General features: G+C 49.1%; 6 protein-coding genes and 1 long non-coding RNA gene across 7 annotated transcripts; 6 read left to right on the top strand and 1 right to left on the bottom strand.

Annotated features, from left to right (window-relative positions):
* Window positions 1-1057: 1057 nt before the first annotated feature.
* LOC148123882 (uncharacterized) lies at window positions 1058-7554 on the top strand. Its single transcript, XM_087915275.1, has 4 exons — window positions 1058-1434; window positions 3108-3173; window positions 4576-4650; window positions 7189-7554. The coding sequence occupies exons 1-4, from the start codon at window positions 1270-1272 to the stop codon at window positions 7390-7392; spliced, it is 510 nt and encodes a 169-aa protein (XP_087771401.1). The 5' UTR covers window positions 1058-1269; the 3' UTR covers window positions 7393-7554.
* Window positions 7555-16327: 8773 nt separating this feature from the next.
* On the top strand, window positions 16328-22996 carry LOC148123881 (uncharacterized). Its single transcript, XR_015739898.1, has 5 exons — window positions 16328-16513; window positions 17136-17216; window positions 18822-18881; window positions 21617-21699; window positions 22119-22996. It is a non-coding gene; the product is annotated as an uncharacterized LOC148123881 (long non-coding RNA).
* Window positions 22997-26037: 3041 nt separating this feature from the next.
* LOC148123880 (uncharacterized) lies at window positions 26038-33130 on the top strand. Its single transcript, XM_087915276.1, has 4 exons — window positions 26038-26895; window positions 27604-27732; window positions 28762-28887; window positions 31980-33130. The coding sequence occupies exons 1-3, from the start codon at window positions 26740-26742 to the stop codon at window positions 28882-28884; spliced, it is 408 nt and encodes a 135-aa protein (XP_087771402.1). The 5' UTR covers window positions 26038-26739; the 3' UTR covers window positions 28885-28887; window positions 31980-33130.
* A 3663-nt stretch (window positions 33131-36793) lies between these two features.
* LOC113449941 (uncharacterized) lies at window positions 36794-46537 on the top strand. Its single transcript, XM_026721072.2, is given in 6 exon segments — window positions 36794-36948; window positions 39373-39493; window positions 42949-43062; window positions 44904-44940; window positions 44942-46044; window positions 46047-46537. Coding segments are annotated over 5 exon segments (1443 nt in total). The 5' UTR covers window positions 36794-36948; window positions 39373-39459; the 3' UTR covers window positions 46202-46537.
* Window positions 46538-55279: 8742 nt separating this feature from the next.
* SSPO (SCO-spondin) lies at window positions 55280-206370 on the bottom strand. The gene is given in 110 exon segments (XM_087917120.1): window positions 55280-55427; window positions 55558-55708; window positions 55807-55937; window positions 56834-56894; window positions 57102-57197; window positions 58523-58734; window positions 59712-59758; window positions 60375-60526; window positions 60892-61019; window positions 61752-61913; window positions 63028-63230; window positions 64411-64549; window positions 64668-64724; window positions 64727-64783; window positions 65626-65787; window positions 65873-66142; window positions 66392-66438; window positions 67309-67433; window positions 68430-68560; window positions 69054-69209; window positions 70580-70765; window positions 71976-72146; window positions 72493-72539; window positions 73045-73197; window positions 77721-77964; window positions 81777-81908; window positions 82136-82303; window positions 83634-83843; window positions 83953-84181; window positions 84543-84550; window positions 84878-85098; window positions 90112-90275; window positions 91556-91722; window positions 92852-92975; window positions 92977-93002; window positions 93719-94144; window positions 96627-96824; window positions 100272-100442; window positions 101221-101421; window positions 102203-102249; window positions 102349-102518; window positions 104348-104403; window positions 106454-106624; window positions 107938-107990; window positions 108089-108183; window positions 108788-108936; window positions 109521-109643; window positions 110431-110589; window positions 111806-111852; window positions 112675-112927; window positions 114100-114264; window positions 115640-115819; window positions 116461-116463; window positions 119080-119171; window positions 122101-122226; window positions 124313-124442; window positions 124537-124659; window positions 126512-126691; window positions 128778-128942; window positions 131039-131209; window positions 133076-133222; window positions 133699-133729; window positions 136721-136943; window positions 138289-138409; window positions 139205-139311; window positions 142186-142369; window positions 142786-142950; window positions 145437-145578; window positions 147062-147159; window positions 147559-147777; window positions 147886-148008; window positions 148994-149048; window positions 149132-149291; window positions 149689-149839; window positions 149970-150152; window positions 152943-153083; window positions 155039-155191; window positions 157311-157548; window positions 158296-158390; window positions 160316-160438; window positions 161952-162188; window positions 163477-163683; window positions 164892-165122; window positions 167848-168251; window positions 168996-169089; window positions 171851-172006; window positions 173315-173424; window positions 175885-176012; window positions 176139-176341; window positions 178161-178295; window positions 179478-179734; window positions 179822-179916; window positions 181287-181467; window positions 186700-186952; window positions 188429-188594; window positions 190475-190696; window positions 191800-191972; window positions 192763-192889; window positions 193913-194051; window positions 194390-194630; window positions 195870-196020; window positions 196828-196959; window positions 198418-198500; window positions 199803-199961; window positions 200378-200480; window positions 200774-201036; window positions 203401-203571; window positions 204805-204887; window positions 205444-205617; window positions 206264-206370. Coding segments are annotated over 110 exon segments (16458 nt in total). The 3' UTR covers window positions 55280-55404.
* An 8820-nt stretch (window positions 206371-215190) lies between these two features.
* On the top strand, window positions 215191-220217 carry ZNF467 (zinc finger protein 467). Its single transcript, XM_026725449.2, is given in 6 exon segments — window positions 215191-215475; window positions 215579-215662; window positions 217125-217238; window positions 217543-217785; window positions 217788-218119; window positions 218121-220217. Coding segments are annotated over 6 exon segments (2445 nt in total). The 5' UTR covers window positions 215191-215255; the 3' UTR covers window positions 219573-220217.
* Window positions 220218-221606: 1389 nt separating this feature from the next.
* Window positions 221607-225132, top strand: LRRC61 (leucine rich repeat containing 61). Its single transcript, XM_026721077.2, has 2 exons — window positions 221607-221762; window positions 223990-225132. Exon 2 carries the CDS (start codon window positions 224101-224103, stop codon window positions 224890-224892), a length of 792 nt encoding a protein of 263 aa, XP_026576862.1. The 5' UTR covers window positions 221607-221762; window positions 223990-224100; the 3' UTR covers window positions 224893-225132.
* The last annotated feature ends 2368 nt before the right edge of the window (window positions 225133-227500 follow it).

The raw sequence follows: 227500 nt of genomic DNA, 5'->3' as shown, positions 1-227500 counted from the left end.
AGTTGTCTTCACGCTCAGGAAGTTTCTCCTTAGTTCCAGGTTGCTTCTCTCCTGGATCAGTTTCCATCGGTTGCTTCTTCTCCGGCCTTCGGGGGCTTTGGAGAAGAGGTGGACCCCCCCACCCACATCCTTTGGGGCAGCCCCTCGAATACCGTTTGTGCGGATATACCGAATTGGGAGGAGGCTGTAATGAAATGGGGAGGACTTAGTCACAAGTCGCTTTTCTTCAGTGCTGTGGAAACCTTGAACGGGTGGTAGACCATTGATTGTAAGCAGAGGAAAACCTGGAAATTTCCCAACAGGGAGTACAATTAACCAGGGGAACTGCTCGCCACCAGAATTTGTGATTCTGTCATTCTTGAATGGTCACCTTGCCTGAGCAGGGGGTGGGACTAGAAGACCTCCAAGGTCCCTTCCCACTCCGTCATTCTGTAAACGGCTCCTGCTCAAGCCGGGGGTCAGACTAGATGACCTCCAAGGTCCCTTCCCACTCCGTCATTCTGTCATTCTGCAAGCATCTCCTGCTCAAACAGGGGGTCGGACTAGAGGACCTCCAAGGTTCCTTCCCGCTCCATCATTCTGTCATTCTGCAAGCATCTCCTGCTCAAACAGGGGGTCAGACTAGATGACCTCCAAGGTCCCTTCCCACTCTGTCATTCTGTCATTCTGCTAGCATCTCCTGCTCAAACAGGGGGTCGGACTAGAGGACCTCCAAGGTCCCTTCCCACTCCGTCATTCTGTAAACGGGTCCTGCTCAAGCCAGGGGTCAGACTAGATGACCTCCAAGGTCCCTTCCAACTCTGTCATACTGTAATGTTCTGCTGCCTGAGCAGGGAATTGGATTGGAAGATCTTCAAGCTTCCTTCCAACTCTGTTCTTGTTAGAAATTCTGTTTATACGACACATAGCACCCCAGACCAAACAAACAGAACCATCACCATGTGCCTTATTGCTTAACTGCTTGAAACTCTACTTGGTACAACAGAGCCGACCTTGTAAACACTGCCATCTACTGGCTGAATACTGCTGTAGTTGTTGCACAAAGATACATTCCCACAAAAAGTATTCCAAGAATTGTTCTATGTTGCTCCGTAAACCTTTGCGGAACCACAAATGATCGCCGGGAAACGTGACAACTTCTACACCATGTGAGGCCCGTTTACATTTGAGTCAGTTTGCTTTGACCAAGTGGGCAGCGGTCCCTTGGTTTGCTATCCGGTGACCAATCCCCGAAGGTCAACAGCTCTTCCCCCGGCCAGACTCCCATCGATGGGAGGAAGAGATTGGAGCCAAACCGGGGGAGGGACGACGTCACATGGCCTCTCTCGCTTCGGAGGACAAAGAGCAGAGAAACAAACACCGAGAATGAAGAACGTCTGGCTGGTCTTGGGTGTTCTCCTGGCTTTGGGGGCAGCCGCCCCCCAGGCGAAGAAGGTGAGCCCGGTCGGGGGTGGCGTCCAAAGGAGAGGGGGGGATGAAAACATACGAGCGATGAGTAGAGAGGGAAGAGTAGAAAACCTGAGCTCAGCTCCGAATCGGGTACGGATCCTCGGCACTTGTAAGTCGCGGGAAACTCGTCACCTACTGACGTTTCCTTCACGAAACCCAAGTTTTATAGTTTCAGCTTAGACGGCAAGCCGAGTTTGGGATTGCAGGCGTTTCATGACCCAGCTAGGTAACCTCATCAGTGCTAGAAGGGAAGGAGGGTTTGTGGAATGGAGGAGGAAGGGTCCTTGGGGCTCTCTGAGTGGCTGGTTTCCTTGCAGACGTCTCATGACCCAACTAGATAACAGTACTAGAAGGGAGGGGGGGGTTGCAGAGAGGAGGAGGAGGACGAGGAGGATGAGGAGGAAGGATGTGGGCTCCTTAGTGGTCTGTGAGCTTGGTTTTCTTTTTAACATGTTTCATGACCAAACTAGTAACTACATAGTAACTACATAGCCAAAAAGGCATTAAGAGCTGTTAACCTAATCTTACGTAGCTTTTTCTCTGGTAATATCACACTACTAACTACTAGGGCATACAAAACATTTGCTAGACCAATACTCGAATACAGCTCATCAGTCTGGAACCCACATTACGTATCTGATATTAACACAGTTGAGAAAGTCCAGAAATATTTCACAAGAAGAGTTCTCCACTCCTCTACTCATTGTAGACGACCTTATGCCATCAGACTTGAAATTCTAGACCGAGAAAACCTTGAATTACTCCGTCTTCGGTCCGATCTAAGTATAGTATATAAAATCATACACTGCAATGTCCTACCTGTCATTGAATAGTTCGGCTTCAATCATAACTATACAAGAGCAAACAATAGATACAAACTCAAGGTAAACCGCACCAAACTTGATTGTAGGAAATATGACTTCAGCAACAGAGTGGTCGACGTCTGGAATACTCTACCTGACTCTGTGGTTTCTTCCCCAAACCCCAAAAACTTTAACCTTAGACTGTCTACTGTTGACCTCACCCCTTTCCTAAGAGGTCTGTAGGGGGCCTGCATAAGCTCACCAACGTGCCTACCGTCCCTGTCCTATTGTTTCTTTTATTTTTCTTATATGTATCCATGTATTCATAACTATGTTTTTACTTATACCTATTACCTTGTAAGTGATTGACAAATAAACAAACAAACACCTTCAGTGCTAGAAGAGAGGAGGGTTTATGGAGAGAAGGAGGGGGAGAGGGAGAAGGAGGAAGAGGAGGGGGAGGGGGAGGAGGAGGGAAAGGAGGAAGGGGAGGAGGAGGAAAAAAGAAATAAGAGGAGGAGGAATCAGAGAAGGAGGGAGAGGAGGAAGAGAACTAGGGGGTCCTTGGGGCCTCTGGGCTGGGTTGTTTCCTTGCAGACGTTTCATGACCCACCTAGGGAACATCATCAGTACTAGAAGGGAAGGAGATTGTTTCCTTCCTGGACTGATCTGGAATGGGTTTATTCACTTCTACTAAGCTCAGCCTGAAGAGAGGATGGGAGTTGTAGTCAGACAGCTGGGTTGGGAAATGTCTTCTAATCCAACCCTCCCCCATTCCAGAGGACGGGTGTGCTTAAGCTGCCTTTGGCTACCGAGGCATTTTAGGCCAACTTTTCTCCTTCTCTCTACACACAGAGGCGAAAATGCAAGTCGTGTGTCAACAGCACCTATTACCCTGGAAGTTTCTCCATTCTGAGGTCGGTGAGTACTCGGGAGATCAAAGGAAAGGGCAGACGTTCCCTGAGTCTGAGTTGGGCAGCAAAGGTGACCGACTGACAGACAGACAGACAGACAGAGGGACAGAAATTGTATCTATCTATCTATCTATCTATCTATCTATCTATCTATCTATCTATCTATCTATCTATCTATCTATCTATCTATCTACCCTCTATCTATCTATCTTTCTATCTATTCTATACATCCATCTATCTATCTATCTATCTATCTATCTATCTATCTATCTATCTATCTATCTATCTATCTATCTATCTATCCTTCTATACATCTATCTATCTATCTATCTATCTATCAAGTTTTCGCGGGTACTTACATGTATGGTATTCAGCTTTGTTCGGGTATTTTCCCACGTCATTCTAAAAAGCCTGATGATGGCAGATGAGATTCGGCTGAAACGTTGCTACAACTTTAAAAGCGCAACTACAATGACGTGGGAAAATAGCTGAACAAAGCTGAATGCCATACATGTAAGTACCCGCGAAAACTTAAGAAAACAAATATATATATATTTTTTCTGAGGTTTTCGCGGGTATTTGTATGTGGGTCTTTGGTTATTTGGGTTTTCTCCTGCGTAAAATTGGAAGTATCTAGGCAACGTTTCGATGAAGTCTCATTCATCATCTTCAGGCTTGTGTCTTCGGCTCTGTGCTTCTTGGAGACACAAGCCTGAAGTTGATGAATGAGACTTCATTGAAACGTCGCCTAGATACTTCCAATTTTACGCAGGAGAAAACCCGAATAACCAAAGATCCACATATATATATACCTACACCTGGACCTACACACCTAGACCTACATATATATATATATGTATGTGTATGTATGTGTGTGTGTGTATATTTATATATATATGTAGGTCTAGGTGTGTTCCGGTCTTTTCCCCTGTAAGATTAAGAGTATCTTGGCGACATTTTGGCGAGGTCCCACTCGCCATCCTCAGGCTGGTGCTTTTGGCTTCGTGCCGGTACAAGCAGTGTGTGATCAGAGCTGCCGTCTCTCTCTATATATATTGGTGGGGGTGGGGCTGATGTGCTGGGCTGGTTGGTTGCGCTGCTGCCTCTTGATTGGTTGATGGAGTCGATGTTGACAGCCCATTATACCAAAGATACAAAGAGAGAGAGGGGATAGATAGAAAGACGGATAAAGGATGGATGATAGGTAGATATATATGAATATATTAGGTAGGTTGGGTAGGTAGGTAGATATTGAGGGATATAGAGATAGTAGATGGAGGGAGGGAGGGATAGAAGGTGAGATAGATAGGTGAGATAACAGAACCAAACAGAACGGAATAGGAAATAGAATAGAACCGATTTTCACGAGGCCTCCTCGCTCTCTCGTGTTCCTTTTGCTTTGGGTGCAGCGTGGAAGTCCGGAGGCAGCCATTTTCAACCAAACGGATGTTTTCCCCCTGCCAACCCTGGAATCCAGCAAGTCGGTACGTTGATCGGTGCAGAAGCTGGCAGGGGTGGGGAGGACTGGAAGGGACCCCCGGGCTCTGCCTCGGCAGGAAGTTCGTGGCTGCTCCACCCCTGGAGGTGTGCAAGAAAAGACTGGGGCAGCCTTTTTGTCTGGAATGATACAAGGCCTCCCGCTTCAGCCGGGGGTTCGGATAGATGACCTCTGAGATCCCTTCCAACTCTGGGTATTCTGTAATTCTGCAAGGGTCTCCTGCTCGAGCAGGAGGTTGGGCTAGGTGACCACAAAATGGCCCTTTCAGCTCTGTGTATTCTGTAAGTCTCCTGCTTGAGCAAGGGGCTGGACTACGTGACCCCTGAGGTCTCTTCCAGCTCTGTCATTCTGTAAGGGTTTCCTGTTCAAGCAGGGGGTTGGACTAGATGACCTCCAATATCCCTTCCAACTCTGTCATTTTCTGATTCTGTTTACGTGGATCCACAAGGGGTGAAGCTTCCATCCCTCCATCGGAGCTGCCATCTTGACCCCTTGGATCTCCCGCTGGGAATTCTGGGAGTCGAAGTCCGACCGTCTCCACTTTCTTGGAGGTTCTAGAAAGGCCGATCTAGGAGCTGGTCTCGGACACCCAAAATATCCCCACAAATGAAAGGCATCTGTCTATGCTGGGGGTCTCCATCTTGGCTATTGGAGGACGGGGGGACTTCATCACCCAGAGTCCCACAGTCTCTTGGGAGACGCCCCCCCCTCGTCTGGAGCCCCAAACTCATAATGTTAAATCCCGGGAATTTGGACGGATGGTGAGAGAGAGAGAGAGAGAGAGAGAGAGATCTGCTCTGACGTCTCCCTCCTCTCTCCCTCCCTCTTCCTCCCTCTCTCTATCTCTCCTCCCTCTCTCCTTCTCCCTCCCTTCCTCTTTCCCTCTCTCCCTCCCTCTCCCTCCCTCTCTCTCCCACTCTCCCTCCCTCTCCCTCCCTCCCTCCCTCTCTCTATCTCTCCCTCCCTCTCTCCTTCTCCCTCCCTCCCTCCCTCCCTCTCCCCCTCCCTCAACCTCTCCCTCCCTCTCCCTCTCTCCCTCCCTCTCCCTTCCTCCCTCCCTCTCTTTCTCCCTCTCTCTATCTCTCCCTCCCTCTCCCCCTCCCTCAACCTCTCCCTCCCTCTCCCTTCCTCCCTCCCTCTCTCTCTCCTCCCTCTCCCTTCCTCCCTCCCTCTCTTTCTCCCTCTCTCCCTCCCTCCTTCCCCTCCCTCCCTCCCTCTCTCTCTCTGACACACACACACAGACACACACAGATCCCTCACACATCCCACCCCTCCAAGGCAGCCACATTCCTAACCTGCTTAGAAGAAGAAAGAAGCGGAAAAAACAGCTCGGAAGCCAGGCAAGGTCCCCCGCCTCCCCTCCTCCCCTGTCTCCCCTCACTACCTCTTCTTGTTCTTGGGTTCCCACAGGCCGCCATGTTGGCGGGGCAGCCTGTGTTCCCGCGCAGCCTGGATTAATTGCTTGGGGGCTCTGGGGTCACCAAAATTTTCTCAGAGGCCACCAGTGGGCCGTGGCCCACTAGTTGGCGACCGCTGGTCTGGAGGACCTATAATCAGTGGGTGGGATTCTCCCTGTTCGGGCCGGTTTGGACAAACCGCTAGTGCCAATGATCAGCTGGCTCCAAAATGGTTCCCTCCGACAATCGATCGTGTGGGCCGCTCACCCGCCGCTGCTCTATGCTCACCTATATCTGCTCAGCTGGTTCGCATGGCAGAGCGGATTGCCATGTCAACTCCTAAAATACGTCTACGGTCTTCTTAGAGTGGCCAACAGAAAGGGAGGGAGGAGCAGTGCGGCAGATTGGAAATCGAGAGTGCATTCCGTCAATGTTTTCAGAGATAGTAACTAGGTGACTGAAGTTTCTGCCGGACAAAATTCAAACTGGAGAGCCTGATTGATGACTCTGGGCTATGGAGGTGTCCCATTGGAGGATATGAATTGGGATACACCCAGGGGGTGGGGTGGGGGAAACCAGGGTCTAGTGGTCAGGATTCCGGCAGTTACCCCATTTCAATCATGAGTCTCAGCCAAAGAATTCAAAAGGATTTATGGGAGTCAACATGTCCGGCACTGCCTGGGTGCAGCCGACTCTGAGGCACGTCATTCCTTGTCACTCTTCACCCTGGTTTCCCCACCCCACCCCCTGGGTGTGTCATCAATCATATTCTCCAATGAGACACCTCCATAGCCAAGAGTCATCAATCATATTCTCCAATTAGAATTTTGAAACTTCAGTCGCCTAGTTACTATCTTTGAAAATATTTATGGAATGCACTTTCAGTTTCCAAGCTGCTGCACTGCTCCCACCTCCCCTTCTGTTGGCAGCTCTAAAAAGACCAGAGGGATATTTTATGAGTTGATATGCCACTCCTCAGCTGTGTTACTTCCCCGAAGTAACACTGAAGGTAAGTTATTTTGAAAGCTGAGCACGCCCTCACCTGGGCAATCAGTGAACCGGTTGTTACACCAGCAGCCTCCCACCGTCGCCTATAATCCACTCCCTTCTCCTGTTTCCTCCTGCAGGTTGAGCTAAGGTTGGACCGGAGGACCAAGAGGGAATCCCTGACCCCGCGCCGGGGGAGGAAGCGGACTGGGCCCAGGCCCCCCTGCCGGGGTTGCTATTCCTGGTTGACCATTGTGGCTCCACCTGGTCAGGTGACCTACAACAGGACGTCCAACGACACCAATTCCTCGGAGTCGGAGGAATGGTCCAGTGAAGGGGATTAGCCCCCCATCTCACCTCGTACGGGGGGGGGCTTGCTTTCCTGCCTTCCCCCACTTCCCCAATCTGGGGAAACTGGACCCCCGAGGAGCCTCCTGACCCATATAATGTGTGAAATTAACCCCCCCCCCAAAAAAAATGCAATAAAGGGAAAAGGTGAAAAACGAGCTTTCTCGTGATGTTAGAAGCACACCTGTGCGCTGTATGGATCAAGCCCACAATCTGGACCAGGCGGGTGGGGTCTCCATCTTCACACCTCCCTTGGATCTGATGTCAGAAGTGTTGCGTTCGGCATGAGGAAAAGTGGGGAAAAGGGGGGAAAAGGGAAAATAATGCTTAATGGGGGAAAGTGAAAGTTTGCTTCTCGGACACAAGGCCGTTTCCACCCTGGAGAGGATTGCAACCTCAAGACATCTTGCACTCAGAGCGCCCGCTTTCCAAAATATGTCTTCTTCGAGCGCGATTGGACAATGGGGTGTGGTGTGTGTCTCTCTCTGTGTGTGTGTGTGTGTGGGAGCAATGACAGGATGTAGCTAAGATGGGGAACATTCCACCCAGGGATTTGCCGCCCGCGAACTTCAGTTCCGAGTTGGCTTTGGAGTAATTCCCTTGATTTTCAGGAGACTATACCTTCATCGACAAACTAGCAGGGTACCCGTGCTTCGCTACGAAACTATGTGGTCGGGCTTAGTTTGGGGGGAGGAAAATAAGGGGCGGGGGGCGAAATTCTGCCTCTGCCTACCAGCATCCACCAGCATTCATATCTGGCTAGAGTCCTGTCAATGTGAGAGTTGAGGGCTGTTTGGAAATTGAAACCGTAATTGCTGTGTGAGCAAGGAGACAGCAAGGAGCCTGCTCTGGACTAAAGCTGTTTAGTGTTGTGAAACTGAAACTGAAACTCCTCTGCTTGTGTTTTGCCTTGGGAACAGATTTCTTTTCAGGTGGGGAGGGGGAGTAGAACTCCTTAGCATCAGAGCGTGTTAATTGCTGTAGAAGAAATACTAAGGAAATACGATTGATTCGGTGGTCATTTTGAAAAATCCTTTCTTAGTGAGCCCCTAGAAGCCAAGAGGAACATCCGGGCCAAATGTCAAGTTTCTAGGCTTTTACGGTTCTGGAGATTTTGTGATGATGCATGAGGGGTATTTTGCTTTTATATATATAGATGAAGTTAAAGATCGGTCTGGCTTAAAGGTTCGAGTTGGAGCAAGCCTGGCCCGTACAATGTTTACTTATCGTAAGAAAAACAGCCCATCATTCCATTTTATTTACATTTATTTATATTTCATACTTCTTCACCGTCCACCTAGCGACTTAATGACAGCGGGATTCACTGAACAACTATGGCAAAAGAGGACGTAAAATCAGGTGTGACTGAGTTAACAACCGCCTTGGTTAGCAACATAAAATTCCTGTTCCAATTGTGGCTGTAGACGAGTATGCAGAGTATGCTCGACTTATGCCCAGAATGGAGGCCAAGATTTCTGCTACTAAGTGAGACACTTGTCTTTGAGTTTTGCCTAATTTTACCACCTTCCTTGACCCCGTTGTTAAACGAATCGCTGCAGCTGTTATGCTTATAACACAGGTTTTAAGAGAAACTGGTTTCCTCATTGAGTTTGTTCATAGGAAGGTCCCAAAAGAGGATTGAGTGACCCAGGGACACTGCAACCGTCGTAAGTATGAGTCAGTTGCCAAGCATCTAAATTTTGATCCTGTGACTCTGGGACGCTGCAACTGTCATAAATACGAGTCGGTTGCCAAAAAGTCCCTTTTTCCAATGCTGTGTGTCACTTCGAATGGGCACTAAATGAATAATTGTAAGTCGAGGACTAGCTGTACAATATAGGGGCTCATTGGGGTAAGCTTTTGTTTTTTTGAAGCCATGGGAACTGGAGGCTTAAGACTCACATTTAATAAAATGAGAACAGATAAAGTTTGATGGACAACAAAGTGACCAGTGGTGGGCAATGCTGCCGGTTCGGACCAGTTGTAGCGAACCAGTTGCTTCAACTATCAGCTGGCCCCACCCTATCCTGTCCTATATGTCTGTGTTTTTCAGCTCAGCTGATTCGCACAGCACAGTGGATTCCCACGCCTCAGCTGTTTTACTTACTGGGTGTCAGGATTCTGGCAGTTACCCCCACTTAAATCAGGAGTCTCGAGCCAAACTTCCAAAATTTCCAAAGGATTTATGGGGAGTTAACATGTCTGGCACTGCCTGGGTGTAGCCAACTCTGAGACACATAATTCACTGTCACCCTTGACCCTGGTTTCCCCCACCCCCTGGGTCAATCACAGTTCATATTCTCCAATGAGACACATCCAGGGGTGGGATTATACCTGTTCACATCTATTCCTAGAACCGGTTGTTAACCTTCTAAGCAGTTCGGAGAACCGGTTATTAGAAGAAATTACTGGCCTAATCCTGTAAGGAAGGCAGGAAGGAAACATTCTGGTGTTGCTTACAGAAACTGCCTCTCTGTTAACCCTTATTACATTCTTGGCAGGACTAGACTTCCTATCTCAGGAATGTTTTTTTCCCCCTCCTTTGCTGGTACTTTGCTTGTGTGGAATGACCATTCAAAGGTACAATGGCACTGAAAAAAGTGACTTATGATCGTTTTTCACACTTACAACTGTTGCAGCAGCCCCACAGTCATGAGAGGCCAGGCGAGGAGATGCGTGCCTCGATGTGAGTGATAGTGAGTTGGCCATGCCCAGCCAATAACATTTAATGGATAGGTAATTAATATATAGCCACGTCCACCCAGTCACATGACCACGTCCACCCAGTCACACGACCACATCCACCCAGTCACATGACCACCAAGCCCATCAACTAAGCCATGCCCACAGAACTGGTTGTTAAAAAATTTGAATCCCACCCCGGACACATCCATAGCCCAGAGTCATCAATCATGCTCTCCAGTTTGAATTTTGCGCATTATTTGATGCTATGTTACCATGTACTGTTTACTTAGTTAATAGTTAGCTGATAGTTGTGAGATTATCAAAAAAATAAAACAGCAGACTGTGATAATCAGAATCCATAACAGGCTATCTATTTAATAGATATTGCAGTATCGACCCCCGATCTCCCAGGCTGCAGTTTGGGAGAAAGGAGACACCCCTTCCAGTAAATACAACCTTATATAGGATTATCATATTTAAAAGGTTACTTAACACTTCATGTTTTGCACCCATAGGAATTACAGACTCTCATAAGAAATCCATGGAAATCCCGCAACTTTCTCCACTTCACCACATCATCAGATTTCCTGTTTTCTACTTAAAGGATTACACAAGACTTCATTAATAACTCTTATAATGTCAAGATGACCCTTTATGCATCTCAGACCAAGCTAAGGACATAATATTTTGCAATTCTACATACCTTTAGCAAAACAAACACATTCATAACAAGTTATATAAATGTTTTGATCTCTAAAAGTTCGGCTTAAGAGCAAACATGGAGACTGTCTTGCTCTTTATATTCTTAGGTGTATAAGGTAAATTTCCATATATAATAGTAGTGGAATTTATAATTCCAGGCAGGGTGTGTGCTGGTTAGACAGTATATACTTAGTTGAGGAATGAGAGCTGCCCCCTTAAGGGACTGCTTCATGGGAAATGTAGTTAATACCTCATGGGAGATGTAGTTCATGTCATGTGATCACATCGGTAATCCTGATTGGTTACTGACTTGATCTCTGGTTGGGCTGGGGGAATTTTTTGGGCATTCTTACCTGGACCCCGAATCGAACGGGAGATTTTGTTAGGAATGTAAGATACCTAACAGGTATTTGGGTTGGAAATATATAAACCAGGATAAACATTTTAAAACTGTCTCTTTAAGAAAATGCAAAACTGTAATTGGGTGTGTTTTCTCAAATGGCCATAAGATGGAGCCAGAAACCTGGGTTGTCTCAGTGTCTCAGTGAGTCTCTGTTTCCTTCTGTTGGAGAGAGTTGTCGTTCCTCCTAAATGACTGTTACTGATCGTTGATGTAAGTCTGTTACTGAACTGTTTTTTGATACTGGACTTCGATATTTGGATTATCCCTGGACTGAAAACTGATTGCTTTACCTGTGAATGACTTGGACTGCTTATCTTGGACTGTGCTTGAACGTTTATTGGAAGTAAAAAACCTACATTTACTGTACAGTGTATCTGTGTGTTGTCTGTGCGTTATTCTTCCCTACTGTCGCTACGTCTCCCTGTATGCGCTCATTCTCCTAACAGGAATTACCTCAACCCTGGTTATGGGCCCAGGCTCAGATAACTGAGAGTTGGTGTGAATACACAGTACTGTATACAGACAGCTGTTTACTGATTAATTGTGGGTTACTATCCTAGTAAAGATGGCACAAGACACTTCAACAAGTCTATCATTGATGGAGCAAACTAGGTTTCCTGGTCTATGAAGTGCAGTCTACTTCTGCGTAGAGGTTGTTTATGGAATGTAGTTCAAGACCCACCGGATGTAAATGCTTGGGATCCAGAAAATGAGGACTATGCCAAGAAGCTTGCTGACTTTGAACAGAACAACAAACGAGCTCTTTGTATAATTGGACTAACACTGAGTGACAAGCAGCTAGTCCATATTCATGGAGAAGAGTCTGCTGCTAGGTGTTGGGAGAATTTGAAGAGGATTTATGTTCGTGACAGTGTAGGTGCACACATACATCTTACACGTAAACTGTTTAGAGCACGTCTTCTGAAAGGTGGAGATATGTTAGCTCATTTAAACTTCATTAAAAGAATTTTTCAAGAGCTACATGAACAGGAACTGATATTTTCAGAGGTGCATCAAGTTTACATCATTCTTTCCTCATTGGATGAAAGTTATTATGATTACCTATCTTCACTGGAAGTCCTGCCCAGAGATAAACTGACATTAACTGACATAACTGAAAGGTTGTTAGAAGAAGCAAGACAGCTGGATAGGGACCAATTGAAGAAGGAACAACCACAAGAAGAGAATTTGTCTTCAACTGCCTATACTGTTAGGAAATGTTTTTCTTGTGGGGCTAGGGGACATATAGCTAGATTCTGTAAGAAGGGAAAATTTGTAAGAACAGAATACTGGCAAACAGCAGAAGGCCAAAAAGAATGTTAGTTTAGCTATGTCTAGCAATTCAACTGTAAACCATGATTTGTGGGTTGTTCATAGTGGAGCATCACAATGCATTACTAAAGATAGAGAAAGGTTTGTAAAGATGTCCACATGTATCATTGGCAAATGGATGGAAGATGATGGCATCAGGTGACGGTACTGCATATTGTTCTTGTATAAACGAACATTTAACTATGTTATATATACCTAAACTGAAACTTAATTTATTATCAGTAAGGGCTTTAGTTAATCTTGGTTATGTAGTAACCTTTAGGGGAGATAATTGTATAATAGAGAAAGAGGGTAAAAGTGTTACTGCTACTTTAGAGAATGATTTATATGTGATACATGATGACCAGTTGAAGATGGCTAACTCGGTTTATAACAATGTTAAGCCACATGATGAATGTATACATTTACAGCATAGATGTCTAGGGCACATTAATTTCAAAATGCTCAAACAAACTGTTGAATTGTCAGAAGGAGTAAAATTGAAACCCTTTAGCAAGTATTTAAACTGTAATGCTTATAGCCAAGAGAAAAATACGGTTACTCCTGCAAACAGACTTAATGGGTTTAAGACCAAAGAACCTTTAGAGATTGTTTTTGCTGAAATAATTGGCCCTAAGAAACCTAGTTTGGGAGGTGCCTGCTATATTTTGAGTATACTCATGATACGGTTTCCGCTATCTTATAATTATTGTGTTTTCTCAAACGGCCATAAGATGGAGCCAGAAACCTGGGTTGTCTTAGTCTTAGTCTCAGAAGAAGTTTCAGTGAGTCTCTGTTTCCTTCTGTTGGAGAGTATTGCCGTTCTTCCTAATTGACTGATATTCATGGATTTGATGTAAGTCTGATACTGAACTGTTTTTTACATTGGACTTTGATATTTGGATTATCCCTGGATTAAAAAACTGACTGATTTACCTGTGAATGACTTTGAACTGCCTATTTTGAACTTTGCTTAAAACCTTTATTGGAAGTAAAAACCTACATTTACTGTACAGTGTATCTGTGTGCTGTGTGTGTATTATTCAAACACTCCTCTCAAATACGTCTCCCTGTATGCGCTCATTCTCCTAATGGGGAGTTACCTCAACAGATTTCCTTTGCTATAATGCTCTAGGATAACCCTCTTTTCACCCTATTGTGGCAAAGATTGGACATTAGATGAATCTCGACACAACTCTTGAGTTATACTTTGAGGATCCTAATAAAATCCAATAAACTAACTTTGCATGGAAGCCTTTGTAGGGTTTAACTGCTAGCCCAGGAACTTTGGGGACATGAAAGTGAAAGTGGCAGAAACCTCAGTCACCTAGTTACTATCTTTGAAAATATTTATGGAATGCAGTTTCGGTTTGCAAGCAGCTACACTGCTTCCCCTCCCTTTCTGTCAGCAACTCTAAAAAGAACCATAGAAATATTTTATGAGTTGACACTGGGGCTGCTCTAGAAAGTAAACTGTAGTGCTTGAAATGGATGAAGCGCGCTCTTATAAAGAACAGTTAGTAAAAAATATTTTTTGAATCCCACCACTGGAAGCAACCACACATCAAAGAGAGGGATAAACATGGTTGGCTCTAATCTTGGTCAGGAATGAGAACCGAAAAGGCCAAACCAACATTTGAAGAAGCCATGGCTTGCTTGAGAAGGTGGGGAAAAAAACCAGAAGGTTAGGATCGGGTGAAATTCAGGAGAACCTCAAAAGAAATGGACCTTCAAGAACAGGGGTCGCCAACCTTTTGGATCTCAGGGACCACCAAACTCATAATTTTAAATCCCAGGGACCACTAACTAGCTCTGTGGGTGTGGCCTAATTTGTGGGTGTGGCTTGCTGGTCATATGACTGGCTGGGCATGGCTGGTATGTAAATATTATAAATATTTATATAAATATTGAATTTTTTATAAAAAAGAGAGCAACTTTTACCCAAAATCAGGCAAAGCAGGCAGGCAGATTGAGTTGCTCACAGAATCATTCAGTGATCTATCTATCTGCCATCGGCTAGCTCAGCCTGTCACATAAAATTTGCTTGCTGTGAGTCTGCACTGAAAAATAAAACCTTCAGTCCTAAGGGAGGTTCGGCTGATCTAAAGACTAGCTAGAAAGCAAGAAATCCAACCGTTTCCTGCTTCCTAGCTAATCTAAATCTCCTGGCACAGCAGAACAGCTGATGGTCGGAAAAAGGAAAAATAGCAACTTAGCAGGTAAGTTTGCTGGGTAAGGAGTGAGTGGGCGGGAGGGTTCCCGCGGGCCATGTGGGCGATGCAGCCTTGTGTTTCTGCACAGCCCGGATTAATTGCTTTGGGGGTGCTCTGGGGGTGAGATTTCTCTGCGGCCCACCAACATTTTCTTGCGGACCACCAGTGGGCTGCAGCCTACAGGTTAGCGACTGCTAGACTAGATGACCTCCAAGGTCCCGCCAAGTCTCATTCTATGATTCTGTAAGGGCCTCCTCCTTGAGCAGGGGTCTGGACTAGATGACCTCCAAGGCCCCTTCCATCTCTGTCATTCTATGATTCTATCAGGGTCTCCTGCTTGAACAGGGGTCTGGACTAGATGACCTCCAAGATCTCTCCTAACTCTGTTGTTCTTTAATTCTGTAAGGGTTTCCTGTTTGAGCAGGGGGCTGGACTAGACAACCTCAGAGGTCCCTCCCAGCTCTATGTGTTTAGATACATTTCATCTCTTGCCTTGAATTTCTTTAATCCCTTCTCCTTCGTCTTCCCTTGGCTAGATGTTGCTGGTCCTGAAAGGGGATAATATGGTAGGAAGGAAGGAAGGAAGGAAGGAAGGAAGGAAGGAAGGAAGGAAGGAAGGAAGGAAGGAAGGAAGGAAGGAAGGAAGGAAGGAAAGTAGGTAGGAAGGTAGCTAGGTAAGTAGGTAGGTAAGAAGGAGGATAGGTAAGTAGCTAGGTAGGAAGGAAGGTAGGTATTGGAATGTGCTGAAATGAGTTGATTGACATTTGAAATTAGAGAACAAGATGATAAACAATTTTATAAAATTTGGGATCTATCCTATCAATGGTTAGACAATAAAATATAGTAATGAAATATGCAGACTTTTAGAAAATAATAAATATATAAAGATGTATTCTTTTCTTATTATATCTACAAAATGATTCTAGGATAGATCTGGGATGATAATATGAATTGTCATAAAACAAATTAAGTAAAATATGATCATTTTGGAAAACATGAATGAATAAAAGTATAGTCAAGTGATTGATTAATAATGGTATTAATGTATTTAATATATTGATTGAAAATACGAGATTATATACAATGTAATTATAATCGAAGACTATGAAATGGAAGCACAAAACAATGTGTAAACCAACCAGCACACTGTATGTACATGTATGGAAGATGATTTGATGTTTTTATGTTTTGTTTGTTTATGTTTTTTAAAAAAACCAATAAAATTTTATTAAAAAAAGAAAAACTACAGGAAAGAAAGAAAGTAAGTAGCTAGGTAAGTAGGTAGAAGGAAGGAAGGTAGATAAGTAGTTAGGTAGGAAGGAAGGTAAGTAGGAAAGGAAGGTAGGTTAGGTAAGTATGGGAGGGAGGAAGGAAGGAAGGGAAGAAGGAAGGAAGGAAGGAAGGAAGGAAGGAAGGAAGGAAGGAAGGAAGGAAGGAAGGAAGGATGGTAGGGGAATCAAGGCTTGGTGCAGCAGTGAAAAGTCCGCAAACAGATACTCAAAGCAAAGCTATCTCCTGGCCCGATAACTTCTGAAGAAGGCTTGGAGCCCATCATTGGCTAAATCATTAACCAGAGGCTGAAGGCCGTTGCTCGGCCTTATGCTAACAATCCAGATGTTTCAACAATACCCCATTACGGCAAAGCCAGAATCAAAGTCCAGAGACAGAGGTAGACAACTCGGTGAGTTCTCAACACAACAGCGCTTGCCTCAAATTCTGCGCACCCAGATGGCCATGAAGAACCCTTGGTTGATCTTGGTGATCCTCTTGGCTTTGGTGGTTGCAACTGTGGTCACCAATCCGGTGAGTTCACACTGTTGGTGGTTAGGGGAGTAATGGGGCCAGGAGGTCTTCCTTCAGGCTGATCAGCTTACAGAGGTGTTTCTTGTAGGGTCCTTGGGGCTCTCTGAGCTGGGTGGTTTCCTTGTAGACGTTTCATGACCCATCTAGGGAACGTCATCAATGCTAGATGGAAGTGGGGTTGGAGGAGAAGAAAGAGAAGGAGGAGGAGGAGGAGGAGGAAGAGGAGGGGAAAGAAGAGGAGGGCTACTATTGGTGGCTTTCTTAGAGATGTTTCATGCAACAACAGCAGTACTACAAGGGGGGGGAGGTGTGTGGAGAGGAGGAAAAAGGAGGAGGAGGAGGAGGAGAAGGAGAAAGGAGTATGGGGTCCTTGGGGCTCTGTGAGCTGGCTGGCAGACGTTTCATGATCCAACTAGGTAACAACCTCAGGGGTAACAGACGGGGAGGTTGTTTCCTTCCTGGACTGATCTGGAACGGGTTCACGTGGTTCTACTCAGCTCAGCTTGAAGAGAGGATGGGAGTTGTAGTCAGACAGCTGGGTTGGGAAAGGCTGCCTTCCCCTGAAAGGGCGCCTCAGTTTCTCCAGCCGGCTGCTGAGGAGACGGTTTTCCCCTCTTCCCAGGTAGGAGAACGAGTCCGGAGAGCGGCCCGGGATCGCTGCCGTAATCGTTTGGGATGTTACTCCCTCATCTTCCATAACCAGGTAGTAGATAGAAGAACGTGGCGCAGGTCTCCATTTCTGCAAACGGGAGGGGGCGGGGAGGGGGGCAAACGCGGGCGCACCTGCGCATCACTTGCGCCAGTGAAGCTGCCAGCGCTCGCCCGCCCCGACCCAGAGTCACTCCCCTCCCCGCTACCTGTGCCGGAAAGATTGGGAGCGCTGGCTTAACCCGTTTCCTCTCACCCTGGACCCTGGTCTCCCCCGCCCCCGACCGTTTGTGTGTGTGTGTGTGTGTGTGTGTGTGATAGGTAAACGTGCTTCCCGTCCCTGTCCTATTGTTTCTTTTATTTTTCATATATATACCCATTTCATGGATTCATAACTATGTTTATACTTATACCTATTATCTTGTAAGCGATTGGCAAATAAATAAAATAAAATAAAAATTCAAGTTTTGTAGCAAACTGGTCCTATGGGTGTAGCTGGGTGGGCGTGGCTAGGCAGGTATGGCCATGTGACTGGGTGGGCGTGGCTTCTTCTTCTTTTTGCAGCCCTCCCCTGTGCTGGATTTTGGGGTCTCTGGGAAGCCTCCTGGGCGGAGCTGTAAGGCAGTGAGGGGGACCCTGGCACAGCTGATCATCATCGGAGCAGCTGATCGTCAGGAGGGAAAAAAACAGAAATATCTTACAGAGTGACTGGGCAGGGGAGAAGGCAGTCAGCGATAACAGACAACAAATAATCAGAGTTGGAAGGGGCCTTGTAGGTCATCTAGTCCAACCCTCTGCCCAAGCAGGAGACCCTGCACCACTTCTGACAATTGGCAGTCCAGCCTCTTCTTGGAAGCCTCCAGCCTCCAGATGAAGCTCCCACAACTTCCGAGGGCAACTTCTGTTCCCTGGGTGGATTGTTCTCCCTGTCAGAAAGTTTCTCCTTATTTCCAGGTTGAATCTCTCCTTGTTCAGTTTCCATCCATTGTTCCTTGTCTGGCCTTCAAAGGTGCTTTAGAAAAGAGCTTGACCTCCTCTTCCTCTCTGTGGAAGGCCCTCAAATATTGGAAGACTTCTCTCCTGTCTGCCTTGGTCTTTCTCTTCCCTAGACTAGCCAGGCTCAGTTCCCTTCACCAGTTCATCGTATGTTTTAGTCTCCAGTCCCCTCATCCTCCTGGTTGCTCTTCTCTGCACTTTTTCTAGAGTCTCAACCTCTTTTTTATAGTGTGGTGACCAAAACTGGATGCAGGACTCTAGGTGTGGCCTTACTAAGGCTTTATAGAGTGGTATTAGTACCTCCCTTGATCTCGATTGTATCCCTCCGTTAAGGCAACTTAGAATTGCATTGGCCTTTTTGGGCTGCTGCTGCTGCACACGGCTGGCTCCTATTGAGCTGGCTGTCCACTAAGACTTGGGCATGGTTGCTATGTCATGTGTGCATGATAAGGACTGACCGAGTTGGAAGGGGAGGGGTGGACGGAGGGGGCGGGGCCACCCAGGGGCACGTTTTGCTGGTTCTCCGAACTGCACAGCATCATCGGAACTGGTCCAAACTGGTAGAATCCTGTCCCTGCTGAACCCCCACACCAAGAGTTAAGCAAACGCATTTTGCGCCTTTTGGGAGGAACCTGGCCGTTTGACGCCTGTTTATTTTTTCCAGCCTGAGGAGCCACTGATACCTGACCTCGCTGACTTACCGATTTTTGGAACTGCTGTACAGGTATGTGCCAAGGTTCTGGCTGACAAGCCCACTTGAGATGATCCAACCTGCGAACGCAAAATTGTATGGAATACCTCATTTTGGCACAGCCGAAGCCAAAACCCGCTCTAGCTAATTCCCGTGCAATCCACATACTTCCTAGCGTTTTTCCTCCCTCTGTGATTGCAGGTCACACATTGTCCAATTAAGAGTCAGGATATTGTTATGAGAAAATGCCTTTCGGGTTTGGCAAAGACCTGTGAGGTGTCCTTGGTTCTCACGGCTCGTCTTCTTGATGTCTGGAGCCTACGTGCCTGTGATGACTCTTTATTGATCGAAATTTCCCCCACTGTTCCCATGTTTCTGGCAAGCCCCAGAGCAAAATGATGGCGCGCACGCACGCACACACGCACACACACACACCCCACTCTCCACAGCCTCTGGCTGCAAGTAGTCCAGCCCAACTCTGTGAGCACAATGGCTGCAAACCAAGAAATCCGTGGGTCCCATTGGAGAATGTACATCCGGGGGTGGGGGTGGGGGTCCAGGGTGAGATGAATGGTGTGTCTCAGCATCGGCCGCACCCGGGTAATGCCAACGTGGTCACTCCCTATAAATGATTTTTTTAAAAAACTTTGGGAGATGCGGCTAGAGACTCATGATTCGAATGGGGGTGGATTTGTCGGAGCCCTGACGGGTTGCTTCTCTCCTGGGTGAGTTTCCATCCATTGCTTCTTGCTTTGCCTTGTGGTGTTTGGGGCAATTCCCTCCCCCTCTTCTTCGGGACAGCCCCCCCCCTCAAAGAACTGGAATGCTGCTGCCCTGCCTGCCGCTAGTCCTCCTTGTCTCCAACCTGGTGAAATAGCCGTTTTGGTTGGTAGACTTCCTCGGTAGGTGTTCTCTCCTGCAGCAGAATCCAGGTGAGGAAGAATTTGAGAAGGATCTGACATCCTTCAGGATATACCCAGGGGTTTCAAGGGGTGTTGGGCAGAGGTGGGCCACTGGGGGTCCGTGGGGGTTTGGGCCCTGAGCCCCCCCCAGCTCAGATTCTGTGCAGTTCAGCGAACTCCCAAATCCCACTCCTGCCTGGCCCCTCCCCTCCCAGGAGTCCCCACAGGGCCCGTTTTGGACGCCGGATGCGTGTGGAGGCTCGTGGAGGGAGAAAAACGGGCCTTCCGGAAGTTCGGGAAGGCCGGAAATGGGCCCGTTTACAGCTTCCAGGGAGCCTCCGGAGCCCGGAGAGGGCAAAAACGCCCCGCCCCCCACGGCCATGGTGCAATAGACCAACTAGGCCACACCTACTATGGGCACACACACCCCCCAGCAACCGGGCAGAGAACTGGTTGCTAACATTTTTGAGGCCCACCCCGAAGTTTGGGAACGGAGAGAGTCCGGCTTGGGTGGGGAGCCTCGGCGCGGAACACGTTGCCCAGGCTAACTCGGCATGGAGACCACTCTGCACCCAACCAAATCCTTGCCTCTGGCTGTGCCTTCGGCGGGTGGTGGTGGTACCAGACAGGGAAACACCAATGCTCAGATGCTGTCGGGTCTCTGCAATCCACCCCCATTTAAATCATGAGTCTCCAGCCACGTCTCACAGAGTTTAAAGAAGATTTATTAGGAGTGAACATGCTGGTGTTACCTGGGTGAAGCCGACCCTGAGACACATCATTCATCTCACCCTTGACCCTGGACTTCCCCCCACGCCCTGGATGTATATTCTCCAATGGGACACATCCATAGCCAAGAGTCATCAATCATGCTCTCCAGTGATAATCTTGTGCGCTAGAAGCTTTGGCCACCCAGGAATTATCTGAAGCATTTAAGGAATGTACCGTTCCTTCCACTCCCTTTTTGCTGGCAGCTCTAAAACACCAGAGAAATATTTTTGAGTTGACAGATATACGGGTTGAGGAGAAGGAGGTCTCCTTTGGTGTGCTGCACACACAAACACATATACGCACACACACAACATTCCAAGTGGGAGGACTTTGATCCACATCCGAGCTGGTGGGTAAGGTTTTCTCCTTCCCCTGTAAAGAAAAGACCCCAACTCAGAATGGGATGTGGGTGTTTGCGCGTGTTTGGCTGCTGGTAGTTTGGTGGGGTGCCAAGTCATCCCACACCAAGTTAGCCCCGTGATGGCCAACCTATGCCATGCAGTGGCAGGCAGACCCATCTCTCTGGGCACGCCAGCCATTGCCCATTGCTCTTGCGGGTTCTGGCACGCACACGCACACGCACACCCAACTAGCCGGTCTTCGCATGCAGGAGAGCGTTGGAAACAGGAAAAGCAGCCCCCCGGCACGCATGCATTTGCCAGTCAGCTGGTCTGTGCGCATGTGGGAGCACTGGAAACTGGAAGAGCAGCTCCCTGGCATGCATGCATGTGTAAGCCAGCTGATCTTCGTGCATGCATGCATGTTAGAAAACAGAAGACCAGATGGCCAGCGTGCATGCATGTGCCGGGAAGCTGACCTTCCAGTTTCCTGCGCTTGTGCGCATGCCGGCAACTTCCTTTGTGGTTTACGGCATGCGTGCCCCCATTTCGGCACTCGGTGCCGAAAAGGTTCACCACCACGGAGTTAGCCAGTGTCACTTGTTCCACACTGACTCGGCTGCACCGAGTTAGCAGGTCCAAGCTAGCTGCGTGCACTGGACCACGCCCACCCAGCCACGCCCACCTGGCTGTGCGAATCATCCCGTTCCGCTCCCGGCTAACTCCACACTCGACATTTTGATCTTCCCTTCTGCAGCTGGAGCTCTCGACCCCTGCGAACATGCCCAAGGACGACGAAGACCTCTGGGCCATTTGATGCGTGTCGATTCCAGCATGCAGGTACGTCAGAGAACCGGAGAGGGGTAGAAGGGGCTCAGTTTGAGCTCGTGGGGGATTCAAAGGTGTTCCTCTTTTTTTAAAAAAAATAGTAATTTTATTCAACGTTGGAATTAAAAAGATAAAAGCGAATGCAATTTAAAAAAAAAAACAGGAAAGGAATACAAAGAAAAAAAACAGAAGGTGCAAAGAAGAGCCAAGAACAAATAGGAGAAGAAAGACAGGCAGGCAGGCAGAGAAATAGAAAAAGAAACAATATTGATTTTCTGGTTTACTGATGTACTGATTTATTGATTTACTGATTTATTGATTTGCTGATTTATTGATTTGCTGATTTATTGATTTGCTATTTCATTTAATTGATTGTTTTATTGTTTTATTGATATGCTGATTTGTTGATTTACTGATTTATTGATTTACAGATATATTGATTTACGGATTTACTTATTGCATTGGCTGACCATCGTACCTCGGGACAAACCTGGGCAGCTTACAATAACAAAAGATAAAAACTGAAGACAGTAAGAAAAAATGAAAAGAAATACATATATAAAATTCTACCTCCCTATCATCCATCCATCCATCTATCTATCTCTTCAATAATTTATCATCAATCATTTAATATCAATCCATCTATATTTATCCATCCATCTATCCATCATCCATTCATCCATATCTATCTATCTATCTATCTATCTATCTATCTGTCTGTCTGTCTGTCTGTCTGTCTGTCTGTCTGTCTATCTACCTATCTCTATTTTCTCCCATCCATCCATCCATCCATCCATCATCTGTGTCTGTCTCTCTATCTGTCTGTCTATCTATCTATCTATCTATCTATCTATCTATCTATCACCTATCCCTTTATCCATCCATCCATCCATCCATCCATCCATCCATCCATCCATCCATCCATCTATCTCCCTCCCTCTATCATCTATCCATCCATCCATCCATCCATCCATCTATCTATCTCCCTCCCTCTATCATCTATCCATCCATCCATCATATCTCTTTCATCTCTCATCTCTCTCTCTTTATCTATCTTTCTCTGTTTTCTATCTATCTGTCTGTCTGTTTTATCTATCCATCCCTCCATTCATTCTCTCTGTCTCTGCCTCTTCAATAATTTATCATCGATCATTTAATATCTAGCCCTCCAGCCATATGGATGAGTCTCTTCCTCTGAATACAAGCATGAAGATGAAAAAGAATCCGCATTTCAAATCCAGATTATCCCTGTTACAATCAAACAATACTCAATAAACTGATTTTGCAAATAAAGAGTTTAAATTCTGAATTTTCGCCCTTTCGCTTGTGTGTTTTACGATACAAAGGGACAGGTGGAATTCCTGTCCTTCTTTCGGGAAGATCTTCCAGAAGCGCCTCTAGAAACGCTCGTCTGGTATCTCTCGCTTCTCTCCCCACAGTTCCTCCAAGGCAGGTTGAAGGTTCCTCCCCGTAGGAGATCAGAAACGGTCCACCTCAGGTCTGGAGGTAGAACCAGATAAAAAAAACCCAAGCCAGCTTTCCAGATATGAGGGGTCATGTCTGGAGGTCTGGAGACCTTCAAGGAAAAATTGGACAGGAAGATTGGATGGAATGGGGTGGGGTCTCCTGACCTCCAAGGCGGTGGTGGGATTCAGCCAGTTCGCACCGGTTGAGCTGAACCGGTTGTTAACTTGTGCGCAGTTCGGTGAACCAGCTGAATGACCAGGCCTGGCCCTCCCGCTCCCTCCTCCCCTCTCCTGAGGCTATTTTGGCATCCTGCCCCTCCTCTAACCGACCCTCCCACCCTCCCTCCCTGTGCAGGGGGATGATCGAGCATCCAGAGCTGGCTCTGCCCTAAGGAGGCCGGGGGAGTCACTGGGGCTCAGGCCTGGTCCCTGCGTGGCACCATGGTCCACGAGCTGCTGCTGGTGCTGCATGGCTACCTGCGCGGCCTCTTTGTCAGCGGCCTGCAGGCCAGAATCCTTCCTCCTCCTCTTCCTCTTCCTCCTGCTCCTCCTCTTCCTCTCCTCCTCCTCTTCCTCCTCCTCCTTTTCCTCCTCCTGCTCTTCTTCTTCCTGCTCCTGCTCCTCCTGCTCCTCCTCCTCCTCTTCCACCCCTGCTCCTCTTCTTCCTCCTGCTCCTCCTCTTCCTCCTGCTCCTCCTCTTCCTCCTCCTCCTCTTCCACCTCCCTTTCCTCCTTCTCCTCTCCCTCCTCCTCTCCCTCCTCCCTCCTCCTCCTCTTCCTCCTCCCTCGTCCATCTCATCTTGCTCCTCCTCCTCTTCCTCCTCCTCCTGCTCTTCCTCCTCCTCCAGCTCCTCCTCCTCCCCTCTCCCTCCCCTCCTCCTCTTCATCCTCCTTTTCCTCCTCCTGTTCCTCCTCCCTCCTCCACCTCCTCCTCTTCTTTCTCCTCCTCTTCCACCTCCTCTTCCTCTTATTCTTCCTCCTTTTCCTCCTCCTCCTCCCCCCTCTTCCTCTTCCTCCTCCTGTTCTTCCTCCTCTTCCTCCTCTTCCTCCTCTTCCTCCTCTGCTTCCTCTTCCTCCTCCTCTTCCACCTCCTCTTCCACCTTCTCTTCCTCTTCCTCTTCCTCCTCCTCCTCTTCCTCCTCCCTACTCCACTTCAACCTCCTCCTCTTCCTCTTCTTCTTCCTCCTTTTCCTCCTCTTTCTCTTCCTCCTCCTCTTCCTCTTCCTCCTGCTCCTCCTGCTCCTCTGGCTCCTCCTCTTCCTCCTCCTCCTCTTCCACCTCCTTTTCCTCCTCCTCCTCTTCCTCCTCCTTTTCTTCCTCCTGCTCCTCTTCTTCTCCTCTTCCTACTCCTCTCCCTCCTCCTCTTCTCCCTTTTCTCCTCTTCCTCCTCCCTCCTCCTCCTCTTCCACCTTCTCTTCCTCCTCCTCTTCCTCTTCCTCCTCCTCTTCCACCTCCTATTCCTTTTCTTCCTCCTCCTCTTTCTCCTCCTCCTCCTCCTCCTCCTCCTCCTCCTCCTCCTCCTCCTCCTCCTCCTCCTCCTCCTCCTCCTCCTCCTCCTCCTGATCCTCCTGCCTGGGTGTCTCATAAACCAGATTCTGCAATTGAGCACATTCACAGGCTGGGTGTCATCACTCATGTTCTCCAATTAAATACATTCATGGGCAAAAGCTCTTGTATTTTAGTTACAGTCTTTTAAAGAGAAGAGTCGGAATGTACTTTCAGTTTCCAAACTGCTGTACTGCTCTTCCAGATTTCCTTCGTCCCCCCTTTTGTATGGCAACTACTAAAAAGGCACAGGGATGTTTTATGAGTTGACGTGGAGGTTCTCCAAAGTGGGATCTCATCCAGGTATTATGCCGACTTAGGACCGCTGGTGTAGGACAGGTGCAGTGGTGGGATTCTGCTGGTTCGGACCAGTTTGAGCGAACTGGTTGCGCCAATGATCAATTGGCCCCGTCCTATCCTGTCCTTTATTTCCTGCTTTGTAGCGCATCTCAGTTGTGCGGCACAGCTGATTTACACCCGCACTCGCTGTTCTACTTACCGTTGCTGACTTGGAAGGTGAACAGCTGAGCTTCTAAGGAGGACCAGACGTGCTTCCTGAATTGGTTGTTAAACCGGCAGCATCCCACCAACGCCCGGGCATTGTGGCTGCTCTGCTCAGCCCATTGACTACGCTCTCTCTTTCAAAAAAGAACATCTCTCTGGTCTTTGGAGGTCCACCCCTAGAGCTCCTGCGATGGGTGGACAAGTGGAGGCCAGCAAGATGGAGAATTTCCTCCATTTATCCTGACCCCACTGAGCGGCGATTTCCAGGTAGCATCTCCTGGGTATCTTGATGTCCAGGGATGGCCCTTCGCCCGTTCTTCTCTAGACCATCAACATAGATTAACGTTGAATCATCAGGTAGGAAGGGACTTTGGAGATCTTCTAGTGGAGGCTTCATACCATCCTTGACAAATGCTTGTCCCGTCTCTTCTTAGAAAACTCCAGTAATGGAGCACCGGCAGCTTCTAGTGGCAAGCTGTTCCACTGGTTGGTTGTTCTCACTGTCAGGAAGTTTCTCCTTAATTCCAGGTTCTCCCCTTGATGAGTTTCCATCTTTGCTTCTTGTCCTGCCTTCAGGGGCTTTGGAGAACAGTTGGGCCCCCTCTTCTTGGTAGGCGACCCTCAAAGATTGGAAGGCGGCTACCATGTCACCGCAATCATCTTCTTCTTCTTCTTCTTCTTCTTCTTCTTCTTCTTCTTCTTCTTCTTCTTCTTCTTCTTCTTCTTCTTCTTCTTCTTCTTCTTCTTCTTCTTCTTCTTCTCCTCCTCCTCCTCCTCCTCCTCCTCCTCCTCCTCCTCCTCCTCCTCCTTCTTCTTCTTCTTCTTCTTCTCCTTCTCCTTCTCCTTCCTCCTCCCTTCTTCTTCTTCTTCTTCTTCTTCTTCTTCTTCTTCTTCTTCTTCTTCTTCTTCTTCTTCTTCTTCTTCTTCTTCTTCTTCTTCTTCTCCTCCTCCTCCTCCTCCTCCTCCTCCTCCTCCTCCTCCTCCTCCTCCTCCTCCTCCTCCTCCTTCTTCTTCTTCTTCTTCTTCTTCTTCTTCTCCTTCTCCTTCTCCTTCTCCTTCCTCCTCCCTTCTTCTTCTTCTTCTTCTTCTTCTTCTTCTTCTTCTTCTTCTTCTTCTTCTTCTTCTTCTTCTTCTTCTTCTTCTTCTTCTTCTTCTTCTTCTTCTTCTTCTTCTTCTTCTTCTTCTTCTTCTTCTTCTCCTTCTCCTTCTCCTTCTCCTTCTCCTTCTTCTCCTTCTTCTGGCAATGGCCAGTCACAGGTGCTCAACATCTGAGCCAGCTTCTCCTTTTCTCTTGCTGAAGTCCAGACTTCCTTGGTTCATCCCCTCCATCCCCTCCTGCTCCAGAGGCCACATTTTTTCCACCGAGTGTCCTCTCACTCTGGAGGTCAAATGGAAAATCTCCATGGTCCCCACCCTTGGATTCTTCTTCAATCCAAGTTAATCTTTCTTTGTAGGACATCGGTTAATCTTTAACCATCGTTCAAGGTGCCTGGACTCCTCCTCCTCCTCCTCCTCCTCCTCTCTGCTTCTCCCAGGAGATGTTCAGACTGGAGGGAAGATCTCCGGAGATCTTCTGGTGGTTCTCCAGAATGGATTCCCGGCTGTTGTGGGTCTTGGTTGCCACCATCGTCATCGTGGTTTTTGTTGACCCGTCGGACGGAGAAGAGGAAGCAGAGGAACCTGGCCAGACGCAGGTCGGTACAATCCGGGGGTGGGAATGGAGGCCTTAGTTGATCGGTGGACTTCTCGGCCATCGTGCAGGACAAAGAAGCGAGAGGTGGAAGCTCATCAACGGGATTAGCAACCCGGCACGAAGGAGGAATTTCCCAGCACGGAGGACAACTCAGCAGTGGCCACCAGAAGTTGTGGGTGCTTCAGTGCTGGAGGTTTTCGGGAAGAAAGTGGACGACCCATTTGTCTGAAATGGGTATAAGGCCTCCTGCTCGAGCAGGGGGTCAGACTAGATGACCTCCAAGGTCCCTCCCAACTCTACTATTCTGTAATTCTGCAAGGGTCTCCTGCTCGAGCGGGGGGGGGTCGGACTATTTGACCTCCGAGGTCCCTTCCAATTCCGATTCTGTCAGGGTCTCCTGCTCGAGCAGGTGGTCAGACTAGATGACCTCTGAGCCCCCCTCCCAACTCTATTATTCTGTAATTCTGTAGGGGGTCTACTGCTCGAGCAAGGGGTCAGACTAGATGACCTCCAAGGCCCCTTCCAGCTCTATCCTGATTGAAGTGTGTCCCCTGTGCCTGCAAGGCCACGTTGATCTGCCTCAAGCAGGCTGGATAGGAAGAGCCAGAGGGTCGAATTTAACCCCTGGGGGGTGGGTGGGGAAGAGGGGGAGGGGGAGGGGGCTGTTGTAAAGCAGCCGGTCTTCTCTACGACCTCTCCTTCCCCGCAGGATGGCCGTGGAGAGGGGGGCACGGCCACCGTCCGGATCATCCGAACTACCCAGTACCTGCGGAGGCGATGGAGACCTTACCGCTTGGGCAGCCTCTCCGCTCTGAGCCGAGGGCTGATGGGGACCGTGGTGAGTGGGGCAGGGCTTCGGGGGTACGTTCCACGGCGGGGTGCAGCCATTTCGGAACGGTTCTAGCAAACCAATCGCACCAACGATCAGCTGGCCCCACCCTATCCTGTCCTGTATTTCTGCGTTTTTCAGCTCAGCTGATTCACGCGGCACAGTAGATTCCTGCGTCTCAGCTGTTTTCCTTACCGGGGTTGCCTAGCTGTAGTGCTTGAAATGGGTGTATTTCGAACACTGTGCGTGCACAAAGCACACTCTCATAGAACCGGGAGTAAAAAAAAGTTTGAATCCCACTATTGGGTACGTTGCTCTTCCCACAGTCCTTGAGAGGGTGGTGATCCTGGGAACCAGCCTTTTGCCACGGCGGGGCAAGGCTTTGGGGTGCAAGGGGGCATCCGGGATGGATCGGCAGACTCGAAAGCTGGCTGCTCTTGGCCTAAAGGGGCCCCTGGGACTCCCCGATCTGGGTTTTTTTTTTCTTGCAGACGTCTTATGACCCAACTAGGGAACAGCATCAGTGCTAGAAAGGAGAGGGGTTTGCAGAAAGGAGGAGGAGGAGGAAAGTGGTGGGAGAGAAAGAGGAAGAAGAGGGGGAAGAGGAAGAGGAGGAGAAGGGAGAAGAAGGAGGAGGAGAAGAAGAGGAAGAGGAGGAGGAGGAGGGACAGGAGGGGAATGGCAAAGAAGAAAAGGGCTTTGGGTTTTTTTGATGCTCTCTCAGCTTAGTGGTTTCCCTGCAAACATCTAATTACCAAACTGGTTAACATCATCAGCGCTAGAAGGGAAGGTGAGGGAGGGAGGAGGAAGAGGAAGAGGGGGAGAGAAGAGGAGGATTGTGGGGTCCTTGGTGCTCTCTGAGCTGGGTGGTTTTTCTGCAGACGTCTCATCACCCCACTAGGGAACATCCTCAGTGCTAGAAGGGAGGAGGGTTTGCTCTTATCTCCACAGAGTTATGGGTCCTGGGTCCTCTCGGTGTGTTTTGGGAATGGGGGCTGCTCCGGCTCTCATACCCGCCACTTCTCCTGATCCTCCCAGGGTCCTCCGCAAGAGAAGGCGGAAGAAGAAGGCGCCCTCCCCCAGGCAAGAGAAGCCGGTGCCAAAGGACCCCCCTTCCCGGTGCATTCTGGGACGCTGACACCCCTCCCCAAGGTAGATTAAGAGGTGAGAGTTTTAGTTTTTGGAGTGTGGGAAGAGCTATCCTTTGGTTAGAACCAAGGTTCAAGAGGGGGACACAAGGGTGTGTGTGTGTTTGTGTGATATATACATGCGTGCACGCGCGCACACACACACACACACACGCACACGGAGCTCGCTTGTCCTCGACTTACGACCACAATCGAGCCCAGAATTTATATCACCAAGTGAGACACTTGTGAAGTGACTTTTTGTCTCCCCTTGGACAACCAACGTTATTAAGTGAATCACTCTTCCCATCCCGAACCACAGCTGAGTCCTTGGTTTACGACTGCAATTGAGCCCCCCCCCAAGTTCGTTTGCTAAGCAAGACGTTGGTTGAGTGAGTTTTGTTCCGCTTTCGCGACCTTTCTTGCCGCCGTTGGGAAGTGAATTGCAGAAGCTGAAAAGTTAGTCTCCCTGTCGTTAAGTGAATCCAGCTCATCAAATGGTCGTCAAAGGGGATCGTGTGGCCCCCGGAGATGCTGTGACCATCATAAATGGGAGTCAGTTGATCAATTTTGATCAGGTGACCAACAGTTGTAAGTGTGGAAAACGATCATAAGGGACTTTTTCAGTGCCGTTGCAACTTCCAGTGGTCACTAAATGAATCATTATAAGTCGAGGACTGCCTGTAAATCAATAATGCAGGGATTAATTTTAGCCGAGCTCTCATGTCGCATTAAACCATGGTTTACTTTTACTGCTGCAATGGTCGTAAGTGTGAAAACTGGTCCTAAGTCCCTTTTTTCACGGACCTTGTAACTTCGGATGATCACTAAGTGAAGCATCGTAAATCTACGACTACCTCTGCACAACCTCGGTCAGCGTTTCCTCTTAGGGTCAAGCCTTTTCAGCCAGAGAAATAAAATTAGCCCTAACAGATAGTCCTGGACTTATGACGGCAATTCAGAGCCGACATTCCGTTGTTAAGCAAGGCAGGTGTGGAATCAGCTATGCCCCATTTTATGCGCCTTTTCGCCCACGACGATTAAGCCATTCGCTACCGTCCTTAAGTGAATCAGTCGGTCGCTAAATGAATCTGGCCCAGTTCCAATTTTAAGAACTTTCTCTCCAATGGCAGTTAAGCCAATCATGGCTGTCCTTAAGTGAAACACTCAGTCACTAAGTGAATCCTGCTTTCTCCCTATTGATTTTGCTGGTGGAAACGTCGCAAATGATGTGAAATAAACGCCAGTTGGCAGGCCCCAAATTTGCATCACGTGACTGTGGTGGGGAAACGTTGTGATGGTCGTAACTGTGAGGACTGGCCATAGGTCATTTTTCTCCCCAGTGCTATTATATCTTTGAGCGATCACCAAACAAATCATTGTAAGTCAAAGACAGAGGTGATATTCAGCCGGTTTGGGCCGGTTCTGGCGTACTGGTTGCAGAAATTTTGAGGAGTGCAGAGCCGCGAACTCATTTTTCTCAACTAAAAAAGATATTCCTTCGGTCTTTTTAGTTGCGAGCAGAAAGGAAGCGGGGGGAGCAGTGCATTCCTAAAATGTTTCAGATAATCATTTTGGCAACCAAAGCTGTTGGTGCACAAGATTATTACTGGAGAGCATGATGGATGACTCTTGGCTATGGATGTGTCCCATTGGAGAATACAGAGAGAGCGACTGCTTTCTTAGAACAGTACCTCCTGTCAACTCATAAAATACTTCTATGGTCTTCTTAAGAGTTGCCAACAGAAAGGGAGGGGGGAGCAGTGCGGCAGCTTGGAAACCCAAAGCGCATTCCATACATAGTTGTTCAAAGATAGTAACTAGGTGACTGAAGTTTCTGCCGAGGCGAAATCCTAATTGGAGAAACAGGATTGATGACTCTGGGCTATGGAGGTGTCTCATTGGAGAATATGATTTATGACACACTCAGAGGGGTGGGGTGGGGGGGAAAACCAGGGTCAAGGGGGACAAGGAATGATGTGTCTCAGAGTCGGCTCCACCCAGGCAGTGCCGGACATGTTCACTCCCAATAAATCCTTTGGAAGTTTTGGAAGTTTGGCTTGAGACTCTGCATTGAAATGGGGGGAACTGCCGGAATCCTGACAGCAGATCACAGCCCCTTTTTTTTCAGTGCCGTCGTCCCTTCACATGGTCACTAAGTGAACTGCCATCAAGGACTACCTGTATAGCCAAGTGACCTTTAACCTTTAACCAACTCTTGAGGCCAAAAAGCAGCCGAGAACCAGGGAAAACAATTCTCCCGAAACAGAAAAACTGTTACTGGTCCTTATGAATGCATTATATAGTCCCCGACTTATGACAGTTCATTTAGTGACTGTTCAAAGCTACAATGGCACTGTAAAAAGTCACTTAGGACCCTTGTGCACACTTAACGACTGTTGTGGCGTCCTCAGGGTCACGTGATCAGAATTCAGAACCTTGACAACTGACTCGCATTTATTACGGTCGCAGCTTCCTGGGGTCACACAATCCTGTTTTTACGACCTTCCAGGGAGCAAAATTAACAGGGAAGAGTAGATTCCCTTAACGACCATGTTCCTAACTTTAATAGCTCTAGTGATTCATTTAACGACAGTGGGGAGGTTGTAAAATGAGACAAAACTGACTGAACAAGCATCTCGCTTAGTGACATAAATATGGGGTTCCATTGTAATCATAAGCCAAGGACTCCCGGTGGATCCTCATAGCTGCAAGTGTAGGGACAGAAATTTGTGGTCGTAAGTTGAGGACTGCCTGTGATCCTCACACAGGGAGTCCTCGACTTATAACGGTTCACTTAGTGACCATTCAAAGAACAAAGCAACTTATGACCATTTTTCACACTTACAACCCATGGCTGCCACAACCGTGTCCCTCAATTTTGTAATGGCAGTGATTCACTTCACGGCGAGAAAGGTCGTAAGACGAGGCAAAACTTACTTCACGACCCTCTCCCTGAGCAACATCCATCGTGGGCTCATAAGGCCGAAGGACTGCCTGCGGAGCATTGTCAGTGCACGTTTAGCGACTGAAATTGGTGGGGGGGGGGAATCCATTTTGGATTGTACCTCGAGGATTTGCCCGCATATCCTGACTGATATTTTGATTTCTTTCTTTTTTTCCCAACAGTCTCTGGAATCTTCCCTGTGGCGGCGTTAAGAAGAGAAGTAATTGGAAGTAATTGTGGGAGTGGGCTGCACTTGCCTGCTGGGTTTGGGAGGTCTCTGTCCATTTTCAGGGAGACGGCCGGCCTCTTCCACCCATGGCACGATGAGAGATTTCCTCCATGGCGGAAATATTTTATTAAATCAGTGTTTGTCCTCTTTAAGAGAGGGGACTTCAATTCCCAGAATCCTCCAGCCAGGATAATTTATTTAAAATGGTGGACTTCGACTCCCAGAATCCCCCAGCCAGCCATGCTTTAAGAGGGGAGGACTTCCACTCCCAGAACCCCCAGCCCCATCTTGGCAGGCTAGGGAATTCTGGGAGTTGCAGTCCACCCTTCTTAAAGTGACCAAGGTTGAGAATCAGGCCGTTCCATCCCTCCTCGTTGTATCCTCAGAGCATCAAGAATCAAGATGGCTGCTCTGCTCTGCTCACAGCCCAGAACCCCCTTTTTTTAAAGGTGTGTCGCCGCCATCTTGACTTTTTTGACCTTACACTGCTGGGAAACGCTTCTCTTTTCTCCTGGTTTGCCCCCCAAATTCTAATAATAATGATACCAATAACAAACAACAATGAAAAACAAAGCAACAACAATAATAATTGATTTGATAATAATAATTGACTAGTGATTTGTGATATGAAATAATAATTGATTAGTTATCTCATTTGCTGTGTACACTGTCATTTTTGTGAATAATAATAATAATAATAATAATAATAATAATAATAATTCTCTTCAATTTTGGGGGGACAAATGGTATCTGGAAGTCCCAGTGAAAGTGGTGAGGTCTGGATTTTCTGCCATTAAATAAAACAATATTTCTTTCTCTTTTCCCACCAAGTTTTTACTTTTTACAAACCTATCAATGCGTGAACAGTGTGGCAACTGAGTGTCATACATTTTAATACAAATAAAATAGTATTAATCATATTTGTTTCATTTCACAAGATTATACAATTCTGGTAACAGTACACATATTTTTATTAGATCTTTCATTATTTAGTTATTCAATATTTCAGTGTGTCATTTTTATACCAGTCACCCTATTCTGTCATACCTTTTCATACAAATAGAATATTATTAATATTCATTACATTTAGCAAGCTTATCTAATTCTAATAATTAGTAAAAACATTTATGTTAAATTAAAATCTTCCATTATTTGCTTATTCAATTTATAATCATTCCTTATCGGGTTATTCAATGTTTCAATATATTATTTTTATGTCAATCACCATATTCTGCAGGTTATATATTTTAATACAAATAAAGTATTTTAATCAAGTCTGATACATTTAGCAAACATTCACATATCCATATTGAATTATAATCGTTATTGATTCAATCAATCTATCTCTGTATATAAAAGCAAAATACCCCTCACACATCATCACAAAATCTCCAGAACCGTAAAGCCTACAAACTTGAAATTTGGCCCAGATGTTCCTCTTGGCTTTTAGGGGCTCACTAAGAAAGGATTCTTTGAAACGACCATCAGAGCATTTAGAGTATTTCCTATATTATTATTACTATGCTCTGATACTAAGGAGTTTGACTCCCCTTCCCCACCCGAAAAGAAATCTCTTCCAAATGCAAAACACAAGCAGAGGAGAGGAGTTTCACTTTCAGTTTCACAGCAGCCCCAAACAGCTTTAGTTCAGAGCAGTTGAGCTAAGCCACACCCAGGCTCCTTGCTGTCTCCTCCTTGCTCATACAGCAAATATGGTTTCAGTTTCCAAACAGCCCTCAACTCTCTCACACACTGACAGAATGCTAGACAGGTGAATACCGATGGAGGCTGGTAGGCAGAGGCAGAAATTTTCCCCCCTTACTTTCCTCCCCCAAAACTAAGCCTGACTACAGAGTTTCGTAGTGAAGCGCAGGTATCCAGCTAGTAGTTGAATATATTATTTTTATGCCAGTCACCATATTATTTAAGTATACTTAGTAATACCATCATTCAAATTCCAATTTCCCCTCTTATTATTACTTCTCCTTATTATATAAAAATGTGTATTTTATTAATTTCCCCCTCTCACTAGTTTCCATCCCTATTCTAACTTTGATTATGCCGCTACAGTATTTAACCATATTCCCTTTCTAACCATCATCTCTTAATCGCTCTAAAGCAGTGGTCAGGGAACAGGGGTAAATTACCCCAAATGGGGTAAAAGTGAAAATCTGGGGGTAATGAGGAGGTTGCGCTGGCCAATGGCGGAACTATCGGCATAGCAGCAGTTATTAAAACACCCTTGAGGCAAATTTATCCCCTCCACCCCACCCTTGTTTCCTGGGTCGGAAATGACTCCAGGCTAGATTCTGCAAGAGCCGCGCCACCCGTTTTTAGGGGAAGGCGAGCTTCTGGCATAGGGCAGAGCATTTTGGGAAAAGGGACGCTTTCCCCGCGCTGCGATGACCGCACGCTTTTCGCGCAGTTTGTGTCACCGTGGCTCCCAAATATCATCCTCCCTTCCCGCTTCCTCGCCCCAGGCCCTGCCTGCCTGCCAACTAGCCAGCCAGCCCGGCTCCCTCCCCTGAAGCCTCTCATCACTGCCAGGCACACAGGAAGCGAAGAGGCACCTGCAACTGCCGCCTTGGCCCCGAGAAAATTCCCAGAAGCCCTCGGGGAGCCTGGTGACATTTCATTCCCTGGAGCGAGCTATCCCGCCTTCTTCCCAGCCGCGGGGGGGCACCTCCTCCCGCCTCGACCTCCAAATTATGTGTCAGCAGCCTGAGGTGGCCGGGGAGGGGAGGCCGGGAGGGGTAACGTCTGCGTTTATAAATTTTTGGGGGTAAGAGGTAAAAGTTCCCTGACCCCTGCTCTAAAGCTTTAACTGTTCGTTTCTTAGCTTGCCTCCCCTATTCCTCTCTTGGATCTTTATTTCTGTCTGCTTAAATACCAACATATTTCCAAGTTGGATCCGCTTCCAATCTCTTTATTTGCCTAGAGTTCAAATTCTACTCAGGTCGGTAATGTTTAACTGACCCCTTCGCCTTGGTCCCTGGGGGATATTTTGCACGAAAAGGCCAAATACGGCTGGTCCTTGAGTTATGATGGTTCATTTAGCGACTGTTCGGAGTGACAACGGCCCTCAAAACAAAAAGGGCCGATCGTGTTTCACCCTTACGACCGTGATGGCATTCTGTTCGGTCACAGAATCAATATTCGTATGCTTGTCAACCGACTTGTATTTATGATAGCAGGGACGGTGATCCTCTTTGGCGACTGCTCTGATTGGCAAATGGGGAAACAAGATTTGCTTACTGACCATATTGCAGTGATTCACTTAGCAACCATGGCCCAAAAGGGGACAAAATTCACTTGATGGCTGTCTCGCTTAATGATGGAAATTTGGGGGAGTTGAATTGCGGCTGTAGGGCAAGAACTGCCTGCAAAATTTTCACAGATTCCTTCAACTGCTTTGGGGCGTGGATGCCATCTTAGTTTGTGCCAACTTAGCAAATTCACCTAATCCAGGATTGCCCAGCATAAGACTGACATTGCTGGCTTGTTTGATGAGGGAATCAGGATCGCTGAAAATCTCTTCACATCCCAAAATACAATGAGTCCTTGATAAGTCGAGAACTGCTTTACTTTCACTGCTGTAACGATCATAAGTATGAAAAATGAGAGAGACAGAGAGACAAAATAATTGAGAGAGAGAAAGAGAAAGAAGTAAAGAAAGATAGAGAAACATAGAAAGAGATAGATAGAAAGATAGAGATAGAAATAAAGAAATATAGAGAAAGGTGAAAGAAAAGAGAAAGGGAGAGAAAGAAAGAAAGAAAGAATGAAAGAAAGAAAGAAAGAAAGAAAGAAAGAAAGAAAGAAAGAAAGAGGTAGACAGACAGATAGATGGAAAGATAGAGAGAAGAGAGAAAGACATATACATATGTATATGTACATACGGAGAGGGAGGGAGGGAGGGAGGGAGAGAAAGAAAGAAAGACAGGCAGATAGATGGAAAGACAGAGAAATATACACACATACAGAGAGAGAGAGTGGAAGAAAGAAAGGTAGATACAAAGATGAAAGAAAGAAAGAAATAGAAAGATGAAAAGATAGACAGACAAGCAGATAGATGGAAAGAGAGAAATTCACACACACACACACACACACACACACACACACACACACACACACATGGAGAGAGAGAGAGAGAGAGAGAGAGATGTAAAGAAGAAAAAGAAATAGAAAGATGGAGAGAAAGTTAGAAAGAAAGATTGCCAGGCAGGCAGGCAGAAAAATAGTGTGTGTGTGTCTGTGTGTCTGTGTGTGTGTGTCTGTGTGTGTAGAGACAGAGACAGAGGTGATATAGATAGACACACGCGCACACACAGACAGACAGACTCAGAAAATGATAGACAGGCGATCTACGTCAGGCTCTTGCCCTATTTGAGGGGCTGCCCAAGACGAGCAGCGACTCAGCGCCCCTCCCCAACTCCACGACCCTCCGAGGCCCGCAAGCCAGGAAAGCCCCTCTGCCCGGCAAGCGGGGGAGGGGGGAGGACCTGGGGATTCCCAACCTCCCCCCTCCCCATTTTTCCTGCGTGGGTTCATTTGCAAGCGGGCCCGTTTCAGCACCTTGGAGAAGCCTCAGCCTTATGGTCTCTCCGCAAAGGCCCATGCTCCGCAGCCGGGGTGGGGTGGGGGCGGGAAAGAGACTCATCTCTCCCTCTCTCTTTTCTCTCTCTGTGTGTTCTGTGTGTGTGGTTGTGTGTGTGTGATTGTGTGTCCAGGAAGCGGCCCCGCCTCGCCCTTCCCTGCGACGCCGGCGGGCGCCCCGTCTAAAATCCCGCCCTCCTCAACCCCGCTCCTCCTTTCTTCCCGGCCTTCAAGCGGGCGGAGTCTACCGAGCACCCCCCTCCTTTGTTTCCGCCGAAAGGCGCCGCCACCCCCGCCATGGAGGCGCGAGACCCCGGCCCGGCCAGGTAAAAAAGGAGACCCCACTCCCAATTCCGACCTTCGTTGCTCCGATCCAAATGGGCTGTGACACCTCCCCCTCGGGCCTTGGTGGGGGTGGGGTGGGGGTACATCAAGGGGGTCACTTAATCCCCTCTCCGGACAGCCCTCGGGGGACGGCGATCTTCGGGGTCGCTCCGCTCTATTTTTTGGCTTCGCAAGAACGGCGGATCGTCGCTGAAAGTGGCATTTCTGCTGCTTCGCGAGGGTTAACCTTCCCCCTCCCGCTTTTGCGGGGGAGGGGCATATCAAGGGGTCACTAACCGCCCCCTCCGGATAGGCGCCGGGAGCGGGGGTCTTCGGGGTCCTCCGCCCTATTTTTGGCTTCGGTGAAAGTGGCACTTTCGCTGCTTCGGTGGTTTCTAACCCCTCCCCAGCCTTGGTGGGGGGACTGGGCAGTGGGGGGTGGGGGTATGTCATAGGGTGACCCCCCTCCGGAAAGCTTCGGGGGAGGGGGGTTCCGCCCCGGCGCCCTACTGGCGGCCTGCGGAAAAAAGCGAAAGCGCCCTACGCCATTTTCACTGCTTCGCGATGGTTGCCCCTCCCTCCAAGGCTTTTTTGGGGGTAGGGGGAGATGGGGTGAGGGTATATAAAGGGGACGCCCCCCTCCCCGAAACAACCCCGGGGGCTCTTCCTCCCCGCCCTATTGGCGGCCTCGCAAGAACGCGGCTCATCCGTGAAAGTCAATCTCTTCCGCGGTTGTTACACAGCCCCCCGGGTGTGTTGGGAAGGGGAGGGGGTTTGTTCCGTGGGACGGGTCGCCCTCCCCCCCAAAAAATCAAAATGGCCGAAATGGTCTCCCCGCCACACCCCAACACCTGGATGGGGGGGGAGGCGGGGTTCAGGCTTAAAAGAGAGCGGGGGAGGGGGTTTCTCCGCTTTGAAGTTGCGATCAAATGTTATTTATTTCCGTCTGAGTGCGACCGCGGACAAGTTTGGGAAGAGGCCGGATGGGGGCGGGGGGTGACGATCGCTGCTGCGAATGAGCTGTGATATTCTCCTTGGGGGAGGGGGGGATTACATAATCTTTTGGGTTAATGCCGCCCCCCGCCCGTCTTCCCAAAGACCCCATCCTCATAGAGCCCCAAAGCTACGTGTCTCTAGTCGAAAAGGATACCCAGATTATTCAGATGTAAAGAAGCCCCGCATGTCTCTTTTTTTTTTGTCTTTCTTTGTCTTTCTCTCTCTCTCTTTCTCTGTTTATCTTTCTTTCTGTCTCTTTCCCCCTCTCTATATAGATAATTTATCATCTCATATAATCCACCCATCTCTCTCTCTATCCATTATCTGTCTGTCTCTTTCTTTCTTTCCCTCTTTCTGTCTCTGTCTCTTTCTTTCCGTCTGTCTCTCATTGTATTCTGTCTTCCTCTACTGCATATTTATCATCCATTATTTATTTAGAAAATTTATAGTGCTACCTACTCCCACGTGCTGACTCAAGGAGACTTATAGAATATGTCTGTCTGTCTGCCCATCCATATTTATAAAGATATCTATATTTATAAATATATACCCATATTTCTCTCTCTCTCTCTCTCTGTGCCATCTATCATTCTCTAGCTATCTAGCTTTCACTATTTTTCCTCCCTCCTTTCTATCATCTAACTCTATCATCTATCTATCTATATCTATCTATGTCTATCTATCTCTCCCCCTCATCTATTTAGCTGTCTTTTCTTTCTTTCTCTCTCTCTCTCTCTGTGGCATTTTTCTGTCTGTCTGTCTGTCTGTCTGTCTATCTATCTATCTATCTATCTATCTATCTCCTATCTATTTAGCTATCTTTTCCTTTCTTTCACTCTCTGCCATCTATCTAGCTATTTTTCTATATTTAGCTAGCTATCTTTCACTTTCCTTCTTTCCTTCCTTCCTTCCTTCCTTCCTTCCTTCCTTCCTTCCTTCCTTCCTTCCTTCCTTCCTTCCTTCCTTCCTTCCTTCCTTCCTTCCTTCTCTATTATCTCTATCTATGTATATCATCTATCTATCTATCTATCTATCTATCTATCTATCTATCTATCTATCTATCTATCTCACTTGAGACTTTCAAGAAGAGATTGGACTCCTATCTGTCAGAAATGGTGTAGGGTCTCCTGCCTGGGAAGGGGGTTCAACTAAATGACCTACAAGGCACCTTCCAACTCTGATTATCCATTATATCTATCTATTTAGCTATCAATTTCTTTTTTTCTTTCTTTCTCTCTTTCTTTCTTGTCTGTCTGTCTATCTCTACCTACCTACCTACCTATTTATCTATCGTCTACCATCTCTCTCTCTCTTCCCTCCTGCAGTTACAGCTATGGAGCCAGGCCCCAGAGCCCAAAGTCCTTGGGTCTCCCTAGGGATCCTTTCTGGCCCCGACTTAAAATCCAGGGATTGTTCCTTTCCTCCCGCAGGTGACCTTTGAGGACGTGGCCATCTATTTCTCCCGGGAAGAATGGGACGAGTTAAGCGAATGGCAACGGGAGCTCTACCAAGCGGTGATGATGGAGAATTACGAGGCGGTTCTGTCCTTGGGTAAGAACGACTTCATTGCTCAGGTCCTGGAGGGAAGAGGGTAAGTGAGTTCCCGGAGTCCTCCTTGGCCCCAGCGTTGTGTCACCAACAGTGGATCCTTCGGGGGGGAAAGCTTCCAGCAGCAAGAAGTGTGCCAACTCCTAAAATATCTCTCTGGTCTCTTTAGAGCTGCCAACAGAAAGGGAGGGGGCAGCAGTGCGGCAGCTTGCAAACTGAAAGTGCATTCCATAAATATTTTCAAAGATAGTAACTAGGTGACTGAAGTTTCAAAATTCTAATTGGAGAATATGATTGATGATGCTTGGCTACAAATGTGTCTCGTTGGAGAATATGATACATGACACACCCAGGGGGTAGGAGTGGGGAAAACCAGGGTCAAGGGTGACAAAGGATTATGGTATCTCAGAGTCGGCTACACCCAGGCAGCACTGGACATATTAACTCCCAATAAATCCTTTTGAAGCTTGGAAGTATGATTCGAGACTCGTGGTTTAAATGGAGGTAACTGCTGGAATCCTGACCAACTGAAGGCCGCAGACCTTCTCCCAGTTGGTTGGAGTGTCTCCAAGGGTGGAGCTTCTGTTGCCCTAGACAAGGCCATGGTGACGATCTCCACGGCCTCCTCGGAAAGGTCGGGCTGCTACCCCAGTTTGGGCGAACCCTTAGCTAACCAGGAACTCGTTTTATGGCTGGTTCGATGAACCGACAGTTCTGAGGATTGGCTGGCCCTCCCCCCACACTCCTTTCCTCCCCCCCACCCAGGAATCCCCACACGGCCCATTTTGGATCCCTGATAAATGCAGAGTGCACATGGGGGCTCAGGGAGGGTGAAAAACGGGCCTCTGGGAAGTCCGAGAAGGCCAGAAATAGGCCCGTTTCCAACCTCTGGAGGGAGTCAGGAGCCCAGGGAGGCTGTTTTTGCCCTCCTGGAGGCCCAAGGAAAGCCCGCCCGGGGTGGTGCAGGAGGCGGACTAGGCTACGCCCACCCAGAAACTGGGGAGAGGACCAGTTGCTAAAACTTTTTAAGCCCACCCTTTTTCCTCGGTACCAGAGAGACGGAAGCTAGAAGTCTCCTAGCTGGAGCGCATCTCGTTGACAGACCCCCTCCGTCTTTGAGGAGAGAGCCACCGGGGTCCTAGTGAGATCGAGCCTGTTTTCCAAAGGCCACCCCGGAGGTGGACGATGCGATTGGTAGTCCCAACCGCTCTGAAATGAAGGGTTGGGTTAAGAGACTTTGAGAATGTGACCGGTTTGGCTCGGTTTGTATGAAGCGGTAGTTAAAAACAAAAAAGCTCCGCGGAGCAGCTGAGCGGAGAAAGAAGAGAAAAAGCGCAGGATCGGCCCTCGCAGCCGCCACCCCCCCCACGCTTTTCTCCCCTTTATCCTCTCAGCTGATTGGCGGGCAGAGCCTCAGCTGGAGTTTGGAAAGCTGCCCGCACACACGTGAAGTCCATGATCACCGAACCCCCACAGTCATCCTCCTCCTCTCCGCCAACTTCATTCCCTTCTAGCACTGACGACATTACTAAGTTTGGTCATGAAACAACTGCTAGGAAACCACCAAGCTCAGAGAGCCCCACGGACCCCCTCCATGTTAACTCCATTATTCTGCCCAGTAGGACAGGATGCAAGAGGTCCTCACCTTCTTCTGGGGGAGGTTCTAGAAGAGGGTCTTCTCCACGGCCTCCGTATGTCCATATCATCCAATATCTTTCTGGTCACCACAAAGCACAAATTCCTCTTCTCTGAACCGCTCCAAGTTCCTCTGGTTCTTTCTGGAAGAGCAAAATGCCAAGAACCTCTTCCAACCGAGAGATCCCTTCTCAAGATTTTGGAAAGTCAATGGCGGCAGTCCTCGATCTATGGCCATAATTGAGCCCAAATGTTACATTGCTCAGCGAGAAATTTCTTCAGTGAGCTTTGTCCCATTTTAGAGCTAATCCCTGCCAGTTGTTGAGTCACATGGTTGTTTAGCAAGTCTGGCGTCCCCCTTGACTTTGCTCGTCGGAAGGTTGGGGCTCACGTGACCCCATGACATGGCGACGGTCACAAATGTGAATTGGTTGTCAAGCATACGATTATAAATCACCAGACCCTGGGAGGTGTGCAACGGTCATAAGTGTGAAAAGAAGTCGTAAGTCACTTTTTTCAGTGCCGTTGTACCTTTGAATGATCAGTAAATGAACTGATGTAAGTCAAGATCTTATAAGAAAATTCAAAATTTATCGACAAGGGACTTCTGATTTCCAGTTCACCAAAGGGGAAACTTTACTGTTGGCCATGTTCCTTTCCCCAAAATCTCCCAGTTTGAGTGTCTTTGGAGATTCTCAGATATCAAGGTCATCGTTCTCCCAAAGATGCTTTCCCAAGAGGCAAACTGGATGTTCTTGAAGGTTTTGCTTCCGTGAAGAGGTTTCGCTTCTCATCCAAGAAGCTTCTTCAGTTCTGATGGAAGGACTGTTACAGTAACTGTTACTCAGAAGGGAGGAAGCTTCTCGGATGAGAAGCAAAACCTCTTCAAGGAAAAAAACACTGAAAAGGTTTTGCTTCTCATCCAGAGAAGCTTCCTCCCTTCTGAGTAACAGCCCAATCCTTCTGTCAGAACTGAAGAAGTTCTCAGATGAGAAGCGAAACCTCTTCAAGGAAAAAAAACCTGAAAAGGTTTTGCTTCTCATCCAGAGAAGTTTCCTCCCTTCTGAGTAATAGTTCAATCTTTCTGTCAGAACTGAAGGAAGCTTCTTGGATGAAAAGCGAAACCTCTTCAAGGACCCCCCCCCCCTCAAATGTCTGACTGGATGGCTGGGAATGGAAGGATTTCTATTCCTTGAAGAAAGCTACTCATCTGCATTCTTTTAGAGACCTTTTGAGGCCACTTGGGCGTTTGTCGATGTCTTCAGGGGTCACCTGAGTAGTGCAAGTGGGTGTGGAGCCTTGTTGGAAAATCTCATTGTACACATGTTGTACTCTGACAATAAAGTTAATTATAATAGAACTGCATTTTGCACTATTTGGGCTACTTTGCACTACTCAGGTGATCCCGAGGACACAGACAAACACAGGCGAACCCCCCAGAGCGGCCTCAATGGCTCTCTAAAAAGAATCCAAATGAACACCTGTCAGCAAGGAGTATCAATCCTTCCATTCCCCACCATCCAATAAGAGCTTGGGTTTTTTTTCCCCCTTGAAGAGTTTTCCCTTCTCATCCCAGAAGCTTCTTCACTTCTGACTGAAGAACTGAACTGTTAGTCAGAATGGAGGAAGCTTCTCAGATGAAAGCAAAACCTCTTCAACCAAAAAAAAAAAAAATGAAGAAAGGCCAGTGGCCTCTTGAAAAAAAAAGCACCTTTGGAACTCCCAGTTTGAGTCCAGAGGAGACTGGTCAACCCTGGGAGGGAGCTTCCCCTCCCTCTGGGCTCTGGGGTGAGACCCCTTTGCTTTTTCTTTGCTTCTGACAGGACCCCTGCCCGTCAAGCCGCGGATTATCAATCAAATTGAACAGAAGGAGCCCGTTGTCACTGGAGAATTGTGGAAGGCGTGCAGATGGACAGAGGCTCAAAGCCAATGGCAGGGTGAGAATTTCTTCCTTCCTTCCTCCCTCCCTTCCTTCCTTCCTTCCTTCCTTCCTTCCTTCCTTCCTTCCTTCCTTCCTTTCTTTCTTTCTTTCTTTCTTTTACCATTTTTCTTGAGAGCAAGGAAAACACAGGACAGTCATCCTTCGTAGCGTTCAGCTAGTCCTCAACTTACGGTGCTTAATTTAGTGACCATTCGAAGTTACAATGGCCACTGGGGGGAAAAACGTGATTTAGGGTTGACTGTTTCTCTCCCTTACAGCCATTGCAGCATTCAAAATTCAGATGTTTGGCAACTGACTCACCTTTGTGACGCTTTTGCCACGTCCTTTTGTGACATTCTGACCTGGGAAGCCAGATTCCTTTCACAGCCACATTCCTCACCGAACTGGCAGTGATTCGCTTAACGACGGGGGCAAGAAGGGCCGTAAAATGGAGGCAACACTCCCTTCATGAATGTCTCACTTTGCAACACAACTTAGCAACACAAATGAATAGCAACGGCCCTTAAACCTTACATACTGCTTCGCACTGCCTTACAGCCCTCTCTAAGAGATTTACAGGGTCAGCCTGTTCCCCCTCCCCCCATCTGGCTCCTCATTTTGGTGACCACGGAAGGATGGGAGGCCACATCTGCCTTGAGCCAGTGAGACTAGTTTCATCGAACTGCTGGCTGTCGGCAGTCGGCAGAACTAGCGTGCCATAACTGCCTTCTTAACCGCTGCGGCTCTTAAATTACGAATCGATTAATGATGCATTCATTGAAACGATTGGCTCAACTGTGATTGTAAGTCGAGAACTACCTGAATTGATTTTTTTTAAAAAATATGTCCAATCATAGTTGGGGCTAGGTCTTATAGAACGAAGTGTGACAATAATAAAAATGGGGAAAGTTTGGAGGTTTGGAGGCAGTCCAAAAAGTCAAGATGGCACCCGCGGGAGCCTGATGTACATCCAAAGGGGCTTTAGTGGCGCAGGGGCCTCTTGTGGTCCACCAGCTGCCAGCAGAGCTGGCAGCAGACTCGGACAGTGAGGAGATTGGGGAAGAGCTTGGGCTAGTCCTGGAGTCTGGAGAAGGCTGTGATGGAGGCTCTGCATCGTAAGCAGAGATGGGGCCAGCGCCATCCCAACATTTCCCAGCTGCCTACGGAGTCAGGGATAAGTGGGGAAAAAGAAGAGCCAGAGCCTTTTCCAGATGCGCGTATGTGCAGAGCTGTCAGGAGAGGAAAACAATTAAGGAACAGGGGCCAACTTGGAAAGAAAGGCACCCGTGGACATTGAATGGACTCTCCCCGGGGAATAAATAGAAGCAAAAGCAGGAATGGTTGTTGCAGAAGACAATAGTTCATATTTCTTTAGGAAGATTTGTTTATCAGGCTTCGTGCCTCACACAGACTCCTTGTCAGGAATGTAATTTACAGGGGTGGGATTCCTCCAGATCAGATAGTTTTTGCCCTCCCAGAGTCCTGAGGGAAGCCTCCGGACTCTGGGGAAAGTGAAAAAAACGGCCAAACCAAAAGTTATGGTAGGCCATGCCCACCATGGGCAGCGAACCAGTTGCTGGGATTTTTGAATCCCACCCCTGCTGCTAAGTCTGGGTCAGAACAGGGCCATCTTGATTTTTGATGGCCAGCGACACCTCGCGGATACTACCTGAAAAAGAAGTAAGCCAAAGGGTGGCTGTGCTATCGCTGCCGCCATTCCGGAGCTGAGATTTGGAGTCGGTTGCTAGGTAACCATTTTTAGGTGGGGAGGGGGCATTGAGAAGACATGGGGAGAAATCTAATGATGATTTTCTGTCTCTCCCCCCACCCTGTGATGAGGTGTTCTCTTTCCTGCAGCAGAAGTTGGCATCCGGATGGTGGACGACGGTGAGGGCAGAGGGGGAGACGGGGCCCTCTGCAATGCCCCCTGGGAAGAAAAAGAAAGGACGGCCCCGGACCACCAACCCAGTCCCCAAGCCTGAAAGCAAAGCTCCCCCTCGGGTGACGCTGAAGATGAACCCACCAAAGTGTCCCGAGTGTGGTAAAAGCTTCCTCAGTAACGTGGCCATGACCATTCACATCCGGACGCACACTGGGGAACGTCCGTTCAAATGCCACCTCTGCCCCAAGGCCTTCCCTTCCCGGGGGGACCTCAAGAGACACATCAAGACCCACCTGCGGAAGAAGCCACCCCCACCGGTGATGCCCCGCAGCGGCTCCTCAAAAAAGAGCTTGGCGGCTAAGATGCAGCTGCAGTGTCACCTACGCTGCCCTCCAGATCCAAAGAAGCCTCACAGCTGCACACAGTGCGGGAAGAGCTTCAACAAGAAGCAGAGCCTGCGCAAGCACCAGGGGACACACTCCACGGAGCGGCCCTTCGCCTGCCTGGAGTGTGGGCGCAGCTTCCGGCTCAAGCAGATCCTGGTGGCGCACATGGCCTCGCACATCAAAGAGCGGCCCTTCGCCTGTGAGCAGTGCGGGAAGTGCTTTGCCCAGGAGCGCAATGTGCGCAGCCACCAGCGGGTGCACACTGGGGAGAAGCCCTTCCTCTGCATGGCATGCGGGAAGCGATTCGGCTACAAGCAGCACCTGGTCAAGCACCTGCGCTTCCACACCGGCGAGCGGCCCTACAGCTGCCCCGAGTGTGGGAAGACCTTCCGAGACAAGACCACACTGAACATCCACTACCGCATGCACACCGGCGAGCGGCCGTACCGTTGCCCGTTCTGCAGCAAGACCTGCCGGCAAAAGCAACATCTCAACAGCCACCTGAAGGTCCACCGTGGGGAGAAGCTGCCCCCAGGGGACACCACCGGGCTCACGCTGCAGAGGGCCCGTGCCAAGGAGAAGCCATACGAGTGTCCGCAGTGTCAGAAGCGCTTCCGGGACAAGAAGATCATGCTGGTGCACAAGAAGACCCACAGGGAGGAACCATTGCCACGGAGTGCCCCACTGCAGAAAAAGTGGGGCCCAGTTGTGGCAGATAGAAAGGCCCCAGGGCAGGCCAAGGGGCAGGGAGGAAGAAGAAGGATGCGGGGCTCACCTCGGGAATGGCGTCCATCCCACCGAAGATGGTTCCCATTAGTTGCACCGACTCATGGAGGCGGTTCACGCAGAAGAAGTACCTGACACTGCACCAGAGGAGCCACAGGTGAGCTGCTTCCCGTAGGAATGTCATCTTCCATGAGGACCCTCGGATGATGGGACCTGCTGGAAAAAAAAGAAACTTTTGCACGGCAGCCATTGCGGAGAACCTGCCAGTTTGGGACGTGTTCTGCGCAGAACTGTGTAGACTCGGCACTGCAAGTAAAGTCTCTTTATTGCTGATGGTGGAACTGTTTCACCTGTGGCACTGCTTGGAAAAGAAGCACCCCTCCCCCACTCCTCCAGGAGTGAAATCCTCCAGCTTTTATTCCTGTCCTGCTAGATAAAGGGACAGCCGGCTGTTCTTCTCCCAGTCTTGAGAGCAGGCAGTAGGTTTCAGCCCTGTGTATCTGTGTGTGTGTCTGTCTCCTCTGAGCAACCAGGACCATCAAGATGAGCCTGGATTGGGTGACTGGGTCAAGCCTTCAGAAGGGCGTAACGCTCAGCTCAAAGCCCCCTCCCCGCGCCCCAAAAAACCTGAAGGGAACATTGTCTTACTTGATCTATGAAAACTTTAGTGGCCATCCCAGTGGTGTTTCTCCCTAAATACAGGTAACCCTCAGCATACAACAGTTGGTTTAGCGACCGTTCAAAGCAGGGGTGGTACGCTACCAGTTTGGCCCAGTTCGGCTGATCCGGTAGCTCCGACGATCAGCTGTTTGGCTCACACACCTGCCCAGGTTCTAGGCTGTGCTTTATACCTTGTTTTTCAAGCTCAGCTGATTGCTGCCCGTTCGGCTGCTTCATGCCCAGCGATTGCTGGGGTTAGCAAACGTGGAGCACGTGCTCCCCAAATTGGTCGGGAACATTTTTTTGAAAAACCACCACTGGTTCAAAGTTTTCTGATCCACAGAGTCAAGGGGGTGGCTGTCAGGATTCCAGCAGTTCCCCCCATTTAAATCCAGAGTCTCGAGCCAAACTTCCAAAACTTCCAAAGGATTTATGGGGAGTGAACATGTCCGGCACTGCCTGGGTGTAGCCGACTCTGAGGCGCATCATTCCTTGTCCCCCTTGACCCTGGTTTCCCCCCACCCCCCACCCCCGGGTGTATCATAATTTATATCCTCCAATGGGACACCTCCATAGCCCAGAGTCATCCATCATGCTCTCCAGTTAGGATTTTGTGCAGCAGAAACTTCAGTCACCTAGTTATTATCTCTGAAAACATTTATGGAATGCTGTTTTGGTTTGCAAACTGCCACACTGCTCCCCCTCCCTTTCTGTTGGCAACTCTAAAAAGACCATAGAGATAGTTGATGAGTTGCCAGTTGCCAGATCACCTCTTAACAACTGTGTTATTAACTAAACAACTGCTGCGATTCAAGTTAACGGTGGCAAGAAAGGTCGTCGCACCAACTTAACCAATGTCCTGCTTAACCACAGAAATTCAGGGCTCCATTTGTGGTCATACTTTGAGGACTACCTGTATGCCAAAGGGTCCTTTATTCCTGCAAATGCCCTCTGATGTAGCTTTGCCATTCCCCGCACCCGAGAAGGTTTTTGGGATCCTGAGATTTTTGCTTTGTGAGAAATTGCCGCAACTTTACCCCGATACAGGAACTTGTGTGTGGTTCACCAAAGAATCACATTTTGAATGTGTAATAAAACAGAATATGGAAGAGGAGGAAGAGCAGGAGGAGGATTGTGGGGTCCCTGGTGCTCTCTGACTTGGGTGGTTTTGTTGCAGATGTTTCATGACCCAACTAGGGAACGTCATCAGTGCTAGAAGGGAGTGGGAGGTTGAAACGGGAGCAGGAGGAGAGGGAGGGGGAGGAAGAAAGAAAGATAATCACCCTGAAACAAAAGGACGAGTCGAGCACCCAAATCTGTTGATGACTGCCTGGGAGAATTGCGTGGTGTGTTCCCAAGGATGGTTGATCCCCAGATCCATTTTCAAAGGGGTATCGGATGCCAAAAACCCGGGTGCAAGAAAAGGGCCCGTCTGCCCCTCCTTTGCAGGGAGCCATTCCAGCCACAACGAATGAAAGAAAGGGAGGTCATGTAGTCCAACTCCCTGCTTGAGCAGGAGATCTTTACAGAATGACAGAGTTGGAAGGGACCTCGGAGGTCATCTAGCCCAACCCTCTGCTCAAGCAGCCCACCCTATACCATTTCAGACAAATCATTGTCTAGTCTCCTCTCAAAAATATCCTGGGGGTTGTTTGGTGCTCTCTGAGCTTCGTGGTTTTTCTTGCCAATGTTACACTACCACACTAGGTAACATTATCAGCGTAAGAAAGGTGTTGGCGATCTATTTTATGCCACTGATGATGTTACCCAGTTGGGTCATGAGACATCAGCAAGAAAACAACCCGTTCCGGAGGGGTAGCAAAGTTTGGTTGAATGACCGTAGGACTCGCTTAACACACTGCATTGTTTAGCGACCAAAATTCTGCGCCCAATTGTAGGTGTACAATCAAGGGCTATCTTGATTGTTGAACGTTCTGGACTGTCTTCCAGGGCAGCCCCACCTAGAGCGCATTATAGTAGTCCAGCCATAATGGGGTATTAGTGTGTTTGAAGGGCCCTCCAATTTAGAAGAGGGGGCAGGGCAATGGATCCAAGAAGATCCTCTGCCCCAAATTGGTCATGCCCACCTCCCCATCCAAAGAAAAATGGAATATCCCCAAATCTGGGCAGGCCAGACACCCCCTTCCATTGGTCGGCAATGACTCTTCCTCATCCAAACCAGTGTTTCCATAGCAATTCTAAGACGGGTGGACTTCGATTTCCAGCATTCCCCAACCAGCATGAATTCTGGGAATGGAAGCCATGTTAAAAGCATGCCGGCTGAGGAATGCTGGGAGTTGAAGTCCACCTGCTTTAAAATGGCTGAGATGAAGGAAGACTTTTTTTGCAGGCACCGAGCGAGAAACAAAAGAATGGCGCTGAATTGAATTACACACTCGGAAATCAGCTGTTTTGTTGCCCGTTTGTGGTTGTTGGGAAGGGGAACCAAACTTTGGGTCGGAGACCCAGACCGCTTCATCGATGGGCCAAAAGGAGGGGCAACAAGACAAGGACAACTTTGCAGGACTGAGGCCCAAATGGGGCCCTTTTTTAAAAAAGCAGGCGCTGTTGCGGTCGCCAAATTCTCCCGCAGCTGAAAGAAAGGCTGAAAAATTATGGTATAACCCATAACGATGATACACCAATTATTCCAAATATATGAAATCATTTTCTCCCATTGTATTAAAAATTGCTATTCAAGAAGCAATTGGTGGGGAAAATTTTTCAGGGGGTGGAGTGGGCGGGTCAATTTTGCCTTTTGGGTTGCAGCGATCTGAATGAAATTTGGACAGCGACAGCGCCTTCGTTGCGACGTCAATGTGCCCTTTTTCTGGAATCATTTCCCCCATCCATGCCTGGCTCAGACGCATTTGGCCTTCCCCATTAGGATACAAGCAGTCCTCGACTTACAACAGTTCCATTAGTGACTGTCCAAAGTTATGACAACCCTGGAAAAAAAAACCTCTGTCTCTCACACTTACGACTGTTGCACTGTGCCCGTGATCGCGTGAGCAATATTCAGACACTGCTCGTATTTATGATGGTTGCAATGTCCCTGGGAGGGGGTGGGTGTCACACGATTCCTTTTTGCGACCATCTGGTGAACCGAATGAAGGGGAAAGCCAGATTCGCTTCAACAACTGCAGCAATTCACCTAACAGCTGTGGCCAGACAGGTCGTCCGATGGGGCAAAATCCACTTAACAACTGTACCTCGCTTAGTAACATAAATCCAGGGTCCCTTGTGGTTGAAGACTATCTGTGACCCTTCCTCGTTGTTCCAAGTTTAGCCACAGAAATGTTGGGCTCAATTGTCGTAAGTCGAGGACTACCTATTAAACCAAGTTTAATCATAGCCTCTGCCTGTTAGGGATCCACCACCCCGCCTACTCAAGATGGCTGAATTCTGCCACTGGTTGGCCAAAGGGACGTTGGCCACGCAGAGTCCTTGGCACCTGCCCTTCCCTCCAGGGTGGTTGGCTTCTCCAGGTGCGGCGCCTGGCAGGACGGTCAACGGGTGGGAAGGGGGGAGACTTGAAGCAGCTTCTAGTTGACCCCGCTCCAAAGCCACAGCCACAACCATCTCCCCCAACCCTTCCTCCTTCCCTCCTGACTTCTTTCTGTTTCCTTCTTTAATTCCTTCCACCTCTGCCCTGTTTCCTTCCTTCCTTCCTTTTCTCTTTCTTTTCTGTCTTCCCTCCCTCCCTCCCTCTTTCTATTTCCTTCTTTCCTTCCACCTCTGCCATTTCCTTCTTTCATTTTTATCTTTTTTCTTTCTCCCTCCATCCCATCCATTCTTTCTTTTCCTTCTTTCCTTCCTTCCACTGCCGTTTCCTTCCTTTCTCTTCTTTTCTTTCCGCCCTCCCTCCTATCCTTTCTTTTTCCTCCCTCCCTCTGTCCCTTCCACCTCTGACCTGTTTCTTCCTTCCTTACTTCTTTCTTTCCTTTTCTCTCTTTTTCTTCCTCCCTCCCTCCCCTCCTTCCAGCTCCTCTTTTTCCTCCCTCCCTCCTTCATTTCCTTCCATGAAACGGAAGTACTGCTGAGGATTCCTGGTCAAAGAAAGGGCAACAGATCGGAGTATTTGCAATCACCCCTCCCGCTTCTCCTTGTAGGAAGAGGAGCCACAGAGCCCCTCTCTTCCCTTCCTGAAACAATCAGAATAAAGCTGGAAGGGACCCTGGAGGTCTTCTAGTCCACCCTTGTGCTCAAGCAAGAGACCCTTACTGAACCATACAGTAGCAGAGTTGGGAGGGACTTTTGAGGTCTTCTAGTCCAACCCCCTGCCCATGCAGGAGACCCTTATGGAATGACAGAGTTGGAAGAGACCATCTCAGAGGTCTTCTCGTCCAACCCCCCGTTCAAGCAGGAAGCCCTCTTGCATTTCAAGCCCCCTTTCTGGCTTCCTTGCCTATGGCAGGCCTGGGGAAAGGGAAAGGTTCCCCTCGCACATCCGTACTAGTTGTTTCCAGCTCTAGGGGGCGCTGCACGTCTCCGTTACAAAGCCGAATAGCCAGTGTCGTCCGTGGTCATGTGGCCTGCAGGACTAAATGCTGCCGAAGGCGCAGGGAACGCTGTTACCTTCCCACCAAAGGGGTTCCTCTTTTTCTACTTGCATTTTTATGTGCTTCCGAACTGTTGGCAAGAAGCTGGGACAAGATAATGGGAGCTCCCTCCGTGATGCGGCGCTGGGGATTCAAACCGCCGAACTGCCAACCTTTCTGATCGACAAGCTCAGTGTCTCAGCCACTGAGTCTCCATGTCCCTAGGTCCTCTTTATTATTCTCATTATATAAAATTGTGTATTTTATTAATCGCCCTCTCTCTAGTGTCCATCCCTATTCTAACTTTGATTATGTCACTACTGTATTTAACCATATTCCCTTTCTAACTATCATCTCTTAATCGCTTTAAAACTTTAAGTGTGCATTTCTTAGCTTGCCTCCCATATTCCTCTCTTGGATCTTTATTTCTGCTTAAATACCAACGTATTTCTGAGCTGGATTCTTATCCACTGAACCACCGCGTCCCCTGGTCATCCCCTGGCACATCTGGCCATCTCTTCCCCCCCATAAAATCTCATGGTCCTGCGACTTCCAGTTTGAAGGGCTTCGGCGACAGACAAGAATCCACGATCGTGCGTGGTTTCTGCCTGGGCTCGCCGCTGGAGCGCCCCGAGCCGGCTGGCTTCGGGGCTAAGCCACCCTGTAGAGGTGGTGAAGAGGGGGGAGATTGCTAGCAAGGTCGAGGAGAGCTGCATCTCTCCTCCTCAGCTGGCCAAACTCCCTTTCCCAAGGGCTGTAGGAGCGGCGTTCAGAAATGGCCGCCTCAAAGAAGAGCTCAACCGGAAAAGAAAGTGCAGGAGGAAGATAAGAAGTGAAAGTTTTGGCTGACCGGGTTAAGCTGAAAAAACAATTAAGGTACCCTGGAATTTAAATTTTACAAAAGACAACATCGCTCCCAAAGAAGGTCGGAAGAAGCGAAAGAAAGTGAAAAGGGAAAGGGTTTTTTTCTTCTCTCTCCTTCCTTACATTGACAACTAAGAGATCGGAATAAGAAATCGGAAAAATCCACTTTGGCATTAATAGGCAAAATATAACTAAATGCCAAAGAGACAATAAAGATTTCTGGACATTAAAAACTTCTTCTATAAGCAGGAAGGGAGAGGAAAAGAATAAGGGTAGGATCTGGAGGGAGGAGACTGCCTGGACTTCAAAAGAATCTCAAGTAAAACTTCAACAAGACATCTAAAAGATACATTTTAACTGAAACTTTGCAACTAAATATAACCCCAGGAAGAGAAAGTGTAAAAAGAAACAGCTGTGTGTATTTGGACTGTCTGGTGACTTTTGGATTTTTGGTTATTATATTTGAATGACTAAAATTAATTGGGTGGTTGTTTAAATTTTTTTTACAATGGCATCACTTCTGGATGAATTGAAAATGGAACTTAAAAAATACAAAGAAGAGGCACAAGAAGGGAAGGGCTCTTTTGGCTTCATTTTTCAATTCTTAGAAATGGAGATTTGCAACTACGAGAAGCAACAAGAAAAGACTGCAAAACAAGAAGACTGGGACAAAGAAGAAGCCATCTTTAATGAACAAGTAATTCTATGTGGGGAAGAAAGGGGAAAGCGGGGAAAGAGAATGGAGAATTTAAGACCTAAAAACACAGCCAAAGAAGGGAAAAATAATTTGAAAAGTGGATATAATATTGGAAAGCAACAGAAAAGGGGAATACAGAAGAGGGAAATGGAGGTGGAGAGACAGGGGGGTAAAAAAGGGGAGAGAGAAGAAGAGAGGGAAGAAGGAAAGGAAGAGAAGTTATAAAGGTTTGGAGCAAGATGTAAAGAAACAGGACCTATGTAGAGATAATGAGTGAAAATCTAAGTGAAAAAGGGATTCTGTGAAGGTACATAAGATTGTATTGTTATGAATTCGCGGAAACTTCCAGTTTGCAGGGCTTCGGTGGCAGGCAGGAATCCGCGATCATGCGTGTTTTCTGCCTGGGCTCGCTGCTGGAGTGCCCGAGCCAGCTGGCTTTGGGGCTAAGCTACCCTGTAGAGGTGGTGAAGAGGGGGGAGATTGCCAGCAGGGTCGAGGAAAGCCGCATCTTTCCTCCTCAGCTGGCCAAACTCCCTTTCCCGAAGGCAGTAGGAGCGGCGGTCAGAAATGGCCGCCTCAAAGAAGCACTCAACTGGAAAAGAAAGTGCAGGAGGAAGATAAGAAGCGAAAGTTTTGGCTGACCAGGATAAAAAGCAATAACTAAGGTACCCTGGAATTTACATTTTATAAAAGATAACATCGCTCCCAAAGAAGAGTCGGAAGCAGCGAAAGAAAGTGAAAAGGGAAAGTTTTTTTTTCTTCACTCTCCTTCCTCACATTGACAACGAAGAGAGCTGAATGAGAAATCAGAAAAATCCGCTTTGGCGCCAATAGGCAATTAAACCGAAAATATAATTAAATGCCAAGGGGATAAAAAAGGTTTCTGGGCACTAAAAAATCTTTTTTTTGCTATAAGTGTGAAGGGAGAGGAAAAGAATAAGGGCAGGATTTGGAAGAAGGAGACTGCCTGGAATTTAAAAGAATCCAAAGTTAAATCCTAACAAGACTTCTAAAAGATACATTTCAACTGGAACTTTGCAACTAAATAGTAACCCCAGGAAGAGAAAGTGAAAAAAGAAGAAAGTGTAAAAAGAAACAGCTTGTGTGTATTTGGATTGCTTGGTGACTTTGGGACTTCTGGAAATTATATTTGAATGACTAAAAACAACTGGGTGGTTGTTTAAAAAATTCTACAATGGCATCACTTTTCAATAAACTGAAAATGGAACTTAAAAAATATAAAGAAGAGACACAAGAAGGGAAGGGCTCCTTTGGCCCCATTTTTCAATTCTTAGAAATGGCGATCTGCGTCTATAAGAAACAACAAGACTGTGCAACAAGAAGATTGGGACAAAGAAGAAGCCATCTTTAATGAACAAGTAACTCTATCTGGGGAAGAAAGGGGAAAGGGGGGAAAGAGAAAGCAACAGAAAAAGGGAATACAGAAGGGGGAAATGGAGGTGGAGAGACAGGGGTGTAAAAAGGGGAGAGAGAAGAAAAAAGGGAGGGAGGAAGGGGAGAGAAGTTACAAAGGTTTGGAGCAAGATGTAAAGAAACAGGACTTATTCAGAGATAATGGGTGAAAATTTAACTGAAAAAGGGATTCTGTAAAGGTACATAAGATTGTATTGTTATATTTGTAATAGAAATAATGTTAGAAAATTGGAAACAACATATGATTTAAAAGTGGGATAAAATAGTCAGTGTAATTTAGTGAAACTTTTGTGAACAAAAAAAATAAAATAAATGAGAGAATTGAATTAGGAAGGAATGGGAACATTTTAACTACTCAATGTTTTATAAAATATAAGTGAAGTGGGGGAGAAGTAGCTATGGAAAGTTTATAAGTGTTCCCATAGAAGTATGATACATTTGAAAAATAATGTGTAAAATGTTAAGATTTAAATGAATATTAATATTAATGATAGAATAGAATTGGAACGGATTGTTGTTTTAATTATATTATATATTTATAATTTTTTCTTTTTTAAAAATACAATGTGTAGTTTTAGAATGTACCAAACAGAATCCGAACAGAAGTTATGTATTATATTAAGTGTTATAATTTTAGGGGAAAGATATAAAGGCATCATAATCCAATCAGTGATTACAGGAGAAATTTTGTTTAAAGAGAAAAGACAGTAGTCAGTTGAAACAGGACAGACAAAGAATATAAGTACAATGATTTGAATTGGGATGAAATAAATAAAATAAAATTAAGAAAGTTAAAAGAGGAGAGAAGCTATATAGAAAATGTAGAATAGTAATAAGATATGGAATGGAATATAAACATGAGCATGTCTGTACGAAGAGATGTAACCCAGGATTATGCTGCTTTCAAAAAAGATGTTTTACTTGTATTTTTTTTCTTTTTGTGAAAACTCAAATAAAACTTACAAAAAGATAAACCAAAAAACCCCTCACGTTCCTCCCTTCCCAGCGGAAATCCCAGGAGATGCGAGAAAAGAACCAGAAACTGCTCAAAATGGTTTATTGACAGGTGAAGAAGAGGAAGACTGAGCAAGGCTGGAGAATTTGCGGTGGAGTCGGTGGGCACCCCCCGTGGGCCCCCCGGTTTGGATCCGCGGTGGAACGGGAGAGGTCAACGTTTGGAGAGGTCACCGCCTGAAATGAAAAGACAGGAAGCCGGGAGGTGGGGTCCCGGGAGGGCAGCATGGAAAGCGGGACTCCCCGAGCACCGTTTTCCATGGCAGAAGACTTCTGCAGGCCGTCCCACCCAGCGGAGAACCGCTACCTTGGCAGCTGCTGCATTCACAGCCGCGGATAACCGGCAAGACCACAGGCTCTGTCTCGCCGCCCAGGCACTGCAAATTCAGGATGCGCACCGGACTGACCGGGTCCAGTCGGTAGCTGCAACAGTCACAGACGGTCTCCAGGTAGGGTTCCTGCAGAGGACAAACCGGGCGAGGGGTTCCTCCAGGAACTGCGGGTCGTACGAATGTCGGACGGGCTGGAGGTGGGTGGGGAACCAGGGTTGTCTTACCTCCGGGATGACGTTGGTGTGGGAGGCACACTGGCCCTTGCAAAAGCCCACCTCCACGCCGGCCAAGAAGCAGAGCCCCTTGGTAATGTTGCGACGTTCCGTGAAATGTCGGCAGTGCGGGTGAGGTTCACCTGTCGGGGCAAAGAAAGGGTGACCAGCCTGGCAGAGCCCAGGGCGAATCCGGGCACCCAGGTGGGATGGCTTAGGAGGGAGGATGGGGTCAGAATAGGCCACCTCCCCCATTGGCAGGTGGGTGGGGTCCAGGAAGGAACCAGGATTGGACGCCCCAACTTTAGGGCTTCTGGCCTGCTGACGAAAGGGACTGGTTTGATCTTTCTGGGTGCCCCGACGGCATTTCCAGTGCAGAGCAAAAGGGCCTGTCTTTCTCCCTCACCCTCCCTCCCTCCCTCCTTCCTTCCTTCCTCCTCCTGCCTTTTTTCTTTCTTTTTCCCTTCCTTCCTTCTCTCCTTCCTTCCTTGCTTCTTTCCTCCTTTCCTCCTTTCTCTTTCCCCCTTTCCTTCTTTTTCCCCCTTTCCTTCTTTTTCCTTCCTTCCTTCTTTCTTACTTTCCTCCCTCTTTCTCCTTCCTTCCCCCTTTCCTTCTTTCTTCTTCCTTCCTCAGCTTCCTTCCTTTCTGCCTCTTTCTTTCTTTTACCTTCCCTCCTCCTTCCTTGCTTCCTGGCTTTCTTTCTTTCTTTCTCTCTTTCTTTCTTTCTTTCTTTCTTTCTTTCTTTCTTTCTTTCTTTCTTTCTTTCTTTCTTTCTTTCATCTCCTTTCATTTTCCCTTCCTTCTTTCACTTCTTCCCTCCTTTCTGCTTTTCTTTCTTTTTCCCTTCCTTCCTTCTCTTCTTCTCTCCTTCCTTCCTTGCTTCCTTCCTACTTTCCTCCCTCTTTCTCTTTCCTTCCCCCTTTCCTTCTTTTTCTTTCCTTTTCTTTCTGGGGACAGATCTGTTCCTTTGGCTCCTTTCCTGCCGCTGAGGCTGCCTGCTTCCTCTTAGCGGCCCCACCACTTCCCCTGACCCACATACCGACCAGCTCCTTCCGACAGACGGGGCAGCAAGAGCCCGGCTCCTGCATTTCGACTTCGCCCTGAGGGCAGAAGAGAAAGGGGTGATTTTTTTCACCCCACTTGTGGGTGGGATGTGGAAGGCAGGACTCGAACCCAGGGCTAATGTCGGACCTGCGGTTCCTGGGGGGGCAGACTGGAGGAGGTTGAGCTGAGGGAGACCGTTGACTCCCACCCCCACCCCCCGCGAAGGGATGGAACAGAATGACGGGCCCCTGGGGAGGAAGCACCTCGAGGCAGACAAGGGGCAGACAGCTCGTCTCGCACAGCGCCCGGCCGTTCACACAGCGGCAGACTTCGCAGCCCTTGTGCCATTCTGCTCCGGCCTGTGGAGGGAGGGAAAGAGAGAGAAAGAAAGGCGGGTGGTAGGTAGGTAGGGTCCCGCAGGAGGGGGCTGTTTCCCGGGGTGTGTGATGGGGAGGGTCCTAGACGGAGGTTAGATGAGAGAGACAGAAGGATAGGATAGAGGAAGAGAGAGAATGATGGATACATATGGATGATAGAGAGAGAGAGAAATAAGAGAGTTAACAGATAGATAGATGATATAGATAATAGACAGATAAAGATAGATAAAGAAAGATAGATAGATAGATAGATAGATAGATAGATAGATAGATAGATAGATAGATAGATAGATAGATAGAGATAGATAGATAGATAGATAGATAGATAGATAGATAGATAGATAGATAGATAAGAGCTTGCCTTTGGAAATCGTGGGAGCACCATCACTTGAGACCTTCAAGAAGTGATTGGACTGCCATTTGTCAGAAATGGTGTTTGATGTAGGGTCTGATGTAGGGGGGGTTGGACAAGACGACCTACAAGGTCTCTTCCAATTCTGTTAATCTCTTGTCTGAGATGATGGATAGCTCAATATATATATACAGTATATAGAAAGAACGATATATATATATAGAGAGAGAAAGAGATGATGGATGGATGGATGGATGGATAGGTATAAATAGATTGATGATAGATGGGGAGAGAGAAAGATGATGGTAGATGGTAGACATATGGATGGATGAATGGAGAGAGACAGATGGAGATAAATTGATAGATGTATAGATAGAGATAGAGATATGGATGGAGAGATAGATGGATAGATATAGATAATAGAGGGAGAGAGATGATAAACAGAGAAAGAAAAAAATGGAGATAGACATAGAGAGAGAAAAGAGAGATGATAGGTATAGATAGATAATAGATAGGTAGGAGATAGATAGATATAAATATAGAAAAAGATGATGGACAGGTGTAGATAGAGAGATGAGAGATGAGAGAGAGAGATGATGGATAGATAGAGATTATATAAATAGATATGGATGAATGAATGAAATGAATGAATGAACAAATATAAATAGAAATAGGGAGATGGAGAAGATATATGATTGACAGATGGATGGATGAATGGGGGGGGGGAGAGAGAGAGAGAGAGAAAGAGAGATGGAGATAGATGCATAGATAGACCAAAATAGAGATATGGAGGGATGGATGGATGGATGGATAGATAGATAGAGTGGTAGATAGAATACTAATAATAATACTAATAAAATAACAATAACAACAATAATAAAAACACAGCTAGATTAATTGTCCCTGGCCTGAGTAACTAAACCCCGCTCGCTCTCCCGCCTTCCCTTTTACTCACCGAGTACACCTGGTCTCCCTCCTCACATTCGCAGCGGGCGGCCACCACGCAGTGCCCGCTGCCATTGCGGTAGTGCCCCGGCAGACACGTGCATCCATCCCGTGCCATCCCCCAGGTGCAGTTCTGGGCAAGCTCGTCGTAGACCTGACGGCAGCTGCGCTCACAGGCGGTCGGCAGAACCGCAGGGTGCCGGCGTTCGCCCTCTGGACAGGCTGGCATGGGGAGGAAGGGACGGAGGAGTCACACCAAGCGGGTCAGAGCTAGGAAAGACCCCCTCTCTTTGAACTCCCCCTCTCTCCTCTGGGGTGGGATTCAGCCAGTTCGCACCAGTTCGGTAGAACTGGTTGCAAATTATTATTTTTTTTATTGTGGGGGAGTTCGGTGAACCGGCTGAATCCCACCCCTCTTCCCACCCGGCAAGCAGCCAGGTCAGCTAAGGATTCTCCAGCTGAGCAACAGACTTCGACTCCCAGAATTCCCCAGCTCAGCAATATTTCTCTACCGTCGGCCATTTTAAGACTTCAGGACTTCAACTCCCAGAATTCCCCAGCTGAGCAATATTTCTCTACCGGCAGCCATTTTAAGACTTCTGGACTTCAACTCCCAGAATTCCCCAGCTGAGCAATATTTCTCTACCGGCAGCCATTTTAAGACTTCTGGACTTCAACTCCCAGAATTCCCCAGCTGAGCAAATTTCTGAACCAGCGGCCATTTTAAGAATTTTTTTGTTGTGGAGTTCTGGCTGAATTGTGGGCCTCTCCTCTTCCCACTTGGCAAGTGGCCAGGTGAGGTCAGGGGGGCGATGGTGGGAGTGGTGTCAAGTTGGCCACGCCCACCCATCCAGTTGCCAGGGCAGAGTAAGCCACACTCCCCGCAATCCGGGAGAGCGCAAGGGCACTGGAGAAGGGAGAGGCCGAGTGAGGACAGAGGCACCCAGAGGGCATCCCGGCAGAGAAAGGTTAATCAAGCAAGCAAGCAGAAGAGAGAGCTGGAAGGAACCCCAGAGGTCTTCCAATCCAACCCCATCCTCGAGCAGGAGACCCTTGCAGAACCACGGAGGAGGAAGGGATTTTGGAGGTCATCTAGTCCAACCCCTTGCTCGAGCAGGAGAGCCTTACAGGATGACAGTGTAATGGAAGAGCCTTGAGGGGTCATCTAGTCCAACCCCACCCCCTTTGAATCCTCTTACCATCACAGTTCTCCTGGGTGCAGGTGAAGACTCCCCTCTGGCAGACGCTGTGGGGCCAAAGGAGGGAAGAGCCCATCAGGACAAGGTTCTAGTCCTCATGAAGGAGCCACTCTTTCTGATCGCAACCCCCCTCACGGGGACGGGGTGAGGAAAGGGGAGAATGTGGGCAGGCCTTGGCTTACAACAGTGGATGTAGTGGCCGTTCAAAGGCGACAACGGTGTGGGAGAATGACCTTGTTTCACCCTTACGACCATTTAGCGACTGTTCAGTCCCAACGCCAGGGAAAAAAGGGAGTTAGGACCATTTCTCCGAATTTACGATGGTTGCAGCTTCGCCACCGACTCGTGTTTACGACGGTTGGCGGCCTCCTGGGGTATACGTGGTTCCCCTTTTGGCGACGGGGAAGCTGGATGGACTTCCCAACCCTGAAATCTGCAGGGATTCCCTTAGCGATGGGGAAAGCCGTAAAACGGGGACAAGAATTCGCTGGGCTGTTTTTTTTCACACCCAGGTGGGGTTCGAGAGCCGAAGGACAGGCTGGTGGGCACCAGGTTGGGGAAGGCTGGGGGTGCCCAGGATCCCATGCGAATTCGGGGTTCCCTTTGAGGGTTAGGGTCTCCCTTGGCCTCTTTGGATTGGTCGCCCAACTGGGACTGGCTCACCAGGTGTTGCATTCGTGTCGAAAAGTACTACCGGGCCCATGCTCCTGGGTGCGCTTTTCCTCGGATAGGTTGGCAGCCCAGGGCGCGGCCGGCACCTGGCTGATCACGCAGCGGCACTCTTCCGGGTGGACGCATAGCCCGTCCTGCAGCACCTGTGGGACAGCAGGCCGGGGTTTCTCAGACTTCAATGCCCAGAATTCCCCAGCTGAGCAACGTTTCTCCACTGGTGGCCATTTTAAGAGGTCTGGACTTCAACTCCCAGAATTCTCCACCGGGGGCCATTTTAGGAGGTCTGGGCTTCAACTCCCCCAGCTTAGCAACGGACTTCAACTCCCAGAATCCCCCAGGTGAGAAAATATTTCTCCACCAGCAGCCATTTTAAGATGTCCGGACTTCAACTCCCAGAATTCTCCAACTGGCATTGCATTTAGAAGGGCTAGGTTGGGGAAAACATGGCGGTAGATGGAGGCGGGAGGGGCTGTTTGGATGGGGCTTGGCGGGGGAGGCTGACACTTACCTGGCCAGGTGGGCAAACGCAGCCAGGCTGGCATTCCTCTTGCAGGCACTGAATTTCCAGTCGCAGGTCAGAGCAGGTGTGCGGACAGGTGTTGGCACAATCACGGTAGATTTGGGTCCCAGGGCATTCTGGGAAAGAAAGGCAGAGAGTGGGCGCAGAGCCCCCACGCCCCAGTCTCAGTTGCTGATAGTTGGGAAGACCCTGTAATCCAAACCTCCTACCCTCAACCTCTAACCCCTAACCACAATCCCCATAAACAACCCCTAAGCTTAACTCCTAATCCCCTAACCATAATCTCCCCCTACCCTTACTCCCCTGCCCCTACCTTCACCGCAATCCTAAACTCCTCCAGCCAAAACCCCTAACCCTATTCCTAAATCCTACTCCTACCCCTACCTCCAATCCCCTAAACTCCTATGCTCCTAATCCCCTAATGCTAATCCCCACGACCCCTGCCAACCTTGAACCCTAACCTCCTAATCCCAATTCTACTCCCCCTAACCCCTATTCTTATTTCCCTAATCTTATCCTTCCTCTTATTCTTTAATCCCCTTAAACTTGATCCTCTAATTTAAGGGTGGATAATTAATATTCCCAAGACGGCCACATGAGGGCGCTGGTTGACCAAAGAAGAAAATGACTGCGCAGAGTCGGAGGGGATTCGACTTCTTCTCCTGCACTCTGCTCATTATTTATGTCTACTTTTAATTTCCAAGTCACCTCATGCCAAAGGGCCAGGCGTGGGGGTATAGAACACCCAGGTCTGCTCTAACCCCTAACCCTTACTGTCCTTTTCAAGAACCCGTTCCCGGTTCGGACATCCCACCAGCTACATTTCCTGAACAGGCACCGAGGCTTACCCAGTGTGCAATTCTGCAGGTGGCATATGCGGTGCTGCAGGAGCGGGGAGGGGCAGGGCTCCCCCAGAGGGGAGAGCAGCTGGCGGTGCCTCTCAGAGACCCCTCCTCCACAGCTGGCGCTGCAGGGGCTCCATGTGGTCCAATCACTGAACAGGCAGCCAGCTGTGGGGAGACGGGGGGGAGAATTGTTGTAAGTTGAGGGCTACCGATGGAAGAGGGAGGAAGGAAGGAAGGAAGGAAGGAGGGAAGGAATAAAGAAAGAAGAACCAAAGGGGAGGGAGGGAGGGAAGATAAGAAGGAAGGAAGGAAGGACTGAAAGAGAGAGGAAGGAGGAAGATGAGAAGGAAGGAAGGATGGAGTGGGAAAGAAGGATGAAAGGATCAAGAGGAAGGAAGGGGCGGGAGGGAGGGAGGAAGGAAGAAAGGAAGGAAGGAAGAATTGAGAGGAAGGAAGGAGGGGAAAGAAGGAAGAAAAGGAAGGACTGAGAGGAAGAAAGTAGGAGGAAAGCAGAAAAGAAGGACTGAGATGAAGGAAGGACCAAGAGGAAGGAAGGATGGGAGGAAGGAAAGATGGGAGGAAGGAGGGAAGGAAGGAATAAAGAAAGAAGGACCAAGGGGGGAAGGAAGATAAGGAAGGAAGGAAGGACTGAGAGGGAGAGAAGAAGGGAGGGAGGAAGAATGGAAGGAATCACCAAGAGGGGGAGGGAGGGAGGAAGATGAGAGCAAGGAAGGAAGGAAGGAAGGAAGAATTGAGAGGAAGGAAGGAAGGACCGAGAAGGAGGGAGGGAGGGAGGGAGAGGAAGATAAGAAGGAAGGAAGAACTGGGAGGAAGGAAGGAGGGGGAAAGAAGGAAGGAAGGAAGTCCTCATGTCCTTATGACCACCGTGGAGCCCAACATTTCCATTGCTAAGTGAGACATCTGTCCAGCGAGTTCGGCCCTGTTTTTCCCAACCTCCCTTGATGCCACCGCTAAGTGAATCTTAACTGAGCCACACAGTCGTTAAAGGGAATCTCCCTTCCCCCTCAACTCTGCCAGTCAGAAGGCCACCAAAGCGGGAGGGCTGCCCCCATCGTAAATCTGAGCCTGTCACAATTTTGATCCTATGGTTGTGGTCGTAAATGTGAAACATGGTCAGCGGTCCCTTTTTTGGCACCTTGGTCACTAAATAAAGGGTCATAAGTTGAGGACTACCTCCCCTCTTGGAAGTAGCAGCCAGAGGGGTGGCTGCACCTTAGGTCCCCTCCCATCTCGTGCAACCCCCCCACAAAAATCCCACCTGGACAGGGCTGGGAGTTGCAGCGCGCGGTGCCTTCCATGGACTCAGCTACGCAAGGCACTCCGTGGAGAGTCTCGTGGCAGGACCGATGCCTCAGGGTGGTGCCCCCTCCACACGTGGCCGAGCAAGGGCTCCACGCCGACCACTCGCCGTAAGACGGGCACTTCTCCTCCGGACAGGAGAAGGAGCCGTTCTGGCAGGTGCTGGAGCACAAAAAAAAAAAAAAAACCAGGCACCAAAGACGCGGCAAGCCATGAAGGGCGTCTTAATTTCCACAAGTGGAAAAGCTGGAGTGCTTTTCGTCGCACAATTAAGTGGGGATTGTGTTGTACAAAAAAAGTGAAGCATGATCTGAGTGGGTTAGACCCGAACTTGAACCCCCCACCACAACCTCCTTAACCGGGGTAGATTGTCCCCCCCTGTTTTCAGTACCCCGAATTTGCTGCTTGAGCAAAACAGAATAAGCCAATAATGGAACAACAGAATGACAGAACAGCAGAATAACCAAATAACAGAGCGAGAGAGGATCAAAACGAGAGAATATCAGCATAACGAAAGGACAGAATGACAGAACAATCTTGGAGCGGAGCAACAGAACAGAACTCCTCCTCCCAGATTGCACTCTGGAGGCTCAAGCAAAAACTCGAGAGCAGAACAACATAACAGCAGAATAATGACAGAATAAGAAAGCAAAACAGAATAACACAACAAAAGAAGAGCAGAACAACATAACAGCAGAATAACAGAATAAGAAAGAACAGACTAACAAAACAGAACGATAGAATGGCAGAACAGCAGAAGAGCAGAATAACAAAACAACGAAATAACGTAACAAGAGAAGAGCAGAACAACAGAAGAGCAGAATAATGACCGATTAAAAAATACCATAATAAGAAAATAGAATGACAGAATAACAGAACAGCAGAATAAGAAAATAACAGTGTAACAAAAGAAGAGAAGAACAGAACAGAACAGAAGAGAAGAGCAGAGCAACAAAACAACAGAAGAACAAAAAAACAGAATGACAGAAGAAATATAACAAAACAAAATGAAAGGCTAACAGAACAGCGGAATAACAAAACAAGAGAATAACAGAACAACAGACAGAGCTGAGCAACGGAACAGCAGAAGGACAGAACAACAAAGTAAGAGAATGACAAAATAAGAAACGCAACACAACGAAATGAAACAGTAGAATAACCAGAGAAGAGCATGACAGAACAACAGAACAACTGAAAGAGCCGAGTCCGAAGAGCAGAAGAGCACAGAACACAAATCACAGAAGGACCGCATAACAGAATTAAGGGAGTTGAAAGGGACCTTGGAGGTCACCTAGTCCAACCCCGCCTCCTCTGCCTCCCCCACCCCGCACCCTCCACTCACCAATTGTGGCAATCCAGTTCTGCCAACTGGCCAGGGAGGACTTCCACGCTGCTGTTCGCCGTGGTGAGACCGCAGCGGCAAGCCGGGATTGGCACGCAGGAGCCGTCCTGCAGAAGCTGCCCCTCGGGACACCGGCAACCTGTGGGGAGGTGGGGGGAGCAGGGGGTAGGGGAGGAGAGGGCCAAATGACCAATTTAAAAGCTAGTCCTCGGATTTACGATGGGGGGGCTCGAACAGTGGGGAGTGGAACGAGTTACCTTCCCTGCACTGCCCCTGCAGGCACTCGACGTGCTCCCAGGAATCCAGGCAGGTGCGGGGCAGCCGTTGGCACAATTTGCATCGTACACCTTGCCCCGGTCCTCACATGTCTCTCCTGCGGGGAGGGAGGGGGAGAAGGAAGCCAGTGGGGTGGGGTGCAGAGTCATTTCCTGGGGTCCCATTGAGGTTCAAGCTTCAAACCCCTGCCCCATAATCAAATTCTTGGCTTTCCCTCCCTCCCTCCCTCCTTCCTTCCTTCCTTCCTTCCTTCCTTCCTTCCTTCCTTCCTTCCTTCCTTCCTTCCTTCCTCTTTTCCCCCTTTTCCTTCCTTCTTCTTTCTCCTTTCTTTATTAACTTTCCTCCTTTGTCCTTCCTTCCCTCCTTTCTCTTTCCTCCTTCCTTCTTCTTTTCCTCCATTTTTCTCCCACTCTCCTTCCTTTTTTGACCTTTCCCTTCTTCCTTTTTGTCCTTCCCCCATTTTTCCTTTTCTTCCTTCCTTCCTTTCCTTTTTCCTTCCTTCCTCTTTCCCCTTTCTTTTCTGAACTTTCCTTCCTTCTTTTCTTTTATCCCTTATTCCCCTTTTCCCTTCCTTCCTTTCATTTTTGAATTTCCTTCCTTCCTTCTTTCTTTCCTCTCTGTTCTTCCTCTTCTTATCCTTCAAATTTCTTTCCTTCTTCTGTTCTCCCCTTCTTTCCTTCTATGTTCTTCCTTCCCTTTTCTTTCCTCCCTCCCTCCCTCCTTCTTTTACTCCCTTTTCCTTCCTTCCTCTTTCTGCTTTCTTTTTGACCTTCCTTTCTGCCCCTCTCTTTCTTCTCCTTCTCCTTCTCCCATCTCTCCTTCTTCTCCCTTTCCCCTCCCTCCCCCTCCCTTCTTCTCCCTCTCCCTCCCCCCCTCTCCTTTCTCTGGCAGCTCCGATCCTGGTGGGAAATCAGCCCCGAGGGACCCCAGCCTCATTACCTGGACAAGGGCCCATGTTGCAAGTCTCCGACTGGTATCGTAGCCCCTTGCAGCGCAGCTCGGCCTCTGGGTGCTGGGGCCCTCGTTGGCGCAGGCGGAAACCTCCACCGCAGGGAGCCCGGCAGGGGCTCCAGGACCCCCACTGGCTCCACAGGCAGAAATCTGGAAGAGACCCATAAGGCTGAGCCCTCCGCCACACGGGCGGGGCCATCCCGATCCTCCCCACAGAGCCTGAATCTCGGCTCACCTTGACAGGCGCCAGTTTCCTCAACGCAGAGCTGCTGCTGCTCCAACTCAGCGGTGCAAACGCTGCCGGGACCCCTCCAGGTTCGGCCGGTCTGCGGGTCGAGGCAGAACCGGTAGCGGCTCTGAAGGGAGACCTGGACTGGCGGGGAAGGCCAGGAGGGGGCCTCGGTCTGGGCCAAGAGGGCAGGGAGGGCCCAGGGCCCCAGGGTAGCCAGCGGCCTACAGTCGGAGCAGGCTGTCCAGGGCGACCAGCCACTCAGCGGAAGCAGCCCTGAGAGGGAGGAGAGGGAGGGAGGGAAGGAGGGAGGGGTTCAATTCCTTTTAATGCGGGTTCTGTGGGTGTGGCTAGGGGCGTGGCTTTTTTTTCTTTTTCTTTTTGCAGCACCCCCTCCCCATTTTTGGGCCTTCTGGGGCTCAGGAAGGCAGAAAACTGAGCCTGGGGGGGGTGGGGGGTCCTCCCTGGCCAGGAGCAGTCTATCTGAAGCAGTCTTTTCTTCCTGGCCGACTGGCAGGTGCTTACCTTGGCAATCCTGGCTGCTGCATTGCAGCTCTCCCACCTGGCACACACTGTGGAGGGGAAAACGAGGGGCGGGTGAGCAGGGGGTTGGACTAGATGACCTCCAAGGTCCCTTCCGACTTTGTGATTCCCTAATTTTGTAAGGGTCTCCCTTTTTGAGCCGGGGGTTGGTCTAGAAGACCTCCAAGGTCCCTTCCCACTCTCTCATTCTACGGTTCTTTAAGAATGGGTCACCTGCTTGAACAGGGGGCTGGACCAGATGACCTCCCAGGACCCTTCCGATTCTGTGAATCTGACTCGGAGGAGGAAGCTGAGCAGCAGACAGGGAGGGGGGAGTGTGTCTCTGTTGACTGAGGCAGAAACTGGGGGGAAGGAGCCAAGTCCGACCGGGCAGAGCAGGGGAGAGACAGAACAAGGGAGACGGGGTTCAGAGGGAAGACCCCAGGCCCCCCCTCCCCCATCTTCATCCTAGGGCACACGGGGAGGAGCAGAGAAGGGAGCAGCGTGGGTGGTGTGACTTACCGGGGGAGGGGGGAGGAAAGGGCCCTGATTCCCTTCACTAGCCACAGCCGGGAAGACAGTGTATGTCGAAACACAGGGAAGCTGCACACAGCAAGTTGTTGGCTGCAAATTGTGCACTGATCTGGTCTTGCCACGGCATCTCTGGCTTCGCGGCATCTTTCCCAGCCGCGTGAGTCTTTACCATGCTCCTCAAGCCTGCAATGCCTAGCTAATTACCCCTGTTTGGTTCATTTCCCGCCCAGACTATAAGTTCCAGTTTGTGTTGACCTTGTTTTGGACTGAATTTTCTGAGATTTCTTTATCCTCACAATCCCCCTCCCCCGTTCCCACTTTGAGGTAACATTCTCCAAAGCAAAAGCCCACCACTCCGCCCTCCCGACGGAAAACCCGAGACTTACCATTTCTTGCAGCCAATCGGAATGGTGTCTCCTGCCGCCATGAAGATGGGGGCCCCTCCTGGGTGGGGGTGGAGGCAAGCGCACTGCGCAGGTGGCACACATGACCCCCTCTGCTCCAGCAGACCCTTTAGGGGGGACACACACATATACAGAGGGGTTTTCCAGAGTTGGCTCCTCCTTCTGGGACCCCTGACATTCCTCCCTTGCTTCCTCCTTCTTTCCTTCCTTCCTCTTTGTCCCCCCCTTCCTCCCTTCCTCTCTGTTCTTCCTTCTGTTCTTTCCCTTTCCTTTCCTTCCTTTCTTTCCTTCCCTTCCATCCATCCACCCATCCATCCATCCATCCATCCACCCTTCCTTCTTCTCTTCTTCCTCCCTTTCCTTTCCTGTCTTTCCTTTCCTTCCATCCTTCCATGTTTCCCTCCTTTTCCTTCCTCGCTTCCTTCCTTCCTCTCTGTTCTTCCTTAGTTCTTACTTCTTTTCTGTTCTTCCTTCCTTCTTCTGTTCTTCCATCTTTTCCTATCCTCCCTCCCTCCCTCCCTCTCTGTTCTTCCTTCTTTCCTTTCCTTCCTTCCCATCCATCCATCCTTCTTCTCTCTTCTACCTTCCTTCACTTCCCTTTCTTTCCTTCCCTTCCACCCTTCCTTGTTTCCCTCCTTTTCCTTCCTTCCTCTCTATTCTTCCATTATTCTTTCTTCCTCTCTTTCTCTTCCTTCCTCCCTCCTCCTCTCCTTCCTTCCTTCCTTCCTCCTGGGCAAAGCAATAAGACAATGAGGGAGATTCCAGCACAGCTATATTATCGGAACAGCTGATCGTTGGGCGGGGAGAAAAGAAATATCGTAAGGAGTGACTGGGCGGGAGAAAACGCAGACAGCAATATCGGGCGTGTGTGATAAGGACTGATTGGGTGGGGAGGGGAGGGATGGGCAGAGAGGGGGAGGGCCAGCCAGGGGGAAGACTGGCCAGTTCTCCTAACGGCACAAAATCGTAACAACCGGTTCTATCGATCCGGTCCAAAATGGTAAAATCCCACCCCTGCAGAAACCCTCTGTCGGCCGCCATCAGCCAGCCCTCCCAGCCAGTTATAGCTTGTAGTTCCATGGGTCCATCCCTTCGGCGCTCACCTGTGGGCAGTAACAACCAGGTAAGCAGCGTGGAATGTCCTTGCACAGCTCTGGGTGCCTCAGGGTGGAGCAGTGGCTGTCGCAGGGGGAGCCACATGCCCGGAACTCAAAGGGGGGCTCACAGCTGGACTCTGGCAAAAAAAGGCACAGGAAGAAGTCAGCTCAGGCCTTCGATTCTCTCTGGAACCAGGCGGCGCCTGATGGGGAGAAAAGTTCTAGTGGGTAAGGTACTGGGCTAGAAACCAGGCAACTGTGAATTCTAGTTCCGCCTTGGGTACCAAGGGCAATTGGGTGACTTTGGGCCAATCGCCAGGAGACTGGAAGTTCTAATCCCACCTTAGGCATGAAAGGCGACTGGGTGACTTTGAGCCACTTTCTCCCTTTCAGTCCAACCCACCTGACAGATCGTTGGGGAAATACTAGCAAAGACCATTAGATAAACTTGCTACCTTGAACCAAGTATAAATTGTGATCAAGGTGGGATCAAAATGAAATAAATATTTAATAAACAAGGGGGCGGTTGACAATGATGAGAAGTTATGAGGAGACCAGAAAGTTGCCGGTTGGACAACAAAACTGCCCGCCCATTGTGGGCCGAGGAGGTTGTTGTTGGCATGGCCTCACCTGAACACTGGGAATAATTGCACATCCGGAATTGCCCGTCCAGTCCTAGGCATGGCTCCCGGTCAGTTTCCCAACCTTGTTGGTTCCTGTAGCGTTGTTGAACCAGGAAGCTGCATGAGCAGTGAGTCCAGGGGGTCCAAGGACTCCAGGGACAATCTGGAGGGGGAGACAGGATGGGGACAATTGGCACCCGGCAGGGTGGAAGAAGCCGCTGCCGCACAGGGCAGAGCAGCAGGATGCGGAGAGAACAGCCTTGGGATCAGGAGGCACAAAGGAACCACGTAGCTTTGACAAAAGAGATCCGGACCGCCACTTGTCCGCAATGGTACGGGGCTTCCTGCTTGAGTGGGGGGAGGGGGTCAACCTTTTCTGGAGCAGGGCAGGGGAGAGACAGAATGTCTCCATGCAAACGGCCGACGCGTGTGCTCCCACGGGTGGCTCCTTTTGCATGAGCGGCAAGCACGCACGCCTGCCACTCGCACAAATGGAGCTTCCCGCGCGAGCAAGTGTGCCCACCACTCGCGCAGCTTGCTCAGCCCTTGTGCTGCCCAGTTTCGAATGCGCCACGGGCCAGTAATGGGCTATGGCCCGGGGTTTGGGGGAAAAACCCCCCGGACTAGAAGACCTCAAAGATCCCTTTCAATTCTGTTCTTCTGACGTGGGTTTTCGTTTGAGAAAGTGAACCGGAATGAGTTGCCTCTGAGCATTCTCAGAGTGCGCCCATTTCTTCTGCGGCCGGTCCCTCTCGAATTCTGGAAGTTCTCGCATGGCTGAGATTTCTGCTGGTGAATTTCCCTCCCTGGCTTGAACAGTGTAGAACAGGGGTGTGTCCAACCTTGTGTCAACTCGTAAAGCATTCCTATGCCTGTTTTCGAGTTGCCATAAGCAAGAGGGGGAGAACCTGAAGGAGCAGTATGGCCATTAAAACCAGAAGTACATTCCACTCTTATCTTACAAGGATTTTAGCCTAGACTACCAGGTCTTCTGCCTGCGAAAATTCTAATTGGAGTATGTGATGGGTGACACCCAGCCCATGAACATGCGTTGTTGGAGAATCTGATTTATGACACACCCGGGGAGGGAAACAGGGTCATAGGTGAGAATAAATTACGAGTCTCAGGGCTCAATGCCAACAGGTTGCTCCTAATAAATCTTTTGAAGCTGGGCTTGAGGCTCATGATTGAATTAGGGTTATCGCCGGAAGCCCAATACCTTGGCAGGGTTAAGACTTGTGGACTTCCACTCTCAGAAATCCCGCACTCCCCATCATCCACAACCAGTAGAAATGGTGACAGGACAGCCGGCTGGGCTGAGAGACCCGTGGCATCACGACGGGGTGGTGGTGTGAACTGGAAACTCCAGGGGAGATGGAGAGCCAGCGGGCCTTTTGTGGAGATGGTCAGGCACCACAGCACACGATTAGAATTATGACCCCTTCATGCCAGAAAAGGAGTCTTAGAGGAGGACACCCCTTGTAGGTAATTGCACCCGTCCCAAATCCTTCCCTACCTTTGCTCCTTCCCTACCTTTGCACGCCTGCACATAACAAGGAGCCGTCTCCAGGGGAGGGCCGCGCTGGCTGCAAGGACCTCCTTCAGCGCCCGCCAAAGCCGTCGGGCAAACACAGCTCCTGGTACGTGAGGTCAGTCCCGTGCCACAGGACTGAGAGCACGGGCTCCATGCTGACCAGGGACACAGGGACTCGTCTTCCGCTGGAAATGAAGAAAGGTACCAAAAGAGCAGAGTGGGAGAACTCACTGTGTGGCCAACTCACTGTGGAACAACTTGCCATAGCCAATGCACCAGGGCCACGGGTGGGCCGTTGGGGGTTTGCAGGGGTTCAGGAGAACCCCCAGCTAAGATTCTGTGCAGTTCAGAGAACCCCCAAATCTCCACTCCTGGCTGGCTCCTCCTCCTCTTCCTCCTCCTCCTCCCCCTCCTCTGCCTCTTCCTCTTCCTCAAAAGTATAAAAGTAACTGAATGACATGATGAATAAAGTGTTGAATTGTCCTGTGACTGGCTATGGTGGGTTGGCCGTGGCGAGTTGTCCTGGATTAGTCGGCAACCCATGGCTCTGGAGCCGCATGTGGCTCTTTCATCCCTCTGCTGTGGCTCCGTCACCAGTCAGTGAAAGAAAAAAGGACGCCAGGCTAGGAGGTTAGGACCTTTGTGGCTCTTTGAGTGTTTAAGGTTGCCGACCCGTCCTAAACTGGTGGTGAACCTATGGCACATGTGCCACAGGTGGCACGCAGAGCCATTTGGGTGGGCATGCGAGCCCCAGACAAACTTACCTGCATTGGGCATGCACGCACTTCCCAGCTGATTTTCGGCCCATTTGAGGTCTTTTTGGCTTCCCAGAGGCTCGAGGGAAGCCTCTGCAGCCTGGGAGGCCGAAAAACAGGCCTGTTTCCGCTTCTGGTATTTCCGGAAATATAGGAAGTGACAAAACGGGCCCATCTTTCGGCCTCCCAAGGCTGCACAGGCTTCCCTCAAGCCTCTGGGAGGCCGAAGTAGGGCTCATACAGGCCGAAAATCAGCTGGGAAGCATGCGCATGCGCAGGGCAGGTAAGGAAGTGGCGGGAGAGATTGCACGTGCATGCACAGGGGGCATGGGGGGACCGTGTGCATTGCCTTCTGGGTGCTGGTGCATGAGTGCTCGCGTGTGAACGCACAATTTTCAGCATAGGAGCCCCAAAAGGTTAGCCACCACTGTCCTAGACCAACAAAGGAGATGCTGGCCATTGTGCACCATTGGTCATCAACTCCCCCTGCACATTGCCATTCACACCCCCCCTGATACAGAGACTGAAATGGAGTGATTCTTAAAGTGGTATACTTGTTAAGCGATGCTATCATAAATACTCCTGAGGAGGTGCGACTGCCCATCCAAGATGCCTCGAAGGGCCCTTGTGGTGCCCTTACCTGGACAGGCTTGGGTGGAGCAATTCTGGCTCTGGGTGTCGGGCCCCGCGCAGGGCAAGCCGTGGTTGCGTGGTGGTGGGTTGATGCAGGCGCGAGTTCGGATCTGGAGACTGCTGCCACAGGTTGCTGGACAGTCGGACCAGGGGGACCACGGGGTCCATCCACCGTGCACTGCAGGAAGGAAGGAAGGAAAGAAGGAAGGAAGGAAGGAAGGAAGGAAGGAAGGAAGGAAGGAAGGAAGGAAGGAAGGAAGGAAGGGGAAGGGAAGAAGGAGGAAGGAAAGAAGGAAGGAAGGAAGGAAGGAAGGAAGGAAGGAAGGAAGGAAGGAAGGAAGGAAAGAAGGAAGGAAGGAAGGAAGGAAAGAAGGAAGGAAGGAAGGAAGGGAAGGGAAGGGAAAGGAAAGGAAAGGAAAGGAAAGGAAAGGAAAGGAAAGGAAAGGAAAGGAAAGGAAAGATATATCAATAGGGAGGAGACAAGAGGAGACTTACCTGTTCCACTACTCGGAAAGTAAACTCACCTACACAGGTGATGTTCAGGCAGTAAATGCCTTCTGGGGTGCAAATGCTGGAGGAGGCGGAGAGAAAGGTACCCGTGAATTCGTTGTGAAGCATTTCCCTGTAGCTGCAGCCGCGTCCAGAGACACCCCCCCATTGCATCCCTGCATGGAATGCCCTCCCATCTAGGTCGGGGGTCCCCAGCTCCTAGTCCACGTCGGTCCATGACGTGCCAGAAACTGGTCCGTGCAAACGAGCAAAGTCCCATCTGTGGGATGCAGGCAGGACACAAAACCATGATGCCCCAGATCCATGGAGAAACCACAGAATTGGTCCCCGCTCAGTGGGAAAACCATGGACCTGGTTCCAGTTAGGACACAAAACCACACACTCCAATTCATGGAAAAACTACACACCTCGATCCATGGGAGAAAACACAGAACTGGTCACCAATCCATGGAAAAACCACGGAACGGGCCCCCGATGGGTAGAGAAACCACGGAACCCGTCTCTGACCTAGGAAATGTCTACTCAGCTTCCCACGGAGAACAAAGGACGGAGGGAGGGGCACTCACCACTGCTGGCATTCCCCCAGGAGCCAGGTGCTGCCCAGGCTGGTCTCGCGGCCCTCATGCAGGCACAGAGGGGGGCAGGTGTCCAGGGCACAGGGATGGGTCTGCACCTGCTCCTTCAGGCAATCGAGGGCCCAGGAGCCGGAGGTAGGAGTCCTGTGCGGGGCGGAAGGTTGCAAACCGTCTTTGAAGCTCTCCTTGAAAATCCCACATCACAGCCGCTGGCTCAGCCCGGTTCTCCCACTGTGGGATCACCCCGGGGGGCACGGCACAGAGGTAACACGAGCAGCTGGAAGTTCGAACCTGCCCTTTGTTGCTCCAAATTTCCCCAAACGCCGGGGAAATTATTTTAAAATAAAAAAATCCAATATTTACATTACATGGTGGTGTGGTGAGTTAATTTTGTGAGTTTGCTTGCTAGCAATTTTTATGGGACAAGACTCAGGTAGCAGATAGGTAGATCTTGGAGTGAATCTGGGATTCTGCGAGCAACTCCATCCGCCTGCCTGCTTTGCCTGGTTTTGGGTCAAAGTTGCCCTTTTTTTTAATTAAAAAAAATTCAATATCTACATAGCCACGCCCAGCCAGTCACGTGACCACCAAGCCATACCCACAAATTAGGCCACAGCCACAGAGCCAGTTGTTAAGGAATTTGAATCCCACCCCTTGTTCCAGCTCATCTTCCCCCGCAGATTCAGGCTCCGACGCGGCCCTGACACGCTGCCTCTGCAGTCCCACCGACGGGAGCGCCCGCTATAGTTCCCCACCCACCCACCCTCTATCTAGGGTCTTTGGGATTCGTCCTTTTCTTCCTCCCCAAAGAGGCTCCAGCACTCGGCTTCAGCTCTTCATGACAATTCTCAGTGTCCTGCCCCTGGTGGAGACGGACCCTTGAGGGAGAGGAGGAACAGCCGACAGGGAGTGGGAGTGTGGCTATCCGGAGGGGGTGGAGGAGGAGGCTGGGGAAGGGCAGAGGCCGGCTGGGCAGTCAGAGGAGGACCCAGGCCCATCCCCTCTCCATCCTAGGTCACGCAGGGAGGAGAGTATAAGGGAGAGACGTGATCTCCTCGGGAGAAGAGGGCCTTGATCCTCTTCATGGGCTGCAGCTGTGACAACTGAATAAGAGGATGGACATGTGAACGCTGGAAACAAATCATGGCAATATCTCTAGTTTATGGTTCCTCTCTTGAGTTTGGCGTCCTTCCCAGTGTGTGTTCTGTTATCTGTGGACGTCCTCCAGCCCTTATCCTGTCTGGTTTGTGGTGGAAGGAAAAAACCTTCTTCTTGTAACTGTTTGTGTGGGAGGTTTTTTTATCTTCAGTCAAGGATATTCGGAGCTTGGAAGCAAAGTGAAGGAATAAAAGGGGCTTCATCATTTTTTTGTGACTGTGTTTATTTTGTGTGTGTCTCCTCCAGGTCATCACACTCAGATTTGGGTAGTCCTTGACTTACGACTGGTCCCTTAGGGACAACTTGAACTTACGACGGAACTCCCCCAAAAGGTACTTACAACCTGGCTCCAATAGGTGGCTCTCTTCCCCAGCGTCATGTGACTGTGTTTTGAGAGCTCAGAACCGACCCGCATTTAAGGCTGTTTGCGGCATCCCGGGATTCACATGATCGCAATTTACATCATTTTTGCCAAAAGACACCATTTATTTCCATTCTTTGGCAATAAAAGTGCCTCATAGTGAACAATGGAGACACTTAAGGACATGGTGTTCACTTAATGACCACTGTGAAAGAAGTTTCTAACATCTGGTTGGTCAAGTTTACCATTTACAATTTTCATGAGTTGTCATCATAATTGGGCATGGCTGTAAATATTGGAAAGCATTCCAGTTGCTAGAATTCTGGCAACTTCACCCCACTTGTCTCAATAAATCCTGTTAAAAAGTATTGTTAAATAAAGATTACTGATACTCTTCTTTAATAAGGTTTACTATTGTAAATAAATTTTGTTAAAGATTACTAATACTCTTCTTTAACAAGATTTTTTATTGTTAAGTAAATCTTGTTAAATAAATCTTGTTAAAGATTACCAATTCTTTAACAAGATTTATTATTGCTAAGGAAATCTTGTTAAGTAAATCTTGTTAAAGAATACCGCTAGTTTTCTTTAACAAGTTTTATTGTTACATAAATCTTGTTAAATTAATCTTGCTAAAAAGTACCAATGGTCTTCTTTAACAAGATTTATTATTAATCTTGTTAAACAGTACTGATAATCTTCTTTAACGAGATTTATTATTGTTAAATAAATCTTGTTAAATAAATCTCGTTAAAGTACCAATAATTTTCTTTAACAAGATTTATTAAATAAATATCATTAAATAAATCTTGTTAAAGAGCACCAATAGCCTTTTTTAACAAGATTCATTATGAAATAAATATTATTAAATAAATATTGTTAAAGATTACTAATAGTCTTCTTTGGCCAGATTTTTTTGTTAAATAAATTTTGTTAAATAAATCTTGCTAAGGAGTACCCAAAGTCTTAAATAAATCTTACTAACGAGCACCGATAGCCTTCTTTAACAAAATTAAATAAATAATAAATTAGATACAACCTGTTAAATAAAACTTGCTAAAGAGTACTGATAGTTTTCTTTAACAAAATTTATTGTTCAATAAAGTTTGTTAATAAATCATGTTAAAGAGTACCAATGTTCTTCTTTAACAAGATTTATCGAGACAAGAAGAGTGAAGCTGCCAGGATTCCAGCACCTGAACCTCTTTCCAATTTACAAGTCGTCTATGACCATGTACTTGGGGCGGAGACTTCCTGGTTCTCTTCCTAACTGCTGTCCTAGCATCTCGCGAGGACCGAGAACTTCTTAGTTGGAGAAAGGAGGACTAGAGGAGGTGGGTCTTATCATCTCGAACCTCTTTCCATGTGGGAATCAACTCTCACAGAGGTAGCCCTTAACAACTTAACAACATAACAACTTAACTTAGACTTAACAACTGTGCCTACTTCTTTAAAAAGCTATCCACTGCCATAGCCGAACCTCTAAGCATAATCTTTGAAAAATCTTTCAGAACCAGCTCCTTGCCAAAACTATGGTTACAAGCCATGGTCATCCCCATCTGCAAAAAGGGAGACCCCAGCCTAGTTGAAAATTACAGACCGATCTCCTTATGCTGCGTCACCTGTAAAGTCATGGAATCAATTATTAACCAATCCATCACCCTCCACTTAGAAACAAACAACCTTCTCTCTAATAAACAAGTTGGTTTCAGAAAAATACTATCCTGTAATCTGCAACTCTTACACTGCAAAAACATATGGACTACACAACTCGACCAGGGCAAAGCAATAGATGCAATCTACATAGACTTGTGTAAAGACTTTGATTCAGTCGTACATGACAAACTACTCCTAAAACTAAAATCTTACGGTATCTCTGGACACCTGCATAACTGGGTAGAAGCATTCCTGTCAAACAGACAACAAATGGTCAAAATTGGGAGCGTCCTATCAAATTCTGTACCTGTCAACAGTGGTGTCCCCCAAGGCAGTGTCCTAGGACCAACTCTCTTCATACTCTACATAAATGACCTCTGTGATCATATTAAGAGCAACTGCGTTATTTTCGCTGATGATGTAAAGCTGTTCAATACCACAGACAATACTGCTACCCTTCAAAAAGACCTTGACTATGTATCAGAATGGTCAAACAAATGGCAACTTCAAATCTCAACCAATAAATGCTCTGTCTTACATACTGGCAAAAAACAATCAGAAAATAAAATGCAGGTTGAATAGTCAAGACCTTGTTGATGATCCAAGCTCTGTCAGGGATCTTGGAGTACTCATCTCAAATGATCTGTACTAGAGCCCGCTGTAACTCCATAGCCAAAAAGGCATTAAAGGTTGTTAATCTAATCCTACGTAGCTTCTTCTCTGGTAATATCACACTACTAACTAGAGCATTCAAGTATGCTAGAGCTATACTTGAATACAGCTCATCAGTCTGGAACTCATATCATGTGTCTGATATTAACACAGTTGAGAAAGTCCAGAAATATTTCACAAGAAGAGTTCTCCACTCCTCTACTCGTTGCAGAAGACCTTATGCCACCAGACTTGAAATTCTAGATCTAGAAAAACTAGAACTACGCTACCTTCGGTCCAATCTAAGTATATAAAATCATACATTGCAATGAGTTACCTGTCAATGAATACTTCAGCTTCAACCATAACAACACAAGAGCAAACGATAGATACAAACTCAACGTAAACCGCACCAAACTTGATTGCAGGAAATACGACTTCAGCCACAGAGTGGTCAATGTCTGGAATCTTCTACCTGACTCTGTGGTTTCTTCCCCAAACCCCAAAAACTTTAACCTTAGACTGTCTACTGTTAACCTCACCCCTTTCCTAAGAGGTCTGTAGGGGGCATGCATAAGCGCACCAACACGCCTCCCATCCCTGTCCTATTGCTTCTTTTATTTTTCTCATATGTACCCATTTCATGGATTCATAACTATGTTTTTACTTATACCTATTATCCTGTAAGCAATTGACAAATAAAAATAAAATAAAAAAATAAAAAAGCCTCTGTCTTCTTGCTTTTCAGGGTGTGGCCCTCAATGAGAAAGATATCTGGTCCCAAATTACAGTCCTCTCCCAGACACAAACATTGCCCGCAGCACCCTGGCAGCAGCCTTACCTGAAGCGGGTGCGAAGGCCGTTCCCACAGGTGACGCTACATTGGGACCAACTGGACCAGAGGCTCCAGGCGCACTCAGTGGGAGAACAGATGTAGTTGGTGCAGAGGAGCCTCCCTCCAGCGGCACAGGTGCAGTTATTACACCCATCGTCGTACTGGCTGCCTGGTGCCCAGCTGTGTCCCTGGGCATCGGTGCACTCGCAGTGGGTGAGGGGTACGCAGGTGCCATCCTGCTCCAGCGTACCTAACGGAAAGAGCCAGATGAGTGAGAAAAGCGACTCTAGACCTAGGCCTGAATTGGCCTCAATTGCGCGGTTAGCTGGCTAGGTAACATTCTCAGTGTGTCAACTCATAAAACATTCCTATGCTTGTTTCTGAGTTGCCATAAGCAGGAGGCGGGGGACCTGAAGGACCAGAGGAGAACAATCAACCGATGGAACAGACGTTGCCCTCAGAAGTTGTGGGAGCGCCATCCCTGGAGGCTTTCAAGAAGAGATTGGACTGCCATTTGTCAGGAATGGTGTAGGGTCTCCCGCTTGGGCGAGGGGTTGGACTAGATGACCTATAAGGTCCCTTCCAACTCTGATTACCTGTGATCTGTTAGATGGCAATTAGAACCAGAAGCACATTCCACGCTTATCTTAAAAAGATTGTAGCCAAGGAACCGGACCTTCTGCTGGGAAAATCCTTTGTTGGAGAATGTGACTGATGACACCCACCCATGAATGAGCTTCATTGGAGAATCTGATTCATGACACACCCAGAGGGGAGGGGGGAAACAGGGTCACAGATGACTGTAAATTATGTATGTCAGATTTGGCTTCATATAGGTTTGTGATGGTGAACCTATGGCACCCGTGCCACAGGTAACACGCAGAGCCATTTGTGCCAGCATGCAAGCTGCAGGCAAACTTACCTCACTGCACATGCACACATCTCACAGCTGATTTTCAGTGGGTTTGAGGCCTTTTTCAGCCTCCCAGAGGATTGAGGAAGGCTTCTGCAGGCTTTGCAGGCTGAAAACTAGCCCCGTTTCATCACTTCCTGTTTTCCAAAAATACCGGAAATGACGAAGCGGGCCTAGTTTTCGGCGTGCAGAAGCCTGCAGAAGCCTTCCTCAAGCTGCTGGGAGGCCGGAAAAGGCCTCAAACCCACTGAAAATCAGCTGTGAGGCGCAGTGTGGGTAAGGGGGTGGTGGGTTGGGATTGGGTGGGTGCGTGGGAATTGTGCGTGCATGTGTACAGGGTGTATTGCCTTCTGGGTGCTGGCACGCAAGCACGAGCATGCAAGTGCGCATACAATGTTTGGCACAGGAGCCCCAAAAGTTAGCCACCACTAATATAGGTCATGCCGACATGTTGCTCCTAATAAATTTTGTTAGTTCTTTTGGAGCTTGGCTCAAGGCTCATGATGTAATTAGGGCAACCGCCGGAATCCTGACAGCAAGCCAGCTCTGACATATGCAAAGAAATGTGGGGTTCGCTGCCCATCTATAGTTTGCCCTGCCAGTTTGAGGGAGGATTGGAGTTTCTCCTCAGTAGTTGTTCAATTAGAGTATTGTTTTCTGCTTGGTAGTTTGTCTGGTGTGAATCCCTGCTTATCTCTGTGCTGGGATGTTCTCTGAATTTTCTGTTTCTTCAGTTTTCAGTGAATCGTTCAATCCAATGGCGTGTAAATCTGGTTTATCTCTATGTATCTGTTGATGACTGATTTGTCTGAGTGCCAGGATAAGCAGGGATTCACACCAGACAAACAATTCACCAGAAAACAGTACTCTAACCAAGAAACTACCAAGGAGAAAATCTCTCCCCCGCTAGCAGTCAAACGCCTGTCAAATGACCACAACTGAGTCCCAAATTGATGTCATTGAGTAAAACACTTGTCAAGTGAGTTGGCCCAGCATTACGACATTTCTTGCCACCATTGGGAAGTGAATAATTGTGTTTGTCAAGTGAGCTGCCCCGTTGTTAAGTGAATTGGGCTTCCACATTTGACTTCGTTTGTGAGAAGGTCGCAAAAGGGGACTGCATGACACACACACCCGGGGCACTGCAACCGTCGTAAATATGAGCCAGTTGCCAAGTGTCTGGATTTTGATGATGTGACCCTCCCCAGCCCCTGCAAGGGTTGTCCGATCAACGGTGGTCGGTCACTTTTTTTGTTGCTGCTGTGCCATTGAACGGTCCCTTACTGTGTACTCTTTATGGGCGTGACTGCATTCCCACTCACACTAGTAATACTCTTGCTAAATTTGCGGATGATACAACCGTGGTGGGACTCCTCTCCGGGGGACAGGATGAGTCTGCCTGCCGAGATGAAGTGGACCATCAGTTGCTTTCGTGGTGTGGAGACAATATCTTGGTCCTCAACAGCAATAAGACCAAGTGTCCCGCCCTTGTTGGAGTCTGATTATGAGGGGCGGATTGAGCAGCTGACCAGGGGGAGGGAGTGGGGCTCCGGTGGCTGTGGAAGGGCCCAGTCCGGCTGGGCCTTCAGAGGAAGACCCAGGGCCACCCACTCTTAATCCTAGGGCACGCAGGGAGGAACGGAGAAGCAACGTGGCTTACGGGAGAGGTAAAGGCCCTGATCTCTTTCATTAGTTGCAGCTGGGAGAACAGGATATCAGTGGGGCATTTGCACACAGCTCCTTGCTGGAAGCAAAGCCTGCATTATCTTTGTTTGTCCGGAGTCCTCCCAACCGTGTGAGTTTCGTTATCTTTCGAAGTCTGCAATTCCTTCTCCTGCCCTGTCTCGTTAATTGCTGCAGCAAGTGGTTTGTGTTGGTTTTTATTTATAATCTATATGTACTTTGGGTTCAGATTGAATTTCTTCCCTTTACAAATTGTTCTTGGGAGAGTTTTTCCTCCAGCCGATGATAGCTGGGCACTGGGGGCCAAGTTGGAGGAATTAAAGGGACTTTACCTACTTTTGGGACTTGGTTGCTTTTGTGCCTTGGCCCTTGGGGTCATCACACCAAGGAGCTGATAGTGGACTATATAGAAGGAACAGACCAGACCTCCAGCCCTTGCTTGTCAAGGGAGACCGAGTGGAGCAAGTGGCCAGTTTTAAGTTTCTGGGTGTTACCCTAAAAGAGGACCTGACCTGGGTGTTCACATTGTAGCCCTGGTCAAAAGGGCCCAGCAGAGATTATACTACCTGAGACTGCTCAGAAAACAACTGAATGGAAAACTGCTGGTGACCTTCTCCCGCTGCACCAGAGAGAGTATCTGAACTTAGTGCACCTCTGTATGGTTTTCCAATTGCACCATGGCAGATCGGAAAGCAACTCCAGGGGGTGAATGTCATTGCCCAGGGGATCCTGGGTTGCCCTCTCCCCTCTTTGGAAGAGCTTTATAGCTCCCGCTGCCTTAAGGAAGGTCAAACCATCCTCAAAGATCCATCTCATCCTGGGAACTCCCCTTTTTTTTTGAACTATTACCATCTGGCAGACGGTACAGGATAATAATAAAACAAACTAGAAATAGAATTGAATATAGAGAATAGAATAAGATATAGAAATAAAATAAAAATAGAATAGAGTAAGAATAGAAATAAAATAGAATGCAGAATAGAATATATAGAATAGAATAAGAAATAGAATAGAATATATAGAATTAGAAATAGAATAAAAATAAAATAGAATGAGAATAGAAATGGAATAGAATGCAGAATAGAATATATAGAATAGAATAAGAAATAGAATAGAATAAGAAATAGAATAGAATAGAAATAGAATAGAATATATAGAATACAATAGAATAAGAAATAGAAATAGAATAGAATGCAGAATAGAATAGAATAAGAAATAGAATGCAGAATAGAATAGAATATATAGAATAGAATAAGAAATAATAGAATAAAAATAAAATAGACTAGAATAAGAATAGAATAGAATGCAGAATAGAATATATAGAATAGAATAATAGAATAGAAATAGAATAGAAGAATGGAAATAGAAATAAAACAGAATATAAAGAATACAATAAAATTAGAAATAGAATAAAAATAAACTAAACTAAGAAGTAAACTAAAACTCAGTGAAGGAGGCTTCCTTACCGTCGGGGCATCGACAGCCTGGCTCGCAGGCTTCCTTCTCCTGGCAGAGAATGCCTTCCTGGAGGTCCCAGCAGTGCCGGGGGCACCGGTTGGCACACCCCACCCAGTGCATCATGGGAGGGCAGGTCTCCTCTGTGGACCACAAAAGTGTCCATTACAAACACAGCCACAGGAAGGACCAGATTGCGTCCCCATCTGGAAGGAGGGGAGGGGTCCCCTTGGGCTGGGGTAGACTAAGAACTCCTGCCAAGAACAGGGGACTGTACTAGAGGATCTTTGGGGGGGCCCTTCCAGCCCGATGATTCTACGTTCTACATCCAGCGGTGAGAAACCGCAACGCCTTCCTTCCTGCCACCTACCGCAGGGCTGGGGGTTGCAAATGCGCACGTGGTACTTCTCGCCAGGACAGGGGCGCCCTCCGTTTTTTGGGGGTGGGCTGGTGCAGGTCCTCGTGCGGGCCGAGCGCCCAGCCCCACAGGTCCGGTCACACCACGACCAGGGGCTCCACTTCGACCAGGCCCCGTCCACTGCAGCAGGGAGACAAGGCAGCGAAGAACTCACCCTCCCCGCCCTGACCTCGGTTAGTGTCCCCCTCTTCCCCACCTCCCATCACCTACGACGGTGTCCAGGGATGGCTTCCCCCAGTGGTGGCATTCTACCGCTTCAGCCTGGTTCTGCCAAGCCGGGAGCGGCGATGAGCAGCGGAGACCAACGCTGGTTCTCTCCGCTGCTCTGCTGTTGGGCCCGCCCACCCACCTGGGCTCCTATACTGGGACCTCGGTCCCCTGCTTTTGAGGCACAGCCGCTTTGCGCGGACCAGCCAGAGTGCCGCACAGCAGCTGCGTCAGCGACCGGGAGAGTGCAGGCTTGCAGGAGGTGAATTGCAACGCCTCTGTGCCTGCACAAAGTGCGTGTTTCGCGCGCACACACAAACTGTCTGCATGCATGCAAAGCACGCCCACTGAGCCACACCATCAAACCGATGGTAAAAATATTTGAATCCCACCACTGGCTTCCCCCACAGACAAAATTCACCTACAGAACTCATTGCCACAGGAATGATTGGATGTGGATAAAAGCACAAAAGGCGGGGGGGATTGTTGCTTTTCTGCAGTAGTTTGCCGGTGAATTCACGTGTGCACAAATGGGACGAACAGTGACCATCACCCGTTTTTTTTAACTTCCCCAGGTTGTGGCAAACATGGAATTCGCGCACCCACAGATAACAGCAACACCGACCGCCAGCTGTTTCTTGCATTGCTGGGTGCGCCAAATATGTGATTCGCATGCCCGCAGATAACCACAACACCATGGTGGGATTCAAATTTTTTTACTACCGGTTCTGTGGGCGTGGCTTGGTGGGCGTGGCAGGGGAAGGATACTGTAAAATCTCCAGTCAGAAATGGGATTGGCCGGTTCTCCTAAATACTCAAAATTTCCGCAACCGGTTCTCCAGAAGTGGTCAGAACCTGCTGAGCAACCGCTTCTGAGCAACACCGACTGTTAGCTGTTTCTTGAATACCAGGCAGGCCAAATGCAGGATTCGCGCGTCTGTCAGCTGTTTGTTCCATTGCTGGGCAGGATGAACACACAATTTGTGCACCCACAGATAACAGCAACATTGACCACCAGCTGTTTCTTAGCTCAGCTGAGGCGTGGCAGAGATCAGCTGAGCTAAGGACCAGCAGAATATAGGAGAGGTGAGAGGTAAGAGCGGGGCCAGTCAGAATTTTCCCTACCAGATTTCCGGAACGGTCAAAATGTTCCCGACCCGGACAGAAGAAGTGGCCCAAACTGTCTGAATACCAACCGTGTCGCCACCCCCATCTTGGAGAAAAACGAGGCCCCCAAAGTTACCTTTACAGGCCGGCAGGTTGCAGAAACGCCTCTCCAAATTGGCAGTCAGGATGTCTTGGCACCAGTGCCCGCCTTGGCCGGGAGGGTGGTAAGTGCGCAGGCGCTGCTGCTGCCCGACCCCACAGCTGCGGGAACACTCGCTCCAAGGGGACCAGGGGTTCCAGGTGCAATTCAGGCCAAGGCAGTCTTTGCCCTCGCACACGGGGGTCTCTGGGGGAGCACCAGAGAGAGAGAGAGAGAAATTAGGTGTGGGCTCCCTGTGGAATAGCTCAAGGGCCCGGCTCTGTGTGCGAGTGACGCCGTGAACGCTCCTGCCCACCTGTGCATTGTGGCAAGTTGCATTCGCGTTCCTGCACGGTGTCTCCGGCGCAGCCACTGCCTCCCAGGCAAAACCGCCAACGAGTCTTGATGGCGGGGAGGTTGGGGTCACTGCAGGTCTTGGAGCAGGGGGTCCAGGGGGACCAGGGGGTCAGCGCACTGTCCTCAAGCCCTGCCGCGTGGGGAGAGAAACACCAGCCACGTCAACAGCGTCACCAGGGCTGAGTTCCCTTCCATCCCACCACGCTCTGGGAAAGTACCAACCAAGGGGATTGTTTTCTTGGTCCTCCTCCTCCTCCTCCTCTTCCTCCTTTTCCTCCCCCCTCTTCCTGCTCCTCCTCCTCCTTCCTCCCTCCTCTTCTTCCTCCTCCTCCTCCTGCTAGCCATGTTACTCACCAGGGCTGAGTTCCCTTCCCTCCTATCACCCTTAGGAAAAAGACCGAGCAAGGGCTCACCTGGAGTCGCTGGGACTGGTCCTATTGTGGTGTGGGTCACTTCTGCAACACAAAATGCAAGTTAGGGGAGATTAGCAGGTCTTCTCCTCCTCCTCCTCCTCCTCCTGCTGTCTTACCCTCCCATTTTTTCTGCAACTGGCACGGCTTTCCTGAAGGCCTCTGGAGCTCTGGATCGACCCAGAGCTTGGTTCTCGGCTGCAGAGACCTTCAGAAAAACCTTGCCAGTCGCAGAAAAAGGACTTCCCGGAAGGAGGCCGGCGGGAGATGCACGCACAACTGAGGTCAGCGGATGATGTCCCCCCAAAATAAGACCTGGTGCCTTTTCTTGGTGGAAAAAAAATATCAGTGTTTTATTTTTGGAGAAACATGGTATCGAATATGCTCTGATAATCTAGCTTACTTATTATGGTCTGTAATGTACTGTACCGGCGGACAAAGTCCAAAGCCGCAGTGGCCATTTCTGGTCCTCACCTTTGCAATCCAGGGTTTGACAGTATTTGATGTCCATCCGAGGGCCGATACAGTCCTTCCCCCCATTGGCAGGTTTCGGACGGGCACAATCGCGTGTCCTGGTCATGTTGCCCAGTCCACCACAGGTCAAGGAGCAGGGAGACCAGGAGGTCCAATCTGTGAAGCCCCCGTCCACAGGGCAGAGGGCGAACATGCAATCCAGCTGGCCGTTGCGACAGGAGCTGGATGGAAGGGAGGAAAGAGGGGAACCAGATGTGGACAGAGAATTTAATTCTGGGAGTAGAGTAAATCCTTGATGTACAAACCCGCAGTTCAGCCCAAAATATCGGTTGCTAAGTGAGACGGTTATGATACCACCGAGAATCATAAATGTGGGGAAGACCTTTTTTTTTTCAGAGCCGATTTTGAATGGTCACTAAATGAACTGCTCTAAGTCGAGGACAACTGGTGTCACACAAGGGAATGTGGAGGGTCATCCTCGACTTACGACTATTGATTTAGTGACCATTCAAAGCTACAATGGCACTGAAGACTCGGGGCATTTTTCATGCTTAACACCCATTGCAGCCTGCCCAGGTGTCAAGCCCAAAATTGATCTATACGTGGGCATTTCATTTCGCCTTATTATATATTCCTTTTTCTTTCTTTCTTTCTTTCTTTCTTTCTTTCTTTCTTTCTTTCTTTCTTTCTTTCTTTCTTTCTTTCTTTCTTTCTTTCTCTCTCTCTCTCTCTCTCTCTCTCTCTCTCTGCTGGTTATGGGGGTGGAAGGCTTTCAGGCTTCCTAAGGTGGGAGGAGTGGAAATGGAGAGAGTTGTTTAGGCGAGACGGTTCTCCTTCCCGTGGGAATGAAAGCTGACCCTGCTGAGACCTGGAGGTTGAGGCTGACAACACCAAGGCAACGTTGATTTATTTCTATTGGGGAATGCGGCTTTTGAGGGGGCTGTTTCTAACTTCCGATATTATGTGGTGTAATTCCAGGTCGGGTCAGATTCTGGAAGGACAACAGATTTTTGCCTATTTGATGCGTTCCTAAATAAAAGAAATTGTTTTGGAAGATAGACTTTGCTCTTTTCTTTTTATTATTATTATTTTTAAAATAAATTTTATTGAATTTTCACCTTTATAAAACAAATTCTATATACATTTTTGCAGTTGTTTGTAGCATCAGTTATTCCATTTTCCTGTACATATACCTGTACCTATACCAGTGGTGGCTAACCCTTTTGGTCTCCCCTGCTGATAATTGCACGCACATTTGCCTGCTCGTGCTTGTATTATCACCCAGAAGGCAATGCGTGTGGACCTCCCATGACTCCTGCGCATGCGCACACAATCTGCACAACCCGCAGGACACGCTTCTGCACATGCATGCGCAACCCCCAGGCATGTCACGTGCTTCTGCACATACACAAATATCTCCTGCGCACTACCGCGCCCCCGCATATGCGCACCAGATATCTGACAATCTGTTGTTGTGTGGGCGGTGCACACACATGCACAGTAGACCTTTTCTGGGTGAATGTTCACATGCCGGCAGTAATGGGTCTGCGTACTACTTCCGGCACGCATGCCATAGGTTCATTACCACAGATCTATACATACATTCATACATACATACATATGTCACAACAATAGAACTCAGAAGGTCATCACACAGCCCATTACCCAGGTTGTTACAACACAGGAGGCTGATAGACACACAGCCAATACCTCAGCCACACATGTTCTTATGAAAAAGCCAGCCAATCTACAAACATCAACTCCATCAACCAATCAAGAAATGATGACACAGCTAATCTCCCCACCAGTATTTATAGAGAGACGGCAGCTCCGATCACGCTTTGCTCGCACAAGCACGAAGCCGAAAGCACCAGCCTGAAGATGGTGAGTGGGACTTCATCGAAACGTTGCCAAGATGCTCCCAATCTTACATGGGAAAAGACCCGAACACACCAAGACCTGCACACACACACACACACACACACACACACACACACACACACAAATATATATATAATTTACAATTACACTTTTGCCCTTTTCCTTTTACGTTATTTTTTTCTTTCTATTGTCTAACCAGACGTACCATTTTCCCCAGACCGTATAGGATTCTTTGTCTTCCCTCACCTGCGTTGTGAGCTTATTCATTTCAGAGCAATCCATTACTTTCTTTATAATCATATCCTTTGGGGGGGGGCTATTATCTAGTTTCCAATTTTGAGCATATAATATCCTAGCCGCTGTTAATATATATGTATTAAGCACTTTGGTATCTTTCGTATATTCCCCTTTAGTTGTCCCTAATAAAAATGTTTCAGGTTTGGATACTCTCTTGAAGCCTGTTATTTCCTGTAACCAGTTCTTTACCTTATTCCAAAAATTTCATCGCTTTTGGACAGGTCCACCACATGTGAAAGAAGGTAACTGGTTTCCTTTTTGCATTTCCAACACTCTGATTTCAAATTTGGATAGATTTTGGCCAATCTCACCAGCGCTAGATGCCAAATGATAAAACATTTTTATATGCGGCTGCTCTCGTTAATCTATAATTTCTCGACCATAATCTTTCCCAATCTTCTAGCGATATACTGTGTCCAATATTTTTCATTGTTGGTTTCTTTTTAAATGGCGCCAGGGTCACTTGGTCAATATTTCAGAGTTGATTAAAGAAGAGGCCATCTACAACGAACAATTGGAGTAACGAATACTAAAGCGAAGGGGAAAAGAATACGGGATTTCAAACTTGGAGATTTGAGGAGGCAATTAAAACGGGGAATGAATATTATAACTGCAGCTAGAATAAGTTTTGCTCAGAATTGGAAATTGGCTACAACAGAAAACATTATAATTAATAAAATGCATGAATGTGCCAAGATGGATAGATAAATTGCTAAAAGATAAACAAGACAGTGAATATTATAAAACATGGAATATCTGGTATGATTGGGTAAAGAAAAGGTGATATCTGATGAGCTGGTAACATTTGGAAAACAAGGGTAACGTGTAAACAATTATAAATAAATTAAATGTATGTATAGAGAGAGCTTAAAAGGACGAAGGAGTTATTATGACAATGTATAACATACTATCAGAAAGAAAGTACAAGCGTATGTATTGCTCAAACAATGCTGTAAAATGTATACGTATGTTTTTAATTTTATAAATATTGAATAAATATATTTAAAAAGGTGGGGGCTGTTTTGAAAGCCAAACAAAGTAAAAGGAAACAGCAGAAAAAGGAATTACAGAAGAAAGTTTTAAAGAGGGAGGGGGGGGAAAACTGGAGTAAGGAAAGGAAGGGGGAAATGAAGGAATAAAGAAGTAATAAGAAAAAGAACCAGGAAGTAAAGGGATATGGAAACTGAACAAAAATGGGAAAAAAAAGTTTATTTAAAAGACAGAGATAATGGTTAGATAAGGATTAAGAAAGGGGATTCTGCAAGATAATGTGATGTATTATAAATGTATTTGAAGTAATAAATTACTTAGAAAGTAGGAAAATATAGACTTTTAAAATGAAAAGATTGGAACTGATGTTTTTTTTGTTATTAGAATATTCGTTTTTTGTTAAATTATACATAGAGATAAATGGAAGAAATGTGAAAAAGAGAAACCATGATAAGTGCATTAACTATGTTTAATGAATTCACAAATTGTGAGGATTGTTGTAAAGAGATTAACATCAGTTTTGATGATTAATTGGATAGATTAATTTATTTGAAATTATTAATGATTTGATGTAACCGAGGGGGAAAGTGCCATGTGGAATCCGGCCTAAAACGCATATGTGTAAGGTAGTTGTTAGGAGATCATATTATTTATTTGTTTGTTTGTTTGTTTGTTTGTTTGTTTATTTATTTACTTGCTTACTTACTTATTTATTTACTTATTTAATTACTTATTTACTCGCTTACTTGTTTATTTAGTCAAGCGCTTATAAGATAACAGGTATAAGAATAAACATAGTTATGAATACATGAAATAATACGTGAAATGGGTACATATAAGAAAAATAAAAGAAGCAATAGGACAGGGATGGTAGGCACGTTGGTGAGCTTATGCAGGCCCCCTACAGACCTCTTAGGAAAGGGGTGAGGTCAATAGTAGACGGCCTGAGGTTAAAGTTTTGGGAGTTTGGGGAAGAAACCACAGAGTCAGGTAGAGTATTCCAGACATTGACCGCTCTGTTGCTGAAGTCGTATTTCCTGCAATCAAGTTGGGTGCTGTTAACCTTGAGTTTGTATCTATTGTGTGCTCTTGTGTTGTTATGGTTGAAACTGAAGTATTCATTTGCAGGTACGTGATTGCAATGTATGATTTTATATACCATACTTAGATCAGACCGGAGGTATTATTAATTTTTTAGCTGATAATTAAAAAGTCAATTATTATTGGGAATTAAAGAGTTAATTAAATGATGTATAAGGTATATTGGTAATTGTGTGGGAAATTGTTTGAATTGGGATGGAATTTTGGAAAGGATGAAATAAGAGAATGCAATGAAATTGCAAACCTGACAGATGAAGATAGGAGAATTAAAATAAAAAAGAAATAAGAAAGGAATAGAAAACATATGAGATAAATTTGAGAAAAATATTTGAGAAAACTTACAGAAAATATGTAATGTAATGATAGGATATGAAATCAAACGTGAAAGGTGAGTATGTAATAACCAAGGCCATGTTTGTGTGGAAATGTGAAAACTTGGAATCATGCTGTTCACTAAAAAAAAGGATGTTTTTGAAATGTGAAAAAACACAGAACTTTTTACAACACACACCCCCCGTCCCATTTCAGAGGCTTGAAACCTGGCTCGTACATACGACGGTGGCAGCATCGTCAGAATCTTGGGGCCCAAAATTTGGACGCGTTGCAAACTGTCATGTAACTTATGACGCTCGTGGAGAGCTCCACTGGCAACAAGCAACTTAATGACCATGTCCCTCCCGTAATAACCTGCAGGGATTCACTTAACAGCGGGCATAAAACGGGACAGATCTGTTCTCATTGAGCAATAGAAAAAAAAATTATTTTTTGGGGGGGGGGAATTGTTCTCGTATGTTGACGACATCCAAAACGTCATCGTCTTCTCTACCAAACTCCGGCACTCCCTCCAAAAGTAAGATCCCGGGGCCAGGAGATCGTCCGTCTCCCTCCAGGGGGACAGGAAGTGAGCCCCGATTTCTGGTGTGTGTGTGTGTGAGAGAGAGAGAGAGAGAGAGAGAGAGACTCACCAGTTGCTGCAGGCGGCGGAGATGATGCTGTTGGGGGCGACTTCTTCTTCTTGGGAGACAGGTTGGCCTTCGGCAGTGACGACAAGCTGAGGTGCGTCGGGCGTCTGGGGCGAATGTCTCCGAAAGCCCTGGAGAACCTCCTCGCTCAGGACACAGGGGCACTCCTGGGCCAGGAAGAGAGAACGGTGTGTGTGTGTGTGTGTGTGTGTGTGTAGGTCACGCCTTCTTGTCCACTACTATCACCTCCTCCTTCTCCTCCTCTCTGCAAACTCCACCCCTTTCTGGCACTGATAATGTTCCCTGGTTGGGTCACGAGACGTCTGCAAGAAACCACCCAGCTCAGAGAGCACCAAAAGCCCCACAGTTCCCTCCTTCCTTCCTTCCTTCCTTCCTTCCTTCCTTCCTTCCTTCCTTCCTTCCTTCCTTCCTTCCTTCCTTCCTTCCTCCTTCCTTCCTTCCTTCCTTCCTTCCTTCCCTTCCTTCCTTCCTTCCTTCCTTCATTGCAGCATTGATGACGTTCCCTAGTTGGGCCAGGAAAGGTCTGCAAGGAAACCACCCAGCTCAGAGGGCACCCAAGGTCCCTCACAGTTCGACCCTGAGCTACGAACGCTTCCTTCTAATTGTGGTGATCCTTTCGCAGGCCTCTCCACACAGGACTCAGGAGAGTCCCACAGCACCCTTCAATGAGACTGGCAGCTTTGGGGGTGCCCAGGACAGGGCAGCCTCTGCCTCACCAGGCCCTGCTCTTACTCTGCCCTACACACACACACACACACACACACACACACACACACACACCAGAAGATCCTGGGTGTTCCGACCTAGGCTTCCCAAGCTCATAAAGCCGACTCCTCATCCCAATAAAACCCCTTTTATTTAGGTTATAAAGTGAATTCCAAAGTCCCAGACAGTCTTTCATGAGATTTCACAACTACAGGCCTTTATCAGACTTTGGAGAGTTGCCAGGCCGATAGCTTCCAAATGCCACGCTTTTACTTGGCAAGAAGTCAGGAACAGGTCTTCACCCGAATGAACGGAACTAATTCTCCCCTGCAAACCCCTTTTGCTCCTCTTTATTCCCTCTGGGAGGGGCCATTCACCGTCCACCTGTGGCTTTACTCCCGAGTCGACCTTTGTTCCTTGACTGTTCTCTTCTCCTGGCAGCTCTGTGCATGCACACACTGGGAACAGGCTCCAGCTGTTCTTCTTCCCCACTCATCTCCGACTCCGGAGGCAGCTGATAATGGTCAACCCCATCTCTGCCTCCAATGCAGAGCCCTCCCCAGACTCCAGGACTGGCCCATGTTCCTCCCCAACCTCCTCACTGTCCCAGTCTGCCACCAGCTCCGCTAGCCACCAGTGGGCCACAACACTGGGTGGTCCTCACACAGAAACAGCAGCCTCTGAACTGCCCCAGAGCAATCCGCTAGGCAGGGGTGCCAACCTGGACACATGCTCCTTTGTGCTGGTAGGTGCCTGCCGGGCAGTGGCACCCTTCCTCGCAGCCATCCGAGAAGCAGTCCATCTGATGGGTGAGGTGGGCGCAGCTGTAGGGGCACCCTTCTTCGGCCAGGCACTCCCGGTAGAGGCGGCCCACAGGGCAGCCGACCTCTGCAAAAAGGGGAAGGGGAAGGTTAGCACCCAGAGCCCCATTGGCTGCTGTAGAGACCCCACAGTTGGGTGACGAAATCAAGTACTGATACCACCCTATAAAGCCTTAGTAAGGCCACACTTAGGATCCTGCATCCAGTTTTGGTCACCGTATTATAAGAAAGGATGTTGAGACTCTAGAAAAAGTGCAGAGAAGAGCAACCAGGATGATGAGGGGACTGGAGGCTAAAAGATATGAAGAACGGTTACAGGAACTGGGCCTGGCTAGTCCAGTGAAGAGAAGGACCAGGGGAGACATGATAGAGGTCTTCCAATATTTGAGGGCAGGGGGTTGGACTAGATGACCTACAAGGTCCCTTCCAACTCTGACTTTAATCTGACTTTAATGATCAAAAGGACCAGGGGAGACAGGAGAGAAGTCTTCCAATATTTGAGGGCCTTCCACAGAGAGGAGGAGGAGGTCAAGCTATTCTCCAAGGCACCCGAAGGCCAAACAAGGAACAATGGATGGAAACTGAACAAGGAGAGAGATTCGACCTGGAAATAATAATCAACCCGTGGAACAGAAGTTGCCTTCGGAAGTTGTGGGGGTCTCATCACTTGAGACCTTCAAGAACAGAGTGGACTGCCACCTGTCAGAAATGGTATATAGGGTCTCCTGTATGGGCGAGGGGTTGGACTAGATGACCTACAAGGTCCCTTCCAACTCTGATGATCTGTTAATCTGAAGAGGGGTCTCCTACATCGTTGAGGGGAGGAGGAAAGGGGAAGGGACCATGGGGGGGGCTCCAGAAGCCCCCCCGGAGGAAGGAAACGGGCCCATTTCTGGCCCTCTCGAACTTTCAGGAGGCCCGTTTTTCACCCTCCCGAGTCTCCGCGCAGGCCCTGCACTTGCCTGGGGCCCAAAACAGGCTGTGTGGGGATTCGATGGGTGGAATCGGCCAGCCGTTCGGCAAAGCAGATGTAAAATTAACACCCGGTTCACCTGAACCGGTGTGAACTGGTAGCAGCCCATCCCGCCCCTCGCCCCCCTCCCGGTGTGTGTGTGATGCGGACGGTGCGATGGAGGCCGGATCGGAGAGGGCAAAACTGGGAAGGACGTCGGTTGGGCGCCTCCCGGCAGACTCACCAAGACAGACGTGCGTGTGGCAGGTCTTGCTTTGCGACGACAGGCCCCGCAATCTGGACGTCGGCAACGCCGGGCTGCGCATCTGCTCTCCCCCGCCACAGGAGACGCTGCAGGGGGACCAGGGGGGCCCAGGGGTCCCAGGCCTCGTCCTCTGAAGGGGGGGTGGCAGGGAAAAGAAGACGACATTGGCGGGAAGTCTCCCTGCAGAATGCAGGCGGGCGCCGAACCCTCCTCCCTGGGGGCCCTGTGGATTTTTTTTGGGGGGGGGGAGAACGTCCTGGGGGTACACTTGCCCCCTCCCCCACCGGGCCGTGGGTTTTGAGGGGACAGTCTAACTGCCCACCTGGTGTGTGTGTGTGTGTGTGTGTGTGTCAGATAAGCCATAGGGCAGAGGTCTGCAGCCGTTTGGACCCGTTTCCCTTTCTCTCTCTCTATGTCTCTCTCTTTCTCACTCTTTCTTTCTCTTTCTCTTTCTGTCTCTCCCTCTCTCTCTGTCTTTTGTTGAAATAAACCAAAAGGATTTTGGGAACAGCGTGCGATTGTTACTGTCTCAGGAAGCCTTGGTCAGAACAGGTAGCCTCACACTGCAACGAACAAGAACATGCGTTTCACTTTGCAGCAACTTGGATTGTCGGCTGAACAGGCTCAAAAACAGTCAGGGAAGTGGGGGTTGAAGCCTGGGGGAACAGGCCCCCTCCCCAGTCAACAGGAGTGCTGAATTCCCACCAGCCGATCAAGGACTTAGAAGGTGAGGGTGGGGCAGCGCGAGCAAAACAACAGCCAACCTCTTCAAAGCCAGACACGCCCACACATCGTCAATCAGACAAATAAAAAGCCGCCCACTACGGGGTGCCAAATAAATCTCACCCACGGAACAGCGCACACTCTGCGCGAGCGAAGTTCCCCTGAGGAAGGGCTCCAGCACGTGTCCGAAAGCTCGGACGAAGACACCCTCCTGTTCCGGCGACCGATCCGGATTGGATCCGGCAAACTTGCCGAACAATTCGTAAATCGAGGACTCTCCAGAAAAGGTGAACTTTCCCTCATACGGTACCGGTCCAAACTCACCTGGACATTCTTCTGCATTCTGGCACGGTCTCTGCTGCTCTCCGCCACCGGCACATCCCCGGCCTCCATTTTGAGGGGGCGGATTGCTACATTCCCGGAAACGGTACTGGACACCCTCTCCGCAGCTCTGGCTGCAGGGGGACCATCGTCCCCAGCTGGACCACCCGCCGTCCAGGCGGCACCAGGAGTCTGCCTGGCACTGCAGGTGCCCATCGCACGCAGGTGCTGAGAAGGAGAGAGAGAGGTTCGGGCCAGGGATTTTTATCTCGGAAGAAGTGCAGAACCCAGCAAAGCTCGGCTGGACGGCCTCCCTGCCGTCGTCCACTCACCAGTTCTGGCAGGGGGCGTGGATGGTCTCCCCAGGCTGGGCAACCTCCCACTTGGGTAGTCCCAACCAGGAGGAAAGGTTTCGGTCTTCGGGGACACCTGCGTGCAAGAGACACATGCGTCGAGTCCAAAGAACCAAACAACGACGCGTGGCGTTCCTTCCGAGCAAGCGGCTTGATTCCTGCGAGCCCAAGGACTGAATCTTGCCAGACTAAAGCAGTTGCCTGCAATCGCTTTCGACGTCTATGGAGATTCTAACTGTAGATTACGCCCTGAGAGTTCACAAAGGAGAATCTCTGTAGCTTGTAGGGTACTTGGGTGCTCTCTGAGCTGGGTGGTTTCCTTCAACTAGGGAATATCGTCAGTGGTAGAAGGGATGGGGAGGAGGAGGAGGAGGAGGAGGAAGAGGGGGAGGAGGAAGAGGGGGAGGAGGAGGAAGAGGGGGAGGAGGAGGAGGAAGAGGAAAAGGAGGAGGAGGAGGAGGAGGAGGAGGAAGAGGGGAGGAGGAGGAGGAAGAGGAAAAGGAGGAAGAGGGGGAGGATTCTGGGAGCCCTGGTGTTCGGAGATTGGTGATTTCCTTGCAGACATTTCATGACCCAACTAGGGAACCTCATTAGTGGTAGAAGGCAGTGGAGTTTTCAGAGAGGAGGAGGAGGAGGACGAGGACTGAAGGGTCTTTGCTGCCATCTGAGCTGGGTGGTTTTCCTGCAAGTATTTCATGACTCAAGTAGGGAACATTAAACATTATCAGTGCTAGAAGGGAGGGGGGGTTGCAGAGAAAGAGAAGGAGGAGGGGGAGGAGGAAGAAGGGGAGGGGGAGGGGGAGGAATCTTAGCTTCGTCGTTTCCTTGCAGATGTTTCATGACCCAACTAGATAACATCACCAGAGCTAAAAGACACTGTATATAAACAGAGATCAAGGCACCCTCCCTTCCAGCACTGATGAAGTTCCCTAGTTGGGTCATGAAATGTCTGCAAGGAAACCACCCACTCAGAGAGCACAAAGGATCCCCCAGTCCTTCTCCTGCCCCTCTTCCTCCTCCTCCTTCTCCTGCTCCTCCTCTTCTCCCTCCACCTCCTCCCACCACAAACCTTACTCCCTTCTTGCACTGATGACATTCCCTAGCTGGGTCATGAGATGTCTGCAAGGAAACCACACAGCTCCGAGAACACCCAGGACCTCACAGTTCCTTCCTTCCTTCCTTCCTTCCTTCCTTCCTTCCTTCCTTCCTTCCTTCCTTCCTTCCTTCCTTCCTTCCTTCCTTCCTTCCCTTCCTTCCCTCCCTCCCTCATGCTGCAAGCTGCTAGAGGGGGCTCAACCTTGCTTTCTTCCTGCCCACCAGACATTCCCAGCTCTGCTGTCTCTTGACTACATTCTCCCAGATCAGCACTGGCCCCACTGCTTTGGGGATCCCCCCAGATCTTGCCCCAAAGTGCACCCCATTCGCCTCCAGGACACTGTCAACTGGAGATGCAGTCTTGGTTGTCTTCCCAAATGCTCATAAAAGAGGCTTGCAGAAGTGACCCCCCCTTTCTGCTCTGACCTCGGCTTCCCCCAAAAGCACTAAGCAGATTTTTTTGTCCCGGCAAAACCCCTTTTATTAAAGGAAGGCGAATTTCTTGCATTCGCCTTCCGCCAAGGGCCTGGCCAACAGCCTTTCAAGGGTGTGATTAGGAGCACAGCCCTGATCTAGCCTGGAGGGCGGCCAAGTAACTGTCTCCAAACGCAGTGCTGACAAGGAAGGATTCAGCACAAGAGTCTCTAAGATGCACAGACAGATCTTCCCACTGTGGCAACGAAGGAATTGTTTCCTGCAAAAGCCCCCTCCCCTTTCGCTCCTCTTTTAATCCCTATGTCTGCCTGTGGCCTTACTCCTGCGTCGACCCTGAGTTCGTAATTGTCCCCTTCTTCTGACAGCTCTGTGCATGCGTGCACCGGGAACAGGCTCCAGCTGTTCCTCTTCCCCACTGATCTCTGACTCTGAAGGCAGCTCATAACTGTGGGACAGCCCTGGCCCCATCTCTGCCTCTGATGCAGAGCCCTCGTCCGAGCCTTCCCCAGACTCCAGGACTGGCCCAGTTTCCTCACTGTCCGGCTCTGCTGCCAGTTCCGCTAGCCACCGGCCATAATTTCTTTATTCCTCCCTCTGGGGCAGCGGTCCCCAATCCCTGGTCCATGGACTGGCATTGGGCTGTGGCATGCCAGAAAACTGGCCACACAAACAAGTGAAGCCCCCATCTGCAGGATGCAGGCAGCACACAAAACCACGCGCCCTCCAGTCCATGGCAAAACCTCTCTCCACAAAACCGGTTCCTGGGGCTCAAAAGGTTGTGGGGGGGCTTCCACCCCCTGTTGTTCTCCAGGGTCACATGGACTCACCCAACCAGGGCATCTGGTATTTGCAGCGGCACTGCGAAGGTGCCACGCACATGCCATCCTGGAGCAACTGTCCATCCGGGCAGGCGCAAGCATGTTGGCAGCTGGGACTCTCCACGCAGGCGGCGTCAGGCTGCTGGTCCTCACAGGTCCGCGGGCATGGCTTGCCACAGGGGTAAGACACCTGGCCACCTCGGCAGTCTGAGGAGACACGGGACATTAACCTTAACAAATCTCCCCCTCTTGTGTCAGGATTCCAGCGATTGCCCTAATTAAATCATGAGCCTCAAGCCAAGCTTCAAAAGAATTCAACAGTTTTGTTAGGAGCAGCACGCCGGCATTCTCCTAAATGAAGCCAACTCTGGCCTACGTAATTGACAGTCACCTGTGGCCCAGTTTCCCCCTCTCCCCCCGGGTGTGTCATAAATCAGATTCTCCAATTAAATACGTTCACAGGCTGGGTGTCGTCAATCCCATTCTCCAACGTAGGATTTTCCTGGCATGTCACAGTCCCGTCCTCCAACTGTTACATGTGAAAATTTACCTTATACACCCAAGAATATAAAGAGCAAGACAGGCTCCATATTAGTTCTTAATCTGACCTGCTAGAGATCAGAACTTTTCTGTAACTTCTTATTAACTTGTTATTGCTAAAGTTCTGTAAGATTGCAAAATATTATGTCCTTGGCTTGATTTGAGATTCGTAAGGGGTCACCTAGACATTATAGCATTATTAATGATCTCTTGTGTAATCTTTTAAGTGAAAACAGGAAATCCGATGATAATGATTGGAGGAGTTGTGAGAAACACCCAGGACTTTCTCGGGAGAATCTCTGTAACTTCAACGTGTGAAAAACAGGAAGTTTTCTGTAATCTCTTCGATGTGATAATAATTCTATATAAGGCTGTATTTACTGGAAGGGAGTGTCTCCTTCCTCCTAAACTGTTGCTTGGAGTTGGGGGCCGATATTGAAATATCTTACATTAAAGCCTTCTGTGGATTCTGATTATCGCAGTCTGTTATTTTATTTTTATCATACTCTCTCACCAGCAGAGGATTTTCATGCCATGGCATCAATAAAGGAACTCAGAGGATTTTATTAGGAGCAACATGCCGGCATGAACCTGAATGAAGCCAACTCTGGCCTACGAAATTCACAGTCACCCGTGACCCTGTTTCCCCCCCCCTTCCCCCTGGGCGTGTCACGAATCAGATTCTCCAATTAAATACGTTCTCGGGCTGGGTATCATCTATCATGTTCTCCAATGAAGGATTTTCTTGGGCAGAAGATCCGTAGCCTAGCTACAATCTTGGAACGATAAGTGTGGAATGCGCTTCTGGTTTTAAAGGTGCCGTAATGCTCCTTCAGATCCCCCGCTTTGTTTATGGTAACTCAGAAAGAGGCATAGGAATGCTTTACGAGTTGACACCTTGCCTTCCTCTCGGTCTTCCTCACAAGTGAGGGGCTGAGGAGCCTTGTTCCGTCACAGTTCCCAATCTGTACTACGGACATGTTGTGGTTCGCCAGCAGCGGGTGTGCATGGCTGAGGTCTCGGAGAGCGAGGACTCGGATGAGGGACCTGCGTGTGATGCAGGGATGGGGCCAGGACCATCAGGGGGTGGGGTGCGGCCTTCGGAGATTGTGGGGGCTGGCAGCAATGAGCAAGAGTCCCCCGAGGAGCCTGTGCCCAGGGCGTGTGCATGCAGGGCTGCTCGAAGGAAAGAGCAGCTGCAGCAGCACAGGCGACTCGGGAGTAAGGGTCCAAGGTAATGGCCCCTCCCTGAGAAGATAAAAGCCCGCTGAGAAACTGGAGTTCTTTACAGAAGGCAAAGAAGTTTGATACTCGAGCCTGGTGGACGTTAGAATATCTGAGTTGGTGTTTGGAGACTCTTTGATTTATTGTTTAAGAACTTTATCTGCTGTTCTTGGCAGCCTTGCAAAAACTTGGCCAGGCTCTTCCTCATCAGAGCTCGTTAGTTGGAAGCAGCCTTTGATGTGTGAAGAAACGGGATTCGTACATGAAACACTGAAAGGTTGTGCTGTTAGCCTTTGTCTCGCGTTTGCTCTCTTGGACCCAGATTTGGGTCAGAACTGAAGACTTTACGCCACAGTTCCATGCAGGGAGGGAGCGGAGACGTTGTCGCGCATGCCGTCAACAAGCCCGTGTGGGGGCTTGCATGAGCTGTGTGCCTGCACACCCCAATGGTGTGCAAGCCCACGCCGTACCACTGCCACGCCAGCACTACCCCATGCTGTGCAAGTGGGAACATGCTCATCCATGCTCACCCACCACTCTGGGTCCAGGTCACGGTCCAGTAGTGGCTGCTGGGGTCCGAGGGTTGGGGATCCCCGGTTTAGGTTCTGTGCATTGTGGAAGTTTTTCCTCAAAGTTCCCCGCGCAAAGGATGAAAACTTGAAATGAGATCGAACCACCATTTGTTCTAGAACTCACGTGGTGTCCAACTCGCCGCGCCCCGTCGTCGTCCTGTAGAGTCTCGCAATGTTTTCCCCCTTCGCAGAGCTGGGGCAGACGTGGCCTGCTGCGACGCATCCAGCCTGCCGCCCGCCAGTTGGACACCCCTGTTCTAGAACGTCTAGGGTTTTGTGCTTAAGCTGGGAGTCAGACTAGAAGACCTCTAAGGTCCCTTCCAACTCTGGGAAGTAAGACTGCCACATTAGAAATTGCCAATCAAACTTACAACCATTGCAGCTTCTCCAGGGTCACACGATCCCAATCCAGATGTTTGGCCGATTCATATTTATGATGGTCACAGTGTGTCACACAATCCCCTTTGGCAACCAGCAAAGTCAATGATTCACTGAACTGCTGGGTTACCGACTTAGGGAGTGCACGGATTCACTTAACAACCGAGGCGAGAAAAAGCCTCAAATGGGGGGGGGGCAAACTCAACTTAACCAATGTTTCACCGAAAAACAGAAATTTGTGGTAGTAAGTCGAGTGGTGTGGTGGCCTAGAGGTGGTGCTGTCGCCTCACAATCAGGAGGTTGCAGGTTCAATCCTAAGGAGAGGCAGATATTTCTCTCTGGACACACTGAGAATGTATCTACTGAATAAAACTCCGCATTGGCGACAGGAAGGGCATCTGGCCAGTAAACACTCAGCTTAACCAATGTCTCACTGAACAACGGAAATTTGGGTACTCGATTGCAGTTGTAAGTTGAATGGTGTGGTGACCATAACTTTCTGACTGTGAGCCGAGGGTGCCACAATACCACACTATTTGACTTACGACTGCAATTGACTTGACTCTACGACTGCAATCCACTCAACTTACGACCGCAATCGAGGCAAATATTTCTCTCTGGACACACTGAGAATATATCTGCTGAACAAAACTCCGCATTGGCAACAGGAAAGTCATCTGGCCAGTAAACACTCTTGCTAGCTCCATTCAGCTGCCCAGACTCCGCCCTCCAAGGGATTATGGGCTCGCGAAAAGGAGACGACTGCAGTCGAGGACTATGTGTCTTGACCAAGTCAGCTGGCTGTTCATGCGCTGAATTGGGTGAAAATGCGCTACGTTTCTCTCCGCATTCCCTCAACACGGAATGGCATTGTGGGGGGGGGATGCCTGGAGCCCACTCCTGCCTCTCCCACCCTCCCCCCGCCGATGCTCCTTCTCACCGTCGCAGAGGGTGACTCCGTCGTGGCACTGCCGGCTTTGGAGAGCTTCTCTGGGACACGCCAAGCCGCCAAAGCGAGCTGGGGGGTTGTTGCACTCCCGAGTCCTCGTCGACACGCCATGGCAGGCGTCACAGGGAGACCAGGCGCTCCACGAGGACCAGCCGCCATCGACTGCAAGAGCGTGAAACACGGGAGGGAGGTTTGATAAAGCCACAGTGGCTGGTAGCCCCCCCCAATATATAAAGGTAGTCCCCATTTAGTGACTGTCACAAACAGTCACTTGGCGAGCAGTGAATGTGTTTACAACAGGCCTGTCAAGCAAAGGAAAGCCAAAATCAGATTGTAAATCCTCCTTTAGCGACGGCTTGGCTGAGCAACGGCTTGGCTTAATGACCAAGTCACCAACTGCAGTTGCAGTTTCCTCAATGAGGACTATGTACAAGTTTTCAGGCTTTCTGGAGCAGCCTCCAAATATCTGAAATTTGGGGTTCTGTACAAGAAATGTTCAGTTTGGTCTCATGGTTAAGGTGCCAGATTAGAAACCAGGAGGCTGTGAGTTGTCGTAGCTCCTTAGGCCTAAAAACAGGCTTTGAGTATGTCTGGGAATGGATAGATAGAGATAGAAATAGAGATAGATAAATAGATAGATAGATAGATAATAGATAAATAGATAGATAGATAGATAGATAGATAGATAGATAGATAGATAGATAGATAGATAGATAGATAGACGGATAGACTGATGGATAGATGGATAGATGGATAGATAGGGATTGAGAGATATAGATAGATATAAAGAAATATAGAGATAGACAGATATAGATAGAGATAGATGATAGATAAATAGATTGAGATAGGAGATTGATGGATAGATAGATGGATAGAAATAGAGATAGATAGACAGATAGCTATAATAGATATAATAGAGCCCCCGTTTTAAGGCTCTCACCTGGGCAGAAACTGGCCACAAGACACGCTCTTCTCTGCAGCTGGACCCCACCGTCTCCGTGATACTCCTGCGCCCCCTCGCACTCGCGGCCTCCATGCTGGGGCTTGGGGCAGCTGCAAGTCCGGTAGCGAGTCACCATCTCGCTGCCACATGTCCGGGAACAGGGGCTCCACTGCGCCCAGTCACACCAGCCCCCCGGCACTGGAGGGGCAACAAAACGGTTCTCCTTTTCCTCCCCTTTTTCCATCCTCTTCCTCCCTTCTCTTTCTCCTCCATCTTTTTCTCCTCCTCTTCCCCTTCCCCATTTTTCCCCTCTTTTCTCCTCTTTCCTCCTTCTCCTGCCTCTTCTTCTTTCTTCCTCCCCCTCCCCTTCTTCCTCCTCTCCTCCTCCTCTTCCTCCTTCTCTTCTCCCCTCCTCCTCTTTCCTCATCCCCCTCCCCACCTTCCTCCTCCTCCTCCTCCCTCCTCCTTCTTCCTCCTCTTCCTGCTCCTCCTCTTCCTCCTCCTTTCCCCCCTCCCTTACCTCCTCTTCCTCCTTCTCTTTCCTCTTCTCCTTCTCCCTCCTCCTCTTCCTCCTCCTTTTTCCTCCCCTCCCCTCCCTTTTCCCTCCTTCCTTTTCCCCCTTCCTTCCTCTTCCTCCTTCTCTTTCCTCTTCTCCTCTTTCCTCATCCCCTCCTCCTCCTCCCTCCTCCTTCTTCCTCCTCTTCCTCCTCCTCCTCTTCCTCCTCCTTTTTCCCCCTCCCCCTCCTCCTCTTTCCTCCTCCCCCTCCTTCCTTTTCCTCCTCCTCCTCCTCCTTCCTCCTCCTCCTCTCTGCAATCTTCACTCCCTTCCAGCCTTGATGATGTTATCCAGATAGGATGTGAAACTGCCCCGTCCCGCCCTGCCCCATCAACTGTTCCCCTCAGTGCAGGGACTCTGCCTCCCAGCTACGTTCTGCCCCATCCAGCCCTCATGCCCCCCGAGACAGTTTGGGGGATTCACCTGGGCAGGCCTGGTTGGTGCAAACCAGCTTTCCATCGGAGCAGGTACTGTGGGGAAGGAAAAGAGGAGCGGATGAGACGCCCTGTTGGAATCGGAAAGGAAAGTCACTCCATCCCAGCTGGGCCATCTCGTCCTGGCTGGCTTACCAATTGTTGCACCCATCGGCACGGGGCACGACTTCTCCCGGCGGGTGCCGCCGTCCGGTGCTCAGGTCTAGGCAGGTGCAGCCGGGTTTCTCCACGCAGGCCGAGCCGTTGCTGTGCAAGACTTTGCCCCCAGTGCAGTAGCAGCCTGGTTCACAGGCCCAGGCACAGTGCTGCGGGGGGGAGGGGGGGGAGAGACAGAGGGGAGGGGGAGGTGACGTGGGAGGGAGAGGAGGGTGTGGGGATGAGAATGACCCAGAGACCGAATGCCCCGCAGGCCGAGGCCTGTTATGTCTCCAAGGGGATGTGAGGAAGACGGTGGGGTCCTCTCTGAGCTGGGTGGTTTCCCTGTAGACGTTTCGTGACCCAACCAGGGAACACCATCAGTGCTAGAAGGGAGGAGAGGTTTGGAGAGAGGAACAGGAGGAGGGATAAAGAGGAGAGGAAGAGGAGGAGGAAGGAGGAGGAGGAGAAGGAAAGAGGGGAGGCAGGAGAAGGGAGGAGGAAGAAGGAAGGAAGAGGAGAGGGTAGAGAAGGAGGAAGAGGAGGAGAGGAGGAGGAAAAAGGAAGAAGGATGGGGAAGGAGGGGAAGGGGAAGGAAAGAGAAGGAGGAAAGAGGAGAAAAGAGAAGAAGAAGAAGAAGAAGAAGAAGAAGAAGAAGAAGAAGAAGAAGAAGAAGAAGAAGAAGAAGAAGAAGAAGAAGAAGAAGAAGAAGAAGAAGAAGAAGAAGAGAAGGAAGAATGAGGAGAAGAGAAGGAAGAATGAGAAGAATGAGGAGAAGAAGAAAAGGAGAAGAAAAAGAAGAGAAGGAAGAATGAAAAGAAGGAAGAGAAGAAAAGAAGGAAGAACAAGAAGAAGAAAAAGAAGAAGAAAAGGAAGAAGAAGAAGAAGAAGAAGAAGAAGAAGAAGAAGAAGAAGAAGAAGAAGAAGAAGAAGAAGAAGAAGAAGAAGAAAAGGCGGAGAGCATCCGTGCAGTGCCGCAACACTAACACGAGTGGGAGCTGCACTCATGGAGACGACAGCGCTGGGTACTGCCGTGACGCTACCATGTTTCCTTGAAAATAAGCCCTACCCCAAAATAACCTGTTTTTTAACAATGCACCAATCCAGGAGGATGAGGATGAGGAAGGAGAAAGAGGAGGGATGAGGAAGAGGAGAAGGAGCAGGAGGAGCAGAAGGAAGAGGAGGAGGAAAAGGAGGGGGAGGAGGAAGAGGGAGAAGGAGGAGGAAAAAGGAACCTCCCACTCTAGGCTTTCCCGCGGCCCGCACAGCGCCCAGGTTCCCTGCTTCCACCCCCCGCGTGGCCTCTGCCTCCCCCTGCTGCTTGGATCAGGAATCATCTGCATTGTGTGAGCTGCGGAGCCCCCCGAGTGCGCCGAGCAAAGGGCCGGTGGGGCTGCAGCTCCTGCCAGATTCAGCTGCTTCCGGTGCACCTCAGGGGGGGCTTCCAGCTGGGGGGATCACCCTGAAACTGTGTTTCCCCAAAAGTAAGCCCTAGAGCTTATTTCAGAACCCCACAAAATACAAGGCCGGGTCTTATTTTCAGGGAAAAAACAGTAGCAGGAGAGCGAGACGATTCGCGCCCACATGAAGCCGTGTTGCTGGCGCAAGTGGGGGATGTGGTACTGCCCATGTGAAGCCGCAATGCTAGCGCGAATGGGGGCGTGTGCACTGGCGGTGACACAAGCGCCCATACAATGCTTGCTGCACTCTTAGCGACGGCGTCAGGCTGCAGCGCTAGCATGAGTGGGGGGGGCAGGTGTGCACATGCGCCCCAGCCAGCCGCTCACAGGGCCCGGTGGCCTGGTAGCGAACTGCGCCCCACAGGTTGTGGACCTTCCAAACAGAAGCACCGAAGACGGCTGGCATTTGGGGTGCGGTGGCGTCTTACTACATTGTCAACCCCGCAACCCATCATGTATTCATTGCGCCCGAGACCCCCTTGGCCGGAGAAGAGGTGGGTGGGGGTCTTGGGAGGGAGGACTGAAAGAGATGAGCTCACCGTGATGTCATCACAAGAACGAGGACAGGGCGGTCCGCAGCGACTATAAGCCGAGTCTTCCAAAAGCGGAACAGTTCAAATCTGATGAAGAGGGGGTATAAAAAGGGGCAAAAAAACCAATGAGAAAGACAACCCCCCCCCGGGAATATTTTCACCCCGCCCTCCCCCTCCCCGGTCCAAGGGGGAGGGGCTTTCCTGTTGTATTGGAGAGACTTTGATTCGGATAAATCCTCAGCGATGGGGCAATGGGGACTACCAATTCTCAGCCCCCCGCCCTACAATCACCAGAAAGACCCTCCCCTTGTTCCTTTCCAGTTGTCCTCGACTTACGACCATTGGTTGGTGACCATTTTTTCACACTTACAAACGTGGCGGTGTTCCCATGGGACCCAGAATCCGAATTCGAATTCTTGGCAGCGGGTTTGTCTAGGGGTACCCTGGGGGGGTGTCAGTCCCGCAATCCCTGTTTTGCGGCCAAGTCAGCGGGGCAAGCATGATTTGCTTAATGACCATCAGGTCGGCTTCACAACTGGGGCAATTCACTTATGACGGTGGCGAGAAAGGTAATGAAATGGGGACCAAGCGTGCTAAACACCTGGTGACCATGTTCCAGCCCTCACAACCAGAGTGCTTCACTTAATGACCAAGGCAAGAAAGGGGACACAGCTCACTGAAGAACTAGGCAAGCCCAATTCACTTTGTGACTGGGGAAGCCAGATTCATTGAACAACCATTTGCGTGAGGTAACTCCAGGGATTTTTCTCTTTTCTTTTGCCCATTCATGTCCTTGAATCCCTGCACGGTCATTAAGTGAATCAAATTTGATGAAGCCCAGGGGAGAAGCTCTCTCAGCTTGGAGGACCCCACGAGGGTCATAAAGGGAGTCTATGGTGGTCATAACTGTGAGAAACGGCCCTACATCGCAGTTTTGTAGGGCCTTCGGCTGGACACTAAATGCAGCGTTTGTTGTAGAACCAAGGACGGGTTGCATCCCAAGTGATTTCCCACAACTCACCTGGACAAGGGGTTCAAGCCACAGGACTCCACCTGAGTGGGCGGTCCCTCACAGTAGTCTCCGCCCCCGCGGGGGGCGGGGCTGTCACAGGCTCTGCTCCGGCTCCGTAGGCCCCCACCGCAGCTGACGGTGCAGGACGTCCAGGGACTCCAAAACCCCCAATCCCCGGGCCCTGCACAGAAGAGGTGTCGGTTACAGAACTGCCCCCCACTGAGCAGTGGGTTGGACTAGATGACCTCTGAGGTCCCCTCCAACTCCTTCCTTCTGTAAGAGTCTCCTGCTTGAGCAAGGGGGTTGGACTAGATGACCTTTAAGGTCCCTTCCAATTCGGTGATTGTTGTTTTTGGCAACATTCAGCAAATCTCCGGTAAGTTGACCTTGGAGGTCATCTAGTCCAACCCCCACCTTGAGTAGGAGGCCCTATGCCGTTTCAGGCAAGGGACCAGGATGAGTGGGAGGCTAACGGTTCGCACCAGTTCGGGTGAACCGGCTGTTAATTTCACATCCGGTTCGCTGATCAGGGCTGAACTGAGCCGAACCAGGACACACCAGGCTGAACGGGGCCAAACCAGACGGAACCAGGCTGAACTGAGCTAAATCAGGCCAAACCAGCTGAACCGAGCTGTACTGGGCAGTACTGGGCTAAACCGAGCCAAACCAGGCCAAACTGGGCCAAGCCGGGCCAAACTGGGCCAAATGGGGCCAAACATGGATGAACAGGACCGAACCGTGACAAACCAGGCCGAATTGGGCCGATCCAGGCCGATCCAGGCTGAACTGGGCTGAACCAGGCCAAGCTGGGCCAAACAGGGCCGAACAGGGCCAAACTGGGCCAAACCAGACCAAATCAGACCAAAGGTTGAACAGGCTGAACTGGGCTGAACGGGGCCAAACTTGGTCAATCCAGGCCAAACTGGGTTGAACTGGGCCAAATCTGCCTGAACCAGGCTGAACCGGGCAGAACTGGGTGGATCTGGACTGAACCAGGCTGAAAGGGCCAAATTGGGCCAAACCGGGCCGATCCAGGCCGAACCAGGCTGAATACCACCACTGCCTAGGGAGGGGGGGAACAACAACCGGAGGTGACTTACGGGTACACGTCTGGAGCTGGCAGGCGCGGTCCTCGCGTTCCGGCCCCAGGCAGGGCAATCCAATGCCGGAAGGGGCCGGATCGGTGCAGAAGTGGTATCGGTTTTGCAGTCCCAGCCCACAGGAGGCTGAGCATTCGCTCCAGGGGGTCCATTCGGACCACAGACCGTTCACTGGTGAGGAAGAAGGAAAGGAGACCATCAGGAGATGCCCATCACGGAAATCGGAACTCGGGGCAAGGGGAAGGGTCTTTGCCCCCTCCTCCCCAGATTATCAACCCCCCTACCCTTGATAAAGTAGACTACCCAGCTCAGGCAGGTACCAAGGAACCCAAATGCAGAATAATAATGGAAGGTTGGAGTGGGAAGGGACCTTGGAGGTCATCTAGTCCAGCCCCCCGACTCAAGCAGGATAGCCTTACACGATGAGAGTTGGAAGGGGCCTTGTGCGGAGGGCATTTAGTCCAGCCCCCTGCTCAAACAAGAAACCCTTGAAACCCCGCTCAAGCAGGGGGCTGGACTAGGTGACCTCGAAGGTCCCTTCCAAGTCTGTCCTTCTATAATTCCTCAGGGGCTCCTTGTTTGAGTGGGGGGGGCGTAATTCTGTATGAGGTTCCTCGATAGGGAGGGTCAGACTAGAAGACCTCCGAGGTCCCTTCCAACTGAGTGATATTCTGTCGGGGGTCTCCTGCTCGACAAGGGGGCTGGACTAGATGGCCTCCAAGACCCCTTCCAGCTTTTCTTTGTCAGTCTGAGCCTCTTTGGATGAATGGACCAACACTTCCCGCTTTTTTGAAAACCATCAAGAATCTGCCGGAGAGAAATCTGATCCCAAGACAGCCAGTCCTCAACTAGTGTACAAAATGGAGCCCCAACATTTCCGTTGCTAAGTGAGACAGTGGCAAAGTGACTCTCCTCCCCGTTTTATGACCTATCTGACCCCCACTGTTAAGTGAATCCCTGCACTGATGAACTTAGCCAGACATGAATCCGGCTTAACTTTTCTGAATGCAGGGAGTCCTTGACTTATGCCCACAGCATTTCTGTCACTAAGCGAAACCACTGTAAAGTGAATTGTGCCCCGTTTGATAGCCTACCAATGGCATTAAAAGGAAGTATTCCCCAGAAACCTTTCTACTTCCCTGTCCTGAGTGAATGTAGGCCATTCTCAACTTACAACCACCATTGAACCCCAAATTGATGTCATTAAGTAAGACATTCGTCTTTGCTCCATTTTATGATGTTCCTCACTGCTGTTATTCAGCAAATCCCTGCTGTTGGAAAGCCAGTCGTTAAGCAAAGATCGCTGCTTAGGCGACGTAAATGTGATTCGGTCGCCCAACATTCTGCCATGACTGCGGGGATGTGGTGGTGGTCGTAAGCGTGAAACTATGACATTAGTCATTTTGTTTCTGGAATGGCGAACGCGCCTTAAACAAACCGTCATAGGACGAGGACAGCATCAGAAGCGGAAGAACCTCGCTTACCATCGCCACAGGCCGCGCGGCTGCAATTGGCCACCTGCCCACCGACGCAGGAGCTGCGAAAAGGGAGGGGACAAATAAAAGATCCGAATTACGTGGAAGCGACGACGTAAGGAAGGAGACGGTGGGACTGTACAGGAGACGGGAGACTGACCAGTTCTCGCAACCTTTGGCCACCATTTCGCCGGATGCATAGATCTGCCCCTCTACGGCACATGGGCACGCCTCTGCTGGCACACACAGGTTGTTCTGGGAGAAGAGGAGAAGGATTTGGCGACCACAAAGGGACATCTCACCATAGCTAACTTATCACAGCCAACCAACCACGTTTCCCTGAAAATAGGACCTACCCTGAAAGTAAGGCCTAGCTTGGCTTTTTTTACATGTGTGCCCAATATAAGCTCTACCCCCCCCCCCAAAATAAGGCCTAATTAACCCCCTGCCCACTCCAGGGGGCAGGGGTAAAAATGTAAGCTAGGGTGGGGATGGAGATGCCCTACTACTTAATTTTGGACAATTGCCGGCCAGCAAGGCTTTCCTGAAGGCCTCTGTAGCCGGTAACAGAACTCCAGATCGAGAGTTGGCCATAGTGAGTTGGCCATAGAGAGTTGGCAATGGGGAGTTGGCTGCAGCGAATTGCCCTCGACCATTCGAGGCACCAGCCTCCCCTTCTTCCAGGCACGGCTCCCTCTGCTCTTGTGGCACTAGTCCTCATGAATCTAGGTCAGACCCTCCAAAAGACCCTAACCCCCACCTAACTTTCGCAAGAGATTTACAGGTGGGCAGAGATACAGATCGGCAGTGCCGATTTCTTGGGGGAGACGGCTAGCGGAAACACTTTGGGGGTATGTACCAGCAAGAGGGTGCCGTTGGGGCAGTAGCAGCCCGGCCGGCATGCTGTCTGTCCAGCGTCATCGTCCATGCTGAGCTCTGCGCAGGAACCCGGCCCGTCAGCGCACTCTCGCCATACTTTCCCCGACGGGCAGGTGCCTGGAATCTCCCCTGGTTGGAAGGAACCACAGAAAGAGCTTAGTTGGAAAAGTTTTAGAATTGATTTCTCGATGAAGGAGGTTTGATTCAGGAGACACCACAGCCAGGGTCTGTGGTGGTTGGGTGGGGTTCTCCTGATTGAGCCAGGGGGTTGGACTAGATGACCTCCGAGATCCCTCCCAACTCTTTCATTCTGTAAGAGTCTCCTGCTTGAGGAGTGGGTTGGACTACATGACCTCCAAGGCCCCTTCTGAGACTCCCATTCTGAAAGATCTCCTACTTGTGCAAGGGGTTGGAGTAGATGACCTCCCAGGTCCCTTCCAACTTTCTAATCATGTAAGGGTCTCTTGCTTGAAGAGGGTGTTGGACTGGATGATCTCCAAGGTCCCTTCCGAGTCCCCCATTCTGTAAGTATCTCCCACTTGTACAAGGGGTTGGACTAGATGACCGCCATGTCCCTTCCAACTCTCTAATTCTCTGTAAGGGTCTCCCGCTTTTGAGGAGGGGGTTGGGCTAGATGACCTCCCAGGCCCCTTCCCGCTCCATTCTGACCGCTCCATCCATCCATCCATCCATTGAAGGCAAAGCGAGCCCACCTGTGCAGGGCTGGAGGTTGCAGGTGGAGAAGTCAAGCCGGCCCAAGACGCTCATGCTGGCTCTGGTCCGGTTGCGGTAGCCGCCCCCGCAGGGCACCGAGCACGCCGACCAGGGGCCCCATTCTCGCCAGACCCTGCATGGGGGCAGGGGAGAGGGGGTCACAAAAAGTGAGGAGGGGGGAATGAGGGGGGTTGGAAACCCACAACTTCTTGGAAGCCCCTCCCCATTTGTGCAAGGGGTTGGACTAGATGACCTCCCAGATCCCTTCCATCTCTTTCATTCTGTAAGGGTCTCCGCTTTTGAGGAGGGGGTTGGACTAGATGACCTCCCAGGACCCATCCTACTTTCTAATTGTGTAAGGGTCTCTTGCTTGAGGAGGGGGTTGGACTAGATGATCTCTAAGGTCCCTTCCAACCCTCTAAGGATCTCCCACTTGTGCAAGGGGTTGGACTAGATGACCTCCCAGGTTCCTCCCGACTCTCTAATTCTGGAAGGACTTGAATTTTTGCCCATCTTGTCTTTCTCGGTGGAAAAACTGGACTGGTGACTATTACGGTGATTGGCGGCTCGCGGAAAACGCACTCTAGACATGCTCAGAGACCGTGTGCCTAGAATCCATGCCTTTTTGGCCTTTGGGGGCTGCTGCTCGGTGGAAGAGCTGAGTTCCAGACTCCGATGCCAGAGAGGGACGTAAGACAACGGGGGGTCCAGCGGTAGAGGGGCTCATGCTCGGGCGGGGGTTGGACTAGATGACCTCTGAGGTCCCTTTACAGGAATCGATGATTCTGCAAGGGTCCCCTGCTCAAGCAAGGGGGTCGGGCTAGTAGATCTACAGAGTCCCTTCCAACTCTGTTAGTCTCCTATTCTCCTCCCTCCCTCCCTCCCTCCCTCTCTCTCTCTCTCTCTCACCTGGGCAGGGCTGCAGGCTGCAGAACTCAATCTCCACCTTGGAGCCCTGGCAGTTCTGTCCTTCGAACCCAACGTCGGCACGGTGCCGCCGCCGAGTCCCCACGTTGCAAGTCCGGCTGCAGGAGCTCCAAACGGACCAAGAGGTCCAGCTACAGTTGCCTGTTGGAGGAAGGGTGGGGGGAAGATAAGAATAAGCTTCAATTCCCAGAATCCACCAGCCAATATTCTTTAAGAGGAGAGGACTTCAACTCCCAGGATTCCTCACACTTTATGAGGGGAGGATTTCAACTCCCAGGATTCCTCACACTTTAAGAGGGGGGGATTTCAACTCCCAGGATTCCTCACACTTTAAGAGGGGAGGATTTCAACTCCCAGGATTCCTCACACTTTAAGAGGGGAGGATTTCAACTCCCAGGATTCCTCACACTTTAAGAGGGGGATTTCAACTCCCAGGATTCCTCACACTTTAAGAGGGGAGGATTTCAACTCCCAGGATTCCTCATACTTTAAGAGGGGAGGACTTCAACTCCCAGGATTCCTCACACTTTAAGAGGGGAGGACTTCAACTCCCAGGATTCCTCACACTTTAAGAGGGGGGGATTTCAACTCCCAGGATTCCTCACTCTTTATGAGGGAGGACTTCAACTCCCAGGATTCCTCACACTTTATGAGGGGAGGATTTCAACTCCCAGGATTCCTCACACTTTATGAGGGGGGATTTCAACTCCCAGTTCCTCACACTTTATGAGGGGAGGATTTCCAACTCCCAGGATTCCTCACACTTTATGAGGGGAGGACTTCAACTCCCAGGATTCCTCATACTTTATGGGGGAAGGACTTCAACTCCCAGGATTCCTCACACTTTATGAGGGGAGGATTTCAACTCCCAGGATTCCTCACACTTTATGAGGGGAGGATTTCAACTCCCAGGATTCCTCACACTTTATGAGGGGGGACTTCAACTCCCAGGATTCCTCACACTTTATGAGGGGGAGGATTTCAACTCCCAGGATTCCTCACACTTTATGAGGGAGGACTTCAACTCCCAGGATTCCTCACACTTTATGAGGGGGAGGATTTCAACTCCCAGGATTCCTCACACTTTATGAGGAGGATTTCAACTCCCAGGATTCCTCACACTTTATGAGGAGGAGGAGGATTCCTTCAACTCCCAGGATTCGTCATACTTTATGAGGAGGATTTCAACTCCCAGGATTCCTCACACTTTATGAGGGGAGGATTTCAACTCCCAGGATTTCTCACACTTTATGAGGGGAGGATTTCAACTCCCAGGATTCCTCACACTTTATGAGGGGAGGATTTCAACTCCCGGGATTCCTCATACTTTACCCCCCTCCCCTAATTTAAAAGTTACCTGGGCAAGGTTCTGTGCCGCACACCATCGCCCCCTCCTGGCAGGTGCTGGAACAGAAAAAACATTAACTTTCAGGAATCCGGAAAGTTCTCTGGATGCCAGGACCAACCTGAACACCCTGAGATGAGGGGGAATAGTGTCTGCCCTTCCCCAATTAAGCCAGATTGGCAGACCGGTGGTGAAATGCTAACGGTTCGGACTTGTTGCTACCCTTTCGGCGGAACCAGTAGTAAAACAAAAAGCTTTGCGGAGCAGCTGAGAGGAGAAAGAAGAGAAAAGCGCAGGACAGCCCCCCCCCCGCTTTTCTCTTCTTGATCCTCTCAGCCGATTGGCACGGCAGAACTTCCTCTGGTGTGGAGAAAGCTGCGCGAAATGCGCAATCACGTAAATCAGTTGTTAGAATTCCATCAGTTACCCCCCCACACATTTAAATCATGAGTCTCAAGCCAAACTTCCAAAACTTCCAAAGGATTTATGGGAGTGAACATGTCTGGCATTGCATGGGTGCAGCTGACTCTGAGACACATCATTCCTTGTCCCCCTTGACCCTGGTTTCCCCACAACCACCTGTATTCTCCAACGAGATACATCCATAGCCAAGAGTCATCAATGACATTCTCAAGTTAGGATTTTTAGTGGCAGAAATTTCAGTCACCAAGTAACAATGTTTGAACAACTATGTATGGAATGCACTTTTGGTTTCCAAGCTGCCGCACTGCTCCCCCCTCCCTTTGTGTTGGCAATTCTAAAAAGACCATAAAAATATTTGAGGAATTCACACTGGTAGGGAAACTGGTAGAATCCCCACACGGTGCCAGACCCTCTTGTAAATGGAAGGAAAAGGCGGGGCGGCTATGCCAATCTCCTACCAGTTGTTGCAAGAGTCTCGGCGGATGGTGGTGCCCGGCGGGTAACTCTCCCCTTGGTGGTAACACGGACACTGGCTGAGCGGCACGCAGGATCCGTTCTGGAGGTAGAGGCCCTCACGGCAATGGCAGCCATCTTGGCAGGAGGAGGCACACTCCACTTGGGTGTCCCGGTCCAGACAGAGCCGGGGGCAAGCACCCCCTTTCTGCCGGCACTCCTCAGCCGTCAGGTAGACCATGTTGAGCGGGCACTGAGCTGCAGGTGGAAGAACAAAGGAGAGGGTCACCTGGGCAGTCCGGGGAAGAGGGGGGAAGGTGGACAACCACCGCCCCCCTGCCCTGTTCTGCAGCCCGGCGGGCTCCCACTTGGGTGGAGGGGAGTTAGACTAGATGACCTCCAAGGTCTCTTCCAACTCTGTGATTCTGTAAAGGCCTCCTGCTTGAGCTGGGGGTTGGACTAGAATGACCTCCGAGGTCCCTTCCAAATCTGAGATTCTGTAAGGGTCTCCTGTTTGAGTAGGGGGTCACACTAGATGACCTCTGAGGTCCCTTCCGACTCTTGTGATTATTTAAGGCTCTCCTGCTCGAGCAGAAGGTCAGACTAGATGACCTCCAAGGTTGCTTCCAACCTTGTGATTCGGTAATTCTATAAGGATCTCCTGTTTGAGCTGGGGGTTGAATCCTTCCCAACCTTTTAAATTATATTTAATTTAAGTTAAAGATTAAGTTAATTTAAGTTAAATTACGTTACATTACATTAATTAAATTAAACAGAAGAGAAATAGATTAAATTAGTTTACATTAAACTAATTAATTAAATTGAAGAAAATTACATTACATTAAATAAATTAAATTAAAGAAAAGGAAAGTACTTTGCATTACATTACATTAATTAAATGAAATAAAACAAACGTATATTAAATTAGTTTACATTAATAAGTTAATTAATTAATTAAAATTTAATTACTTTACATTACATTAAATAAATTAAATTAAAGAAAATTAAATTATTTTACATTATTACATGAATTAAATTAAATTTAAAAAACAGAAGTAAATTAAATTAGCTTTACATTAATTAATTAAAGAAAAGAAAATTAAATTACTTTACATTACATTAAATAAATTAAATTAAAGAAAATTAAATTATTTTTACATTATATTACATGAATTAATTAATTTAAAAAAGAGAAGTAAATTAAATTAACTTACATTAATTAATTAATTAAAGTAAAGAAAAGTAAATTAAAAATTACATTACATTAATTAATTAAATTAATTTAAATTATATTAAGTTATATTACATGATATTAACTTACATTAAATACCACATAAAAATTCACAATGCAAATATAAAAAATTCAGTGCAAATATATAAAAAAATCAATGCAAATATAAACATTCAATGCCATTTTTAAAACTTGTTACCTCTGCAGGGCTGCGTGTTGCAATCTCGGGTCTGGATCAAGGGGCCCGAACAGCCTGGGCCCCCATAAGCTGGCTTGGAACAGGTACGGTCACGAGTTTGCACCCCGGAATCGCAAGGTGTTGAGCAGGTAGACCAGGCCAACCAAGGAGTCCAGATCCCCTCCACTGCAGAGAGATATTCTGCCATTCACCTTCCACCAAAGGCCTGGCCAACAGCCTTTCAAGGGTGTGATTAGGAGCACAGACCTTATCTAGCCTGGAGAGCTGCCAAGTAATATTTCCAAACGCAGTGCTGACAAGGAAGGACTCGGCACAGAGTCTCTGAGATGCACAGACAGATCTTCCCACTGTGGCAACGAACAAATTGTTTCCTGCAAAAGCCCCCTCCCCTTTTGCTCCTCCTTTATCCCTCTGGGAGGGGCATTCACCGTCCACCTGTCACCTTACTCCCACGTTGACCCTGAGTTTGTAATTGTTCCCTTCTTCTGACAGCTCTGTGCATGCGCACACTGGGAACAGGCTCCAGCTGTTCTTCTTCCCCACTGATCTCCAACTCCTAATAACTGCCAGGCGGCCATGGCCCCATCTCTGCCTCTGACGCACAGCCCTCGTCCGAGCCTTCCTCAGCCTCCAGAACCAGCCCAGGTTCCTCCCCAGCCTCCTCACTGTCCAACTCTGCTGCCAGCTCTGCTAGCCGCTGGTAGGCCACAACAGCTTCAATTAAGTTTTAAGCCTGGATTAAGTTTCGCTGAAATTTGAGCTTTTCTTAGGAGATGAAAATCAAAGCTAAGCCAGAATTAAGCTTCGATCAGAGCTGAGCTGAATTTATGAGATGAAAATCAAAGTTAATCTTCAATTAAGCTTGAATCAGCTTAATTTATCAGATGAAAATCAAAGCTAAACCAGAATTTAGCTTCAATCAGAGCTGAGCTTAATTTATGGGATGAAAATCAATCTTCTACTGAGTTTGAATCAAAACTGAGCTTAATTTATCAGATGAAAAACAAAGCTAAACTTGAATTGTTTCAGTCAGAGGTGGGCTTAATTTATTGGATGAAAATCAAAGTTAATCTTCAATTAAGCTTGAATCAGCTTAATTTATCAGATGGAAATCAAAGCTAAACCAGAATTTAGCTTCAATCAGAGCTGAGCTTAATTTATGGGATGAAAATCAAAGCTAAACTTGAATTAAGTTTCAGTCAGAGCTGGGCTTAATTTATTGGATGAAAATCCAAGTTAATCTTTAATTAAGCTTGAATCAAAACTGAGCTTAATTTAAGATGAAAATCAGAGCTAAACCAGGAATAGGGACTCTTCACAGGGACTGCTGTAAGAAGGTATTAGAGCTGTTTGAAATGTGGCGCGCGCGTTTGGACACAAACGCCTGATCCCCCGAACTGGTTGTTGTCTTGGTGGAGATCCCATCCCTGCCTCAGCCCGATGAAATCTAAATCCCGCCTGTTTGGGCACGAGTGAATTTGGGGCATGGCCACTGCCCATTTTTGGGTCACGCTGTACTGGCGTTGCTTTGGCGGCTCACCTGGGCAGAGAGGCGTCTCGCACTCCTCTTCCTGCACGGTCTCTCCGTCGCACCCCACGGCCTGCGAGGTTCCATTGCAGTGCCGGAAACGTTTCCGTGTGCCAACCAGATCCGGGGCATAGAAACAGGTTTTGGAACAGGGGGACCAGGGAGTCCAGTCGCTCCAGAGCAAGGCTATTTCTGTGAGGGGACAGGAGGGAAGCGGTGTTCTGACCCGGCCTTTGCCAACTAAAAAAATACGATCCTTTTAGTTGCCAGCAGAAAGGGAGCGTTCCTTGTTCCAAGAAACAAACATCAGACAGAGGTAACAGCAAAACCTTTTAATGATTCTTTACGAATTTCATTCCTTCCCGGTGAAAAGGCTGTTTCAAACTAATTGTCTCTGATCAGAACGAGCCTTGCCAATGTGGCGCAAGGCTGCCAAGAATGCTAGATAAAGTTACTCAGAAATATTTCAAACACAAAGAGTCTCCAAACACCAACCAAAATACTCCGAATGTCCACAAGGCTTGAGTGCAAAAACTTCTTTGCTTCCTGCAAAGAACTCCAGGTTCTCAGCTGGCTTGTATCTCTTGGAGAGGTCATCACCTTGTAGCCTTACTCCCGAGTCGCCCGTGCTGCTGTAGCTGCTCTTTCCTTCGAGCAGCCCTGCATGCACACACACTGGGCACAGGCTCCTCGGGGGACTCTTCCTCACTGCTGCCAGCCTCCACAATCTCCGAAGGCAGCATCCCACTCCCTGATGGTCCTGGCCCCATACCTGCATCACACGCAGGCCCCACATCCGAGTTTTCGCTCTCTGAGACCTCAGCCGTCTACACCTGCTGCTGGTGAACCACAACAGGGAGTGGGGGGAAAGCTGTTCATTCCTTAAATGCCTCAGATAATCGACTTGGCAGCTGAAGCTGTTGGCTCACAAGATTATTACTGGAGAGTATGATGGATGACTCTTGGCTATGGATGTGTCCCATTGGAGAATATACGTCCAGAGGGTGGGGGGAAGAGGAGGGTCAAGGGCAAAATGAAGGATGTTTTTCAGTGTCAGCTGCACCCAGCACCAAAGCCAACATGGCCACTCCATGGTTACAATGACAGGTTACAATGTGGAAGTAGACAGGGATAAAGATTTGAGAGAGGAAGAAGCTTCTGGGATGAGAAGTAAAACCTCTTCAAGGAAAAAAAACTGAAAAGGTTTTGCTTCTCATCCAGGGAAGCTTCCTCCCTTCTGAGTAACAGTTCAATCCTTACATCAGAATGGAAGAAGCTTCTTGGAATATGGGAGGTGAGCTACAAAGAGAATGCTTAACACCTTAAGCAAATAAGAGACGATAGTTAAAGAAAAACTTTCTTCTTCTTAAATTTATTTGTACCTTTTTCTTCTTCCTTCAATATAACAAAGATATAATTCAATCCAGAATACGGCTGGGAATAAGGGGGTGTGCGGGGGGAATAACAGAATGCATGAAATGGAATTTGAATGACAGTTAAAGTGGTGATTACTATAAAAATAATGTATTGAAATATTGATTAGTTAAATAAGGGAAGTTTGGAATTTAATATGCATAGGACTATTACTAGTAAATCTACAAGAACTTGTTAAATATATTAAATATGATTACTGATGTTTTATCTGTGGTAAAAGGAACGATGTATTTGATGAATGAAATGTTATATTAAAAAAAAATCTAATTAGGGAATATTCTTGGGAACTGTAATGGCACAACTAAAGTTTAAACTGGGGTGGAATTGGAGAGAAAGGAGAAATATTAGAAGTATATAAGTGTATTAAACAACCCCTTCCCTGGCTGGATGAGAAGCAAAACCTTTTCAGGTTTTTTTTCCCTTGAAGAGGTTTCGCTTCTCATCCGAGAAGTTTCTTCTGTTCTGATGAAAGGATTGAACTGTTACTCAGAAGGGAGGAAGCGTGAGGGTTGGTAGAGGGCCGTGGCCCATGGTTTGTGAACCTCTGGCTTAAGGTTTCCTGCTTGAGCAATGGGTTGAAAACTCCACGGTCTGTTCTGAGTCTATTATTCCATATCGATAGCGGGTATCCACCTGGTGCAGTGGAGTCCGGACAGTGTCCCGTTGGACTTGAACCAACCATGGCAATTGGTGATGTTGGAAAAATCAAACGGTTTTAATAGCTATGATTGTGGGAATATCCCACAAATGTTACTGTCTCAGAATTGGCTAGCTGTCAGGATTCCGGCAGTCGCCCCCAATGAAAGCATGAGCTTCGAACCAAGATTCAAAAACTCCATTTATTAGGAGCTAACATGTTGGCATGACCCGTGTGTAAGCTGATTCTGAGACACGTAATTCACTGTCACCTTTGACCCTGGTTTTCTCCGCACCCCCTTTGGGTGTGTCATAATTTATATTTTCCAATGAAACACATTCATAGCCAAGAGTCATTAATCATATTCTCCAATTAAGGTTTTTGCACGACAGGAACTCCAGTTGCTTCATTATAATCTTTGCAAGATATGAATGGAATGCACTTTCGGTTCCAAACTGCTGCATGGCTCTTTCAAACTCCTCCCCTTTCTGTTGGCAACTATAAAACGGGCATAGAAACGTTTTATGAGTTGACATTTACATCATGTTGTGAAGGAATTCCACCTCGAAAGGTGCCCTGCATTTCTGCAAGAACGACATCATCTCAAGGGCAGCATTGCCCAATGGCTAGATATCCAGATACTTGACCGTAAGCTTAGCCATCTAGTAACTGCTCAAGTATAGTTTAATTTTATCTGTACGTTGATTATTCATCCTTTGTACTGCGAGTTTTTAAAATAGTTCCTTGCTCCGGGGTTCTATATTTTCATACACATTTTATATGCTAAAAGTCTATTTTTAATCATCCAAGGTCAGAGTTGACCCAAAGGTGCATTTTTTCCAATAGGCAACACAACTTGTGTTTTTCCCCCTTGAAAAGATTTTTCTTCTCATCCATGCCGTTCCTCTCTTCTGAGTAACAGTTTGATCCTTCCATCAGAATGGAAGAAGCTTCTCGGAATGAGAAGTGACACCTCTTCAAGGAGAAAAAACCCTGAAAAGGTTTTGCTTCTCATCCAGAGAAGCTTCCTCCCTTTTGAGTAACAGTTCAATCCTTCCATCAGAATGGATAAAGCTTGTCAGATGAGAAGTGACACCTCTTCAAGGAAAAAAAAACCTGAACAGTTTTTGCTTCTCATCCAGAGAAGCTTCCTGCTTTCTGAGTAACAGTTCTATCCTTCCATCAGAACTAAAGAAGCTTCTCGGATGAGAATCAAAACCTCTTCAAGGAAAAAAAAACAAGAAAGTCAAGTTGCCTTTCAGGAAAAATTGAGACAATTTAGGTGTGGTTCTTGTGATTTTGTTTAATGCATAAATGCTATGCCATGGGAAATAAATAAATAAAGAGGGGTCTGCCTTGCAGAAAATGATGTTTCTCTTACCTGTGGTGCAGATTGTGTGACACTCGCGCACCTCTTGGGCATCCCCTTGGCATGGGGCACCGCCGTTGGCTGCCGGTGGGTTGGAGGGGGATCTGTAGAGAAAGAGGATGGTTTGGGGGAACTTTTAAAGTAGTGATTAGTTTTCCATCCATTTTTCATGGAGAGGCTACATACAGGTAATCCTTGGTTTATGACCGTAACGGAACTTGCCCATCATGGTCATAAGTCATAATATTCATAAAAGCAAGGATTCTACCAGTTCTGCCTGGTTCAGCCCAGTTCGTCACGGTTCGGTCAAAGCAGTAGTGATGAGGATCATCTGTGAGCAAACCAGTTCGTTCCGATGATCAGCTGTTGGGATCCCCTGCCCGCCCCGTCTCTATTCTGACCTTCATTTCTTGGTTTTCAAGCTCAGCTGCTTTGCGTGGCACAGCAGATTGCCACATGCCAGCTGTTGAACACACAGGGAGAGTGCAGGATTGCAGGAAAAGGTCGGTAGCAAACTATCTGTGTGCGCGCGATGCGAGTGCTCACCGAACCAATTGTTACACCAGTTGAATCCCACCCCTGCCGTTAAGTGACTGCCGGGGTCGTTCTCTGCTTAAGAGAATGCTGCAGTCGTTAAGCAAACCAATGGTGCGCTGTGGCCCGTTGTGCTGAAAAATGGCAACAAATGTCCTTTATTTGTTTTGTACAAAACTGCCGTAACACACATTCATGGGACCACAGGACACTTCAAAGGCAGAGTTAAGGTTCCGACCGACAAACTCAACCAAGTCAGCATTTTGAGATGATCAGATTTCTCAAAGGAGTGTTTTATTGAGTCACGGACTGAAGGAACCAGTGTGGAGGATGGATGGATGGATGGATAGAAGGATAGATATAGATAGATAGAATACCTTTATTGTCATTACATTCAAAATACAATTAAATTTGAGATAGTTAGATAGATAGATGATAGATAGATAGATAGATAGATAGATAGATAGATAGATAGATAGATAGATAGGCAGGCAGGCAGGCAGGCAGGCAGGCAGGCAGGCGCAGGCAGATGGAACAGATAGATAGATTAGAGAGAGAGGGATACAGCAGATAGACAAATAGAGAGAGAGATTGGAGAGATACAGATAGATGTAGAGATAGAGATAGATAGATAAAACAGATTATCTATCTATCTATCTATCTATCTAGAGGTAGAGAAATAGATATAGATAGATAGATAAAACAGATAGACAGACAGAGAAAGAGAGAGAGAGAGGTAGAGATAAAGATATAGAGATAAAGATATAGAGATAGATAGATAGATAGATAGATAGATAGATAGATAGATAGTTGGACAGATAAGATACTTTCCTAAACATTAATTGTTGATTCTGAAATGGACTTGGCATTGGATTAGCGGTGGTTTAAAACTTGAGAGGAAGAAAATAAAAGCTGACTGTTGGAAATAAACTTTAAAGAAACTATTTGGATTAAATTGCTAATTAGAAAGTTGCAAAATGGTGATATCTCTTCTGGCATAAAAAATGGAACTTAGAAAAACAAAAGACATACTACAAGAACCAGGTGAATTACTGAGTTTTGCTTTAAAATTTATTGAAAATGCGATTGCAGAATATGAACAACAAAGACAAAAGGCAGAAGAGGAGGCGAAGCGAATTATTGAAGGGCCATCTTTGGTGATCATCGAGAACAAAGAACTCTGGAAAGAAAGAGGGAAAGAGTTGGAAATAAATATAGGAGATTTAAGAAATTTAATAAAAAGGGGAATATCCGAAAAATTGAAAAAGGGGAAAAGAGTCAGCAGAAATTCGAAGGGCGGAAGGAAGCTGTAAATAGAGAGGGGGATAAAAATTGGAGTGAAAGAATAAAGGAGAAAAGACAAGGGGAAAGAGAGGACAAGGAACAGGATTTGGGGAAAAAGAAATATGGGAATTATTTTAAAAATGGGAAAAAATTGCTTAATGAGAAACAGAGATAATGGGTGATTAATATTTAGAAAGGGGATTCTGCAAAGTATTGAGGGGTAATATAAACAAATTCATAGTTATGAATTAGGGACATATAGATTGATAAGATGGAAAATAGAATTGTTATTTTTTGATACTGGAATTTAATGCTCTTCTGTGTGCGTAGAGATAATTGTAATAAATAATGTAAAAAGCTTATTAAATACATTGAAATATTTTTAGGATTGGAATGTTGTTGTTTTTTGTTCAAATATGAATGGAATAATTAATGGAATATGTGTATTAAATATATTGAAATAAATGAAATTATATAGGAGGAGAGCTGAAATGGAATTAACTTTAGGGCTTAGGATTGGTTTATGGTTTGAATGAGTAGATTAATATGTCCTTCTTTTCTGAAAAAATTAATGAAATTAAAAAGGGATAAAACCATGCAGAATCTGATTTATATATGCTATGTAGTTTTAAAGGGATTATTAAGTAATGTTTCTGGTAATGATGTTAAATGTTCAGTGGGATTTAAAAGGGGTGAAAATAAATGAGTACGTAACTCAGAGGTGGGGCACTTATATTGATATTTTAGGAGGGAAACCAATTTATAGATGAAGTGTTCTTTAACTAGAATTTAAGATGAAATATACAAATGCGACAGTTAAAAGTACTAAAGTATAAAGATTATGAAGTTAACATAACGTGAATTAAATAATAAGTATTTGGAATAATATGATAAAATAGAAAATGTATAAAAACATTGTTAAGATAAGAAACTGGATACAAAAATTGAATAAGTAACTATTGTCATATTTGTATGTATATGTGAAATCTGTAATCATGCTGTTCACTAAAAAGAGATGTTAAAATGTGGAAAACTGAATAAAACTTGTTTTTTAAAAAGAGATATTTTCCTAACAGGTCGTGCAACTGACACCCAATTCTTCGCCCGACTTCTACTGGATCTCGAACGATCCCCGCTCCCCCCCCGCCAAGGCTATCGTAGCCTCTAACGGCACGCGGGGGAAGCAACGCTGGTGCGGGATGCTTCCTTTCTTACCGGAACCTTTGCTGCATCCCAACCCCGCAACTCCGGCTGCAGGGCGTCCATGGAGACCAAGCCGACCAGCCGCACTTCACAGGACAAGCCACCGCGTCGCAGGTCACCGTGCCCTCCAGGCAAACGCTGCGGGAGGACGGAACCAAGGTTAAGCATGTCCCCTTCGCTTCCGATTCAGGGGTGCCGGGGGAACAATGACCGGGGGGGTGGTGCGTGAAGAATGTTTATCCCATGTGATCCCCTTTTGGCAATGGGGAAACCCGATTCGCTTAACAACAGGTTTGCTAATTTCACCACGGCAGGGATTCACTGAACTAAAGCGGTGAGGAAAGTTGTAAAACGGGATGGCCCTCACTTGACCCTCATGTCTCGCTTAGTGTCAGGATTCTGGCAGTCCCCCCATCCCCCGCCCGTTTAAATCAGGAGTCTCAAGCCAAAACTTCCAAAGGATTTATGGGGAGTGAACATGTCTGGCACTGCCTGGGTACAGCCAACTCTGAGATACATCGTTCCTTGTCCGCCTTGACCCTGTTTTCCCCTCGCCCCCTGGGTGTGTCATAAATCATATTCTCCAACGAGATACATCCATAGCCAAGAGTCATCAATCATGCTCTCCAGTTAGAATTTTGAACCTTTAGTTTGAAACTAGGTACAACCTCTGAAAAACTCTGTACGGAATGCGCTTTCAGTTTCCAAGCTGCCACACTGCTCCCCCCTCCCTTTCTGTTGGCAACTCTAAAAAGACCAGAGGGATATTTTAGCAACATTCAGACTGCCATCTGTCAGAAACGCTCTAGCCCTTCCTTACTCTCCTTAGTTGCTCTTCTCTCCGCTTTTTCCCAAAGTCTCAACCTCCATGTTTTATGTATGTAACGGCGAGCAAAACTGGATGCGGCGTTACAGGCGGGGCCCTACTGGGGTGTTATCCTTTCATCCTGGGAGGGATCCCCCCCAGCCCTCCCCATTTGGGAAACCTCAGCCCCCCCACACCATAAAATTGCCTCCGACCAGCCCTCCCTTCTTTTAGGCACACCGTTATTCTAGAACAGCAGTCACCAATGGTAGGCCGCAGCCCCCTGGTGATCTGCGAGAAAATTTTGGAGGGCCGCAGAAAAATGTCACCCCCAGAGCACACACCCCCAAAGCAATTAATCCAGGCTGCGCGGGAACACAAGGCTGCCCCGCCCACATGGCCCGCGGGAACCCTCCCTGCCCCACTCACTCCTTATCTGGCAAACTTGCCTGCTAAGTAGCTATTTTTCCCTTTTTTTTCTTCCCCCGACCATCAGCTGTTCTGCTGTGCCGGGAGATTTAGATTAGCTAAAAAGCAGAAAATGGTTGGGTTTCTTGCTTTCTAGCTAGTCTTCAGATTTTTGGCTCTGCTTTTAAGCACAGCCGAACCTCCCTTAGGACTGAAGGTTCTATTATTCAATGAAGACTCAGGTAGCCGATGGCAGAAAGATAGATCTCTGAGTGTGATTCTGGGCACAGCTCAATCTGCCTGCCTGCTTTGCCTGATTTTGGGTAAAAATTACTCTTTTTTTAAAGAAAAAAAATCAATATTTACATACATGGTGTGATGCAAGTTAATTTTGGGAGTTTGCTTGCTAGCAAATTTTATGAATTTGCTTGCAAGCAAATTTTATGTGACAGACTCAGGCAGCCGATGGCAGAAAGATAGATCTCTGAGTGATTCTGTGATTCTGTGAGCAACTCCGTCTGCCTGCCTGCTTTGCCTGCTTTTGGGTAAAAGTTTCTCTTTTTTTAAATAAAAAAATCAATATTGACATAAATATTTATAATATTTACATATAAGCCATGACCAGCCAGTCACATGACCACCAAGCCACACCCAGATTAGACCACACCCAAGAACCATTTGTTAAGGAATTTGAATCCCACCCCTGCCTCTGTGTGTGTGTGTGAGAGAGAGAGAGAGAGAGAGAGAGAGAGAGAGAGTGGATAGATCGGATCTCTCTCTCTCTCTCTCTCTCTCTCTCTCTTTTCTCTCTCTCTCTCTCTTTCTCTCTCTCTCTCTCTCCCTCCCTCCCACCAATGTCAGCAAGCCACCATCAGTCAAAATTCGTATTAGCGGTCCCCGGGATTTAAAATTATGAGTTGGTGGTCCCTCAGGTCCAAAAGGTTGGCGACCCCCGGTCTAGAACAGGGCAGGTTCGCAGAGAAAGGGACAAAGGGAATTGCTCACACTCACCACTGACTGCAATTGTCCCGCAGGAAGATCTCCCCTGGGCGACGGTGGTCATGGTCGAAGAAACAGTGGCACTGGCTGATGTTCACGCAGGCCCCCTCCTGGAGGAAAAGTCCGGGGGGGCAACGGCAGCCTGTAGGCAATGGAGGGATGTTATCTACCTGGGAAGAAGGGCTGCAAAGATGCCACCCCACCACCACCACGCCAAAGACCCCGGGCTCGCTCACCCTCCACGCAGCTGCTCTGGCAGGGCCTCTGGACACCCAACTGGCGGCAAGTCTGTGGGCAAGGATCCACCAGGCCGCGGGCACAATGCCCGGCCTGCACGAACACCATGTCTGGACCGCAGTCTGCGGAGGAGGGAAAAAAAAGAGAGGATTGAACTGTAGCTCAGAAGGGAGGAAGCTTCTCCGGATGAGAAGCAAAACCATTTCAGATTTTTTTCCCTTGAAGTGGTTTCGCTTCTCATACGAGAAGCTTCTTCCATTCTGACAGAAGGATCAAATTATTACTCAGAAGGGAGGAAACTTCTCTGGGTGAGAAGAAAAACTTTTTCAAGGGGATGAAAAAAAAATCAAGAAAAGGAGCAGAAGTAACAGAAGGACAGAGGCAGAAGGGACCTCAGAGGTCTTCTAGTCCAACCCCCTGCTCAAGAAGGAGACCCTTACAGAATTATGGAATGATAGAGAGGGAAGGGGCCTTGGAGGTCTTCTAGTCCAGCCCTCAGTTCAAACAGGAGGCAAAGCTTTGAGTGCGCCATCTTGCCTTCCCCCCCCCCCACCATACTGGATGGACTGGACGGACACCCCTGAGAGGACGGGAAGGGAAGGGGGTATTTGGGGTCAGACCCCCACCTCCCCACCTCCTGCCCTCATTTCCTCTTGTGCCTCTGGTTCTCTCTTGCTAGTGATCAGGAGGATCCCAACTGAATAAATAAGAATAAATAAGAAAGAGAGATTGAGAGACAGAGAGAGAGAGATAGAAGATAGATAGATAGATAGATAGATAGATAGATAGATAGATAGATAGATAGACAGACAGACAGATAGATATAGATGGAGATGTTGATATCATTGGAGAGAGATATGGAGAGATAGCTATAGATGGAGAGAAAGAAATGGAGATAGATAGATAGATAGATAGATAGATAGATAGATAGATAGATAGATAGATAGATAATCAATACTGATAGATATAGACATGGAGATAGAGATGGATGGATATAGAAAGATAGATGGATAGATCAATCAATTGATAGATATAGAAAGAGATAGAGAGATATAAAGATAGATGAGATAGATAAAGATAAATAGATATATAGACGATAGATAAAGAGAGAGAGAGAGAGAGAGAGAGATGGATAGAGATAGATGGATATATAGATGATAGATAAAGATAGATAAAGATATAGACAAAGATAGATAGATAGATAGATAAAGATAGATAGATAGAGGCATAGAGATGGATAAAGATAGATGCATAGATGATAGATAAAGATAGATAGATAGATGATAGATAGATGTAGATGTAAGCATAGAGATGGGTGGATGAATAAATGGATGGATATAGAAAGATAGATGGATAGATAGATGGATAGATAGATGGATAGATAGATAAGATAGATGTAGATATAGACAGACATAGAGATGGATGGATGGATGGATATAGAAAGATAGATGGAGAGAGAGAGAGAGAGAGATGATACACTAATAACATAACATAACATAACATAATAGAATACATTATATATATTATAAAATATTATATATACATATACACCTATAGAGATATACATATAGACACACACACACACACACACACATTATATAATTGATAAATAAATAGTAATAATTTGGAAGCAATCAGACCCTCTCCAAGCCAGCCAAGACAACTAAGCCTTCGGCAGGGAGGTTCAGGGTTCAAAAAGCAACCCCGAGGAATTGGTGGCCACTGTTCTCTGGGCATGTGCACAGTGCTTTTCCCCCCTCAAGAGCGTGGTCCTAGATCCCCACTTAAATTTATATCCCCGTGATACTGCCCCATCCTCAGGGGCGGGTTTCCATTTTTGTTATATGCGGAAATTTGTCAAAATTTCCACTACGATGCACAGAACTGGTCGAACCGGCTGAATGTCACCTCTGCCCATCCGTGCCCCTTCCACTCAACATCAGACAAAGCCCCCCTCCCGCCACCTTCGCTCACCCCGGGCGTCTCCGCAGGGCTGTTGGTTGCATGTCTCCATCTGGACGGCATCTCCGGGACATAGCTGTCCACTGTTCTTGGGCGGGGGGTCAGCGCAGGTCCGGGTGCGACTTCGGACACCGCCCCGGCATTCTGCATCGCAATCTGACCATTCGCCCCAGGCGGCCCAGGCTCCATTCACTGGTATAGAGGGGGAGGAAGCAGGAGGAAGTAGCGTCGTGAAGACCAAACGAAGAAGTCGACTCCTCGAGTGACAGCCGCGACGGTGCCCGAAATGTGGCTAAAGGAAACGTTGGCCAAGGACGTTTTGCCCAGGGCGGGTTTAGGCTGCTACCAGTTTGCACCGGTTTGGGCAAACCGGTTGCTAATTTTACCTCTAGTTCATCGAACCGGTAGTTGCAACAACTAGCTGGCCCACCTCAGCCCGCCCCTCCTAGGAGTCTCCATGCGGCCCGTTTTGGATCGCAGAGAAGTGCAGGGTTCCGGAAGGCTGGGGAGTGGGGAAATGAGCCTCCTGGATTTCACCCTCCAGAGCAGTGGTCGCCCACTGGTGGTCCATGAGAAAATGTTGGTGGCCCACAGAGAAATGTCACTCCCCCAAAGCAATTGATCCAGGCTGAGTGGGAACACAAGGCTGCGCCACCCACATGGCCTATGGGAACTGAAGGGTTACGTCGCTTGCATTGCAAGCAACAGGATGTAGTGAGGGGAGGGGGGAAAGGGCGGAGTGGAGGAACTTGCCCCACATGCCCCACACGCCTGGCCTGGCCACCGGGCTGCTTCTTTCCACTTTTTTCTTCTTCTGCTTTTGGCTGCACGCTAGGAAAGCAGCCAAAGTCTTTCTTTCTCTCCCCCAAACTCCACCAGAAATGTGCCTTTGGGACCCTGCATGGCCTCCTGCTCCGAGAGGCTGCACCAGCACCATAAGTCTCCTAAAGACTCATTTCTGGCTGGGATTGAGGGGAGAGAAAGAAAAGGCTTCCAGGGCTTCTGCTGCTTTTCTTGCACAAAGCCAAAAGTCTCTCCTCTCTCTCTCTCTCTCTCCTCTGAGAATGGAGCTGGAGATGGTCTCCTGCGATCCCAAATAAAGAACGATCGATCGGTAGGAAAAACGGGGTGAGGGATTTTCCTGCAGACTTTTTTTTGGGGGGAGGATTTTCCCAGGGTCTCTGCTCCACAGGATTCAAAATGATGGTTTGGTGGTCCCTGAGGTCTGAAAGATTGGCAACCGCTGCTCCAGAGGCTCCAGGAAAGCCTCTGGAGTCCGGGAAGGGTGAAAACGCACAGCCTCCCGCTGTGGGGCAGAAGGCTGACTAGGCCACACCCATCATGGCCCCTCCCACCTAGCAACCTGACAAAGAACCACTTGTTAAATTTTTTGGAAGCCTGTCCCTGGTTTGCCCCCCCACCATTGTACAACCTTTTCTGGCCTGGTTGTTAAACAAAACATGGTTTTGGTGGAATTCAGAACGTGGTCGCTCCTGCGCATTGGGACTTCAAACTTTGACTTTGCAAGTCATATGGTCACAAGAGGGGATCGTGGCATAGGAACCGATGGCCAAGGGTCTGAATTTGGATCCAGTTATCGTGGGGAAGCGAGGGTCGTAAGTGCAAAAACCGGTCCCTTTGTTCAGTGCTGTCGTCATAACTTTGAATAGTCATTAAATGAACTGCCATAAGACGAAAGGCTTCCTGCATAATGTTCTTCCTGCAGAACGTCTGCAATGACTTCAATTTGTATTTGCATTTATATACACCGTTTCCCTGAAAATAAGACCCAATTGGAAAATAAACCCTATCATGATTTGTCAGGATGCTCATAATATAAGCCCTACCCCCCAAAATTATCCCCAGTTAAGATTGTCAGCCAGACAGATGCATTCGGAACTGTATTTCCCCCAAAATAAGATCTAACCAGAAAACAAATCCTAGCCTGATTTTTTCAGGATACCGTAATGTAACCCCTATCCCGAAAATAAGCCCTCATTCAGATTGTCAGCCAGATGCATTTAGTACCATACTTTCCCTCAAAATAAGCCCTAACTGGAAAGTAAGCCCTAATGCATCTTTTGGAGCAAAAATTAATATAAGACCATGGTAAATGTATATATACAGTAGAAAATATTAGCCTTAATGTTTTTTTCCTCAGAACAGTTCAGGTGGAGGCCAGCTTTTTGCAAAGCCTGTGAATAGGGGTGAGGGGGTGGGAGAAGGATTTGGATTTACCATCCACCAAAGGAGCACGGGTGGAAGAGAAAAGACCGACCTGGACAGGCTCGGAGAAAGCAGGAGCGACTGTCAAATTCATCGCGCTCACAACGTCCTCCCGGGAGAGCATTGCGGAGAAGGTCGCGGCGCCGGAAGGTTACGCCCAGCCCGCAGGACCGGCTGCATTCGCTCCAGAGGCTCCAAGGAGACAGGATGCAGTCCACTGTGGAGGAGGAGGAGGAGGAGGAGGAAGAAGAAGGGGAGGAAGAAGAGGAGCAGGAGGAGGAGGAATGAATAATAGAAGGGGAGGAGGAAGAAAAGGAAGAAAAGGAAGGAGGAGAATGAGGAGGAAGAGGAAGAAGAGGAGAAGGGGAGGACAGCAAGGAGGAACAAGAATGAGAGGAAGAGGAGGAGAAAGAGAAGGAAGGGGATGGAGGACAAGGAAGAAGAGGAAAAGGAAGAGGAGACGAAGAGAAAGAGGAGGAGGAAGGAAGTGAAAGAGAAAAAGGTGGAACAGGAAGAAAAATAGTAAGTAAAGGGGGAGGAAGCAAAGGAGGAGAAGAACAAGGAAGGAGGAGGAGAATGAGGAGGAAGAAGAGGAGAAGGAAGAGGGGAAGGGAAAGAAGAGGAAGAGGAAAAGAGGAGAAGGGAGGAGGAAGAGGAAGAAGAAGAGGAATAATAATAAGAAAAAGGGGAGGAAGAGAAAGAGGAGGACGAAGAAGAATAATGGGAAAAGGAAAACAAAGAAGAAGAGGAAGAAGAAGAATGAGGAGGAGAACAAGGAAGAATAGGAAGAAGAAGAGCAGGAGAAGGAAGAGGTGGAAGAGCAGAAGGACAAGGAAATAGAGGAAGGGAAGAAGAGGAGGAGGAGGACGAAGAAGAAGAGGAAAGAGAGAAAAAGGGAGAAGAGGAGATGAGAAAGCGGAGGAGGAGAAGCAAGAGGAGGTGTGGGAGGAGGAGGAAGAATAAGGGAAGGAAGAGGAGCAGGGGGATAGAAAATAAAGCTATCGTGGTTGCAAAATCAGGACAAACGCCAGCCATACCCTGGAGCAGTGCCCAGTTCAATGCCAGCTCTGAACTTTGGTAGAGCCCAGATTTCCCCAGCAAACACCTTTGGGGTGCGGGCAATGGTGGGATTCAACTGGGTTGCACCCCTTCGGCTGAACCGGTGGTTAAATTGCTGGCTGGCCTCTCCCCTCCACTACGCACCCCTTCCAGGAGTCCCCACACACCCTGTTTTGGTTCCCAGATAAGTGCAGGGTGGCCAACTAGGCCCAAAATAGGGGGTGAGTTGGGGGTGAGGGTGCGGCACCTCCCTTTCCCAGGGCCTGTTTTGGCTCCCAGGAGGCTACAGGGAGGCCTACTAGGCCCAAAACAGAGTATGGCCCGTTTTGGCTCCAGTGAGGCCTACTAGGCCCCAAACAGAGTATGGCCCATTTTGGCTCCAGTGAGGCCTACTAGGCCCAAAACACAGTGGGGCCCATTTTGGCTCCCAGGAGGCTGGCTGCAGGGAGGCCTACTAGGCCCAAAACAGAGTATGGCCCGTTTTGGCTCCAGTGAGGCCTACTAGGCCCCAAACAGAGTATGGCCCATTTTGGCTCCAGTGAGGCCTACTAGGCCCAAAACACAGTGGGGGCCATTTTGGCTCCCAGGAGGCTGGCTGCAGGGAGGCCTACTAGGCCCAAAACAGAGTGTGGCCATTTTGGCTCCAATGAGGCCTACTAGGCCCAAAACAGAACAGGGCCTGTTTTGGCTCCCAGGAGGCTGCAGGGAGGCCTATGGGCCCAAAACAGAGCGTGGCCGTTTGGCTCCAATGAGGCCTACTAGGCCCAAAACAGAGCAGGGCCTGTTTTGGCTCCCAGAGGCTGCAGGGAGGCCTATTGGGCCCAAAACAGAGCGTGGCCCGTTTGGCTCCAATGAGGCCTACTAGGCCCAAAACAGAGCAGGGCCTGTTTTGGCTCCCAGGAGGCTGCAGGGAGGCCTATTAGGCCCAAAACAGAGTATGGCCCGTTTTGGCTCAGTGAGGCCTACTAGGCCCCAAACAGAGTATGGCCCATTTTGGCTCCAGTGAGGCCTACTAGGCCCAAAACACAGTGGGGCCCATTTTGGCTCCCAGGAGGCTGGCTGCAGGGAGGCCTACTAGGCCCAAAACAGAGCGGGGCCCATTTTGGCTCCCAGGGGCTTGCAGGAGGCCGAGTGCTGCCTATCATACACATCCTGTCCATGGCCACCATGGCCACGGCCATCCAGCCGGTCCTCAGGGCAAAGAACCGGTCATTAAAATGATTCGAATCCCGCCACCATCCCTCCCCGGCCTACCACAGTTGGCTTCGTCGGAGCCGTCCTGACAATCTTGGCGCAGGTCGCAGCGGCGTTCCAGGCTCAGGCACTCCCCGCTCTGGCAGGAGAACTGCTTGGAGGAGCAGGTGCTGGGGCCCCCCGTTGGGATCGGGGGGCCCACAGTGTGGGCCGTAGGGGCCATGGGACCGCCTGCAAAAAGCCAAGAGGGGGAAAGCAGTTTGGTGTCATCTTAGCGGCGTTGGGCCGGTTGACCGTGCTTTAACAACAGTTTCTAAGCTAAACCCCACTTCTCCTTCATTAGCTATCTTCTCCTTCTACTTCTTTCTGCTTTTCCACATCTTTAGTTCCTCTCATTATACTCTTCCTCCTCCATCACCACCGTCTCCTTCTCCACATCTATTTTCTTTCTCTTTCTCCTTCTCATTATCTTCCTCCTCCTCTATCTTCTCGAATCTTTTCTTTCTCCTTCGCCGCATCTATTCTTCTTCTCATTATCCTCCTTCTTATCTATATTCTTCGTTTCTCCTTCTTCTGCTTATCTATCTTCTCCTTCTCCTACTTGTCGATTAGCTCCTTCTCCCCATCCTTCTCATTATCCTTATTCTCTTCCTCCTCATCTATCTTCTCCTTCTCCTTCTCCTTCTCATTATCCTTATCTATATTCTCCTTCTCCTCCTCCTTCTCCTTCTGCTTATCTATCTTCTCCCTCCTTGTCTGTTAGCTTCTTCTCATTATCCTCCTTATTCTCTTCCTCCTCATCTATCTTTACCTTCTCCTTCTCCACATCTATTCTCCTTCTCATCCTCTTCCTCCTTCTCCTTACCTATCTTCTCCTTCTCATCTATTGTCTCCTTCTCATTATCCTCCTCCTCTCATCTATCGATTCTCCTCATTATACTGCTCCTTCTCCTTGTCTATTGTCTCCTCATTAGCCTCCTTTTTCTCATCCTCTTTATCTATCTTCTCCTTCTCCTTCCCCTTCTCCTTGTCTATTGTCTCCTTCTCATTATCCTCCTCCTTCTCCTTATCTATTTTCCTCTCCCCTTCCCTTCCTTCTCCTTCTCTTCCTTCTGCTCCTCCTCATCTATCTTCCTATTTCCCCTTCTCCTCCTTTTCCTCCTATTTCCTTCCTCTTAGCCTTTTCCTCCTCCTTCTTCTCAATCTTCTCCTTCTCCTTCCCCTTTTCCTCATTGTCTCCTTCTCATTACCCTCTTCCTCCTTTCTCCTTATCTATCTTCTCCTTTTCCTTCTCATCCTTCTCTATCTCCTCCTCCCCTTCTCAATCTTCCCCTTCCCCTTTTCCTTGATTGTCTCCTTCTCATTATCCTCCTCCTCTTCCTCCTTATCTATCTTCTCCTTTTCCTTCTCCTCCTTTTCTATCTTCTCCTTCTCTATCTCCTCCTCCTCTTCCTCCTCCTCCCAGAAGGAATGCCTGCAGGCCATACATAGAATCCATCCACCCAAATATCTTTGGCCAGACAACGACTGTGAGATGAAAGGCAATGTCCCACCTCACAGGGGTGTACCATAACTAAACATGGCAGTCTGTTAAGGTAATGAATATTTGATAGCTGATCAGCTGCTGTAAAGCTGCTGTAAATGCTGATGCAATGAGGATGAGTCAGCAGGGATATTGCCACTTTAAGGCTGAGGATGGGTCCATAGGGTTATTGCCATTTTAAGAAGTATATATAGGAGGCCATGAGAAGACATCTCTCTCCTCATGTTCTATCTTCATTGTAGTACTCTGTGCAGAGTAATGAAGATTGCTTGCTTGCCAGGTATTTGCCTAATAGGTGTATGTATGTATATAGTAGTCTTGTCTATAAACCACTCTTAAAAGACAAAGCCGCTGTGTCCTGTGTTTTGCTCTTGCGTTGTCTCACAATAGTAGTCATGCTGCATACAGTCTGACACGGTCAAAACTCTCAAAGCCTGGAGGAACTGGGAGATGTTCTCCACGTTTCTCCACACCTCGCCATCCTGAACGTGACGAGAGCTGAGCAGCAGCAAGACCACCCAAAAGTCTTTACTGGTGCTTGGCGCAAGACTCACCGCAGTGGGCCTCATCCGAGCCATCGGCACAATCCTGTTGCCCGTCGCAGACAGAAGCCGCCTCCACACAGCCAGAGGTCTCACAGGCAAATTGTCCTTGCATGCAAAGGACCCGGGCCATCCCAGCAGAGGGGATGAGAGTTGGCACTGCCAAAGAGAAGGGAACAACAAAGTCCTTAATAAAGGCTTCTATGGGTTCTGATTATCAGAGTCTGTTGTTTTATTTTTATCATATTCTCACATTAAAGGATCATCCACTAGGACTCCAACGTCTCTCTTGCAGTGACTGCTTTTGGAGCCAGGATTTGAGCCAGAATCCCCCAATGGGATCAGAGGTAGTATTCAGCCGGATCGGACTGGTTCTAGCATACCAATAGCGAACATTTTGACTGGTTCAGAGAACCAGTAAATACCATCTCTGGCTGGCGTTACCTCTCCTATAGTCTGTTGTTTATTAGCTCAGCTTATTCGCACGGCAGAATGCATTGCCGTGCCTCAGCTGAGCTTAAAAAACAGCACAGTTCGCTATCGTCGATAAAGAGTGCGGTCTCCAAGCCCCTTTCTTGTGTGTATGAAACACTTGTTTGGTGCGCACACACGCTAGGCATGCCTGCACGGCTCACCAGCATTGATACAGAGGGTGGTGTTGGAGTGCTATGCACGCACGCACGAAGCAAGCTCTCAGAACCTGTAGGAAAAACTTTTGTAACCCACCTTTGAACGGGATGTCCCTCCCGCCCCACCGTATTACAGCTCTGCCTGCCTCACCTGACCAAGCGGGCCTCCACCCAGGGGTTTCAGGTTGGTGTGAAAGAACGTGCCAAGTGGACACTCTGGACGCACTGCTTGATCCAGGAGTTGCCGGGGACCAAGAAGTGGTCTGGAACTGCCGAGAAGGGGTCAGTCCTGCAGCACTGATCCGGGAAACTGCTGCCATCGCTGGTTTGGTGTAAGGGGTCAACCGGGTGGGGGTGCCAAGAGTCTTCTCCGGAGGAGACGGGGCTGTGGTGGGTCTTGTGCGGATTATTCCGGTGGCTGGGCTGCTGCTGGCAGAAGTCAACCGGCCCATGGCGCGCTCCGTCTCTGGGTCATGTGAGAAAGATTGAAACAGGAGAATGAAGAGAATACCCCCCACACACACAAAAAAAGTAACCCTTAGCTAAGCTGTCCTGGCCCCCACTCCCACCCGGAGGACAGTTGGGGTGAAACCTGGTCATTAGGATGTCACGTTCCCCCCACAAGCTGGACACAGTCTGAGTCTAAATCTGAGGAGGAAGACGAACGGCTGACAGGGAGTGAGAATGTGGCTCCTGTTGGCTGCGGAGGAAACTGGGGAAGGGCAAAGTCTGGCTGGGCAGAGCAGGGGAGATGTAGAACAAGGGAGAGGGAGTTCAAAGGAAGACCCCCCCCCCTTCATCCTAGGGCACGCAGGGAGGAACGGAGAAGGGAGCAACATGAAGAAAGACAAATCAGAAACGACCAGGAAGTTATAAAATGAATTAACAACCTTCTGAGAAATTAAGTCCAAAATTTATAGGGCCTTTTCAGATAATTAAAGTAATAAACCCAGTAACCATGAAACTTGATCTCCCTTAGGCTATTGGGGAAGGAACATCCGGTGTTTCGTAGTAGTTTATTAAGGCTGTTTGTTGATTCTTCATTGAAGCCAGCAGAACGTGTAGCTCCAAAGCCTTTGTTCATTTGTAGGGCATGAACGTTATGAGGTTAAGAAAATTTTGGATTCTAGGATTTTCAGGGCGAAGTTACAATATTTAATTTATTGGAAAGGCTATCCAATTTCACAAGCGACTTGGGTAAATAGCTGGAAAGTTAATGCTGATTGATTGGTGGGGAAATTCCATGAAAAATACCCACACAATCCTAAGGCGAATCCTGTAGGTAGCAGAGGAGGTTAAAATGTGCATTGTATGATTGTGTCTAACCTAATTTCAATCTTCGTGTATTTTATGTCGTTGTAGGGGTTTCTTTTCAAAGGAGGGAGGGTAGCCTGTCAAGCCCAAAATTGACCTATGGGTAGCCATTTTAGTTAGGCTTAGTATATATTCTTTTTTCTTACTTTCTCTTTGGCAGTTATGGGGGAAGGGTTTCGGGCTTGCCACATTCCTAAGCAGGGAGGAGTGGAGATCGAGAGAGTTGTTTGGGCTAGGTGGTTCTTCTTCCTGTGGGAAAAGGAGCTGTCCATGCTTAGTCCCCCTTGAGGTGGAAATTTATGACATCAAGCAACACTGCATTACTTCTATTGGAGAATGTGACTTTGTGGGGGTTGTTTCTAACTTCTAATACTGTGTGGTAATTCCGGGTTGTGTCAGATCTGGAATTACCATGGACTTTGCCAATTTGATGCTTTCCTAAATAAAAAGAAATTGTCTTAGAAGATGGATTGTTCTTTTCTTTTTAAATGGATTTCACCACTTGGAAACTTGACATCGTGTGCCTTACGGGAGAGGAAAGGGCCCTGATTCCCTTCACACCTGGGAAGGGAGTTTAAAGGAGAGGCAGTTGCAGGCTGCGTTTTCCGGGAATGAACTTTAAGTTTATCTAATGTTGGCTGCTGTTATGTGAGTTCCTGGCATCCTCCCAACTTGTTTGACTTACTGCGATGTTGCTTCATTTCCAAAACTCCTTCGCTTTTGCCCTGCCGGATTTATTACCTTATCTTACCATGTATGGATTGATAGTTTAAAGTTTTCTGTTTTCAACCTTTGGACTGGAATATCTGCAGCCAGAGGCTGTTGCAGGTTCGTGGGAGAGTTTGTCTCCAGACCGGAGAATAACCGGAACATTGGGAGGCAAAGTTGGAACTAATCAAGGGATTCATACTTATTTTCTGGCTGGGTTGCCTTTTGAAATGCCCCTTTGGGTCATCGCACAGCTTTCCAGGGAGCGAAATCAGCAGAGCCCATTCAGCAACATTGGAGACCCATAGATCCTGAAGGACATCCCTGAGCTGTCCACCTCCAGGTGCCCAATATCCCCTCCAGGCAGCCACCCCACAGCTTCCTCTCCCCACCCTCAACTCACTCCAGGTGCAGCCAAACACCTCCAGGCGCAAGGAAATGCTTTGGTGGTACTCCACGGGCACGAAGCGCAGGAAACGGGTAAGGAGGGTCGGGCTGAGCTCCTGCCGTCTTGGGGTGCTGCTGTCAGAATTCCCCTCCAGAAGCTGCGGGATGGAGAGGACAAAAATGGGTGGTTTGAGACTATGGAATCCCCTTGTCTTCACGGTAAAGCAGAGAAGAGTGTCGGAGAGAAATTTGTGATGATGGAGAGAAAGGGATGGAAAAAACAGAAGAGAGTAACCCACAGAGAGGAGAGACCATTAAACGCTATCTCCGTTTTTTGTGAAGCTCACAATCGCTCCCCAGATTTGGCAACACCCACAAGAGGAGTGTAGTGGAGGAAGAAAAGGATCCGTCCTCTTTCTTCTGATCTCTCAGACTTGAAAAACCAAGAGAGACACATAGATCAAAGTATCTAAACTTCTCTGCCTCTTGTTCCTCTGGAATGCAGCCCCTCCCTCCTGGGAATCCAGGCTACAATCCACCACAGGATCAGAGATTCTCGGATAGAGGAACCAGGAGGACTTGGATCCTTCCCTGGATTGGAAGTGGGGAGATGCCATACCTGAGCCTTCAGAGATGTGACTGGGCTGTGTCCAGGAATGGTATAGTTCCAAAAATGGACCCCATCGTTGCTATAAAGCAGGCGATAACGTACGATGAATCCGCCTGAGCTGCCACCCCCCTGAGTGGCCACCGCTGTGATGAAGAAGGGCTGGAGAAGGTCCACCTGGAAGTAGGGGTTGGGGTCAGATTGAAGGGGGCTCCATCCTGGCTCTGTGCTCTGTCTGGAAAAAGAAGACACCAAAAGTCAGCTGCCGTCAAGACCACAAGCCGAACAGGAGGACCTTCTGAATGCCAGCCTTGAGCGAGTCTTCTGGAGACCTTCCCTGAATAGAAGAACGAGCTCCCATTGTATTTTTCTCTCCTGAAAAGCCAGGTTGGAAGAGCCCAAAAACTGGTCAAAGGATAAATGGATGGCGAGGGAATTCTGGGAGATGAAATTCCACCCATCCTCAAAGGGTCAAAGTTGAGAATCAACTGGAGATAAGAATGGATGAAGGGTTGGATGTGGATGAAGAGTTGGATGGATGAAAAGAGGGATGGTTGGATGGATGGATGGAGGGAGAGAGAGAGATAATAGGGAGATATAGATCAGTTCCTCTCAACATGTTAGCTGAGGAATTCTGGGAATTGAGATCAACCCGTCTTTAGGCTGCCAAGGCTGAGAAACACCTAGATGGAAAGAAGGATGGATGGATGGATAGGGGAGAGAAAAAGAGAGAGTGGTTCTCCACATGCATGCTGGGGAATTCTGGGAGTTGAAATCTGCCCATCTTCAAATGGCTAAGGTTAATAAATATCTAGGCAGATGGATGGACGGATGGATGGACGGAAGGAAGGAAGGAAGGAAGGAAGGAAGGAAGGAAGGAAGGAAGGAAGGAAGGAAGGAAGGAAGAGAAAGGAAACAGATTAGAACTCCATGCTGGCTGGGGAATTCTGGGAGTTGAAATCCACCCAACTTCAAGTGGTCAAGGTTGAGAAACATGAATGGATGGATGGAGAGATGGACGGACGGATGGATAGATGGATGGATGGAAGGATAGATGGAGAGTTGGATGGATGGATGGATGGATGGATGGATAGTTGTATGAATGGATTGTTGGATAGAAGGATGGAGAGTTGTGTGGATAGATGGTTGTGTGGATGAATGGAGAGTTGGATGGATGGATGGAGTTGGATGGATAGATAGAGAGATGGATGGGTGGATGGTTGGGGAGATATAGAGGAGGTGATAGAACAGAACTCAACATGCTGGCTGGGGAATTCTGGGAGTTGAAATCCACCTATTGTCAAGTGGTCAAGGTTGAGAAACAGATGGATGGATTGGTGGAGAGATGGATGGATGGATGGATGGATAGAGAGATTGATGGTTAGTTGGATGGATGGATGGAGAGTTGTTCGAATGGACAGATGGGTGGATGGACAGGAGGAGACAGATCATCTCAACATCCTGCCTGAGGAATTCTGGGAGTTGAAGTCCATCCTTCCAAGGGCCAAGATTGAGAATCTCTAGTTGGGGCACCACTTGAATTCTCCTGCTTGGAGTAGCTCCAGTCTTGCACCACTTACCCACTGGGCACCCGGTTCAGCCGTCCGGCATCCGGGGGACGTCCCTCCTGGTGGGAGGAGGCCGTCAACTGCTGGTAGGGGACACGTCCATCTTCCAGGCCGAGGGGCTCGTTGCAAGAACCTGAAGGGAAGGGTTGCAAGAGGGCACAACGTTAAGGGCATTCCTGAAACAGCCCAGGAGCAGAGGGTGGGGTGTCCTCAGCACAAAACTCCTCGGCGGAGTCGCAAAGGGCCTGAGTATCCTCCGAGGATACTCAGAGTTGGGGTTAGGGTGGTCCCAGAGGTTCAGCAAGGGTGAAGTTAAGGCTGAAAGGAGGAGTGGGGATTGGCTGGTAAAGGGTTGAAAGGGTGTGTGCGTGTGTGTGTGTGTGTGTGTGTGTGTGTGTGTGTGTGTGTTGTGAAAGTTCTGGATGTAGTTTCTTTCACTATCTTCCCTTACTTTCTTTCTTTTCCTTCCTTCCCAAATCCTTCCTTCCCTTGAATCTTTTCCAGCCTTTCCACCCTCTCTCTTATTCTAATCTCCTTCCTTCCCATCTCCTTCCTTCTTCCCTTCCATCCCTCCTATTCCCATTTCCTTCCTTCCTTCCCCATCTCATTCCTTTCATTCTTTCCCTCCCTCCCTCCTATTCCCATCTCCTCCCTCCCCTCCCCTCCCTCTTTTCCACTTTCCCCTTCCTTCCTTCCTTCCTTCCTTCCTTCCTTCCTTCCTTCCTTCCTTCCTTCCTTCCTTCCTTCCTTCCTTCCTCCTTCTCTCCCTCCCCCTTCCCTTCCGTTTTTCCTTCCCTTCCTTCCACCTTCCTTCCTCCTTCTCTCCCTCTCTCCTTCCCTTCTTTTTCATATTTCTTCTTTGTATCTCTCTTTCATCTAGATAAAATAGTTTCTTGCCAAAAACAGATCTCTCTCTATCTCCCCTTACCTGGCGGAGTGGGGCTGTGGTCCTCGGGCAAGGGACGTCCACCTGGGGACACCTGCAAGGGAGGGGAAAGAGGAGATGCAACTGGTGCTCTGGATACGCACTCACACCTGGGAAGACATGGGAGAAAGGTGGAGGGAGGGAGGCAGGACAGACAGAATGGAAGGATTGATCCTCCTTATAGACAGCTGGTCATTTGCATTCCTTTAGAGGGTTGTTGAGGCCCCTTGGAGGTTTGGCCTCGGGGTCCCCTGGGTGGTGTCAGTGGGGTGGAGCCTTCTTCGAATGGCAGTCCGCCCAATTTGCACTGCTCAGGTGACCCTGGGGGCTCAGACCAACACAGAGAAACCTCTTAGCGGCCTCAATGGCGCTCTGAAAAGAAGGCAAATGACCACCTGTCCACAAGGAGTAACCATCTTTCCCTTCCCCACCGCCCTTCTCAGAGGAGAAGCGAAATGTTTTCAAAGAAAAGGAGAAAGCCCAGTTGTTGAAAAAAAAAGCACAGGAAGAAGCCAGGCGGCCATGTTGGTTCTCAAGGGCCACCACCGAATCCCACCAATTCACACGTTTTAGCTTCCACCACCACCCCACTCCCAAACATCTCAGTGCAGCAGTGGGATTCAAATAATTTAACAACTGGTTCTCTGCCCTAATGACCGGCTGGGTAGCCATGGCTGGGTGGGCGTGTAACTGGGTGGGCCTGGCCAACTTGATGTCACTCATGTCAAGGGGGAGGCTCTCCTAGCCTGGCCTCCCAGCCTCCCCAGCTGCTTACCTGGCTGCTCACCTCACCTCCTGGCTGTTTGCTGGCTGGGAGAGGAGGGGCAGGATCAGGAGGGCCAGGCATGGTGAGGTACTGACTCCACCCAAAAAATAGCTACCAGTTCCGTTGAACCGGTGTAAACCGGCTGAATCCCACCATTGTCTTTATGGCTCTTTTTTTTTTTTTTTTTTGCACTTTTCCCCAAAGTTTCAATATCTCTTTTGGAAGAACTGAGGGGAGCCGAATGTCAACTCATAACTCATAATGTCAACTATGGTCTTTTCAGAGTGGCCAACAGAAAGGGAGAGGGGAGCAGCGCGGCAGCTTGCAAAACTGAAACTGCATCCTGTAAATGTTTTCAAAGATAGCAACTAGGTGACCGAAGTTTCTGCCGTGCAAAATTCTAACTGGAGAGCATGATTGATGACTCTGGGCTATGGAGGTGTCCCATTGGAGAATATGATTTATGACACATCCCGATGTGGAAAAACCAGAGTCAAGGGTGACAATGAATTATGTGTCTCAGAGTCAGCTCCACCCAGGCAGCACCCGCACCAGACATATTAACTCCCAATAAATCCTTTTGAAGTTTTGGGAGTTTTGGATTGAGACTCAGGATTTAAAGGCGGGGTAACTGCCAGAATCCTGACAACGTGATGACCAAAACTTGATTCAGGATTCCAGGTGTGGCCTTACTAAGGCTTTACAAAGCGACCCTTAAGACTTCACGTGATTTTGATTCTACGCCTCTGTTTCCGCGACCGAGGATTGCATTAGATTTGGGGGGGGGGGGGCTGCTGCAAAGGGATTTTGGAATTCTAGTTCAGGAATAGACTTCTCTGCCTAATCTCAACCCCTTGCTGCTTGTTCCCTCAAGTTCCTCCCTTTCATAGCCTGGTGACCCCAAAACTTGGCTTTGGTTGTCCTTCCTGTCCCATAGGCACCCTGGCAGCGGTGTGTGTGTGTGTGTGTGTGTGTGTGTGTGTGTTTCTCCTTACCACAGTGGATGGGGCCTCAGAGACCTGACCAGGCTTTTCTGAAGTCCACGGGCTGGAAGGAAGACCAGAAGAAGTTTGGTTAGTAGACCTTGTGAAGATCCACCAGAAGACGGACCCATAGATGTCAACTCATAAAACATTTCTATGCCTCTTTTAGAGTTGTCATGAATGGGGGAGGAGCAGTGCAGCAGTTTAGAAACCAAGAATACATTCCATACTTTATCTTGCAAAGATTGTAACTAAGTGTCATGCCCCTGGTGGAGACGGACTCTGAGGGAGAGGAGGAACAGCCAACAGGGAGTGGGAGTGTGGTTATCCGGAGGTTGTGGAGGAGGCTGGGGAAGGGCAGAGGCCGGCTGGGCAGTCAGAGGAGGACCCAGGCCCATCCCCTCTCCATCCTAGGGCACGCAGGGAGGAGAGGATAAGGGAGAGACAGTGGTCTACTCGGGAGGAGAGGGCCTTGATCCTCTTCATGGGCTGCAGCTGTGACAACTGAATAAGAGGACAGACATGCGTACAGGAGAGCGCTGGAAACAAAGCATGTAAATATCTCTAGTTTATGGTTCCTCTCTGAGTTTGGCGTCCTTCCCAGTGTGTGTTCTGTTATCTGTGGATGTCCTCCGGCCCTTATCTTGCCTGGTTTGTGTTTTTTTTTCTTCCTTCTTGTAACTGTTTGTGTGGGAGTTTTTTTGTCTTCCATCAAGAATCTTCGGAGCTTGGAAGCAAAGTGAAGGTATAAAAGGGGCTTCACCGGTTTTCTGTGTTTGCTTTGTATCCCACCCTGGGTCATCACACTAAGCGACTGAAATTTCTGCCATGAAAATCCTTAATTGGAGAAGGTGATTGATGACGCTCAGCTATGAATGGTGTTTCATGGAGAATATTAATTAAGATGCACCCAGAAAACCAGGGTCATAGGTGACAGTGAATTACGTGTCTCGGAATCGGCTTCACATAGGTCATGACGACATGTTCGCTCCTAATAAAGTTTTTGAAGTTTGGCTCGAGACTCATGATTTAATGCCGGAATCCCGACAGGCAGCCTAGAAGTGGCTGGCTGGGGTATCTCCCACCCTGTTTCCAGTGACACCCAATTTCCTCCCCATCGTACCTTTCCGATCCTGTATTGTTGGACCCACCCGCCAACATTCCCTTGATGCCAGCCCTCAACTCTAGACTTCTCCATGGCATCAAATGGCCTGTCAACTCCATTCTGTTCTTACCTGAGGCTGCCAGGTGGGGGCATGCTGCTCACTGCCAGGCAGCCGATCTCGTCAGTGCCGTCCGGGCAGTGAGCCACTCCGTCGCACCTCTGGCTGGCTTCGAGGCAGAGGCCGGCAAAGGTGCAGGGGAAATAGGGAGCTGGGCAGCCCTCTGGGGTGGGGGGCTCCAGGGAGGGGGCCACACCTGCAATGGAGGGAGCAGAACAGAACAGAAGAGTCCCATTCTGTTCCACTCTTGCTATTCCATTCCATTCTTTCCATTCCATCCCTTTCTTTCTATTCTATTCTATTCCATTCCTTTCTTTCCATTCCATTCGATTCTTTCTATTCCATTCCATTCCACTCTTTCTATTCTATTCCATTCCATTCCATTCCATTCTTTTCTTTCCATTCTGTTCCATTCTTTCTATTCCATTCCTTTCTTTCCATTCCATTCGATTCTTTCTATTCTATTCTATTCCATTCCATTCTTTCCTTTCCATTCTTTCCATTCCATTCGATTCTATTTCATTCCACTCTTTCCATTCTATCCCTTTCTTTCTATTCTATTCCATTCCATTCTTTCTCTTGTCATGCTGCATCTCCCCAGCGTCCGCTCACCGCAGCGCAGCTCGTCCGAGAAGTCCCCGCAGTCATCCACTCCATTGCAGATGGCTCCATGAACCCCAGTTGGCACACAACGTCCGTTCCGGCATTCGAACTCGCCGGCCCAGCAAGGCTTCCATCCTGGGGGGGACGTGGGCCCCTCTGGCTGCTCTGGGGACACTGAGATAAGACAAGAGAGAGCAATGGAGAGACTCAAGCCCACTGGGAAGGGCAAACCTCCGTCTGGTGCAGGCAGGCCTCGACTTATTATGTTTCACTTAGCAACTGTCGGATGTCAGAACAACAACAAGAAAAAAGCAACTTCAGACCCTGGAGATCCAAATTCAGAGGTTTGGTGACCGACTCAAATATACGACAATTGTAAAACCCTCTTTTCCAACCACTGGGAAGCCGGATTTGCTTCACAAGCTGGGGACTAACTGAACAACCACGGGTGTTAGGAATATAAGTCAACTAACAGTTATTTGGGTTGGAAATATATAAACCAGGATAGACATTTTAAAACTGTCTCTTTAAGAAAATGCAAAACTGTAATTGGGTGTGTTTTCTCAAATGGCCATAAGATGGAGCCAGAAACCTGGGTTGTCTCAGTGTCTCAGTGAGTCTCTGTTTCCTTCTGTTGGAGAGAGTTGCCGTTCCTCTTAAATGACTGTTACTGATCGTTGATGTAAGTCTGTTATTGAACTGTTTTTTGATACTGGACTTCGATATTTGGATTATCCCTGGACTGAACACTGATTGCTTTACCTGTGAATGACTTGGACTGCTTATCTTGGACTGTGCTTGAACGTTTATTGGAAGTAAAAAACCTACATTTACTGTACAGTGTATCTGTGTGTTGTCTGTGTGTTATTCTTCCCTACTGTCACTACGTCTCCCTGTATGCGCTCATTCTCCTAACAGGAATTACCTCAACCCTGGTTATGGGCCCAGGCTCAGATAACTGAGAGTTGGTGTGAATACACAGTACTGTATACAGACAGCTGTTTACTGATTAATTGTGGGTTACTATCCTAGTAAAGATGGCACAAGACACTTCAACAAGTCTATCATTGATAACCCGGTTGGATGGAGCAAACTAGGTTTCCTGGTCTATGAAGTGCAGTCTACTTCTGCATAGAGAAGGTTTATGGAATGTAGTTTGAGACCCACCGGATGCAAATGCTTGGGATCCAGAAAATGAGGACTATGCCAAGAAGATTGCTGACTTTAAACAGAACAACGAATTGGATAACACTGAGTGACCAGCAGCTAGTCCATATTCATGGAGAAGAGTCTGCTGCTAAGTGTTGGGAGAATTTGAAGAGGATTTATGTTCGTGACAATGTAGGTGCACACATACATCTTACACGTAAACTGTTTAGAGCACGTCTTCTGAAAGGTGGAGATACGTTAGCTCATTTAAACTTCATTAAAAGAACTTTTCAAGAGCTACATGAACAGGAACTGATATTTTCAGAGGTGCATCAAGTTTACATCATTCTTTCCTCATTGGATGAAAGTTATGATGATTACATATCTTCACTGGAAGTCCTGCCCAGAGATAAACTGACATTAACTGACATAACTGGAAGGTTGTTAGAAGAAGCAAGACAGCTGGATAGGGACCAATTGAAGAAGGAACAACCACAAGAAGAGAATTTGTCTTCAAGTGCCTATACTGTTAGGAAATGTTTTTCTTGTGGGGCTAGGGGACATATAGCTAGATTCTGTAAGAAGGGAAAACAACAGAATACTGGCAAACACCTGAAAGCCAAAAAGAATGTTAGTTTAGCTATGTCTAGCAATTCAACTGTAAACCATGATTTGTAGGTTGTTGATAGTGGAGCATCACAATGCATTACAAAAGATAGGGAAAGGTTTGTAAAGATGTCCATGAGTAAAAAACATGTATCATTGGCAAATGGATGGAAGATGAAAGCATCTGGTAAAAGTACTGCATATTTTTCTTGTATAAATGAATATTTAACTATGTTATATAATATATAATATTATGTACCTAAACTAAAATTTAATTTGCTATAAGTAAGGGCTTTAGTTAATCTTGGTTATGTAGTAACCTTTAGGGGAGATAATTGTATAATAGAGAAAGAGGGTAAAAGTGTTACTGCTACTTTAGAGAATGATTTATATGTGATACATGATGACCAGTTGAAGATGTCTAACTCGGTTTATAACAATGTTAAGCCACATGATGAATGTATACATTTACTGCATAGACGTCTAGGGCACATTAATTTCAAAATGCTCAAACAAACAAACTTGCCAAGGTGGTGCAGAGCTGCCAAGAACATTAGATAAAGCTACTAAGATGTACTTCCTACACAAAGAGTCTCCAAACACCAATCAAGTTATTCCGAACGTCCACAAGGGGCCATAACCTTGCAGCCTTACTCCCGAGTCGCCCGTGCTGCTGCAGCTGCTCTTTTCTTTGAGCAGCCCTGCATGTACGCGTGCTGGGCATGGGCTCCTCGGGCGGCTCTTCCTCCCTGCTGCCAGCCTCCACAAGCTCCCAATGGATTTTGTTCCCTTCCTGTGTTGTGTGAACCAGCTGTAAGGTCCCCTTCCAATACTGGTCTGTGGAGTCTACCATTTGTGTCCTGTCAGCACCCTTTCCTTCCTCCTTAGCCCACCCAGAAACCCACCTTTCCCACAACCCAACAACTCCAGGCGCAGGAAGATGCCATTGTGGAAGTCGTGGGGCAGGAGGCGCACGTGTCGGGCATGCACCATGCGCTGGAAGGTCCGGGCCACGGGGGTCGAGTCGTCGGAGTTGCCTTGGAAGAGCTGGGGAGGAAAAGACAAGAGACACAGAGTTTTTGGCGGAGTGTTTAAGGCACCCAGCTAGAAACTGGGAGACGGGGAGTTCTAGTCCTGCCTTATGCATGAACGCCAGCTGGGTGACTTTGCGCCAATCAGCAAGTAAAAGTGAGTTCTAGTTCCACCTTAGGCATAAAAACCAACTTTGGGCCAGTCACCAGGAGACGGGGAGTTCTAGTCCCACCTTAGCAGAGGGTTGGACTAGAAGTCCCGGGAGGTCTCTTCCGACCCTCTTATTCTGTGATTCTGTAAGGGCCTGCTATTCGATCAGTGGGTTGGACTAAATGACCTCCAAGGTCCCCTCCAACTCTGTTATTCTATGATTGTGTGTCTTCTGCTCGAGCAGGGGGCTGGACTAGAAGACCTCCGAGGTCCCTCCCAACTCTGTCATTCTACTTCGTCTCTTGTCCCCAGTTTGCCCTGAACTCTGCAGGTTTCCCTCGATCAAATTGTCCCATCTCGGGTCTGTCGGGAAGCCATCGCCGGGGGGCTTCCTGAGACGGAGGAGGTTCAATCCCAGCCCACTCCTCCACAGAGGTTTACAGGCCAGGGTGGGATTCAAAGATCCCAACAACTGGTTCTCTACCTGGTGGCTGGGTGGGCATGCCTACCTGAAAACTTCCAGGAGGGCCGTTTTTCGCCTTCCCCAGAGTCCGGAGGCTTCCCGCGGGCCTCTGGGAGGGAGAAAATGGCATCCCCTGGACTCCTGAGGTCCTCCAGAAGGCGGAAACAGGCCTCTTTGCAGACTTCCAGTACTTCCGGAGGGCGGTTTTTGCCTTCTCCAGAGTCCGGAGGCTTCCCGCGGGCCTCTGGGAGGGAGAAAACAGCCTCCCCCAGGCTCCTGAGGCCTTCCAGAAGCTGGAAACAGGCCTCTTTACAGACTTCTGGTACTTCCGGGAGAGTTGTTTTTGGCCTCCCCAGAGTCCGGAGGCTTCCCGCGGGCCTCTGGGAGGAGAAAATGGCATCCCTGGACTCCTGAGGTCCTCCAGAAGGCGGAAACAGGCCTCTTTACAGACTTCCAGTACTTCCGGGAGAGCTGTTTTTGGCCTCCCCAGAGTCCGGAGGTTTCCTGCGGGTCTCTGGGAGGGAGAAAATGGCCTCTCCCAGGTTCCAGACCTGTTTCCAGACTTCCGGTACTTCCGGGAGGGCTGTTTTTCTTCGTCTTGGAGCCTCCATGCGGACTCTGCGCTTACCTGTATCCAAAATGTGCCGTGTGGGTCATGGAGACTCCTGGGAGGGGTGGGGAGAGGTGGGTGGGGACAGCTGGTCAGTTCAACTACCGGTTCAGCAAACCAGATGTAAATTTAACATCTGGTTCGCCCAAGCTGGCCCGAACCAGCGGAATCCCACTCCTCCTTACAGGCCAAGCTTTGGGCCTTGGACTTGGCACCCCCTTCCAGGAGGAGCTCTCTCTCCTCACCTTCGGTTCAGGCCTGGCGCTCCTGGGGACCTCTTGGTAGTCGTGCCATCTCGCAGCATCCAGGCTGAACTGGAGGAAGAAGCTAGTCACGTAGGCGTCGGAGGTCCCTGCTCCTTGGATCACGACTCCTGGGGAAGATGGAGGGAAATCGATGAATGTCCGGGAAACTCCAGGTGCTTGGATGCCTGCAATGGCAGAAGCATCCGGCAAGCACCACGGGGAACCTCAAGATAGAGGATTTCTGCAACACACACACACACACACACGGAGGAAGGGAGGGACAGGGAGAGAGAGGGGGAGAGAAGAGAGGGGAGAGGGGGGAAGGGGACGAGAGGGAGAGAGAAGGAGAGAGGGGGAGAGAGAGGGAGAGGGAGAGGAAGAGAAAGAAGGAGACCTATCTCCTATTTTACTCCAGTTTCGACCCAAAACTCTTCGTGGAGCTTCAAGGAAAGTCTGCAACTGGCCATGAGGTAAAAAAAAGAATTGGCCACAGGAAGTCGTCCCATTCGTCTGGACCCGGCACTTACCTGTCAGGTTCCTGGGCTCCCTCAAATCCACTTGGAGGAAGGGAGGCCTAGAGAGCAGCTCCGGATAAACCTCTGCCGGAGGGGCCCAGCCCTGCAAGTCGGCCCCGGGCAACAGGAGTCCGAGCCGAGCGGCATGGGCCGGGTTCTCCGGCTGTTGGGCGGAAGCGGTGAAGCTGGCGTCGGGAAGGGAGGCGATGCCCAGGGGGCCATAGCAGAGATCTGTGCAGGCGGAAGACAGTCGAGGGGGCAGGAATACGGTCAGACCAGAACCATGTGTGGCAGAGGGTTTCCCACAAAAAGGGCAACACGGGACGTGGTCTTCCTTACCGCCGAACGGAGGCAGGGGGTACGTGCTGAGTGGAGGAGCGGTGGGGTAGAGTGGGGAGCTGGCTCGGGTGGTCCCCAGGGGTCCCAGAGGCAGAGTGCTGGGGACGGCGGTCCGGTTCTCCCCTGAAACACAGCACAGAGGCATTCGACAGGGTGGAATAGAATAGGATAGGATAGGATAGGATAGGATAGGATAGGATAGGATAGGATAGGATAGGATAGGAATTCAGAATAGAATAGAATAGGAATTCAGAATAGAATAGGAATTCAGAATAGAACAGAATAGGAATTCAGAATAGAATAAGAATTTAGAATAGAATAGGAATTCAGAATAGAATAGAATAGAATAGGAATTCAGAATAGAATAGGAATAGGAATAGAATAGAAGAATTCAGAATAGAATAGAATAGGAATAGAATAGAAGAATTCAGAACAGAATGGAATAGGAATTTAGAATAGAATGGAATAGGAAAAGAATAGAACAGAATAGGAATTTAGAATAGAATAGGAATTTAGAATAGAATAGGAATTAAGAATAAAATAGGAATTCAGAATAGAATAGAATAGAAATTTAGAATAGAATAGAATAGAAATTTAGAATAGAATAGAATAGGAATAGAATAGAACAGGATAGGATAGAAAATGAATAGCATAGCATAGCGTAGAATAGAATAGAATAGTTGGCAACTCTAAAAAGACCATAGAAATATTTTATGAGTTGGCACCACCAACTCCCCACCAACTCCAGACCCAGGTTCAGGTGGACTGATATTTGGGATGTTGTGTGAACACAGCTACTAGTAGTGAAGCAGTCTTTCAGAGGGGTGAGCTACTTCAACTCCCAGAATTCCCTAGCCGGCATCCTTTAAGAGGGGTTGGCTTTCAATTCCCAGAATGCCCCCACCCAGTTATGCTTTAAGAGGGATGGATTTCTATTCCCAGCACACCAAGGGGACTTCTGGGAGTTGAAGTCCAAACTTCATTAAAGCTAGCGAGATGGAGCAACGTTGTGTATTTCTACACAAATGTGACTCCCCACAGTGGTGACAATATACGCAACCTGTGCGATCGCTGCCCCACATCCTCCCTGCCCCCTTTAAGGACTTACCCCCTTCCGTGCAGTAACAGCAGGCGTCTGCTCGGCCCTTCACCAGCACCCGGCCCTGCCAGGCGGAAGGAGGAGGTTCAGCCGAAGGATTGGACCCCCCCAAGAGATCGAAGAAGAACCGAAGGGGGGCAGGCTTACCTCGGGGCAGCCCACCGCGCTGTAGGGACAGTACTGGGAGCACTGGACGGTGAGATTCGGCAAACACTGGCAGACTTGGCACTGGCCAGAACGCCAGCGGTCGCCGATGGCGTGAGTCCGGCCATGGTGCTCGCACTCTTCGCACGGCTCCGTCTGGCATCTGCAACGGACGTGGAGGAGACACCTTTTCACCCACACGAGGTAGCCAAGAGGGGCAGAGTGGAAGGGGATGTACCCAGAGGTCGGATTCAGCAGTTCCAGCTAGTTCAGGCGAACCGGATGTTAAATTTATATCTGGTTCGCTGAACCGGTAGTTGAACCAACCGGCTGGCCCCACCCACACTGCCGCTTCCTTCCCACGAGTCTCCACGCAGCCTGCTTTGGATGCAGGTAAGTGTACGGACCATGCGGAAAACAGCAAAAAATGGCTCTCCCGCCCAGGAATTCCAGAAGTCCGTGGTGTTTTTGAATGCTGGATACCAGGTTATTGCGCCCAACACTGATACTCCTTTGTTTGGTCTTCTGTGTGGGATTGTGGGGGGGTGTTGCAGGCTCACCTCCGGGCCTTGCGGTAAATGCCCCGGCACTGCCGCCCATTGCCGTGCTTGATGGGATTGTTGGGGCTCCGGAAGGACCACTGGATGCTCTGCACCCCACAGGGACCCAGACATTCACCCCATGGTGACCACGCCGACCAACCGCAGTTGACTGCAGAGCAAGAGTGAATAAATTTGGCATGGGGACCAAAGAGGGGGTCTTTCTGGGGAAGGAAAGACGCCGCCCCATCCACCTCAACCCAAAGGAGTAAAAGCGGGAGGGAGCCCAAGGCGAAACTGACCTGTGCACTCCGGGTTCTGCCGGCAACGTTTCATCTGTCCTTCCTGGCAAGTGCAGATCCGGCAGTTGACTTTGACCAACTGGCCAGGCCAGTAGCGGACACCGGCCACTTGGCATGGGCACTCTCGTGGACGCACACACTGCTGCTCACTGTTCAAGACCAGGCCTTCTGGGCACCAGCATCCTTGCAGAGGAGAGAATAAGAGGATAACCGTAATAGCAGAGTAACAGACTAGCAGAACGACAGGATAGTAGAATGACAGAATAGCACTGAATAACTGAGCCAAAAAAAATGGCAGAACAGAATAGCAGAATGACAGAATAATGAGATGGCAGAATTGGGAGTGGGATTCTGCCGGTTAGGACCAGTTTGGGTGAACTGGTAGTTCTGGCAATTAATTGATCCCACCCACCCAACCCTGCCCTAGCGTGTCTTATATTCCTGTGTTTTGCGGCTCAGCTGACTCACTGCTGTGCCTCTGCTGTTTTATTCAGTGGGGTTGCAGCAGAAGGCAACTTTTAGAGCTGAAAATGTGTACTGAACTGGTTGTTACACTGGCTGAATATCATCACCAGGCAGAATAGCAGAACAAGAAAATAATAGAATAGTGACAGAATAACAGAATGACAGAACAGCAGAATGACAGAATAGCAAAACGGAATAGCAGAATGTCAGCATGACAGAATAGGAGAATGTCAACAAAGCAGAACACAATAACACAATGACAAAATGACAGAATAGCAGAACAGCAGAATGACAGAATAATGGGATGGCAGAATAACAATAGCAGAGCAACAACAGCACCATGGAATTGCAGAACAACAGAACAGCAGAATGTCAGACTAATGGGATGGCAGAATAATAAAATAGTAGAACAATAGAACATAGCAGAATGTCCGAATAGCAGAACAGAATAACAAAATGACAGAATGGCAGAACAGAACAGCAGAATAACAGACTAATGGGATGGCAGAATATCAATAGCAGAGGAACAGAACCACAGAATTGCAGAATAACAAAATAGCAGAACAGAATAGCAGAATAGCAGAAAGTCAAGACAGCAAAATAGAATAACAGAATATCAGCAAAATGACAGAACAGCAGAACAGAACAGCAGAATGTCAGACTAATGGGATGGCAGAACAACAAAATAGCAGAACAATACAATAATAGAATTGCAGAACAACAGAATAGCAGAATGTCTAGCCCCATTTCATCACTTCTGGTATTGTTGGGAAAACAGGAAGTGATGAAACGGGGCTAGTTTTTGGCCTGCAGAAGCTTTCCTCAAGACTCTGGGAGGCTAAAAAAGGCCTCAACATGGCCTAAAATCAGCTGTGAGGTACGCGCTTGCACAGTGAGGTAAGTTTGCCAGCAGCTCACGTGGCAGCACAAATGGCTCTGCGTGCCACATGTGGCACGCGTGCCATAGGTTCACCATCTTGGGACTAACAGATTGAAAGAATCAGGGATGGGCTGCTACCGATTCGCACTGGTTCCGGCGAACGGGTACAAACAACTATGAGTTGGCCCCGCTCACCCACCCCTGCTCAATCCTCTCTCACATTTCCTTTGTTTACAGCTCAGCTGATTCACGCAGCAAAGTGGATTGCCGCACCTCGGCTGTTCTACTTACTGAGAGAAGGTGAGCCAGAGAGGTTCAAAAGGGGCATTTATTGAATGCTGCAACGCACAACGCATGCACTCACAAAGCCGGTTGTTCAACCGGTTGCAGCCCATCACTGGATAGAATTATGGAACAGCAGAATGAACAGAATAACAGAGAGTTGGAAGAGACCCTGGAGGTCATCTAGTCCAGGGGTCGCCAACCTTTTGGACCTCAGGGACCACCAAACTCATAATTTTAAATCCCGGGGACCACTAATGTGAATTTTGACTGAGGGTGGCTTGCTGACTGGTGGGAGGGAGAGAGAGAGAGAGAAAGAAAGAGAGAGAGAGAGATCCGATCTAACCTCCCCCTCTCTTTCTCTCACACACACAAACACACAGAGGCACAGGTGGGATTCAAATTTCTTAACAACTGGTTCTGTGGGTGTGGCCTAATTTGTGGGTGTAGCTTGGTGGTCATGCGACTGGCTGGTCATGGCTTGTATGTCAATATTATAAATATTTATGTCAATATTGAATTTTTTATCTAAAAAAGAGCAACTTTTACCCAAAATCAGGCAAAGCAGGCAGGCAGATTGAGTTGCTCACAGAATCACAGATTCATTCCGAGATCTATCTTTCTGCAATCTGCTACCTGAGTCTGTCACATCAAATTTGCTTGCAAGCAAACTCACAAAATTAACTCACAGCACACCATGCATGTAAATATTGGATTTTTTATATTTTTTTAAAAAGAGCAACTTTTACCCAAAATCAGGCAAAGCGGGCAGGCAGATTGAGTTGTTCACAGAATCAAAGATTCTCTCAAAGATATGTGTTTCTGCCATTGGCTGCCTGAGTCTGCACTGAATAATAGAACATTCAGTCCTAAGGGAGGTTCGGCTCTGCTTAGACTAGCTAGAAAGCAAGAAATCCAACCATTTCCTGCTTCCTAGCTAATCTAAATCTCCTGGCACAGCAGAACAGCTGATGGTCAGAAAAATAGCAACTTAGCAGGCAAGTTTGCGGGGTAAGGAGTGAGTGGGGTGGGGAGGGTTCCCGCGGGCCATGTGGGCGGTGCAGCCTTGTGTTTCTGCGCAGCCTGGATTAATTGCTTTGGGGGGGGTGCTCTGGGGGTGAGATTTCTCTGTGGACCACCAACATTTTCTTGCGGGCCACCAGTGGGCTGTGGCCCTCCAGTTGGCGACCAATGTTCTAGTCCAACTCCCTTGATCAAGCGGGACAAATGGGTGTAATCTATCCAGACTTTTAGCAGATTCTCCGGGCGCATGAGTCCAGCACGCCACTGACGGACACCAAAAACGTATACCGACCAAGTACCCAGACATTCAGCTACGCACTTACCTGGTCGGCAAGGCCTGTCCTTCCGGCATCTTGTACGGCTGGAGAGCTCAGTGCAGGAGGTGGGACACGGGGCGCACTTCTGGCTCACCAACTCCCCCGGGCAAGTGGAGGCATTGAGACAGTCCTCGCGTTGACACAACTCTGCCAAGGGAGGAAGCGGGCCAATATTTAAATCAAATCAGAATCAATTGATCAATCAGAAGACAGCTGGAAGGGACCTTGGAGGTCTTCTAGTCCAGCCCCCTTGCTCAAGCAGGAGACCCTCTATCATTTGAGACAAGGGGCTGTCCGGTCTCATCTTAAAACCATGGAGGGAGAGGGGAGGGAGAAAGGGAGGGGAGGGAGAAAGAAAGGGAGGAAAAAGAAGGAAGGAAAAGATGGAGGAAGGGAGGGGAAAGGATGGAATGAAGGAAAGAAGGAAGGAAGGAGGAAGGAAGAAAAGAAGGAACGAAGGAAGAGAGGGAGGGAGAAAGGAAGGAAAAGATGGAGGGAAGGAGGGGGAAAGGATGGAACGAAGGAAATAAGGAAAGAAGGGAGGGAGGGAAGGTGGAAGGGAAGGAGGGAGGAAAGAAGGAACAAAAGAATGGAAGGGAGGGAGAGGGACGTGGGAAAGTATGGAAGGAAGGAAGAGAGGGAGGGAGAGTAAGATGGAGGGACGTTCTGGCAGCAAGCTGTTCAGTCAGTTAGTTGTCCTAGTTGTGTTTTTTTTGTGTTAATCAGAATAACAGAGTTGGAAGGGACCTTGTAGAACATCTAGTCCAACCCCCTCCACCCAAGCAGGAGACTCTACACCTGTTTCTAACAGATGGCCATCCAGACTCTTCTCGAAGGCTTCCAGGCAGGGAGCTCCCACAACTTCCGAAGGCAAAAAGCAGACACAAATGGTCCTATTTTGTGTTCATTGTCACGGTTTGTGTCGGGCAGAGCCCAGCCTCAGCATGGAGGCGTGTCCTGTCATTCTGCAGGACATCCAGTACAGTTAGTCCTCAACTTACGACCCCCAATTGAGGCCCAACTTTCTGTTGCTTAAGTGTTATTGAATTGATGAGGATGAAAATTAGCATGCAGGGGCAGAGGGGGCTTTTCACCCGAGCCACGACAATCAGGACATTGAGGGTCTCATGGTTCAGCTTGGGCAGGGGGGGTTGGACTAGATGACCTACAAGGTCCCTTCCAACTCTGATGATCTGTTATCTGTTATATCTGTGATGGCTTGTTTTCATTCCCAGCCAGAATTAAGCTCATACAGTTTCCCGAGATAAGCACCCACCTTTCAGTTCTGTGAAGTGCTGCCAAAAACAGAAGTATCCAATGAACTAGAAAAGAAACCAACTGAAGGAGAGATGCTTCGGAACCGATTGAACTACTTTGCTTCCTGCAAAGGTTTCGTCATCTTGGCCTGACTTTTATCCCTTAGGGGAGGGGCAATCACCCCCCAGCCTTACTCCCAAGTCGCTCCTTTTGTCTCAGCTGCTTTCATCTTTTAGCAGCTCTGTGCATACGCACACTGGGAACAGGCTCCCCTGGGTCCTCTGCCTCGCTGCTGCCAGACTCCAAAGGCTACGGAGTCAGCACCCCACTCCCAGGTGGTCCTGGCCCCATCTCTGTATCGGACATAGGAGCCTCATCCGAGTCCTCTCCAGACTCCTGGACTGGTCCCCGTTCTTCCCTGCTGTCCGATTGACTGCTGCCCTCTGTGTCATCTGCCAGCAAACTCCAATATTTAAGTGAGACATTAGTTGAGGGAGTTTTGCCCCCATTTTATGACCTGTCTTGCCAGGTCATAAATCGATTCACAAATCACTGCAATTGGTTGTACAGAAGTGAATCTGGCTCCCCCCATTGACTTTACTTGTCATGCGGTCACATAAGGGGATCACACTGCCACCGTCATAAACAGGAGTTGCCAAACTCTGGATTTTGATCATGTGACCCCCAAGAGGTGGGAAAAACAGGCGTAAAGCCCTTTCTCCCCCCCGGCACCATCGCAACTTTGGATACTGAACGAAGTGTTGTTACATCGAAGACTGGCTGTTAGTGACTGCCTCGTCCCACTTTCCTGCCGCTTATTTGCCCATAATCCCTGACCAACTTACGGATCTCTATCGAACCAGCGGATCCATCCGGCCCTTCGGTACAGTGGCGGCCACCATTCTGGGATGGGAGGCATTCACGGTGACGGACTACCACTCCACGGCAGTCCTCGGTGCAGTTGGACCATGTAGCCCATTCACGCCACTGGCCGTCCACTTTTTGGGAGAGAGAAAGAGAGAGAGAGAATGAGGTGATACCTAGGTCCCTGAGAATGAAGTATCTCCTACGTCCATGATGGCGCGTGCCATAGGTGGCACGCAGAGTCATTTTCACCGGCACGCGAGCTGCAGGCAAAGTTACCTCACTGTGCATGTGCACACCTCACAGTTGATTTTTGGCTGGTTTGAGGCCTTTTTTGGCCTCCCAGAGGCTTGAGGAAGGCTTCTGCAGGCTTCTGCAGGCTTTGTGGGCAGAAAACTAGGCCCGTTTCATCACTTCCTGTTTTTCTGACAATACCGGAAGTGACAAAACGGGGCTAGTTTTCGGCTTGAAAAGCCTGCAGAAGCCTTACTTGAGCCTCTGGGAGGCTGAAAAAGGCCTCAAACTGGCCAAAAATTAGCTGTGAGGTGCAGTGCAGGTAAGGGGGTGGCGGGGTGAGGTGGGGTGGCGGGGATTGCATGCGCATACATAGAGGGCATGGGTGGGGCACGCATTGCCTTCTGGGTGCTTGCACATGAGTGCAAGCATGCAAGTGTGCACACAATTTTTGGCACAGGAGCCCAAAAAGGTTAGCCACCACTGTCCTACATCGAACGTGCCAGGAGCTACTATTCTTTTTTCTTTTTTAAAAAATACACTTTATTAGTCTTTTGTATATTTTAAAAATAAATAAATAAATAAATATCATGACGTTAACAGTTTTGCGACATCCATCTCATCCATTTCTATCCTTTGTGCATATTTACAAATATACACAATTCTGTGCGAATATATACATTTAATCTATAAGTTGCTTGTCTTTAATTCCTTCATTTTTTGTCTGTCTTAATTCGATCCAATTATACAATTTCCCCCTAAATTCTGTAGTATTCAGACTGCTCTTTCTCTTGTACATTAAAGTCAGTTTGTCTATTATCAGCAGAAGCCATTATTTTTTGAACAATCAGTTCATCCGAGGGTATGCAGTAGTGCTCCCAGCATGGAGTATAAGCTATTCTAGTGGCCGTTAAGATACGTAATACGATATATTTTATATTTTTTTTCATATTTCTTTTTGAATATCCCTAACAGAAATAGTTCTGGTTCCAATTCTAAATTGTTCCTTAAGAATTTCTTTCAGCCCTTGTTTGATTTTAAGCCCATATTTCTGAGCTTCTGGACAAGACCACTACATGTGACAGAAGGTACCTTCCTTCTTTCTACATTTCCAACATGCTGGATTCATGTTGGGATATATCTTTGTTAGTTTATAATTTAGGTTCCAAATGCTTTCCCACTCTGTCAAATTTATATTATGTCCTATGTTTGGAGCCAAGCTATCATAGACCCCTTAACAAGGCGCTACTCTTCATGAGCCCCAAATCAGTCTAGTTTACTTTACTTTACTTTATTGTCATTGCACCTTGAACAACGAAATTAAATACCATCCTCAGTGTACAATTTATGACTAGGAAAATAAAACACAAACACACCTCCTTCACATTCTATACACTGAATTGAAAATCCACAATACTGCATGAATATTGCACTATATAGTAGAATTCAACAGAGTTGCTGCCCTGGGATAGAAGTTGTTTTTCAGCCTCGTTGTCCTTGTTTTTATTATTATCCTGTGTACCGTCTGGCAGATGGTAATAATTTTAAAAAAAAATCTTTGGGAATGTTTTGAACTTTCTTAAAGCTCCTTCTCTTCCTGGATAGCTGGGCCTCAGTCCTACGTTGCTCTCCTCTCTACACTTCTCTGCGCATACGTGCATCTGGGACAGGGCCCAGCTGTTCCTCCCCCTCCCTCATCTCAGGCCCCCAAAACAGCTGTCTCTCCGCCTGAGCGTTAGCAGATGGCCCTGCTCTGCACCTGGCTTTGAGACCTCCTGTTCCTCAGAGCCTTCCGCTGGCTCCGCTGGTAACCCGGGCACCCCCTCCGTCTCCTCTGACTCCTCTGACTCGACTGCCATCTCTGCTGGCAGTCGACGGACCACAACAGCTACAGAGGGAACTGATCACTGAATGGCTGCGGACGAAACCAGGACAGGATCAGGCATCCGCACCAAATTGTGTTGAACGTATGAACGGAGTCCGCTAAAAGGAGGCAAGGGTCCCAAAGCCCGCTCTTACCGGGACAAGCCACTAGGAAGCACTGCTGGGCCTGGGTCTCCTCTCCGAGACAGTGACGGAGGACGTCGTCCGCCCGCCGTGTGCAGCTCCTCCGGCGGATCTGGAGTCCCGTGCCACACGAGCGGCTGCACATGCTCCAGGCTGCCCAGGGCGTCCAGAGGCCGCAGTCCCGCTCATCGGAGGGCAGCCAACCTGAAGCTTCCGTGCCGTCTGCGCAGTTGGCCAAACCGTTGCACACCTGCAAGGATGCGCAACCAGAAGAGGCATGAATGGGCTCTGAAAATGGGAGGCGCAGGAGCCCCTCTAGACTGCCCTCCCCTTTCTGCCACCAGGGGCAACCTCAAAGATGTTAGGAATAACAGAATAAGAGTTGGGAGGGACTCTGGAGGTCATCTAGTCCACTGATCTTCAACCTTTCCAGAATTGTGGACCAGCTGGGAGTTGAAGAGGAGATGGTTCCACACGAGAGACAGGTGTGCAGCTCCACTTGCGCGTGCAACAGACACACAAGTGATTGTACACACACAGCTCCATTTACGCAAGTGGTGGGCATGCACGCCCACCACTCACGCAAACAGAGCTGTGTACGTGCTGTTTACATGGTGTTGCTATTATAGATTCTGTAATCTATCTTCTTTGTCAATTAATGACCCCATAATTCCTTGTGGGGGGAGTCAGAGCAACTGAATGGAGCTGAGCATTTAATGGCCGGATGCCCTTCCCTGTCACCAATGCAGAGTTTTGTTCAACAGATATATTCTCATTGTGCCAAGAGAGAGAAGTAACTGCCTCTACTTTGGATTGAACTCACAGCTTCCTGATTGTGAGGCGAGAGGCTCCACCTCTAGGCCACTGCACTACTCTGATTCCATAATCTATCCAGAGGTTACATCAGAGTAAATGAAGGAATGAAACAGCAATGAAAAGAAGGAGAGCGGTGATCAGAGAAGACAAGAAAAGGAGAGGAACCGACTCCTCACTGCACCTGTTTAAAGGCAATACAGGCACCATCGCTGCAAGAATATTCCGGACACGGACCAACTGTCTGATTCCTTTTGCCTGGTGGAGCCACCGGGATTTCTATCGGGGGTAAGAACAAGCAGCCATCAGAGCCAATACCAGTACCGCCACACTCATCATCCACTCTCCTCCGTCACTCAAGAGGCATCCATTTCCTTGCGTGTTAAATACGATAACAGGTGGTTAACTGATTATTTTACATTTGGGATTACCTATTGGTGACTTTTATTAATACAGCGAATGGGTGCCGGGACAATTGGATTGACCAATATATACATTTCCACGTCTTCTTAAGTAACCTAGTATTTTTTATCAAATGTAAATGGGGAAAGTGTTATAATCTCGACCTGTGGCTTGAGGGGAGGAGGAAAAATTGATCCGATCTTTCTGAGATCTTTTCACGGCACACCATCACGTACGATCATGTCATTGTGTGAGACAATTGGGCAATCAAGATCATGCAACTGTGGGATGCGGCAAACGGGCACTATCATGCCCTAGTTAGAGTTGGACTCTGAGGGAGAGGAGGAACAACCGACAGGGAGTAGAGGTGTGGCTCCGGAGGTTGTGTCAGAGGCCGGCTGGGCAGTCAGAGCAAGAACCAGGCCCATCCCCTCTTCATCCTAAGACATGAAGGGAGGAACGGAGAAGGAAACAACTTGCTTACGAGAGAGGAAGCGGCCATGATCCCCCTCATTGGTTGCAGCTGGGGAGGCTAGTATATAAGAGAGACCATTACAACGCAGTGTTGCCAGAAGCAAAATGTGTTTTCTTTTGGGCTGAAGTTATCTTGGTTGGCGTGCTTCCAATAGACTGTGCCTTGTTATCTCCTTGAATTTGGTAATTACTTATCCTGGTCTGTTGTGGAAATTTTGTCGTTGTCATTTGTTTTTTTTATTTCACCTCTATCTGCTCATTAAGTTCAGACTATTTTTGAGTACGTTTTATCGCCAACTGAGAATTATTGAACAGTGGGGCCTAGTTGGAGGCATTAAAGGACATATATTTACGTTTTGAATTTTGTTATGTTTGTGTTACACTCCGGGTCATCACAGGCACGGTCGCCAGTGCTTGACATGTGGGGTCGGCTGTCAAAATGTCAAACCGATGTAAGTGCCCTCCAGGTAGCTCCATCTAACTACCAACCAGTTGTACGTTGAAGGCTACCTGTACGTGTGGAAGCCATTTTGATTATTTAAATCAAGTTAAATCTTCAGAAAGTGCAAATGGGGGTGATTTAAAGTGCCCTTCCAGGTAGATTCTGCTCTAACCAAGGCTTCCTGAGACATTAACAAACACACGTTAGTCCCCAAAACCTGTTATTTCAGCAGCTGTGAATTATAGTCATTCACAGCCCGTAATGAGTCTCAAACAGTTTGTAAATAGTCCCATGGAAGTCTGCCAAAGTCCTTCAGGATAAATTTGATAAGCACGGATCTTTATGTTTCTTGAAATGCTGCTGACGACTAAATTGCCAAGTTGTATAAGACCAAATGGAGCACAAATTCAACATGGAGCTTCAGGTTTCAAATTGACCAGTATGAACAAAGTTGCTTCCTGCAAAGGCTCCTGTCCCTTTGCTTCTCCTTTATGTCTTATGGGAGAGCCAGTCACATCCAAGCCTTACTCCCGAGTCACCCCTTTTGTCTTTAACTTCTTGCCTTCCGGCAGCTCTGCGCACTCGCGCACTGGGAACAGGCTCCTCCTATTCCTCTGCCTTGCTGCTGTCAGCTTCTGGAGGCTTCGGAGTCACACATAACTCCCAGACGGCCCTGACTCCATCTTTGTATCGGACGCAGAACCCTCGTCTGAGTCCTCCCCAGACCCCAGGACTGGCCCATGTTCCTCCCCACTATCCAGCTCTGCTGCCAGCTCTGCAGGCTGCTGTTGGACCACAACAGACTCAATCCCTCCCTGGCACCCCACCCATATTTTGCGCCCCTTTCCCGAGAATTGACTCGGCTGCACACTCCTTCTTTCCTTACCGCAGGCGAGCTCATCTTCTCCCTGGGAACAGTCGGGCGAGCCATCGCACACCCGGGATACGTTGATGCACATCCGGTCATTGCAGATGAAGAACCCGGGGCAAGGGGGGATCTGCGTGGAGCCTGCCTCCAAGACAAAGAAGACGTGTCACCTTTATCGTCATCATCACAGTTTTCCCACAGGTGCAGGGTCCGCTTTTCGGATCGATGGACACTATTTTGTACAATCAAACACAGAAGGTCTAGGACAACTCGACGCTGACAACTCGCTCCAGTCAACTCACCACTGGATAACTCACCTCGGCCAACTTGCCAAAGGGACAATTCAAGGGAAGGACAAGCAAATTGCAGCGGGCTTTGTCTTGCTTTAGATTTAAATCTTCTCAAGCTTGCAGTCCTCAAGTCTGGGCTGAGTTGCAATTCTGTTCTCCCTAGTTTGAGTGATCCTGCATTGAATTTTCCTGTGGCGAGTTGTCTGCAGACAGTCGGATGAGGAAAGACAGCTGGGAAGAGCTAGCCAGGTGTGTGTGTGTGTGTGTGTGAATTATACCATTCTGCAAATGCAGACATCTGGGTCCAAGTAGCTATTTTTCATGTCCACATTTATTGTGTCTTGACATTTTTGCTTGGGTCTTGCTTGGTTGGGCGAGAGTGAGAAAATGACCCTAGAGCAGGGGTGTCAAATTCAAGGCCCGTGGGCTGGATGCAGCGAGCGATGTGGTCACATCCAGCTCATGGGGCCATCCTGGAAAATTTAAGGAGATGTCCCACGTCACTTCGGCCTGGTCTACCCGATGCTGAGAGGAAACTGGCCAGCAGTTTGGGGAGTGGCATCAAGCTGGCCACGCCCACCCAGCTGGCCACCCCTACCCAGTCGGTCATGCCCAGTGACTGGCATGAAGCTGGCCATGCCTGTCCTGACCAAGGCTTCCTGAGATCGTAATTAAGCACACGCTTCGTCCAAACAAGTCTTGTTTTATTTCAATGGCTGGGAATTATGTTCATTCCCAGCCCGTAATGAGTCCCAAACAGTCCCTCGAGATAAGCACCCACCTTTCTCTCCTTCGAACTAAAGTGCCAAATTGTAAAAACCCCAACTGGAGTACAAAGTCCCCACAGAGCTTCAAGGTTGAACCCAAACAAAGGACTTTGCTTCCTGCAAATGTTTTCCTACCTTTGCACTTCTTTTATATCTTAGGGGAGGGGCAATCACCTCCAAACCTTATTCCTGAGTTGCCTGTTTTGTCTCAGCTGCTCTTGCCTTCTGGCAGCTCTGCACACATGCACACTGGGAACAGGCTCCCCTGGGTCCTCTGCCTTGCTGCTGAGAGACTCTGGGGGCTCCAGAGACAGCACCCCACTCCCAGGTGGTCCTGGCCCCATCTCTGTATCGGACGCAGGGCTCTTGTCTGAGTCCTCCCCAGACTCCCAGACTGGTCCCTGTTCTTCTGCTGCCATCAGCACAGGCTGCCGGTGAAACACAACAATGCCCACCCAGTTGGCCACGCCCCCCCTCCCCTCCTGAGGTCAACCACAGCTCTGATGCGGCCCTCAATTAAATTGAGTTTGACACCCCCGGTCTAGAGAAACGGAGGAACGAGAGTCAAGAGTGCACCAGGGAGAAGAGACCGCTCACCACAGGTGTCCACACTTTCGTCGGACTGGTCCTGGCAGTGTGGGACGCCATCGCAGAGCTGCTGGTAGTGGATGCACTCTGCCCCGTGGGCGCAAGGGAACTGGTCCAGTTCACATGTGCGGTTGCAGTGGAGCTCGTCACTGCCATCGAGGCAATCCGCTTCATTGTCGCACACCCAGCCCCGCGGCTGGCACTCCCCACTGTGGCAGTGGAACTCGTAGCGCCCGCAGGGTGGCCCTGCATGGATGGGAAGGGCAGAAGATCAGATCTGTGCTACAATCGTGTTTACCGATGCCAGAACTGCAGCAGTTCACCAAACAGCCAGGGAAAAGAAAGGTCATAAAACGGGAGAGAACTGTTCTGGCAGCCAGCAGAGCTGGTGGCAGATTTGGACAGTGAGGAGGTTTGGGGGGAACCGGGGCCAGTCCTGGAATCTGGGGAAGGCTCTGCGTCGAAGGCAGAGATGGGGCCAGGACCGTCCAACAGTTACCAGCTGCCTTGGGAGTCGGAAATCAGTGGCGAAGAAGAACAGTCGGAGCCTGTTCCCTGTATGCTCATGCACAGAGCTGCCAGGAGAAGGGAACAGTTAAGGAACAAGGGTCAACTCGAGAGTAAGGGCACAGGTGGACAGTGAATGGCCCCTCCCAGAGGGAATAAAGAGGAACAAAAGGGGTTTGCAGGAGACAATTAGTTCACTTTGTTCGGGTGAAGACCTGTTCCTGACTTCTTGCCTAGTAATTGCTGCTACAGTGTGGCGTTTGGAAGCTATCAGCCTGGCAACTCTCCAAGCCTGATAAAGGTCTGTAGTTGTGAAATCTCATGAAAGACTGTTGGGTGGGACTTTGCTGGAGGGGAATTCCCTTTAACCTAAAATAAAAGGGGTTTTATCAGGACAAGGAGTCGACTTCGTGCTCTTGGGTAAGCCTGCAGAAATTTGGGGCTCAATTGGGGTCTACCTGCATTGGGTAAGTTGATCTTAAAGGCTAGGTGAGCGGTGAGGAGAGGATCGTACACCATGCAAGATCTGATGATCCTCCCATCTCTTGTGTTCTGACCTAGGAGAGTTGCCAGGCCGATAGCTTCCAAATGCCACGCTGTAGCAGCAATTACTTGGCAAGAAGTCGGGAACAGATCTTCACCCGAATGACTTGAACTAATTCTCCCCTGCAAACCCCTTTTGCTCCTCTTTATTCCCTCTGGGAGGGGCCATTCACCGCCCACCTGTGGCTTTACTCCCGAGTCGACCCTTGTTACTTGACTGTTCCCTTCTGCTGGCAGCTCTGTGCATGCACACACTGGGAACAGGCTCCGGCTGTTCTTCTTCCCCACTGATCTCCGACTCCAAAGGCAGCTGATAACTGTCAGAGGGCCCTGACCCCATCTCTGAATCTGACGCAGAGCCCTCGTCCGAGCCCTCCCCAAACTCCAGGACCGGCCCATGTTCCTCCCCAACCTCCTCATGGTCTGAGTCTACCGCTGCCTCCAGTGGCCACTGGTGGGCCCACAACACCTTGAGGCTGCTTACCCAGGGTCCTGTTGGCGACAGGCTGATGGGTTCCAGGGAAAGCTGGCGAAACGGTGGGCACAAGAGGGGTGGTCTGTATCGCTGGACACCGAGAAGGGTCCTCATCAGTACCATCATCGCAGTCGTGTACACCGTCACACACCTGTGTATGGCTCACACAAGTGGCATTTGGACAAGCTAGCTGGCCTGGAGCGCACATCACCAGATCTATAACGAGAGCGGGAATGGGGTCGGGGACAGAGAATGAAACATTCTGGACTCTCCTTCGGGAGAACATCTGGCAGCCCTACATACTGTCCGAATACTTGAGTAAGAGAAGAGAGCCCCAACACTTGTCTTTGGAAAGGCTGTAGAACAAAGGACTAAGACGCTGAGCTTGTCGATTGGAAAGGTTGGCGAGTCTGGGCAGTTCAAATCCCCAGCACCGCGTCATGGAGTGAACTCCCGTTCCTTGTCCCAGCAGCTTCTGCCAACCTAGCAGTTTCAAAGCACATAAAAAAATGCAAGTAGAAAAATAGGGACCAGCTTTGGTGGGAAGGTAGCCGTGTTCCCTGGGCCTTCGGCAGCATTTAGTCCTGCTGGTCACAGGACCGTGGAGACGTCTTTGAACAGCGCTGGCTCTTCAGCTTTGGAACGGAGATGAGCACCACCCCTTAGAGCCAGAAACAACGAGCACGGGGAACCTTTACCTTAGAACCAAGGCTCTAGACATTTCTGGATGAGTTGTCTAGATCAGGAGTCCCCCAACCTGTTCTGACCCAGTTCCCCAAACACAACAAACCCTCTGCAGTGGAACTCCATGATTCCTTTATGAGGAGCGATGGCAGCCCTGGTGAAAAAGTTTCTCCCGCACCACAGCCTGACAAGTCTGGCAACATCTATTCATCTCCGCCCCCTGCCTTTTCTCCCCAGAGCTCAGGTGAGGCTTCGCTAGCAGTGGTGGCTCTTCCGTCCCGAGGACCGGCTCATAAATTTCCACTGCTCTCCTCTCCTCGGCAAAAAGTTTCTCTCTCAGTGCTGGCTAACAAGTCCATCCGTCTGGGAGATGAATGGTTGTCTGCAACATCTGTTCTCCATCTTCCTGCCTTTTCTCCCCATAGCTAGAGTGGGGCTTTGCTAGCAGCAGTGGCCCCTCCATCCCGAGGACCGGCTCATAGATTTCCACTGCTCTCCTCTCCTCTGCTTATGTGCATCTGGGTGTCGGGTACTGGACTCAGCTCTTCCTTCTCTTGCTCATCAGCCACCCAGCAGACTTTCATGCCTACTGAAGGACTAGAACTCCCAATCACTTTTCTTCCTTAAGGCCGGACTAGAACTCAGGTCTCCTGGTTTCAGGGCAGTACCTTAACCCGTACACCAAACTGGCTCCTTAATTAATAAATTAATCACACTTATTAACACAAGCATTTAGTCACCTGGGCAGAAAGTCTCGTCCATGCCAGAGGGGCAGTCCTGCCGGCCATTGCAAACCAGAGCTTTGGGAAGGCACAGACCACTCGGGCACTGGAATTCCCCAGCAAGGCAGGCGCAGTCGCGTTCATCACTAAAATCGCCGCAGTCATCGTGCCCGTCGCAGCGATGCAGGTACGGCAAGCAGCGCCCAGCCGCACAACGGAACTCACTCAGCTTACAGGCTGGTCCACAATCTGGAACGGGGGAGGAGAGAGGAGAATTTGTTTTGGGGGGAGGGGGGGCTAGCAAAAATCGAGCGGGTTCCTCATGTTTTTTTAATTTGTTTCTTTGATTACTTCGAATAAAATAACAAGGGGCTGTGAGTTTGCTCCTAAGCAGAGGCAGCTATTTCCCTCTCTCTGGGCACACCAAGAAGATATCTGCTGAACAAAACTCCGCATTGGCAACAGGAAAAGCATCCGGCCATGAAAACACTCTGCTAGCTCCATTCGGTTGCCCCGCTAAGGGATTATGGGGTCATTAAAAAAGAAGAGGATTATCACACCCCTGTTAGAGTCTAACTCCAAGGGAGAGGAGAAACAGCTGACAGGGAGTGCGACTCTGGAGGTTGTGGAGGAAACTGGGGAAGGGCACAGGCCGCTGGGCAGTCAGAGGAAGACCCAGGCCCATCCCCTCTAGGGCACGCAGGGAGGAGCGGATAAGGGAGAAACGTGAGTGGTGTGGTCTACAGGGGAGGGAGGGGCCCTGATCCCCTTCATGGGTTGCAGCTGGGAGGACGGGTTAAAAGGACAAACTGCGCATGGCAACGTTGCTGGAAGCAAAGCTTGCATTATTCTTGTCCGAGCTTCTCTGCGTTTTGGCTTCCTCCCAACTGTGGTTGCTGCGTTATCTAGAAGTCTGCAATTAATCATCCTTGCCTGCCGAAGTGATTCCTTCACTGTGGTTTGTGTTGCGTTTTTTATTTTGAATTAACTTGACTTTGGGTGCGGGCTGCATTTACTCCCCCCGTAAACCGTTTTCTTTAAGAGTTTGATTTCCAGCCAAGGATAATCGGACATTGGGGGCCAAGCTGGAGGCATTAAAGGGACTTTATTCTTTATTTTTTGTGTCACACCCCAGGTCACCACAACAATGACTGGAGGAATGGTGGTCTCTCCTCCCTCGTCCCCTTTTCTTCTGCCCAAGTCTTCCCTCAGGATCGCATCTACCCCATCAGTTGCCTTATCGCCATTGTCTCCAGCTCAAATCCAGAGAGATGACAAGATATGGAGAGTCCTCGACTCATGACCGCCTTTTGAGCCCCCAATTTCCGCTGCTGTGGTGGTTCGAGGAGTTTTGCCCCATTTTGGGAGCACAGCGCTGAAGCCAATCCCCTGCCTCTGTTAAGCAAGTCGGGCAGTCGTTAAATGAACCAGGCTTCCTCCTTTGGCTCCGCTCGTCAGAGGGTCTCATAACCCTTGAAGCATCGTAAAGGATGAGTCGGTCCAAATTTGGATACTCACCAGACCCCGGGGAGGCTGTGAGATGGTCGTAAGCGTGAAAAACAGTAATAAGCCATGCTGTTGTAACTTAGAACAGTCACGAAACACACTGTAAGGCGAGGATTACCTCTACAAGGCCAGGATCCAGGAAGGCCAACCAAAATGAGCCTGGATGTGTCGGAGCCTTTCCGGTAGGGCCCAGGGCCCCTCCGGGTAGACAGGAAACGCCACCATGGCTGTGGCGTCCTCTTTCCCTGCCTGCTTCCTTAACTGATCCCTTCTCCTGGCAGCTCTGCGCATGCGCACAATGGGAACAGGCTCCGGCTGTTCTTCTTCCCCACTGATCTCTGACTCCGAAGGCAGCTGATAACTGTTGGACGGCCTGGCAGCCCTTCCAGACTCCATCAGAATAGAGCTGGAAGGGAGCCTGGAGGTCTTCTAGTCCAGCCCCTGGCTTGAGCAGCAGACCCTCTACCTATTCAGACAAGGGGCTGTCCGGTCTCTTCTTAAAAACCTCCAGTGATGAAGCACCCACAACTTCTGGAGGCAAGCAGTTCCACTGGTTAATTGTTCTCACTGTTAGAAGAGAGGGAGGAAAGCAAAGATAGAGGGAGGGAGAAAGGGAGGATAGAAGGAAGGGAAGAAACGAGGGAGGGAGGAAAGGGGAGGGGGGAGGGGGGAGGAAAGGAGGAAGTAAAAGATGGAAGAAGAGAGGGAGGAAGGGAGGGTAGAAGGAAGGAACAAAAGGAGGGAGAGGAGGGAGGGAGAGGAGGGAGGGAGGAAAGGAGGGAGGGAAGGAGGAGAAAGGGAGCAAGTAAAAGATGGAGGAAGAGAGGGAGGGAGGGAAGACTGAAGGAAGGAAGGCAAAGATGGAGAGAGGGTGGGAGAAAGGGATGCTAGACGGAAGGAACAAAAGGAGGGAGAGGAGGGAGGGAGGAAAGGAGGGAGGGAGGAAAAGAGAAGGAAGGAAAGAAGGAAAGAAAGGAGGGAAGGGGAGGGGAGGGGAGGGAAGGAGGAAGGAAGGAAAACATGGCAGGAGAGAGGGAGAGAGAAAGGAAAGGGGGAGGGAGGGAGGGAGGGAGGGAGGACATTTCCTCTCTCTCTCTCCTTCCTTCCTCTCTTACGGAATCATAGGGCCGGAAGGGACCTCGGAGGCCTTTCCGTCCAACCCCCAGAGCAAATACCATGTGAGACAAATGGCCGTCCTGTCTCTTCTTGAAAGCCTCCAGCAAGGAAGCAACCCCGATGTCCGGTGGCAAGACCTTCCACCCGTGAATTGTCCTCCCTGTTAGAAATCCTTCCTTCCAGGTTGCTCCTCCCTTTGATTAGTTTCCATCCGTTGTTTTTTGCCCTTCCCTCTAGCGCTCCGGAGAATAATTTGACCCCCTTTTCTTTGGGGCAGCCCCCTCCCCAAATCCCGGAGGGTCTTCTTTTCTCTAGACTGGCCAAAACCCTCACAGTGCCTCCCGCTCCTCACCTGCTTCATCAGAGGGGTCGGCAAAACCGCAATCCAGCTCCCCATCGCAATAGTCCCGGTGGGGGATGCAGCGCCCGTTGTTGCACCGGAACTCCTGTGGCGAGCATCCGGGCGAGGGGCAGTCCTTTTCATCCGAGTGGTCAGCGCAGTCAGCGGCGCCATCGCAGCGGTACCCCCAGGGGATGCACTGCCCGCCGGCACACCGGTACTGGTCTGGAGGGCAGCTCAAAGGGCAGACTTCGTCCGATCCGTCCCGACAATCATCTTCGTTGTCGCACAGCCAGGCCATAGGGATGCAGCGCCCTCCCGTGCGGCAAGCAAACTCCGATTCGGCACAGTGAGAGGAGGGGGTGCCACAAGTCTCTGGAGGGGCGGTACATTGCCACAGGCCGGCCTCACATGAGCTGGATGGAGGGGACAGAACATTATTGAATCAAGGAGGATGTATAACTAGCATGCGGGGGCAGAGGGGGCTTTTCACCCGAGCCACGACGATCAGGACCTTGAGGGTCTCATGGTTCAGCTTGGGCAGGGGGGTTGGACTAGATGACCTACAAGGTCCCTTCCAACTCTGATGATCTGTTATCTGTTATATCTGTGATGGCTTGTTTTCATTCCCAGCCAGAATTAAGCTCAAACGGTTTCCCAAGATAAGCACCCACCTTTCAGTTCTGTGAAGTGCTGCCAAAAACAGAAGTATCAAATGAACTAGAAAAGAAACCAACTGAAGTACAGATGATTCGGAACTGATCGGACTGCTTTGCTTCCCACAAAGGTTTCATCATCTTGGCCTGACTTTTATCCCTTAGGGGAGGGGCAATCACCTCCCAGCCTTACTCCCAAGTCGCTCCTTTTGTCTCAGCTGCTTTCATCTTTTAGCAGCTCTGTGCATACACGCACTTTAGGAACAGGCTCCCCTGGGTCCTCTGCCTCACTGCTGCCAGACTCTGGAGGCAGCACCCCACTCCCAGGTGGTCCTGGCCCCATCTCTCCATTGGAGGCAGGACTCTCATCCGAGTCCTCCCCAGACTCCTGGACTGGCCCATGATCCTCCCCACTGTCCGATTCTGCTGCTGGCTGCCCAGGCTTCCGGCAAACCATGACACTTCATGACGGGTTACACTCCCCCAGCAACTCCCATAGCTTACCAGTTCCTGCACTCCTGTGTCATCAGCGCCCCCAGCGGGAATAAGATGCCCTCCCAGAAGCAGGGGCATTCGGACGGGTCAATGCAGCGTCCGCCTGGCAGGGAAGACAAAGAAGGAAGGTGGAGAAGGCCGAGGTCAGCAGAGGACGTGCGCCTGCGTCGGAGGGGCATTGTGTCTCTCCGTGGGGGATAGAATAGAATAGAATAGAATAGAATAGAATAGAATAGAATAGAATAGAATAGAATAGAAATAAGAATTAGGAATAGAAAATAGAGAATAGAATAGAACAGAACAGAACAGAATTCTTTATTGGCCAAGTGTGATTGGACACACAAGGAATTTTGTCTTTGGTGCAAATGCTCTCAGTGTCCATAAAAGGAAAGATACATTCGTCAAGAGTCAGGAATCATCAGGCACAACACTTAATGATAGTCATAGGGTACAATACGCAATCAAATCATACTAGGAAACAGTCAATATAAATTGTAAGGATCCAAGCAACCAAGTTACAGTCATACAGTCACAAGTGGGAGGAGTGATAAGGAGTGATGACAAGATTTAACAGTAATAGTAGTGCTAGACTTAGTAGTAGTCAGTAGTAGTAATAGACTTCCCTCCTGGTCAAGGACTGCCTTGCTTGTGTACCCAGGATGGTATACAAAAGCAACAAAGTCACAAAAAACAGGTGAAGTCCCTTTAATTCCTTCCACTTGGCTTCAAAGGTCCAATTATCATTGACTGGAGAAAAAAAAAACTCCCCCACAAACAGTTGCGAAAAGGAAAAAAATGCCATTCAGACTCAAAATACATATAAATTATAAACAGAAAAAACAACACAAACCACACTGAAGCAATTAGTGAGACCAGGCAGGATAAGCGCTTGAAGACATCCACAGATATCGAAATACATACACTGGGAAGGAAGCCAGAACTCAGATAAGAACTGCAAGACTAGAATTATTTCCACGCTTTGCTTCCAGCACTGGGCCATGTGCAGTTTGTCCTTTTAAACAGTCCTCCCAGATGCAGCCCATGAAGGGGATCAGGGCCCCTCCCTCCCCCGTAGACCACACCATTCACGTTTCTCTCTTATCTGCTCCTCCCCGCATGCCTTAGGGTGAAGAGGGGATGGGCCTGGACCTTTCTCTGTTGCTCTCATGCCCTTCCCCAGTTTCCTCCACAACCTCCGGAGCCACACTCCCACTCCCTGTTGGCTGTTCCTCCTCTCCCTTGAAGTCAGACTCCAACGGGGACATGGCAGCTTGTCTTCTGTGGATCTGACCAGAAGGTTTACAAGACTCAGCATCTTAGCTAAGGCTGAAGGTCTTGACTGCTGGTGAAGCATCCTACAACCTCCAGCTCTCTCTCCTTCCCTTCCCCTCTGTCTCCTACTCCCTCTCTCTGTCGGTCCTGTCCCAGCTTCAACCTCTACGCAAGGACGATCCTCAACTCCGTTTGGCCAAGAAAGGAATGGATTCCTAGAAGTCAAGTGGATGACAGCAGGGCAAAGCCAGAGCTGGGAATTCATGCCCCGAATTCTCCCTCCCCCAGCGAAACCGCCCCCTCCCCAAAGCACTTCCCATTACCATTCCGGTATTGGAACGGTTACCTGAAGTTTGTGGTGTGGTACGCAGCTATGTTCCGTTCTCAGAGGTCTGGCCTTGGAGCCGTGTCTCAGGAAGACACAGCGTCATTTTTCACGTCCCCCTGCCCATCCGGCTATCCCCCACCCCAGAGTTCATGGCAGACTGGCACCAAGCAGTGGCAGCTCTGATTGTGTGTGTGTGTGTGTGCGTGCATGTGTGTGTGTATTCAACCTATCCACCTAGCTTTTGTTTGGCCATGAGATCAGGGCTGAGATTCTGCCGTTCCGGACCAATTCGGGCGAACCCCTAGCTCCAATGTTCAGCTGGCTGATTCGCTCCGGCGATCATGTGTGCCCGCCCACCCCTGCGCTGCACTCACCTATATCTGCTCAGCTGATTCACGTATGTTCTGACCCAAACCCTTTTCCAATAAGACAAACAATAATCAAAGGGAACAGAAACCTTTTAATGACTTTTACGAATCCCCGGTTAAAAGGCTGCTGCGAAGTAATTAACTTTGATAAGCACAAGCCTCACCAGAACTGTGTGAGGCTGCCAAGAATCACAGATAAGAAATATTTCACAACACAAGATACCAACTTAAGATACAGGAATGTCCGCGAGGCTGAGTTTCAAAATGTCTTTGCTTCCTACAAAGAACATTTGCTTCACAGCTGCCTTTTATCTTCTTGAAGGAGGGGCCAATATCTTGCAGCCTTACTCACAAGTTGCCTGTGCTGTTGTAACTGCTCTTTCCTACGAGCAGCCCTGCACGCACACGCACTTAGCACAGGCTCCTCGGGAACCTCCTCATCGCTGCTGCCAGCCCCCACAATCTCCGAAGGCAGCAGTCCACTCCCTGATGGTCCTGGCCCCTCATCTGAGTCCTCGCTCTCCTCGGCCATCCGCACCTGCTGCCAGCTAACTACAACAACGTGGCAGAGCAGACTGCCGCGCCTCAGCTGGGTTACTTCCCCAAAGTAACATCAAAGGTAAGTAATTTTGAAAGCTGAGTGCAATTAACAAACCGGTTGTGACACGGGCAGCATTCCTAACGCTGCATAAGATCCCCTTGCTTTGATTTCTGGGAATGACACCGTCCGCAGCCAATTCTGGTCTTCTCCACCTTCCCTGCCACCGTCCCCAGGAAGGCCTTCCACACCCCCGCTCCCCCTCCTCTTCCCCGGTTGCCCCCTGGCTCTGTCCGTGGGTGCCAGACAACGCTGCCCTCCCCTTCACCCCACGACCGCTGCCCCTCTCTTATCTCACCATGCAATACTTTGCCTTCTGGACAGAAGCATCCCTCCACACAGGACGCCGTCTCCAGAGGGCAGTGCTCGGCAGGCTCCAAGCCGAAGTTCTGGCACGTCGGAGGACAGGCGGGGCCGCAGGGGTGATACTCCATCCCATGATCACACTGTAAAGCTGAGTGAGTGGAAGAGCGGGGTGAGTAAGCGGGCAAAGCCCCAGGAGAGATCGGAGAAAGGGCTTCTTCAGGGATTGGTCAGTCAGAGCGCTTCTCGGGGCTTCTGGCCCTCCCTAGTCCACCGGGGGCCATTCAGCAGGTTTGGACAGGTTCTGGCAGGCCGGTAGCGGGAAATTGTGGCCGGTTCAGAGCACTGGCAAATCCTACCGCTGCAGGGGCAAGATTCAAACGTTTTTTACTACCGGTTCTGTGGGTGTGGCTAGGTGGGCGTGGCCAGGTAACTGGGTGGGCGTGGGTTTTTTTGCAGCACTTCCCATTTTGGGGCCTTGTGGGCCTCAGGCAAGCCTCGTGGGGGGGTGTTTTTTCTCTCCTGGGGCCCAGGAAGGAAAAACATGGAGTGCGGGGCGGGGGGATGTGCCCCTCTCCCTCCATTTTTTGCCTTCCTAGGCCTCAGAGGAGCCTCCTGGGCAACTCAGTAAGACAGTGAGGGGAATCCCAGCACAACTGATCATCCTCTCCTTCCTTCCTTCCTTCCTTCCTTCCTTCCTTCCTCCCTCCCTCCCTCCCTCCCTCCCTCCCTCCTGGGCAAAGCAGTAAGAAACCGAGGAGGATCCCGGCACAGTTGATCATCCTCTCCTTCCTCCTCCCCTTCCTTCCTTCCTTCCTCCCTCCTCCTCTCCTTCCTCCCTCTTCCTTTCCTTCCTTCCTCCTCCTCTCCCTCCTTCCTTCCTCCTGGGCGAAGCAGTAAGACACCAAGCGGAATCCCGGCACAGCTGATCGTTGGAATAGCTGATTGTCGGGAGAAGAAAAAAAAAGAGCGACTGGGCAGGGAAGAATGCAGTCAGTGATGTCGGGCATATGTGCGATGTTGTGCATGTGTGATAAGCACTGACTGGGCAGGGAGGGGAGGGGCGACTGGGTTAGGGGTGTGGCGAGCCAGAAGATACTACCGGTTCGGCGACCCATGCCAAATCCTTTGCTACCAGGTTGCCCGAACCGGTGCAAACCAGCTGAGTATCATCACTACACCTCTGGCTGGCCCCACCCACCTGCTCCTGCCCTATCCTGTCCTATGTTCCCCTTCTTTTTAGCTCAGCTGATTTGTGTGGCAGAGCGGATTGCCGTGCCCCAGCTGCGCTCAAAAAACCGCTCACCTCCCCAGCGCTGACCCAGAGGGCGGCTTTTGATTGCTGCATGCACGTGCGCCAAGCAGACTCTCATGGAACTGGTAGGAAACCCTTTGGAATCCCACCACTGCCCCATCTTGGAGAGGGTCCCTTTCCTTCCCAGCCTCCTCCAAAGCTTACGGCAGAGTTCCTGGCTTCTCCAGCGGACGGAGACTCCTCGCTGGTTGCACTCCTCAGCGTAAGTTGCAACAGCCGTGCAGAGGCATTCGCAGTCCCCTCCAGAGTCACACCTGAGCAAAGAGGAGGCAGAGAAGGGGGTCAGATCAGCAGAGAGATCGGCAGAAAGTACACACACACACACACACACACACACACACACACACACACACTACCCTGCTGATCTGGGTAAATTGAAAAATAAAATTTATTGGGCAGAGCCTGGCAAAACACAGCAAAACACATAAAAATTCACCAGAACAGCCTAGAACTGTGATGGCAAACCTATGGCATGTGTGCCACAGGTGGCATGGAGAACCATTTGTGCCGGCACGCAAGCCCCAGGCAAACTTACCTCACTGCACAAGCGCTTGCCTCCCAGGTGGTTTTCAGTCCGTTTCAGGTCTTTTTGGGTCTCCCAGAGGCTCGAAGGAAGCTTCAGCAGCCTTTGGAGGCTGAAAAACAGGCCCGTTTCATCACTTCCTGTATTTCCAGAAATACCGGAAGTGACGAAACGGGACCATTTTTCGGCTTCCAAAGGCTGCAAAGGCTTCCCTCGAGCCTCTGGGAGACCCAAAAAGGTCTCAAATGGGTCAAAAATCAGCTGGGAGGCACGCAGTGCAGGTAAGGGGATGGTGGGGGGATCATGCACACATGCGCAGGGGGGCCACGCACATTACCTTCTGGGTGCTGGCACGTGAGTATGCATGCATGAGCGTGCACACAATTTTTTGGCACAGGAGCCCCCAAAGAGGAGCCACCACTGGCCTATAAAATGCGCATGGAAATATAAAACCCCATGGTGAATTATTTTAAAAACACAGCGTTCAAGCCATGCGTAAAATTAAACCACACATAATGTAGACTAGCCCTCTCGTGGTGCACCACCTGCCAATGTGACTTTGTCACGGCTAAATAGTCTATAGAGGTGCTATTCAGCCAGTTTGGACCGGTTCTCACGTACCGCTTGCAAAAATTTTGGAAGCACGCTCTCCAAACTGGGAGGAAAAAAAAAAAAGAGAAACCCACCATTGGGCCTCTACGACCCCTTTCCAACCAGCGGTCCTCTCAAAGTCCAAAATGGAGGACTTTGCTGTCTTCAAAAGAGGGTCCTTTGCCTTTGAAATGCAGACCGATGGCTGAACCTAATCCTGAGGGGAGTCATGCCCCTCTCGGAGTCTGAATCCGAGGAGGAAGACGAACAGCTGACACAGGGAGCGGGAATGTGACTCCGTTGGCTGTGGAGGAATCCGGGGAAGGGCAAACTCTGGCTGGGCAGAGCAGGGGAGAGGAGAACAAGGGAGAGGGAGTTCAGAGGAAGACCCAGGCCCACCCGCTCTTCATCCTAGGGCGTGCAGGGGGGAACAGAGAAGGGAGCAATGTGGGTTGTGTGGATTTCTCCGGTCAGGAGAAAAAAACTCTCCCGCAAACCTGCCACAGCCTTTGGCTGCAGATATTTCCAATCCAACGTTGTAACCCAGAAAACTTTCAGCTATAAATCCAACAAGGCAAAAGAAGGCAATAACTCTGGCAGGGTAAGAGAAGGCATTCCAGAAGTGAAGTGACACGGCAGTAAATCAAACCAGTTGGGAGGATACCAGGAACTCTGATAACAGCAGCCAACACTAGGTAAACTCAGCAATTGTTCCCGACAACTGCCCCTCCTTTAAACTCCCTCCCCAGGAGTGCCTTGTGAAGGGAATCAGGGCCCTTTCCTCCCCCATAAGCCATGCAACCCATGTTGCTCTCTTCTTCCATGCATGCCCTAGGATGAAGAGACGGTGGGCCTGGTCTTCATCTGAACTGCCTGTCTCTTGTTCTACCTCTCCCCTGCTCTGCCCAGCCTGACTTTGCCCTTCCCCAGTTTCCTCCGCAGCCAACGGAGCCCACCCCCCGTCAGCCATTCACCTTCCTCCTCAGATTCAGACTCCAACAGGACCGTGACCCCATCCAGGGTTAGTTGGCAGGGATGGCATGTCACCTCCTGTCTGTGCCAAGGTGAAGGACCAGGCTTAACAGCTTCAGCAAACAGGTAGAACTGTCTGCTTAAGTCGGGGGTGCCAGACTCAAGGTCCAGAGGCCTTCAGGGTACTTAGATATGGTGACCCCACAGGGTCACCCTGGAAACAGCAAAGGACTGGCTCAGGATGCTTCTGCCAGCAAAAGCAGAGCCCGGGAGCATCGTATGTGGCTCCCCTGAGCTCTGTTTTCACTGGGAGAGGGTTGCAGAAGGCTGTCACAGCTGAAAATGGAGCTCGGGAGCCCAGTTTTGGTGGAAGAGCACTTGGGCCACTGCAGATGCCCCCAACAGGAGTGACATCAAGCTGGTCACACCCATGTTGGCCATGCCCACCCCGGCGCCTCGAGTTCAAACACAATGTCGATGCGGCCCTCAATAAAGTTGAGTTTGACACCCCTTGTTTAGGTGGCGAACCCTTTTCTCCTTCCTACACAACAGGTTCTTCCTCGGAGGAAAGCTTTACCCAGGGTCCCCATCTTCCCGCCCCTGCCCTCTCCAGCAGACCCTCACTCACCCGCAGGCATCAAAAACACACCACTCGTAGAACTGTTGGCAGGGCAGCTCCTCACGGCAACGGGCGAAGAGATCCTGAAGGAGAATCCCGCAGCGCTTCCGAGCCCACGTTGCACGGTGAGAATTCACCTGGGGGCGAGAGATGTGGAGTTGTGGGAACACCCGTATCTCATTTTTCAATTTGCAACCACACACGCTCATCCAGTCCTACCAGGGAGTGAGTTTCCCCCCTGCCGACACAATCACAGGTCGTACCGTGCAGGGATGTTCAAAGTCCTCAGCGTTGACTTCAGGACACAGAAGGCTGATGCGCCAGGAGTTGCCAAAGAGGTCAGCCGTGGGTTCCACGATGCCTTGTTGGCTGGAGAAGTCATTCTCCGCATCACCGTCAAAGTTCCCGCAGAGCCCTGCCACCCGGCCTTGGAACTTGGCTTCCAGTTTGATATAGACCCGAGTGCCTGGAGAGGAAGTGGGAGGATGAGGGGTTGAGGCCCGGTGTCCTTTTCCAGTGAGCTGCTCGCTTGAGTTCAGGATACTGATTCGGGCTTAGGATCCTGAGACAAGCTACAGCAGTGTCATTTTTTTTCAAGAACTATCACATGTCAGCCATGAACAAAGCCCATCCAGACCTTCACAGTGTGAGAGGTGAGCTTTTCACTGTCAAGACTGACTTGAATGTTCACCTATATTCCGCTTTGCTCGCAACTTGACGAAGAATGGGGAAGGGTGTGGATTGGAATGCAAGGGTGGGGGGAATGGCTTCCAGGCCTTGTTGGCTCCCACCCCCTCAAGGATACCGAGAGCAGATTCCACAGCGTGATTGGCTGGTTCCCAAAAAAGTGAACAGAAGTGATTGGTGGATGTGATGGACTGTGGGAGGCCTGCAGGGAACGGGGAAATGAAATGTGCGTGCATTTGCGCAGGAAGCTCAAAGCTGGTTTCACTTCTTCTGCGCCAATGTGGATTTATTTAGTAAAGTTTTTGTTGTAATTGTTCTTCATTTAATGACCCCGTAATCCTTTTCAGGATGGAATTGGGCTGAGTGTTTACTGGCCGGATGTCCTTCCTATCGCCAATGAGCTATATTCAGCAAATATATTTCCATTGTGCCCAGAGAGAGAAATATCAGCCTCTATCCAGGACCGAATCCACAGCTTCCTGATTGTGAGGCGAGAGCTCCACCTCTTAGGCCACTGTACCACTTGGCTTCTTTTGTAAAGTTTATGCTCTTGGGAAAATAATGTCCCAGCAGTTTCTTTTTCTGGATTCGACAACTGGACAATCGACATTCACCGCACAACGGCGAGAAAAAGGTCTTCAGAGACCTCCGGGGGAATGTGACGGTTGTGTTTGCTGGAGGACACCAGCACGGACAACCTGGTTCACCTCGTCAACTGGTCCAGTGACTATCTTCAAGCCTATGATGCACAACAAGCTAATAGGTTAACCAGTCCTGGGAGTCTCATGTGTGCCGCAACCAGACTGGATGTTTTGTGCAAACCAGGTTGTACATTGAGGGAATGCAAGAGTGACAACCTTGAGATGTTCCTCGGGGATTGGAGAGACCTCCAGAAGAGGTGATCGAGGAGGCCCCAGAAGTTTAGCATAGGGGCCTCCTGCAGGGGTGGGATTCAAATTTCTTAACAACCGGTTCTGTGGGTGTGGCCTAATTTGGAGGTGTGGCTTGGTGATCATGTGACTGGCTGGGCATGGCTTGTATGTAAATATTGTAACTATTTATGTAAATATTGAATTTTTTACAAAAAAAAGAGCAACTTTTATCCAACATCAGGCAAAGCAGTCAGGCGGATTGAGTTGCTCACAGAATCACAGATTCGCTCAGAGATCCACCTTTCTGCAATCTGCTGCCTGAGTCTGCACTGAGAAATAGAAGCTTCAGTCCTAAGGAAGGTTCAGCTCTGCTTTTAGATTAGCTAGAAGGCAATAAACCCCTTGATTTCCTGCTTTCTAGCTAATCTAAATCTCCTGGCACAGCTGATAGTTGGTATAGCTGGTGGTCGGGAGGGGGGGAAGGAAAAATAGCAACTTACCAAAAATTAGGCAAAGGTACAAGTTGGATGGTGCTCATGCCAGGTAAGGAGTGAGTGGGCAGGCAGGGGAGGGGAGGGGCCAGCCAGGGGTGCTATTTTCCGGTTCTCTGAACTGCGCAGAATCATAACAACTGGTTTTATAGAACTGGTCCGACCAGGTAGAATCCCACTCCTGGGCTCCTATCTGGCTGGGAATGAGAAATGGGGCTGCCTGGCCGCACCTCACCTCCATCCCAGAGCACCGTCAAGCCCATCTGAGTGAGGAGCACCAGGAAGAGGCCGGCTCTCTCCACGGTCAACCCATTCCCGCTGTAGGTCTTGGGTGGCCGCACCGAGACGCCATTCACGGTCACGTCCTTTCCTGGTGCAAGCAGAGAGGAGGAGGATTCAAGAAGGGCACGAAGCTGCCGTGGGTATGACAGCCTCCTTACCTGCCTGCGACAGTTTACTGTTCTGAACAAGGTTTCTGAGACTGTAATTACGCACACACTTATTTTAAAAATAAAGTCTTGTTTTATTGTTTTATTTTCATTACCAGCCGGTAATCAATCTCAAACAGTCCCTTGAGATAAGCACCCACCCAGGGGTGGGATTCAAATTTTTTAACAACTGTTTCTGTGGGCGTGGCTAAGTTGGTGGGCGTGCCTTGGAGGTCATGTTATTGGCCGGGTGTGGCCAACTCAATATCACTCACATCGAGACATGCATCTCCTCGCCTGGCCTCTCATGACTGTGGGGATGCTGCAACAGTTGTAAGTGTGAAAAATGGTCATAAGTCATTTTTTTCAGTGCCATTGTAACTTTGAATGGTCCCTCCACACAAGCAAAGTACCAGCAAAGGAGGGGAAAAAACCTCCAGGGAAGTTCCAGAGACAGGGAAGTCTAGTCCTGCCAAGAATGTAATAAGGCTTAACGGAGAGGCAATTTCTGTAAGCAACACCAGAATGTTTCCTTCCTGCCTTCCTTACAGGATTAAGCCAGGAATTTCTTCTAACAACCGGTTCTCCGAACTGCTTAGAAGGTTAACAACTGGTTCTAGCGAATAGGTGCGAACTGGTAGAATCCGACCACTGCACCCACCTTTCTTCCCTGTGAGGGCTGCCAATAACAGAAGTGTCAAATGAACTAGAAAAGAAACCAACTGAAGCACAAAGAGCTTCAAGAATGAATCCGAACTGAATGAATGACTTTGCTTCCTGCAAAGGTATCATCATCTTTGCCTGTCCTTTATCCCTGAGGGGAGGAGCAATCACCTCCCAGCCTTACTCTCGAGTCACCCCTTTTGTCTCAGCTGCTCTTGCCTTCTGGAAGCTCTGCGCACACACATGCACACTGCGGGCTCCCCTGGGTCCTCTGCCTCACTGCTGCCAGATTCTGGAGGCTCCGGAGTCAGCACCCCACTCCCAGGTGGTCCTGGCCCCATCTCCGCATCGGACGCAGGACCCTGACCTGAGTCCTCTCCAGATTCCCGGACTGGTCCCCTTTCTTCCCAACTGTCCTATTCCCCTGCTGTCTGCACTGGCTGCCGGCGAACCACATTTACCTCGGAGCAGGTGAACCGTCATGCTGCCTAATAGCACTACCACGGACTTGGTGCAGGTGGTGCCACTGGTGCCGCAGGGGACATTCTCAGCTGTGATGGTGAAGGCGCCGCCATTCTCACGGACCAGGACATACTCACAGTCCCCCAGGAAGGTGTACACCCGCCCATCGAAGGTGAGGTAGTGTGGGTCTCCGGTGGCTACGCAGGTGGCTGCACAGCGGCGGCGGCTGCATTCCCAGCGTTGCTTTCTGCAGATGCTGGGGAGGGAGGAAGAGAGAGAGGATTGTGAGCCCCCCGGGACCCCTGCTCTGGGCAGAGGGTATCCTGAACAGATGTGTCCTCACCAAGTGTTGCAGTCCGTGGCGATGGTCTCGTTGGGCTGGTACAGGTGGCCATTGTGGTGACAGGGGCATTCCTCTGGTGACACGCAATGCTCATTCTGCAAGAGGAGAGAAGGGGCGTGATGGAGGGGGCCACACCCCTGTCACCCCAAAGAGACCTAGTGTCCTGCCCTCGTTGGAGTTTGATTCTGAGGGGGAGATTGAGCAGCTGACAGGGAGTGGGAGTGCGGCTCCAGTGGCTGTGGAAGAAATGGGGGAAGGGCACAGTCCGGCTGGGCATTCAGAGGAAGACCCAGGCCCACCCCCTCTTCATCCTAGGGCACCCAGGGAGGAACGGAGAAGGGAGCAACATGGCTTATGGGAGAGGAAAAGGCCCCGATTCCATTCATTAGTTACAGCTGGGAGGACAGGATGTAAGTGGGGCATTTGCACACAGCTCCTTGCTGGAAGCAAAGCGTGCATTATCTTTGTCGAGGTTTATCTGGGTTTTGGCATCCACTCAACTGTGATTGCTGCATTATCTGTTGGAAGTCTGCAATGTATCATCCTGGCCTGTCATGTTAATGACTTCAGTGTGGTTTGTATTGGTTTTTGTAAAATTTCTAGTTATCTTTACTTTGGGTTCGGACTGCATTTACCCCCTTTGTAGACTGTTTTTGGAAGAGTTTGATATCCAGCTGAGGATAACTGGACATTGGGGCCCAGGCTGGGGGCATTAAAGGGAATTTATTCTACTTTTGTGACTTTGTTATTTTTGTGTCACACCCCACGTCATCCTACCTTGCCCTGGTTAAGGGACAGGAAGAAGAGGTCCCTGCAGCAGGAAAGCAGGCCATGCTTGTCCGAGGTGAACGCAAAGATACAATGAGGGACAATTCAGATAACAGATAATCAGAGTTGGAAGGGGCCTTGTGACCTGGGAGTGGGGTGCTGTCTCTGGAGCCTCCAGAGTCTGTTGGCAGCGAGGCAGAGGACCCAGCGGAGCCTGTTCCCACTGCGTGCATGCACAGAGCTGCCAGAAGACAAGAGCAGCTGAGACAAAAGGGGCGACTCGGGTGTAAGGCTGGGAAGTGACTGCCCTTCCCTTAAGGGATAAAGGACAGGCAAAGGGACAGGAGTCTTTGCAGGAGGCAACGTTGTTCGCTCTGTTCAAATTAAACCTTGAAGCTCTGTGGGGACTTTGTACTCCGTTTGGGGCTTTTACAGTTCATATGGCACTTTAGTTGTTGGCAGTAATTCAAGGGAGAGAAAGGTGGGTGCTTATCTCGAGGGACTGTTTGGGACTCATTACAGGCTGGGAATGAACAGAATTCCCAGCTGTTGAAATAAAAAACAGTTGTTTTAACCAAGCGTGAGCTTAATTACGGTCTCTGGAAGCCTGGGTCAGAACAGAATCTCTCCCCTGCAGCAGGACAGGTGGACATTCCACATTCCCAAATGTTAGGGATGGCGTTTCTGGACTACTCACCAGGAAGACAGTGCCAGGGGGGCAGACGCAGCCATCAGAGGCGCCGTCACAGCTGAGGTTGCTCAGGAGGCTCTCGCAGGTGAGGAGGCAAGCTTTGAAGGCGTAGACCAACTCTCCAGGACAAAGGACGGCACTGGGGCAGGTCTCCTCTGTGCAACTCCAGGCCCCGTTCTCACAAACACTGAAAAACAGGAGGAAGGCAGACAGCTGACAGGGAGCCGGAGTGGGGGAGGACAAAGTCTGGGTGGGCAGAGCAGGGAATAGGAAGAACAAGGGAGAGGGAGTTCAGAGGAAGACCCAGGCCCACCGCATCTTCATCCTAGGGACATGCAGGGAAGAAGGGAGAAGGGAGAAACGTGGGTTTGCGTGGCTTACAAGGGAGGAAAGGGCCCTGATTCCCTTCATTAGCCACACCTGGGAATGAGAGTTTAAGAGACATGCAGGCTGCATGTGGCAGCTTCTTGGAGCCAACGTGAGTTTATCTTGTGTTGACTTTGCTTATCTGTATTAATGACATCTTCCAAACATTGTTGAATTATGGCTGTGCCTTCACATCTAGAATTCTTGCTGCTGCCCTGCTGGACTAATTACTCATCTTGCCTTGATTGGACTTATAGTTACAGTTTTTGTTGACCATGTTTTGGACTTGAATCTCTGCAGCCAAAGGCTGTTCCTGGGAGAGTTTTCCTCCAGCCAGAAGATAACCAGGACATTGGGGGGCAAAGTTGGAACAAATAAAGGGACTTTTATTGATTAACTGACTGTGTTTCCTTTGTGCCACGCCCCTTTGGGTCATCACACTGTGCTTTGTGCATACTTTGTGCGCAGGTGCAGCAATTAAAATACACCCTCTGTCAGCGCTAGTTTTTAGCTCAGCTGAGTTGCGGCAATCTGCTGTGCCGGGCAAATCAGCTGAACTAAAAAAGCAATGGACTATAAGAGAGGATAGGGTGGGGGCCGGAGGTGGCATTTGCCGGTTCTCCGAACAACTCAAAATGTTCACTACCGGTATGCCAGAACCGGTCCAAACCAGCCGAACACCACCTCTGCTTACGATGGCAAGGTAAGTTTAGTCACTGTTGGAAGTTACAATGGCACTGAAAATGACGTTGATGAAGAACGTTTCACTTGGAGAATTCGGCGCATGGATCTCAGCTCCAGCTTTGCCCTGTTGTCATCCACTTGACTTCTAGGAAACGCCACCTTTCTTGAGTCACGTTCGTTTCATGACTGTTTGGAAGTTGCAATGGCGCTGGGAAAAGGGACTCCGGACCACGGGCCTGAATTTCAATGACGTGGCCGTAAGGGTTGGGCGGGGGGGCGGGTTCTGCAGCATCCCCGATGACCACATAATCAAAATTCAGACGACCTGGCAACCAGTGTGTATTTACGACAGTTGCAGGGTCTCAAAGTCGCACAATTTCCCCCTGTTGAGCACGTCTGACAAGCAAAGTCACAGGTGGGATGCCAGAGTCGCTTTCACAATGGTGGGATGAATTTAAACCCTGCTGCAATTCACGTAACAATGAGGGAAAGAATGCTGGTTAAAAATGAGGCCCCCATTCACCTCACAAGCATCTCACTTAGCCACCGAAATGTTGGGGTCAATTGCGGTCGTACATGGTGGGGCTCCTCTCCGGGGGGGCAGGACGAGTCTGCCTGCCGAGATGATGTGAACCAATGGTTGCTTTCGTGGTGTGGAGACAGTAACTTGGTCCTCAACACCAATAAGACCAAGGAGCTTATAGTGGACTATATAGAAGGAACAGATCAGACATCCAGCCCTTGCTTATCAAGGGAGACCGAGTGGAGCAGGTGGCCAGTTTTAAGTTTCTGGGTGTTACCCTAAAAGAGGACCTGACCTGGTGGGGTGCCCCCATTGCAGCCCTGGTCAAAAGGGCCCAGCAGAGATTATACTACTTGAGACTGCTCAGGAAACAACAACGGAATGAGAAACTGCTGGTGACCTTCTACCGCTGCACCAGGGAGAGTATCTGAACTTCCTGCACACCTGTGTAGGGTTTGCCCATTGCACCATGGCAGATCGGACAGCCACTCCAGAGGGTGAATGTCATTGCCCAGAAGATCATGGGGTGCCCTCTCCCCTCTTTGGAAGAGCTTTATAGCTCCCGCTGCCTTAAGGAAGGTCAAACCATCCTCAAAGATTCACCTCATCCTGGGAACCCTTTTTTTGAACTATTACCATCTGGCAGACGGTAGAGGACAATAATAAAAACAAGGACAAATAGGGCTGAAAAACAGCGTCTTTCCCAGGGCAGGAGCTCTTTTGAATTCTGCTGTATGGTGCAATATTAATGCAATATCAGGGGTTTCCAATTCAATGTGTGGAGCGTGAAGGATGTTTGTGTTTATTTTCATGATCATAGTGTGCCCTCAGGATGATGTTTGATTTCATCGTACGAGGTGCAAGGACAATAACGTAAACTAAACTAAACATCAATGACTAGCTGTTCTTCGCAGGGCGTGAGACATTCGACTGAGGCGGAGCCTTTCCAATCTTTCAGTCCCAAGCTATGCCCGCTTGATGATAGTCTCTTGGGCCACTCACGTTCATCCCTTTGGTCCCCCAGAGGCCTTCAGCTTCCCGGCAACTGTCCACCAGGGTTGGTCTCCTGGTATCAGATTAACAGAGTTGATTAACAGATTAGCAGAGTTGGAAGGGACCTGGTAGATCATCTAGTCCAACCCCCCTCTCGCCCAAGCAGGAGATCCGACACCATTCCTGACAGATGACAATCCAATCTCTTCTTGAAAGCCTCCAAGGATGAAGCTCCCGCAACGTCTGTTCCATCGGTTGATTTGTTCTCACCATCAGAAAATTTCTTCTGAGTTCTAGGTTGTTCTAGATCCTTGATGGCGAATGTGTGGCACATGTGCTAGAGGTGGCATGCAGAGCCTTCTCTGTGGGCACACGTGCCATTGCCAGGTGCTCTGATGGTTTCTGATGCACCAGCTGCCCTTTGGGTTTCTGCTGCTCCGGTGCACGCAAAGGCCAGCTGGCTTTCAGTTTCCGGTGCTCCGGCGTACACACCTGCACTCACACATTCCAGTTTGTGACTCAGTGCCGAAAAGGTTTGCCATCGCTGTTCTAGGTCCTATCCTACTTGTAGGGTAGCCAGGACACTCCTATCCACAAGAGCGACACTGTTGTGGTTTGCCAGCAGCCGGTGCAGATGGCAGTAGAATTGGACAGTGGGGAAGAACAGGGACCATCTGGGAGTCTTGGGAGCACTCGGACGAGGGTCCTGCATCCAATGCAGAGATAAGGCCCGGACCACCTGGGAGAGGGGTGCTAACTCCAGGGCCTCTGGAGTCTGGCAGCAGCAAGGCAGAGGATCCAGGGGAGCCTGGTCCCAGCGCGCATGTGCCCAGAACTGCCAGAAGGCAAGAGCAGCTGAGACAAAGGGGTGACTCAGGAATAAGGCTGGAAGATGATTGCCCCTCCCATAAGGGATAAAAGTCAGGCCAAGATAACAAAACCTTTGCAGGAAGCAATGTTGTTCGATCGGTCCTGAGTCCCCCTTGAAGATCTCTGTACTTTGGTTGTTTTTTCTTATACTTTGGTTGGTTTCTTTTTTAGTTAATTGGATACTTCTGTTTTTGGCAGCATGCCACAGAACTGAAAGGTGGGTGCTTATCTTGTTGGACTGTTTGAGCTTAATTCCGACTGAGAATGAAAACAATTCCCAGCGTTGCAATAAAAGAGGTTTTGCTTTAAAAACAAGTTTGAGAATAATTACGGTTTAGGAAGCCTGGATCAGAACAGAGACAGCTGGAATCGCGTGGCAGAGACAGTCAATGAAATCAACCTATCCTGGGACGTAGAGACAGACAGGTCACAGGGTGATTTCATCAAACATCTCTTAGTCACTCTGTCGAATCACTGCGATGCAAACGGCATGGGGGGGGCGTGCCAGCTGTGGCAGCACAGAGGACACTAGAACACCAGCGCACAGATTGCGGCTGTAGCCCTGTGGGTGAAGGACGTTTCTCCGAGGGAGATTTGACCTATGGGCCAATGCCAGAGGTGGGTTTTCAATTTCTCTTCCTACCAGTTCTGTGAGCAATTCTATGTGCACATGCCTGAAACGCACTCCGACGCATATGCGCGTGGGGCTCAAAGACCGACCTTGGTTCAAACAGGGGTGAGTAAGTTGAGCTGGTGTTTTCAGCTCAGCTGAGACATGGCAATCCACTCTATTGTGCGAATCAGCTGAGCTAAAAACAAGGGAATATAGGAGAGACCAGGGCAGGTGGGCAGGCTTAGTCAAAGGTGGTATTTGCTGGTTCTCTGAACCAGTCAAAATTTTCGCTACCGGTTACACCAGAACTGGTACGACCTGGCTGAATACCACCTCTGAGCGGATGCCGTTTTGGTCCTGAAATATTTGGGGTGGCAAACGGAGGGGGGAGAAAAAAAATGAGGACAAGGAGGAAGAGGAGGAAGAATCTGGAAGAAGAGGAGGAGGAAGAGGAAGAAGAGGAAAAAGAGGAAGAGAAGGAGGAGGACAAGCGGGAGGAATAGAAAGCTAGAGGGGGGAGGAGGAGGAGGAAGAGGAGGAAGAAGAGCAAGGCAAAGAGGAGAACAAGGAGGAGGAGTAGAAACCTAGAGCGAGGAGGAGGAGGAGGAAGAAGAAGAAAAGGAGGAGGAGGAGAAACCTGGAGAAAGAGGAAGAAGAAGAGGAAAAGAGGAAAAGGAGGAAGAGAAGGAGGGTGAATAGGAATAGAAAGGAGGAAGAGGAGGAGGGGAAGAAAAAGAAGGAGAGGGAGAGGTAAAGTGGGAGGAAGAAGAAGAATAGAAGCCTGGAGGAAGAAGTGGCAGAAGAAGGGGAAAATGAGGAAGACAATGATGAGGAGGAAGAGGAGGAAAAAGAGGAAGAGAAGGAGGGGGAGAGGAGGACGAGAAAGGAGGAGGAGAAGAAGGAGAAGGAGAAGAAGGAGAAGGAGAAGAATAGGAACCTGGAGGAAGAAGAGGAAAAGAAGGAAGAGGAAGAGGAAGAGGAAGAGAAAGAAGAAGAAGAAGAAGAAGAAGAAGAAGAAGAAGAAGAAGAAGAAGAAGAAGAAGAAGAAGAAGAAGAAGAAGAAGAAGAAGAAGAAGAAGAAGAAGAAGAATCTTGCAGCTATTCAGGTAGTTTCTCTATTTCTATATGAGCGACTGACTTCCCCACTCCAAGACCTGAAGACAGAACAAACCGGTGTAAAGCAGGACTGCTGAGTCTCCTTCTGGCTCCATAGTTCTGAGAAGTCTACCTCTGCCTTCAGCCCCCGCCAGTTACCACAACTTAAGCAAGACTTAAGCCTCACTCCTCAGGGGATCTCCATGCAGACCGAAGCACTGGAACGGTGCACGTTACAAACCCAGGATGCTCCTCAAACCCCACTTGCAACCTACCAGCTGTTGCAACTCCTCTGGATCTTGCTGCCGGGCGGGTGAGCCTTCTCGTGGTGGAGGCAAGGACACATGGCCGGCTGGATGCACTGCCCTTCGTGGTCCAGCACCAGGCCATCTGGGCAATTGCACCCAGCCACGCAAACAGGCTGGAGGTCCTCGCAGGCACCATTTTTTTCCACGGGGAGGTCGGCGCAGGTTCTTCCACAGGGGGTGGTGCATTCTCGGTAGACCTGGCCCCCGGAGCACTGCACCGCTGTGGAGAGAGACAGAGAGAAAGGCCACGGGGTGTGGATTCCATCCTGAATATCCACTGCGGACATGCCGCCAAGATGTCGTTATGAGGGGACGAGATGGCTAGGGGGCAGGAGCAGATTACTAAAGAGAGACTGGTAGACTCGTGCTTGGAAAAGAGACCACCAGGAAATCCCAAGGCAATGAGCATCGCTGCTGTGGTCAAGAAGACAATTTAGATGTGTTCAAGAGGGTCTCCCCCACCTAAGCACAACCCAACCCAACCCAACCGACCCACCCCACCCCACCGCAACTGACCCAACCTAACTCAACCCAACTGACCCAACTCATTACAACCCAACCCAACCCAACCCAACCTCCCCAACCCAATCTAACTGACCCAACCCAACCTAACCCAACCTACCCAACCCAGACAACTCAACTGACCCAACCCACCCCACCCCACCCAACTCAACCCGACTCACAGACACATTTCTGGCAGAGTTTGGGGGAGAGAAAGAAAGACTTCTGCAGCTTCTGCTGCTTTCCTTGCATGAAGCCAAAAGTTTCTCTCTCTCTCTCTCTCCCTGAAAATGGAGCTGGAGACGGAATCCTGCAATCCCAAATAAAGAATGATTGATCTCCACGAAAACGGGGTGGGGGTATTTTCCTGCAGACTTTTTTTTGGGGTGGGGGGTTCCCAGGATTCTCTGCTCCGCAGGATTTAAAATGGTGACTTTGGTGGTCCCTGAGGTCTGAAAGGTTGGTGACCCCTGTTCTACAGCAGGGACCCACAACACGCAGGTCGTGGCCTATTCAGAATCGGAGCCACGCAACCGGCAGGCGCTTGTGCTTCCACGCGCAGCTTCATGGATGGGAGTGAGCAGGCAGGCTCGCCTGTCACTCGTGGAAATGGAGCAGTGCATGCTCACCCGCTGCTTGTGTGGAATCGTTCCCCTCTTCCCTCTGAAGCCAGAAAGAAGAAGGAAGGAAGAAGGAAGGAATGGAAAGAAAGAAGGGAGGGAGGGAGGGAGGGAGAGTGGAAGGGAGGAAAAGAAGGAAGGAGGGAGGAAGAAAGGGAAGGAGAAAAGAAGAAGGGAGGAAAAGAAAAGAGGGAGGGAGGGAGGAAAGAAAGGGAAGGAGAAAAGAAGAAGGAGGGAAAGAAAGGAGGGAGGGAGGGAGGAAGGGAGGAAAGGAGAGAGGGAGAGAAGAAAAGAAGGGAGGGAAGGAGAAAGGGAAGAAAGGGAAGGAGAAAGAAGAAGGGAGGAAAAGAAAGGAGGGAGGGAGGGAGAAAAGGAAGGGGAAAAGAAGAAGGAACAAGGATGGGAGGAAAAGGAAGGGAGGGAGGGAGAAAGGGAGGAAAGGGAAGGAGAAAAGAAGAAGGGAGGAAAGAAAGGAGGGAGGGAAGGAGGAAGGAAGGGAAAGAAAAGAAGGGAAGGAGAGAGGAAGGAAGGAAGGAAGGGAGCAGAAGGAGACCCCCTGCTCCAGGGACACTTACAGCAGAAGCTCTGGTTCCTCCAGGCCACGAGGGCTCCCTCCTGGGCACAGTGATGGGCATAGGTGGCCAGGGCACCACAAAGACAGTCGTCCCCGGCTGAACAGCTGCAGACGTCCTCCAGGCACAGCTGGTAGAAGGGCTCCCGCTCCACCAAGTTGTGACAGGGCTGGCGAGAGGGGTTGGGTGGGATACGACGGTTTTTAACTGGTTCTTTGGGCGTGGCACGGTGGTCATGTGACTGGGTGGGGGCGTGGCTAGGCAGTCAGGGGACCAGGTTGGCCCAAAAGAGAGGAAACGTTCTTGAACAATGCTCTCGGGAGCCAGGGAGGGCGGTTGGACTAGATGACCTCCGAGATCCCCTTCCAGATCCTGGATGGCTGGGCTGTTTTGAAGCATCCTCTGAAGTTGCTGTCTAGTGCCAGGGTTTTGGGTCCTTCCTTCCTCTCCTTTTTCTCTCTCCTCTCCCTCCCTCTATCCACCCGTCCATATCTCATTCGCTTTCCCTTCCTCCTTCTCCCTTCCCTCCCTCTTTCTATCTTTTCTCTTTCTTTCTTTCTTTCTTTCTTTCTTTCTTTCTTTCTTTCTTTCTTTCTCTCCTTCTCCTTTCTTTCTCTTTCTTTCTCCCTTTCCTCCCTTCCTTTCTTTCCTTCTCCCTCCCCTCCCTCTTTCTTTTCTTTCTTTTCTTTCTCTTTTTCTCTTTCTTTTCCTTTCTTTCTCCTATCCCTCTCCCTCCCTCTCTAGGTGTGGTCTTACTATGGATGGGTGGATGGATAGATAGATAGATAGATAGGTAGGTAGGTAGGTGGGTGGGTGGGTGGGCGGATGGACAGACTGAGAGACAGACAGATACACATTGATATAGATGGATGGATGGATGGATGGATGAACAGACGGATGGACAGACAGACAGACACCTAGAGTACTGCATCCAGTTTTGGTCACCACACTATAGAAAGGATGTTGAGACTCTAGAAAAAGTGCAGAGAAGAGCAACCAGGATGATTAGGGGACTGGAGGCTAAAACATACGAAGAACGATCACAGGAACTGGGCCTGGCTAGTCTAGGGAAGAGAAGGACCAGGGGAGACATGATAGCGGTCTTCCAATATTTGAGGGGCTGCCACAGAGAGGGGGAAGACGGTCAAGCTATTTTCTAAAGCACCTAAAAGCACCAGACAACGAACAATGGATGGAAACTGAACAAGGAGAGACTCAACCTTGAAATAAGGAGAAACTTTCTGACAGGGAGAACAATCAACCCATGGAAGAGAAGTTGCCCTTGGAAGTTGTGGGAGCTTCATCACTGGAGGCTTCCAAGAAGAGGCTGGACGGCCACCTGTCAGAAATGGTATACAGGGTCTCCTGCTTGGGTGGGGGGGTTGGACTAGATGACCTACAAGGTCCCTTCCGACTTTGATGGTCTGTTATCTGAATGTGTGGAGATGGATCTGCTTACGTTTGAAATGAAAGAGAAAGAAAACTTTGGATACTACTGTCGTGGCACAAATGGTTAGAGAATAGATACCAAAAAATAAGAAGAATGGATGAGTGTACTTAATCTAAGGGACCTTAAGAAAACGATATGGCAGATACATACAATATACTGAATAAATATATAAGACGGAGAGAATTATAGATACAGAGAATACTTATTGGTTGATGTATATAAAATATAAGGTGATTTATATATTTTTAATTTTTTTTCCAAATTTGTACTTTACTAATTTATTTGATTCTTTTTATTAGTTTTTTTAATTGCTTTTTATTTTTATTTTATTATTATTTTTGTTTTAAAAATGGTTTTACATATTTGTGTATGCCACCATAGGCGAATAGGCGGCAATATAAGTAAAATAAAATATTAAATTAAATGAATAAATATAAGATATTTATATTTTCACGGCCCCTACAGACCTCTTAGGAAAGTGGGGAGGTCAACAGTAGACAGTCTGAGGTTAAAGTTTTTGGGGTTGGGGGAAGAAACCTTTGCTCGTAGGCCCCTCCCAACAGCAGCCCCCCCGCCCTCCCGCAGTCTTCCTCGCTCACCTGGAAGGGCGCACCGTGAAGGGCCGCGCAAGCCGCCTCCGCGTACTGCCGCCGTTGGGTGTAGGTGCTGCAGGCGTCGAAGAGGAGACCGGCGGTGGGGGCGCAGGCGGCGGGCAGCTGGAACTTGCGGGCGAACGCAGCCACGCCGGGCTCCACGTCGCCCTCCGGGGTGGTGAACTCGTCCTGCTGGTTCCAGTTGTAAGTCCCACAAAGGCCACGGACCTGAAGGAAAGCGGGCGAGAGCCAGCCCAGGAGGGGCGCGACATTACGCCGGGCATCTGGAGCCCGCGACTGGGTCTCATCCAGAAGTTCAGTGCTTATGGATGGGGTGGGATTTACTGCACCTTTATGGCAAGAGAAAAGAGGGAAGGAAGGAAGGAAGGAAGGAAGGAAGGAAAAGAAAGAAATGAGGGAGGGAAAGACAAAAGAAGAAGGAAAGAATAAAGGAAGGAAGGAAAGGAAAGGAAAAAGAAGGGAGGAAAAAAAGAAGGAAGGAAAAGAAAGAAGAAGGGACAGAGGGGAGGAGGGGAGGAAAGAAGGAGGGGAGGAGGGAGGGAAGGAAGGAGAAAAGAAAAGGGAAAGAATAAAGGAAGAAAGGAAAGGAAAGAAGGGACGGAGGAAGGAAAAGAAAGGAAGGAAGGAAAGAATAAAGGAAGGAAGGGAACCAAAGGCGAAGGAAGGAAGGAAGGGAAGGAGTAAAGAAGAAAGGGAGAGGGAGGGAGGAAAAGAAAGAAGGAAGAAAAGAGAGAAACGGGAAGGGAATAAAGACGAGGGTAGGTCAGGAAAGGGAGGGCAGGGGAGGGGAGGGGAGGTAACGGGGAGGGGGAGGACTCCAGAAAGAGAAGGACGCTACTGTGCAGATCGAAGCGCCAGGAGGAAGGAGGTTCCTGCCCCACACCTTCCTGTGCCCAACTGCGAGTCTGGTTTTAAATGAATTCCTCCTGGCCCCTGGGGACCCCTCCCCAGAAGAAGCCCCCTGTCAGGGTTCCGACGGAAGCCCTCATCCAGTCGTGAGCCTCGAGCCAAACGTCAAAAGAAATCCAATGATTTATTAGGAGCAACACTTTCCCCAAGTGCATGTTGGCCATTTATCACCCGTTTCCCTCCTCTTCCTTCCAGGGTGTGTCATAAATCGCGTTCTCCAACCGGAGCATCTTGACGGCTGGGTGACGCCTTGGTGAGGCATGCGTGGAATGTACTTCTGGAATTTTTTTTAAAATTTAATTTCCTTGCTGCTCCTTCAGTGTCCCGTCCCCCCGCTCCCCATGGCAACTCGAAAGGAGGCCAGGGATGCTTTACAAGTTGACATCCTCCCGAGAACTCACCTTGTGAGCGAAGCTGGGCTGGAGAGTTATGTAGGCAGCCGGGAACTCCAGGCCCCACAGCAGGTGAGCCCCAAAGGCCTGGAGGAGGAGGAAGGCGGAGGAGGCGCGGCTGACGGTCAGGTCGGCGTTGCTGAATGGGAGGGCAACGTCCTGGCCGTTCACCGAGACGGACCCTGGATGGCGTGGGAGGAAGAGTCAGAGACGGAGCAAGGTGACTGGGTGCCCAGCAGGGAACGAGCCCCCTGGGGAGCAGTACTGGATGGAGGAGGGGGTTTGGTGATGGGGAGGAGGAGGAGAGGAGGACTCTGTGGTCCTTGGCACTCTGTGGGGTTGTTGGTTTTCTTCTAAATGTTTCTTGACCCAACTAGAAAACATCATCAGTGCTAGAAGGGAAAGGAGGAGGAGGAGGAGGAGGAGGAGGAGGAGGAGGACAACAATGACAACGACTCTGTTCTAGGTGCTTTGTGAGGTTGGTGGTTTTCTTTAGACATTTCTTAATCCTACTAGTGAACATCATCAGTGTGAGGAGGGAGGGGATTGTGGAAAGGAGGAGGGGAGTGGGGAGGGGGAGTGAGGGAGGGCTCTGTGAGCTTAGTGGTTTCCTTGCAGACATTTCATAACCCAGCTAGGCAATGTCATCAGTGCTACAAAGGTGGTTTGATCTCTGTTTACGTACAATTGCTCGGCCTGCCAGTATTGGCAGGAGTGTGATTCCCCCTCCTACCCTTGATTGGTATGGGTTTTTTTTCCTTGATTGTTTGTCTGGTGTTAATCTCTGCTTATCTGATTTTCTCTTGGGGCTCTCTGAGCTGGGCGGTTTCCTTGCAGACTTTTCATGACCCAACACGGGAACATCATCAGTGCTAGAAGGGAAGATCTTTTGTGGAGAGGGGGAGGAGCAGGCGGGACTTTGGGGTGTCTTTGTTACCTACCAAAGGTAGTTGCCCAGACCCTTAGTCTCACCTGAGAAGGACAGCCAGGCCGAGGTTTTATGCACAGTGACAGTCACAGCCCGAAGACAGCTGACAGCACCCTGGTTCCCGCATGGTTCGTTCTCTGCCTGGATCTGAATTTTCCCATCAGCAAAATCCTGCGGGAACACAGATCATCCTTGACTTAAAACCAGTGGTGAAGCGAGTCTCCAAAGGTTCACTTAATGACGGCAGTGGTCACTGAACGACCTCAGCACTCACTGTGTCAGGATTCCGGCAGTTACCCCCATTTCAATCCTAAGTCTCAAGCCAAACTTTCAAAACTTCCAAAGGATTTATGGGGAGTGAACATGTCTGGCACTGCCTGGGTACAGCCAACTCTGGAACTCATCATTCATTGTCACCCTTCACCCTGGTTTCCCCACCCCACCCCATGGGTGTGTCATAAATCATATTCTCCAATGAGACACATCCATAGCCAAGAGTCATCAATCATGTTCTCCAATTAGAATTTTTGCGCGACAGAAACTTTGGTCACCTAGTTACTATCTTTGAAAACATTTATGGAATGCATTTTGAGTTTCCAAGCTGCTGCACTGCTCCCCTCTCCCTTTCCGTTGGCAACTCTAAGAAGACCAGTGTAGACGTTTTTTATGAGTTCTAAGATAGCATTCACTCTCTCTGTACCCCCGTCAGTTTCAGGGTGATGGGTGGACAACAGACAGTTGCCTGGAAACTATCTATGAAAACATTTATGGAATGCGTTTTTGATTTCCAAGCTGCTGCACTGCTCCCCCCTCCCTTTCTGTTGGCAAAACTAAAAAGACCAGAGAAAGATTTGAGCTGACATGCTGAAGGACTTCAGCGTTCATTTAATGACCATCAAAAGAAAAAAAAATCATGTGAGGGCCTCGACTGACTGCCTTTGTGACCTACAGGCAGTCCTTGACTTATGACAATTCGCTTAGTGACCCTTAGAAACTGCCGAGGCACCGAAAACAGAACCGACACCCTTTTAAAAAAAACTTACAACCATTGTAGCATTCCTTGTCACATGGTCAACATTCAGACATTCCACAACTGACTCATACTTACGATGATTGCTGTCTCCTGGGATCACCTTCTGACAGGGAAAATCAAGGGTGTGGAACTGAGCCCCTTCCCCTCCTGTGTGTCCTCACCTGCACCAGGATGTAGTGGCAAACCCCACGGAAGGAGTAACGCTTTCCATCGAAAGTCAAATAATGGAGACGTCCATGGAGGACGCACTCGCCGGCACACCGATCCTGTGAGCAGACCCACTGACCCCCTCGGCATGTGCTGTGGGAGCAAGCAACAGGTTGCTGTCTGAGTGGGGAGAGGGTCTTCAGTGCTAGAAGGGAAGTGGGCAGGAGGAGGAGGGAGAGGAGGAGGGAGGACTGTGGGGTCCTTGGGGCTCTCTGAGCTGTGTGGTTTCCTTGCAGACATTTCATGACCCAACTAGGGAACGTTATCAGTGCTAGAAGGGAGGGAGGTGTGGGGAGGGGAGGAGGAAGGGGGAGGAAGAGGAAGGAAGGAAGGAAGGAGAGGACTGTGGGATCATTGGTGCTCTCTGAGCTGGAAGTTCTCCCCCCATTGTTTGGGCACCCAGTCTCGAAGTGACCAGGGGGGAGGCTTACCACTGGTTGCAGCGCTGTTGTAGTGTCTCTCCTGGGTGGAACTTCTGCCGTCGGTGGAAACAGGGACACCGGCTTGGCGGGATGCAAGACCCTTCCTCTAAGTAGAGTCCCGGGATGCATTCACAACCGCTCACGCACTCCGCTCGGCAGTGCTCGCCGTCTGCCATGCCCACCGCTGCACAGCTGGGCGGGCAGAAGGAGACGCAATCCGTGTAGCGCTGTCCGGGGCCGCACGGCTTCTCTGTGTGGAAGTGGGACCAGAACAGAGGGATTGAATTTGGGGGGAGAGCAGGAGGCCCTGACAGAATCAAGAGAATGATAAAGTTGTCGGGTGGGCCGGTTTAGGCCGGTTCAAGTGAACCAGATGTTAAATTTACATACTTAGTGGAACCGACCGGGTGGCCCCAGCCACTCCACCGCGGCCCTCCTAGAGTCCCCCCGCAGCCCATTTTGGATGCAGGTAAGAGTGCAGGGTCCACGCGGAGGCTCTGGGAGGGGGAAAATGTGGCCCTTCTGGATGTTCCAGAAGTCCACAAACTGGAAGTTTCCAGTTTCCAGAGGGTCTCCAGAGCCAAGAGAGGCTGTTTTTGCCCTCCCAGAGGCCTGAGGGAAGCCTCCGGACTCTGGGGAACGTGACAAATGGCCCTCCCGGAAGTTCTGGTAGGCCACGCCCACCATGGCCACACCAACCCAGCAACTGAGCAGAGAGTTTTGAATCCCACCCTTGGACCTTGGATGTCTTCTAATCTGACCCCGCTCTGCTCTAGCAGGAGACCCTGACAGAATTAGAGAGTTGGAAGGGACCTTGGGAGGTCTTCTAGTCCAACCCACTCTCAGGCAGGAGAACTCCCTCCCTCCCTGTCTCCCTTCCTTCCTATGAGGACAATTAACCCGTGGAACTGCTTGCTCCAACACTGGAGGTTTTTAAGAAGAGACTGCACAGCCACTTGTCTGAAATTGTAGAGGGTCTCCTGCTTGAGGAGGGGGCTGGACTAGAAGACCTCTAAGGTCCCTTCCAGCTTCTATTCCGATCAATTTCCCAAAGAGAGAGGGTCTCTCCCCCCCCAAAGACAGCCTGTGGGGCAGTAGCCACTCAGGTTCTTCGCAGGGCGGGTAGAGCTCAAGGTCTTTCGGGAGGTTTGAGCGTTTCACTCCTTACAATCGCACCATCACCTTGGAAGTGTTAAGTTTGGGGTGGGATTCTACTGGTTCGGACTGGTTTGGCCGAACCCCTTGATCAAAAGTCAACTGGTTCACTGCGACTACCATGTGTGCCCACCCGCCACCCACCTGTGCTTTACCTATCTAGATCACTTCAGCTGATTAGCGCAGCCCAGAGGATTGCCACTTCTCCGCTGTATTACTTGACTTTTGCACACGCGTGTCAGGCAATCCCCGAACCAGTATAAAACCTGGAGAATCCCACCCCTGTCCGGAGACCTCACTGCACCCCCTTCTGCCCTGACCTGCAGCCCCTTACCACAAAAACCGGCCCTTCTCCAGTTGATGAAGACCCCGTGTTGGGCACACTCCCGGGCGTAGCTGGCAAAGGTCTCGCAGGCGTCAACAGGCCCTGCCCGTTGGCTGCACAACAGATACTTGCAGGTATCGTAGAAATTTTGGGGGTCCACCTGACAGGGAGGAGGAAAGGGCAAAGCCTCAGGAGAGGTAGGCTGGCTGTACTGGTCATCCTCAACTTACAGCCATTCGTTTAGTGACCATTCGAAATTCCGATGGCAGTGTAAAAAAAAGAAGCGTTTTTCACAGGGCCGTTGCAGCATCCCCATGATCAAAATTCAGATGTTTAGCAAGTGACTCATGGTTGTGATGGTCACAGCGTCCCGGTGTGTGTGTGTTACACGATCCAGGGGCGGGATTCTACCAGTTCGGACTGGTTTGATAGAACCAGTTATTCTGATTCTGTGCAGTTTGGAGAACCAGCAAATCGAGCACCTGGCTGGCTCTTCTTCCTGGGCCCCAAGGAAGCCTTCTGGAGCAAAAACACCCCCCAGTAGGGTCCCCTGAGGCCCAGAAGGCCCCCAAAATGGGAGGGGGGTTGCTGCAAGAAAAGAAGCCACGCCCACCCAGTCAAGTGACCACCTAGTCACACCCACCTAGCCATGCCCATAGCTCCGGTTGTTTCAGAATTTGAATCCCACCCCCGACGCGATCCCCTTTGGGCCGCTTCTTGACTAGCAGAGTCAAGGGGAAAGCTAAATTCCTTTTAACAACCATGGGATGAACAGGAGGGATTCCTTTCACCAGGGTGGGAAGAAAAGCCGCAAAATCCAGGGAGATAACACGCTTCCCGAACGTTTCGCTTAGCGACAGCAATGTAGAGTCATAAGCGGAGGACTGCCTCTCCAGTCATGGCTGGGGGAAAACACCTGAAGTGTGTGTGTGTGTGTGTGTGTGTTTGTGCACAACTGACTCCTCACCTGCCTGTGACATTGGCTGAAAGGACTAGAGAACAACTTTTGGCAAGTCGCCCTGGCAACCTCCTGAACATCGTCGTCCGGCACCGTGTCACAGTGGTGTGGTTCCTCCGAGGCGTCTCGGCACAGACTCTGCTGCAGGCAAAGAAAGAATGTAATGGTTGAATGAATTAATTTTAATTGGAATAAAATAGAATAGGTGGTTTCCAGTTCCCGGTCCATGGACCAGTGCCGATCTGCAGCTTGCCAGCAACCGGTTCGTGGAAACCAGCAGCGCATGCACAAAAATGACATCGCAGAATCATTCTGCAATTAATCCCGTCACAAAAGTGGCCAGAAAACTCATTCAAATGGGGCCTGTAACCAATGTCTCGCTCAGGGGCGGGATTCAAATTTCTTAACAACTGGTTCTGTGGGCTTGGCCTAATTTGTAGGTGTAGCTTATTGGTCATGTGACTGGCTGGGCGTGGCTTGTATGTAAATATTATAAATATTTATGTAAATATTGAATTTTTTATTTTTAAAAAAGAGCAACTTTTACCCCAAATCAGGCAAAGCAGGCAGGCAGATGGAGTTGCTCACAGAATCACGGATTCACTCAGAGATCTACCTTTCTGCAATCTGCTGCCTAATATTTGCTTACAAGCAAACTCACAAAATTAACTCACAACACACTATGTATGTAAATATTGATTTTTTTTAATTTAAAAAAGGGGCAACTTTTACCGCAAAGCAGGCAAACTGTTAGGCATCCAGAAATTGTCCATGGTAATCAATCACTCTGACACAAGTATAATCTCCAATTGATTTATTAGGAACAGCTCTGGTACGTCTATTGAATTTCCAAACTGAAAGTCATTTTCAGCGCATTTCACAAAATGCACCTTCTCTCCTCCTACTTCTCACACTTCATTAATCACAAGAACCAATTAACTGCAGCTGGAATTGTTTAATGCGACATATGAAATGAACTTTCCAACTCCTCCACCCCCCTTTGCTTATAACAATCTTGGCAGCTGAATCTCAGAGCTGACAGAAAGCAGGCAGGCAGGTGGAGTTGCTCGCAGAATCACAGATTCACTCAGAGATCCACCTTTCTGCCATCGGCTACCTGAGTCTGCACTGAATAATAGAAGCTTCAGTCCTAAGGGAGATTCGGCTCTGCTTTTAGATTAGCTAGAAAGCAAGAAATACCACGATTTCCTGCTTCCTAACTAATCTAAATCTCCCAGCGCAGCAGAACAGCTGACGGTCAGGTGGCGGAAAGGAAAAACAGCAATTTACCAACCCAGGCAAGTTGGATGGCGCGCATGCCAGGTAAGGAGTGGCGCAATTTGCTGGTTCTCCGAACGGGGAAGAATCATAACAACCAGTTCTATAGAACCAGACTGACCAATAGAATCCCACCCTGGTCTTGCTCAGCAACAGAAATGTGTGTGTGGGCGGCCCTCTGTTGCCATTGTAACTTGAGGACTATCTGTGATTGGGATGCAACCAACTGCAATACCCTCAAGAACCTGGGGCCGAGCCCCGCGGAGACCTTGTTGCCACCTCCCAAAGCCCCCCACCCCCCCGCATCCACGGGGTACCTACCAGCCTGGTCTCTGGAATCCGCCATGAATTGCCAAAACTGGCCGCCAGCATGACCAAATCCCCTTCCACGCGTTGGAAGTCATCTGTGGGCACAGAAAGGGGGAGGGGCTGGCTCGCGAGGGGCTTGCTCAGAGCACGGGGAGGAGAAAACAGCCGGTAGCGGGTTGGGAGAAGGGAAGGGGGCTTCCTGTTTCTTTAAGTCACCTTGAGAAGCTTAGGATACTGGGAAGCTCTCTGGACGTGCCCACCATCACCCCCCACCCCCAAAAAATTCTGCTGCAGGGAAGGTGGCGGAACAGCACTCCAGATAAATAAGATAAAGGAGTAAATAAGGAAGAACAGAATTTCAGAATAATGGAATAACGGAATAGCAGATTAATAAAAGAGCAGAATAACGGAATCGTGGAATAACATAATAGCAGAATAGCATAATAACAGAATTGCGGAATTGCGGAATAGCAGAATAACAAATTCAGAATTATAAAATAGCACAGTAGCAGAATAACAGAATAGCGGGAAAATGGAATAATGGAATTGCAGAATAACAGAATAACAGAATAGCAGAATAACAGAGTAATGGAATAGCAGAATACCAAATAACAATAGCGGGATAATGGAACAGTAGAATAGCAGAATTGCAGAATTACTGAATAGCACAATAGCAGAATAACAGAGTAGCAGAATAAGAGAATAATGGAACAACAGAATAGAATAATTGAATAGCGGAATACCAGAATAATAAAATAATAGAAGAGCAGAATAACAGAATAATGGAATAGTAGAATAACGAGCAGGAAAATGGAATAAGGGAATAGCAGAATAAGGGATTAATGGAATAACAGAATAGCAGGAAAATGGAATAATGGAATTGCAGAATAAGAGAATAATGGAAACAGAATAGCAGAATAACAATTACAAAATAGCACAATAGAAAAATAACAGAATAGCAGGAAAATGGAATAGCAGAATAACATAATAACAGTATTGCAGAATGACGGAATTGCAGAATTACAAAATAGCACAATAGCAGAATAACAGAATAGAAAAACAGAGCAGCGGAATAACAGAATAGATGAATAACAGAATAGCTGAATAGTGGAATAGCAGATTAATGGGATGGAATAACAGAATTACAGAATCACCAAATTGGAAGGCACCATGGAGGTCTTCTAGTCCAACCCCCTTCTCAAGCAGGAAACCCCACATGATTTCAGACAAGCGGTTGTCCAATCTCTTCTTAAAACCCTCTTCTTTAAAGGGCTCCATTGGGGGGTTCTCAGGGGTTTTCCAGGGCTCCCTCTTCCATTTCTGGGGGGGCGTATATTTGAATGGGAGGCCAGGTCCCATCCTCCTGGGCCTGGCATTCAGACGTCCATCTGCCTTACCTGCAGGGTTGTTGTTGTAGATGCCGCACAGCCCCCGGGTGGTCCCTTGCAGGGCGGTGCCAATGGTGATGTACACCGTGCTGTGTCCGTCAAATTTCACCCGGACTCCCAGGCCACTGTCCACAAAAATAAAGTCTCCCAGCCACCAGATGCTGATCCCTGGAGGGAGGAGGAGGAGGAGGAGACAGTCAAGTGGGGAGAGAGACAAACTGTGGTGTCAGGATTCCGGCGATTGCCCTAATTAAATCATGAGCCTCAAGCCGAGCTTCAAAAGAATCCCAAAAGTTTTATTAGGAGAAACATGCCGGCATTCTCCTAAATGAAGCCAACTCTGGCCTACGAAATTCACAGTCACCTGTGGCCCAGTTTCCCCCCTCCCTCCTGGGTGTGTCATAAATCATATTCTCCAATTAAGTATGTTCATGGGCTGGGTGTCATCAATCACATTCCCCAATTAAGAATTTAAGCGTTGACAGTGGATTGGAAATATGCCTGCCAGCCTGGGACTCTCCAGGCTGCAGCAAAAGGACCCCTCCCTTCCCTGACCGTCCCCCCTCCATACACCCAGTCCTCACCCTTTCGCAGGAGAGGCTCCCTCTCAGGCACCACGATGCCATTAAGCGAGATGTTGCGGCCGTGAACCGTCACCGAGTCGAGTCCAAAAAGGATGCGGAGATCCTACCAGACAAGGAGGGCGGTGAGGTTGGAGGGTCTCGACCCACTCCCCTCCTCTTCAGCCCACCCAGGTTGGGGAGGTGGTCCCCGGGCAAGCGTTCTGTGCAAATAGTCCTCGACTGACAACCACAGTGGAGCCCCAAATTTCTGTCGCTAAACGAGACACCCATTTAAGCGGGTTTTCTTCATTTGAATGACTTCTCCCGCCACCGTTGTTAAGTGAGCCAGACAGTTGTTCAGCAAATCTGTTTTCCCCAGGAAGGCCAATTGTCCTGTGCAGACCCCGCCCCCCTTACCCGTTGACACTGGCCCAACATGCAGCCCCCGCTGCCGGATGAGATGTAGACAGCCCAGGTGCCATCGGAAGCCGCAGCCAGGATGTAGGTGCAGTTCCCCACAAAGCGGAAATGTTTCCCATCGAAGGTGCGATAGTGCAATCCGTCCCAGGTGAGACAGGTTGCAAAGGGGGGATTGTGGTACTTTTGTCGGGCCAGAAGCACTGAGTGGGCGGGTGGGCGGAGCAGAGACGGCGAAGCCACGGCCCCTGGGGAGAAATCGGCTATCAAAACGATGGCGCCCAAGTAAGAAGTTTTATATTTTTCTACAAAGATCATCATCATATATATATATATATATATATATATATATATATATATATATAGAGAGAGAGAGAGAGAGAGAGAGAGATCCTGGATCTTGTGCTATAATCTCCTGGGTCGTTTGTTTTGTAGTGATCTTTTTTTCCATTAGCCTCTCGTGTTTTAACAGCTTGGATAATGAGTTGTGTGATGGACTCGTGAGTTCTTTTCTTGTGGTATCCTGGGTCCTGCATTGTAATCTCCTGGGTCATTCATGTTTGATCTCTTTTCCACAACAAAACTTACAAGGCCATCACACAGCCCATTATACCAACATCAACTCCATCAACCAATCAAGAGGAAGCAGCACAGCCAACCAGCCCAGCACACCAGCCCCCCCAACCACCAGTATTTATAGAGAGATGGCAGCTCCGATCACACACTGCTTGCACTGGCACGAAGCCAAAAGCACCAGCCTGAGGATGGTGAGTGGGACCTCGCCGAAACGTCGCCAAGATACTCTTCACCTTACATGGGAAAAGACCCGAACACACCTAGACCTACATATATGTCTGTGTCTGTGTTTTCTTAAGTTTTCGTGGGTACTTACATGTATGGCATTCAGCTTTGCTCAGGTATTTTCCCACGTCACCGTAGTTGTGCTTTTAAAGTTGTAGCAACGTTTCGGCAGAATCTCATCTGCCATCATCAGGCTTCTGTATTGTGTTCCTCTGTGAGTCAGACTTTCACAGCCGTTTCTGTTTTAAATTTGGGGCTAGCCTACTGCTGTGCCAGAATGGTTTTTTCTTCATCCTGATTGGTTGGGAGTCTTGGTCTGTGTTTATTGGTCTTGGAGTTTGCTGTGTTCCGCTTGATTGGTGTTTCTAATATCTTCTGTCTGTTTTGTGGCTTTTTTGTGTCTTGATTGGCTGACAACATTGTGTTCCTGTATTGGAGGCTTTTAGTGCAGCTTGGCTCCGAGTAAATGGCGGCTATCATTTATTAGGAACCTAGGTTTCATCTGGGTGCCTGGTTGGGGTGTGTTTGAGCTGGAGGTATCAGGGGGTATCTGTTTGTGCCCAGGTGTTTGTTAAAACTGAAACAACTGTAAAAGTCTGATTCACAGACGAACACAATACAGAAGCCTGATGATGGCAGATGAGATTCTACCGAAATGTTGCTACAACTTTAAAAGCACAACTATAATGACGTGGGAAAATACCCGAACATGCAAGCATCAGCCAGCTACTCACAGCCTGAGGGCCAACTGACCACGTCGCAGTAGCAGGCTGCGTCCCACAGGTTGAGGACTACTGTCCTAGTGGAACTGCACAAAAATAAACACCTTAAGCATACCTACACGCACACACACAAACACATGTCCCTCAAGTATTCCCCTAGAATCAGCATGTAGACATTTTGACATCCTGGACAACTCACCTTTATAAAACACTGTAGCTGTACTCCATTTCTTTGTAGTTGCCACATTTCTGTGTTGCTGCCCCCTTGCTTTTAGGAATACATAAACCTGCGTTCCTCGCAGCTGTCAGGATCTCATTTTGATTTATTCTCGCACTGCGCTGGCTCGAGTTGGACCTCCAAATTATTCCTTGGGTAACTCCCCCATCCCCATAAAATCCAACAGCCCCCATAAAATCTGGGATTGCGGTGGGGGGAGGTGTCAGGTCAGGCAGCAAAGCCCTTTGAGCCTTGCTATCCTGCCATTGCCTCGGCCTTCCGGGACTTCTGCGGTTCAGACCTCAGAACTGCAAATCCCAGGACCCTAGAGTTGGAGGGGGACCTAAGATGTCATCTAGTCCAACCCCCACCCCTTGTTGGCCTTGCAATTCCAGGGGCTCACGGAAGCCTGCCCCATTGCACCTGCCTAGAAACCCCCCCACTAGGGGCCAGATCCCTTGAGAGAGGGGTCGCCACTGAACAAAGCCACCCCCTCCACCGACTGGCAGGGGTCCTGTGTGAGAATTCTCTTGCTGGTCTCACCCGGCATTCTTGGCCTGAGTGCAGCGGATATATCTCAGACGCGTCTCACCCATGGATCCTTTCTCTCCTCCCCGCAACCCGGCGAGGGAGGGAGGGGCCTGGCCAGGGGTGGGCTGCAACCGGTTTAACAACTGGTTCCGTAATGTGCAGCATTCCAACAACACCAATTCGAACCTCTACAGGGCAGCCCTGGTGAGTTAAACAGCGAAATCCACTGTGCCACGCGAATCCACTGAGGTGAAAATGATGGAAATATAGAGCTGGAGGGGCGGGGCCTGTTGAGTGTTGGAACAGCTGGTTCGCTAAATCTGCTACGAAGCATCATGGGCCCTGGCGCAACTCACCTTTCAGGGGCCCCCTAGAGCAGGTAAAGCAGAGCCCGGAAGTGGCATTTCGCCAACTGCGTCCCCAAGGGAGGCTACAGCATTCAGACATGCTGACGAGGGAGAGGTTTTGCAACCCGGGACCATCCTGGCACTGCCCGGAGGAGAAACAGGAGCCCACTGACGCCGTTCCTGCAAAGCAGAGCCCAGGGTGAGCATCAGATTCACACAACCAGACCCCACACAGACCGAGTTCACTCATTTTATGTGTGTGGGGGGGGGAGGTGTCCTCGACTTACGACCATAATTTTGGCCCCCAAATTTCCATCACATTTGTTAAGTGAGCTTTGTAGGTGAGCAGGGACTTTCCGTAGAGGAGCATCTTTTGAGTGATGGGCAGATACAGATAGTCCTGGACTATGACTGCAATTTTGAAGCGCCACATTCCCGATGCTAAGTGAGACATTGTTTAAAAGAGAGCTTGGTGGGTGAGGAGGGACTGAGGTCGGGCTGCCCCATTAGAGGAATATTTCTGGAGTTGATGCGCAGATTTTGATGGTCCTCAACTTACGACCACAATTCTGAGCCCCAAAGTCCCCTTACTAAGTGAGATATTAGTGACGGGAGTTCGTCAGGTGAGCAGGGACGGAACTGGACTGCCTGTAGAGGAGCATTTCTTGAATGGTGGGCAGATACAGGTCGTCCTCGACTTACGACCACCACGTTCCTGTCACTAAGCGAGACATTGGTTAAGTCAGCTTTGCAGGTGAGCAGAGACTGAGCTTGGCTGCCCCGAGAGGAGCCTTTCCCGAGTTGTGGGCGGATAGAGGGGGATCCTTGACTTATGACCCTAATTTTGAGCCCCAAATTCCCGTCACTAATGTTCAGAGACATTTGTGAAGTGAGCTTTGCAGGTGAGCAGGGACTGCCCGTAGCACCTTTCGAGTGATGGTCTTTAACTTATGACCGCAATGGAAATCACACATTTCTGTCGCTAAGTGAGACATTGGTGAAGTGAGTTTTGCCTCATTTAACTACGTTCTCTTGCCCCGGTCATTAAGCGACTCATGGCAGGTTTTAAGTGAGTTCCTCCTGGTCGTCAAAGGAATCCCCACTGCCGTTGCTCATCGCCAAAGTGGATCGCCAGATGCGGCGATGGTCGTAAATACAAATCCGTCAACGAGCCTCCGGATTTTAGGGACTGTTCGGGCGTTAAGTGCAAACCATAGTCGCCTCTTTTCGGGGGGATGCTGCAAGGGTAAGACTCAAACCACCCCCTCCAGGCCCCCGTGGTATTTTTTCCAGGCCTGAATGGTCACTACGGGAATAGTTCATAAGTCCGATGACCGCCCGTCTCCAAAGACAACGTCCTGAGGAAGAGGAGGAAGACTTTCCCCAGCCACCGCCTCCCCCCGAGTTCCTCACCCTCACTGCAGTGGGGCCCAGTCCATCCGTCACAACAGGCACGCACCGTCCGATTCCAAGCGACGGGCCGGGGGTCCTCGTTCCTGTTGGGGGTGGGGTGGGGTGGAGTAACAAAGAGGGTGGAGACCGAACAGGCAGACATCCAACTGGGTTCCAAAACAGGTTGGGCTTGCACCTGTCCAACAGGAGAAGCTCCCCCCCATTCCCTCAGTCCCTCGCATGGGTTGTTGAACCTCCCGTGCTTTGGCAGGCCTGGGGTCAGTCTAGAGGACCTCGGCGTGTCCCTTCCAATTTTTTTTCTTTTTGGGGGTAAGAATTTCACACGTTTGGTATATTTTTATATCAGCTTGTCAAACCCAAGGGGGAATTAAAGAAAAACTAATGGAAGAGTAAGGGAAGGGAAGAAAATACGGGGTGGGGAGGGAAACCTCGGAGGTCATCTAGTCCAACCCCCTGCCCGAGCCAGAGACCCTTTATAGAATGACACAGAGTCAGAAGGGATCTTGGAAGGTCTTCTAGTCCAACCCTTTGCTGGAGCAGAAGACCCTTACAGAATTCCAGAATCAGAGAGTTGGAAGGGACCTCGGAGGTCATCTAGTCCAACCCCCTCACTGCCTCACCATCCGGGGCGTGTCTCACTTGTAAATGTAGCACAGGGTCCCCCCTGGTTCGGAGTCTCGGCGCGTCCGGTCCCGGTCGAGGTGCCAACCGGCCATGGTGTAATGGTAAACCTCCACGCAAGGCACCACGTCTTCCCGTCGGACGCTCACCACGTCTTCCTCCCGCACCTGGACCAGCCTCTCACACCAGCGCCTGTCAGACAGGATAAAAACACAGCCCCGGAGTTGGGGGTGAGGTTGTCCGGGGCAGAGGGGTTGTGTGTGTCTATCTAAAATAAAACTTAAACTGAAGCTGCTGCTTCCAAAACTCACAATTGTGAAATTTCCTATATGTAGCCTTGCTTAGGAGGCGGAAAGGAGACCACCAGGAGATCCTGGGCAAACTCCGAAGTCATGGCAAGCTCCCAGCAAGGAGGCAAGGAAAAGGTTTCCCAGGGTGTGCAACCCAGGGGTGGGACTCTCCAGGTTTTAACCGCCGGTTAGGTGATCGTGAGCAACTTGCAACGCGAGTAACCCAGCTGAGAAGAGGCAATCTGATACGCCGCGCTAATCAACTGAGTCTATATTGGGAGGTAAAGCGCAGGGGTGGGCGGGCTTACATGATAAGTCACAGCGAGACGGTTCGCTGCCTGCTGATATTCGGAGCAAACGCTTCAGTCGAACCGATCCAAACCGGTTAGACTCCCACCCCTGGATGCAATCGAGAAGGAGCGGAATTCCGTCGCTCGCCCTTTCTCTGGCCCAGAGAGATTCGAACGGAAACCTGCGATCCCATCGTTGCCTGTGGTGTCTCGCGAGGGGGAGAACATGGGAGGACTCGGGTTGGCTTCCATCCTTACCCATCATCCACTGCCAGTGTCTGCCAGATGGAAAGCCATGCCAGGATGCCCAGGAATTTCCTGGCGCGTGGAAAGACCGCTTGCCATATCTCCGAGACAAGGCCCATGGCGGGCGGCCGGTCCCTTGGTAGGGAAAAAAGTGGTTGAAAACAACTAGTCAAGTTGCTAGTCCTCTTTGAGGTCGGTCTGGAGAAGCTGCCGCTCGGGAGAGCAAAGCCATGCCCAATAATAATGCAACAATAGGGAACTGAACCCCCAAATTCTATCGCTAAGTGAAAGGTGAACTTTGCCTGAACTGGCAGCCATTTTAAAAGGTCTGGACTTCAACTCCCAGAATTCCCCAGCTGAGCATTATTTCTCATCCGACAGCCATTTTAAAAGGTCTGGACTTCAATGCTCACAATTCCCCAGCTGGGCATTGTTTCTCAACCGGCAGCCATTTTAAGAGGTCTGGACTTCAACTCCCAGAATTCCCCTGCTGAGCAATGTTCCTTGAGAAACACCCCTCAAGCAGGGAATTCTGGGTGTTGAAGTCCTTTACAGTTGGAGAGGACCCCTCTCTTAAAGTGCTGGAAACAGGCACTGTGGGGGGTGAGTTCTCCGTTCTCCCCCGCTCCAGATTCTAGCGGGAAATCCCCCCTGGGGCCAATTCCCACCTCCGAGGTCCCTTCCAACTCTCTTATTCTGTCCTCTGTAAGGGTCTCCTGCTCAAGCAGGGGGTGGGACTAGATGACCTCTAGGGTCCCTTCCAAGCTCTCTTCCGATCCATTCCTTGATGGATTGCTTTGGGAAAGGAGCCCAAAGAAGAAAAAACACCCTTCCTCGCTATCCCACCCTCTGTTTTATACTGCCCCCCCCCCGGGTTCCCCCTTCCTACCTGGAGGGGAACGGCACTCTGCACATGCTCTGGAGGCCCAGATTCCGAAGAAGAGCAACGAGGGAATGCCTCTGGGCGAGATTTATAACCCGGCTTGGGATTAGGGTGGGAAGCATCTGGAGGAGCTCCGATTGGAGGGCTGCCGCCCCACATTTTAAAAAATGGCAGGGGGGGGGGCTGGTTAGGGAAGGAGATTCGTCCGGGCTCTGTACTCCCCCCCTTCTTCCTCTTCCTCCTCCTCCTCCTTATTAAAACCCCAAATCGGATTGAATTGGATTAAAAAAAGGATTTTATGCAACGGCCGGGAAAGTTTTTCATCTCCTGTGAGAGTTTTTAGCCATCCTGGTTTCGTCATTTGGTGGGGGGTGTGTGTCACTGAGTTCCCCCTTCTTCCACAGGCGGGTTGCCCCTCACTCAAAAGTCCTGTTTCCAGGGGTATCTACCCCCGGCAAGAATAGCAAGGATGTTCAAGGACAAATCGGAGAAATGTTGGAAGCGTCATCAGATACCTGGATCGTATTATTATAAGCGGTGGACGGGTGTGGAAGCTAAAAGATGTTGGACTAAAATACACACAGGCTTGGGGGGAGAAAATGACAAAACAGCAGATAGACTTAAAACCAGAGACATTTTAATTGGGGATTTTATCCGAAGGTTATAGTAAAGAAATAACATAAGTGATGATTAATGTTTTAACCGCAGCTAGAATTGTATTTGCTCAAAACTGGAAAAGTGGAAAAAAAACCCGACCGAAGAGGAGGCAAGAAAGAAAATAATGGGATGGGCAGAAATGAGTAAAGTGACGTTAGCAAATAGAGAACAAGAAGACAAAGAATATTATAAAATTAGGGACTTATTTTATCAATGGTTAAATAAGAAATAAAATACAATACAATATAAATGCAATATTATAGTGGAGATAAGACAATGTAATGATATGTTATAATTGACTATAATGAAATAAATGATGTGAGTTTTGTAAAAGTTGAAACTTGCTCGAAAAGGATGATGTGAATTTACAATTAAAGTCCAATAAGGAGTTAATAGTAATAGAATATGCATAGTTGATCTATATAATATAAACTTTAATAATGTATCTAGGATAGAGTGTTGATATTGTGCACAAGAAGATTTCTACCAACTGACACACTGTACAATGGAAAGGTGGTTTTGTGTTTTGTGTTTATGTTTGTATTTGTTTATGTTTGTGGTTAGAAAATAAAAAAAAATTGGAAAAAAAATAATGCAATGTGCGGAAATGAGTAAACTGACATTAGCAATCAGAAAGCAAGAAGAGAAAGAATATTATAAAATATGGGATTTCTTTTATCAGTGGCTAGATAAGAAAACAGGGAAATGAAATATATTATAATAACATAATATAATAGTAAAGATAAGATAATGAAGTTGAGATTTGCACGAAAAAGATGATGTGAATTTATAATTATAGTCTAATAAGGAGTTAATAATAATAATAATAACAACAACGACAACAGTTCCTAGGTCCTTGGTTAGGACTCGAGTGTTGAACTATCAACCAGCCCCAAAGACTGTGAATCTCACTAAAGATTAACCATTAATAATAATAATCTATCTTAACAGTTCTTAGGTCCTTACCAGGTCCAGGCTGTGAATCAAATGGAAGATTAAATAATAATAATAATAATAATAATAATAATAATAATAATAATAATAATAATAATAATTGCATAGTTGATCTATATAATATGAATTTTAATCTAAATTTAGAAGGGAAAGACTGGTGAAATTGTGCCCAAGAGATCTGTACCAAGCAATACATTGTACAATGGAAAGAAGATTTTATTTGATGTTTCATGTTTGTATTGGTCAATGTTGGTGGTCAAAATAAATAAATAAAATTGGGGGGGAAAAGTCCTGTTCCCCCCAAACCCATCCTCAGCCAAGCCCCCCCCCCCGCCCCCACCGGCGATTATCAGATTTAGGATTTTATATTAGGAATAAAGTAGCTGAGCTTTTAAAAAATATTTGGCCTATTCAAGAGAAGGATTGGGTGGGTGGGTGAGGGGACATGTTGGCCATCTCCCCATATTTGGGGTCTGCCCCAAAAGAAGGGGCCCGGGGGTGAGGTGGGGGTTTCCACTCGTTTTCTAAAGTCCCAGGAGACGGAGGAACAAACCGAGGAGAGAAGCAGCTTGGAAGGAAGGAAGGAAGGAAGGAAGGAAGGAAGGAAGGAAGGAAGGAAGGAAGGAAGGAGGGAGGGAGGGAGGGAGGGAGGGAGGAGGGAGGGAAGGAAGGAAGGAGGGAGGGAGGGAGGAAGGAGGGAGGGAGGGAAGGAGGGAGGGAGGGAGGAAGGAGGAAGGAAGGGAGGGTGGGAGGGAGGAAGGAAGGAAGGAGGGAGGGAGGAAGGAGGCAGGAAGGGAGGGAGGGAGGGAAGGAAGGAAGGGAGGAGGGAGGGAGGAAGGAGGCAGGAAGGGAGGGAGGGAGGGAAGGAAGGAAGGGAGGAGGGAGGGAGGGAGGAAGGAGGAAGTAAGGGAGGGAAGGAAGGAGGGAGGGAGGGAGGGAGGGAAGGAAGGAAGGAGGGAGGGAGGGAGGAAGGAGGGAGGGAGGGAGGGAAGGAGGGAGGGAGGGAGGAAGGAGGCAGGAAGGGAGGAGGGAGGGAAGGAAGGAAGGAAGGAGGGAGGAGAGGGAGGAAGGAGGAAGTAAGGGAGGGAAGGAAGGAGGGAGGGAGGGAGGGAGGGAAGGAAGGAAGGAGGGAGGGAGGGAGGAAGGAGGGAGGGAGGGAGGGAAGGAGGGAGGGAGGGAGGAAGGAGGCAGGAAGGGAGGGAGGGAGGGAAGGAAGGAAGGAAGGAGGAGGAGAGGGAGGGAGGGAGGGAAGGAAGGAAGGAAGGAAGGAAGGAGGCATTTCCTGACATTGAGGACAATGAACCAGGGGAACTGCTTGCCACTGGGAGGCGTAGGGGGCTTTGTCGCTGGAGGTGTTTAAGAAGAGACTGGAGGGATGCTTGTCTGGAATAGTATGGGATTGCCTGCTTGAGCAAGGGGGTTGGACTAGATGACCTTCATGAAAGGTCCCTTCCAGATAGGATAGATAGATAGGATAGGTAGGTAGGTACATAGAGATATAGATAGATGATAGATAATAAGGGAATGAGACAGACAGACAAACAATGAGATAGAGAGAGAATGAGACAAACACGGTGTTATAGATAGATAGGTAGATGAGAGACAGAAATACACAGAGAGAGAGAGAGAGAAGAAAATGAGACAGACAGAGGATAGATATATCAATAAATGATAGAGAATGAGATAGAGAATGAGAGAAACAGACAAATGAAATAGAAAGGGGGGGAGAATTAGAGAGAAAGAATCAGACAGACAGACATTGAGATAGACGGGGATAGATAGATAGATAGATAGATAGATAGATAGATAGATAGATGAATGGATAGATAGATAGATAATGGATAGAGATAGATCTATAGATGATAGATAATGAGCGAGAATGAGAGAGACAGACAGACAGACAGATAAATAGATGATAGATACATACATGGATAGATAGATAGATAGATAGATAGATAGATACATCAATAGATAGATTGATTGGTTGATAGATACAGAGATAGATAAGATAGATACATACATGCATAGATAGATAGATAGATAGATAGATAGATAGATAGATAGATAGATAGATAGATAGATAGATAGATAGTAGATAGATAGATGATAGATAGACAGAGATGTATAGATATAGACATATAGGAGAGAGAGAATGAGAGAGACAGACAGACAATGATATGGATGATAGATGAAAGACAATAGAGAGATAGTTACATAGACAGACAGATAATGAGAGGCAGGCAGGCAGGCAGGCAGACGTGGTTCCCTGGTATGGAGCCTCCTGCTTCAACAGGGGGTTGGACTAGATGACCTCTGAGGTCTGGATCTCAGCTTGACTTATTCTTGGGAGACCCCACCACCCACTCCCAACTCGAGTCGGAGACACCCCACCCAATTCTTCCTCTGACGCTTTCTGGACCCCACAAAAACTGGGGGTGGGGGTGTCTGGTAAGTGGGGGGAACAAAGGAGGCATTCCGAGGACAAAAGAGGGGACTGTAACCAGGATCTGTCTTGGCGGGACCCAAACTTGCCCCCCCCTCCACCCCCCCACTATCCCAGGTCTATAGACGGACCTGGGCTAAGCCTCCCTTCCTGGACCCGGCTTATCCCTTCAAAGAATTTGGAGTCTCCGCAGGTGTTTCAAACTGGGGAAGGCAGATGAAAAGACCCGTTAGGCCTCCAGGGATGGTCCGAGAAGCGGAGCTGGGAAGGTCCCTCCTGGCAACCTGATAGATGATAGAGATAAAAGGATGGATGGGTGGATGGGTGGATGGATAGAAGGATAGGTAGGTAGGTAGGTAGGTAATGAGAGATAGATAGATAATGAGGGAATTATATAGATAGATAGAGAGAGAGAGAGAGAGAGAGAGAGAGAGAGAGAAATGAGAGAGGGAGATAATGAGAGAGACAGAATGAGATAGACAGAATTAGAGAGAGAGAGCTAATGAGAGCGATGAGAGATAATGATACACACGCACGCACACACACACACACACACACACATACAGAGAGCGAGAGAATGAGAGAGAGAGCGATAATGATATAGACAGACAGACAGATGAGAGAGAGAGAGAGAGAGAGAGAGAGAGAGAGAGAGAGACAGACAGGGAACCCTGGTATGGGGTCTCCAGCTCCAGCAGGGGGTTGGACCAGATGACCTCGAAGGTCCCTTCCCACCCTGTCATCCTGATCCTGTACCCTGGAGATGGGTCCACTCTGACGCACATTCCCAAGACAGCTTGGACATCAAACGTTGGGCCTCCTGCCACTCCAGCGGGGGTGGGGGGGCACACACAAACCCCACTTCTCTACCCCCTTCCTGGTGGGTCCAATCACACTTGGCAAAGAAAGAGAGAAAGAAAGAGAGACAGAAAGAATGACAGAAAGAAAGAAAGAGAGAGAGAGAGAGAGACATAAAAGGAGACAGAAAGAAGGAAAGAAGACAGAAAGAAAGACAGAAAGAGAGAGAGAAAGAAAGAAGACAGAAAGAAGGAAAGAAAGACAGACAGAAAGAAAAAGGAAAGAAAGAAAGAAGACAGAAAGAAAGAAAGACAGAAAGAAATAAGACAGAAAGATAGAAAGAAAGAAAGAAAGAAGACAGAAAGAAAGAAAGACAGTAAGAAAGAGAGAAAGAAGACAGAAAGAAAGACAGAAAGAAGGAAAGAAAGACAGACAGAAAGAAAAAGGAAAGAAAGAAAGAAGACAGAAAGAAAGAAAGACAGAAAGAAAGAAGACAGAAAGATAGAAAGAAAGAAAGAAAGAAGACAGAAAGAAAGAAAGACAGTAAGAAAGAGAGAAAGAAGACAGAAAGAAAGACAGAAAGAAAGAAGACAGAAAGAAAGAAAGACAGTAAGAAAGAGAGAAAGAAGACAGAAAGAAAGACAGAAAGAAAGAAGACAGAAAGAAAGAAAGACAGAAAGAAAGACAGAAAGAAAGAAAGAAAAAGAAGGAAAGAAGACAGAAAGAAGGAAAGAAAGAAAGAAAGACAGGCAGAAAGAAAGAGAGAAAGAAAGAAAGAAAAAGAAAGAAAGAAGACAGACAGAAAGAAAGAAGACAGAAAGAAAGAGAGAAAGAAAGAAGACAGAAAGAAGGAAAGAAAGACAGACAGAAAGAAAGAAAGACAGAAAGAGAGAGAGAAAGAAAGAAGACAGAAAGAAGGAAAGAAAGACAGACAGAAAGAAAGAAAGAAAGAAAGAAGACAGAAAGAAAGAAAGACAGAAAGAAAGAAGACAGAAAGATAGAAAGAAAGAAAGAAAGAAGACAGAAAGAAAGAAAGACAGTAAGAAAGAGAGAAAGAAGACAGAAAGAAAGACAGAAAGAAAGAAGACAGAAAGAAAGAAAGACAGTAAGAAAGAGAGAAAGAAGACAGAAAGAAAGACAGAAAGAAAGAAGACAGAAAGAAAGAAAGACAGTAAGAAAGAGAGAAAGAAGACAGAAAGAAAGACAGAAAGAAAGAAGAAAGAAAGAAAGACAGGCAGAAAGAAAGAGAGAAAGAAAGAAAGAAAAAGAAAGAAAGAAGACAGACAGAAAGAAAGAAGACAGAAAGAAAGAAAGAAAAAGAAGGAAGGAAGGAAAGAAGAAAGAAAGAAAGAAGACAGAAAGAAGGAAAGAAAGAAAGAAAGACAGAGACAGAAGGAAAGAAAGAAAGAAAGACAGAGACAGAAAGAAAGAAAGAAAGAAAGAGGGAGGGAGGGGCTCCTTTGCTTTTCCCTTTTAGGGGGGCGCGATGGCCCCCAGCTGGGGCAGAGGGCGGGGGTGCTGGGCCGGAGATTTGGGGGCGGGGCCTCCCTTTCTCCCTCCTCCCCCGCCCTTCCTTTCTCCTCCCCTCCCCTAGCCCCGCCCCTCCGGCCCCGCGCGCGGCCTTCTGGGCGCTGTAGTCCGGCGGCCTTGTCTTTGCGCCCCAGCCCAGCCGTTTCCGAAGCGGGCCCCAGCCGGCGGGTGGCGGGGGTCGAGGGGCTCTTCCCGGCCCGGCGGGGTCGCCACTCCGCCCTCCTCCTGCCCTCCCCGAGACCCTCGGAGGCTCCTTTCGGGGGCCCTTGCAGGGTAAGGCGGGGGGGTCCCTTGCGGAGGGGGTGGAGCGCCGAGGAGGGGGCAATCGAGACCCCGCTCGGGCCCCACCCAGGCCGATCCTCCCCACCCAAAAGAGGGAAGGTGGGGGGAGGGAAGAAAGGAGCTCCGCCCTCCAAGGTCCGGTCCAAACCCGGGTCCCGGGACGGGAGACCACCAGGAGATCCCGGACCCGGCTTTCCTGAGGGGGCTCCTCCCTGGGTGGGAGGGGTTTCTGGGAGGCGCAGGGGAGGGGTGTCCTCTCGTGGCGCCCGCGGGGCCTTCTCTGGGTGCGGAGGGGGCTTTGATAGGGCTGCGGGGGGAGGAGGAGGAGTGGAAGGGGCTCTATTGGGTGGGGGAAGAAGTGGGGAGGGGGCTCTGATATGGCTGGAGAGGGGTCTCTGTTAGGGGTGGGGAAAAGAAGGGAGGGGTCTCTATTGGGTGGGGGATGGGTCTGATACGGCTGAGGAGGGGTCTCTGTTGGGGTGAGGGAAAGAAGGGGAGGGGTCTCTGTTAGGGGTGGAGGAGGAGTGGGGAGGGGGTTCTACAAGGGCTAGGGGTGGCAGAGTGGGGAGGGGTCTCTATTTGGGCTGGGATTGGGGAGGGGCTCTATTGGGTGAGGGGAAGAAGTGGGGAGGGGGCTCTGATATGGCTGGGGAGGGGGCTCTATAAGGGCTGGGGGCAGAGTGGGAAGGGGTCTTTATTTGGGCTGGGGGCACCAAGGTGGGGAGGGGTCTCCATAGGGCTGGGAGGGAGAGCTTCCTTCCTTCCTCTCACAACCTCCCTTTTGCCTTTTTCTTCCTTTTTCCTCCCTTTTCCCTTTCTTTCCTTCTCTCTTTCCTCCCTTTTCTTCTCACAGCCTGCCTTCTTTTTCCCTTCCTCATTTTTCTTCCTTTCTCCTTCCCTTTCCATCCTTTCTTTTCGGCCTAGCTCCTTCTTTTTCTTCTCTGTCTTCCTTTCCCCCTTTTCTCTGTCTTTTCCTCTTCTCGCCCTCCCTCCCTCCTTCCTTCCCACCTTCCTTCCTTCTCTCACAGCCTGCCTGCCTTCTTTTCCCCTTTCTCGTTTTTCTTCCTTCTTTTCCTTTCCATTTCACTTTCTTTCCTTCCTTTCACTCCCTTCCCCTCCCTCCCTTTTCCCTTTCTCATTTTTCTTCATTCTTCCTTTCTTTCCCATCCTTTCTTTTTATCTCCCTCCTTCCCTCCCTTCCTTTTCTCTTTCTCATTTTTCTTCATTCTTCCTTTCTTTCCCATCCTTTCTTTTTCTATCTCCCTCCTTCCCTTCCTTTTCCCTTTCTCATTTTCTTCATTCTTCCTTTCTTTCCCATCCTTTCTTTTCCTGCTATCTCCCTCCCTCCCTTCCTTGGTAGTCTGGCCACTCCACCAGGAGAAGACAAGGGTAGGAGCACTGACCGATCACCCTGCCCTAAATCGGGGGTCTCCATCTCTGCCCTCTGGTATCACCCAATGTCGGCTGGTTGTACGGAGAGCGCAAATGGGCTGTCCTGGGCAGGGAAATGGGACGGACAGGGTACACCCCGAATCCTAATTTTGCCTCGGCCTCGTTTCTTTCAGGTGCCAGCGCGGCACGAGGACCTCTCTCTCCGCTTGGCTCCTGGGCACTGGTGTAGCTGGACGGTGCGGGACGACACCATGCGCGAGAATTACGGCACTGCGATCGCTCTGGGTAAGTCGGGAGCTGCTCTCCCCCCACCCTAATTTTTCGGGATGGGAGACTGCCCCCCGTCCCCCTTTGTGGCACTGCCCACCGGGGTCTTTCTCCTTTCCAGGCGCCCCACTCGCCAAACCAGAGACGGCCCCACAGGATGGGGGTCTTTTGCCAGACAAGGGGGCAGCGGAGACGCCCGAGACAGGTCGGTCCCGAGATCGAATCCTGAGGTGACGGGGTTGGAGGCTGATGGACAGAAGGCGAGGGGGAGAAAGAGGAGGAGGGGGAGGCTGTGGACCCCAAAAGTTGTTTTATTCTTGTGCGGGCCCCGGTGCCACTCAAGATGGGCCGGTTTACCTTGGTGGTTAAAGAACGTGATTAGGAACCAGGAGGCGGGGAGTTCTAGTTCTGCCTTCAACACGAAAGCCGGCTGGGTGACTTTGGGTCAATCACCAGGAGACAGGGAGTTCTAGTCTCACCCTAGGAATGAAAGCCAGCTGGGTGACTTTGGGTCAATTTTTTCTTTTATTATTAGTATTATTGTTTATTTTTATTTTTACTATTTTAGTTTCACTTCATTCAGTTTGATTTAATTTAAATTATTATTTTATTCTATGTTTTGTTTTTTTAAAAAATATATATTTTAAAAAATTATATTTTTAAAAAAATATATTTTTAAAAAAATTATATTTTTTAAAAAATTATCGATGGGTTTATTAGAATCAGAATAGGTCTCTCTAATCCAGGAGATTATTATAAAGCAGGAGATCCTAGTTTATTATAGTTTATTAAATATGTATTTTTTATTTTATTATATTTTATTATATATTGTATTCATAAAAATGTTTATATTGATAAATATATACATATTTATAAATTATATATGTTTATATTTATAAATTACATATATATTTGATTAAATATATATTAAATATATTGTTTACATATGTAAAAAATATGTATTTACATTATATTTTTTATTTATTTTAATTATTTTATATTCACTTTCCCCTACATTAAAATATTTCATTTATTTTTCATCATCATTGTTATTTAATTATTTTGTACAGTTGATTTTAATTCATTTTACTTTTCTTTAATTATTTTATTTTCCTTTAATTGAGTTTCCTTTATTTTTTTATTTTACCTGATTTGATTTGTTTTAATTACTGATCATTATTTATGGATAGTCATTATTTATTTAATTATTGGCAAGAATTATTTACTGTCTGAATTATGATTTTAACTTGGATCAGATTAAAAGAATTCAATTTAAAAAAAAAATTATTTCATTCGTTTTCATTTTCCCTCATTATTCTTCTATTTGTTTGTTTCAATTTCATGGATTTTCATTTCTTTTTAGTTTTAGTTTTAGTTTATTTGGTTTTCATTTGATTCAGTTTCATTTAATTCAACAGATGAACTGAAATTGGAAGGGACCTTGTAGGTCATCTAGTCCAACCTCCCCAACACACCAAAGCAGGAGAGACCTTACTACACCATTTCTGGCAGATGGCAATTTAATGTCTTATTTTATTTTATTTCCATTTCATTCTGTTTAATTTCATTGAATGTCTCGATTGTATTTTCTTTGTTTCTTGGCAGTTTATTTTTATTTTATTTTAACAACTCTTATCTTGATTTTGCTTCCCTGGGGTGGGGAATAGGATCCGGCCCGCCCGGCTTCCAACAGGCCATCAAGGCTGACCAGCAGCTCCAAGACGCAACCGACAGAGCCGGCGGCCCAGAAGATTTGAAGGACCCAGCCAAGAATTGTCCAGGTGAGGTGGCTGTCACACCTGAGAATCCAGGGACTCATACAGTGCGGTAATTTGCTCTGCTGTGCCTATTGTGATGACCCAAAGTTGCCGGATGGCATTTTGCGATCACCCTCAATGACAGGGCTGTAGGTAATTCCCCTTCATTATGGGCCCTGCGAGGTAGGCCTGGCTAAGCTACGGACTGGCCTAGTGTCCCTCCAGGGCTGATGGGGAAGGAGGCCTTCACCCCAGATTCCCCCTTTCTAATCCCCTCGGGCTGGATTCCGTTTGGCGCCTCCTTGACTTGGCACCCTGTTTCCCGCAGGTGACTGGCTTATCCGGACGGTGAAGGTGGAAGCCGAGGATTACACAGAGTGGCCGGCCGGACTGAGCACGGAGGCACTGCTCTCGGGGCTGCCTTTGGCCAGCGCCTGCAAGTCGGAGGGCCGCATCCCGGGACCCAATTACAAGGATGGAGCCGCTGGGCTGGGAGAACTTTCTGGATTGGCTCTGCACCAGTGGCAGATGTTGAGCGAGGACAAGCCGTTGGGCTGCCCGCGCTACGAGCACCAGCAGCGCCGCTTGGCGGCAGCCTCGGGGACCCCCGCCCGCGCCCCTTCGCCTGCCTGCAGTGCGGCAAGGCCTTTGGGAAGAAGGCACACCTGACGCGGCATGCCCGCGTCCACACTGGTGAGCGTCCTTTCGCCTGCACCCACTGTGGGCGCCGCTTCTCTCAAAAGATCCATTTGGGCTCCCATGAACGGGTCCACACTGGGGAGCGCCCCTTTCCCTGTGACCGCTGTCCCAAGAGCTTCCGCAAGAAGACCCACTTGGTGCGCCACCAGCTGACCCACACCGGTGAGCGTCCCCATGTCTGTACACTCTGCCCCCGCAGTTTCGTCCCACCGCCGGCACTTGCTGCGCCACCAGCGGCTGCATGAAGAGGAAGCTGCCCGCGTTGGAGATCCTGCGGAGTTGGGACAAGCCGCCCCCTCGTACGGGAACGGCCTGGAGCTAGGCCTAGTGGGGAACGTCCCCCCGTCTGGAGAGAACCTGGCTGCCTCCGTGGTCCTGGGACAGAACTGCCGGGTTCAGGGTGACCGTGCACAAGTCGGTTTCCCGTACGGGCCTGGGATGGAGCTGGGGAAGTTTCTCCCTTCCTGTGTGGGGCACGTGGAGCCCGATCAGGGACCCTTCCTCTTTAAGGCTGAGCCAGAGCTGGGTGGTGTCCCGGGTGCAGAGAGGGAGGACCGGCCCCTGGGGGAAGCCTTCCTCGATCCCACAAGTTGTAGAGCCCTCTGTGGGGTACAGACGGTGGAAGGTGCACCGTATCTGGAGCAGGTGGGCAAGACTGAGCCAGAGGAGGACGCGGGGGCCAGTCAACCACCGGAAGAGAAGCCATTCCTGTGCTCGGATTGCGGAAAAGCCTTCGCCTGGCGGAAGAACCTGGCGTCCCACCAGCGGCTCCACGCCGAAGGCGGGCGCCCCTTTTCCTGTGCTGAGTGTGGGCGGGGTTTCAGCGACAAGCGCCATCTGACGGCGCACCTGCGTGGCCACATGGGCCTCCTGCCCTATGCTTGTCCCCATTGCGAGCGTAGCTTTGCGCACCGGGCTGGGCTGGCTGCCCACCAGTGCGGGGGCCACACGGGGCAGCGCCCCTTTGCCTGCAACGAGTGCGGGCGCTGCTTTGCCCACAAGCGCCACCTGCAAAGACACTGGCGCAACCAGCACTCGGCTGAGCGCCCTTACGCCTGCGCGCAGTGCGGGCGTGCCTTTAGTACCCGGGCCAGCCTGCTAGCGCACGTCAAGTCCCATGCCGGGCAGCGCCCCTTTGCCTGCCCTCTGTGCGGGCGCGCTTTCAGCCGCAAGTCACACCTCGCCCGCCACGAGGCCGTGCACACAGGCCTGCGCCCCCATGCCTGCACCCAGTGTCCCCGCCGCTTCAGCTCCAAGACCAACCTGGTGCGCCACCAGGCGGTGCACACTGGCCTGCGCCCGTACATCTGCACCCACTGCGCCCGCAGCTTCAGCCGCAAGACCCATCTCTTGCGCCATGAGCGCACCCACACCAGCACCCCACTGCCCAGCACCACCGGTTGGGTTACCACCCTGCCACAGAGTTCCCTGCTGCAGCCAATCGAGCAGCGTCCGCCTCTCCTGTTACCCATGGCGCTGGAGTCTCCTGGCAGTGAGGAACACCCCTCCCCACACCAAATCCTGCCTGCCTCGTGCTATGGACGTCTCGTAGCTTCAGTACCCTTCGTTCTTTCTAATCAGCCATTCGTCTACGGGAGGGGAAAACCAAAAACCCCACACATCCTGCAAGGGAAAAACGACATTTGCACGTCCTTGTGATTTGCAACGGTGTGGGCCGTCAAACGGAGTTTCCCCCCCGCTCAACTTGTCCAACTTTGTGGACTGGTGTGGCAAGTGGGAGTGGAGGATGGTTCCACGCGAGTGGATGGTGAGCTTTTCCTGCAAGCCGTGGACACGCACCTCCACTGCTCGCGTCAAGGCACGGAGGCCGCCGCGGCCTGGTTGTGAACGGACTGTGGACCGGTAACGCACCACGGCCCTGGGGTTGGGGGGGGACCCCTGCCATAGCGCATCCAATGACTTAAATCCCACCTAATCTATTCCGACAGATCGTGCTGGACGGCCCCCTTTCCCCCTACTCCTTTTTAGCTCCAGTTGGGACCGACACAAACTCCGATTCCCTCATAACCGAATAGTCGCGAAAGACTCACCATGCTTTGTGAAGGATTGCGATCCAGACACGCTGACCTGGGAGTCGGTGGGGGGGAGTGTTTTATGGCCAAACACCCATGATTGGGGTGACTTTGGGTTTTAATTAATAACGGAAACACTTGTTTTTTTGTGTGTGTGGGGGGGGGAGAAAAATAAGAGTAGACAAATAATTTTAGTAGTGTCATAAAGCAAATATAAAGTATGTTTTGTAATGTTTTTCTTCGATGTAAACAATAAAAAAATTGAATTCTGCCTGTGGTGGTGGTGGTGATTTGTTGTTGTCCTTCCTCTTCTTCTTGTCCACCTCCTTCCTCCTCTTCTCCCTCCTCCTCTTCCTCTTCCTTCCCCACTTTCTTCCTCCTCCTCCTCTTTTCCTTCTCCCTGCCTCCTCCCTCCTCCTCCACCTTCTTCTTCCTCTTCTCCCTCCTCCTCCTCCTCTTTTCCCTCTCCTTTCTCTTTCCTCTTCCCCTTCTCCCTTTTCTCCCAGAACGAAATTGAGGTCCATGTGTCATGCTTCTAAAAGTCAAAATATACTGAAATATAAAATATAAAGGAAGAACAGACAAAAGAAGGAATATATTTTACACCATTCTGGAATATTTTCAACCTTTTAGAGCACTTTAAAAAAAAAACCCACCGGAAAAGCATTCAAATATATCTTCCAAAGCTGGTACGAAGGAAGACTTCTTAAGCCACCTTTGGAAGAGGGCCCCAACCCGAAGGGCTCCGCCTGCCTTTGGGAGAGGAACGGCAGGGCCGCGACGGAAGCTACGTTCGTCCCCGGGAGGCCCGCCCCGTCCTTACAACCCTCCATCGGGAAGCGAACCGCCTCCGTTGTCGGTGCGAGTTTGAGTTGCCCGTCGGGAAGCAAATCGGGGCCTCGCGGACTTTGGCTCACCTGAAGCGGGGAGGAAATCCTTCCCCCCCCTCCCTCCCCACGTTTCTCCCCCCTTCTCCTCTGCCCCTCCCCCAAACCTTCCAAACCTACCAGGCTCATTCCCAGCTGAACAGAGTTGGGAGGTCATCTGAGTCCAACCCCCGCCTCCAGCCCCAAAATATAAAGGGGTCTCCTCCCACCCTCCCCTTGAAAGCCCACCAGGAACAGCCAAATTCTAGCTGAGGGAGGAGGGGGGAGGGAGAAGAAATGGAGCCCCCCCGCTCCTCCGCCTCCTGTTTGTCGAGGATTTTCTCTCCCCCCAGCCACCCTACTTCAAACACTTAAAAATAAGAAATAATATTAGATTAAATAATAAAGTAAAATAAAATAAATAAATAAAACAAATATAATATGAAATAAATATAAAATAAAATATAATAAAATAAATACATTAAATCATTACATTACATTATATTGCATTAAATTACATTGCACTGCATTAAATTGCATTACATTAAATTACATTACATTGCATTAAATTAAATTAATTGCATTACATTTTTAACCCCTTTTTACCTGTGTCCCCTTCCCCCCCAATCCGCAGCTTGGAGCGAGGCCACGCTTCCCATCTCCCCACCCCCCGTGGGTAACGCAGCGGACCCAACAGGGCGGGGGCGAGAGGGGGAGAAGCTCCCTCCCAGGTTGCAGAAAGGCGATCGGGCCTCGCTGGGCAAAGGCGAGCAGCGCTGCTGCGCCTTTAACCTTCCTCCGTGTCCCCGCCCCCCCCGCTTCCCGCGTCTCGTGGCGCGCCCCGTTGCCTTGGCAACCCGGGCGTTTTCTGGGCAGGGAGGGGCCCCAAACCGGAGGGAGGAGGAGGAGGAGGAGGAAGAGGAAGAGGATGGTGGAAGAGGAGCGAGAGGGTAAGGGAGAAAAAGGATGCGGGGTGGGGGGGACCCACCTGAAACCCGCCCCCACCCATAAGAGACGCCCAGAAGGGCAGGGAGGATGCTTGAGATGATGCCAAAAAAAATAGGGTTGCCATGGAGACGGCCAGGGAAGAGATGCTGAGGAAGGATGCTGGTGTGTTCCCCCCTTTGCACCTGGGGAGGGGGAGGTTTGCCAGTGGGAGGGGGAGATAGGAACTCATCATCCGACCCCCCAAAATGGTGGGGTGGGGGGTGGGGGGAAGCATCCTTGAAGGCCTTCCTTAGCAACCGTCTTTGTTGTCGTGGGGAACGGTTACCGTGGCGCCTGGCAACCCATTGGTGGGGGAGGGTGGGATGTTTTTTTGGGGGGGCGAGGCTTTTCTCTGCCCTCCCCTTCACCTGCGAGGGGAGAGGGTGGGCTGGGAGCCAAATAACCAGAACCCCCCCCAATAAGGCAATATCTCCCCAACCTCCCCACCCCCAAATTCGGGGGCTTAGATAGAGAGCTACCAGGTCAAGCCACCAAGCTTGAGGACTAGCGCCATGGGCAGACCAGGGCTAGTGGGTTTCCCTGAAAAGAGCCTTGAAAAGAGATCCGGATCGGTTTGTTGGGAGCGAGACTGGATTCCTCCCCCTGCCCCCCCGGAAAAAAAGGGATTGGACGGATTCCTCGAACTCTGGTCTCTTTTTGCAAGCTGAGCCTGGAGATGGGGAGGGGATATTTGAGGGAGGGGCCGTCCTCTTTGGTCCTTGGTTAAAATTTTGTTTTGTTTTGGAATTTCATTTTGTTATTTTATTTTTTATTATTTTATTTTTATTATTTTATTTTCATTTATTTTATTTTATTATTTTATTTATTTTATTGTATTTTATTATTTTATTATTTAATAATTTGATTTGATATGATTTTAGGATTTTAGGATTGTTTTATGTTTCATACTTTATTATATTTTACTTTATATTTTATTTTATTTCATTTATATTTTAGTATTTTAGGTTTTTAGTTAAGGTTTTAGTTTACTTTATTGTTTTACTTGTATTATTTTTATTTTATTACTTCATTTTATTTTATTTTAATCCTGTATCCTTTTGTTTTCATATTTTATTATATTTGACTTTACCTTTTATTCTATTTCATTTCATTTATATTTTAGTATTCTATTTTATTTCATTTATATTTTAGTATTCTATTTTATTTCATTTATATTTTAGTATTCTATTTTAGGTTTTATTTTACTTATTTTGCTTTTTATTATTATTTTTATTTTAATATTTCATTTTATTTTATTGCATTTTAATCTTGTATTATTTTATTTTATTTTGTTTATATTTTAGTATTTTATTTTATGTTTTTATGTTTTGGTTTATTTTATTTTTTTACTAAGAAAACTTTATTTTATTATTGCATTTTATTGCACTTTAATCTGGTATCATTTTGTTTTATTTCATATTTTATTATTTTATTCTATTTTATCTTTTATTCTATTTTACTTTACTTTATGCTTTAGTATTTTATATTTTATTTTACAATTTTACTTTATTATTTTTATTTGCCTTTCTTATTTCATTTTATTATATTATTTTACATGTTATTTTTTTATATTTTCTCTGGTATTATTTTATACTTTAATTTTTTATGTTATTTTATATAGTCTATATTTTATTTTATATTTTTTATTCTTTTATATTTTTATTTTATTTTACTTTTTTATTTTGTATTATTTTACCTTCATTTTGTTTTCATTTTATTATATTTTATCCTTTTATTTTATTTTATCTTTTATTATCCTTTTTTATATTTTATTTTATTGTATTACTTCATTTTATTATTATCCAATGTATATGCTGCCCATCTCAGCATCCAGCTTTCTGTTTCTAATGTCCCCTCATCTTTCTGGGACATCAAACAGAGGGTTCCTCCCATGAGGTAAATCCAACCGGCTGACGGGCAGTTCCAGTCCTGCCTTAGGCATTCTGGGTCCATGGGTCCCATGTGATCCCCAAGCAAAGTCAATCGGGAAGGCAGATTCGCTGAACGGCCATGCAGCAGGCTTGAAAAACTTGCCATGATTGTGGCAAGAAAAGTCGTAAAACAGGGCAAAACTCACTGAAGCAATATCACGGCAAAGCATCGGAATTCTGGCCTGGGTTGCCGTCATAAATAGAGGACCATCTGTCCCCCTGACACGGGTATCTTTTTGCACCTTTCCCTTCCCTGCAGGAGGCATGGCTTAAATCCAAGAGGTTCTTTTGCGGTCGCAAAATGGAGAGTTAGAGAAGCGTAGGTCAAGCCGAACCCAACCTCTTCCGAGACTTGTCCGGCGGAACCGAAATGGACTTCCGGAGCGAGAAAAGCGATGATTTGGACCACAATGGCAAGATCACCGTCCAGCTGCTAAAAAGCCAGACGGGAGAATTCGATCTCGAGTCCATCCTGCTGTTGAAACTAAGAGGTCTGGGGATTTTGGAACTGGGCTGCCTCGGCGAGTGCGCCAGCTTGGAGTGGCTCGACCTGTCGGGCAATGGCCTGACCCACCTGGGCCCCCTCGCCGCGCTCAAAGCCTTGACTGTGCTCAATGTCGCCGCCAACCGTATCTCGAACCTGGAACCGCTGAGTGGCTGTGAGAGCCTACAGAGTCTCAACGCATCCGGCAACCAGCTGCGTAACCCGCAACAGCTGCAGTGCCTGACCGGGTTGCGGCATTTGGACAACGTGCGCTTCCACAACGGCCCAGCCCGGCTCAGCAACCCCTTCTGCGCCACCCCTGGCTACCCGGCCATCCTGGCGGAAATGTTTCCGCGGGTGAAAGTGATTGACGGTGAGCGGGTGTCCGGGCGGGGTAGCGAGCTCTACCAGCTCTGCAAGGATCTGGACCGCTCGCTGCAGCGTTGCAACAACAGTGGGGGGCTCAGCGAGATGGCCAGCCGGGCTCAGCCCTGGGTGGAAGAGGGCTACTGGGAGGTCCAACCAGCCAGGAGAAGCTCCATCATGGAGGAGGCCTACAAGCAGTTCAGCGAGGCTTTGCTGGAGTGCCGGGAGTTGAGCAAGCAGGCTGACCACAGCATCAACCAGGCTGAGCGGGCGCTCGGCGGGCGTCCCGATGCCAACTCATATGTTTTTTGAGGCTGCTGGCTGCCGAGCATCAGATGCGCTGGTGGAGGGTTCTACGATGACTGCCGATGGCCAACTCACCACAGCCAACTTGCCATGGTCAACTCTCTATGGCCAACTAGCCATGGCCAAATCTCCCCAACTCATCACAACCAACTTAACACAACTAACTAGTCATGACCAACTCGTTATGGCTAACTAACCAAGGTCAACTCTCTGTAGCAAACTAGCCATAGCCAACTCACCATGGCCAACTCTATGGCCAACTAGCCAATGGCCAACGCTCTATGGCCAATTCCCTATGGCCAACTCTTTAGAAAGGTTGCCAAAAGTGGGACGGAACGAAATGGGAAGGCCAAGAATTAAAATCATTTTCAAATGGGTAAATCCTTTGAAAGAACTGCGTTGAATTGTTCCGCAGGGAGTTGACCATTGCTGATTGGTCACAGAGAGTTGGCCACACCGAGTTGGCTACAAGGAGTTGGCCCGTGCCACTGGGGAAGGGCCACCACATATTGGGAGGAACACTTGCCCCACCCTTCCCTTCACCCCTCTGCCCGCAACTCATTTTTCCCGACCCCCCCCGTCAAAAAAGGGAGGAGGACCCTTACCCAACCGCTGGCTCTTCCTCTCGGCTTCCTGCCAGTGTTGGGGGGGGGGGAACCTGCAAGGACACCTATGCCATCCCCCCCCCACCCCCCAAGGACTGTGGTCACTTCCCAGGTAGCCAGAGGTGAGATTCAGCCGGTAACATAAATTTTGACCGGTTTTGGAGAACCGGCAAATACCACCTCTGACTGGCAGCACCCACCCTTTCCCGTCCTATCTTCCATCGATTTTTAGCTGAGCTGATTCATGCGGCAAAGCGGCTCAGCTGAGCTAAAGCCAGCTCACCTGAGGGCGATCTTCAAGTGCTGCACGCGCGAAGCGATGCGCGAGTGCAGTGTGCGCACACGAAGCGACCTTAGAGGGCAGTGCATGCACACACAAAGCATGTGCGCGAGGCTTGCGGGACCAGTAGCGTGCAATTTGGAATCCCGCCACTGCAGGCAGGCCTTTGGTTTGGCAGCATGGTGGCCTCCGTGTATGTGTGTGGATATGTGGGCCCTGGTGGGCCGGCTCCCAAAAGCCCCCTTTCCCTAGGCTACTTCACAAGGTAACTACGATTCTTTGTTCCAGATTAATCTTGGCTTTCCCCCTTAAGCAAGCATTATGAATCTCAGCCCGGCTAGCACAGCTGCTTCGGCTCTTATCTTGGGGTGGGCGGGGCCAGGATGCTCCTCCACCCGCTAGAGATTTCACAATTTTCACATGACAACCCATTAAAAACAAGCAAACAAACTTTGGCATGTTGGCAAGTTTTGGTCAGGTGTCCACAAAACAAAAAAAACGGGCCAGAGATTTGCAAACGGGAAACTCCACGTTGCAAGGAGACCTAGTCAGACCTTGCTATCCGAGGTGCATTTGCACAGCCCTCACCGTTCTCCTCCATGGGCACTGCACCGCTGCACCGCTGCATTGCATGTTGTTGGTCTCCCGCCCAGTCGTAGACAGGCCTGGCCCGTTTCCCCAATATTGCGGAGGGTATGTCTTATCCCTTGGTCCAAAGTTGTTTTGAGAGGGTTTTTTTTTGTCTTTAAGGGGTTTCGCTTCTCTTCCGAGAAGCTTCTTCCGTTCTAACTAACAGTTCAATTCTTCAGTCAGAACTTGAAGAAGCTTCTTGGACGAGAAGGGAAACCTCTTCAAGGAAAAAAAATACCCAAGCTCTGATTAGATGGTTGGGGAACAGAAGGATTGATAGCTGGTCATTTGCAATGAGAGCCGTTGAGGTTATTTGGAGGTTTGTTGCCATCTTTGGGGTCATGCCTGAGTAATGCAAATGGGGATGGAGGCTTCTTGGAATGGTACTTGGCAAGATTTGCACTACTTTGCGCGACTCGGTTGACCTTTAAGACGCCGACAAACAGCGACAAACCTCCCAGCAGCCTCAACGGCTGTCTAAAAAGGATGCAAATGACCAGCTGTCTGCAAGGAAGATCAATCCTTCCGTTCTCCACCATCCAATCAGAGTTTGGGGGGGGGGTTCTTTCCTTGAATAGGTTTTCCTTCTCATTGCAAGAAGCTTCTTCACTTCTGACTGAAGAAGTCAACTGTTAGTCCGAAGGGAGGAAGCTTCTCGGATGAGAAATGAAACCTTTTCAACCAAAAAATAAAAAATCAAGAAAGGCCAGTTGCACCTTTTGGCACAACCACAACTTGGAATGACAAGAGAACCCCCATAGACATCTTACACCCCGTTTGCTTCCGGCGCCATTGTGCATGATGGACCCCCCCACCCCCAGGATGCACCCCCGTCCCCTGGGGAGCAGAAATGAGAGGTGTGATGAAAACTCGACTTGCAATTTTATTAAGGGAATCGAAAGGGAGGCGAGAGTTGGATGCTTCTGGAAGGTGGACTTCTTTCGGAGCGGGGAGATGTGCGGATACCCGCTGGAGGCCAGTCCGCCGAGTCTGCGCAGCTCTGTATTGGGGAGAGGGAGAGGAAAGGGGGGGGCTTCAACAGTCCCTCCAGATAGCAAGCGGCCCCCCCAAACCCCCAGAGATTATGGGAGGGCAACGT

Source organism: Pseudonaja textilis, chromosome Z (genome assembly GCF_049901715.1).
Source record: "Pseudonaja textilis isolate UNSWEBS1 chromosome Z, rPseTex1.2, whole genome shotgun sequence".
Taxonomy (NCBI): Eukaryota; Metazoa; Chordata; class Lepidosauria; order Squamata; family Elapidae; genus Pseudonaja; species Pseudonaja textilis.
The sequence above is the reverse complement of the archived record's forward strand: the minus strand, read 5'-3'. Positions and strand labels throughout refer to the sequence as shown.

Bases quoted from the DNA above. Each gene is read 5' to 3' on its own strand.
- LOC148123882 (XM_087915275.1), top strand. From the start codon at position 1,270: ATGGGAGGAAGAGATTGGAGCCAAACCGGGGGAGGGACGACGTCACAT. The intron at 1,435-3,107 runs GTGAGCCCGGTC...CTCTACACACAG, and splicing joins CCGCCCCCCAGGCGAAGAAG to AGGCGAAAATGCAAGTCGTG. The intron at 3,174-4,575 runs GTGAGTACTCGG...CTTTGGGTGCAG, and splicing joins GTTTCTCCATTCTGAGGTCG to CGTGGAAGTCCGGAGGCAGC.
- LOC148123880 (XM_087915276.1), top strand. From the start codon at position 26,740: ATGTTCAGACTGGAGGGAAGATCTCCGGAGATCTTCTGGTGGTTCTCC. The intron at 26,896-27,603 runs GTCGGTACAATC...CCTTCCCCGCAG, and splicing joins AGGAACCTGGCCAGACGCAG to GATGGCCGTGGAGAGGGGGG. The intron at 27,733-28,761 runs GTGAGTGGGGCA...TGATCCTCCCAG, and splicing joins GAGGGCTGATGGGGACCGTG to GGTCCTCCGCAAGAGAAGGC.
- LRRC61 (XM_026721077.2), top strand. From the start codon at position 224,101: ATGGACTTCCGGAGCGAGAAAAGCGATGATTTGGACCACAATGGCAAG.